At 49.4% G+C, this 241644-nt stretch overlaps 3 protein-coding genes across 10 annotated transcripts; 1 reads left to right on the forward strand and 2 right to left on the reverse strand.

The window, feature by feature from the left end:
- Positions 1-10385: 10385 nt before the first annotated feature.
- Positions 10386-32442, reverse strand: STAM2 (signal transducing adaptor molecule 2). 4 transcript variants are annotated; one of them, XM_059475816.1, is made up of 15 exons: positions 32328-32398; positions 30412-30496; positions 27121-27205; positions 24150-24225; positions 22328-22423; positions 19303-19449; positions 18434-18503; positions 17905-18091; positions 17137-17231; positions 16664-16746; positions 16414-16501; positions 15965-16019; positions 14838-14991; positions 13720-13877; positions 10386-13062 (listed from the first exon to the last, which is right to left on the reverse strand). In XM_059475816.1, the coding sequence occupies exons 3-15, from the start codon at positions 27156-27158 to the stop codon at positions 12864-12866; spliced, it is 1446 nt and encodes a 481-aa protein (XP_059331799.1). In that variant the 5' UTR covers positions 27159-27205; positions 30412-30496; positions 32328-32398; the 3' UTR covers positions 10386-12863. The 4 variants fall into 4 exon arrangements, with proteins under 4 accessions (XP_059331799.1, XP_059331798.1, XP_059331797.1 ...); XM_059475815.1 differs by lacking the exon at positions 30412-30496 and having other exon boundaries at positions 16664-16743; positions 32328-32442; XM_059475814.1 differs by lacking the exon at positions 30412-30496 and having other exon boundaries at positions 32328-32442.
- A 21636-nt stretch (positions 32443-54078) lies between these two features.
- Positions 54079-169409, forward strand: FMNL2 (formin like 2). Of its 5 annotated transcripts, XM_059476057.1 has the most exons (28): positions 54079-54260; positions 118779-118862; positions 126416-126496; positions 129201-129277; positions 131182-131265; positions 133227-133379; positions 140101-140209; positions 142125-142201; positions 145338-145431; positions 147716-147790; positions 150287-150397; positions 151267-151416; positions 152254-152355; positions 152748-153057; positions 153745-153939; positions 154867-154887; positions 156496-156620; positions 157406-157608; positions 158832-159066; positions 159825-159893; positions 159982-160062; positions 161009-161138; positions 161220-161383; positions 161512-161613; positions 162351-162449; positions 163225-163348; positions 165021-165154; positions 167599-167744. In XM_059476057.1, exons 1-27 carry the CDS (start codon positions 54144-54146, stop codon positions 165110-165112), a joined length of 3264 nt encoding a protein of 1087 aa, XP_059332040.1. In that variant the 5' UTR covers positions 54079-54143; the 3' UTR covers positions 165113-165154; positions 167599-167744. The 5 variants fall into 5 exon arrangements, with proteins under 5 accessions (XP_059332040.1, XP_059332038.1, XP_059332036.1 ...); XM_059476055.1 differs by lacking the exon at positions 165021-165154 and having other exon boundaries at positions 167599-169409; XM_059476053.1 differs by lacking the exons at positions 165021-165154; positions 167599-167744 and adding an exon at positions 166216-166848.
- Positions 169410-170901: 1492 nt separating this feature from the next.
- Positions 170902-189523, reverse strand: PRPF40A (pre-mRNA processing factor 40 homolog A). Its single transcript, XM_059476011.1, has 26 exons — positions 189082-189523; positions 187551-187688; positions 185585-185665; positions 184254-184284; positions 184021-184043; positions 183298-183375; positions 183111-183221; positions 182276-182396; positions 181783-181807; positions 180581-180877; positions 179218-179326; positions 178894-178958; positions 178165-178329; positions 177791-177899; positions 177179-177329; positions 176955-177088; positions 176482-176596; positions 176273-176364; positions 176035-176151; positions 175376-175513; positions 174158-174253; positions 173260-173346; positions 173081-173177; positions 172919-172980; positions 172139-172273; positions 170902-171907 (listed from the first exon to the last, which is right to left on the reverse strand). The coding sequence occupies exons 1-26, from the start codon at positions 189442-189444 to the stop codon at positions 171815-171817; spliced, it is 3033 nt and encodes a 1010-aa protein (XP_059331994.1). The 5' UTR covers positions 189445-189523; the 3' UTR covers positions 170902-171814.
- Positions 189524-241644: the final 52121 nt, after the last annotated feature.

Here is a 241644-nt window from a genome sequence, read left to right on the forward strand (position 1 = left end):
CAGTCATTACCAAAATATTTAGCTGGGACACTGGGAATTGGGAATTGCTGGCTGGGCTGGGATTGCCAGAGCAGCTGTGGCTGTCCCTGCATCCCTGGCAGTGCCCAAGGTCAGGCTGGACAGGGCTTGGAGCAGCCTGGGACAATTCCCTGATGGAACTGGATGAGCTTTAAAGTCCCTTCCCACCCAAACCAGTCTGGGATTCTGGGATTCTTTTTATCCCACTTGACTATCAGCCAAATCAGCCAAAACCCCTTTTAACAGCAGATCTTTTTAACACTGTGAGTGGCTCAAGAATTTTTAGATTTTATTTTCCTAGAGCTCTGCTTGATTATTTTTTAAAGCCAATTTGGAAGATTATTCACATCAGGCTTCCCCTCCTAACCCTGAAACCAAAGGAAAGGAATTTAGGAATTCTCTTTTTTCCAGCTCTGTGGGCCCCCCAGAACCCAAGGGGTTTAGGATAAAAAGCTGTTTCAGTTCCTTTCAGAGCAACAGAACACATTTGAGCACAGAGTTCCCCATAATCACCATCTCTGCTTCCTCCAGAGCCCATGGCTGCGCTGGTGTCCATAGAAACCACAGCCCCATCTCTCTGGGAAAGGAAAACCTGAGATCCAGACTGGGGGCACTGGGAGGAGGAGCTGGGCATGGGGCTGCCCTGGCAGCGCCAGTCCTGGATTTAACTCAGGCTGGGCCAGGTCGGGCAGGATTCCTGAGTTCCAGGCTCCTCCCTGCAGGAATGGGGACAGCAAGAGCATCATACACTATAATTCTATTTTTTATATTTTTAAAATAACCTTTTAAATGTATATATTTACATGTTTGTAAAGGTATTTTTTAATTCTTTCCAATTAAATACTGAAGGGAGACAGCAAGAGCAGCAAGAGCATCATGCATTTGTACCCTATATAGCTATGTATATTTATCTATATATATATATATATATATATCAATGTGTATATATAGATAGATATTTACACATATATATATTTATAACCTTATATATATATATATATATATATATTCACATGTTTGTAAAGGTATTTTTTTAATTATTTCCTAATAAATATTGAAGGGGACAGCAAGACCATTGTGCATTCATACCCTATATATCTATGTATATATATCTCTCTATATATCTCAATATCTATATATATAGATATATATTTATACATATATATATATTTATAACATTTTAAAATATATAGTTACATGTTTGTAAAAGTATTCTTAATTCTTTCCTATTAGATACTGAAGGGGACAGCAAGAGCATTGTGCATTCATAGCCCATATATATATTTACTCTCATATATATGTTTTTACATGTTTGCAAAGGTATTTTTTCATTCTTATCTATCAAATATTGAAGAGGGGCAGCAAGAGCCTTATGTATTCTTGCCCTATATATTTTTAAAAAATATATTTATATGCTTTTATATGTATATATTTACATGTTTGTAAAGGTATTTCTTGCCTATTAAATACTGAAGGGGGACATCAAGACCATTGTGCATTCATACCCTATATATATATATTTATAGATAAAAATAGAAATATGTTTTATATAATTTATAAATTTATATATTTGAATATTTATATATTTCTATTAATATTATACATTTTTAATCCCTGCGTTTCCTGTCTGTGCAGGTATTTTGTCCTTGTCACCTCTCGAGCCTCCCCCATTCACATCCTGCTCCCGTTCTGCTGCTCTAAGCACGGAGATGCTCGCCGGGATAACACAGCTCCACCAAAGGGAATTCATTTTATAGGTCACGCTGCACAGAGCCACGTAAACAAACACCCACCGCCGCCACAGCCGCACGGATCCCTCCCAGATCCCCCGAATTTGGGGTGAGGAGCAGCCAGATCCCATTTTCCCTCCGTCCCCGCGCCGCTCTCTATCAATACCCGGCTTTGCTGGGTGACTCTGGGCTCCGTGCAAAGCCCAGCCCGGCCGCCATGGCGATGTAAGGCGGTCACACATCACCGGGAGCCGGACCCGGCTGGGGAGGCACAATCCCAGCGCCAGGGATCCATCCCGCCCGGCCCCACCATTCCAGCAGCTGCCATTCCAGCTCCAGCGCCGGGAGCTGCTGCCGAGCCCCGGCCTCCCCTGCTGCCCGTGCTGGGGCAGGGATGGTGCCCCAGTTCCACGGCAGCCGCACCATCCTGGACACCTCGGCGTGGACGTCACCCCTGAGGCTCCAAACCGGACCAAAATCCAACAGCTGGGGGGTTTTCCCTGGAAAACCGTGGGGATGTGCTTGCAAACACAGCACACACAGGATCGCCTCCCAGCAGAGCCCCGAGTGAGAGCTTAATTGGGGATTCAATTAGAGCAGGAAGAAACATTCAATTAAACCTCCCGGTGCCACGGAGATTCCCGGGCACGCAGCATTCCAGAGGAAAACAGGAATGTGCAGAAGGCTGCCGGCCCTGGTGATGACAGAACTCAGGAGAGAAGCCAATTTTCCTACTCCTTGCTTTATAATTAAAAGCAAAAGGAAAAATCCATTTCATTTGCTGGTATTTCAGCCTGGTGAAGGTTCATGGAGTCACAGAATCTCCTGAGTGGGAAGGGAGTCACAGCATCATGGATCCAGCTCCTTGTCCTGCACAGACACCCCAAAATCCCACCCTGGGCACCCCTGGAGTGCTGTCCCAATGCTCCTGGAGCTGTTGGGAACGTGCCCATTCCCTGGGGAACCTGGGCAGTGCCAGCACCCTCTGGGGGAAAAGCCTTGCCCAAAATCCATCCTGACCCAGCCCCACAAAGGACACGCTCCAAGTGCTTCCATTTCCTTCCAGAAACCCTGGGCAAGGTCCCACCTGGGCATCCCATGGCTCTGACCCCATCCACACGGGCAGCACCCTGCAGGAGCTGATGGAGGGATGTCCTCTGCATGGCCTTGGGCCCACCTGCACCTTCCACACTGGCAGTGTAGGGAAGCAGGGCTGACTCCTCATTTTCCAGGATTTCCTGCCCGAGGTCACTGCAGCCATCCCAAATCCCAGCCCTGCCCCTTGGTGGGACGGTTCCTCTGCAGCTGCCAGGGGACAATGCCATGGGAGCTCCCCAGTCCTTCACAGGGAATTCCTGCCATGGATTGTCCCAGTGCAGCCCTGCAGGGAGCAAACCAGCCCCAAAAATCACCTGGAATTGGCCTCGGGCCATTGTGAGGACTGACAGAACAACGGGGCCAAGTGTGCCAGGCCAGGCTGGACACTGGGCTGGGAGCACCCAGGGACAGGGAGAGGTGTCCTTGCCGTGGCAGGGACCTGGGATGCGAGGGGATTTAAGGTCCCTTGAACCCAAACCATTCCAGGATTCCATGATTCTGTGACATCCTTTCCCCCAAAGCAGCAAGGCCCTTTTGGAAAGCCTTTGTGAACTCTGTGGTGCTGAATGCAGGAGAAAACCTGAGGGAATAAACCTGAGGGAAATAAACCTGGAATAAACCTGAGGGAATAAACCTGAGGGAAATAAACCTGGAATAAACCTGAGGGAATAAACCTGAGGGAAATAAACCTGGAATAAACCTGAGGGAATAAACCTGAGGGAAAGTCAATCAAGACACCCTGGGATCACTCATTTCACTGCAAGCCTTAATTCCCCTCTTTGATTCAACCTAAATATTTGGATTTACAAAGTCAAATCTTGACTTTTACAAACCAAATCCACTGTTTCTTCATCAAATGGCACACCCTGAGAGCTGAGCACCCTGATTCCAGCAGGGATGAGGCACAACCATGCCAGGGCTGCTGCTCTGGGGAGAGAGGGCTCAGCCTTTTATTCACCTGTCAAATGCTTAAACAGCTCCTGAGTGTTGCACAGAGGAAAATAAGAGCTCAGCCTAAGGAATAATCACATTCCATGACAGTAAGCTGTATTTTAGAAATTAATGACTCATGGCAGGATTGAGCTCATCCTGAGCTAAATTACTGAACCTCTGCTCTGTTCCTCTGCAGACACGATTTTTATCCATTTAATCAGTGCTGGATTTTGAGGAATGCCTGGATCACTGCAGGCTCCCCCTGGAATGGGCCCTGCTCCCAGCAGCTCCGGGGGTGACCAGAGTCCCCAGGTGATGCTCTGAGGAAAAGGATTTTGAGACCAAAAAATGCAAAATTCTGGGAAGAATTCAGAAAATTTCATCCAGAAATGGTCACTGACCAGCAGAGCCTTGTGGGAACAAGGCCACAAAACTCTTTTTAAATATTCTAAATTCTTTTGTCACAATGTCCTCAACCTTTGAAGTGTTGTTACAGTCTGAGAGCTGCTCTGATAACACAAAATGCTGCTCTTCTCTTCCTCTCAACATTACACAGGAAAAATTACATTTAAAAAAGGGAAGCACAAGTGCTGCCAGAGATGCAGCACCAGGTGTAACTAAGTCTCAAAAGAAAATTGGCTTTAACCTCAACTATCTCTAAAGAAGCAGCAAAAAGTTCCAGAAATAAACTGCACATCTAAATATAGTTTTGTGTGAAGTTGAATGTCCTTGGGCTGCTCAGGGACACTCAGTGACTTCACTTGGAGTCTCTGGCACAAGCTGGGAAGGATTTCCACTGATTCCTGTCAATGTTTCAAGGGGATTTGATTACAAAGGCCAAAAATCCTCTGGAATCATTGAGTTCAACCATCCCCACCACTGCCCTGTCCCCAGTGCCACATCCACAGGGCTGTGGAATCCCTGCAGGGATGGGGGCTCCACCTGAGCACCTTTTCCTGCAGGAATTGTCCCAAAATCCCCCCTGAGCTGCCCTGGGCCAGCCTGAGGCCGTTCCCTCTGCTCCTGTCCCTGTTCCCTGCGAGCAGAGCCCGACCCCCCGGCTGTGCCCTCCTGGCAGGGAATTCCAGAGAGGGAAAAGATCCCTGGGGATCCTCCTGTGCTCCAGGTGAGCCCTGCCCGGCTCCCTCAGGGATTCTGCAGCCCCGGCCCGGCTCCCTCAGGGATTCTGCAGCCCCTGCCCGGCTCCCTCAGGGATTCTGCAGCCCCGGCCCGGCTCCCTCAGGGATTCTGCAGCCCCGGCCCGGCTCCCTCAGGGATTCTGCAGCCCCTGCCCGGCTCCCTCAGGGATTCTGCAGCCCCGGCCCGGCTCCCTCAGGGATTCTGCAGCCCCGGCCCGGCTCCCTCAGGGATTCTGCAGCCCCTGCCCGGCTCCCTCAGGGATTCTGCAGCCCCGGCCCGGCTCCCTCAGGGATTCTGCAGCCCCGGCCCGGCTCCCTCAGGGATTCTGCAGCCCCTCAGGGTCCCTCAGGGATTCTGCAGCCCTGGCCCGGCTCCCTGAGCCCCTCCTGACCCTGAGGTGTGAGGGAGAACATTCCAAAGGGAGACCCTGCATGAGGGCTACAGTTGGGCCAATAAAAAGCAAAATGTGTAAATATTCCTCTGAGAGACATTTGGAGAGGAGGAGAAGGAGAAAAATGAGGAGGAGAAAGGGAACTTCCACCCCAGCATCCCAAGAAGTGGTGGATGCTCTGACACAACCTCTTGCTGCTATCCTGCACAGGTCACAGCTTTTGTCAGTGAAAGAAATCTCATCAGAAATCACAGGGAATAAATTGATCCTGCCACAATTCAAAGAGAAAACACCAAATCCTGTGTCACAAACCCCCAGAAAACACAAGGAGGAGTTCTGATGCCAGCGTTGTGTGGAATCACAAGCACATGTTTCCAGCTGCCCTAATTAGTGTCTAATAATTGACTCCTGTCCCTTAAGGGGGTTCTTGGTTCTAATTGAGCAGCACCTGCCACGTCAGAGGAACAGTTCTGTGCACCCATTCCTTGCTCAAAGGCCACACTTGACCCCTTCAGTGCCAGCTCTGCTGCCAGCCTTGGATTTGGCACAGCTGGGAACCTGCATCAGGAGTCACTCCAGGACATCAGGGACCCCACTGCCTTTGGGGGTGTTCAAACATCATCCCACTGATTCCCAGCACACCCCTGGCTGTTCCTGGCAGTACAGGAGTCCCCCTGTGCCCTCCAGAGCAGCATCTCCCCCAGCAGAGAGGGCACTGCTGGCTCCCCACACAGACAGGCTGGAGCTGGGAGCTCTGTCCTTGTGGACACACACACACCCCACAGACCCTCCCTGCTTCCCACCACACAGTGTGGACAAAAAAAAATGCAAATCCAAAAGCTCCTCCAAACGTTATTCCCTTCCTAAATTAGATTAAGCAACGGATCGAAACCAGAAATTAAATGCAACATAATGAAAAGTCGAGTAATGAGTTCAAATCCCAGGGAGCTGCTTCTCTCCTGGCACAGAAGGAAACCAAGGATGTCATTTCCATAGGTACTATGGGTTTGGGGAGAAGCTGGTGCTCAATTTTTCATGTATACAAGATGTACAAAAGATTTAAACTCCTCTGGGACACTGATTACAGATCCCACTGACAGAATTCCCATTTGTTTTTAAATCAGACCTACAAGCACCACAGTGCTGCCTGAAGCTGATCCCTGCTGGTGGGACTTTCTGTTCCACTTGTGCTTGCAGAGCCTGATTGTTATGAGGGAGAACTTCCCTGTGGGAGGGTAAAGGACAGGGAAAACATCCCATCACCTGATTTTCCTGCTCTTAACTGGAAGGGCCCATCCAGTGTGGATGGGGAAATGACCCCCATGGGGTCAGGAGGGAAGTGAGTCCCCCCAAACCAGACAAAGGCCTGGCTTCCAAAATTCCAGGTCATTCCTGCTGCCTTGGACACCAGGTGACGCCAAGGACCCTCTGCCCAAACCACCAACCCCGAATTCCCGGGTATCACAAATCCACCTCTGGAAGCAGCTCCCCTGCCAGACTGAGGGCTGCTCCAGGACATCTCCCAGGAGCACCCACGGCAGCATCTCCTCAACCCTCCAGCATAACCCAAAACTGCCTTTCTGCTCGTTTATCCTTGCTTCAACTCCAGTCTGCACGGCTCGCATCACCCTGAACGTCAGACTCATCCTGAGACTCTCACATGTCACTCTGGGAACGGGGACTGCCAGCCCCAAACAGCTGCTCAGGGCCGGGGCTGTGACAAGGAGGTGCCAGCAGGCAAATGAAACCTCCCTGGGTTATTTAAATCCCCCTCTGTGACAGGGCAACCTCCATGGCCTGAGCACAGCACGCTGCCACGCATGGCAAGTGTCCCTGGATCTGCCAAGGGCCCGGCTCTGCTTCCCCTGAGCCTCCTTCAATTCCTCTGGAGTCCCTGGGCAACCTGGGATGCAGGGTCATGCTCTGGGCAGTGCTGCACACGCTGGACTTGGCAATGAAACTGATAATATTTACTGCAAACAGGGGTTTGAGCTGAGGGTGATGCTCCAGGGGACTCGGGATGCCAGTCTGTGTCTGAGCAGGGACAGCTGGCAGGCAGAGTGGGAGACTGGGAACGGGGATGGAAAAGGGGAGCAGGGAAGGAAAAGGGGAGCAGAGAATGAAAAGGGGAATGTTAGCATGAGGTTCCACGCTGATGGCTACCAGTGCTCCTGCAGTGCACGGAGCTGCTGTGCAACCAGCTCTGAGCAGCCCAACCTCAGATACCGATGCTCTTGACACACTTAAAAGCATTTCCCTTCCAGAAATCCTCAAGTCCGGAGATCACTAAACCTCAGCTCCCATTCCCTAAGCCAAGAGCATCTCCCGGTGTCCCGGGGAATAACGAGGAGACGCCCAGCGGGTCAGCCACCGCCGGGAGCCCGAGGCGAGGACGATCCGCGCTTTCCTCCGGCCGCAGCCGGGCTCCGGGGCCGCTCCCAGCCCCGAACTCCGCCGTGCCCGCAACTCCAGCGGTGCCGGAGCCGGAACCGGAGCATCCCCGGGCAGCGGCACCGCCGCGCTCCGCACGGGGTCCGGCCCCGCCGAGCCCCGGAGCCCCCCGTTTGTGCCCGAGCCCCCCGTTTGTGCCCAGCCCCGGCGCTGACCTGCCGCAGGATGAAGCTGGTGGAGGTGGTGCTGCCGTCCGAGCGCTTGAGGCGGCTGCGGCGCGTCGCGGTGCCCCTCGTCACCTGCCCGGGGACAAAGCATCAAGGAGGTGTCCCTGTCCCTGTCCCGGCCCCGCCACCCCGGCCCCGCACGCACCGCGGCCATGGCTCCGCTCCCGCAGCTCCCCGCGCTCCCGGGCGCTCTCCGGGCGCAGCGGAGCCGCCGCCGGGGCGGAGCGCGCTGGGGAGGGGGCGGCGGGCGGGGGGCGGCCCCGGGGCGGGGCTGGGACGGCAAAACCCCCGGAGCCCGGCCCCGGCACGGTTCCAGCGGAGGGGCGAGCCCGGAGCCCGGCCCCGGCACGGTTCCAGCACGGTTCCAGGCGGGGAGCGAGCCCGGAGCCCCGCTGAGCGCTGGGAGAGAGCTGGGGATGCTCACCGGGAGAGGGGAAGGGTCCGGGGCTCCAGGACAGCTGGAGAGGGACTGGGAACAAGGCATGGAGGGACAGGAGCCAGGGAATGGCTCCCAGTGCCAGAGGGCAGGGATGGATGGGACGTTGGGACTTCCCAGAGCAGCTGGGGCTGCCCCTGGATCCCTGGCAGTGCCCAAGGCCAGGCTTGGAGCAGCCTGGGATGGTGGGAGTGTCCCTGCCATGGCAGGGGTGGCACTGGATGGGATTTAAGGTCCGTTCCTTGGGGGATGCCCTGGGCAAGCAGCGCCCTCGGAGCCCACCGGGCCCCTCCAGCCGAGCCCCAGGCCCTGCCCAGCCCTTCCCACATCCATCGGCACCGACCGACAGCACTCCCAGCCCGGGAGAGAGATCCATGCCCAGGGCACGGAGGGAAACAGCTAAATCAGGAGATGAGGAGTTGGAATAAAATCCGAGGAAGATTTGGAAACGACCTGGATTTCCTTCCTACTGCCGAGCATCACCTACAGACACATCTCACCTCCCACCGGGATGGGAAGGAGCAGCAATGTGCACACCCTCACTCACACTGGGATGGGCAGGAGCAGGATTGTGCACACCCTCACTCACACTGGGATGGGCAGGAGCAGGATTGTGCACACCCTCACTCACACTGGGATGGGCACAGCAGGATTGTGCACACCCTCACTCACACTGGGATGGGCAGGATTGTGCACACCCTCACTGACACTGGGATGGGCAGGATTGTGCACACCCTCACTCACACTGGGATGGGCAGGAGCAGGATTGTGCACACCCTCACTCACACTGGGATGGGCACAGCAGGATTGTGCACACCCTCACTGACACTGGGATGGGCACAGCAGGATTGTGCACACCCTCACACTGGGATGGGCAGGATTGTGCACACCCTCACTGACACTGGGATGGGCAGGATTGTGCACACCCTCACTGACACTGGGATGGGCAGGATTGTGCACACCCTCACTCACACTGGGATGGGCACACCAGGATTGTGCACACCCTCACTGACACTGGGATGGGCACAGCAGGATTGTGCACACCCTCACTGACACCTGCACGCTCTGAGCACAGCCAGTTTCCTCCTGCCTCACTCCAGACACCAAATCCTTCCATCCTTGGCTGAAAGGAGCAGCCTGGTTTCTGTGGCCGAGGTGAATGTGGGTCACTCAGGCTGTGGTCTAAATGAGATTATTTTTACATTCAGTTTCATCACTGAATTGGTCCTAGGAAGGCATTTCTGTTGAAACATTAACCGTAAGGTGGCTGATTTCCCAGGGAAATATTCTCTCCAGAGACACCATGGATTCAGAAGGGAAAACAAGCCAGTATTTCCCAGTAATTCAGGATATGATCTGGCTTTTTAAAGGTTGACTTCCAGCCTGAAGTGACCCTAAATCAACACACTGGGGTGAGAAGGGCTGTAAAAAAAAAGGATGAAAACCAGTGACTGATGTGTAAATTACAATTTTTGGGGCTCTTTGCAGGCATTTGTGGTGTCCACACACAGCCTCAGCAGCAGGATGAAAGCCCAGGGATGCACCCTGATTGTTTGGGATGAGCAGAATTCTCAGGTATTTTTGGTGCCCATGCACAGCCTCCCAGCAGGGTTAAAGCCCAGGGAGTCACCCTCATTTTTGGCATCAGCCAGAATTCTCAGGTGTTTCTGGTGTCCATGCACAACCTCAGCAGCAGGATAAAAGCCCAGGGATTCCTGATTTTCTGGGATGAGCCAGAATTCTCAGGCAGGACCACAGGACTCAGCTCTTCCTCTCTGAGCAGGGAATTCTCCAGGGTGTGTTTGTGAACAAATGTTGCTCATCCCACAGACACTCTCAGTGCAAGAGGGGCAGTGCCTGCACAGGGAGCTCTTAGAAAAGATGCACAGATGAAAAAACAAGGGAAGAAAATCATCTTGATCTCAGGAAATGACCCCTGAGAGAGGCCACAGAGTCCCACAAGCCCAGGCCATCCCCACCAAACCCTGCAGCACAAAGAACACACAAGAGCACGTGGAAGGTTTCGATAATCTGATTTTTACCATTATTTCTGGAGCCAATTGGAGAGACAAAGCGTGGCTGACATCAGGTGACAGAGCACAAGCCCTCAGAGCACTCTGGGGTGACAAACTGAACAGACACAACAGGTCCCCAGCCCACACCAAAGGAAATGGATCTCATAGTGACACTTAACACCCATGAAACAAATATACCACGTGGAAAGTCTCCTTAGAAAGGTTCCTATGTTAAGGGTTTGTATGAAAAAGCAGGAGTTCTCCACCCTGAATTCCTGATAGAAAACAGCAGGTAGAAACCTAAGGTAGAAATCTGGAGTTAGAGAAATCCTTTGGCAGCATGTTCAGTTACAATCAGGCCTTAAAAATAAATATGATCATGTCTAGAAGTATGAAGAGAAACACCAACCCCCTCTAAATACACTGGTTTAATAATAATTAAATTATTTTACACTATCTACAAGTTGCATATCACAGAGTTAGGAGTAGAAGAGGTGACAGAAGGACAAATCCTGCTTTTATAAAAGTTCAGGCATGTGTGGAGCTGTGTAGAAAATCTCAGACAAATGAGTATATACATTATTTATACTTAACAATTAACATCATCAAATCACATCTGGCTGGCTCAACTGAAGATTTCTCTTGGCCCAAAGCTCAGAATCCAAAAAACCACCAATTTAAATTTCCTAACAAACATGGAGAATTGATAGCAACGAGAGCAAGGTTTAGTTCTACCCCAAACCAACTTGGAACAAAGTAAACTCTGACAAATAAAAGCTCCAAACAATAAGAATTTGGAACAGCAGCATTGAAATAAACTCATTTCCTCAGAAGACACAAGGAACAAGTTATCAGAACACTTCAGTATTGCCACATGTGTTATTTGTACTGAGCTACTTCCAGGGCAAGGATCAAGACAAATTAATGTCCAAAGGAAAGACAAAATCCTCCTTCCAATTGCACACATTTCAATAAAAAGTGATTTAAAGAGCACTTTTTGCATGAGCACGAGGCTGCAAATATAAGGTCAAGATAGCAAATAATTAAATAAAGGAGGTGCTGAGTGAAGGGTGGGTTTGGTCACTCAGCAGCCTGGGAGTTGCAGTCTGGGATGAAGTTTATACATCAAAAATGCTTATTCAGACATCTGGGAGCTTCCTGCATTTAATGGCGATGTTTTTATCAGTAATTTGCTTCCATTATTTCCCCAAACCAAGGATTATCCCTCAGCAGAGGTGGTTAAAAGCAGGATAAATGTGACCATGCTCCAGGGAGGAGGTAAACAGGAGGATGAAGTGATTTTTTTGTTCAGTGGTTGAAACAAGAAAAAGAAGGAATTCCCACATTCCCAAAGGATAATCCAGCTCATGTGCTCCCTTGGACAAACCCCACCCTTCAAAAAGTGCATCAGGGAAGAAATTCTTGGATTCCTTTTCTCCCCGGCTCCGAGGCAATCCCTCCTGCAGGGAAAGGCTCTGGATTTCCTGTGCACAGGAGCCCAATCCCACCCCCAGCACATGGGATGGCCTCAAACCCCCCTTTCCCAGTGGTGCAGAGCTGCTCTGGGCTCAGGGCTGGCTGAGACATGGACACAGGGGCAGAGAGAGGAAATCCAAGGGAGGCAGAACCCCTGGTCCCATCGGGAGGGTTCCTGTTCCACTCAGCTCCCCCTGCAAAGGGAACAGATCCTCAGAGGCTTCAGCAGCTTCAAACACTCTCCAGCCCCTCCTTTCCCACAAGGAATCCCAATGCTCCTTCGCTTCTACATCCATCCAGAAAGGCAAACCGAAGAGAGATCCTGTGAGTTCCTGGCTCAGCCCCTTGGATCCACCTGGAGCATCCCCTGCCTGCCCTTGCCAAGGAGCCTCGTGCCGGCAGTGCCACCTCTGCCGAGACACCGGGGAATGGGAGGAAAACTTCTTTTCCTCAAGAAAAACACAGCAATCCTCGTGATTTCCAAAACACTGTTAAACCCCTCTTTTCCTCCTATTTCCACAGGGTTGTGGTCCTGAGGGCAGAGTTTCCTCTTGCAGCGGGAGCCAGGGACCCCTCGGATTGCGCAGTGCGTCCTTCAGGAAGGGGACTCCGGAGTGCAGAGGCTCCCTAAAGCCACTGGGACACAAGGATTACAGAAGACACCAGAGGAGGCAAAGCAACAGCATCTCAGCATCCTCAAGCTTCCAGAAACACATTGCAAAGAGAATTATTTTGGGACAATCTTTCAAAGATTCACAAGTGACGTTTCCTGAAAGCGCAGGGAAAGAGGAAAAAAAAGGGACTCGGAGGAACGGGGAATTATTTTAAACCATCCCCTAATCTAGTTCAGGATGCAAAAATGCAAATAACCATCAGAGCTGGTGCCTATTTTTACTCTGCACCACCCTAACGCAGCGAGCTGGGCTATTTGAGAGGAAGATGGACTTGGATATCCACGGCAGGGACTCCCAAAGACCGCCGAGCTCGGAACTCCTCCATCCCGGCTGTTCACAGCAGGGGCTGCTGATGGAAACTGGGCTGCTGCTGGAGCAGGGAGTGAGCAGGCAGTGCCACGGGGTAAGCTGCTCCCTGGTTGCTCTGGAATGCTGCCATGTCCACGCCCATCTGGTGCTGGGGGAAGGCGGCGGTGCCGGTGACACTCGGGACACTCGGGAAGGGCTGCGGCAGCGCGGGCTCGGGGCCGGGGCTGCGGGGACACAACACCAACCACGCTCACGGGGACAGCCCAGGGACACCTCAGCATCAAGGGCACCCCCAAAGCAAGCTGGGAGCCCCCAAAATATGTACATTTGACCAAAAAGGTCACTTTGGAAGCAATTTCATGCTTTGCCGGCTGCAAAAATACAGTTTTTGACATGCACGCTCTCAACTTCAATCAGCTCTGGCCTTGCACTTTCCCTCCAGTCACTCCTCCATGTTAATAAACAGTTTCCCAGGAATTCCATACCTTTCATGCCTCTAACATGGCAGTTTTTTATGGCTTTTGCACTAAGAAACATTTTCACCCTCAAAATTCTTCCAGCATCTCAATAATTCTACTATGTAACTTTTCCTTTTCAACTTACTCTTGCTCTTCAACTTACTCTTTAACTTACTCCTACTATTTAATTTTCAATCTTTGGTGCTGAGTGCTTAAAGCCAAGATCAGAGGTTCCTTTTCAACCTTCCTGGGAAATCTCCTTATGCAGTATCAGTTTTACCCAGAATAATGCTGTCATTGCTCCCTGGTGTACTAAAATTGGTATTTTCCTCTCAAAAATGACGTGCCACTAAATGTAAATGCCACAAAAACATGCAAAGTGGCAAAATTCCCCCCAGGAAGAAGAAACTGCTGGGTCCATACCTTAAATAAGCAGCTCGAGGTGGCTGAGTGGCTGCAGAGTTGATGCTCTGGGGCAGGGACCTCACCTGGGCCACCTGCTCGGGGGCCAGGCTGTACCCTGGGGACATGGACACCCCCTGGATCATGTAATTCCCACTGGGAGGCTGCACAGGATACGACTGCAAAGCAAAGCAAAGCCAGCAGATTTGGTGCTCAGCAAGCTTTGGAGTGAACCCACCAGAATATTCTACAGCTGGAAGCCAAACCTGCACTTTCTGCCAATTCTGGTTTAAATAATGCAAGATTCCCTCCAAATCCAGGTGGCACGGGCTGGAGCTGCTGGTGGGGGCTGCATTTGGGATAAACAGGTTTGTCCCAAATAAAGCCCAGCATTATCCTGGCATTTCTAGGCACCAGTCTTGGGAGGAAACAGCAAACTCCAGCTGCCTTTTGGCTTAAATTACTTTGTAACCTCCAAATATAATGAATTTTCCATCGTTACTGGAGTTAAGGACACGGAATTACTTTTAACTGACATATTTTCAGATCTAGCAGTTGCCATGGCAACTATTCTTTTCCCACTGAACAATTAACATGAAAGTAAAATTCATTTCAAGTAAAAACCCTCATTCTGTGCTTTTTGAAAATCTCTCCTTCCCCTCCATGCTTATTCCTTAAGCCATCATTAGGGACAGTGTAAAACAGTTTGGAGCACAAATACCACATGTTTAGAACTGATACAAAATGTTCATTTTTCTAAGGGCAAAAGGAGCTAAAAGCAGAGTGTTTCTATATTTAGCAAAAAATACACTTGGGATTAATAGACTGATATCCCAGTTCCCTCCCATCCCCACCATGAGATAAGAAGGGAACATTTTACTTGGAGATTGACATGACTCACAGCAAGAATACCCACCAGGCTGCTGCAACACCCAATCCCAACTGCAAGGAATGAATTATGGAAGGGATCTGCTGGAATTTTCAACAGTGGCCAAGCAAAACCTTCTGTTCCAGTGCATAAATCCCAATTTCTTGCAAAGGCAATGTCAGATTGCTCGTGGGCTCCCTTTGGTTTTTGCTGTGATTTTTTTAAAGCGGGGATAAGCAGCAGGGAATTTCCAGATCCCAGGGACACTGACCTGCACAGAGACCCCAGAGGAGGTGGGTGGGAATTGTGCAGGGTGCTGGAGTTTGGAGTAGGCTGAGTACATGGGGCTCTCATTCATCAGTTTGTTGTAGAGCTCCAGAGCTTCCAGAACCTTCACGTTCAGCTCGGATAACTCGGAATGTTTCCTGTTCCAAAACAAATGGAGAGGGCACTGAGCTGCTGGGACATCTTGCATGGGGAGGAAAGACCAGTGCTGCATGAAATGTGCAAAAAAAATAAGCCCCTGAAAGGTAAAAGGTCGTTTTTAACCCATTAATATTGAAAAATTGCTGTTGTGTGACTGGAAGGAAAATCCAAGAGCTGCACAATCACTGGTGGCACCAAACCAGCAACTCCCAGGTGGAATTCCCTGTTCTTTCACCCTCAAATATTCCCAGGAGTCACAGAATCATGGAATGGTTTGGGATGGAAGGGATCTTACAAGATTTCATTCCAACCTTCTGCCATGGGCACCTCCCACTGTCCCAAATTTCAGCTGAATCCCAAAATTCCAGAATGGTTTGGGTGGGAAGGAGCTTAAAGCCCATCCAGTGCCACCCTGCCATGGCAGGGACACCTTCCACTGTCCCAGGGTGCTCCAGCCTGGCCTTGGGCACTGCCAGGGATCCAGGGGCAGCCCCAGCTGCTCTGGGAATCCCAGCCCAGCCAGGAATTCCCAGTTCCCAGTGTCCCATCCATCCCTGCCCTCTGGCACTGGGAGCCATTCCCTGGCTCCTGTCCCTCCATCCCTTGTCCCCAGTCCCTCTCCATTTTCCTGATCAGCCCCTTCAGGCCCTGGGCAGCCAAACCTGAGGAGGGAGAGGTGAGGAAAACCTGGAATAATCACCAACAGGCTGAAAATTCCAACCTCTGGACAGCCTGGAGAAGGCTACAGGCACAAAATGCCAAAGTAAAAAGCATCCGTGACCTGTGCAGGGGATTTTGGGACAGCAGCAATCAAATCTCAGTGCACACGCTCAGAACTTGATATTTCAGCATTAAAAAATAAAGTTGTTACGTTTTTCTTGCAAGGTTTTCTAGCTCAGGAGATGAAAGTACCAAGGAAATCTCATTAAACCTGCCCAATTTGAAGGAAATGAGTGAATAAATTGTGCTCACCTATCTATCTCTTCTAGTTTTTCATCTATCATTGGACCCATCTGCTGGCAGAGATCTGTGAAGACAAAGTGTTGAGGCAGTTGATGTCTTGCACAATTAAATGTTTAAATGCAGCCAGAAATATTTTATCCAGCTACTGTAAAATTATTTTCTTATTTATTTCAGGGTTGGGACTGGTAGATGCATCTTGCAAAGCTCAGGCATTTTACAGAGCTGGGAGTTATGCAAATGACTCTGCTAAACGTGGAGCTGGCTTGGAACTATTAAAAAAATTCAAATTATCCCCAGAGCCCCACACTCCCACGGTGAAATAAGTGTTCTCCAGCACTGTTAGTACAGAGCACAGCTCCCCTAAGCTTAAAATAAACACAAAGAACTCCCAGCTCAATCCACAAAAGGTAATTGTGAGAAGAAGTCATAAAAAAGAGCTCATTTAGTGCTGCAAGTACCTTCTGAGTTGAGAAGATCTGGGGAATCAAGCTTTAAATCTGTGGGATCTATGCTCTGAAGTACCTGCAGTGTTTTATCCATCTTATCCTGAAAGGGAAGCCAAGATGAAGAACTCTGATTTCCCAGCCATACCAAGATTGGTTTAACATTCAAATAAAAGTTCTTTATAGAAAAAGAATCATCTGCCAACATTCAGCACTGAAGGAATGTAAAAGCCCAGCAATATTTTATTTTAAAGTGGCTTCATACCTCATCAATATAAACTGGCTCAGGTTCTGCTTTCTTAATTTCTTCTGCAGTGTCCTCAGGAACAGAGATTTTATCCACAGCTGCTGGAAGAACAGAGATGAGTTTCTTTTCTCTCTGTTGCTGTGATAACTTCAAACAAACATTTGCTCCTTGTTATTTTTCTGTGTGAAAAGACACTGTGACATTTGAAATGGCAATTTGCTGGATTTGTAAATATGTTGCTGACAAGGAATTATGGTGAATCGAACCAAATTTCTGTCACAGAAAATGGTAATAACTTCAAAGAGAAATAGAGACAGAAATTAAGGGGAGTTATGGAATATCTGTGCTTGATTGTTTGAAACAAGGGCAGGGTGTCTCTGAATTCTTTCCTGGGGCCGACAGAGGAGATTGTTTTGCTGCTGGGCTAATTAGGATTGCAGCACTGAGCTGCCTGTGCAAGGATCCATCCATCATTTCAGCAGGTAACTCACCTGCCTCGGGCTCCACAGACAAGTCAGAGGTGACAAAATTGGATGGGAACAGCCCCACTCCCCTGTGGTTCTCCCCCTTCCACCAGTTGGCATCGCTGGGGAAATAAAAAGGGTTACACAGCTCAGGGGGGAACGCAGCCAGAGACACATTTGGGGTTTTTACTGAAAATCTGAGGTACACAGACATATTTGGTGGGTTTTTTACTAAAACCCTGTGATATCTAAAAGAGAACTTGGCAGGGATTAGCACAAAGCCAAACAGGGGCTGGAGCACAGGGGAGGGAAGGCAGGAAGAGGAGTCAGGGGATCACTGAAAATTGAACACAATCCATCAAATCTTTATATTGATTACTTGCCAGCCATTTAAAATTGTAATATCCCTAGAGGTGTTAACAACAATCATTATTTTAGCTATTTTAAATCAGTTTTATTCTTGGCAAATCTGATTCTTGCTAGCCAGAGGTTTAACGGCTGCTGGAAGCAGATGGAATGTGATGCCAGTGCATTTTCTTATGTCAGACAACCAACTAAGATTTATCTTCCAAACTACAAATTGGATGAAATACTCGAGGTTCTCCCTGCACTAAAAAAGATTTGAGGTCAGAAACAAGGAATTTGGAAAGATAAAAGGAAGAGAAAGGGATGTGAGGCGGGGCAGAGTGACAATGACATTTCTGTGAGGGGGAAAAAGCATCAGAGGAAAAATGTGCTACCCTGAGAGAAACAAGAGTGGTGGAACAAAGTCAGCTCCACCTGAGTGTATTGTACCTGTCATCCAAAACAAAAATAATTTCTCCACTTTTAAAGGTGAGCTCATTGTCCTCCACAGCTTCAAAGTCATACAGAGCTCGCACCTTCCTCAGGCTCTGGGGGTTTTGTGCCATTTCTGCAGGTGGGTACAAGGATTTGGTCTCCAGCTGCTGCTGCTTCTGCTCTTGCAAAGACAATTCAATAGCTGCAGGTGGGGCAGAGAGGAAGAGAACAGGTTTGAGGGGTTTACCCCGGCAGACAAAGCAGTTTGATTGTTTAACAAAAACAGGATTTGTTGGTTTATTTAAACAAGGTCTGTGTCTGCTGCTGTAGTACTGGAAGCTAACATTTAAAATGCTGTGTGATGGGGAGGAATGTGTCTTAGCCCACATCCCCATGGATGAGGGAAACACCTGGAATGCCACAATTCCCAACCCACTGTGGCATTGATTTCAATCCTGTGCAGCAGGAAAGAGCCCAAATTCCCATTTCCCTGCTTTTTAACCAAACTTCTGGAGTCCAACCCAAGGCTGAGACAGCAACTCACCTTTAGCTATATCCTCATCTTCTTTGGATTTACTGGATGAGGAGCCATTCTTAGCAGCACTGGTGGAGGCCTGCAAAGGTGGGACAACAGAAGGACAAATGACAATGACATCTCCATAATTTGGTATTTTTAAAAATTAGCACTGAGTTGTTCCTGATCAGGTGAATTATGGAATCCAGGTGATCTCAGAAATAAAAGTCACCACTCTTCAGGCTTGTTTCTGTTTTCAGCAGGGAAAAAAAAAAAGTAAAGGAAATACTGAGATTTAATTGAAATAACTGATTTTATTGACATAATTATTTTAGTCATATTTATTACAGTGAGACTACTCACTTAAATGATTCTTTCCACTTTTCTGCTCCCTTCAAGAGACAAGATGCTGCAGTTGGGAGCTGCTGACTGAAATCCTACAATTCTCCCCAGCAGCACAGTGAAATCATCCCTGGAGTTTTCATTCCCATCAGGAACTGGAATTGGGTGCCAGTGCCCAACTCTCCCATGTTCCTGCCATATGTTTTACACATAGATCAGATTTAGAAGTGAAAACATCTTTGTGGAGGGAGGAGGGATTGTAAAAGTTAAAAAACCCTCTGTGTTTCATATAGAGGGAAGTAAACTTTGTGTGAGTAAATTGTAATAGAAATTGTAATTTCAATTTTCAGGACTGAATAACGTGGAAATATTTAGAAGTATGAAGAAGTCAGGAAAAAACCACCTGGCATTTCTGCTGTCAGATTGGGCACAACAAACCACCAGAAGTGAAAAAAAAGCACTCCAAACCCAGGCCAACTCCTGGGACAAACAGGAAAAGGGGATTTGGGAAAGGACACCAGAGCCTGGGACCATCCCTGTCCCACAGCAGCTCTCACCTGGGACCCTGCTGCAGGGAAGGTGACACCCTCTTCCTTCAGGGATTTGATGGTTGCAGATATTAAACTGCATTGTGGGTCTTTCTGGAATTCTTCTGACCACTCCACCATGAGGGTTTTTAGCTTTTCACTCACTTTTGGGTGAGCCTGGAAGAACAAAATTGGATAAAAAGAGATTTTTGAGCCTCAAAATGAACAGGAGGAGCCGTTACCAAAATTGTTACCAAACACATTTTACTATAAATATGCTTAATTATTAATAATCATGTCGCTTGAGAAGATTTGGGGAGCAGAGTGTAGAATATCTGACCTTTTATACCCTGATCTGATATTTCAGAGAACATGCTGAGCTCCTGGAGCACCAATTCTGGAGAAATTCAGGCTACCTACCACACTTATCCCAAATTTCTGCCTCTCTGTGTTACTCACCCTCCATTTAACCTCAATTTTCTCTTCATTCCTTCTCAAGTGTGTTGTTTTCCACTTCCCAACCACATCAACTGGTCTGGTATAAGCCACTGTCTTCCCCTACAAGAACTCCTCCAAGAAATCCTCCAAGAAACCTCTCCCTAGAAGAAATCTTCCAAGAACTCCTCCAAGAAATCTTTCCCTCCAAGAACTCCTCCAAGAACACCTTCCCTAGAAGAAATCCTACAAGAAGTCTTTCCCTACAAGAAATCCTTCCCTCCAATAAATCTTTCCCTCTAAGAAATCCTCCAAGAAATCTTTCCCTACAAGAACTCCTCCAAGAAATCTTTCCCTACAAGAACTCCTCCAAGAAATCTTTCCCTACAAGAACTCCTCCAAGAAATCCTCCCCTACAAGAAATCCTCCAAGAAATCTTTTCCTACAAGAACTCCTCCAAGGAATCTTTCCCTCCCATCCACCTTTTCTGGCCTCTGCAGTTTCTCCTCAGATGTCAGGACAGCTTTGTCCCAGCTGAGAGACCCTCACAAACCCCTGATCTGTGTCTGCTTGAAGCAGCTTCTCCCACAAAAAGGAATTATCCATGGGGACAATCCATGGGGACAGTTTTTATTCCCAAACTGGAGCTGAGCTGGTAAAAGAAGATGATTTGCTTGGAGTGGGGGCAAACCAAGATCAGTTTAGGCTCTGCCTGAAATTTCTGTGGCACCCCCAGATCCTGGCACTGGGACAAGATTCCCACCCCAAGGAATCAGATCCCAGCATGGCTGGGCAGGGAGGGCACTGCCAGGTGCCAGGCTCCAACCTGCATTTTTAACCAGAACCTTTGCTGGGCTCAGGAGCAGCACAAAGATGTTTGTCACACTTGGCTAAACTCATTTTCTCACGGAAAAGAGGGGAAAAGCCCAGTTTTATTCATTATTCCTCCAAGGGGACAGAGCTGGGGATAAAGGGTCAGTATTTCCCAAGAACACAGAAATTGTGCTCCAGAACCCATCCCTGGGAGGGACCCCAGGGTTCCAGCACATCCCTGGGAGGGATCCCAGGGCTCCTGCCCATCCCTGGGAGGGATCCCAGGTTCCTCTGCCCACCCCTGGCTGGGATCCCAGGGCTCCTGCCCACCCCTGGGAGGGATCCCATCACTCCTGCCCATCCCTGGGTGGGATCTCAGGGTCCTCTGCCCATCCCTGGGTGGGATCCCAGCACTCCTGCCCATCCCTGGTGGGTTTTCAGGACCCCTGCCCACCCCTGGGTGGGATCCCAGGGTCCCTGCCCACTCCTGGCTGGGATCCCATCACTCCTGCCCACCCCCAGGTGGGATCCCATCACTCCTGCCCATCCCTGAGAGGGATCCCATCACTCCTGCCCATCCCTGGCTGGGATCCCATCACTCCTGCCCATCCTTGGCTGGGATCCCAGGGCTCCTGCCCACCCCTGGCTGGGATCCCAGGGCTCCTGCCCATCCTTGGCTGGGATCCCAGGGCTCCTGCCCATCCCTGGCTGGGATCCCATCACTCCTGCCCATCCTTGGCTGGGATCCCAGGGCTCCTGCCCACCCCTGGCTGGGATCCCAGGGCTCCTGCCCATCCCTGGGTGGGATCCCAGGGCTCCTGCCCACCCCTGGGTGGGATCCCAGGGCTCCTGCCCACCCCTGGGTGGGATCCCAGCACTCCTGCCCACCCTTGGCTGGGATCCCATCACTCCTGCCCACCCCTGGGTGGGATCCCATCACTCCTGCCCACCCCTGGGTGGGATCCCAGCACTCCTGCCCACCCCTGGGTGGGATCCCATCACTCCTGCCCACCCCTGGGTGAGATCCCAGGGCTCCTGCCCACCCCTGGCTGGGACCCCTGCCCATCCCTGGTTGCTGAAGGTCAGTGTGAGCCCCAGGATGGACCCTGCCTAATGGGAACACAGGCAGCACTTGCAGACCTATTTTCCCACAAAAGCCAGAAACACAAGAGCTGTGAACTCATTTTGCTTCCCAGCAATTTTATTACTTTCCTTAATTGCTTTGCTCAGCCTCTGATGATTGCAGGGATCTGAAAACTCCTTTTTAACCCATTAACCAGGTTTGTCTCCAAGTGGAGCAGTAATTAGGGAAAAGCTGCTCCTGCTTACTCAATTCTTACAGCCACATTTAGAGCCCAGCAGCTGCTTGACCACAACCATTTCAGTCTCCTTTTCTTGGTTATTTTCTCATTCAACATTCCCAGAATCTCTAAAAAGCTAAAAAGGATTGTCTGTAACTTCATCCTTTCCCTTATACAAATGTATTTCACTTCCTCATAATCTTCCCTTTCACTTCAGCCCAGGAATTTCCTTCAAGCCCAATAAAAACTCTCCTCAAGAAAAGCTGCACTTATCATGATCACATTAATGGGGCTTAGGAACACAGATTTTAATTAAAATTGCTCATGTAATTTTGTAAAAGTGTGAAGGATTATCAGCTGTCAGCTCTTTAACAGATTATTTTTTCACAGTAAAAATGACACAAATTTCAGTGAAAACACAGAAAATGTGCATTGACTACAACATTAATTTGGAGAAATTACCAAAATAATCTTTCCCCAGGAAATTCAGGTTCATAAACAATTACCTTGTTTATTATAGCTCGAGCTTCAGTGGCAAAATCCCTGGAGCAAACCTCCAAGTGGAAAATCTTCCCACAGTTTGACACACAGGCTCCTAAAAGCTGACAGCAGAAACACAATTGGGAAAATGCAGGGAAAAAAAAGTACAAATAATCCAAAGTATAAATAGTGCAAATAAAAAGAAGGGTGCAAATAACCCAAAATAAGGGGGAAAATGCAAAAAAAAAAAAAAAAAAAAGAGTGCAAATAATCCAAAATTTCAAAAAGTGAAAATAAAAAGAGTGCAAATAATCCAAAATAAGAAAAAAAGGTGGAAATTTTAAAAAATAGTGCAAATAATCCAGAATAAGAAAAAAAGGTGGAAATTTTAAAAAATAGTGCAAATAATCCAGAATAAGATAAAAAGGTGTGAATTTTAAAAAAGAATGTAAGTAATACAAAATAAGGAAAAAATGGCAAATTTAAAAAAGAGTGCAAATATTCCAAAATAAGGGAAAAAAGTACAAGTTTAAAAACAGTGCAAAGAATAATAAACTGCAAATAAAAAAGAGTGCAAATAAACCAAACTAAAGAAAAAAAGTGCAAATAAAAAGGACTGCAAATAATCCAAAATCAGGAAAAAAGTGAAAAATAAAGAGTGCAAATAAACAAAAAAGGAAAAAAAACCTGCAATTAAATCCAATTTTATATAATATATATATATACAATCCAATAATCCAAAATTTTAAAAAGTGAAAATAAAAAAGAGTGCAAATAATACAAAATAAGGAAAAAAGTGAAAACAAAAAGAGTGTAAATAATTAAAAATACAGGAAAAAGTGTAAATAGAAAAGAGTGCGAATAATGCAAATAATCCAAAATAAGGGAAAAAAGTGTGAATTTTAAAAATTAGTGCAAATTATCCAAAATAAGAAAAAAAGGTGGAAATTTTAAAAAAGAATGTAAGTAATCCAAAATAAGGAAAAAAAGTGCAAATGAAGAGAGCAAATAATCCAAAATAACAAAAAAAGATGTAAATTTTAAAAAGAGTGCAAATAATCCAAAATAAGAAAAAAAATGCAAATAGAAAAGAATCCAAATAATCCAAAATCAGGAAAAAACTGAAAAATAAAGAGTACAAATAAACAAAAAAAGGAAACGAAACCGCAATTAAAAAAAAGTGCAAATAATCCAAAATAAGGAAAATAGTACAAATTTTAAAAGAAGTGCAAATAATCCAAAGAAAAAAAGTGCAAATAAAAATAGTACAAATAATCCAAAATTAGAAAAGTGCAAATAAATAAGAGTGCAAATAATCCAAAATAAAGAAAAAAGTGCAAATTAAAAAAATGAGTGCAAACAATCAAAAAATTTTCAAAGATAAAATAAAAAAGAGTGCAAATAATCCAAAATAAGAAAAAAAAGAGCAATTTTTAAAGAGTGCAAATAATCCAAAATCAGGAAAAAAGTGAAAAATAAAGAGTGCAAATAAACCAAAAGAAGGAAAAAATCCTGCAATTAAAAAAGTGCACATAATCCAAAATAAGGGAAAAAGATGTAAATTAAAAAAAAAGGCTGCAAATATTCCAAAATTAGAAAAAAAATGTGCTAATTAAAAAATACTACAAATAATCCAAAATTAGAAAAGTGCAAATAAATAAGAGTGCAAATAATCCAAAATAAGAAAGAAAAATGGAAATAAAAAAAGAGTGCAAATAATCTAACATAAAAGGTAAATGCAGCACAGACCCTGATTTCCTGAGGTTAATCAAGGTGTTAATGAATTGCTCAGTAAATATTTAATTGCTGCATCCCATGAGGTTTTGGGGGAGTTTGGGATTTACTCACTGTGAGAGCCTGCAGAGCCACGTGGGGAACTTTGTGATTCATCCTCTTCATGATGGCTTTAAGACAATCCTTGGCTCTGCAAAGGAGCAAGAAATTCTGGAGAAATGGGAGGCACAGGAGCTGTGCAAGGAACGAGCCCAAACTCCACCAGAACTGAACCAAATGGCACCAAAACTGAGATTATTGGGTGAAAATGGCACCAAAGCTGAGATTATTGGGTGAAAATGGCACCAAAGCTGAGCTTAGTGAGTGAAAATGGCACCAAAACTGAGATTATTGGGTGAAAATGGCACCAAAACTGAGATTATTGGGTGAAAATGGCACCAAAGCTGAGCTTAGTGAGTGAAAATGGCACCAAAGCTGAGCTTATAGGGTGATAATGGCACCAAAGCTGAGATTAGTGAGTGAAAATGGCACCAAAGCTGAGCCTAATGAACCAAAATGCCACCAAACCTGAAACTACTGAGCAAAAATGGCACCAAAGCTGAGCTTAATGAACAAAAATGTCACCAAACCAGAACCTACTGAACAAAAATGTCACCAAACCTGAGCCTGATGAAAGAAAATATCACCAAAGCCGAGCTTATTGAATCAAAATGCCACCAAATCTGAGCCTACTCAGTGAAAATGTCACCAAAGCTGAGCTTAGTGAGTGAAAATGGCACCAAAACTGAGCTTAGTGAGTGAAAATGTCACCAAAGCTGAGCTTAGTGAGTGAAAATGGCACCAAAGCTGAGCTTAGTGAGTGAAAATGGCACCAAAGCTGAGCCTGCTGAACAAAAATGCCACCAAACCAGAATGTATTGAACAAAAATGCCACCACACCTGAACCCGCTGCACAAAAATGTCACCAAAGCTGAGCTTAAGGAACAAAAGTGCCACCACACCTGAGCCTGCTGCACAAAAATGTCACCAAAGCTGAGCCTGCTGAATGAAAACGTCACCAAACTGAGCCTCTCGGGGCTGGGCAGAGATTTGCCCCCTGAGCAGTCTGTCTGTCTGTCTGTCCGTCCGTCCTCAGCTGGGAGCTGCACTGGCAGAAATTCCCTTTTTCCCTGGCACTCCACACCCATCCCCAAAGCTGCAGCCAGCCAGCAAGGGAAGCAATGGCAAGGCTGGGGCAGGCAGTGAAGGGAATGTCCCCACAAAAGGAGAGCGTTCAGTAAATGGGTATTTCATGGAATTTATTCATTCCCAGCTCCTGGGTCCCCTTCCCCTCAGCCTGAGGACACAAAGGTTGCCATAATTTGTTTCAGCACAATCTGAGGTGAGAGGAGAATAATAAAGAATAATAAAGAGCTTTTTAAATGCTGCTGCTGAGGGGTTTGCACACTTGAAATGAGCATTAATGGCTGGCAGGAGCTCAGGCACATCAAAGCTTCATTAACACTCGTATTTGGAACATTTAAAAACATGAAATCCTGGGGAAAAAAAGCTGATGCAGCATTTAAAAAATAATATCACTGCCAGATACTAGAGCTGCTGTTTTAGCAAAGCACAGAAAAGCCTCTGTGCCAGAAAAATACACTTTTAGTCCTAATATTTTCATTTTATTTCATGTACAAACCATTCAGCAAAGTCAACTCAGTTATGTTAAGTTTTATTTTTATTTAGGGTAGGCAAAAATCTTCATTATTCTCAAGGGCAGAAAGGAAGAAAATGACACAAAACTGAATTAAAAATATGCCAGCAGCAGTGGCATTTAAAATTCAGAATTTGGGATTTTAATTTCTATACAAATATATATATTTACATTTAATTATGCATTTTATATACTTCTATTTCTGCATATGTATTTTTTTAAAATCACAGAATTTTTTACAACATCCCTTCCTCCAAAACCAGATTTAAAACAGTTCCCTCTACAAAACTCTTGTGGCACTAAAAAAAATTGATTTTTAATAAAGGACACAAAGGACATTTTTTTTCCTTCAGGACTAAAGATTCCCAGACTGAACAGATTTGCTGTTATTGCTTGTGGCAGGTAATCAATTAAAACCAAAACAAAACAACCAAAAAAACCCCAATTTTAATGTTAAACAGAACTGCTGAAAATTCTGAGTTGCTTAAAAATTCTAATTAATTGAAGATTAATTCCAGAATTAATCTTAGAAATTGAAGATTAATTCCAAATTTAAAAGACGTTATCACTCAAAAATTCAGCAAATATTTCTGGCCACTACAGAATCACTGAAATTCCATTTAAGTTCCACTCAGGCTAAAGTGATTCCAAGTGATTTGTGCTTTGATCCCTGTTTTTCCCTTTTCTCTCCCATTTTTCCTAACAAGCAGACACAGACAAACACCATGAAAGCCCCAGGTCCTTGCCAGGTGTTTTTCTGCCCAGAAAAGGGAAAGGGGGAAAAGGGAAAGGAGGGAAAGGGGGAAAAGGGAAAGGAGGGAAAGGGAAAGGAGGGAAAGGGGGAAAAGGGAAAGGAGGGAAAAGGGAAAGGGGGAAAAGGGAAAGGGGGAAAAGGGAAAGGAGGGAAAAGGGAAAGGGGGAAAAGGGAAAGGGGGAAAAGGGAAAGGAGGGAAAAGGGAAAGGGGGAAAAGGGAAAGGGGGAAAAGGGAAAGGGGGAAAAGGGAAAGGAGGGAAAGGGAAAGGAGGGAAAGGGAAAGGAGGGAAAGGGGGAAAAGGGAAAGGGGGAAAAGGAAGAAACTTTGCACTGAGGGAAAATTATCAGGATCATCCCTGATCATTCCCACACCAGAAATTGTTTCACTTTCTCTCCTGGCACAGCCACTTGCCCACATTTGTGCCAGATCATTAAATATGGATAACTCTGTGCAAAAACTCCAGGCAAAAGCTGGAATGTGCTCAGCACACACAGACTGCTCTGCTCCAAACCCTCCTGGAACATTTCTGCCCAAGCATTTCCCAGCCAGCTCCAGGAATTTGGGAGGCTGGAGCTCTCTGTGCCATTTTCCTGCTCCCAGCACAGAATTCCCTGCGATGCTGAGGGCAGCTTACCCATTGGGAGTGCTTCCAACCTTGTCACAGATGTCCATGATGAGCCCCCAGTCCTCACTGGTGTTGTACTCATTTGTGGCTTTTTCTGGAAAGGAAAAGGAGATTTATTAAGTGATTTGTTGCTTCAGTTCAGATTCTATCAATAAAATGTATCCCTAATTAATATTTCATGGAATGATTTGGGTTGGAAGGGACCTTAAGGCTGATCTAGTCCCACTCACTCTATAGATTAATTAATAAGGCTTAATGGTATTTATTTGTGCTTTTAAGTTTTTATTAGCCGGCTTATTTAAATCCCAAGTTAATAAACAGCAAATTCAATATCTGATTGCATTTGCTGCTTCAAGATTAAGTTTCAACCAACTAAACTCCATTTTATTTTGGCTGCTCAGCAGAAAGATTTCCACAAAGGAAATCTTTTTCCAATATCCAAAATTCCTATTGTTACAGATGTAAAAAACATGGAAATTTAGAATTTTGGCCATAATTAATCCTCACAGACTGGAATTTTTACTTCAAGGAAGTACATATTATTTTGAAACCACAAACCTTCAGAACTAACCCCAAAAATGATGGAATTGATTTTTTTCTAAGTGCATCAATATTTTAGGGCATGAACAACAAATTCATGGATGGTGTGGAAAATAAATGAGTGCCTGCAATTTTAAATACTTAAAAAAAAAGGAAAATCAAGTGAAATCAGCCTCTGGAAGCTGCAGATTCCCTGGATATGCAATCCCTAAGGAGTGGGAAGATTCCCAAGGATATCCTGAAGTACTTCCCAAGGATCACTGAAATTTCCCTGAGTGGAAATCACACCAGCTTTTCCTGCCAGGGCAGAAACAATCCCAACTCTCCCATGGCAACAGGAAGGTTTGATGATCACAGGCTTCAGCTGGAAGAGCTCACCTGAGAATTTTTATGGAATTATTTTGGGTGGAAAAGTCCTCCAAGGTCACAGAGTCCCAGCTGTGCCCATGCCCACCCTGTGCCCAGCCCTGAGTGCCACCTCCAGAACTCCTGGGACACCCCCAGGGATGGGCACTGCAAACCTCCCTGGGCAGCTCCAGTCCCTGAGCCCCCTTTCCATGGGGAAATTCCTGCTGTGCCCCCCTGAGCTGCCCTGGGCCGGCCTGAGGCCGTTCCCTCTGCTCCTGTCCCTGTTCCCTGGGAGCAGAGCCCGACCCCCCGGCTGTGCCCTCCTGGCAGGAGCTGTGCAGAGCCACAGGGTCCCCCTGAGCTCCCTGACCCCACTCCATGCCCATCCCAACACAAGCTCAGCCCCAGCACACCCCACTCAGTGCTGCTCCCTCCCAGCTCCCAGCACGTGCCCACAGGAGCCCGTTCCCTCTGTGCTGGGAGCAGCCGTGGGACCCCAGCTCTGTCCTTCCCAAACTCTCAGGGATCTGCAAGCTTCCCTCCCTGCCAGCATGACAAACCGAGCAGCAGCTGCTGTTCTCCTTCCCTAAGTGCAGGAACAGTTCTGAAGGGTAACTCCCTCACAGATGCTGAGCCAGAGCAGGAGCAGATGTGGGAGGATGCATTTTCCAGGAGTTTTTCAGCACAGAGGGAACGTAACCTTTAAAAACATGGAATGACTCGTCCTCTGCAGCCCCCCAATTAATGAAGGAACATTAGACCTGAGCTGGCTTTCATGGAAATAATGATAAAAGCAGAATGAGCTGCTTGGGGTGCTTTGATAAAGAATTCCAGGGGCCTTTTCCCTGGCTGAGCTCCCTGAGCTGAGCTGCTGTGTGGTTCCATAGGAACACTGCCAGCCCAGGAGGGGGACAGCACTCACAGCAGCAGCTGGGAAGGGGCTGGGAATTGTTTGCTGCTCCCACTGCCAGAAGGAGAAAAGATTGGAGAGCTCTGCCCCAAAGCACTGCCACAGCTCCTCCAGGAAAGCAGCTGGGAACTGAGGGAAAGGGGGGAAAGGGAAAGGGGGAAAAGGGGGAAAAGGGAAAGGGGGAAAAGGGAAAGGAGGGAAAGGAGGGAAAGGGGGAAAGGAGGGAAAGGGGGAAAAGGGAAAGGGGGAAAAGGGAAAGGGGGAAAAGGGAAAGGGGGAAAAGGGAAAGGGGGAAAAGGGAAAGGGGGAAAAGGGAAAGGGGGAAAAGGGAAAGGGGGAAAAGGGAAAGGGGGAAAAGGGAAAGGGGGAAAAGGGAAAGGGGGAAAAGGGAAAGGGGGAAAAGGGAAAGGGGGAAAAGGGAAAGGGGGAAAAGGGAAAGGGGGAAAAGGGAAAGGAGGGAAAAGGGAAAGGAGGGAAAAGGGAAAGGAGGGAAAAGGGAAAGGAGGGAAAAGGGAAAGGGGGAAAAGGGAAAGGGGGAAAAGGGAAAGGGGGAAAAGGGAAAGGGGGAAAAGGGAAAGGGGGAAAAGGAAGAAACTTTGCACTGAGGGAAAATTATCAGGATCGTCCCTGATCATTCCCACACCAGCCAGGGACCAGGGGACGTCCTCACCCCCTGTCACCAATCCCTGCAGGACCTCTCCAAGCTCCAGCAAACACCTCCTGGAGCCCTGCATGGCCCTGCAGAGAAGGGCAGGAAAACAAACTCCAGAGGGAAGGAGGCTGCTCCAGGGGTGAGGGGATGGGAGAGAAGGACAGAGCTGGGCAAACAGTGAGTGCACGTGGAGCCTGAACAGATCCAGACAGGAAATGTGACAGTTCCAAACGTTTTGGGGGTTCCTGTCCCAGCAGAGCAGCCACACTCCCCCAGAGCTGCAGAGGGTTATCTGGGATGTGCAGCTGTGTCCAACACAGTCCAAGGCTCTGCTCACCTCTGGGGGCTTGGAACCACGGCAGCAAAGGCAGCTGGGCAAAAAAAATAACATTGGGGGAAATAATAACATTGGGAAAGAATAATACTAATAAAGATAAATACGAGAAAAAGAAAAAAGGAAATAAAACCTAAGGGAAATTAAAGCGCTTGAGGGCTGGGTTGGGTAGGAAAAGGAAATTCCTTTTTCTCCACAGGTGCTCCAGAAAAGAGCAGCTCTGCATGAAGAGGCAGCTGAATCTGCCCCACTGCTGCAGCCAACAAAAGGCACCAAAATTCCAAACTCAGCACCTCCCCAGAGCATCCACATGTGATAATCTGATATCTTCCATGCTCTAATTTACAACAGAACACTGATTTGTTTAAAGCTTCTAATGACAAAGTTTTTCTGGAAAGGGACTTTAAGATTTAGCCCCAATAATTCAAGTTCCTATTGTGTTGCACATGCTAAATTTTAATAAGTGATAATAAAAATTATAACTATAAATATTAAATTATTAAAGGAAAAACACACTGAGTAAAGTTTAAGCAAACAGAGTCCCAGTTTTGAAGTTCTGCAGCCTGGCAGTCCTTGAAGCATTTAAGTTTGTTAAAGAATCCTGCAGAGTTCAAAAAAAATCCACGTGAACAAACACATCAGTTTGAGCCATGTGCAATGTGAGTGTGGTCAAACGGCAAACTGCAGCAGGGAACTGAAATTGGAAGTAAAACAATAAATAAAATAAGAAACCAGCTCAACTTATCCCACAAACAAACCAGAGATTGTGTGGCAACAAGAGCACTCAATCTCTCCCATTCTGGCAGGGACAAAAATCCCAGGAATGTTGAATTCTTCTCTTTCCTAGGATCCCACCAAGAAAGCTGAGCCCGGTGTCTCGTTTATTTCACTGCTTTTTTCAGCGCTGCCACTCAGAACAGGCCTTGTGTAACAAAGAAGTGACACTGAGCACGAGTGTAAGACAGCACAAGTCAGGGCAGGACACAAACCCAAACCACTGAGTCACCGTGCTCAGCCCAAGCCCAGGCAGGTTTTGTAATCCCTGAATTACAGAATATCCCGAGCCGGAGAAGATCCATGAGGGTGATCCAGCCCAGCTCCTGGCCCTGCACAGCCACCCCAACACTCCCACTGCGTGCCCAGGGAGGTTCTGGGGCAGCTGCTGGGAAGGAATCCTCAACAAAAGGAGGAAAAGCAGCAGATCTTCCACAATTCCCTGGATCCCTGCAAACCCAGCAGGCACACAGACACCTCAGCCATGCTGGGAAAGCTGGGAAACTTTAGGAGTCAGAGCAAAACAGACACAAACCATTCCCTGATGCTGCTGAGGGAAAGGAGGGAGGGACTGAGGGATCCTTTCCCTGCCAGAGCCCCCAGCCCGGCCAGGACGGGGCAGGAGCAGCCAGGGATCCCTGAGCTGCAGTGCCCTGGGCCCAGCACTGTCACAGGAGCAATCCCGGGATTATTTTGGGTGGAAAAGCCCTCCAAGGTCACAGAGTCCCAGCTGTGCCCATGCCCACCCTGTGCCCAGCCCTGAGTGCCACCTCCAGAACTCCTGGGACACCCCCAGGGATGGGCACTGCAAACCTCCCTGGGCAGCTCCAGTCCCTGAGCCCCCTTTCCATGGGGAAATTCCTGCTGTGCCCCCCTGAGCTGCCCTGGGCCAGCCTGAGGCCGTTCCCTCTGCTCCTGTCCCTGTTCCCTGCGAGCAGAGCCCGACCCCCCGGCTGTGCCCTCCTGGCAGGGAATTCCAGAGAGGGAAAAGATCCCTGGGGATCCTCTTGTGCTCCAGGTGAGCCCTGCCCGGCTCCCCCAGGGATTCTGCAGCCCCGGCCCGGCTCCCTCAGGGATTCTGCAGCCCCTGCCCAGCTCCGTTCCCTTCCCTGGCCCCGCTCCAGCCCCTCAGGGTCCCTCCTGTCCCAGAGCTGTCCCCAGCCCTGGAGGTGCCCCAGCAGCGCCAGCACAGGGACGGGCACTGCCCTGGGGCTGTGCCACACCGGCCTTTTGCCCACCTGGGCACTCCTGGCTCCTGTTCAGCCGCTGGCCCAGCACCTCCCAGGGCCTTTTCCATCTCTCCAGACATTTCCAGCCCGGAGCGCTCCCAGGGCTGGCTGTGACCCAGAGCAGCGCTCGCCCTCGCCGCCTGCCCGGCTCCTTCCCCATGGCTGCCGCTGCCTCAGGCCAGCCCTGCTCCCTCAGCACCCGGCCCAACCATGAACCAGCCATGGGAGCACTCGATCCTCCTCCGGATCATCCACTGACACCCAACGGGACCGAGACTGACACCGATCGGGAGAGCGGGGAGGGGAACAGGGAGAGGAAAAGAGGAGAAAAACAACGAGGAGGAAAAGGAAGCGGAAAAGAGAAGGAAGAGGAGAAGGCAGGGGACGGGAGGCCGCCCCGCCTGCCCTGCACCGGGCGCAGCCGCTCACCCACGTCCTGCTCGAAGGGGTTGGCGGCGAAGAGCGGCATCTCTGCCCCCGGTGCCGCCGCCGCTCGCCCCGCACCGACTGACCCGGCCGGAGCCGCCGCCGCCGCCGCGCCCGCCCCGCCTCGGCCGCCTCGACAGCCGGGCTGCCCGCCGCGCCCGACCGCCCCGCGCGGCCCGCGCCGCGCCCGCAGCGCCGCGAAGCGCCGGGATGAGCGGCCGAGAGGGGAAACAGCGGAGCCGCCCGGCGGGCCGGGGGGGAACGGGGCCGGCGGCGGCCCCGGGAGCGCGGCGGCGGGGCAGGCACTGCGTGGGGCAGCCCCGCGGCGAGGGGGCCTCGCGGGGGCGGAGCTGACGGGGTGCTGCGTGCGCTCGTGACGTCAGGACGGCGCCTTGACGTCATGCGCCGCCATGTCGCGGCCGTGCTGAGGGGTCGCGGCGTCGCTCCGGGCTGTCCCCGCTTGTCCTTTAATTAACCGGAATGAAATCTTAATTAACCGGAATTAAAGCTGTCTGAGGGCGCAGATTGAGGGGGGAGTGCGGCTGAGGGGCAGCTGTGGCTGAGGGGATGGTGGGCGGTGATTCGTCCTGACATCCCAGGAGCAAAAGTTAAACAAAACATAAAAACTGTTAACCGTCGGAAATGCGGAACAGTTTTCGTAGAGGGCTGCAGGGAGAAGAGGGTCATGAGGCAGGTCCTGCCTGATTGTTGTCAAGCGTGGAATACGTGTAGCTTTTCTCCGTGAAGGATGATATTTGGTGTTCTTTGTAGGTTCCAATTAGAATCAACAAGGACGATGGATCCGGTGGGGCAGAGCAGCAGCGAGCTCCCAGGGAATGCAGGATTCCTGTTCAGGAGGATTTCCTGAGGTGGTGGATCAGGGAATGCAGGATTCCTGTTCAGGAGGATTTCCTGAGGTGGTGGATCAGGGAATGCAGGATTCCTGTTCAGGAGGATTTCCTGTGGTGGTGGATCAGGGAATGCAGGATTCCTGTTCAGGATTTCCTGAGGTGGTGGATCAGGGAATGCAGGATTCCTGTTCAGGATTTCCTGAGGTGGTGGATCAGGGAATGCAGGATTCCTGTTCAGGATTTCCTGAGGTGGTGGATCAGGGAATGCAGGATTCCTGTTCAGGATTTCCTGTGGTGGTGGATCAGGGAATGCAGGATTCCTGTTCAGGATTTCCCCTGGCAGTGGATCAGGGAATGCAGGATTCCTGTTCAGGATTTCCTGAGGTGGTGGATCAGGGAATGCAGGATTCCCGTTCAGGATTTCCCCTGGCAGTGGATAAGGGAATGCAGGATTCCTGTTCAGGATTTCCCCTGGCAGTGGATAAGGGAATGCAGGATTCCTGTTCAGGATTTCCTGTGGTGGTGGATCAGGGAATGCAGGATTCCTGTTCAGGATTTCCCCTGGCAGTGGATCAGGGAATTCAGGATTCCGGGACCACATGACATCTGGCAGAGCCCCCAGGGCAAGGAAGATCCCACAAACCCCAATTCAGGAGCTGTGCATAAATCAGAAATCAGCTGTGGCTGGATAAAAAGGAATTCTGGCAGGGGGGAAGATCCCACCCCGAGGAACTGCCTGACCCAAAACAGGGGAAGGGAAAGGAGTAATTAGCACGAGGAACGAGAGAATCATTAACCAGCAGGAGAGAGGATGCTAATTAATAACTGAGAGGACACCAATTAATAACTGGCTGAGGAGATGAGGGATAAGGGGTTGCGGTGGGGTGGTGGCAAACAGGGACATTCCATAGGGAAGGTGCCTCTGCAAGGCAGGGATGCCCCAGTGGCAGCACAGATTGTGGGATGTGTGCCCCCCAAAATCCCCGTTCTGAGCAGCAGCTGTCCCCATCCCTGCTGTGGTCAGCAGGAGCTCCGGGTGCCCGTTGCTGTGAGGAATAACTGGGATGAGTCAGGGTTGTTCCCAGCACAGCCACCAGCTGGGAGCCAGCCTGAGTCGTTCCCAAGGGATCTGTGGCACGGTGAGGCACGGCAGCAGCGCAGGGCCCGGCCCTGGAGAAGGGCAGCACCTTGGAATTCCAGCACAAATCACTGTAGCATTCCTAAAAACTTCCTGTAAGAGTCAGTGACATTGCCCTGCTCACTCACCTCCAGTTTCAGGGTCACATTCCTTTCCTCAGCTGTAACACCAAAGTGTAGACTCAGAGATAACAAAGTTTCGCTTGCATGTGTGGAAACAGTCTTTTCTAGCATCTTTTATACAGAATTTTAATTATGATACTGAAATTAAAAGAAATTGAATGATACATTTGAAAAATTGGAAATTTTTATTATTAATTAAAATTTGAAGAGCACACTGATCTTCCTTCAAAAATTCAGCGTTTCATTTTTGTCATGATAACAATTCATATTTTTTGAACATTTTGTACATCAAAACGTTGGTTTTTAAATCAGCTGTGATGGCCCGGGGTTAACAAAGCTTCTTTACCGAGGTTTTTATTCTTAAATTCCATGAAATCAGCAAGGTTGGAGGAAACCTTTGAGCTCAAAGCGTTCAGAGGGATGGGCTGTGAGGTCCGGTGAGTGGATCTCCGACCTGCCTGCTCCCCTCCCGTTTTCCAGGGATTTTTTCCCAGGGATTCCTGCTGTCTGCAGGGGGCACAGTTACCTCACATTCCCGGCCACCCTTTGCCATCCCGATCCTGCCAGATTTTTAAGGCAAAATTTCCGGAGGTCTGAATTCACTAATTGCACCGAAACTTCTAATTTCATGTCATGAATCAGAGCGAGAGCGGCATTAATTGGTTTAATTGCCTTAAAAAAGGAATTATGAAGCCATTAGTGCAGGAAGGCATCGAACACTGATGTTGTCTGGCCAAAGTGGGAATTTGGAATGGATCCTGGTTAATTCCAGAGTTTGGGCTTTTAGGAACTCCACACATCCCTACATGCGGTGCAACAGTCACAGCAGCTGGGCGTGGAAATTTAGGGATGGCTCCTCCATTTCCACAGTTTTGTCACCTCAAATCAAATGACACTTGGCTCTGTGGAGCTTTGCTCCATTTTTTACCTGGACAATGCATCCAAGAGCACCTGGAAAGGAAGGATTGGGAAGTCTGAGCCTGCCAGCCCAAGCAGTCATGGGGAACCTCCAGTCCAGAAGCACCCACAGAACTCCTGCTCTGGGTGACACCGCAGCCAAAGCTACAGCACAATTCCCAAAGGAAAAATCCCCCAGGAAATGGAAAAATCAACCAGAATACGGAGGGAAAAAGAAAATATCAGGGCAGTGCTGTCCCAAGCTGTGGAGGAACAAACCATTCCTTGAGGAGAAGCCAGAAGCAGGAGAGGAGGACAGCAAGATGCTATAAAAACAAGCTGTTTCCAAAGCTGTATTTCCAGACTGTGGCTCTGGGAATCTCCTTCTCCCTGAGCAGTCTGTGCCCCGTGTCCCAGCTGTGGCACCACCATTAGGCCCAGCTGCCTGCGCCGTGTCCCCATCCCTGATGGATCCAGGGGCTTTGTAGGAAATCCCTGCTCCCCCTCCTCCCTGCCCTGCCCCGCATCCAGGGGCCAACCCAGCTTTCCCAGTTCCTTTGTTACACAATGTTGTCATAATATTTAATCTGCAGCCTTGGCCCCGGCAGCAGCTGTTTGAAAGGACAATTTATATTCCCCAAAGTGCTCTGGAAACCCTCGGGAAGCTCCCAGGAAGCTTTTTCCTGGTGCACAGAAGCAGCTTGTGTAGGCCTCCAGCTTTGTTTTGTGTCTGGCTGGATCCCCTGGATTCCTGCAGCTGCCCTCTCATTTACTCTGGGGTTTGCTGGAATATTTGTTCCCTGCTTTTCACGCCGCTCTCTCCGTGTGAGAGTCACCAAAATGGATGGAACAGGGGAATGACCAAAGTGATTCCATGGAAAGCACTCCAAGGATAAAACAGAGGAATGCCCAGAGTGATTCCATGGAAAGCACTCCGAGATGGGAGCAGGAGCTGCTGGGAGGGTCCTGTTAGGTGAGAAACTGTTCCAGATTGAAGGCAAGATGTTTTCTATTACCATCTGTATGGCAGTTGTCTTTTGTCAAGTGGGCAGTTTGCCTTATCTCTCTTTGAGTGACCACAATCACTCCTCTCTCAGGGGAGACATCTGCTGATAACAGGCCATTGAATGTCACTGCAGGACTGATAAAACATCTACTGATAACAGCCATTGAATGTCACTGCAGGGCTGATAAGAACGGCAGCATCCCATTGGGAGATGTGAGCCCAGGGGGAGGAGCCAAGCATTCCTGCCTGGATATAATCTGGGGATTCTGGAACACCAGCCAAGCATTCCTGCCTGGATATAATCTGGGGATTCTGGAACACCAGCCAAGCATTCCTGCCTGGATATAATCTGGGGATTCTGGAACACCAGCATGGCTTCTGCACTGGATTGCCCAGAGGAACAGCAGCTGCCTCTTCTTCCACTGGATCTTCAGAGGAAGAACATCCTTCTCTACAGGATCCCTGCTCCAGCAGAGCCACCCCTGACACTGCAGGAGGGCTGAGCCACAATTCCAATGGGACTGTCACCAACACCCTGACCCACAGGGTGTCAGGTTGTGTTCTGACTCTGTCAGTGTTGCTCTAGTGCTTTGGTTCATTGCTGCTCAGCTCCCTTGGCCTGTGTCACTCAGCTCAGACACTCGAGTTTTCTCAAGGAAGTGTCTCCAATGCTTTTCCACACAAGTTGGTGTTAACAGGAATGCATTTGTTCTTCTAATCATGCTTTATTTTCTTCCTGTTACACGATGGGATTCCTCTTCCTTACATCAGCTGCCACAGAGGAGGTGGATCCTAGATTTTCCCCACTTCCATGCACCCACCCAGTGTCTGCATCCAGAATTCTCCTAAATGCAGGGAGACAATTCCAGTGGTAAAAGACCTGGTTAATGGACACTGCCTGGGAGTCCTGGCATCTCCTAAAAACAGCCTCAGCCAGGGCAGGGTGGTGCCAGCAGGCTGAATGGCTCCTTCTGGAGCCGCCAGAAGATCCAACCTTTAGATCCAACATTTCCCTGTACACTGGGAAGTATTTGGGAGTGCGGAGCCACTCTTGACTCCCTGTTTGCAGTAGGGAATTCTGGAAAGAGTCACAGAATCCCAGGATGGGCTGGGTTGGAAGGAACCTTAAAGCCCATCCATGGGCAGGGACACCTCCCACTGTCCCAGGCTGCTCCAAGTCCCATCCAGCCTGGCCCTGGGCACTTCCAGGGATGCAGGGACAGCCACAGCTTTCTCCCCACTGTCCCATCCATCCCTGCCCTGGCAGCTCATTGCCAAAGACCTCATCCCACAGGTCCTGGGAGATGCTCTCCAAGCTCCTGGCCTGTGGGGCAGGTGATCCTGTAACACAGGAAATTTGCCTCGCAGAAGGGATTTTATTGTGGCTGGGTCACATGGAGCATCCTGGTGCCCATCCCATATGATCTTAACCCAGGTTTTGTGGACAAATCCTGCTCCTTTTGGCCCCATCTGGCCTCCGATTCGGGTGGATGTGCTCCGGGCAGGAATGCGGCCCCGGGCAATCCTGATTGTTTCCCGGCGCAAGGCAGAGTCGGGCTCAGTGTCCTTTCAGCAGGGACATTTATCTGTGTCCTTTCAGCGGGGCATTTATTTTATTTATCCGTGTCCTTTCAGCGGGGGCATCAGCTGTGAATGGAAAGTGCCGCTCTGCCTCTCGCCATCCGCGCTCGCAGACAGCGTGTAAGCGATTCTCTCTGCAGAGCTGCACCTCGTCTGCACCTCCGGCTGCCCCATCCTCCCCCAGAGCCCAAACATCCCAAATATCCCGTTATATATATCCCAAATATCCCACGCCCTCCTGCTTCCCCAGCGCTGCGTTCCTTTGGGATGCTCATTCTTTTGGGATGCTCGTTGTTTTGGGATGCTCGTTGTTTTGGGATACTCGTTTTGGGATGCTCGTTCTTTTGGGATGCTCGTTCTTTTGGGATGCTCATTCATTTGGGATGCTTGTTTTTTTGGGATTCTTGTTCCTTTGGGATGCTCGTTCTTTTCGGATCCTTGTTCCTTTGGGATGCTTGTTCCTTTGGGATGCTCGTTCTTTTCGGATGCTCGTTCCTTTGGGATGCTCGTTCCTTTGGGATGCTCGTTCTTTTTGGATGCTTGTTCCTTTGGGATGCTCAGTCCTTTGGGATGCTCATTCCTTTGGGATGCTCATTCTTTTGGGATGCTTGTTCCTTTGGGATGCTCGTTCTTTTGGGATGCTCATTCCTTTGGGATGCTCGTTCTTTTGGGATGCTTGTTCCTTTGGGATGCTCGTTCCTTTGGGATGCTCGTCCCTCTGCCGCAGTGAGCACCCAGACACAGCCTGGGAGGAGATCATTAACAAGCAGTCTGGAATATGCAAATGGCACGGGTTTAATTAGCCTGGAACACCCCAGCACCTGCACGGGGGTCAGGAGGGAGGCTGGCTGCACCCAGACAGTGTCGGAGCCGCCTGGGGCGCTTTGATGAGTGCGCCTATAATGAGTGTGCCTTTAATGAGGGTGCCTTTAATGAGTGTGCCTTAACGAGGCTCGGATCAGCTGATCCCAAATCCGGCCAGTGTCCGGTCTGTGCTGCCAGGCTGGTTCCAGTTCTGCCCCAAAAAACAGAACAAACCAAACAGGCGCGGGTCAGCAGGGGAATGGGGAAGCTGTGGGGCACAGCGTGTCCCGAGCGTGACAGATTTCATTTAACCCCTGCAGGTGATGAGCCCTGTGGGTTAAACTGGGGGAGTGGGAGCGAAAGGAATCCATGGATCCAGTCCTCTCCTGAATGGGGTCAGCCCCCAGATCCTGCCTAATGAAAGGGCACTTGAAATGAGAGATAAACAAGGAATTGCACCCCAGTTCCAGCACCTCTGGTGATTTAACAGTGGAGGCACCCGAAGATCCGCAAGGCTTGTGGGCACATCCAGAGGCAGGGAGCTGCTCCTGGGATTCACGTGCATCCTTTCCCCATCCCCTGGCAGTGGCAAGGACCAGGCTAGTGCCAGCCCTACAGCAGGATGCCACAGGGGCCCCTGTCCTGCTCCCTGTCCCCAAGAGCAGCTTCTGCTTTGGGGTGTTTGCTAGAGAATCCTCCAAAACTTGCTTCCCAAGGGGGTCATGGAAGTGATGAGGAGCAGAAATGCCCTTTGCTGCCAGCTGTGTCCCACTCACAGCAGAATCCTGTTGGACTTCAGCTATCCAGGATGCCCCTGGATAAGCAATGCCAGGGGGTGTCCCTGCCCCAGGATCAGCAATGCCAGGGGGTGTCCCTGCCCCAGGATCAGCAATGCCAGCGTGTCCCTGCCCCAGGATCAGCAATGCCAGGGGGTGTCCCTGCCCCAGGATCAGCAATGCCAGGGGGTGTCCCTGCCCCAGGATCAGCAATGCCAGCGTGTCCCTGCCCCAGGATCAGCAATGCCAGGGGGTGTCCCTGCCCCAGGATCAGCAATGCCAGGGAATTCCTGCCCCAGGATCAGCACCACAGGATATCCCTGCCCCAAGATCAGTGACACTCTTGGTACTCTTTGCCATCAATGCTACCTCAGAGAAGTTTGTCTGAATTTCTAACAGCATTCCTATGAAAATGTTTCTTCCCGTTTCCTTGTCTCTCCCTTTTTTTTTTTTCTTTATTTTTTTCTTTTCTTTTTTTTTTCTAATGTATTTCAAACCTGCCCCAGTGTGCCTTGAAGGAAGTTGCCCAGATCTCCAGGAGCTGCCCTGTCCCGTGCAATCCTGGGCAAGCCCTGCTGCCATTCCCCACCTGTTGGACCAGTATGATTGGGGAGCCCTGCCCCAGCGCTTGTGGCTTCCTTCATGTTTATAAACTACCCCGAGATCTGAGAAAAAGGATTTACGAGTGCAAAATAACAAGTTGCCAAACAGTTTCTAACCTCATAAACACATGATTTTAAATTCAAGGAGACACAGAGGAGGGCAAGATCACACAAGTGGGCTGGGAGCAGTTTCCATCCTCCATCCTGGGAGCTCCAAGTGCACAATTCCCTCCACTGCTGCAAGCCCAGCCTCGTGTTGAATCACTAATTGAGAAAAAGCCTTTCTAAAGATATTTTTTACGTTGTAAAAATGGGAAACTCGTTCGTATTTTTGCTGCCCTCCTCCTCCTTTTGTTTCTCCCTTTGTGCTGTACTCACATGGCTTAGGGAAAAGCTTCCTGGAAATGTGGATGAGATGTGGGAATCCTTTCAGCTGGGTTGCACTTTGTTCCTTTGTGTCCCACAAACCACTGAGTGCAGCAGATCACCCAACAATTGTGCAGCTGAGCTGGGATCCCGCGGCTCCTCTCCTCCTCCTACCTGTGGAAGGAGTGGGAAAGCTGGAATGGCTGGGCAGCAGCCTGAGAGCCCCAGAGCCAGTGGGGCAATGGTGAGGAGATCTGCAGTTGTTCACGGGCCACTTTGCAAACAGGCTGATTAATAATAATTAATTTTGCTGCACTGTCACAGGGTGCTCAGAGCAGCTGTGGCTGCCCCTGGATCCTGGGAGTGTCCAGGTTGGATATTGGGGCTGGGAGCACCTGGGATGGTGGAAGGTGTCCCTGCCCGTGGGCTTTAATGTCCCTTCCAACCCACAGCACTCTGAATTCTCTCATCAGCAGAGGCACAGTGGCTTGGTGGCCACAGCTGCTCTCCTGGCCACCCTGGGCTGCCCCACCCTGGGCAATGTCACCCTCAGTGTGACAGTGCTCACAGGGGTGCCAGGGTGAGGGGAGAGATGAGGATCTGACTCCATGTTTCACAAGGCTGATTGATTATTTTATGATATATATTACATTAAAACTATACTAAAAAGAATAGAAGAAAGGATTCCATCAGCAGGCTGGCTAAGAATAGAATAGGAAGGAATGATAACAAAGGTTTGTGGCTCGGCTCTCTGTCCGAGCCAGCTGACTGTGATTGGCCATTAATTAGAAACAACCACACGAGCCCAATCCCAGATGCACCTGTTGCATCCCACAGCAGCAGATAACCATTGCTGCATTTTGTTCCTGAGGCCTCCCAGCTTGTCAGGAGGAACAATCCTAAGGAAAGGATTTTCCATAAAACATGTCTGTGACACTCAGCCCCCTGACTCCTTCAAGCACTCATTTCAGGCTGCTGCTCCCTGAGTTTTCCACCCTTCCTGCAAAGGCAGAGCCAGTCTCTGGTGGAGTTTCCCTGTGGAGGCTCCTCAGCAGGGCCAGGGCTGCCAGCTGTGTGTCCCTGTTTGTCCCTGGGTGCCCCTGGGTGCCCTGAGTGTCCAGCTGGCAGCAGGACTCTCTCCCAGCACAGATGGGTCCCTGGATGCCACTGTGTGCCCCTGAGTATCCCTGGGTATCCCTGGGTATCCCTGGATGTCCCTGGTGTCTCTGGGAGCCCCTGGGAGCCCCTGGGTGCCCCTGGGTGTCCGTGTGTGTCCCTGGTGCCCCTGAGTGTCCCTGAGTGTCCTTGGGTGTCCCTGGGTGTCTCTGGGTGTCCCTGGGTATCCCTGGGTGCCCTGAGTGTCCCTGGGTGCCCCTGAGTATTCCTGGGTGTCCCTGTGGGCCCCCTGGATGTCCCTGAGTGTCCCCAAATGTCCCTGGGTGCCCCTGGAAGCCCCTGTGTATCCCTGAGTGTCCCTGGGTATCCCTGGGTGTCCCTGGGTGTCCCTGGGTGTCCCTGATGCCCCTGGGTGCCCCTGGATGTCCCTGAGTGTCCCTGGGTGTCCCTGGGTGTCCCTGGGTGTCCCTGATGCCCCTGGATGTCCCTGATGCCCCTGGGTGTCCCTGGGTGTCCAGGGCTCCCTCCCATCACAAGCTGCTCCCCAGGGCTGTGCTGTTCAATATTTGAGCAGCAGGCACCCCAACCACAGCTGCCCCTGATGGATGAGCCCTGATGAGAGGCTGTGCCCCGTTTCCTGTGCCATCCTCACCCTGCTGGGCACGGGGCAGGGGCTGGCAGCGCCCCAGGGATGCTGTGGCTGGCCAAAGGGCCAAAGCAGCAGCCTGGACACCTCCAGAGCTGCAGGAGCCCTCACAGCCCACCAGGCCACGCACCAAAGGCGCAAATCTGCTGGTTTGGCCACTGGAAACTTTCATTTTTCTGCAGAAAAGGCTTCTGGCATTTGTTAAAAAAGGGGGGAAATAGCAGAGGGAAGAGGGCCAAGGGATTTGAGGACTTGTTTAAATAATGGAAAGGCTGCTGCTGCTGCTGGTTTTGTTTGTGTCATCAGAAAAGGGCAGAGCTTTGCAGTTCCCCATGAGCAGCCCCAGTGCTGGGTCCCAACTGCAGCAGGGCTGTGGTGCTGCTGGGTTTGAGCACAGCACCCAGGGGTGACAGCACCCACACAGGCTGCTCCTCTCCCCTCCCACAGCCAGGAATGATCTATTATTTTTAATGTAGAAAAAGTAAGAATCTTAATATTTCTCTGCCCCAAAAATATTTATTGTGTTACAGCTTCTTCCTGTGTCATGGAATGCCATGGAAAATCCAATCAAGGACACCTGTCCTGGCTGTCCCCAACCCCATCCTCCTGCTCTGATACCTCCTCCAGCCACCAGGACCAGTAAATCGATTTTTAAAAGCATTTTACCATGTTCTGTAGCATTAAACCCTGAGGTGATTCTGTCCTAATTCCGCAATTCACAGATATTTTCACATGATATATCTCATTTTCTGTTTCCTGAGTCACCCTCCGTCCCCCTGATCCAATCTCCAGGCAGTGAACAACTCCCAGAGAGTGCAGTCCTGCAGTCCTGGTCTGGCTCACCTTTATTCCCAAATAAATCCAGGCTGGATTATAAACCCAGGGAAAGAAAAAGTGTCCCAAAGCCAGATGGGGCTGCCCTGCTGCTGGTCCAGGGCAGGAGGGTTCTCTGTGCTGTCCCTGCCAGGGAAGTGTGCATGTGCAAAAACCCAATCTAGACATGTTGGCATCGTCAAATAATTCCAGTTTAACCACTTCTGCTTCACACTGGATGGGCATTTGAATACTTGTACCTGCTCCTCCCTGCCTCTCACCTGTGTGCACACTCCAACTGCTCCCTCTTGCCAGAATCTTGGGGAAATCACAGAATCCTGGGATGCTTTGGGTTGGGAGGGAGCTTAAATCCCATCCCTGCCACGGCAGGGACACTTCCACCATCCCAGGGTGCTGCAATCCCTTCCAGCCTGGCTGGGACATTCCAGGGATGGGGAATCCTCAACCTCTGTGGGCACAAGGGGCTCTGAGAGTTCCTGAGGGTGGGAGGGAAGTGCCAGGAGTTTCTCCCTGCTTACAAAGATGGTTTTGCATTGCTGCTGCAGGAATCAGCTTCCCTGGTGCTCCCCTTGGGACACTGAGGGGCTTTGGGAGGAGAGGAGAGGCTGTAACTGAAGAGATTGAGAGAAGTGAAGCACTGAAGAAAGATAAGAGAACTTTATTTTTAGAAAGTCAGGTTAAATCACTGTAACTTTTCACTAACAGGGTTATGTTGACTTACTGTAGCTAACAGTTAAAGTAGAAGAGGCATATACAATTGGAAAGTGTACAAAAAGTCAGCCATGTTCAATAACAAAGAATTGCCATCTGAGACTGCTTGTGGGCTCTGCTTTGTGCCATGAGCACCTCGACAGTGACACAGAGGGGCTTTGGGAGCTCCATTGACACCAGTGCTGATGGCTGGTGTGACCAGCTCTGTCACAGACATCTTCATCTTCTGTGAAAAATCCTTTCTTGGGATTTTTCTCCCTCCTGAGAAGCTGTGGCCTCAGCAACAAAGTGTAACCAATGGTTTTCTGCTGCTGTGGGATGCAACAGGTGCATCTGGGATTGGACTCCTGGGGATGTTTGGATTTACTGACCACTCATAGCAGAGCTGGGTCTCGCTCTCTGCTGAGACACGGATCTTTGTTATCATTCTTTTCTATTCTTAGCTTAGCCAGCTTCTGAGAACTTTCCTTCTATTCTTTTTAGTGTAGTCATAATGTAGTATATATATCATAAAATAACAAATCAAGCCTTCTGACCGTGGAATCAACATTCTCGCCTCTCTCTTCACCCTCAAATCCCTTGTGAGCACGGTGACACAGCTCAGGCTGGGTGGGTTCAGCACAGGACAGGGGACAGGGGACAGGGGACAGGGCAGGTGCCACCAGTGCCACCTCCCAAAGCCCAGCAGGGTGGCATGGCCATGCTCCTGCTCCTCTCCATGAGGAAAGAAACCCCAGCAGACAAAGCTGCAGAGTGTCACTGGCTGCATTCTACATCTGCTACATCTCAGCATAATTCACTTTAACCTCTGAAGATACAAGGGAAATATGTGCAGGAGATGGAGACGTGCCAGTATTTCCAGCTCGTTACAAGCACAGAACTGTTGCTTGTAGCACTTTTCTGGAGCACAGAGCAGTCTGGTTTTAAATCCCTCCAGCACTGAGGAATCACGTCCCCACCAATGGAAATGGTTCTCGAGTGAAGAGTTTCCTAATTAAAGGAGTTTCAGTTTGGAATTCAGTCTCAATTTCCTCCCTTTCCATAATGTCCTGTCTGCTTTCTGAGGGCACTGCTGCACCCCAATGCCTCTGCTGCTCTCAGGGGTGAAATCCCACTGGGGGGATTTGGGATGCAGGGCAGGGGCAGTGGGAAATGGGGTTGTCGTGCAGGATGCTCAAATCTTTGGGTTTGGGTTTTATTTGTGCCTATTGAAAGGCAATGCTGCAGAGTGAGGCTGAGCACGAGTGATGGATCTGCACTCTGGTCACACTGGGACTGGCACAGCACGTGCCACCCACCCTGGTGGCACCTCTGGGTGCTGCTGGGCAGGTGTGACAAACCCCTGTGCCCCTAAGCGGTGACAGCTGTGTCCCTGAGAGCCCCAAATGGTGACAGCTGTGTCCCCGTGAGCCCAAATGGTGACAGCTGTGTCCCTATGAGCCCCAATGGTGACAGCTGTGTCCCTGTGAGCCCCAATGGTGACAGCTGTGTCCCTGAGAGCCCCAAATGGTGACAGCTGTGTCCCCGTGAGCCCAAATGGTGACAGCTGTGTCCCCGTGAGCCCCAAATGGTGACAGCTGTGTCCCTATGAGCCCCAATGGTGACAGCTGTGTCCCTGTGAGCCCCAATGGTGACAGCTGTGTCCCTGAGAGCCCCAAATGGTGACAGCTGTGTCCCCGTGAGCCCAAATGGTGACAGCTGTGTCCCCGTGAGCCCCAAATGGTGACAGCTGTGTCCCTATGAGCCCCAATGGTGACAGCTGTGTCCCTGTGAGCCCCAAATGGTGACAGCTGTGTCCCTGAGAGCCCAGAGAGCCCCAAATGGTGACAGCTGTGCCCAGAGAGCCCCAAATGGTGACAGCTGTGTCCCTGAGAGCCCAGAGAGCCCCAATGAACCCAACGTGGCCCTTCTCCAGATGCAGGACCACAGCACAGAGGGATTGCTGCAGCAGGGACTAAGGGATTTGGGCACACAGGGACTGAAGGATTTGGGCACACAGGGACTGAAGGATTTGGGCACACAGGGACTAAGGGATTTGGGCACACAGGATTACTCCAGCAGGGCCATCCCAGCTGGGCAGGTTTCCCCATCACCCTGCTGAGCACTGAGCTGAGACCACCCCAGCCACACACACAGAGGCAGCTCTGCCTGCAGACGACCCTGTGGAAGCAGATATGGCTGAGTGTTACCAAGATTAGGGCTTAATTAAATTCCTGCCAGATTCTTGGGCCTTCATAAATTTCCTTTGAGCTCTCTGCCAACTGGGAGACGCTCGCTGGCTGTGGAATATGAAAGCAAGTGTTGTTGTGTTTTGCAAATGTATTTTCTAATGCATGCAAGTGCTGACTATGCAAAAGTCTCCCAGGTTTCCACGATTAACAAAATTACAAAAGCACAAAGGGTAGCAGTTCTTCTTGTTTTTGACTATCCCTCAAAAACAAGAGATGGATCAAAGTGTCCTGTGATGAAGTTCATTAATCACACCCACACCATGAAAAACCATCGACTCTTGTGAACCCACTGCTGGCACAGGGAGGGCTGAGCAGTGCCCAGGGAGGATCCTGCTGTGGGCTGGGTGTTTATTTACTTGTTTCTCTCCCAAACAAGGCCCTGGCTGGGGTGGCATGGCCAGGGGGCAGGGATGGCTGTGGCCAGGAGTGAGGAGAGGCCGATCCCTGCCTGGCCCTGCAGGGCTTGGGATGCACAGAAACCTCTGCACTGGGAAGCACATCCCTGAAAACACGGATTGAGCTGGGTGTGCAAGGGGTTTGGGATGCAAATCTCTAAAAACAGGGATTGAGCTGGGTGGGAAAAGGGGTTTGGGATGCACCAAAACCTCTGCTGCTTCCTTTGCATTGGAAGCTGTGACAGTGTTCACAGGGCTCTGAGGATGAGGGAAGAGATGAAGATCTGACTCCATGTTTCAGAAGGCTGATTGATTATTTTATGATATATATTACATTAAAACTATACTAAAAGAATAGAAGAAAGGATTTCATCAGAAGGCTGGCTAAGAATAGAATAGGAAGGAATGATAACAAAGGTTTGTGACTCGGCTCTCTGTCCAAGCCAGCTGACTGTGATTGGCCATTAATTAGAAACAACCCCATGAGCCCAATCCCAGATGCACCTGTTGCATCCCACAGCAGCAGATAATCATTGCTTGCATTTTGTTCCTGAGGCCTCCCAGCTTCTCAGGAGGAAAAATCCTAAGGAAAGGATTTTCCATAAAGGATGTCTGGGACAGGAAGCAAATCCCTGAGAGCAGGGATTGAGCTGGGTGGGCACAGGGATACCTGTCCTCATCACAGCAGAGGATGGATGGGCAGCAGGGCACTGGAAAAGCCCTGCAGGGAGCAGGATTCCCTCTGCTTCCATCCCAGGCTGTGCAAGGATATCCCAACATGGGTTGGACCTGGGCTCTCCAAGCACATCCCAGGCTGTCCCCTGGACCACATCCTGCCCTTTTCCAGACCAGCCACAGGAGCTGTTTGCTGGAGGGGCCCAGTCCTTGTGAGGACACTGAGGATGAGGATTTTGTCCGTGCTGAAAGAAGTTCTCCATCTCATCCCCACAGCCAGAGATGAAAACACCCAAATCTTGTTGGATTTGCACCAAACTGCAAACACTGCACAGGGAGGGTGTGCTGTGGCATTGCAGCACTGCCACCCCTCTGGATCTGAAATGAAGGTGGAAATGGTGGAAATGAAGGTGGAAATGAAGCCTTGGCAGGGATTTTGAGGAATGTGGTGGGATGCAAGGGCAGGGAGCAGAGCTGAACCCCCGTGCAGCAGGGAAGGAAGGGGTTATGGTGAGCACCCAGCAGCTCCACGTGGAACAAAGCTGCCATTTCAGGGCCAGGACAATGGATTGTGTTTTCTGCCTGCGTTTCAGCCCTCCATGCATGCAGTTGGCACCAGGCTGAGCTCACCCACCCAGCCCTGCACTGCAGCATCTCTGTTCTGGCCAGCAGGGAGAAGCCAGACAAAGGGAGCTGAGTCGGCAGGAGAGGGAAGGACAGGGCTCAGAGCTCCCTGCTGCCCCCCAGGACACTGCAATCCCCTGGATGAGCGTTTTCTGTGCCACACACCCCATCATGGCCCTGCTCACACAATCCCTGCTGCCCCCCAGGACACTGCAATCCCCTGGATGAGCATTTTCTGTGCCACACACCCCATCATGGCCCTGCTCACACACTCCCTGCTGGCCCCAGGACACTGCAATCCCTTGGATGAGCGTTTTCTGTGCCACACACCCCAGCCTGGCCCTGCTCACACAATCCCTGCTGCCCCCAGGACACTGCAATCCCTTGGATGAGCGTTTTCTGTGCCACACACCCCATCATGGCCCGGCTCACACAATCCCTGCTGGCCCCAGGACACTGCAATCCCTTGGATGAGCGTTTTCTGTGCCACACACCCCAGCCTGGCCCTGCTCACACAATCCCTGCTGCCCCCAGGACACTGCAATCCCTTGGATGAGCGTTTTCTGTGCCACACACCCCATCATGGCCCTGCTCACACACTCCCTGCTGCCCCCAGGACACTGCAATCCCTTGGATGAGCGTTTTCTGTGCCACACACCCCAGCCTGGCCCTGCTCACACAATCCCTGCTGCCCCCAGGACACTGCAATCCCCTGGATGAGCGTTTTCTGTGCCACACACCCCATCATGGCCCTGCTCACACAATCCCTGCTGGCCTCCCCAGCAGTACTGAGGGGCCTGGCCTGGTTTTGTGGCTGGAGGATGAGATTTGCAATGCAGGCAGGCAGGCTCCAGCCAGAGGATGCAGCCACTGCTCCCCAGCTGTAAATATTTGCTCTAGCAACAGCTCCATTTCCTTTGAAGCATTTAAAAAGGTGGCAGGTTTAACGTGGAGGCACCTGCGGGCACGTGGCTTTAACACACACAGCACACACAGCAGGGCTTAGGCTGGGCTTTGTGCTGGGCTTAGGCTGGGCTTTGTGCCCTGCAGAGCAGAGAGAGGCTCATTTTGTCACCCTGGCCTGTTTTCTGGGAAATGAGCTTTAACTGTGTTACCAGCGACTGGCAAACCTGAGCTCTGTGTGGTGCAGTGGTGCTGAGAGCTCCTCTGCTCGTGCAGGGGTGCAGAGGTGGAATCCCAGCCTGGTTTGGGTTGGAGAGACCTTCAATCCCACCCAGTGCCACCCCTGCCATGGCAGGGACACCTTCCCCATCCCAGGGTGCTCCAGCCTGGCCTTGGGCACTGCCAGGGATCCAGGGGCAGCCACAGCTGCTCTGGCAATCCCAGCCCAGCCAGGAATTCCCAATTCCCAGTGTCCCACCCATCCCTGCCCTCTGGCACTGGGAGCCATTCCCTGGCTCCTGTCCCTCCGTCCCTTGTCCCCAGCCCCTCTCAGCTCTCCTGGAGCCCCTTCAGGCCCTGCCAGGGGCTCTGAGCTCTGCCTGGAGCCAGGCTGAACTTTCCCCCAGCTCCATCCCCACTGCTCCATCACCATTGCACCACCAGCTCTGCCCCATCACCCCTGATTCACCTCCACTGCTCTGCCAGCCCTGCTGGGTGCCCACACCCAGTGCCCTAAGGCAGGGGGTGCCCTGCAGCTGCCCACCAACCCCCTCCAACCCACACCCTCAGTGTTCTGGAGGGTTTGGGATGTGCCTTTGCCAGGCCAGGCTGGTGCCACCACACCCCAGCCATGCCCAGAGCTGTGCCCTGGGCTGGGGAAGTTCTGTCCCTGGTATTTCCCAGCCCTCCCAGCTGGCTGCCCACAGGAGATGTTAAAGCTGCAGCAGGTCTGGCTGTGCCTTCTGCATCCCCAGCATTTCCCCCTGTCTGGGTTCAGCCAAAGGCAGCCAGGCTGCCCCTGCCCCGCCAGGCAGTGAATAATTCAGTGAACTGCTGTTCTCCTTGTCTGCAACAGCAGTGCAGATGTTCAGAGCTGCTGGCAAAGGGGAAATGTTTGTTCTATGGGAAAACCTGCATCGTTGGCCTTGTGTTTAATTTAGCATGAAACAGAACCTTGCAGGTCCCTGGAGAGGAGAAGCTCTGGGGTGACCCAATTGTGGTTCTACAGTGCCTGAGCATGCAGGAGAGATGGGGAGAGACTTTGGGCAAGGGTGACAGGACACAGGGGATGGTTCCATCCTTCATGCCCAGGGTCCCTGGAGCACCCCAGGAGCAGCAGGTACATGGCAGCTCTGGGTAAGACATCACTGAAGGGAGCTGGTGACACTGGAAAGTGTGACTGAAAGGTCTGGAAAAGGTGTTTCCAGTGACTGCACAACTCCTGCCCTGGGAACCCTCCCCTCCCTCTGCCTTGCTGGGAGGCAAATGTTGTTAATCAGGCCTGTAAACTGGGATCCATATTTCTCTCCTGAGTTCTGAAACCCATTCAAGGCCTTTAAACAGCTCCTATCGGCTGAAAAAAAAAAAAAAATGAAATTCCTTTTATTGCTCCTGCCTGAGCATCCTGGGCAGTTCTTTGGGGAGAGCCTTTGGTGGGAGCACAGCGGGAGCTGTGGGTGCTGGTGAGTGAGCCCTGTGTGCCCTCTGCCTTGGGGACAGGGCTGCACTGTCCTGCTGCCTCTGGAGCCAGCTGGGGCTCAGCTCCAGCCCCTGCACTCCCCAGGGAACAGGGACAGGCCTCTCCTGGCCCCTGTTCCAGCCAGCATCTCCTGCAGCCCCCGGTGCTGCCCTGCTCTCACCCTGCAGCCTCATTAAATATTGACTCCTTCCCTCCCGTGCCTGTTTTCTGCTCCATTATCTCACTTTGCTCAGCACTTGCAGTCCCTGGCCTTGCTGGGAATCCCGAGGCTGTGTTTTGTCTGCCTGCCTTCCTGCCAAGAAATGGGGAAGGAAGGAAGGAGCTCCCGGCCAGGCTGGGCTCAATAACCCCAGCAGCTGCTGGGGGTGCTCTGCAGGGATGGCAGCAATGGGGCATCCAGGGAGAGGATTCATCTTCATCTTCATCTTCATCTTCATCTTCACCTTCATCTTCATCTTCATCTTCATCTTCATCTTCACCTTCACCTCCAGGTGCTCATCTTCACACCCTGGGCATTCTCCATCCCAGCTCTGCACCTTGTGTTAATCTCCACATCAGATCCAAAGTTAATCATTTCATTTCCAGCCCACAGAGGAAATTGAGAGGGCTGGATGGATATGGACCTAAGGACTCACTGGGCTGGGACTGAGCATTTCCACCCTGCAGTTCTGCAGGAGCTCGTTTTCCTTGGGAAGGCTCTCCTCAGAAAGCAGCCTGTGATTTTTATGTATTTTTTCATTTATTGCAGAAAAGCCCCTCTCTAGGCAAGCTCAGCATTCACAAACTGCAATCAATAACCTCTCCTGGAGTGTGCACTGCTCAGCTCAGGGATGGACTTTATGGGTGCTCTGCATCTTTATTGTGAATGAAACATCCTTGGCCACTGCTGAGCCAGGCTCTGGCTATTTGTTAAAGCCTCTCCAGCTTTATCAGATCACCTGGAACCTCACTGAAATGGCAGCTCAGGGTCCATCTGGGAGTGCTGAGCATCAGGGAAAATCAGGGTTCACAAATCAATCCTTTCCCTTCAGAGGTTCCTCTTGGATATAAATAGGTACAGAGAGGTTCAGGGGATTTTAGGAATGACTCAGCCCCAAAGTTCCAGCTCTTTATGGGGAGATTTTGGTGACCAACAGAGCAGTTGGGTCAGGGGAATTTAGGAGTGACTCGGCCACAACTTCCAGCTCATTATGAGGAGATTTTGGTGACAAACAGACCTTGGGGAAAGGCTGAGCAGTCTCATTCTCCAGTGAAATTCCACACACGCTCATGGCAGGGAGCCCTTGCAGAGCTGGTATGGCCATTAACCCCTGGGCATCACCAGGTGTGAATCACCAGGTGCCTGGGATGAGCCCTGGGAACTGCACATTGTGTAGCTGCTTCTTTTATTTGAATAAATAACTGTGAAAACAAAGGTCTTGTTTATTAGTTTTTATCCCAGAATAATTTCTTTACCTTGCACGAGCCAGCTCAGTCCCTTTTTTCACTTACCCACACTAATTTTGGCATTTGCAAATGTCGACATCCCGGTTAGAGACAACAACAAATTGCTTAAAAATCATCTCATCCTTTACAAGAATTCTTCTCTTTGCTCTGCTGCATTGATGTTAAATGCTCGCTGCGTGCAAGGATGCCTAAATTCATTAAACATTTTGCAAGGCCGGTTTTGACCTGAATATGCCTCATAGCAGGATTCAGAGCTGCCTTTGACTGCGTGCTGAAACCCAGGAATCCAGTTTATCCTGCAGTTTTCCCAGGTATTTGTGGCCAGCAGCATCTCCCTGTCCCCCCAGGTCTCTCGGTGTCCAGAGGGATTAAAATGCTGAGGTGGTTCAGGGAACCCCAGAATGTGCTGAGTGGGAAGGGACACACAAGGACCATCAGAAAGCTGTGAGTGCTTCCATGGTGGGAATTATTGCCTGGGAAAATCCTGGGATTCCTCACACTGCAGTGGGTTTGTCACCACAGGTGATGAAGAGCCCTGCTGGTTGGGAGAGAGCAGGATCCTCTGCTGGGACTGTGCTCAGCCACTGCTCCCTGCCCTCCTCTGTTATCAGTGCCGCTCTAACGCTGCCTTATCTCACAGCGCTCTTGTGAAGCTTAATTAACTAATTAATCTTTCAGAGAATTGTGATAGTCTCAGATAAAAGACACGGGGCAAACTATCTATTACCGCTTCCCTGGCTATCGACAATAACGTCGCTATTAATTCCCGAGAGCTCTCCGGGATTCAAACCTTTGTTTACCGAGGATATTGCCAGATTTTCAGGCTTTTAACAAAGCAGGTTGTGAAATTCTGAGCTGTTCCTGGGGCCTGCAGAGTGGGGAATCCACACCTTTGGCATCACACCTTTGGGATCCCAGGCCACCTCAGTGCTCCGTGAGCCAGGACGAGGAGTTCCTCCCCATCCAGTTATGGATGTGTGACATCTTGGTTTTTAATTGCAACGAGCACATTTAATTAGCAGTGGGTTTAGGGAGGAAAGCTGCCTGTCCCTTGCATGGATTTCCCTGCAGGACAGTGTGTGCTGCCATGCAGGATTCCCAGCACGTCGCTTGTGCGGCACTTCCTAAGCCATGCCCTGGCACAACCCTTATCCAGGGAATGGAAATTAGGAATGGTCACTTTCCAAACTATGGTGCTTATCCTTTTGCTTTTGCCCCCAAATTAATCTCCATGTGGACAGTTTCCATGGCCAGCAGGAGAGGCAGCAGCATGAGTGTTGTCGTGAAGGTGAGAGCTGAGTGAAAATCGTTCTTCCCTGGAAGGATAATGGGATGCTAATAGGGGACAGCGGGGTATGGATTGGTGGGGCTGACAGGAGGGAATGAGGTCTTGGGTTTGGGGTTAAACCAGATGTCAATGAGGACAGCACAGTCACCAAATGGGCTGATGGCATCTGCAGGGTCAGGGCTCCAGGCTCCTGTTCCCTGTGCAGCAGCCCTGCAGAAACCCTGCCTTGGGGAGAACTTGCAGGGAACGCTGAAGAAATGGGGGATCCCACCTGAGGAATGGGCAGGTTTGACATGCTGGGGAGGATGAACCTCCTGAGCACACCCAGGTGGCTTCAGTTCAGGTACAGATGTGTCGGGGTGGTGAATTCCATCCCCGTTTGTCCTGATTTCACTGGGGACCAGGTCCTTGGGCACCCACAGCCTTTCTGGCGAGCAGCAGGACCACGGCTTTCCACAGCAAAGGTCTAGAGTCAATCACAGCATCCCAGAATCCCAGATCATTTGGATCTAAAGGGACATTGAAGCCCACCCAGTGCCACCCCTGCCATGGCAGGGACCCCTTCCCCTGTCCCAGGCGCTCCCAGTCCCGTCCCCCCTGGCCTTGGGCACTGCCCGGGATGCAAGGGCAGCCCCAGCCGCTCTGGGCACCCAGTGCCAGGCCTGCCCACCCTGCCAGGGCAGGATTTCTCCCGAATCTCCGCTCTCCCCCTGCCCTCGCTTATTAAACCATTCCCAGCGTCCACTCACTCCCGGCCGCTGCCAGCGCAAAATGGAGGCGGCGGGGTCTCCCCCACCCCTTTCCCCCATTTTCCCACTCTTTTCCACCCTTTTCCAGGCATTCCCTCCCCCGGCCGGCGGCGGGACTACGAGTCCCATGGCGCCGCGGGCCGGGGGCGGAGCGGGGCTTTGTGCGGGCGGCATGCGGGGGAGCCGCAGCCGGGGCTGGAGCCGGAGCCGGAGCGAGCCCGCCCCGGGGGGAGGAGGGCGAGGGCGGCGAGCCATGACGGGCGGCGGCGCCGCGGAGCGCCCGCGGTGGTAGAGGGCGAGCGCGGGGCGCGGAGCCCGCCCGGGCCGGCGCGGGGCGCGGAGAGCGCGGAGCGGCCGCCATGGGCAACGCGGGGAGCGTGGACGCGCAGCAGACGGAGCTGAGGGCGCACAGCGTGCCCCTGAAGCTGCCCATGCCCGAGCCCGGCGAGCTGGAGGAGCGCTTCGCCGTGGTGCTGGTGAGCGCCGGCCCCATTGTCTGCGGGCAGCGCGGAGGGGCCGCCGGGGAGGAGCGCGGCGGGGGAAGGGGGGAGCGCCGCCAACTTGGCTCGGGAGCCGCGGCCGGGCACAGGTGGGCTCGGGGGGGCGGTGACGGGGCCGCGGCTCCTCTTTGTCTCGGCAGCCCCCCGAGGGCCGCCCTGCCCCGGCCCGGGCGGCTCCCGGGGCTCCTGGGGCTGGGCAGCGCCGGCGGAGCGCAGCCCGCGGGGAGCGAGCGGAGCGGGAGCGGCTCCGGCGGGGACGCTGCGGGGACTCCACTCCTGCTCCGCCGGGGACACCCGGTGCTGGTCCTCCGGGGACACCGCTCCTGTGCCCCCCGGGACACCTCCGGCTCTCTCCTCCGGGGACGCCGCCGTCCTTTTTCCCCGGGACACCCCGGTCCTTGTGCCCCGGTGCTGCCCCGGCTGTGCGCGGGCCAGCGGGGTTTGGTTTCGCTCCGCAGCACGGACGGGTCGCTGCCGTGTGAGATCGGCTCTGCGGGAAGGAAGGGCTGAGCTCTCCCCGGGCAAAGCTCCCGCTGCCTTCGGGGTGCCCGGGTAGCGCGGCTCCATCTCTTTTCTGCCGTGGTTTTGTGCTCGCAGCCACGTTTGCGTGTGGAAGGGAGCAGGGGCAGGAGGGCAGCGGCTCCATGTGCGTGCTGTGCCATGCCGTGCTGTGCCATGCCGTGCCATGCCGTGCCGTGCCCTGCGCTCGCTGCGGTGCCAGGGGAGCCCGGAGCTGCCGGGGTGATTCCCGTCCCGCATCCCTGAGCCGCCCCCCCGCTCCCCGCAACGCTCCCGGCGCTGGGAGAGGATTCACGACTGGTGTGTGTTGGGGATTATTTCTGGTTAGACCCAATTAGATTATCATGTCTAAGAAAAGAATAAGCCTATTCAGTCAGGAACCCCCACTGACGAGCCAAATGGCGAGTGAGATGTTACGATTATTAGGCACAGTGGAGAAAAGCCTGGTGTCGCGTTGCTCTTGTCGGGGTCGTGTTGGGGATGGGAGATGCTCCCGCAGGCAGCACATGGCTCGGAATCCGGGCTGGGTCCGTCTGTGACTACAGAAGGGCTCCCGGCTCCGTGTGCCTGCGTGGTCTGCGGGAGGAGATCGGAAATCGGCGGCTTTGGGTTCGGGGATGGTGATGGATGGCATCGGTAAAAGGCAGAGACGTCATTTGGGGCAGCCTTAGAAACGTGAAACGTAAATACACGGGAGATAGCAGCGCCCAGCCTGGCATTTCCCGAGGTGCTTGCAGGTTTTAGAAGATGGATTTCAATTAAGGCTGTGAGGATGAGTGCTGCGGCTTTGCTGTAGGAGAGGCCGGCCATGCAGTGGGCACTCTGTACAAACGCGGTGTTGGATGATTTTTTTCCTCTGACCTCTTCTCCCACTGGGAAAAGCTGTGAGATGGGACTCAAACAGCCCGAAAAATCACCTTTGTGCTATTCACCAGGGATGACTGGTGTTGCTGCAGCTTCCAGGAAATCTCTGACCAGCTCATGAAAGAATAAACTGCCAGGCTGTGATTATTTTGTTTTCTCTGTGGCTCTGAGGGAGAGATGACTGTGCCACTGGTCAAACCCCAGAATGGGGTAGGCTGGAGAAGTGCAGGGATTAACGAGAAAGGAATGATTAGGGGAAAAACCATGAGGAATATTTTCTGTGGGGAGAGAGGATTAGTCAGGAGCAGGCAGTCTGAAGAAGGAGATGCTGAAGGTTATAAGACTAAATCTCACCTTCTTTATGTGCTGTCTCAAGAAATTAGCCTGGCACAGGCGTCGCTGGCACACTCAGAGCCCTGGTGAGGTCCCGAGGGCTGTGCTGACAATACCAATTCCCAGATCTCTGATGAAATTCCCAGGGCTGGTGTGGACGTTGATGAGCACGGTGAGTGGCTGTGTGCAGGTCTCCCTCCTCACACTGGGGGGTTCTGCCCGTTCCTGTGTGGGAGAGGTCCCTCCTGTGTGTTTGGAAGTTTTGTTCTCTGCCCTCGCGCAGAGCAGGGAGCCCTGACCCTCCAAACCACGAGGAGAGCACACTTGGCCATGATTTCACCATGACACCAACTGGTTTATTTGTTCACGCTGTCCTGAGCTGCTCCAGCATCTCTGGAGTCCCTTCAGCGAGGGGATGCTGCGCCTGGAGCTGATGGATGTGTGCCAGCTTGTGTTTGTGGGGCTGTCAGAGGGTTTTGTGTCGAGAAAGGGCTCTGGTGAGGTGGTTTGTCCTCCTCAAAAACACACCTGGTCACCTCAAAGACACCTGGTCACGTTGAGCACACACTGTCACCTTAGAGATAGCTGGTCACCTCAAACACACACCTTGTCACCTTGAACACCCACTGTCACCTCAAACACACACCTGGTCACCTCAAACACACATTGTCACCTCAAACACACATTATCACTTTAAACACACACCTGGTCACCTCAAACACACACTGTCACCTCCCTCCTCCTGATCCTCCTTGAAGTGCATAAATTGATGGGAACTGCTCCAGGTCACATTTTTTGGGTGAAGGTCTCAAATCTTGTGCTCCCTGTGCCCTCAGCGTTCCCGAAGATGTCCTGAGCCAACGGAGGGACAGGGATGTCACTGGCTGTGTCACTCCTCGTGCTCTGTTGGGCAATAATCAGGGTTTTCCCCGTGGGTCTGTGTCTCCTGGTGCTGTTTGGGGCGCTGCTGCAGTGAATGTGCTGTCGTGGTTGGTGTGTTGAGCCTGTGCTGGTGGGCACCGGGCTCTGTGTGTGTATGTGTGTTCCAGGAGGATGTGTTTGATGGGATGTGCTTCAAGGAGGAAAATGTGGAGGACAACCCAAGAGAGAGCCAGGTTTCTGTAAGCTGAGTGTTGTTCTCCCATCCTCTCAAGCTGATGTGAATTCTCCCCTTTTCCTGTGAGGTAATTCCCTTCCTCCCAGGGTTACAGGAGAATGTGAACTCCAGGGAAGCAGTGCTGTGGTTTTGCCACCAAGTTCCCAGTTTGGCTGTGCTGGATCTCAGCTCTGGCTCTGTCTCTGAACTTCCCAGCACTGGTGCATCCCTTTGGGGACATCCCAGCCTTGTCCCTTCCCCAGTGCTCTCTTCTCTCAGCCATGTGGGACCTTTCCCTGTGGGCACTTGGGCATAAATCCTGGATTCTGGTGAGCAAAGCCCACCCTGGGCAGGGTGGCAGTGGAGCTGGGAGCTGTGGGAGGCAGTCCCAGGCCTGCAGCTCCTGCAGCAGGGTGGTCTCCCTGAACCCAGCACGGGGCTGCACGTTTGCAGATGCCACGTGGTTTGGAGGAAGCAGCCAGGCCGGGCTTGGCAGGGGAAATCGCTGCCTAATGAGCTGTGATTGACATAATTTGACTGCTGGATTACAAATGTGCGGTGAGGTTAACAGGAAATATCCTCTTCCCCCTCCCTCAGAGGGGTTTGGGTGCACAAAGGGCTCCTCTGTGCCCGTGGAGGGTCAGGGAGCTGTTCCTGCCATGCCCAGGTGAGGCACCCACCTGGTCCTGCTTTGCCCACAGGAGCATCTCCCTTCTGCTGGAATTCCCCCCTTGCCCCTGGATTTTGTCCCAGTGTTGTTCTCCATCCCAGGGAAGGCAGCTTGAGTGTCTCCTGCTGAAGAATTTGGAAGCTCAGTGTGAAAACTCTTAATGCTTCCCAGCTGTTTGTTCCCCTTCCTCATTGTCTATCAGATATATTAGGCATTGTTTTATAAAATACATACATATATATATATATGCATGGTTTAGGGTCTGTAAATCATTACAGGGCTGCAGGAGATATCTGTGGGATAGGGATATCCTGCCTTGGTGGGGCGCTGGGTTCCTCCTTGTGATCCCTAAATTTAACAGGATTCCCTTGGCATGGATTTGAGATCCTGGAGCACCTGATGCAGGTGGGAGTGGTGCAGGGAGGTGAGAGGCGCTGAGGTGGCTTTAGGAATCGTGAGGAAAATGAGATTTCTGGAATGCAGATCCCAAACAGACCTGTGGGGTTTCCTTGCTCAGGCCCCAGCTCTGACAGGCTCCTGCCAGTGGGGATTTTCCTCAAGGTCTCGTGAAGCGATTGGGGCAGTGACACCATTGCTTGAAGAAACAACCTCATAAATCACATGGTTAAATGTATATATTTCACAGGGGTTAAATGTGCAGCAATGCCTGGTGCTGACACTTCTGCCCAGCTGCTTTGTCACTCAGGGATGGCATTTGTAAGTTTTTCCACCCAGACATCACCAGAGAACATTTTTATAAAACAGATTTTTTCCTTTGAGTGTCTGGAATAGGAGGGTACCGTGGTGGGTATTTAGCTGTTGGTAACCCTGCTAAAATTAATTTCAGCTCCTGGAATACTTCTAAAGTGGCTGGGCTGATGTAGATGCATATATTTTTTGGTGTACCATTTTTCCATGCCAAATAATCCCATTAATTTGGGTGATGGTGGAGGGATGAACCTTCCAAATTACACATTAAATTTTGTTTAAGGTGAACAACAACAGGTCAAGCAAACCCTCTGCCTTTACCTTTAACCTGTCCCATCCTCTTTCCTCAGAGCATTGAAGCTTTATCAAACATCTCTATCAACCTCCTTAACCTTGTGGGAGGGATAAAGGGGTTTTTATGATGTTTGTTTTGTCTGCACGAGCAAGGTCGTGCAGGAGTTGGCCCTGAGGTGTGAAATGCTCTCTGGTGAGCTACTCCATGGCCTGGGTGATGCTGAAGAGAGAACTGAGAGGTGCAGGATGAGATTCAGATCAATCAGTGGCTCTTGAGTGGTTTCTGATTGGCGATTGAATGACTCGAAGCCACGGGTGGCTGCCCTCAGTATTTCATTTTGAAATCACTTCAGCTCTTCCTGCTGCATGAGGAGGTATTAAAGTGCGCAGAAACTTCTCCCCCTGAATGGCAAAGCTCAGCAGATAACAAACCCAGACCAAGATGTTTGATTTCCTCCTGTGCTTCCAGAAGCACACTGCTGTTTTTGCTGTATTTTGGGGTTGTTGGACAAAGATTGTGAATCATTCAGGTTACTCCCTAAAGACTCCAACCCCTTTGGAGTAAAACATCCACGTGAAGGTGTGCATGGTAATTACCAGCCCTGTTCTGTGTTTGTGTGGCTGCTTTGGAGAAGAGGTTTTCCTTGCTGGAATTTTGGGTTTTTCCCTGCTGGAGTTTTGGGTGCTCCTTCCAGCTGCAGAAGGGATTGGGCGTGTGGGATCATGGGTTCCATGTGGGACCAGCACCATCCCCGCTTCCACAGGGCCCAGGCAGTTTCCTGCTCCCATTTGGAGTCCAGCACCTGCTGAAGAAATGATTTTTTCACCCCAGTCTGTCAGAAGTGGTTTAAATCTGTCCCCTTGCTCTGGAGCTGAGGGGGTGAATGACTGGTTTTACTTTCCTCATTTCTTGCTCTGGATCCATCCTAAAACGAAACCAACCTTTGACATTCTCTTTCTGATTTTAGTTTGTTCACTTAGGGACAAACCTTGTGCCATGCCTGCCTTTCCCCCTAAACACACTTTGACTTTGGAGCTTTCTGCTCATTTTTTCCAGGCTGGCAGGGGGAATGAGCACTGCCCAGAGGTGGGAAATCCCTGGGACTGTTGCAGTTTTGCTTTTGCTTTCCTTTGCTGACCCTGCCATGGATTTGGGTGGTGGCAGTGGGGATGTGGCTGGGGAGGGTCTCTGGGCAGGGCTCAGGTGCTCCAGGGCCACCAGCACTGCTGTGCCCAGCTGAAGGGGCTGGCACTGGTGCCCACTGTGGGTTTAGGGCACAGGGAATGTAAAATTCCTGGGTTCTGCTGCACGAGTTGGTGTCAGGCTTGGTGATGTTCAGCAGGAGAGTTTGGTGCCACTTTTGCACCAAAACCATCCCAGGCTGCTCCAAGCCCTGTCCAGCCTGGCCTTGGACAATTCCAGGGATTGGGGCAGCCACAGCTTCTCTGGGAATTCCATCCCAGGGCCTCCCCACCCTCTCAGGGAGAAATTCCTTCCCGATATCCCACAAACTTTGGGGACTAGGGGCACCCCTGAGGGCTCCTGCTGCTGTTACCAACCTCTTCTGCTGCCCCTGGAGCACCAGGACAGGACCTCTGAAAGGGCAGGAGGCCAGAGTGACAGAATCCCAGCATGGCCTGGCTTGGAAGGGACCCTAAAGCCCACCCAGCGCCACCCCGCCATGGCAGGGACACGTCCCATTGTCCTGTCCAGCCTGGCCTGGGACGCTGCCAGGGATGCAGGGGATGCAGGGGCAGTGTCTCTGGGAATAGCCCACATTTCTGGGGTTCTGTGGTGCAGAGCCAGCCCTGCCTGTCTCCTGGGCCGGCCTGGCTCTGGCAGGGCAGGCTGGCACCCGGCTGTGCCCGCAGGAATCCGTGTTGGAGCCCTGGCACCCTGACCCGCTCTGCTCTCCCCAGCACGAGCTCATGAATTATGCACAGCATGCTAATGCGGCAGCACTTCAGCACCAGCTGATTTTTAAGCATCTGGGCTGCTCTTGGCTTTGAATGAGGCACTTTCTGATCAGGATCCAAGCACTGCCCCGTGCAGGAAGGCAGGCGTGAGGAGGGATTGCTTTTCCTGCTCCTTTTCCGTGTCCTCAGAAGGTGTGGGGACAGCAGGAGGCTGGAGCTGTGCCTCTGGAGGGTTTTTCTAACTCTGCTGGGAGGTGTAAATGGGATTTTTCTTTGGTGAGCAGAAGATGAGGTTTTAAAAGCAGCAGAGCAGTTTGCAGTGTGCTTGCAGGCAGTGCTGGTGATCCGGCTGCTGAGGATTTCTGTGGTGAGCAGTGTGCAGCCACATTTGAGACAAACTCAGCTGAATTACTGTTTTCTTTGTTTGGGAGAGTCCGTTTGGGAGTTTGGTGTGGGAAATAAGTGACACCAGCTTGTTCCATTTGAGTTATATTCAGGTTAGAGAAAATCTCCACCCCGGGGCCAAAGGGCTCAGGCTGGTCAGGTAACAGCCCTTGGAGCTGCTGGTGCTCAAAAAGTGGGAATTTCCCGTTTATCACGTCCTGGTTTCATTCTGGGGGGGTGAGCAGGTTTCCATCGCTTTGTGTGCTCTCACCAGCTGGCCCCAGGGTTGTGTTCCTGCCCACGTGGCTGCTGGGAAATGCCAGTTAGTTCTGCTCCAGTTTAGGATGGATTTCAGGGAAAGGCTCTTCCCCACAGGGTGCTGGGCACTGAGAGCTCCAGGAGCATTTGGACACTGTCCCAGGGATGCTCAGGGTGGGATTTTGGGGTTTTTGATCCATCATCCTTCCAGCTAAGGAGATTCCCTGACCTGTGATATGTGTCTGGTGAAAGGTGTGTGATGTTTTCACTCACAGCTCCAGCCCTGCTCCTCTCTGTAGCTCCCAATGCCCAGAATTCCGTATGGATATATGGAAAACACAAGCATTAATCTGTGCAGGCTCTGCCTCTTCCCAAAGTCCCGCCTTTCTGGAGTGTTTCACGGCCCAGAGGCTTGGCTAATGTATAACTTGTATATGCTGGGCTCTCAGTGCCATATTGCAGAGCTGCAGCGTGTGCTGGGTTTCAATTCAGCCTGGGCTCTCTGTAACAAAACAAGTGTTTGTCTGCGGGGACTGCGCAGCCTTAAACATACATTTGGGGAGGATATTCATAAAGCGCCAGAATGGGGGCATTGTCCTGCCAATGAATGCTGCTCACATGGGAGCTGGGCTCTGCTGGACCTCCAGGACTCTGCCTCAGCTCTGCAGAGCAGCTCTGTGTCCTGGCTGAGGGGCTGGAGCTGCGCCCGGCGCTTCCCAACCGTGCTGGGGACACCTCGGGAGCTGGGAGCTGCCCTGGGAACTGGGACAGCACTGCCAGGCCGGGGCTGGGCCCCAGGGAGGGATCCTGGGGCAGGAAGATGCACAGGAAAGCTCCCAGAGGTTGTGACTTCCCTCGTCACATTGAGCAGCGCCGAGCGGGGTTAACCAGGACAGGACACGGGAGCGGCGTCCCACAGGGCTGGGATGGGATTTTGGGATTTTGGGAAGGAATTCCTGGCTGGGAGCGTGGGCAGGGGCTGGGATGGGTTTCCCAGAGAAGCTGTGGCTGCCCCTGGGTCTCACCCTGGAGCTGCACCAGAACAGCTTGGAGCAGCAGAAGGTGTCCCTGCCCATGGCTGGGGTGGCACTGGATGATCCTTCATGTCCTTTCCACCCCAAACCACTCTGGAATTCTGCAGCTCCTTTCAGAGGTCGTGTCCTGGTGGCCCAGGGGCAGAAGGGATTGGTGGTGGCAGCAGGGCTGCCCCTGGTGTCCCCAAAGCTTGTGGGCAGCCCTGGCCACGCTCCCCACGTGGGTGTTGGAGTTGCTCCAGGACAGAACATTCTTGAGCCTTCCAGAATCATGTGAGGAGATTTTAGATTGTGTAGTGTGTGTCTGGCTGTTGTGAGAGATACCTTAAAAAGTACAAAAATTGTTTTTCCCCCTCTTTTTTCTTTTTAACATATATTATTTGGCCAGAAATCCTTTACTATAAAAGGACTTGGGGCAGCTCTAGAGTGTACATCTGTTCCTTGTTTGTCTGCAAAATGACTGTACAGTGGAGGCCAAAAGCAGAGAATAGAGGGTTGTACAAATTGGCAAAGTTGCTGAAGTCTTTCAGAAGCCAGTAATTACAATGAAGAAGCAAATTGTTCAATCCAGAAACGCTGGTTGTTCATGCATCCAGCATCCTGGCATGTCCCCCTGTGGCTGCCCTTGTCCTGCTTTCCAGAGGACAGACAAACAGCCCGGTCCCACCTGGGCCAGGTTTGGGGCTGGCTGGTGGCACCGTTATCCAGAGGGCTGGGAAGGCATGGAAGGGGATGGAAATGGCTTGGCTGAGTTCATACAGCACTTTTCTGACAAAGGTTCTCAATGATTTACTGTGCTTGGGAGTGCTTCAAAGGCCTCTCTGCCCAGCTCCGAGCCTTGCAAGTGCAGATGATCAAATAAATTAACTATCACAAATATTTAACTTAAAGGCTGCTCAAACAGGAGCTTTGATGTTGAGTGTGTGTGTGGGAGCCTCTGTGTGGCTCTGCACTCTCCCAGGGATATTGGGTGAACACTGAATTTGTCTCTTCTCTCAGATACAAGAAGCCTAAAACTGGAAATGTAAATAATAATGAATTACATTTATTATTCCCCCTCCATGGGCAGCAGGTTGGGATACAGCCCTGGGTGGCATTGAGATGAATTATGGCACAAGGAGTTTTCTTGGGAAGCTGATGGAAAATGGATTGTGAGCAGGGCAGTCACACTTTTGAGGACTGCAGGGCTGGCCATGCCATCCCTACAAAAAAAGCGATTTTTCATGGCATTGGTGCCAGGTGTTGCTCGGTGGCCACAGCTCTCCAGGTAACCAGAGTCCCTTTGATGTCAGGATAATTACTCATGGATTGCTGGGTAATTAACTGAATCCTTGTGATATAGCAGCTGCTTACAGGTGGCTGGGCTGGATGGCTGTGAGTTGTTGGCTGCAAAGTGCAGCTCCCTGGGACAGTCTGGGAGCTGTCAGAGCTTCCCAGAGATCAGCTCGCAGGGAATTGTGTCTGAGAGCTCAGCTTCAGCTGCACATCCCTGTTCTCTTGATCATCTAAACGAGTATCTGAGCGAGGCAAATGCACAATGTGCTTCTTGCTAAGTGAAACAAGAACTTTGCCGCTTGATGGGCGTTTTTGCTCCATGAATTTTTCAGGAGCCTCTGGCGGTGCTGTGGAGGGAGGAGAGGAGTGAGAGGGGCTTGGAGCAGCCTGGGGTGGTGGAAGGTGTCCCTGCCCATGGGGTGGGATGGGATAATGGAATGGGGTGGCCTTTAAGGTCCCTTCCCACCCCAACCATCCCAGCATTCCACGATTCTGTGCCTGAGCGGAAAGTGAAGTGCACAAAACACCGTGGGGAAAACGCTTTGCTTTCGAAATTTGGTTTTTTTATCTCCTGTAATACCAGACCCTGGGGTAGTCAGGGGTGTTTTCCTTGTTGTGCTGACCACCCTCAGGAGCAGTGAGAGATTCAGCTGACCCAGATCAAAGGGCAGGAGGAGTTTAGGAAGCTGAGTCCCAGGCCTGGTGTGGATTAGAGGGAAGTGACCTCTCAGCTCAGCCCACGCAGGGGTTTCAGGGTCAGCTCAGGGCCTGGTGCCCTTTCCTCCTGTCTCAGGCCTCTCTTGCTCCCTCTGAGCCTGCAGGAGCTCTGGGGCCATTCCCAGCTCTCCCATCGCTGGGTGTGGGGGTAAGAGGTGTTTTCCAGAAATAAATCTGTGTGTATTCCTGGAAGTGCAGCCTGCTCTGAGCAGAAGGCAGGTGGGCTTTCTCCCTGCTAGGGGAGGATTCTGTCACATTTAAGTGCTTCAATGAGAACATGAAAGGAATTGTGCAAGAGTTCCCATGAGCTGAGTCCCCATTCAGGATCCCTCAGCAGCCAGGGGCATGCAGATCAATTCCTGAATGTCAGAAAAACCTCTCTTTTCTCCTGCATCCTTGGGTGTGGCACATCCAAGGGATCCTGAGCTGGATTTGCAGGGCAGAGGAGGAACTGGGGTACCTACAAACACCAGTGAGGCAAAAATTGATTAAGCATGAAATTCTTCTCTGGCGGTGAATTATCTGCTGGCTCGGGGACAAAAGGTTGCACAACTGAAAGGGAAAAGGAATTTTATTTGGAAAGCTCAGAGCTATTGTTTGTTTGGTTTTGCTGGTGTTTATTTTCTGTCTGATGGCAGATCTTTGTTAAAGGTGAATTATCCCTTCTGTTCAGCAAGTGGAGTGAAAACGGCCCCGATGCACTTGTGAGGCATTCAGGGAATTGTTGGAATTGTTGGAATTGTTCGAGGTGCTCCGAGGAAGTGCTTGGGGGTACTTGAGGTGCAAGAACCTGTGTGGAGCAGAGTGTTACTGGTGTGCCTTGTTGTGCTATTGAAACAGCCCAGACAGCACATAAATAAATGTACAGATGCACTGAAACATCACAAATAATACCTGTTGTAATATTTTGAGTTTAACCTACAGGCTTGTTGGGTACCACGTCCCAGCTGCTGCTTCTGGTGTGCCAAAATATTTCACAGAAAAGATGTGGAGGGAGAAAAGCACCTTCTCTTTAAGCTGGGGAAATGCAGGTTTGGGTTTATTCCATCCCAGAAACAGCGGGTTTGGGAGTGCCTTGTCAGGAAGATGTTCCTGCTGTGACAGCTCAGGGTCTGTCCCAGGGCCACCCATCCCCGGGCTCACATTTTAACTCTTTTTAGCCACGATTTCCTGCTCAGGGCCTTTTCCCACAGAGATACCAGGCAGACAGGGAGGCCTTCACCGTGTGTAGCCAAAACACTGAGCCAGGGCTGGCATGGGCTGCTCTTATCCCACTGACCTTGTGCTGGGGATGCCACACGCATGGCACGGCTGCTGCTCCTCTGGGAGCTCAGCAGTGACCCAGTTTTGTGTTCCAAGGTGCCTCAGTTCTGGCTGTTTCCTCCTCTTTTCAGTCAGCAGAGATTTTTTGTGTTCTGCTCATTCCCTCCATCAGCAGGTTTTGGGTGAAAACTTCCCCTTTCCTCTGCAGCAGCTCCTGCAGCATCCCAGTGCAGCCCGAGAATGACAGCAGCAATAATAATAACAGTGATAAGGGCTTCAGACAGTGATTAACAGAGCAGATTTATGGATTTTTCTGGCCAGCCTCCATCCTTGGAGATGTCTGTGCTTGTCCTCCCCTGGGGGACGGTGCCCAGCGCAGGATCAAGGGGGTGCTCCTTGGCCAGGCTGGTGTTTGTGGTGCTGCCCCTGCCCCATCCCTGGCTCCCTGGACATTCCAGGACATTTCCAGCCCAGCTGTGCGAGCTCAGCCCTCTCTGTGTGCTCTCTCGGAGGCATTTGGAGCTTCGTGGGAGGGAATGTGGCTGGAGGAATATCAACATGCCACGAGCAAATCCACCTCATTAGGGAGCGGGGTTTAACATTTTTTTGCGTTAGTGGGAGGCTGAACTGTGGTGTTTGTGTGCTTGGGGTGGAGGGGGAGGAGGGATCTGTGTGCTGTGCTGGATCATGGGGGATGGAAACCCATGAGAAGGGAGAGATGGCGAAAAGGAAAAACCCCAAAGGTTGGGTTTGCTGTGCCACAGCTGCAGGAAATCCTGAGCTGGGATGCACAGGAGTGGCTGTGGGAGGTGATGCCAGTGGCAGGGATAGCTTTGGGAGGGATTTTGGGAAGGAATTCCTGCCTGGGAGGGGCTGGGATGGCATTCCCAGAGCAGCTGCGGCTGCCCCTGGATCCTGGCAGTGCCCAAGGGACCCTGGAGCAGCCTGGGACAGTGGGACGTGTCCCTGCCCATGGCAGGGATGGGTTGGGATGGGTTTAAGGTCCCTGTGACCCAAACCTGGCTGGGATCCTGGGATTCCTCTCCAGGGAAAGCTGTGGTTTAAGTACGGGACATTTCCCTGTTCCATCATCCCACAGTTCCCACAGCTCCCAGCCTGTGCTGAGCCAGTCTCTTCCACCAGGTTAGGATTATTTATTGGGATTATTTTCCCTGTGTTTGACTGGAGCAGCCTTTCCCAGCTGCTGGGATCTCAGAGCAGTGTCTCCTGTTCATGCCAGGGGCACCCAGGGTGTCCTCACGTTGTTTCCTGCTGTGTTTTGATGCCATTTTTCCTTCTTTCATGTCACATTTTGACCTCTGGAAGATGTCACCTATCCAGGTGTTAACCTAGTCCCTCAGTTCCCATGCAACACAGGAACTCCTGTAAAATAAAAAGGGCTTTATTTTACTCCAAATAAAACAATAGCTGTACTTACAAACCTTTCTGAATTGTTTAGGTAGTGCTTTACACTGGATTCTTCCCTCCCTTCCCTCTGCTCAATGCTCAACTCCTCAGCTCATATGAAAATAGAAAACTTTCTTCTTTTTTTTTTTTTTAATTTAATTTAGTTTTAATAGGCAACATCTTTTTCCCAGAGTCCCTGAGTTGTGGTAGCACCATATTGAGCAGGGGTTTATGTTACATGAACAACCATTTCACTTGGTCATACCCAATTTCAGTTCTAGGCAGATTTTTACTGGCCTTTCACTTAACAGCTAAATCATCTGGAAAATAGGTTGGAGTTTTTTATGTTGTGTGGGGCTTTTTCCTGAGGTGAAACCAGTCTGAAAATCACCATAAGTGCTCTTCAGTGTGCAGGGATGGGATGGTGTCCCACCTCAGCGTGGGGTACAGCAGGAACAGTTTGAGAGTTTTTAAAATTCAGTGTAATCAGGGCAGTGCCTTGGGTTTGGCTGGCAGTGGCTGATTAAATGCCATTGGTATTTTTTACCAATTTTTTTTTTTTATTTTTTACCTTTTAAATTTTTTTTTAAATTTTTATTTTTTACCATCACAGGAGAGCTTCCCTTTCCTTAAAACATCATTCCAACCTAAAATAGGATGTGTTCAAATCCCCTACATCAAATCCTCAAAAATCCCTTTCAAACCTCAAGCAGTTCCTGGTAACTTCTGAACCAGGACGCCAGGAAAAACCTCAGATGGGATTGAATAAACTCCATTATCCCAGTACTTGTGCATAAGATGAATGGAATAATGGGAAAAGCAGAGCTTTGTTCATGGATCCCATTTCTTCCTAGGAAATGAGTTGGGAGGGTGGATGGGTGGGATGGAGACAGTGCTTCCAGCAGGAGAGCTGATGCTCATTGACAGCTCATGGATCAGCAGTTTTCCAAACAAAACTGGGGAGCAGCAGCCTCACATTCTGCTGGGATTGGATCATTTGGAGAAGGAAATCCAGATTTTCAAAGCAGGAGCCCATTCAAGGACAGTATTTATATATTTATATACACTGTTTAGCACTGGAGTGCTAAAAAATCAGGGATTGAGTAGGATTGGGTGATTTGGCAGATCCATGTGGGATGGTCAGAGATGCTGCTGCTAAAAAATCAGAGATTGAGTAGGATTGGGTGATTTGGGATGGTGGGATGGTCAGAAGTGCTGCTGCCCCACAGCAGTCACGATTCTCACCCAACCAAAGGGATTTTTTTGTCCCTGGAAATGTCTCGTTTCAGGGGTGACTTCAGCTCTCCAAGTAAAGTGGTATTTTTGTCCTTATGTGGGAATATTAGAGCTGGAATTCCAGCAGAGGTGTTGAGATTCGTGAGGGATGGATGCCTGGAGTGGGCATTAAATGGAGATACTTTTAGTTTAAATGTTGGTATTTAGGGGGGAGTTGTGTAATCTGAATTTTAGGAGGTGATGCAGGATCAGGGAGTGATGCTGGGGAAGGAGTTGGGGATGAAACCAGATTTCCTTGATCCAGGGGTTTTTTTGGGAACTGGGGAAGAGCACATCTCCTTGTGGGTGCTCTTTGCCAGGTTTTGTGTGCCAGGGGGCTGCAGAGTGAAAAAAGGTCCTGCTGAGCACAGAAAAGGCCAAAGAATTTTAATTTTCCTCAAAACCACTGGAGAAATGAATTTGTCCCCCAGTCTGCTCAGGGATCACCCAGGAATACGTGGATGTGAGAGGGACAAGCTGGCATTGTCCTCCCCAGGATGGGGGTGCAGCAGCACCATGGCTTTTCCCCTGAGCTGCTGCTGGGGATTTTTAGAGCTGCTAAAACCAGGGGAAAAAGGGAATTCTGCTGTTCCCAAGCCCTGGATAACCTGGCAGTGAGGTGCCTGTTCTGTGGTGTTTAATGCTCACGTTGTTCATCACTTGCTGCACAACCAGAGCAGGTTATTTTAAGGTTTGGGTTAGAATAGATTTGCTGTTATCTCATCCTGCATGTTGAGTTTCTCAGATTTATTGGTTTTAGACACCCTCTTTTCATTCTGTTCCTTTGGTGTTTGGGAAAGGATATTTTCCTTCCCTTTTTCTGTGGCAGTGCATCCCTCCCTTCCCTCATGTTTTCCTCACCTTTTCAGGTGCTCAGGACTCTTGAGTTGTAAATATTTTGATGCCTGTTTGGATATAGTTTGTGAATGCTGGAGTAATTCATGTTTATTGTTGTTTGTGGTGCCTCTCATCTCTTCATTTTCTCCCTCCCAGCAGTTTATAGATTTTTATTCTTTTATGCTTTAATCTGAAGATGGAGGAGTTTAACTCATCCAGTCTCGGTGTAGTTTGAGGTGTTTGGTGAGCCCAGTGTGGCTCCTGAAAATGCTGCTTTATTTTGTGTATTCCTTTCCCTTGTCCACCTCCCTTCCAGTGATTTTTTTCCTCCTCCTTCTCCCTGTGATTCCATCTGCAGCTCTTTATTTTGTTGCTGTCTCCTTTGCTCTGGCCTGAGCTTCTTTTCCATAACTTAATCCTCCTCTGCCAAAATCAATTCAGTTTTTTTGTGTTTTTTTTTTTTTTTTTTGCTTGCAGACAATATTATCCCTGCCTGTCTGTGCTCAATATTCCACAGGTTTGCTTGCATGGCCCTTAAGTAGCTTAGGGATAAAAACAAGGATCATTTTCCAGTAATTTCCTGGGTGACTCAATTAAGTTTCAGTTGTTGCAGTAATTCAGTGCCGGGGTTATTTATGGCACAATCAGCCAGGGAGTCTCTCTGGAGTGTTCCTGGAGCTTCCCTGCGTGGGAAGGAGCCACCAGGAAGGGATGGCTGTGACCTGGGATCATGGAGTGCTTTGGGTGGGGAGGGATGGAAGGATTTCCCAGGGACACCTTCCATGTCCCAGCTGCTCCAGCCTGGCCTTGGGCACTTCAGGGATCGAGCCACAGCTTTTCTGGGAATTCCATCCCAGCCAGGAATTCCCAATGTCCCTCTGGCAGTGGGAATCCATCCCTGTGTCCTGTGTGTCCTGTCCCTCCATCCCTCACCCAAAGTCCTTCTCTGAGGGCTCTGCATCTGCAAATCCAGGATATTTTCCCATTTACAGCCAAGCCTCCCCCAGGCTGTGTTTTCCCAGTGGGCTGGGAGCTCACAGGGAGTAGCTCAGGCAGGCAGAGCTGCTCCCCCTGCACCATTCCTGCGGGATAAAAAGGGCTGTCATCCCCTGTTTTTGCTGGAAACCCACTTGAGCACAGCCCAGTGTAAGGGGAAGTGGCTCTGGCCCGCAGATGTTGAGCATGAATCATGCTGCTTGTCTCTGTTTCTCAGCTGGGGTTCACTCCTGGGCTGAGGAAAATAAAAATGGGCTTTTATTGCCTCGTTGGGGATGGATGCAGTGGGATCAGTGCTGGAGCACCCTGGAGCCTGCATCCCAAAGAGATGAGCCCAGCTTTGTGCTTGCCCTGGGTGCTTTGGAACAGGGCTTTTCCTCCCCAGCATTCCCAACAGATGGAAATTCCCACAAATGGGGAATGCTGGCCAAGCTGTCCCAGCAAGGCTCTTCCCTGCTTGTTTTTGGAGGAGAAATCTCCATAAATTGCTGTGGAGGCAGGAGCACTGATGGCACATAGCAGCTGCAAAGCAGCAATAATCATCTTTCTGGGCATTCATTTAGGGGATGGATTGGAAAAGCTTAGGAGGCCTGAAAATCCAGGATGTTTCCAGGATTTGTTTGGTGCTTTTGGGCCTCACCTGGTCCTTAAAGCAGGGCTTTGCCACACCTAGACTGGTGCAGGAATAGCTGCATAAATATAAGTACATATTATTAACAATTGATTGTTTAATGCTTTTATTATGGCAGTATTTGGAGTACTAACAGATGAGGATAATTAATCCAATTGAACGGGTGTCCTTACAAAAATAATCCCAGCAAATGTTTTTTTCATGTAGCCTGAAACACAGCACAGCACACGAAACCAATTTTAGTTTTTCAATTCCTTAAACCTCCACGACATCAGCCCCAAATTTAGGCTTATCAGGGCAAAATGCTCCATGCTGAGAGCTGCTTATTGACTCTGCACTGGAATAAATCCTAATAAATTGTAACAAATCCCAGGGTTTGGCATTGTTGTGTAGACCCAGCTGTACAGCAGAGAATTGGCACCACAGCCTTGGTTTTGGAAGCAGCTTTTGGGGAAGATGGGACACAAGTGGTTAAGGACAAAATAAGAGAGATTCAGGGAAAAAGAAGGCATTATTTGGAGCTGTATTTATTTGTTGAGGCTTTGTGTGGTTTGGGTTGTTTGTACAAGTGGGGCTGCTGCAGGGACACTTCCCTGAAGGCTGAATTTGTGCCTGTGCAAGGTGTTAATCAGGGAAGTGGAACTTGGGAAGGAAATGGATTTAATTGCTGTTCAGATTTTCGGCAGGGTGAGGGGAATAATCACAACAATTCACTCAGCTGCAGCCCCTGGATGGCTTCTCTTGGCAGGGAACAGCTTGGGAGAGCACCTCAGTTCAAGGAGTTCCTGCGCTCTGGGGCAGATTTTGCTGGGCTCCAGCCACTTTGGGACAAAAACTCCCCCGTAATTAGGTTTATTCTCATCTGGCCATCTGCTGATGGAGCCTTCCCTGTGCTCCAGAGCCTCCTCTGGCTCCAGGGATGTCCTGGCTGGCTCTGAGCCCTTCTGGGAGCTGACACAGAGCCGAGGGGGGTTTGGTGCCCTGAACCTGGGAGCAGCTCCCACAAGGGCTTTGGGATGGATTGAATTCCCTATGGGCAAGGAAAGGCTCCCAGGACACCCAGACAGGGAGACAAAGGAGCTTTTCCAGCCCCAGACAGCCTGGCTCTGGCTCCCTTGGCTTTTTGGGCATGCCAGGGCTCTTTTCTCTCCCTCTGCCACCTTTTAAACTTTGGCTTTCCTGTCAATCCCACCTCCCAGGCAAGGGGTGCTTTTGGAGTGTAAACCTTATCCCATTTTTCCAAAAATGTTCTGAGTTTAGGGTGGAAATCTCTGTGCTGGTATTGTTTAAGTAAGGAAAACCAGGAATTTGGGAAGGTTTCACCTTTCTGATCTTCTGTGCCAGCCCCTAAGCCCTGCTCAGTTTGGGTGGGATTATATTCTGCACATCCCCTGCCTGTCCAGCTCACAGAAAACTCCCTGTGTGCGTTTATTTTCCTGGCAAATATTAGATCTGAACGTGCCTGGAAAACTCCTGTCCCTGGGAGGATGGAGATGTATTTAATAATTATATTAGAAAAAAAAACCAACATAGTTCTCTTTGCCATTGTTACAGAGACATTTTATTCTCAGCTTCCGACTGAAGCTGAGCAGGGATGGATGGGACATTGGGAACTGGGAATTCCTGCCTGGGCTGGCATTCCCAGAGCAGCTGGGGCTGCCCCTGGATCCCTGCAGTGCCCAAGGCCAGGCTGGAGCAGCCTGGGATGGTGGAAGTGTCCCTGCCATGGCAGGGGTGGGCTGGGATAATCCTTGATGTCCTTTCCAACCCAAACCAGTGTGGGATTCCATGATGGAATGTTTGACAGTGCTGCTGTTAATGCACGGTGAGGAGCAAATCCTTCAGGAGCTGAATCCTGCACGGCTGCTCTGGGGTGAATTTTGTTGGGAGCCTTTCCCATGTTTTTGAGGGAATTCTCACAGCCTGAAGGCTGATCCCAAACCTCCAGCATTCTTCCCTTTTCTTCTTTTTTGTTTTTAGTTGAAACTTCTCATAATCCCTGCAGATAAAAAATCAGGGAAAGAGCAAAATCAGGAGTTGTGTCCCCAAAGGTTTTTAAACACAGTGATAATAATCATGGGATCATGGAATGGTTTGGGTTGAAGGAACCTTACATCCCATGGGCAAGGACACCTTCCACTATGCCAGGTTGCTCCAAGCCCTGTCCAAGCTGGCCTGGAGCATTCCCAGGGATGCAGGGACAGCCAGAACTTCCCTGTGGTGTCACCTTCTCTCATCAAACAGGAGATTATGACTTCCAAAATCCACATTCCATGGAAGGCTCAGTGCTGGAGCTGCCTCCCTGCTGCCTGGGGCTGAGACCAGCTGGGGCAGCCACCTGCTCCGAGCCTGGGGCCAGCTCTGGGGTTGTCAGCCATTCCTTGGGACTGTCAGCATCCTTGGGATGGGATCATTGTCAGCCATCCCTGGCATTGTCATCCATCCCTGGGATGGGATCATTGTCAGCCATCCCTGGGATGGGATCATTGTCAGCCATCCCTGGGATGGGATCATTGTCAGCATCCCTGGGATGGGATCATTGTCAGCCATCCCTGGGATGGGATCATTGTCAGCCATCCCTGGGATGGGATCATTGTCAGCATCCCTGGGATGGGATCATTGTCAGCCATCCCTGGGATGGGATCATTGTCAGCATCCCTGGGATGGGATCATTGTCAGCATCCTTGGAATGGGATCATTGTCAGCCATCCCTGGGATGGGATCATTGTCAGCATCCCTGGGATGGGATCATTGTCAGCCATCCCTGGGATGGGATCATTGTCAGCATCCTTGGGATGGGATCATTGTCAGCCATCCCTGGCATTGTCAGCATCCCTGGGATGGGATCATTGTCAGCCATCCCTGGGATGGGATCATTGTCAGCATCCCTGGCATTGTCATCCATCCCTGGGATGGGATCATTGTCAGCATCCCTGGGATGGGATCATTGTCAGCCATCCCTGGGATGGGATCATTGTCATCCATCCCTGGGATGGGATCATTGTCAGCATCCTTGGAATGGGATCATTGTCAGCATCCCTGGGATGGGATCACTGTCATCCATCCCTGGGATGGGATCATTGTCAGCCATCCCTGGGATGGGATCATTGTCAGCCATCCCTGGGATGGGATCATTGTCAGCCATCCCTGGGATGGGATCATTGTCAGCATCCCTGGGATGGGATCATTGTCAGCATCCTTGGAATGGGATCATTGTCAGCATCCCTGGGATGGGATCATTGTCAGCATCCCTGGGATGGGATCATTGTCAGCCATCCCTGGCATTGTCATCCATCCCTGGGATGGGATCATTGTCAGCGTCCCTGGGATGGGATCATTGTCAGCATCCCTGGGATGGGATCATTGTCAGCCATCCCTGGGATGGGATCATGGTCATCCATCCTTGGGATGGGATCATTGTCAGCCATCCCTGGCATTGTCATCCATCCCTGGGATGGGATCATTGTCAGCCATCCCTGGGATGGGATCATTGTCAGCCATCCCTGGGATGGGATCATTGTCAGCCATCCCTGCAGCCACATTCCTGGGGCTCCTGTCACCCCTGTCACCCCTGTGGAGCCCCAAAGGTGGTGGTGCCAGCCCAGAGCACTGCAAAATAATCCTTTATTTCCAATTTTCAGGAGTAGCAGCAGGGCTTGGCATCAGTAGGGAGTTAAAGCACTTACCCTAAATGAGTTCTCTCTCAAAAAAAAGTGAATTTAGGACATTTTGGAGGCTTTTCTTCTTGCTCCCTTTCTTCAACAAGAGAGTGAAAAGCTTCTGTTAACTAAATCTGAGTCTGGTTTTAGTGATCCTTGATCCAGCACTGGTTTTACCATGGGACGAGCTGTGCTTTGGCCACCTTTTGTTTGTGACCATCAAGGAGTAAATTAAGACTGCCCAGGGAGTCCAAACAAATTATTTTTCTTATTCTTGTTACTGTTGCTATTACATTATCATTATTATTGTTGTTGTTGTTGTTAATAATGACTAATGATTATTATATATTCAGTTAATTTTTGGGAGTCTCAGCAGTGATTTGAGGTGAGCATCTCTCTTTCCCCAGGCTCTTGCAGCACTCTCCCATTTTTTAGGACATGACAGATGACGGCACAGCACAATCCTTTTTTAATTATATCACTGTGTGTCTTAAAACTCCAGACCTCTATAATAAATATTTTAGGCATGCATATGAAAGCTTTCTATATTCTAGCCCCAGAGTCGGATCTGTGTACATGCAACTCCTGATTTATTTTCAGGAAGGATGGAAATTCGGTCCCTGTGGTAGCTCCTCTTGAGTAATCAGCCTCATCCTGCATATTTCCTGTGTTTTCTTTTTTAGAAGAGCTCAATTTACATTTAATTTGTGCTCAGCTCTGTGTATATTCCTGGTCAGATTCTGGTTTGAGTTAACTTATGGACAGCTTGGCTGACGTCAGGAGGAGCTCTCCCTGGTTTGATGCATTTCTTGCTGTCAGTTTTGCTCACGGGGGCAGATCTCTGCTGTTTGCCATTACAAAGAACAGATGCCCCTCATTTCAGACCCAAATTTATTCCTGTCCCACACATATCTGCTTTATGTCCTGTTAATGTTGCACTCCCTGCAGATGCATTTGTGGTGGGAGGTCAGGAATCAAGAGCTCGGGCAGCGCTGTGTGTTTAAATTTTGCACTCCCATAATATTAACAGTTCCTTACTTTGCTCTTTCCATATTGTGCATTTGGGGTTCTTAAACTCTGCAGAGAGCTTGGTTCAGCTTTGTGTGTTTGGGTTTGTCCTGGGTTTGGTCAGGGAGAAGGGGGAATGGATTGAAACTCACAGGGGGCAGGGATGGATGGGACACTGGGAACTGGGAATTCCTGGCTGGGCTGGCATTCCCAGAGCAGCTGGGGCTGCCCCTGGATCCCTGGCAGTGCCCAAGATCTGGAGCAGCCTGGGACAGTGGGAGGTGTCCCTGTCCGTGGCAGGATGGGATGGGATGGGATGGGATGGGATGGGATGGGATGGGATGGGCCCTAAGGTCCCTTCCATCCCAAACCATTCCATGGTCCCCCGATTCCATGTGGAGAGGTATTTTTGTGTGCTGGGACAGATTTTGTCACTTTGCAGAGAGGTGGCTTTACAGCATGGGCTGAAGGCTGTTCCTGGCTGGGGCCAGATAGCAGGGATGTGAATGAACCTGGAATTTCCAGCTTTGGTCCCTGAATTGCAGCCTGGAGTGAGCTGTGGTGCCACCCGTGTGCCTGCAGGGATCGAGGGGATTGGGGTGCACCGGGCAGGGCCAGGAGCACTGGGATCCTTCTCTCTGCTTTTGGGGATGCACCACCTCCAAACCTGCTGGCCCTGGGCTGAATCCAGCTGGGATTCTGTGACCTGTGAAGGAATAAGGAAGCAAGCCCAGAAGGAATGACTCCTGAGCTGGAAGGGTATCAACTCCCACAGCAGGGATGGCAGGGCCAAACATCCAAAAAAAAACCCCAAAAGGACCTTTTTAACTCTTAAAAACAATGAGGGGCTGCTTTGCATCTGAGCTCCTGCAGGAGGGGATTTGTGCCCTTGTTCTCTGTGCCTCTCCTGGAGCTGCCGGGCTCTGTCCTGGCTCGACCTTTCCCTTTGGGTTCCTGGCACGTGCAGGATTGCTGGCAGGGCTGGCACTGAGGCCGTCTGTTGTGCCATTCCTGTCACCAGTGTCCCCAGCCGAGGGGTGGCACCGTGCTGGCTGTGCCCTGGGGGCTGGCACAGGGCTCACCCAGCACCTCCTGGCCTTGGATGGGGAGAATGGGCATTCTGCAGGGAGCAGCAGCCATCCTGGATTCTCCAAGATTGAATCCACCCTCGCCCAGCACTGCCGAGGCCACCCATGTCCCCAAGTGTCACATCCAGAGGGCTTTGAAATCCCTCCAGGAATTGGAATTTCCCATTATATGTGCCCATATGTGAAATTCCCATTGGAATTTCCCTGTGCCAACAGCTGAATGGCAGCATGGGTGAAGCATTTTAATTCCTTTGGTTGGTTGGAGGTGAAAATTGGGCACTGTGGGGTCGTGGTGGTCCCAGGAGAGCCCAGAGTTCCTGCTCCACTCGTTCCCCTTGGACAGGGATCCCAGGAATGCCGTGTGGGAGGGGTGTCCCCTTCCCTTCTCTTCATTGCTGCAGGTAATTTATAGATTGCAATACAAAAGCTCCCTGTTGAAGCCTCGTTGGGTTTAATGAAGTGACTCTGCCGAGCCTGGAAATGAAATAAAAACCCTCCCAAGTCAGTAACCTGCACATGAGCAGGTGATTAAAATGCTTCTTTCCAAACTGCCTGGGATTCTGAGCCATTTCCCAGATAGGCTTCCTGATGAAAGAAGTCATAGTGAAAAATTGGGGATCAGGGCAAAAAAAAAAAAAAAAATTAAAATAAATAATCAAAGAGCTTAATGATACCAGCAGGATAATGTTTCTCCTTTTTCACTTTTCCAGGCTTGCAGCTTAACCCTGCTGGTGCTTCCAAGTCAGACCACATGTCTGAACAGATAATTTTTGCATTTTTTGTGCTGGGATAACTGTAAATACCTGCCTGCATTCAAGGAAGGCGTTTCACAGGCGCTTCTTCCTTCTGTGAAATTACAGCTTCAGCTCTGGGCTTGCCTCAACAGATTTGTGTCCCCAGAGCTGGGGGTGCTGCTGGGGCAGGCTGCAAATCCAGGCTCTGGGTGTCTGATTTGGGAAATTAATCTTGTGGTACCCTGACCTCAGTTACACCTGAGAACTTTTAAGACGTTGGGAACATTAAAATGTTGATAAATTATGGAATTACAGAAAGGTTTGGGTTGGAAGGGACCTGAAATCCCATCCAGTGCCACCCCCTTCCACTGTCCCAGGGTGCTCCAAGCTCCATCCAGCCTGGCCCTGGAAACTTCCAGGGATCCAGGGGCAGCCACAGCTTCTCTGGGTAACAATTCTCAGCTGTAAAGATAAAACTTCCCTGGTTTTCCTCAAAATTAGAAAATGCTGCAACGTACAGATCCATCTCCATAAAAGATGTAGGAATTTGGGGCTGAAAAGTGGATTGAGTGCAAAATTCCTGCAGTAGAGGTAGGTGTAGGCCTTCCAGAAAATAATGGATTTTGTGGAGCCTTTAATAGCCAGGTCAGGAATGTGAATTTCTGTATGTTTGCCATGGACAAGGCATATTATCTGGGATAATTATGTGGATTGCACATCCAAACACGCCAGCAAAGAGCAGGAATAACGTGAGCCCAGAACTGAGCCAGGCAGGCTCTGGATTGACTCCCTGAGCAGGACACAGGCAGGTTTAAACTCTGCAAAATGGGCAGCTGGCCTCAGTTCAGGCTCCTCCTGCATCCCATGGAGATCCTGATTCTGGGGCTGTTCAGGGAGTGGAAAATGCATCAGAGCTGGGGGTGGGTTTGTGAAGAGGCTCTGAAGCACGAGCTGCTTGTAAGGAAAGAAGATCTCTGAGTGACTTGAAGAAATTGAAACCACTCTGATTTTTAGGGACTTGAAAGGAATTTTGTGAATGCTTCTGTTTCTCCCAAGGGTTTTGCCTGGCTGGAATTTTGGCTGTTCTTCGGGATGGTGAGGCTCAGAGGTGCTGTGACTTGGTTGCAGGGACACAAGGGGTTTATTTCAATGGTGCTTTTGGAGCATTTGGAGTGAGAGGAGGAAGGGGAGCCTGGAATTGCTGACGGTCGGGGCAGACGCGTGGGCAGCTGGCATGGATTTCCCATTGGACATCTGGAAAACCCCTTTTCCTATGGCTTTCCAGTGGGGCTGGCCCTGCACTGGGGGCTCCAGGGGATGTGAGTTTGGCTCCTGGCCCGGGCTGGTTGATGGATGAACTCTTGATCCAAAACCAGTCAGGAGGTTTGCAGCAGCAGGCTGCGGAAATAAAAGTGAAAGAAAATCACAAACCCTCCTGGTGTGGAGGAAAAATTCCCCTCTGTGGGATCGGGGAAGAGAGGAATTAAATCTCCTTGGCTTTGTGATCCTTGTGGGCACCTTGGAAGAGCTTGGGATGAGCAGAAGGTGTGCACCAGCCTTGCTCTTCTCCTTTCCTTTGCTTGGTTGTCAGAGGCAGCTGGAGTTTGAGGAAGGCTTTTTAGGGTTGCTCATCCTCTGTCCCCTGTGAGAGCTCCAAGGGGGGAGCACCTGCTGTGCCACCCTCCCAGCACCTCCCCGGGGTTCTGTGGGTGACAGAGGCAGTGGCCAAGGTGCTGCAGAGTTCAGCACCATCACTCTCACTTTTGGGATGCTCTCTCTCCCAGTTCTCTCTGGACAGGAGGAATTTTGGTGCCAGGAGCCCCCCGACAGCTGATGGATGAGGCCCTTGGTGGGAAGCTGTGCTATGGGAGGGATTTCAGCTGATGAACAAAGTCAGTTTTGGGTGGAAATCTGTTGATGCTTAGGGTTGCTGCAGTGAAAAGTCCCCTGAGTTGTCTGCCATGATGATTAGTGAGTGACTCAATTACCTCACTCCCAGGGCTCATTAAACTGCCCAGTGCTCCCAGCTCCAGGTAAACCAGGCTCCCAGGGGCTGCTCCAGGGAATGTGGAGTGGCTTTGCCACATCCTCCGGTAACTGTGGGATAAAATTATTAATTATCTGTTAATCAGGGAACCTTCATTGCCATTGCCAGCAGTGCTGTGGTGCCTGTGCAGCCATTACAGCGATGTGGCTGCGGGGTTTGCTTTCCCCTGTCTGAGGGCAGGGCAGAAGGACAGACAGAGGTTTTCCCATGAGATGGGCCCAATCCTGGCTCAGCCATGGTCCTGCACCCCCTCAGGAGCTGGCAGGATCAGGAGACAGCCCCAGCCTTGGAATTGGCATGAGGGAACTGGAGAAAGCTCAGCCAAAGGAAAAGGCCCAACATGAATTTTCCCCCTGAATTTTCCCTCACGTTTCCTTAAGGTCAGCCCAGAGCTGCAGCAGCTCCAGGGGCTTGGGAAGAGCTTGCCATGGAGAGCAGGGGGGATGTTCCGAGGGGACCTGAGGGATGTTCTGAGATACCTGAGGATGTTCTGAGGGTACCTGAGGGATGTTCTGAGATACCTGAGGATGTTCTGAGGGTTCCTGTGGGATGTTCTGGGATACCTGAGGATGTTCTGAGGGTACCTGAGGATGTTCTGAGGGTTTCTGAGGGGTGCAGGGCTGTGCTCGGCTCAGAGGCACCACAGCCTTGGCACGCGAGACGTCGGAGCAGCAGGAGCACGCCTGGATTTTCTTGTTGTTTTACAGCTTATGTTAAGTGCTGCTTAAATGAAAAGGCTTTATTTTCTTACACCCACGAGCGTGTTTACTTCCTTGTACCTTCTGGAGTTGAAAGGGCTCTTTCATTAAAAAAAAAATTCCCCTTCAGACGGGCACTTCTGTTGTGGTTGTGTGTGCTGAGGGCCCGGTGCTGTCTGGCTGTGCTTCCGAGGGGAGCTCCTTCCACACACGGGTTTCCAGGGAAAGCTGGGTGCACCCCGGTGTCCCTGGGCTGTGTCTGTTCCTTCCTGTCCCTGTGGGCTCCTCTGTGTCCCTGTGGACTCCTCTGTGTCCCTGTGGGCTCCCTGCTGTCCCTGTGGGCTTCTTTGTGTCCTTGTGGGCTCCCTGTAGTCCCCATGGGCTCCTTTTTGTCCCTGTGGGCTCCTTTTTGTCCCTGTGGGCTCCTCTGTGGGCTCCCTCCTGTCCCTGTGGGCTCCTTTTTGTCTCTGTGGGCTCCCTCCTGTCCCTGTGGGCTCCTTTTTGTCCCTGTGGGCTCCTCTGTGGGCTCCCTCCTGTCCCTGTGGGCTCCTTTCTGTCCCTGAGGGCTCTGTCTGTCCCTTTGAGCTTTTTTCTGTCCCTGTGGTCTCCCTGATGTCCCTGTGGGCTCCCTCCTGTCCCTGTGCCTCCCTCCTGTCCCTATGGGCCCCTTTTTGTCCCTGTGGGCTCCTCCTGTCCCTGTGCCATGGTGTGCTGGTTCCTATGGGAACAGGCTCTGGATCCTTCCAGGAGGGAGGAGGAGGAGGAGTGGGCCTAGGGACAGGGCTCCTGCTGAAATGTGGCCAGGATTTCAAGGAAGCCATGAGGGCACCGACTGTGTGTTGGTGCTTGTTGGTGCTGGTGCTGCTCCCTTTTCATCCAGGTTGACACTCATCCCTGGTTTGGGATGAGATGCCAGCTCTGGCTGTAATGTGAGGTCCAGCACCCAGTGCAGCTGGGTTTCTAGGGGGCATTTGGGACATGGAACAGTGTTTTGTGTTTGTCAAACCCTTCCTGGTGGGAATCTGTGCTGGCTTTGTCCAGGTGGAAGTGCCCCATTAAAACCCGGCTGTCACCCCTGGGATGTCCCCATGCTCTGTACCTGTCAGACTGCTCCTACATTATGTTTTTATCCCTCTAAATGCCTGAGGAGACACAGGGATGCCCTTGGCCATGGGGTGGGAACTGGGACATGCTTGGTTCCCTCTGGCACGTCAGCCCCGTGGTTTGTTGGAGCTCCCTCCTCTCCTGGAGGGTCTCCTCCTGTGGAGTCCCCATCCCTGGAAGTGTTCCAGAGCTGTGTGCATGTGGCGCCTGGGGACATGAGTTAGTGGTGGGCACAGGTCAGGCTTGGGCTCGATGATCTCAGAGGTCTTTTCCAACCTCAGTGATCCTGTGATTCTCCGCCTCATCATCTTGGCAAGGGCTTTGATCCATTTCCATCCATGAGTTTTGGGAAATGGGAAAATGGTGATTTTATTAATACAGGTGTAACCACTCAGAAGTACAAGCCCCGTTCCCTAGAATGTCTGCTTTTATGTTGTTTCATAGAAATTAAAATAAACTCTGGTCAGTTTGGAGGGTTGGCAGTGAAAAACTTCTGTCTGTAAGTTTTGTTCCTGGGATTTTTCATCCTAAAATGTGAGGACAAAAAATCAAAGGCATAAAGCATTTATCTGTGCTTATGTTGCAAATAAACTCTGCGAGAAAACAAGGGAGAAAGCAGGTTGGTGTTGATATTACTGTGGAGACAGTTTTGTCATTGTGGGTGTGGGTGTGTCTGTTTTTGTTATGAACAAGTTTCCTATTTTAGGGATTATGTCAGCAAACAGAGGGAAATGGCATTGTCTGAGATTGAGCAAGGCCAAGGGCCCAAACCTGGCTGCCCTCGTGCACAGGATGCTCAGGAGGGTTTGGGGAGCATTGCCATGGACTAACCCAGGGTGGGATGGCAGTGTGGAGCTGTGCCCAACATCCCTGCCACACCAGGCAGGGAATGTGAGCTCCAGCCTGCTGTGTCCTTGTGCTGCTGTCCTGTGTGGAAGGATTGAATCCTGGTATTTGCTGTTTGTTGGGACACTGGAGGGATTGGGGCTGGGGATGTCCCTGATCTCCCAGCTCCAAGGTTAAAACCAGACCCTGAGCTGTTACTGAGCAGGAGAAGGGCACTGCCGTGCTGCTGGGTTCGATGGTATTTCACAAAGAATGCAAACGGGGAGGGCTTTTCTAAAACCTTATTTCTAATTTATCCCCTTTGGCCCAGCTCCAGGTTCAGCTTTGGGGGCCTGGTGATGCTGCTTCTCCTGCAATTGTGACTGGGGCTTTACTCTGCTGCAGAGGATAAAAAGCTTTATTGTAAATGACCCAGCAAACACATTTCCTTTTTAATATTAAAAATAGATGGGATATGATTCCAATGGACAGAAATGTTTTTTTCCCCCGTTTTCTTTACATTTCTGTCTCCCTTTCCCTTTTCGCTGTTGGATTCCCTTTCCCAGAGTGCAGGAGCATCTGCCAGCACAGATTCCCTTGATTCCTGATTTGGTTTTACCTGCAGGAGCCCCTGGCACAGGCTGGCAGCACCGTGGTGTCCCTGGCAGCTGTCTGGTGCCAGCCGTGCCCGCAGTCACTGTGTCACTGGGTCAGTGGCACATCCATATCCGCTCCTGGCACCGGCGCCAGGCTGCAGAGTTTTAAGATGGTTTTGGACGAGCTGAGCCTGGCACTGTGCCATGTTTGTTCCAGGCTCAGCTCGGGAAGCTCTGAGCACTGAGAGCTTCCTGCAGGGTGTGTGGAAGGAGCGGGCGGGCGTTGGTGGCACAGGGATTGTCCGTGGTTCACCTGGGCTCCTGAGGGGCATCGCCAACCTCAGCTCTCTGGGACAGCACCCAGGAAATGCCTGTTATTAGTGGATATATAAATAGAGAACTTGACAAGGTAAAGGCCTTGTCAGGCCTTTAAAGGGGGAAATGATGCCTCAGGTTTAGCATTTATATTGTTCAGGCTTGTGCTGCTTTAGTGAGCAGCTCTGAGCTTCACATTCAGCATTGCTGAGCTCTGTGCACAGAGCAGGGAGACAAAACAATTCCTGCTCCAGCTGGGCACCAAGGACAAATGAGCCAAATCTCAGCCCAGGAGCACAAACCCCGTGGGCTGGAGAGAGAAAAACAAGCAGGGTGGGACTGCAGGGGCTAAAGCTGGAATGGGACAATGAACTGCAAGGTGCAAATGGAGCAGAGCTGATCCCAGGGAGAGACCCCGGCAGCGCTCGTGCATTTTGGGGCCATTTTGGTTCATCTTGGGTGCAGCCCTGGCTGGGCTCTGGTGCTGCCCAAGGTGGATCCATGGAGGATATGCTGTGAATAAATCCCTGCTTTATTCTTTTTTCTGTAACTCTGTCCAGCCTTCTCAAGGCATCAGCATGATCCCACTGCAGCAGCCGATGCAGGAGGGACACGCACAGGAATCCTGAAGCATCCTGGCACGCTGGGGGTGACAGAGAGGGCAGAGCCAGAAGCTGCTCGGCTCTGAACATCTGAGGAGGTCAAGCCAACGTGCTGGAAGAATGGAGTAGACATCAATGCTCCTGCCATTGAATGCAGCTCAGAGTACCTGGGGAGAAAATTCCAGCTGAGCGCTTCCACAGAGCGCTCCCGCCTTTGTTCGGCTCTGGCTGCTCCCTCCCCGCCTGCCCAGCTCGGGTTTTAGGGATTTGGAGATGGGAAATGCTGCCTGGGAAATGCTGGAGCCTCGAGGGTATAACACACATCAAGGTTTTCCATGTCAGCTGCACATCTCTCTCTTCCTTGCTCTTAAATCGCTGGCGATGCACTTTCGTATGGCTGTTACGCCTTTGGGATAAAACGGGAAACAATCGGAGGTCAAGTGAAAAAAGGAAGAGTTTTGCTGAAGGAGTGAAGAATCAGGGATGTAGGTCACACAGCACAGGACTTTAAAGGCTTTTTACTACAGCTGGCTTGGACGTGGAGGCTGTTTGAAGTGCACATCTGGTGAGCAGATTGAAGGTACAAACCCCAGGATTTGCCTTCACTTGCTTCCCGAACATCTGACCCGGAGACCTCCCCTTTGGGGGAAAGGTTCGGGATCGTGCCAGGCTCCTCTCCCTTGCACTGCTCAAGGGGCTGTGCAGGCTCCAGAAAAGCAGGAGGCAGATTAAGCCTTCCTATTTTCAAATTCCCAACCACCTGCTGCTCAGAGTTTGCACGTCCAGCCCCGGATGAGGGACCCGGGAGCATCTGGGAGCATCCTCAGGGATGTGGGATCGTGCAGTGTTAATTCCCCATGACCCAGCCCCACAGGAGAGCTGTGAGACAGACACAGCCACGGGGATTTGGGTGAAGCTTTTGGGAGGAGAGGAGTTCTGGGACATCGTGAGCGTGGGTTATGCCCAGTCCTTCCCTGCCTCTGGTGTTTGATGTCGCTGGAGTGGCTCCAGGCTTGCGTCAGAGGCAGCCCCAGCGCTCCTTTGCTCCGACAGAAATCTGGAAGAGCTCTGCTGAAGGAGCAGAGCAGCAGAAAAATATTTATAGACAGGAAGGGGATCTGGTCTCCCCCCACCCTTTGGCAGGATAACTCTGAGTTTCCTGAAGATACATGCTTGGCAGCGGTGGGACCTCATTCATCCCAGCTCCTCGGCATTCTTCAGATGGAAAATGTCATGGATTTGTCATGTCATTTAATTTCTTCCATTTGGATATATGTTAGGAATGAAGTCAGCTGAGGAGATCACAAAAGCAGCATTGATGCTGTGGTCCCTGTGCATATTTCCATGGGAGGGATGAAATGCCACGGAGTTGGCAGCACAGCTGCTTCTCCGGCCACATCTGCCTGTCCCCAGCTCCTGGGATGACCCAGGGACACCCCATGGACACCCCAAGGACAGGGAGGTGCAGCTGGCTGTGCTCCTGTGAAGGGAGAGCTGTGTGGAAGCCCCATCCCAGCATCTCCACTGTGGGAAATGCTGGGAAGGATCAATAAATGCACCCTGCTGATTTATTGGTTTTTGGAAATTGTCATGTTCCTCCTGTAAACTGCAGCTGTAGGTTCATGTTTTACTCTGCCTTTGCACTCAAGACAGGACAGGCTGTGACTTGATGGTGGCTCTGTCACCACTTGTAACGTCTGAGGAGGAACCCTGTGTCATTTCCTCACTTTTAATAGGAATATTATTCACGTGGGAGCACTGGCAGTAATCACTCCTTTCAAAGCAGGTGAGAACTGAAGTGACTTTCTGGGGAGTGAGAGCGGTGAAAATGCTGTTTTATGTGTGACAAGGACCTGGTTTGCAAAGGGAGATGCTGCTGCATCCTTCATGCATGGGAACTCCTGTCTGCATGGAGCCCGGGGAGCTGGGTGTGGTGTTCTCCATCAGCTGAGATCTGTGTGCTGCCAGAGGGAATTTTATCTCCCGGCTTCCAGGACTCCTCCTCCAGCTTATCTCCACCCAGCGAGTGCCAGCCCTGCTCCTTGGGGTGGCAGGAATGTTTTCAAACCCTTGAGTGGGTGATTCAGATCCCTTGAAGAGGGGATTTGAAGGCGCAAATACTCCCAAGAGTAGCAAAGAGGGACACAGAGTTGGGATTTGGGTGTGTGGCTTGGGGAGAGCCCCATCCTGCGCCTTCCATGGGGGACAACACCTGCTGGGAATTGCAAACCAACCTCAGTGTTCCTGTGGGTTTACCACTCCCATGGAGCTAATCCCAAAAAGGAGTAAGGGGATGAGTGTGGGTTAGTGATAGGAACAAGCTGTGGGTCAGGGAGGATCAATGGAAAACTCCAAGGAAGGGATTTGCTTTCCTGCCTCAAAGGAGAGGCAGCAGGAGTTGTGAAAGCCTGGGATGCTGAGGGATGGGACAGCCTGGGATGAGCCAGGGATATCTATCCATTTATTTATGTTTGTGGTGCTTGGCTTGAAGCTGTGTTTCTGTATAAATAATGGGATTCACATGAAGGCAGAGCCCACATAATCACCACAGGCTCCTCTGTGCCCACTTGCCACTTAGCTGGATTATTTCTGGAGTCACTGCCAAGTGCAGTTTGGGCTTGGGCACTGCCTGGAGGGGGGAATTGCCTGGAATGGGCTGTGGAGGTGCAAATAGATCCCCATTGGATTTTACAAGGAAAATCTGGCCTAACCTTCTGGGATGGATCATGATTTGTTGGGAATTTATGCAGCTGCACCCATCCAAGTGCATCATTCCCTGATAAGCCTGGGAGCCATGGTCACCCTCAGGATATTTATTTGGAGTGGCACTGTAACAGTTAATTAATGGTTGGTTCTTGTTATTCCTGGTGTTGGGAACCACCTGGGTGCGAGGAAGAAGCAGGAAAAGCTTCCTTTGCTGAGGATGGGAGCCAGAGGGATGGCATGGCGCTCAGAGTGGGAGCAGGGTGCTGGGAAAGGAGAACACCCAGCTGGGGAGTGTTGCAAGAGCAGCCTCCTGGAGAGGGAAAGCGAGTCCAGCTGTGGGCTGCGGCCAGGGGATGTGGTCAGTGCTGGACACGGGGCCACAGCTGCCCCAGACAAGTGCAGCCCTTCCCTCAGAGCCACCCCTGAGAGCCCAGGCTGTGCTCCTGCCTGGGAGTTGTTTCTCCTGTCGGGAGCTCAGTTCCAGAGGGATTTTTGTGCCTGGGAAAGGGAAAGGCTGGCAGTGCTGGTGCAGGGCTAACCAGTCTCCCCAGTCCCTCCCTCATCCCTGCTTTTGCCTCTCCTTGGGAAGAGCTTTCAGTCTGTGCCAGAGCGTGCAGGGATTTTGTGCCTGGGATGTTTCCCCCTGGGGTTAACTGAAGGCTCTTTTAGTAGTGCCCTAATCCATATCTGCGTCCAGGCCTGGCTGGGGGATGTCCTCCCACCTCAGCCAGGGTTTCTCCTCCTGCAGCTCTGCTCTGGGAGTCAGGACACTGGTGGGGCTGGCTGTGGTATGCACACCTCCTCCAGCCTGGCTGAGGAATTCAGGGAATACTGCAGGAACAGGGATCAGGAGACTCCATCTGACCCTGTGCCTGCAGTACCCATGACCATGAAATAAGAAAATACTAGATCTCTTTTCCATTTAGGTGCCCCTTGGCTTTTCTGGGGGGATCTCACAATTTTTGAGTGATTCCTTTGTGTCTGTCACTGAGGAAAACCTTGCATAATCCTTCCCAGGATGGGAAAACCGATGGAGTTTACTTGAGAGTCTCAGTGGAGGAGGTTTATATATTAAATACCTTTTAATTAAAGGTGAGGAAACCAAGATGTGGTGAGATTAAGGACCAGTTTTCAGCAGAGGCTCAGTGGCTAGTCAGGACTAGATTTTCAAACAAGCTCAGCTCCTCTTGAAGTAATAAATGAGCAACCGGATTTTCCAAGCATCCGATCACGTTAGAAGCTGAGCCCTTCAGCTGGGCTCTAATTGCCAGTGGGAAGTGCCCACCCCGGGCACTGGGAGGTGTTCCTCTCCCTGTGGAGTTGTTTACTGCCGAACTTGCTCCCTGTAGCACGAGGAGGAGCAGGAGCTTGGGGCTGGGAGTGTTGTGGCCATGGCAGTTCTGCAGGGCAGTGCTGGTGATGCCTCAGGTTTGGCTTTTCTATGTTTCAGGCTCTGTGCTGCTTTAGTGTGCAGCTCTGAGCTTCACATTCAGCATTGCTGAGCTCTGTGCACAGAGCAGGGAGACAAAACAACTCCTGCTCCAGCTGGGCACCAAGGACAAATGAGCCAAATCTCAGCCCAGGAGCACAAACCCCGTGGGCTGGAGAGAGAAAAACAAGCAGGGTGGGACTGCAGGGGCTAAAGCTGCAATGGGACAATGAACTGCAAGGTGCAAATGGAGCAGAGCTGATCCCAGGGACAGACCCCGGCAGCGCTCGTGCATTTTGGGGCCATTTTGGTTCATCTTGGGTGCAGCCCTGGCTGGGCTCTGGTGCTGCCCAGGGTGGATCCATGGAGGAGATGCTGTGAGTGAATCCCTGCTTTATTCTGGGACTCTGCTCTAGGGCAGCCTTCTCAAGGCATCACTGGATTTGCTCATTCCTCTGTGTTGGCCACAAAGTTCTGTGACCTCAGAGGGACAAGAAGTGTCCCAGGCCAGGACAAGAGCCCAGATCCACAGGGAAAGGGATCCCCCATCCTTTTTGTTGTGCTCCATTGGCATCAGTGTCATCAGTATGGAGGTTCAGCATCATCCATGTTGCACCTGGCCACAGAAATGAAGGGTTTGGAGAGTGAATAGTATGGAGAGAGGATAAGGGAGCTGGGAAATGGGGAAAAGGAGCTCAGGGGGACTTGGTGGCTCTGCACAATTCCCTGCCAGGAGGGCACAGCCGGGGGGTCGGGCTCTGCTCGCAGGGAACAGGGACAGGAGCAGAGGGAACGGCCTCAGGCTGGCCCAGGGCAGCTCAGGGGGGCACAGCAGGAATTTCCCCATGGAAAGGGGGCTCAGGGTCTGGAGCTGCCCAGGGAGGTTTGCAGTGCCCATCCCTGGGGGTGTCCCAGGAATTCTGGAGGTGGCACTCAGGGCTGAGAACAAGGTGGGCATTGGGCTCCATGGTCTCACAGGCCTTTTCCAACCTCATTGATTCTGTGATTCCATTAAATTCTCCATCATCTAAGTTGGAGCTCCTGACAGCTCCTCGAGTGACAGGGCTGTGTGGGTTTAAGCAGATGGTTAAACCAAGGATGTGCCAAAGAAGACGTTAAAATTATCAAGACAAAATTATCTATTTTGGTGCCTTTATTGAATTGATGCTGGAAATGTTTTCTGTTTTCCCTGGAAGCCATTGGATTCAAAGGGCATGGAATAGTCTGTGGGTGGGGTGTTGGATTATTGCAGGTAAAATTACTCAATATGAGGGGTACAGAGTGACTAAGACATCACCAAAGGAATTGTCCAGTTTGGAGTGGAGGCTCCAGTGTAGCAGAACTGCCCTGGAAGGATGAAGGAAGGTGTTTGTTATCCCATTATATTCCAGAAAAAAAGCTGTAGGAAATGTAACAAAATGTATTTTCCTGTGGAGATGCTGAAATTCCCGCTGTGTGTCCCTGAGAGGTGGCTGCAGGAAGCTCTGTGTCACGGGGAGTGACAAATTGCGAACATTTTGCCATAATGTTGAGAGCTTATATCCATATCCCGCATTCCAGCACCCTGGGACAGAGCAAGGTGTCCCTGGGTGGGACTGGATGGGTAATCCTTAATGTCCCTTCCAACTTGAATGATTCTGGGATTCTAAAACGTGATTCCTTAAGGACTGAGGTGCCTGGAGTGGAAGTGAGCAGGGCTGTCTCTCCTGGGAGCCCTTCCTTTGGAAAGAGCCGGGGATGTGGTGCAGCATTCCCTGCTCCCAGAATTCAGGAGGGGGCTGAAATCCAGAGCTGCCTCAGTTCATCCAGGTGTCTGCTGGTGCCACTTGGCCCAGAGCGGTGTTGGAGAGGAGAAGGACAAGGGGATGGAGGGACAAAGAGGGGGCAGTTTGGGCTGTGACAGGAGCACAGCAGCGAGGCTCGGGGCGCTGCGGTGGGGAGCGCGGCCACGGAGCGCTGCCGGGGCCGGGGGAGCTGAGGTAACTCTGCATCCTCTGCCAGATGTTTCCCATCAATATTCCTCTGCCTGCTTCCAAGAATTATCTGCTGTGAGCTCACCGTGAGGAGGAACAGCGGCGGCTTCACCCCGGGCGGGAAGCGCGGCGTTCCAGATCCAGCCGAGAGCAGGGAACGTGTCCCCGCCTTGGGGATCTCCAAAATCCTCCCTGAGCAACTCATGGGGGGCTTTACTGATTTCTGCTGGTTTGGGATGCTCCAAAATCCTCCCTGAGCAACTCATGGGGGGCTTTACTGATTTCTGCTAGTTTGGGATGCTCCAAAATCCTCCCTGAGGAAATTATGGGGGGGTTTACTGATTTCTGCTGGTTTGGGATGCTCCAAAATCCTCCCTGAGCAACTCATGGGGGGCTTTACTGATTTCTGCTGGTTTGGGATGCTCCAAAATCCACCCTGAGGAAATCATGGGGGGGTTTTACTGACTTCTGCTCTGCTGGTTTGGGGGATGAATCCCATGGATTGCTGCTCTCAGAAATCCCAAACAGCCAGGACCCATTTCCCTGGATGTGAGCTGGATGGGGATCCCAGCAAATCCTCCAAAGAGTGGAGGGGGAAAGGAAAAGAGGGAATTATCCAAGGAATTAGAAGTTAACTCCAGGTTATTGCAGATTTGTCAGAAGCAAGGTGGTTTTTTAAAGCCCTTTTTGTGCATTTCTTCCCTCTTACACCCAGAGATGCCAACATTTTTATTTTAAGCAGGTGCACAGCCAGCAGGAGCCTGGCACAGAGGGATAGGAGGGATTTGGATCTGTCCAGCCTGGCCTTGGACACTTCCAGGGATCCACAGCTGCTCTGGGAACCTGAGGGGCTCCCCACCCTCCCAGGGATTCATTCCCAATATCCCATCTAATCCTCCCTGTACCTTGTCCTGCATCAGTTTGTTGGATTTGTGGATACAATAATAATTTTCCCCACTTTGGAGGGCACTGCACTGTTTTTATTACTATTATTGTTGCACAACAGCTTTTAGATGCCACAGCAGTAAGATTTTAACCAATTAACGTGTCAGGCCAATCCACAGGAATCATTTTCCCCGGGGTGGATGGGGAGATGAGGGGGATGGAAGAGTTGAGGAAGGCAGTGGATGTGTGCTCATCCCTCCCTCCGTGCTGGGAAGGGCTCTTGGCTCGAGCTCCTGCCCCAAAGGAGTGGGTGTAGGATGGGCTGGAGTGTGCAGGAGCCTCCAGCTTCCTGCTCTCCTCTCTTGATTTCTCTTTGCTCTGTACACAAGCCCTGCTCTTGCCCAGCTTTCCCTTCCAAGCAGCGTTTCTGAAGGTGGGCAGGGGGTGTTGGAGGCATCCAGGAGTTAAATGCTGCCTGGAGTATCAAAGCACTGGGAGTTTTCCATAGACAATAAGGGGGATTTAATCACAAAAATATCTGTTATTAAAAACAAACTGCCAGGGGATTTTTTGGTATCTGATCAGGGAAGTCAGGAGATAAAATGTCAGATGCAGGCAGTGAAATCTTAACTTGATTTAGGCTGAGAGGATTTATTGCTGTTTTCTTCTCTCTGAGCAGGATTTCAGTTCTCTACTCAGACTTTTTAGAAATGTCCAGGCTTGGTTGTGCTTCCCATGTTGTGTAAGGCCAGGCAGGACCCCAGGGAGCAATTCCTGTGTCTGTGTCTCACAGGAAGAGAACGGTCCCTGCCTTGCAATCCCACACAGGGAAAATTCCCAGTGACATCAAAAGGAAGGGGATGGAGAGCGGGGAACACGAGATCAAACCCCAGAGATTATAATTCATGTAAATCTGAGCCACTGAAACACCTAAGAGCAACGAGCTGCCTACATCACCATTTTGCATATGGCATTTATTTCTCCCGTAGGTGGCTCAGCAGTGGGCAAGGAGGGCTGAGTTTCAAATTAATTCCTGTTAATTGAGTTGCTCCAGTTGCTCTGTCCCCTCTCCTCACCTTTTGTCATCCTGGATGGCAATTTAATTGGGTCAGGAACACTATTTTTGGCTTAGCTGGGGACACAGTGAGCTCAGGCAGCAGCAGCACAAATAATGAGAAGCCAAATTAATGAATTTGGATCAGCTGAAATCTGGGTCTGACCCATCATGGATGGATGGGGAAAGCAGGGATGTGGCCACCACAGGTTGGACACCCAGGTGCTCCTGCCATCCCTCTGCACCGCAGAATCCCTGGACATCTGTGGTGGCCAGAGCTCGGTATTCTTAAAACTGCAACAACTTGACTTTAAAAAGCTTTTATTACTTTTCCTAGTTCTGCCCGCTTTCCACAGTCATTTTTAACCACAGATTTGTGGGTTTGCTGCAGGAATTGCTGAAGGGAACGATGCCAAAAGCCTCACTTCAAGTTGTTATTCTAATTTTTGTCCAAAAATTTGTTGTTTACTTCATTGCAGATATGTACACATGGCACCAGCAGCTGGATGCAAGGATTTGGGGCCAGATTCTGCTTTCACTGAGTGGTGTAATTCCAAAATAATCCCTGTTCCTAGGTTCTCACTAAGGCTCTGAGCCCAGCAGGGTTGTAGGGCTGTTTATATACAGAATTTTGGAGTTAATATATGGTGAGCCAGCAAGATGTTTTGTTCTCAGTTTAAAGTGAATTTCTCAGCGTTTTTCTGGTATTTCACTGAAAAATAGAACAAAACAAGAGACACAAAAAACCCTCTTTGTCTTCTCTTTGACCCAAATGCCTGGATTGGCTTTTTGGGCTGCCAAGGAGGGTCAGAGAGTTGACAGGAATTAGCTCAGGGAGCAGCTGAGACACAGAATTCCGTGTAGGAAAACCTGGAATGCTTCCCTTGCACTTCCCTTTGGCAGGGTGGAGATGAAGTGGTGGGGATCAGGGTTGATGGGAATGAGGGAATTTGTTCTGGGAGTGGGAGCTGGTGTTGGGCTGGGGTCCTCCAGAGCAGTGGGGTTTTCTGGGGATGTGTCTCTCCTGAGCAAATCCCAGGTGAGGAGCCTGGGTGTACCCAGAGTTACCTGGATCACTGGGGCTGCAGCACCGAGGATCTGACACCCCACAGGAGCTGCTCCAGCTGCCTCCAAGGGACTCTGGATTTCCTGGAAGACCACCCAGGAACACCGAGTGTGTTTACAGAGATCGTTTTTCCCCTTTTCCCCAAACTCCTTGTGGTTTTCCTTTATCTCTGCCCTGGTGCAGGGGTGGGATGCTCCACTCTGAGCTCCACTTCCAGCCCTGCTGGAGCTGCAGGAGTGGCAGCTTTGGGCAGCAGCAGAGGCTGGCAGGGATCTGTTCTGGAGCTGCTGTGGTGCCCAGCATGCATCCCAGAGCATCCAGAGTGAAGCAGAGCCCTCCACAAACTTCCCTCATCTTGGTTTTTGTTCTTCCCCTTTACTTTTTCTCCCATTTTTTAATTTTCCCCACATGACAAAAAGGACAATGAGGGGCTCAGGGATTGGAGCTGCCCAGGGAGGTTTGCAGTGCCCATCCCTGGGGGTGTCCCAGGAATTCTGGAGGTGGCACTCAGGGCTCTGGGCTGGGGACAGGGTGGGCATGGGCACAGCTGGGACTCTGTGACCTTGGAGGGCTTTTCCAGCCTCAGTGATGCTGGGAGTTTGTGATACATGAACTTGTAAAGAGCCTTGAGGATTGTTAAAGTTTAAATGGTGCAAACCTAGCGTGGTAATTAGTTATGCAAATTAAGGAGAGGGTCAAACCATGGGGAGGAATCCTCATTCAGTGCAGGTAAATCCTGGCTTTTCATGGCTTTCCACATAAACTTCAGACTTTTGGAAGCATCCTGTAGAACTTTCAGTGATCTTGGAATGGTTTGGGCTGGAAGGGACCTTAAATCTCATCCCGTGTCACCCCTGCCATGGCAGGGACACCTCCTACTGTCCCAGGGTGCTCCAAGCCCTTCCAGCCTGGCCTGGGACACTGCCAGGGATGGGAGGTTCACAGAGACCTCTCACCTCTATCCTGGGCAACCAAATCACCTTCAGAGCCCCAGAGTGTGTCTGCTCTCAGCTGGGCCTGGAGAAACCCCAATAAAAGCCTCCAGTGATTCACAGGGGCTTTGTGAGCCTTAATTGCTTCAGGTTCCTAAAGAGCTTTGATCCAGGAATGAAAGGCATCCAGCAGATGCCAACAATTCCCAGTGACAATTCCCCTCCATTTGGAGGTCCTGCCTTGTTTGCCTGTAAATAATTTGAGTTCTTCAGCCACCAGTGGGGATGGGGATGATTTTTGACACTTCCCATAGAGTGGAGGCTCTCGGGATGAGGCAGCACCTCTGTCAGCTTCTCTGGGCTCTCAGAGCCTGTGAAAGCTTGACATCACTCCCAGCCCCAGCCTCATTTCATAGTAACCCAAAAGCAAAATTTGGAGAGCACTTTCATAAGCACTGAAACACACCCAGCCAAGTTTACTTGATTGTTCTTGGGATACCAAAAAAAAAAAAAAAATAAAAAATAGAAAGATTGTTTGGACAAAAACATATTTCAGAGGGTTTGCCTGACTCCAGCCTTTCCTGCCTCCTCCTTTGTGTTCCGGATGCATCAGCAGATGTCCATGAAAGTGCTAAAAGCTGCTCCCTGCCTGACCTTTCCTGCTGAGGAAGGTAAATCACTTCTGGCAGGAGCTTCCCAGAATATCTCCAGAGCGATACTATTGCTATTGTAAACAAATCTAATTAAAGAGCAACCTTAAGCAGGTTTGGGCTTTGGTGGGGTTTTTTCCCTGTGCTGAATCCCTGGTTGGGGTGCCTTTGGTGTTTTGCACTTTGGGGTTTTCTCAGGAGGTGAAAAATTTGTTTGTGAGTTGCATTTTAGGGGTGTTTGGCTGTTGTTCCTTTTAAAGACTTTTTTGGGTGGAGAGTAACTTTGAGATTAGATATTCTTACTCAAATTAGGAATAGTCTGAGAAATACTGAGTTGCATTTTAGGGTGTTTGGCTGTTGTTTCTTTTAAAGACTTTTTTGCGAGGGGGAGTAACTTTGAGATTGGATATTTTTACTGAAATTAGGAATAGCATGAGAAATATTAAGTCTGAGTTGCACTTTAGGAGTGTTTGGCTGTTGTTCCTTTTAAAGACATTTTTGGGTGGAGAGTAACTTTGAGATTAGAGATTCTTACTGAAATTAGGACTAGTATGGGAAATATTAAGTCTGTGTTTGTGATGTGTGGTGATGGTGGACTCCTGAGCAATCCTAGCCTGCTCCCCGGTGATTCAGGGCTGGGAGGAATGCTGGCAGGCAGGAGCAGAGTTTGGGATCAGTTGTCCAAGCACTCAGCCTTGATGCTGTGGGTGCCACATCCCTGTTGGATACATTTCATTGCATCTTCCTTGCTCTATGTCCATGGATTATTCCCTCAGTCCCACCACTCTCCCTGACAATTTGGCCACTCCTTCACCAGCGATTAAGAAAACTTCCTGGGATCTAAAGATTAGTTCCTAAATCCTTGAGTGATCCCCTAAAGAAGCAAGTTCCTGTCCCAAGGGTGTGTCTCCATGTTCCTGAGTGCAGAGCTGGTCAGCAGCCCACTCCAGAGCTGGGCTCAGCTCCTGATCCGAGCCCTAATCCTGTCCCTGGAGCAGGTTCCAGGAGTTCTGCAGAGTTCCCCTGAGCAGGAGGAGGAGGGAGCCCCCAGGCCCCAGGTGTGACCCTGGGAGGGGCTGTGTTGGTCTCCAAAAGGGCTCATCCAGAACATCTTCCAAGTCAGATTTTCCAAAACACGTCTGGATGTGGGTTTAGAGAGGCAATTCCAGCAGGGATTGTTATGTAAGGGTAGGGGATGTTCTGAAGTGCAGGGTGGGAAAATGCCCAGCGTGGCAAAGAATTCCTGCCGCCTTCCACAGGAGTTTATGGCACCTCCTGTTTGCCAGGTGGCTGTGGAGCCCAGAAAACGTAATCAAATTATGTATAAAATTTTTAAAGAATAAAATAACCCCACTGTTTTTAGACTGCATCATATTAGCAGCATGATCCTCCGCTTGATGCTGAGACTTTGTAATTTGGCTTCAAACAGCTCCTGCAGGAAGCGAATCCCAAAACCCATCTCAACACAGGAAATCCACGGGATGCTTTTCCAAACCAGAGCCATGTTCTGCAGGAGAACTGAGCAACAGAGCCAGGATTTAGCACCCAGGTGGTGTCAGGGCCTTCAAAAAGGGGATTATTTGCTGTGGGGAAGAGCAGGAGTGTGGATGGAAGGTGTTGGAGGTGATGGGCCTCACATTTGGTGCCACGTCCCCTCACGACTGTGCCACACCATTCCCACAACCAGCACATTCTCCCATGGGATTTGGGGCTGAAGTGGGATTTTTGGTGTAAGAAATGTTTGATCTCTGTCTGTGTAGATGCCCTAATTCCAAAGGTATGGATGGAGCAGGAGGGGTCTGTGGGCCCATGGGTGCTTTGAGTGTCAACCTCCATGAAGGATTGAGGAAAACCAACCAGAATCTTGGAAATCAAAAAGTGATCCAGATGTGGTGTGGCTGGATATTTGGGATGGAAGAGGTCCCCTGGCTCTGCTTTGCAGGGTGGGGGGCAGTGAGGGGAGCCCTTCCAGCCATGTTAGGGTGTGGTTTTGGCTAGGGATCCCCTCACAGAGCACCGGGACGGGGCTGATACCATCGGGATGCTGCTGTTCCCTTCTCCTTGGTGGGACTGGCCAAGTCTGTTGGGATAAATCTGCATCTGATTTGCATAATTGGCAGAAGGAGCCTGTTTACTGAATCCTGAGAAAGCAGCCTGCTCTTTGTGAGCAGTGCAGTGAAATAGCTGAAGGCACAGCCCGAGCTCCCTCGGGACAGTGCTGGTGTGCAGGATATCCTTGGGATGCAGTCCTGAGCCTCAGGGAATCCTCCGGGCATTGTCCTGCTCCCAGAGGCCCAGCCTGGCTGCAAAACTGCAAAATCAGAGAGCCCTGGAAGTGCAGGGAGTGGCTGGATGCAGATAGAAATCATGGATGAGGATTGTGGGGTTTGTTACTGCTCTGAGTTTTGGGCTGAGATTCACCTGGAAGAGCTTGGATTGAATAGGTAGAAGAGGAATATGCTGAGGTGTATTCCCATCTTTAGGATATGTTGGATTTCATGTGGGATGGGGGCTGACTCAGCTCTTTGGACCAATTACGAGGCTGAAAGTTCTGTAGAGCTGTCAGGTTTCGCTAAGAACAAAAGCAAGCTCGATACTGATAAATAAATCTCCCCTAAGACTGGATGGAAAGCACTGACAGCAGTGCCTGGAAATCCTGGGGTGTGGAAGAAGGAGCATCCTGGCTGTCAGCGTGGAGCTTGTTATGTTTAATTGAACAGCACAGGGTGGGAAGGAGTTTTGGGTTTAACAACAGGCAGAATGATCCCTGTTTTCTGCTAAATGAAATCCTAACGGGCCTTGATCAGTGCTGAGATCCCTGCATTATTCATAATTCCCTGGGATTGCTCCCTGAGCAGCCTCTGCTGCCCTGTAGGTGTTGGCTGTGTCCCTTGGGCTGCTGGAAATCCCTGGGATTTTTATCCCTCTGGAGCAGAAACGGCCATGGCAGAGCTGGTGTGTGGAAAGCTGCAACGGGAGAAAATCCTGGGGTGAAATAATGAAGTTTAAACATATCTAAACAGGGAAACAGCATGACTTGGATAATGACTCTAATTAATTAGAGCTTCTTAGGCAGCTTCCCGGGGTTCTGATGAGTGCTGGAGCCTGGAGAGGACCCGGAGCATGCGGTGTCCCCAAAACCCCGCTCCGTGTGCCGGCTTTATTCATGGCTTTGCTGTGCTGTGTTGGATGTTTTGGTGGAGACCACGAGGCCCTAATCAGTAAAAGATGTTCAGTGAAAATAGCCCTCTGCCCTCGTGCTTGGCTTTCCCTGGAATCCGTGCTTGTCAGGGAAGCTGGGAAGCGCCGGAACGCCGAGATCCCGCGGGATCGCCGCGCCCGGATTGCGCTGGCCTCAGCTCTCTGGGTGGATCTGGGGGAGCTCGGGGCCAGCTGGGCTCGGGGCTGGGATCCCCGAGCTTCCTCAGCAAAGCCAGGGAGCTGCTGGCCTGGGAGAGCCACACAGGGGGTTCTCACACCTGGGCAGGGGCTGCAGCCTTGGCATGTTCCTCAAATCGCTCCTGTCTGCCTGCTCCTGCTCCCCTGGCATCTCACCAGGTTCCTCCAGGCTGGAGCTTTCCTGCTTTGGGTTTTCATGGCCTTTCTGGTGGCCCTCATGGGATGGAGGGGACCTCAGTGGGTGATCTGGAGCAGGGTCACCCCAGAGCACATCCCAGAGGGATCCCATCCTCACTCCCTGCCCTTTGGGATCCTGTCCTCACTCTGGGAACTCCTCATCCCTGGCAGTGTCCCAGGCCAGGTTGGATGGGGCTTGGAACATCCTGGGACAGTGGAAGGTGACCCTGCCCATGGCAGGGGTGGCACTGGATGAGCTCCAACTGGATGAGCTCCAACTTCCAGCCCAGCCCATTCTGGGATTCTGTGATCACTGAAAGTTCCCTTTGGGATCCCATCACCACGGGGTCAGTGGTGATGCTGCTAGTGAAGGGAAAACAAGGGCAAGTTTAGAGGATTTAAATAAATTCCAGTCTTTTTGGTATTCCCTGTAAAAACATTTTTTCTGGTGCTCCACTTGGCTTTATCCTTAGGGACACAAGTGCCCCTGATCCTGCTTTTGGAGTGGTTTGCAGTTGGTTTGTGGGGCCTTTTTAGCAGAAAGGTGTTTTTCCATGGAAGGTGCTGGGGATAACACAGCTCCCACTACCACCTCAGCCCCTGAGGGTGACAAACAGCATGTCCCTGATAGAAATATTGCCACCCTGCACAAAATACTGCATCAATCCCTTCCCTGCCTCTTGTATTTCCTAATTTGTAGGTATCCTTATGAGATGGTCCCTTCCAGCCCAAATGCCTCATGTCCAGCCCTGTCTGCTCCTTCCTGGCCCTTCCTCCTTTTTTAAGTACTTGAGTGCTGTTCAACTTTGGGTGGTTCTGTTTTTGTTCTGACAAATGCTTTTGGACAAAGGCCTGTGTTTCTCAGGGTGGTGTGAACTTAATTTTACAAACTGATTCATCACCACCAGGTCAGGGTGCAGGGTTTGGGGGTGGATGCAGCGCCCAGTTCCTGCTTTTCGGTCAAATTCAGAAGAACCTGAAGCAATGTCTCTTGTGATGTATTTATAGAGGTGATTTGATCACTTTTCTGGTAGGAATAATAATGACAGGAATAATAACCTGGATACTCAGAGCACTGGGGAAAGGTTCATTAATGAAGCACAGTGAGGGAGGTGTTTTCTCAGAGGCACAGAGATGCAAAAAATAAGGTGTTCAAATCCACGTTGGACAGGGCTTGGAGCAGCCTGGTCCACTAGAAGGTGTCCCTGCCCATGGCAGGGGGTGGAATGAGAAGTTTTTAAGGTCCTTTACCACACAAACCAGTCTGGAATTCCATGATTTCATGGTTAAAGAACAGCATTGTCTTGCCCTCTCCTTCACAGGTGCCTGGCATGGCCTTTTGTGTGTCTTCCAGTATTTCTATCTCATTTTAGGGAATCCAGAGGGATTAAGATGGATATGGTGGTGGTGGAAGGTTTCACATGCTGTCTTTTGGTTTCGTTTTAAGTCAAGGGCCCGGAATTTTAGCTGGTATTAATGGTATGACTGAACAGCAAAAGTGCCCTTTTTAATTCCATGGATTGCAGTCAATGGGGAGCACTGGCTGTGGAATCCCAAGTGTTTGTGCTCCTTTTCCTGACAGCCTGGCTGGTGGGAGCAGTGACAGCCAGGAATTCCTGCTTGCCTGGCCTCAGGACATCCAGGATTAGCTGGGATGAGCAAAGGCCTTGGAACCAGTTCTGCCTCAGGTGTTTGTATGCAGAGGAGGGAGCTGTTCTTGTCAGCTACCATGGATCCATTGGGTTGGGAAAGCCCTTGGAGACCATGGAGTCCAACATTCCCAGCATTTCCCAGGCCACATCCACAGGGCTGTGAAATCTGTGCAGGGATGGCTACTCCACCTGAGCACCTTTTCCTGAAGGAATTGCCCCAAAATCCCCCCTGAGCTGCCCTGGGCCAGCCTGAGGCCGTTCCCTCTGCTCCTGTCCCTGTTCCCTGCGAGCAGAGCCCGACCCCCCGGCTGTGCCCTCCTGGCAGGGAATTCCAGAGAGGGAAAAGATCCCTGGGGATCCTCCTGTGCTCCAGGTGAGCCCTGCCCGGCTCCCTCAGGGATTCTGCAGCCCCGGCCCGGCTCCCTCAGGGATTCTGCAGCCCCTGCCCGGCTCCCTCAGGGATTCTGCAGCCCCGGCCCGGCTCCCTCAGGGATTCTGCAGCCCCTGCCCGGCTCCCTCAGGGATTCTCCAGGCCCTGCCTGGCTCCCTCAGGGATTCTCCAGGCCCTGCCCAGCTCCATTCCCTTCCCTGGACACGCTCCAGCCCCTCAGGGTCTCACTTGCTGTGAGGGAAAAACCAAAAAGTGGGAGAAAACGTGAGGGGAAAAAAAAGTGTGGGAAGTTTGGGGAGAGCTTTGCTGCAGAGCTTTTCCCTCCTGGATCCTCCTTTTCTCCAGGCTGAGCCCCTTCCCAGCTCCCTCAGGGATTCTCCAGCCCCTGCCCAGCCTGTTCCCTTCCCTGTCCCATTGTCAGGGGGGTTCCTGCTCCGTGCTGACCCTCTGGAGCCGTGTGTCCATCTGGGATGAGGCTGTTCCATCTGCCTGGCCACCTGCCCCAGCCCACACGGAGCAGTTCCACCACTCCTTGTTCTCTGGCTGGATTTTTCCTTTTATCCGTGCTTGTTTTCCTGTCTGTGTTTGGACACAGAAGCTGTTCCAGCATCCCATTTTTTGCTTTTAACTTGTTCAGGGAGGGTTTGCATTTCAGAAGTTGGGTTTCAACTCCTCCAAGGGAACCTTTAGCAACAGGTTTTGATTGCTGCTTTCTGTGAGGTGGAAAAAAAGTGTTTGGAATATTTTTGTTGTAATTAAGCTTGGCAAATATTTATAAAAATAACATTTTGGCCACAGTGAAACCTCCTGATCCCTTAGCCCAGGGCAAGGAGCATTCCCCTGGCCCTTGTCCATGAGGGATGCTTGTTTTCCTTCCTGAGCTGGGAGCTGGGGAGGAAACTGGGATGCAGGTGAAGAGGCAGAGTGGGATTTTGAAGTATCCAATCTCTTGCTCCCCAGAACATGCTGGAGGTGCAGGATTGGGAATTTAGGGGCAAAATAACCACATTTTGCTCTAAATGCTGGATTTATCTGAGCTATTTTGCTGCCTTACATAAAAAAGTTGGGTGGTTATTGAGTCCCACATGCTCTGGATTATATCCTGAATTCTGTCCTGAATTTCCAGCCAAAGGCAGAGTGCAGGGACACTGCTGCTGTCCATTCCCTAGGGATCAGCCTGGGTTCCTGCAGAGCCCCCAGCACATGCAGGAGTTTGATCCATGCAGGATTTCCTGCTTCCCATGAAGGCCAGGTTGGCATGGCACAGAGGAGAATTCCTGGGGCTCCTGCTGCTCCCCAGAGCTGCTGTTTCAGGGCACTTTCATCTCATTCCAAGGCTTGAGCTGAGCTCCCAGCTGATGCCTGGGAGGGAAAACATTCCCTTGGGACCGAGCTCCTGCCCTGTGCCCAGGGATGACTCCTCATTCCTGGTGGGTGCTGAGATGGGAGCTTTGGGCATCCAGGCAGGAGCTCCTGAGCTCTTCCTGCTGGATTCCACCCTTCCAAGGAGCCTGATTAGTGCAGGGGGTTAATGATGAGCCAAGTGCTGTTTCAGTGACCCATTTCCCAGCTGGAACAGTCCCAGCCTCTCTCCTCGTTCCCCTCTGGCAGCTCTTGTGTGGATTTGTATTCGTCCCTGTGGATGTGTTGTTCAGGTGACTTTGAGCCTGAGGTTTTGGGCTGAATCCCTGGAATTCTGTGTGGGTTGGAAAGGCAGAGAGCTCTGACCATGCTGTGGCAGGATGGGGTGGGGCTGAGTTGGGCTTGGTGACCTTAGAGGTCTCTTTCATCCTAAATGATTCCATGATTTCCTGGGGATTTGAGCTGCTGCCCTGTACCCCCTGTCCTTGGCACACCCTCATCCCCATCCATCCATCCATCCATCCATCCATCCATCCATCCATCCATCCATCATCCATCCATCCATCCATCCATCCATCCATCCATCCATCCATCATCCATCCATCCATCCATCATCCATCCATCCATCCATCCATCCATCCATCCATCCATCCATCAACCATCCATCCATCCATCCATCCATCCATCCATCCATCCATCATCCATCCATCGTCCATCCATCCATCCATCCATTCATCCATCATCCATCCATCCATCTATCCATCCATCCATCCATCATCCATCCATCCATCCATCCATCCATCCATCCATCATCCATCCATCCATCCATCCATCCATCCATCCATCCATCCATCATCCATCCATCATCCATCCATCCATCCATCATCCATCCATCCATCCATCCATCCATCCATCCATCCATCCATCCATCCATCATCCATCCATCCATCCATCCATCCATCCATCCATCCATCCATCCATCCATCCCTCCATTTGTACCCTGGAATCTGTTGTGAGAATCAATTTCCACCATTTCACTCAAATTTAAGGATTTGTTTCACCTTACACTGTGAGGAGTTCCTGGAATTAAATCCTATGAGGAGTTCCTGGAATAAATCCTGTGAGGAGTTCCTGGAATAAATCCTTGTCCACCAAATCCACCTTGTACCTTAGAAATATGAAATAAATGCTGTTTAAATGCAGAGTATCAGCTCAGATTCCCCAGATGGCTGCTGGAAGTCTGGGAAGAGGCCGAGTCCAGGTCCTGCCCTAATTCCACAATTGTTATTTGTGCCAAGTTGGTTTTGGTGCCACATCATTTCCAAGGAAATTTCAGAGAAAGCCCATGGAAAGCCCAGGCTTTGTGCTTTGCTGCCCCTGCTGTCACCTGTCCCTCCTGGGCTCTTCTCTACCATCTGCTGAGGTGACATTTGAAATGCAGGTGTTGTGGGGCTGTTCCTGCATTGGTCTGGAACACAGGCATTGAGGAGGGAATTGCAGGTGTGCCTTTGTCTTGCATTGTTTAAAAGGCTAAAATACAGCTGGAGAAATGAATGGGGTTATGGAAAAAGGTTGACGCCTTGGACTTCTGAAGCTGGCACAGACCTCACTGTCCAAAGGAAAGGGGAAGATGTGTTTATAAAATTGGTGCTTTTTGTTTGGATTGTGGCGTTCTGTTTGGTTTGGTTCCCTCACCCTGTGCCAGCTCAGTGTGGGCACCTGTTTTGGTATGAAAACCACCTGGATTGGGCATCCAGGAGGAAATGAGGGCTGTAAATCAGGATTTTTCCCTGCTGGGAGTGGATGTAAGATCAGCATGGCTGGGTGCTCCTCACTGCTGTCACCTGTGTCACCCTGGCAGGAGGGTGTGGAGCTCCCAGTCCTGCCCATGGAGCTGGGATTCCCTTCCTGCAGAGGGAATTTACCCCAGCCCCTCGTTAGGATTCCCTTCCTGCAGGGGGAATTTATCCCAACCCCTTGTTGGGATTCCCTTCCTGCAGAGGGAATTTACCCCATGGAGCTGGGATTCCCTTCCTGCAGAGGGAATTTACCCCAGCCCCTCGTTGGGATTCCCGTCCTGCAGAGGGAATTTACCCCAGCCCCATGGAGCTGGGATTCCCTTCCTGCAGAGGGAATTTATCCCAGCCCCTCGTTGGGATTCCCTTCCTGCAGAGGGAATTTATCCCAGCCCCTCGTTGGGATTCCCTTCCTGCAGAGGGAATTTGCCCCATGGAGCTGGGATTCCCTTCCTGCAGGGGGATTTATCCCAGCCCCTCCCCTGCTCGGCTGGGAGGGCTTGTGATCCATCCTGGAACACAGACATGACACGTCCAGTGCTGTTTCCCAGCCTCATTAGTGACAGAAAGGGACACTAATTAGCTGCGCTGTGCCCAGCGTGGCTCTGTGTGTGCTGTTCCCAGGAGCAGAGCCAGGCTCTCTCCGTGGCTGGGATCCCTGGGGCTGCCAGGGCTGTGCTGCTGCTCCTGCTCACTGTGTCCCCCCTGCTTTGGGGGCCCCACATTCCCCCAGCCCCATTTCCCCTGCGTGCTGGAGGTGCCTGGCTGCTGTAGGAATTCCCTTTCCACCTGAAACCAGAGCTGGAAGGACCCACAGGATCATGGGTCCAATCCCTGGCCCTGCCCACACACCCCAGCAGTCCCACCCTGTGCATCCCTGGGACCTTGTCCAAGCATTCCCTGAGCTCTGGAGCCCTGGGGATGTGACATTCCCTGGGGATCAGGGCCATCCCTCTGCCTGGAGCTAAATTTTAAGGAGCTGTTTGCCAAGTCCCAGCCCAAATCTCCCAATTTGGTCCATCCCTCTGGAGCTGTGTGGGTGCCCCAGGGGTGCTGCTGTCCCCCAGTGCCTGATCAAAGGCAGAATTCCACCCTGGAAGTGTGAAATCCTGTTTGTGGGGCTGTGCTGGGCTGTCCCTGCTTCCAAAGCCACTTCGAGTGCAGTGACAGAAGGCTGAGCATATGTTCCAAAGGGGCATCATTAGGAGCAATTGGTTGCAGCCTTGGTAACGCTGGGATTTACAATCTTCCCATAATCTCTGGTGCCTGTTGAGCTGGAGAAGACATTCCCAAAGGCATGGAGGAGCTGGAGCCTTCTGGAAGGATGGGTCTGGCCCGTGCCCACTGGCTCCCATTGGGAACGGCGGTGCTGGTGGCACCCTGGGGTTTGGAGCCTCCCGTCAGGGGACGTGTGGTGCTGGAACACCATCCAAGAGCTCCATTGCTGTGAGGGATATTTGGATTTGTCCTGGAGCAGCTGCTGCACTGGCTGTGCCATTCCTCCCCTCTCCTCTGGGTGCTGGTGTCACTGCTCCGTGTTGGTGGCAGCTGGTGGGTGCAGCCACATCCACAACTCTCTTTTGGTGTGGGGCTCTCTTTTCATCTTTGTGCCCCAAAAATGAACCCACAAGTCCTGCTGGCCATCCCTGAGAGGTTCCCAGAAAACTGGAGGGGCAGGTGAGGCTGGGAGGGGAGAATCCCCCAAAGTCTCAGGATTGGCACCATGTCATGTTGTGTGGGACCCAAAATTTGGGTCTTGTGGGAATGCCTCCAGCAGGGCTTCCAGACACCCTCACTGGGTTCTGGAGGTGCAGGAGTCATGGGCTGGTGTTGTGTGGAAGCCCTGGATCTGAGATGATCCCAGGGGAAGCTCAGCAGCCCCAGGAACACACAGCTCCCAGCAGGGATCGCCTACCCCTGGAGCTGGTTTTGGCTTGGAGGGGGAGCTGATCCCTGGCTCCCCAGTGCACCCCATCCAGGCAGTGTGGCTGAGCTCACACACGAGGATCTGGCTGGTTTTGGCATTCTTGGCTGTTTTTTTGGCATTCTTGGCTGGTTTTTTGGCATTCCTTCAGCCACGGAAGCGGGGAGGTGCCGATAGCATCTCGGAGTTCTTGCAGATAAGGATAATAAAGTGTGGGGCTGATAAGGAAGTACCACTGCTGGGAAGAATATTCCTGCCTTGCCAACTCTAGCCAAAGGTAAAAGCTGTTTGTGATCTGGAGCACAAAACTTCCTCAGCTCTGTCTGCCCCGTGCTGTGGGATTGCTGCTGCTTCTCCCAGCACCAGTGAGATTCCCTGAAATCCCTGACAGGCTGAGGCAATCCCAGCAGGTTCCTCAGGGTTGGATCCCGTTTGCCCTCCGAGGATGCAGCTGCCCGTGCCAGACTTGGATCATACTTAGTGGATACAAGGATTTTTGGTTTGTTTTTGTACCGTTTCAAGTGGAATTTGAGGTATTCCAGCCTGACCCAGTGCTTGTCCCAGTGCCAGGCTGGGAGCTGGCTGTTCCTGGTGCCAGGGTGGGATTAATCCTGCTGCTCATCCCAGTCATGTGCCGCCCAGGGCTCCTTTTCATTCCGTGCCATGCTCTGCCTGGGAGCCCAGGAGCTCTTTAACCCAATTCCCGTTCCCAGCCCTTGGCGTGGGAAGCCGAGGAGAGCCAGGGCTCCTTTCACAAAGCTCTCTTCATGTCAGCACTTCCAGAGCCAGAGGTGAAAATCCCAGTTTCACTCGTGGGTGACCATGAAATCCCAGAGTTTCACTCATGGGTGACACCCTTGCACACAGGTGCCACATGCCACAGGCACCTGCCTACAGGGGAAGGACCTGGGGACTAAAATATTCCCAGGAAAGCCTCTTTAGAAATAAAATATTCCCAGGAAAGCCTCTTTAGAAATAATTTTTGGCTGTTTCTGTCTTCAAGCCTGAATCTGTTCAGTTCCTGATTGTGCTGACAGCCAGCCCAGCTCCTTCTGCCTGGGATCTGCACCTTGCAGTCCTTGAAAATTCACTGATAACTGAATCCAGCTTCTTCTCCAGAACCATCCTGACAGCCAGACTAATTCAGCCGGGAATTAGGGACAGTTGTGCCTTAGAGAGCCTGAGGAAGAGCAGGTGTGTGGAATAATTTCTCAATTTTTGTGCCATCAGCACCGCTGTGGTCTGAGTGATCCATCATAGGCTGAATTCAGTGCTCTTGGAGGTCTATTCCAACCTCAATGATTCCTTGATTCCATGATTTTGGCAGCATCCTCAGTGTGCCCCTGGCAGGAGATACCAGTGTGTGGTGTTGCAGCACAATTCTCCATCACAATTCCTGTTGTTTTACAGTTTACAAACATTCATCAAAGGGAATTTTGATGAAATCCAAGTTTTGTCTGGTTCCAGGCTTCCTGCAGCAGGAAAATCACGAGGTGGATGTCTGGGGGGGGTGAGCAGGTGAAGCGTGTCTGACATGAAAAGATGAAATTAGAAACATATTTGTGGCTAAACAAAGGGAATTGTAAACATGTGTTGCCATCAGGTGAGAAATCCTGTGGGATTCAGTTGCAAGGATGACAGGAGCTGGAAAAAAATTCTCTTCTTTCTCTTCTCTTCTCTTCTCTTCTCTTCTCTTCTCTTCTCTTCTCTTCTCTTCTCTTCTCTTCTCTTCTCTCTTCTCTTCTCTTCTCTTCTCTTCTCTTCTCTTCTCTTCTCTTCTCTTCTCTTCTCTTCTCTTCTCTTCTCTTCTCTTCTCTTCTCTTCTCTTCTCTTCTCTTCTCTTCTCTTCTCTTCTCTTCTCTTCTCTTCTCTTCTCTTTTTCTGAGTTTAGGTGCCTGCTTACATTGTCCAGAAATTTGGGATTCATCTTCTCACAGAGATTAAAAATAGCATCCAGAACTGCCTTGGGAGTGGGAGCCCAGCCAGCACAGCCGCAGATTTATTTGGAAAAAGTAACCTAGCAGGGATTTTATGGGCGAGTTCAAACATTTATTGGTCTAGCACCTACCTTTGGGACTGGTTTTGGGACGGCCACAGTAAAAGTGCTTAAGGAATGAGCAGAGTGATCCCTCAGGAGGAAGCTCCAAAGTGGGATAAGTCTCCCCTCAGTCTTTTTCTCCAACAAACCAAGTGCCCTCAGCTGCTCCTCATATGGCCCATCCAGGGAAATTCAAGAAAGAAAAGGATAAACCACCTGAGATGCTGGGAAACTCAGGGAAATAGGGAGGAAACCCCTCCCAGATCCAGGGAAATATGAGGGAAGGGGGATAAACCCATCCAGATCCACAGAAGCTCAAAAGAAATAAAGGAAAACCCCCCCCAGAACCAGGACAATAAAAGGGAAGGGGGATAAACCCCCTCAAATCCAGGAAAACTCAAGGAAAAAGGGGATAAATCTTCCCCCAGATCCATGAAGCTCAAGGTAAATGGGGATAACCCCCCTCTAGATCCAGGGTAAGTTGAGGAAATAAGGTTTAAACGCCCTAGATCCAGGGAAACTCAAAGAAATAAGGTTTAAACCTCCCTAGACCCAGAGAAACTCAAGGAAAATGGGGTTACCCACCGAGATCCTTGGACATGCAATGAAAGTGGGGATAAACTCCCCCAGATCCAGGGAAACTTAAGGAAATTTAACACTGATACATTCCTGGGTCTGACATGTGTAGAATATCCGTGTCCAGGGGGAGGGAGCAGGAGCAGGCAGGACAGGTGGATGAATTTGGAATTTGGACACTGGGTTTTCTGGGAAGGCAGCAAAGGGAGGGCAGACAGAGGTGTTTGCTCAGGGAAACACCTCTGATTTTCACTGAAATCCTGATGCCTCATTCTTGGCAAATCCATGGAGCCTTGAACACTTCAGAAATAATATTTCAGAAAGGTGCTGTGAGATTTGTGTCCAGTGAAGCAGCAGAAAGCGGGGCTGGTGTCTGGAAATGCTGGATTTTGGTCACTGAAATCACTCACACAACGCCCATGTGTGTGTGAGACACGATTTCAGTGATTTATTGCTCAGGCAGTGTCAGGGAGCCCTAGGGACAGTGACACCGGAGCACAGGACACAGCAGCCCTGCTGCAGGAATTATTGCTCATTAGGGCTGGAAAATCACAGGATTTGGGTTTGTTTTGGCTTCCCTGCACCTCCTCTGCCAGGCTGGAGTGGTGCCTGCTGTAGTGAGACCTGTAAATATTTCCAGTATAAATCCAAGTTTGTGACTTGCCGTGAAAAATTCCCTTGGGATTGAGGTTTGGTGTGTGAGAGCCTTTTCTGGTGTTTACATTTTTAGGTGTAATAGGCTTCCAAATAAATTGCTGTCCCTGTTCAGCAAGCACTTGAGAGCAGCAAAGAGGGATGTAAATAATTTGCATTTTTTAACGAGTTCTTTTGATTTATCTGCTCCCTCTGGGCAGCGTGAGGGGATTCCAGAGACCTGGATTGGCTGGAGGATGTTGGGAAGAGAGAATTTGGATCTCAGGGAGAATTAAAAAATTAAAAATAGGCTCCAGTTCTGAGCATCTGAGTGAGTTCCTGGCTGCCTCCAGAGCAGCACTTCTGTCTGGGACATGGTTTTCCAAGGAAGGGATCATGCTGACATTCACTGGAGACAGAAAACCTGGGACCAGGCCCTGGGCCAGGCTTTTTATCCCTGACTTCATTTATTTTTCTTGGTTTATCCAACCCTTGATATTATTGAAATGAAGGTTTTGTTCCTAGAGCAGCATCCATCAGGGTGTCCTGGGACTGAACCGTGCCGGGCCCGTGGGTTGGGTTTGCTCTTGGATTTTGTGTCCCTTTGAACACATCCCTGTGGGTTATTCTGACTGTGGGGGGATGTTTTCCATCTGCTTATGTGGGGGTGCTGGTGGGATTTTGCCACGTGGGGGATTTTCGTGGGTGCTGCAGTTGAGATCTCAGTTGGTGTTGCATAAGGAGCTCACTTGGGATGAATTCCATGGGTTTCTGTCCGTGTGTGAGGGGAGAGTTCGTGGGCACAGGTTGTCCTGAGAAGCTGTGGCATCCCTGCAAGTGTCCAAGGCCAGGTTGGATGGGGCTTGGAGCAGTGGAAGGTGCTCCTGCCATGTCGGGAGCGGATGGGATGGGCTTTAAGGTCCTTCCCAATCCAAGCTTCTCTGGAATTCCATCATTTCTAATGGGAAAATACACGTCATCTCTATCACAGAAGTGTGTTTAGGATAATTTGGGATCATCAACTGCCTTAGGAATTGCAGTTAGGTGAAGTTTAAGTGTTCTGATGAGAGTTTTATCCAGCTTTTCCTAAGTGAGGTTGACTTGGCCCACGTCCCTGAGCAGCTCATCCCTTTGGAGGGGAACTGAGGGATCCTCCAAGTGAGGGGAGCTCGGGGGGATTTTGTTCCACCCACCCTCTGAAAATCCCTTTTCATCCTCAGGAACATCACAGAAATCACACAATCCCAGGCTGGTTTGGGATGGAATATTAAATCCCATCCCATCCCATCCCATGGCAGGGACACCTCCCACTATCCCAGGGCACTCCAGCCTGGCCTGGGACACTTCCTTTGGAATCACATCTTGGTTCTTTGGGAGCCACTTTCTCTGCCATTTCACTGAAAGGGCTTCAATTTTGGATTTTGTGGTTTGCCTTATCAGCAGTGAGCAATTTGATGAAGCCGTGGGACGAGCTCAGAGTGAGTCAGGCCTGGCTTGGCCTTTGGAGCGTTCCTACCATGGAATTCTCTCCCAGTGGTGAATTAATGTGGTTTCAGCTTTCCCAAAACGTGAGGCCATTAAGCTGAGTCTGGATTTTTGAGAGGAACAAGCAGCTCTGTGGTCACTGCAGCCCTCAGGGTCCCAAAACCTTCCAGAGGTTTCCTGGATAAAGTTCCCTCAGAGAGGTTGGATGGCTCTCCCAGTGAGACCCCACTGCTGTGTGAGGAGAAGGGGTTTAGGATCAGAGAATCCTGAAGGTTGGAAAAGCTTTCTAAGATCTCCAACCATTTCCCAGCACTGCCCCATGCTCCCAATGCCACGTCCTCATGGCTTTAAATTCCTCCAGGGATGAGGATTCCAATGCCTGAGGAATTGTCCCTCATATCCAGCCTGTCCCATCACTCAGAGTGATCCCACAGTGGCTCCCTGTCGCTGCTTCCATCCTACAGTGCCCTGATTGACCTCTGGGAAAGAAATGCTAATTTATGATAAATATGTAAATGGAGTGCTGATCAAAGGGAGCAGAGAGCTGCACGTGGGGAAGGAGGAAAGGCACAGAAGGGCTCAGAAAAGTCATGGAAAACCACAGTGGGGGCAAAACATGGGAATCTCAGTGTGTGCCTTGCATGTGGGCACCATGGGGAGGGAACCCCTGGCTGTCCCCAGGCCAGGCTCCATCAGGATTCCAGGCTGATGGTGTAGCAGGCCTGGTTGGCCATGAACACCCAGGAAGTGCTGGTGTCCCAAGGAATATTCCCCTTCCACAGGATTCCTGGATGCTCCAGTCCTTCCTTACCAGCTGAGGAACCGCAGGTTGTCACCACAGTTTTCTACATCCCCTTCCAAATGCTTTTGGAACTTTTCCCCTTCCATGTGTGAAGTAGATGTTCCTGTATGACCTCAGGCCCACAAAGATGCACCTGGGGAATCACAGATCCAGAATTCCAGGAGTTTGGCTTGGGTGTTTTTCCCAATCATTTCCCAAGGATGAGCTCCACACACCCTGTCCTGTCTCACCATCAGATCCCTCCATGCTGTGGGAGCTTCTCCTGCTCTTCCCTACGGATCCAGGGCATCTTTAGGAGGAGAAAGGCCTGGTGCAGGCAGAGCATTGGTATTTTTAGATCAAAGACAAGTTTAATAAAAAAAACAAAACAGGAGGGGAGAAGGAGGATTAGAACAATAAGAACATTTAATTTTAGCCTAGCTTGGATTCCTCATAGAGTCAGGGAACTTGGAGCTCAGCTTCAGTTGCCTCTGGCTTTCCTAAATAAACACACTAAAGCAGGGCTGGGAAGTTGAGCAGCACAGAAAATTGCAAAAAGTTGCATTTTAATATTCTAGGAGAATATTAAGGGCTGTTTTACAGGCCAGGCCCTGGAATTAAATTTTAATGCTGCACAAAAATCCCAAGGTTGTTTTGGTAGGCAGCTCCTGGAGCTACACAGAGACTTTTTCTGCAGGAAGGGTCACAGGACAGGGGTTGGGAACAGGGCAGGGTGAGGAACCTTCTCCAGCCATGGCAAGTGAGCAGGGCTTGGGGCCAGGATCTGCTGCTTCTGGAATTTTGTGATTTCTTCTGGAATTTTGTAATTTCTTCTGGAATTTTTGTCAGGCACAGGGGGAACCTCATTGATCTCTACGGCTCCTGGACAAGAGGGTGGAGTGAGGTGGGCTTGGGCTCTTCTGCCATGTCCCAAGTGAAGGGATGACAGGAAATGACCCTGAGTTGCACCAGGGGAGGTTCAGGTTAAATATTGGGATTTTTTTTCCCCAGGAAGAGCAGTCAGGCATTGGAACAAGCTGCCCAAGGATGTGGTGGAGTCACCATCTCTAGGGGTGTTCAAGATGTGGCACCTGGGGACGTGGCTTAGGGATGGTTGTGGTGATGCTGCGTTGATGGACTCGATGATCTTCAAGGTCTCTTCCCACCTGGATGATTCTGGGATTTTGGGAATTTTCCCCCAGGCTAAAGAGGCCTCATTGGCACTGCCCTGCTATGCTGTGGGTGATCTGCTCAGTGTTTCACCTGGGAAGTGTGTTGGGATGAAGAATTACGGAATCATTAAGGTTGGAAAAGCCCTCTGGGATCATCATATCCAACTCCAACCCTCTGGGATCATCAGATCCATTCCCCCAGCACTGCCAAGGCCATTTCTGACCCCATTCCCCAAGTGCCACATTAATGCACCCATTAATGCTGTACCCAGGTGTTGCAGACCTTTAGTAAACCTCAGGTTAGAGGTGATTCAGTGAGTGGGTGAGGCAGGAGGTCCCACTGGTGACTCTTGGTGGCTCCAAGCAGCCCCTGTCCCCTAGGTTGTCCCAGGAGAGGATGAGTTGGGAAGCTGGAGTTGTCCTGCTCCAGCCTCAAAGGATGAGCACATTGCCCTGGCTTTGCTCCTGCCTGGGCACCCTCCTCACTCTAAACTGGTTCCTTTTCACACCAGCTAAATTTAGGGATTGTGAGGGAACATTTCCAGCCTCAGCCATCACATCTCTGACAGCCAAGGGTGACAGTGTCACACAGACCCATCTGAGCTGATTTATGTTCTCTTTTTGATGGTTTTGGGGTTTGGTTGCTCTTGGATCCTGTTCACTGGGAGGATGTGGGCAGCTCAGTGCCAGGGAGGAATCTTGGACCCACTGAGGAGCTGGGCTTTGGTTCCAAGGCTCCCTGCAGCCAGGGAAGGGCTGCTCTGCCTCAGGGTTACAGAGCTGGGAGCTGTGGGCTTCACTTGTGAGCCAGCTTTGGGCCTGCTTTGTCAGAACTCACTGGGTATTCATAAAAGTTAAAAATACTTCAGGCTCTGCCTTACAACAGCCCTGAGTGAAATGCAGGAAAAATCAGGATTGCGGCTCTTCGTGGTGGAGGCAGTGAGATAAACCCCAGAGAGCTGCAGGAGTTGGGGAGGAGATGGGCTGGAGAATAAACTCAGACTGGGAAGTCCCAGGTGAGGATAGGGAGTCCTGGGAGCCTGGAGTAAGGGCAGAGCTTTGATGTGGGTGTGCAAATCTGAGTCACGAGCACCGAGACTTGTTTGAAATGCTTTAAAGCCCTGATCTTTTTCCTAAGTGCTGCTGGGAAGCCAGAAACGATCCAGGTTTGCTTTTCCATCTCTCTGGGAATAGTGGAAGGTTGGAGTAATCCCAGTCAGAGGGAGGACAGGAGGAAAAGCCAGCTGGGAGTTAATTCCCAGGAGTTTGAGTTACTGTGCAGCATCTCATGGAGGTATTATATCTATAAATATTATAAATATTAAATATAATAAAATATGACATGTAATATATAAATATGAATATATAATAAAATATACTAATATATAATATATATTATACATATATATATTATATATATGGAGGAGCAGTGAGAATTCCCTTCACCCTCACCTGCCACGTCAGGGTGGAGGAGGAGGAGGATTTCCTGGGATTCCTTTATTCCTTTCAAGGTAAGCAGTGCCTTTATGGAAGTGTTTAACTCTTTTTATGGAGTTTAACTCTTTGCTGGGATGGTTTTAATGTCCTTTCCTCCAGTGCTGGTGTTGGTCAGACTCACCTTCCCTTGCCAGGCTCTGCTTTCCTGCCTTTTTCCATCCCCATCCATTGGATGGTGAGGACATCCCACATTTTAGGGCTTCATGAGCTCCTACTGACACATCCAGGGCTGTTCATGGGAACAAATGGATCAGGAGGACTTTGTGCTCATTAATGTCATTAGGGATTCATTAATAAAAGGGATACGGACTTGAAGATGATGTGATCAATAAGAGCAGCAGCCCAATGCTATTAATTAGCAATGCTCATGCTTTTGAGTTGCTCCTACACTGGTTTTCCAAAACGTTGGGCCCTTTAATCCTCAGGAGAAGGAGGAATAAACTGGAAAAAGCACAGCTCAGTCATTCCACCACTGGCCCTGGCGTTGGTGCTGGTGTGACCTGGGCTGCAGGTGGCACCTGGAGGCATCTGCTGGTGCTTCCCTCTCCAGCTGGGTGCTTTGTCCTGCTCTGACACGTGGGATATATTTCAGCATTTTCCATGGATACTGCTGGCTGCAGGAGCACTTTGGGGTCACCACGTGCTGTCACCAGCAGCTCACTCAGTGCCCTTTTGCCATGGAAAGGGACAGCAGGACAACCCCAAGGGACATGTTTGAGACCCAGGACTAAGCCAAACCGTGGTGGTGGTGGTGCCAAACCCTGCAGATCAGTCCACAAGTGAGATTTTTAGTGCTGAAACCTGGAGTTGGAGGCTCCGCCAGTTTGGATGGAGCCGGGCTTTGTTTCATAGGTTAAAAATACATAAATTTCCTTGTTGCACTCTGGTTTTATTTTTAACTCTTCAGCAATTTAATATTTTGGAGGTCTGCTCGTTCTCCCCCCAGTTTTCCATCTGCTACTGTGATTAATCTAAGGCCCAGCTTTATCCAGCCAAGCCAGAGCAAACCAAAAGGAATGGAAAGCTTACCTAGGTTGTTTGGCAGGCAGCAGCAGACGTGAATAACTTTGGAATTCGGGGGGGAAGAGCCAAGTGCCGTGCTCCTGGAGCCAGCATGGCTTGGCCAGGAGCCCCTGCCGACAGCAGGAGGCTGAGCAGGATCCAGCTGTGCTTCCTCCAGGGCTGTGCTGGAGGTGTTGCTGAGCACTCGGAAGCGCAGGGCTCTGCTTTCCTGTGGCCTCTCCAGGCAGGGCGTGTGCCAGAGCCCGGCTTCTCCCCCCTCCCAGCCTGGGAGCACCGTGAGGTAGTGGAAAGTTGCAGTGAGGAAGGTGGGACTGATCCCCCAGGCTCTGGGAGGAAGGAGAGGGGTGAAGCTGTGGAGCTCACCTGGGCTCGGCTGCTCGGACAGGGGGGCAAAATATCCTGGCCAGAAATTCATTTATTTTATTTTTAAAATCCAGGTTAAAATAAAAGTTTTAAAAGAAATTTTAAATGTTAAAAGTAAAATAAGCTGGATTGTGACGGTGTTCGCAGGGGTTCTTGGATGAGGGAGGAGAAGAGGATCTGACTCCATGTTTCAGAAGGCTGATTGATTATTTATGATATATATTACATTGAAACTATGCTAAAAGAATAGAAGAAAGGATTTCATCAGAAGGCTGGCCAAGAATAGAATAGGAAGGAATGATAACAAAGGTTTGTGACTCGGGTCTCTGTCCGAGCCAGCTGACTGTGATTGGCCATTAATTAGAAACAACCCCATGAGACCAATCCCAGATGCACCTGTTGCATTCCACAGCAGCAGATAACCATTGTTTGCATTTTGTTCCTGAGGCCTCCCAGCTTCTCAGGAGGAAAAGTCCCAAGGAAAGGATTTTCCATAAAACATGTCTGTGACACTGGATGGTTATTTTTCACCTGGATTGGGAGGAGCCATCCCTGGCCAGGGATGGGGATGAGGATGGAAATGAGGATGAGGAGCAGTGGGGCTGCTTCAGCTGCAGTTCCCACTGACAGGAAGGGGTTTTATGGGATCCTTGTGGAAGCTGGGGATCCATTTTTAATGGAAATCTGCTCCAGCTGCACAAGTGGGTGGTGACACAGGGGACACAGGCAGGGGTTTGGATTGTTTGAGGAAGGGAATAGTTCTGCTCTCAGAAGCCTCCAAAGCTCTAATTGGGAAAAGATGGCAAGGGAAACCACAGGACATAGACCTGTCATTAATGAAGAGCACTGGGATGTGTGAAGCCCGGGGTTGTAGGAGCTGGAAGTGGCCAGGAGAGGTTGGTGAGTCATTGCAGGGGTCCACAGGGAATGAGAAAACCCAATTGTCTGGTTGGGTGGGACTCCAGCAAAGCTCCTGGAGCCAGCTCAGTAGCCTCTGCCTCAGATCCTGCTGCTGTGGCTGGGGTTAGGGACCTGGGAGCAGTGCATTTGGATTTTAGGAGCCATTTGGGATAGTGCCATGCAGGGACGTAGAAAAAACCAAAGTATTGCTTCCCATGGAGGTAAAAATATTGCGGTTTGGGATCCCGTTTTCCAGCAGGGAGTGGCTGTTGAGATAAGAAAATATTTAGTCCAGGCTTCAGAGAAGATATCCTGTAGTAGTAGTAGTAATAGTAGTAGTAGTAGTAGTAGTAATAGTAGTAGTAGTAGTAGTAGTAGTAGTAATAATAATAATAATAATAATAATAATAATAATAATAATAATAATAATAATAATAATAATATCGGGCCAGAATCGTGGATATCCTGAGTGAGAAGGATCATGGATCCAGCTCCTGGCCCTGCACAGACACACCCCTACAATCCCACTCTGGGCTGTCCAAACCCTCCTGGAGCTCTGGCAGCCTTGGGAATGTGCCCATTCCCTGGGGAGCCTGGGCAGTGCCAGCACCCTCTGGGGAAGAGCCTTTCCCAAAATCCAACCTGGAATTCCATGACACAGCTCCAGCCATTCCTCAGGTTCTGTCCCTGGTCACAGAGAGCAGACAGAGGTCAGGGCTGTCCCTCAGGAAGAAGCTCCAGACTGAGATCTGTCCCCTGTGTCTCCTCTTCTGCAGCTGCACAAACCCAGTGACCCCAAATGCTGCCCATCTGTCCCCTGCAGACCCTTCCCCAGCCCTGTGCCCTCCTTTGGGCACCCACTGGCACATCCAGGCCTCCCTCAGGCTGTGCAGGTGACCAGGGTGGTTCTGCCCTTCCCACGTCCCTCCAGCAGGGATCAGGCCAAGGATGGAGGGACTGTGGGGTGGCTGTGGGGGTGCTCAAAGGGTCCCAGGATGAGGGGAGAGATGAGGATCTGACTCCACGTTTCAGAAGGCTGATTGATTATTTTATTATATATATTATATTAAAACTATACTAAAAGAATAGAAGAAAGGATTCCATCAGAAGGCTGGCTAAGAATAGAATAAGAATGATAACAAAGGTTTGTGACTGACTGAGACAGTCTGAGCCAGCTGACTGTGATTGGCCATTAATTAGAAACAACCCCATGAGACCAATCCCAGATGCACCTGTTGCATCCCACAGCAGCAGATAACCACTGCTTGCATTTTGTTCCTTCTGTTCTTTAGTATAATTTTAATACAATATGTATCATAAAATAATCAGTCAGCCTTCTGAAACATGGAGTCAGATCTCTGTCTCTCCCCTCACCCTGGCACCCCTGTGAGCACCACCCCAGCCCGGCCCTCGTTTCCCTGCTCAGGCTGTGGTCCCTGCTGGAGCCCTGCCGTGGCTGAGCCCTGCCCAGGGTTCCAGGCAGGTTCCTGTCCCCCTGCCAGCCGGGGTGCCCAAGCTGATTAGCTCTAAGGAGATCAGGGCTTGGCAAGGGCTGCACTGCAGGTAAACACTGCAGCTCTTCCTCCAGCTGGGAGCCAGTGGGGCTGTGAAATACGGCTCAGCAGTGAGCAATGGCGCTGGAAGAACCCTCAGGAAAAATACCAAGAAGTGCATGAAATGATAAGCAGGGCTGATAAGGTACCTGGTGAGAGACTGAGAGGAGAAGCAAGCAGAGATATGATCAGAGCCTATAAATACTGTCAACATGACAGCAGAGATGAGCAGGAGAAAGAGTCATTGTTATCTGATGGAAAACAAGCTCTGGGAGGAGCGGCCATGGGAGCAGGGGGTGTGCAGGGGATCCCCAGGAGCAGGAACACTCCTTGGGATGGAGCAAATCCTCAGTGCCCCTCATTGCCAAGGCTGTCCTGGTGCCCATCAGTGTGGTCAGCACTGCATCCCTGGCACAGAACCACCCTTGGCACCTGTGATCCTGCCAGGAGCTTCCTTAAATTCCCATTTTCCGGGTGCCAGTGAGATGTCCTGGTTGGCTGATGCCCTCAGGTGCTGCTTGTCCACATCCCTCCTAGGATGGGGTCTGTGTGAGGAAACAAAGGAAGTCTGGGCAGAGGATGGGTCAGGGGTGGTTCCAGGGACCCCCAGGCCATCCTGCTGGAATAAACCTGGAGGTTGTGTGTCACACTCCTTGGGAAGGTGCTCCTGGAGTGGGATTTCAGTCTGATTTATTGATTCCTGATTTATTGTTGTGTCCAGTGCCACTGGGACCGGCCGGCTCTTCCTCACTGGGAATGGACAGCCAGAGGTTTGTGGTCCCCAGGGGTTAACTGGGTTAACTGGGGCCAATCTGGGAATTCCAGCTGGAGCTCAGGAGGTGCTGGAGCCCAGGAGGTGCTCAGCAGATTCTCCACCCACCTCTTGGCCTTGCTGTGCTGATGGGGATCCGCTCCAGACTTGGTGTTTGCGGAGTTCTCCAGGTGTTCTGGGTCCCATCCAGGTGTTCTGGGTCCCATCCAGGTGTTCCTCGGTCCCATCCAGCTGTTCCTGGGTCCCATCCAGCTGTTCCTGGCTTCTCCAGCAGCACAAGCACGGCAGTTATGCTGCACATTCCAGGCCAGGGCTCTTGGGAAAGCCGCCCTTCCCAAGAGAGAGCTGTCCTGGAAGGAGAGCTCACATCAAAGGAGCCAGGAGCGATAAGGATCACATAATTGCTGCCTCTCCCCTTCCTTCTGACTCCTGTCACTCACAGTCTGGGATTGTTATCTCTGGGGCTTGGGCAGCAGCAATCCTGACTGCAGGATGTGTGTCATCCAGATAAGGTGCTGTGTGGTGGCTTTTCCCGCCTGGATGGCTGCTGGAGTAAAATGGAGTGGTGTTTCATGGTCCTGTTGGGAGAGGACTGGTGTTTCCCTTGGGAATGTGCTCAGGGGAAGGGAATGGGACCTGGCTGGGGCACAGAGTGGCTCCTGTGCTGTGGCAGCTCAGGGAATCCTGTCCTCCCTGCTGGAGGGAGGTGGATGGTCACAGAATCCAAAATTAGTTTGGATTGGGAGGGATCTTACAGCTCATCCAGTGGGCAGGGACATCTTCCACCATCCCAGGCTGCTCCAAGCCCTGTCCAGCCTGGCCTGGGACATTCAGGGATCCAGGGGCAGCCACAGCTGCTCTGGGAAGCTCTGCCAGAGCTTCCCCACCCTCACAGGGAATATTTTTTCCTAAAAACCCAGGAACTGAGCTCAGGGCTGGCCCTCAGTCACTCACCTCGTGTGTCCCAGCTCTGCCCTTGGGTGCCTGGTGATTCACCGGCGCCTTTGGGGCCAAAACCAACACGGGGAGGGAACGTTCCTGAGCAGCCCTGGCATCAGGGATTCACAGGAAGCAGTTCAGCAGCCTCAGCCTTGGTGTGCTGCAGTGCTTCTGGCTGTGGCTGGTGCTCACAGTGTGCTGTCTCTCCACAGAATGCCATGAACCTGCCTCCCGACAAAGCCCGGCTCCTGCGGCAGTACGACAACGAGAAGAAGTGGGAGCTCATCTGTGACCAGGTGAGGAGCTCTGAGGAGCCTGGGGAGCTGTCTCTTCCCAGCTGCTCCATCCACAGCGACCCTGGGCCTTGCAGGACCTCGCAGGACCCAGGAACCTCCTGTTCCCAGGGGCTTCAGACGCTCATTCCTTCTGCTCCCTTGTTGGTAACGCTCCTGGAGGCCTTGCAGTGACAGCTGCAGCCACTCCAGCCCATCCTGGGGTTCTGCCATTCCCTGATTTGGGTTTCTCTGTGTCCCAGAGGGCTGGAAGCTCGGGGCTGGAGTCTGTGCTGGCAGCAGGGCAGGCAGCAGCTGTTTGATGCCACCTCACAGAGGGATGGGTATCCCTTTCCCCCCTGATGCTTCCGTCCTGGATTCCTTCTGGCTGCTGAACGCTGCTGGGTTTGCCCTGCACAGGCTCAGCCTGAGCTCAGAGTCTTGCAAATGAGAAGAAATTATCAAATGAACAAATGAGCAAATGAATAAATGAACAAATTATCAAATGAGCAAATGATCAAATGATCTAGTGAGCAAATGATCAAATGAACAAATGATCAAATGAACAAATTATCAAGTGAACAAATGATCGAATGATCGAATGAGCAAGTGATCAAGTGAACAAATGATCAAATGAACAAATGATCAAAATAACAAATGATCAAGTGAGCAAATGATCAAAATAACAAATGATCAAGTGAGCAAATGATCAAATGAACAAATGATCAAGTGAACAAATGATCAAAATAACAAGTGAGCAAATGATCAAATGAACAAATGATCAAATGAACAAATGATCAAGTGAACAAATGAGCAAATGATCATATGATCAAATGAGCAAATGATCAAGTGATCAAATGAACAAATGAACAGATGAATAAATGAACAGATGAACAAATGATCATATGATCAAATGAACAAATGATCAAGTGATCAAATGATGAAATGAGCAGATGAGCAAATGAGCAGATGATCTCAGTGCGGGCAGTGTCTGGCTGCCACGCCATGCTCATGGTGACAGTTGGAGCTGTCACCTCCAGGGCCGGCAGGCTGAGCCCCTGTTCACCCCCGGAGGCTGGGAACAGCCTGGGTTGGCACTGCCAGCTGCTGGGGCAGCTCCTGGTGAGCTGTCCAGCAATCAGCAGATGTGGTGGATAAGCAAGAATGGCATTTTGAGGGGGGAATACAAAATGTGACAAAGTGGGATTTGAATTTGGGAGCCAGCAGCAAAATGCCATGAAGTTCAGCAGTAATGGCTAGTGAGGATAATTGATCCAGCACTGTGAAGGTGGGATGTTCCCTTGGGATGGAAGCTCAGCAGGACCAGGGTGAGAGTTTGGCAGGAGGTCAGGGACATTGAAATAAGGACATTTATGGGACATTTCCTATTCAGCTGTTACAGTGGTGGGTTGGCTGATACAGTCATGGAATTCCAGACTGGTTTGGGCTGGGAGGGACCTTAAAGCCCATCCAGTTCCAGCCTGAGGAACACCTTCCACCATCCCAGATTGCTCCAAACCCTGTCCAGCCTGGCCTAGGACCCTTCCAGGGATCCAGGGGCAGGTACAGCTTCTCTGGGCACCCGTGCCAGGGCCTGTCCATCCCCACAGAGAGGATTTTTCCCCAATATCCCATCTAACCCTGCCCTCTGGCAGTTTAAATGTACTGCACAGGTACCTTAAAGTAAAGCTGAATGAAGAACTGCTTTTTTCCCATGAGTTTCCTGTGCAGAGAATGTAAAGCTTGAGCTGTTTAAAGATTCAGTTTACTGGGACATTGAAAATTGCAGAAATTGAAAATCTGCTGTGAGTGATTGCAGATTCCCCATCCCTGGCAGTGTCCCAGGCCGGGCTGGCCAGGGCTGGGGGCACCTGGGACAGCGGGAGGTGTCCCTGCCATGGCAGGGGGGCACTGGCTGGGCTTTAGGGTCCCTCCCAGCCCGGTGCAGTCTGTGACTCCATGATTTGTGCCAGGCTGTTCCCTGCAGAGGTGTGAGCTCCGTGCTGAGCTGCTGCTGGCAGCGGGACAGGCAGGAGCTGTTTGATCCCAGCCTGGATGTGCAAATTCCCCCTCGGAGCTGATCCACCCTCTGCAGCTGCTGCTGATTCACTGCCCAGCGCGGGCTGAGGCAGCAGCCTGAGCAGACGGGGAGGAAATTTGCAATCTGGAGTAATCTCCTTGCACAAGTGCCAGTCAGTCCACCCCCGGGCTGGGACGAGTCCCTTCCCTGGGATGGGCCCTTCCCATCCTTTGGGAGGGCAGGGAAGCAGGGCTGAGGGAGCAGCACTGAGGGCCAGCCATGCCATGGGGCACACGGGGCAGGGAGGACAGCCTGGGGGCTGGCACAGCTCCCTGGGGAGCACAGCACTGTGAGCAGGTGTCACTGAAAGCACCAAAGCGCAGCATATGGGGTGGGAAATATTTATATATTCACAGTATAGAATGAGTGACCTGGAATATCTAAATATATATGTAGTATTAATATATTGATATTCATATTCATAATAACAGTATTAATAAATATAACATATAAAGTATAGTACATACAGTATAGAAATATTGACCTGGAATACATAAATATGTAAATTATTATTATTATTATTATTATTATTATTATTATTATTATTATTATTATTATTATTATTATTATTATTATTATTATTATTATTATTATTATTATTATTATTTCTATATATAACATATAAAAATATAGTATATATCCACAATATATGAATATTGCCCTGGAATACATAATTTTTTTTTAATATACATATATATAAAAAATATGGTATATATTCACAATATATAAATAGTGCCCTGGAATATATAAATATTATCTATATAAATATTATAAATATTAAATATAATAAAATATTACATATAATATATAAAATATAAATATATACTAATATATACTAATATATATTATAATACATATATGATACATATAAAATATATAAAATAATATATAAATATATATATTCACAATATATAAATAGTGCCCTGGAAAATAGAAATATTATCTCTATAAATATTATAAATATTAAATATAATAAAAAGATTACATGCAGTGTATAGAAATATATATAATGTATACTAATATATTATATATAAATATAAATTATTAATATAAACATAAAATTATAAATATAAATATATTCACAATATATAAATTGTGCCCTGGAATATATAAATATTATCTATATAAATATTATAAATATTAAATATAATAAAATATTACATATAATATATAAAGTAGAAATATATACTAATATATATTAGAATACATATATGATACATATAAAATATATAAAATAATATATAAATATATATATTCACAATATATAAATAGTGCCCTGGAAAATAGAAATATTATCTCTATAAATATTATAAATATTAAATATAATAAAAAGATTACATGCAGTGTATAGAAATATATATATAATGTATACTAATATATAATATATCATAATAAATATAAATATAAATATAAATATAAATATATTCACAATATATAAATAGTGCCCTGGAATATATAACCGTTATATATCATTCCATGAGAACACTTCCACAGTGGCACGTTGTCCTGCTGGTGGGAATGGCTGGATTGCTGGGACAGGACCGAGCCACCCTCTGGATCTGTGGGAGATGGGGAATTCTGCACCATGCTCAAGATGTGTTTGAGGCACTGCTCCCCATCTCCTTGTCCACCTCCTTGTCCACCTCCTTGTCCATCCCCTTGTCCACCTCCTTGTCCACCTCCTTGTCCATCCCCTTGTCCATCCCCTTGTCCATCTCCTTGTCCACCTCCTTGTCCATCTCCTTGTCCACCTCCTTGTCCATCTCCTTGTCCACCTCCTTGTCCATCCCCTTGTCCATCCCCTTGTCCACCTCCTTGTCCACCTCCTTGTCCATCCCCTTGTCCATCCCCTTGTCCATCCCCTTGTCCGTCCCCTTGTCCATCCCCTTGTCCACCTCCTTGTCCATCCCCTTGTCCACCTCCTTGTCCATCCCCTTGTCCATCCCCTTGTCCATCCCCTTGTCCACCTCCTTGTCCATCTCCGTCCCCACTGTCCCAGTCCATGGGGTTTGTGCACTCCCAGCACAGCCTGTGGGATTCTCATCCCAAGCCGGGTGCTTGCCCAGCATCTGTGAATGCCAGGAATGAAACAGCTTAGTGAGGATCATGGTAATAACGGGAATAGCAGATGGGCTAATGCAGAAAAGTGCCCTGAGTGGCTTTGGGAGCCAGGGGCTGTTGGGGAAGGCACAATTTCCTGGTTCCGGAGTGAATGTGTTTTCCAGGAGATGTGTCAGGTTCCCTTAGGATCACGTGGAGGAGGAGGAAGTGCTCAGGTCCAGCAGTTCCTCCTGGCTGCTGAAGCAAAGACCCCCAGCCCCACTTTTATTCTGTGTGCATCAGAAAAGAAAGTGCTAATTCTGGGGGAAAGAGGCACAGGAGAGCCTCCTTCACACAGAATTAGCACTTTCTAAGCTGTTGTGCTCCTGCTCTTCCCCTCAGTTATGGAATCATGGAATGGGCTGGGCTGTAAAGGACTTTGGAGCCATCCAGTGCCAGCCCTTACCCTATCCCAGGTTATTCCAGCCTGGCCTTGGACATTGCAGGGATCCAGGGGCAGCCCCAGCTGCTCTGGGAATGCCAGCCCTGCCAGGAATTCCCAGTTCCCAGTGTCCCATCCATGCCTGCCCTCTGGGATTCCCTGTGTCCTGTCCCTCCCTCCCTTGTCCCAAATCCCTCTCAGGATTTAATCCCAGTGAATTCTCCCCATTTATTCCCCAAAGGAAGGTGCTGGGCCCAGCTCATCTCACTGCTCTCTGTCCTTGCATTCCCTGTGCTGTTCCATCCTGCCTTCCAACACCCCTCCTGAGGGATTTTCCAAGCCAGGAGGGACCTTTATCCTTGGGAATTAAGCTGTTTTGCTTTGTAGGTGGCTGACAAAGGCAGTGTGCTGCTCCATGCCCCTGTCCTCCCAGCCTGCAGATAATGCTGCAGCTCACAGCAGTCACGTAGGGCAGATAAAGAGGGTTTCACCCGGATTTAGGAACTTTGTTGTGTCTGAATGGCTCAGTGCAGGGAAGCCACCCCGTCCCAGCCGTGATGTCACCCCACGGCATTTGCTGAGCAAGGTTTGGCCGCTCCAATCCGGATTTTGGGCTTTTTTTTGTGTATGTGTGGTAAAAAATGCCCGACCTCATCACTCAGATGTGTTAAATCCTGGGCTTGGAAGCAGAGCTGGCCAAGGAGTGGGTGGGAATTGCCAGAAGTGGAGGGGAGGAGCTGACAGGAAAAGAAGCAGGGATTTTTAACTCTTTAATTATGGTTTCTGAGGCACAGCAGTGCCTTGGGAAGTGTGGGCGTGGGGATGCTCCCAAGGGGGATCACGAGAGGATCCTGGTGGATTCCAGTAAGATCAGCCTGCAGCCACTCCATTCCCAGCCCCTGGGAGCTCCCAGTCAGATTTGTGGGAAGAGGTGGCTGTGACCAGACATCCAGGGTGACTTGGAGGCCTCTCTGCACAGCCTGGCCCTTGCAGCTTCCTAATCAGCCTCTAATACGAAACACTCCGAGCTGGATCAACCCAGACAGCACTCCCAGCCAGGAAAGGGCAATTTTAAAGGCTAATCCCTCCTAGCTTTCCAAACCAGCAAAAAAGAAACGCTTGAGGGGGCTGTGAAAATGTTTCCAGGCCTAGGAGATGTTTACCATGAGTAATTTTTGGTCACTCCTCAGGTGGGAGCCTTGCTGGAGTTTGCTGTTCATGGATAATGCCTGGAAAGTCCTTTTACCCAAATAATTCCACTCCACAAGAATGAGCAGCATCTTTTTACACGGAGCTGCTGCAGAGATTATTACATAAATACATAATTACAGCCAGGTTTGAAGAAAACAAACAAAACCATCCGGTAGCTGCATCCCAGACTGTTTAATGTGCTCCCTGGGTCTCTTTAAACATTTCATTTTGAGGATTCCAGGCAATTAAAGCTGGTGGCTGGGAAAAGCTCCTGTCACTTCAGCAGATGAGGGTGGATTATTTGGGAGGAGGGATTAATCCATGAGAGGAGAAGAGCTGCTCTGGGGGATTGGGCTGAGCGCAGCTCTGTCAGCAGAAAGGGAATAAATGGGAATGTGGAGCATTGTTGGGATGGGACACTGCTGCCAGGAGGACATGGCAGGGACTGGAATTGGGGGATCCTTGAGGGTTCTTCCATCCCAAACCACTCTGGGGATCCAGAAATTCTCTGTGTCCCATGGGAGCCACTGAGGTGAGCCTGGCCCCAAGAATCCCTGAGAGAGAGCCAAGAAGAATCCATGATTATGGATGTAGTGCTGGAGCAAGGCAGACCCTGCTGGTGTCACTCTGTCCAGAGAAGAACCCTCAGGGAAGAACTTTGCATTTTCTGAGCTGTTTTTTAGATAAAATAGGAAATGCCAATTCCAGAGCCGTGTGGAGGTGCATGGAAAAAGAATCCAGCTGTATAAGAGGAAAGCCATGAGTGCTCTGTGACTTACAGAGCTCCCACCAGGGCTGGTGGAGCTCACAGAAGAGATTTTCCTTCATTCTTTTCCTGCTGGCCATGATGGGTTGCTTCTTTTCCAGCAAGCAGCAAGATAATAACAGGAAGAACTCGTGGTGTTCAGACAGTTCTGGTAACTGGGCAGCAGTGTCCTGTTCATTCTGGAATAAGCTCGGGATAATGCAGTCAGAATTGCATCCTGACCTAATAAAGGGAGGTTTCAGATAAAAGAGGAAATTTCAGGAGATTGGGATGAGATCTTTCCTCCAGGGAAAGGGCTAGAATAGCCTAAAGTTCTTCCAAGATACAAGTAGGATGAGAATGTTTGGGAATGCTGTGAGGGGGTTTGGACACAGCACACTCTGCCCAGGAAACAGCTCATGTTTCACAGCAGCTCTGGGGGGATAAACTTCCAGCTGGGAAAGCAGGGGAAAATCAGGGAGCTCTCAGAAAACAGGGCTTTGGTGTTTGTCACCAAAATCTGTGATCTTTGTCTGAGGGGGGATTGATTGGAGATGAAGTGATCCCTGCAGGAGGAGCTGGGACCCTGAGGAATGGCTCCCAGTGCCAGAGGGCAGGGATGGGTGGGACACTGGGAACTGGGAATTCCTGCCTGGGCTGGGATTGCCAGAGCAGCTGGGGCTGCCCCTGGATCCCTGGCAGTGCCCAAGGCCAGGCTGGAGCAGCCTGGGACAGTGGAAGGTTTTTTCCAAAAGGATTTTGTGTTGGTGCATGCATCTCCTCTCCTGACCCTTGTCCTTCCTCCCCATGCTCCTGCTGAGCAGAAACCCTGGAACTTCAGATGGATGTGCAACTAAAATTCACAATTCCCACTGAATGTTTAAGGTGTCTTTTTATACCGTTGATATAAATATCAAGATCCATTTAAATCTGTTTTAATTGCATGCATAGATTATCCACTTAGGAAGAGAATGTATTATATATTTTTATATAATGTTTAACATGTATGTGGTGCACGTGTTTTCTGGGTAAGGTAAATACAGAAAAATGGCTGATGTTTATTCCTGCCTCTTTTCCAGGAAAGGTTCCAAGTGAAGAACCCTCCCCACACTTACATCCAGAAGCTGAAGGGATATCTGGACCCAGCAGTGACCAGGAAGGTGAGGAGCATCCTGTTTGTTTCCTCCTGCCAGGACGGTCCTGGGCTCCAGGTTCCTTCCTGCCTTTGTGCAAATGCCATGGAAAGTTGCAGGGAGAAGCAGAGAGAAATTGGGAATTTGGTGCAGTTTTCCAGCTTGGGAAGGAGAGCAGATGTCGGGAAGCCAAGGACACCATCTGACATGGAGCACAGCTTGTTTTAATAATGTTGGCTTCAGTAAATAAGCTGGCACATTGTCTGTGAGCTGGGCTCTAGGCTGGCTTTGGCTAAACCCCTGTCTGATGGCCCTTTGCTCCCCCTGGAAAGGGCTGTCTGAGGTTTGAGTCCTTTTCTCTGGGAGTTTGCCTGGCAGAGGCTCCCCTGAGTGCACTGTAAATGGTGGTCAGCTCCGTCCATGGGGATCAGCTCCATCCATGGGGACAATTCCCATCTATGGGGATCAGTTCCATCCGTGGGGATCAGCTCCATCCATGGTCACAATTCCCATCCATGGTGGTCAGCTCCATCCATGGGGACAATTCCCATCTATGGTGGTCAGCTCCATCCATGGGGATCAGCTCCATCCATGGTCACAGTTCCCATCCATGGGGATCAGTTCTATCTATGAGGATCAGTTCCATCCATGGAGATCACCTCCATCCATGGTGACAGTTCCCATCCATGGTCACAGCTCTATCCATGGGGTTCGACTCCATCCATGAGGATCAGCTCTCACCCTTGGTGATCAGTTCCTTCTATGGAGATCAACTCCATCCATGGTGACAATTCCCATCCATGGTGACAGCTCATCCATGAGGATCAGCTCTCATCCTTGGTGCTCAGTTCCTTCTGTGGTGATCATCTCCATCCATGGTGACACTTCCCTGGGGTGGTGTTGGCTTTTTATACTAAGAACTATGTGTACTTTATTTACAATAATTCTCCAATACCTATCACCTATGTTAGACAGTCTGTCTCTACCCTAAACCAATCCAAAAGTGCCACCATCACAGCCGAAGAATGAGGACAAGAAGAAGAAGAAGAAGAAGAAGGACAGGACACGCTCAGATTCCTCCATCTTGCCTCTTGAACCCCCATTCTAAATCCCCAAAATTCTACTTTTTCACCCTGTGACAAATTCACTGTCATTCCACTCAAACCCTTGTGGCTTGTAACTCCTCACACAAAGCTGGTGATTGTTTCCATGGGCTAAAATCAAGGCACAGGTGTCTGTGGCTCCGTGCCACGGTCTCTGAGCCCCTGCCAGGCCTGGAGCCCTCCAGGGCAACCAGAGGGATGTCCTGGGTCCCAACACTGCCCTGGTTGGAGCCCCCAGCCAGGAGCAGGGAGCCATTTCCCAGGAAACCCTGCCATTCCCCGTGCGGACGTTCCCAGCCCGGTGAACGGGGCCTTTGTGCTTTTCCTCCGCAGGGTTTGGGGATTGTTCCGCGTTTGGCTTCGCTCCGTGGGCTCACATTGGAGCCTTTCTTACCCAGGGCTGCCGGGACAAAGGACAAACCCAAAGGGGCTAAAAATAACTGCCCTGCTTTCCTGCCTGTGGTTGGGTCACTGCAGATCACCCATGGCCTTTGCTCAGCCCCTCTGGCACGGGAAGGGGTGGGAGAGCTCATCCCACTGGGGTTCCTGCAGGGATGGGAGAGCTCATCCCACCAGGATTCCTGCTGAAGGTTTCCACAGGGATGGGAGAGCTCATCCCACTGGGGTTCCTGCAGGGATGGGAGAGCTCATCCCACCAGGATTCCTGCTGAAGGTTTCCACAGGGATGGGAGAGCTCATCCCACTGGGGTTCCTGCAGGGATGGGAGAGCTCATCCCACCAGGATTCCTGCTGAAGGTTTCCACAGGGATGGGAGAGCTCATCCCACTGGAGTTCAGGTTTCTGCAAGGATGGGAGAGCTCCTGCCACCGGGGTTCCTGCAGGGATGGGAGAGCTCATCCCACTAGAGTTCCTGCTGAAGGTTTCCACAGGGATGGGAGAGCTCATCCCACCAGGATTCCTGAAGATTTCCACAGGAATATGAGAGCTCATCCCACCAGGGTTCCTGCAGGGATGGGAGAGCTCGTCCCACTGGAGTTCCTGCAGGGGTGGGAGAGCTCATCCCACCAGGATTCCTGCTGCCACTGAGGTGCTGGCACTGTTTCTGCTGCATGGCTCCACCTGGCCTCTCCCATCCAGGAATTCCTTCCCAAAATCCCACCTGAGCCTGCCCTTACCCCTCCTCACCCCTTTAGCTCTGATTTGCCTTACTCAGGGAGGAGAATGAGCCAAAAGAGCTGATCCAGAGGGATTTCTCCAGCTGTTTCAGCCCCTTGCCATGGGCAGGGAGGAGAGCATCCGCCAGTCCTGCGCCGGGTGGGATCGAGGTGCCCCCACCGGCTCTCTGCCACCTTCAGAGGGGCTCGGCAACCTTCAGGAGAAAGTTTGGTGTTAAACCGAATCTTGGCTTATTAGGAAATGTTTATTTATCTCCAGGCTTTGAATTTCCTTTATCCTGGAATCTCCAGGATGTTCCTGGGAACAGAAGGGATCTCTCCATCTCTCCACACGTGGTTTTGTTGACTGCTGGGCTGTTGTTGCTGCATTCCTGGGGATTTAGAGGAGTTCTCAGTTTCCCCCATGTTTTCTTCATTCCCTGTGTGCTGGGTGAGATGTTGATGTTTTTTAATAGAGCCTAATTGTTATTTTTGCTGCTCATTCCCTTGCAGAAATTCAGGAGACGAGTCCAGGAGTCAACTCAGGTGCTCCGAGAACTGGAAATTTCCTTGAGGACAAACCACATTGGGTGAGAGTTTTTGATGCCTCTGGTTCAATTTAATTTTTAATATTTCTATTTTTATTAATTTTAATTTTAAATTGATTTTATTTATTAATTTATTTTTTATTATTTAATAATACATTTTTGAATTCTAAAGGTGTCTGTCTTTGAGAATACACCCCCTTTGCATGTCAATAAGTGATGCCACTTGATTGCTAATTAAAGCCTGATGGGCTTAGTTAAGGGGAGCTGGGCATCTCAAGAGGATAATTCAGCTTTAATCCTTTCCTGATGGATTCATCCACATTTTTCTGAGGGCTAAGGAAAGGTTGGAGTCAGCTCCAGCTCGGTCAGAGCAAAGGGAGTGAAGCTGTGTCCAGAATAAATATATATAAAATTGTATATGTGTGTAATAAATTTATAATATATACATTTTAAATTCAAATAAATAATAAATAAATTTAAATAAATAATATTTTTTAGAAATTTTAATTTATTTAAAATTTTAAAAATTAAAATTGGAAAATAGATATAAATAATAATAGAATTTAAAAATTATAATATAATAAAATTATAGAAATTATTAATTTATTTAATTATTAAATCTTAAATTTAATTATAAATTTATGTATCATCCCCCTTGCTGTCTCATAGCTTTTACACGGAGCCTGGCTGGGAATAACAGCACCAGGATTTATCCACAAGGCAGCAAATCCATCCCAGATTGCTGCAGTAGAATTGCCAGGGGTTTTGTTTTTTATCAGAGTTTAGTTTTTATCAGACATCCCTTTCCCATCCTCATTCCCACCAGTTTCACCTTCCTGTGGGAGCAGAAGCTGGTCCAGCACTGGGGCATTGGCCAGGGAGCTTTTCCAGTGGTTTTCTCCATGCTCACTCCCTGTGTCCAGCTCAGTCCCACGGATTTTTGGGGACTCTGCTGGGATTTTGAGGGAATTTGGGATATTTTAATCTGTGGATGGAATTGCAGTCTCAGTGTGGGGATGGGAACCTTCCTTGGAGCTGCTCCATCCCAAAACCTCCTCCCACGGCCCTGCCAGGGGTTCCCCCCTTTTCCAGCACCAGGGATTCCCTCCCAGAGGCTCAGGGCATCCATGGATCCCCCTGGATTTAGGGTGGGCAGGAGGAGCCTGGCTGATGCCCCAGGGCAAGGAAAGAGGGCACAGCACCAGTGCCCATTTCTCTGGGCCCCTGCCTGAGAGATTCCTTCCAAAACACATTTCATGAAACACCAGGCTGGTTATTTTCGCAGGAAAATGATAAAAAATGTCCCTCCTGAGGAGCAGAATCCGTCAGAGGTGAAGGATTCCCACTGCACGAGCCTGGAATTCCCAATTCCCTCCCTGGATTCCCTCATTCCAGTGGCACCCAGCCATTCCCAGGGAATTTGCTGCCCCAGCTGGGGTTCGGAGAGGAGCTGGGGCTGTGCTGAGGTTCCTTTCCCCCTCACTTTGCCCCTCAATTGATGGATTTTCAGGTTTTTCTTGGCATTATCAAAGCTTTGGAACATAACAGACTTCCCTGAAGTATTTTGTAAAGCCCAGGGGCCGGGATTCACTGCGACAGGTGAACACCTTTTACAAAAAAGAGGCAGAATTGCTGTTAAATGTACACCCAGGGCATCCATCAGAGATTCTTTTCCTGCTTTTACAGCCTGCTGGAAACCAGGATGAGATAAAAACCGAGCCAAGTCCCTGTGTGAGGAATTGACCTTCACAGTGCTTGAAAAACCCCTCATTTCAGTGCATTTGGAAAGGCATCTAAAGGGCTCTTTAAACTCCTCTAAATCACTCTGAAAACCCTTTTTTTTTTTTTGCTCAGAGTGCTGCAGTGGCTCTGTCTCTGGTTTTTTGGGAATTCCAGGGAATCCCAAAGCCCCAGGAAGGCTTTAATTTTTTGTGTTTCTGTCACAGGTGGGTCAGGGAGTTCCTCAATGAGGAGAACAAAGGCCTGGATGTCCTGGTGGAGTACCTGTCCTTTGCCCAGTATGCAGTCACGTAAGTGAGACGTTCCCAGCATTTTCTGCAGGAAATACATGGATTTTAGGGAATTTTCCCTAATTCCAAAGGGGTTGAGCATTGAACAGGCTGCCCAGGGCAGTGGTGGGGTCACAATCCCTGGAATTGTTCAAAAAGTGGCATGGAAGTGTTTGGTGGTTCTGGTCTTTTCCAGCCTCAATAATTCCATGATTCTGTGGGCCTGAGAGCAGAGGAAATCTTGATATGAGTCTGGAATTATTTCTTCCCTGCAGACAAAAGAACCCCCAAAACGACCTGAATTTAAACCTTGGGATTATTAATCTCTGCTCATATTTTTTATCTTTGGTCTTTGAGCATCTTAGGGGTGGAGAACCCATCCCAAAATGCGGGGAAAGATGCAGAGTTCCTTGGAAACAGGTTTGCAGTTGGAGTTTGGGCCCAGGGTTTGTGTTCCTGCTGTGTTCAGAGGGATTCCCACCCTGCAGCCAGGCTGGGGTGCTGGGCAGCAGAGGTGCTGCAGCTCAGCTCAGCAGCAATTCCAGGGGCAGTTTGGGAGTTGGGAAGACTGGAAACTGAGTTTCTTTCTGACATCTGGGACGTTGGGATCAGGTTTAGTAGTTTGGGTCATAAATCTTGAGATGGGCTCTGAAAAACCAGTGGGGAAAATCAGCTTTCAGTGGAGATCTTCAGCTGAGACTTTGTTTTAGGGTGATGGAATCAGCCCAGGCTGGTTTGGGTTGGGAAGGACCCTAAATCCCATCCCTGCCATGGCCAGGGAGCCTTCCCAGCCCCAGGGTGCTGCAAACCCCATCCAAGCTGGCTGTGGGCAATTCCAATTAATTCCCACATTCACTCAGGATATCATAGCAGATTTTTTTCCTACAAAAATGAAAGAGAAGCCTTAGGTTAAAGATAATTTTGGAGTAGAAACTCGAGCTGGGGAGAGCCAATAATTTATTTTTAGCAAGGCTGCCATCAGATTTACGTCCATCACTGCCCAGAAAAGAGATTTGTGGTGGGGCTGCAGGAGAATTTATGAGGGAAAATCCTATGGTTTCAAATGTTATCCACTGGAAAAAAACCGTGCACAGCAAAAAGAAATGTTTGTACAAAGCCTTTCTTCCTAAATTTATACAAATGTACGCAAGGAGCTCGCTGGGTTTTTCCCCTCTCGCATGGGGAACATGAGTAATAACCTCAGGAGCTGGAAGGGGAACAAGCAGTTCCTGCTTGGAGTAGCAGAAAAACGGGCAAGGAGTCAGAAATCAGGGAATCTGGGATGATGGTGGTGATATTTGAATGTGCTGGGAGGTCTCTGGGGCCCAACTGGGATAGAGGAAACCAAAGTGGTACTGGCACAGCTGATTTATGGAGATTCACTGGAGACAGCTCCCAGAACTCCCAGCTTTTCCTTCCAGGCAGGGATATTCCTCAGCAAGCAGCCAGTGTTGGGTTTATTTTCTGTTGAAGAAGTTTGTTTGTTTGTTTGTTTGTGTGTTTGCTTGTTTGTTTGTTTGTTTGAAGATGTGTCCCTGAGGGCCTCAAAGCCCTGTGGATGTGGCACTTGGGGACAAGGCCTACTGGTGGCCTTGGCAAGGCTGGGAATGGTTGGATTCCATGCTCTTGGAGGGCTTTCCCAGCCTGAATGAACGAACCTGTGGTGGAATTTTCTTCCCCTTGTGAAGCAGGGAAACAGCCCAGCCCTGTTTCCCTGGGCTTTTCCATGTCCCTGCAGCACCACAACTCTTCTATTCCATCATTATTCCACCTGCTGGAATCACAGAACCCTGGAATGGCTTGGGTGGGAAGGGACCTTCCCAGTGCTGAGGGATCAGTTGGATTTGGTGGTCTTGGAGAGCTTTTCCTTTTCTTTTGTCCCTTTTGGCTTTGCCCAGTGATTCTGTGATTCCAGCATGAACAAGAACTCCGCGTGCGCCTCTCCCGCCTCACCCAGCCTTGGAATTTCCTTATCCTCGCAGGTTTGACTTTGAGAGCCTGGAGAGCAGCGTGGAGAGCTCCATGGACAAGTCCAAGCCCTGGAGCCGCTCCATCGAGGACCTGCACAGGGGCAGCCAGCTGCCCTCTCCCGTGGGGAGCAGCGTGTCCCGCTCCGGCCGCCACTCCACACTCCGGTACGGATCCCTGGGGACGGCACCGCGGGACAGCTCTGCCCTCTGGGCATCCCTCCCTGCCCTCCGAGCCTGGTGGCATGGGAAGGAATGGTGGTTTGAGGTGGAAGGGGCCTCTCAGGGGCAGGATGGGCTGAGGATGTGTGTCCTTGTGCCACTCCTCTTCTCCAAAATGTCACTGAGCATTCCCAAGGACCCAGCCAGGCTGGGGCTCCCATCCCGTGTCCTCGCTCTCCCAGCAGCACGTTCCTTCTGTGCTGCCATGAATGGGACCCTGGATTCTTTGGAAAGGGCACTTCCCTCCCCCAGACCTGCTGTCACCCTCTCACCATTCCATGCTTGACTCTCTCTTTCTCAATATTCCTTTTTTTTTAGTTTTATTTATGGTAAAAGGCAGGATCACCTCCCAGGGTTGGCTGGCAGTCACCTCTCTCCCATTCCTTGGATGTCCTCAGCTCCCAGTACTGATACTCAGGATGCAGCTCAGAGGGTTGGATCCTTTGGGACATTTTTTAGGTTTTTATGGAGTTCTGCTCCATAATCCAATGAGCATTGCAGAGGCCAAAACTGGAGTCACTTCCAGCCCTTCCCTTCCAGCAGGGATGGTTTTGGTGTGCCAGGCACTGACCTCAGCCCTGGGGTTGATGCTCAGTGGCTCCAAACCTTGTACTTGAAAGATTTAATTCCAAGCCTTCAGGGAGTGCAGAGGAGGAGAGATCTGGGGTAGAAACCCAGCTGTGGAGTGCAGCAGGATCACCTGGCTAGTTGATGAAGGGATTTTTTCAGTGTTTTTGGTGATTTTTGCTCCTGAATTGCTCTGCCAGAAGTGGCGGAGCCCGAGCTGGCAGGAGGTGCCGTGTCCTCGGGAGAAGTGCTTGGGATTAGGAATGCCTAACTCAGGAATACCTTACATGTCTCTTACATTGTTTCTCTTCATCTCCTTCCACCCTTTTCCCTTTCTCACATCTCGCTTTATTCCTCACCTGTCTGAATCTCCCTTTCAACATCTCCTCCATTCACTTTTCCCACTCGGCCGCTCTTCCCCCGTTCTCCCACCTCTCCCACGGTTCCCCGTGCTCTCATCTCCTCTCACCCCCCCTCAGACTGGTTTCTCTGCCCGACCACCTTGAGCTCAAACGCTGCCACAGCTGCCTGGCAGCCGACTGCCTGTGGAGCAGCTTCCCCTTGCGCTCCGCCGATGGCGCTGCCGCCCGGAAAATCGTCCCGTAAGTGCCATGGGCTCTGTCCCCTCCGGGCACCACGGAGGCAGCCCTGCTGCCATGCCACGGGGAATGTGCTGGCCACACGGGCCAGGGGAAGGGACCCGGGCTCAGCACGTGTGGTTGGCACATTACAGTTCCCAGCCTGGTTGGCGTTTCCGCGCAGAGAGGGGAACAGCTGGCATGGGAGCAAGAGCTGGCTTCTCCTTATCGTGGTGGAAATAGTTGTGTTTGATAGCTGAACTTAGAGCTTTTAGCCCTTGTCCCTCTGATTTCCCCTTTTGGTTATAAATAGAGGCTTTGCTCATACCCGAAACTGCCACGGAAATGGGACCTGACAGGGTTTTCCAGCCCAAATTTTCCTCCTGCCTCCAGAGCCATCTTGGTGCTGGGGCAGCATTTTTGGAATGGGTTTTGGAGGGTTTCTTTCCTTAAATCCGTGTTTTAAAATTTTAAATAAATTTTAAAATCTGTATTTTTAATATTTAATTATTTAAAATACAGATTTTAAATAATTTAATAAAATAATTTAAATAATTTAATAAAATGCAGATTTTAAAAATAAATTTTAAAATTTAAAATCTGTATCTTTTTATATTCTTTTAAAGAGGTATTTTTAAAAAAGGTGTATCTGTTAAAAATATGTGGGTTTTTTAAAGATCTATTTTTAAAATGGTATTTTTTCAATAGCTAGGGATTGTGTGCATTAACAGAAACCTGAAAGAAAAAGGTAGGTGAGAGATTTTTAAGAAGGGAAGGTTTTTTTTGAGCTATTATAATTTTGAAATTGTAATTTTTGTGATTATAATATTGTATAATTTTTATGATTATAATATTGTATATTATAAATATACAATACAAGTAAATATTGGTGAACTGAAGGAGAGCATTCTCCTCAGAATAAGGCAGGTGCTCAACTGAGGAGGGGGTGCAGGGTGGTTTTTTTGGGCAAAACCAAGAGGTTCTGCCCCATCTCTGGGTGATAAATGAGAATTTTGGGATGTGTGGACACGCAAGGTGTGTGAGATTTCTTGAGATGGTGGAAACTGTGCAGTGGGAGGAAGGAACCCCAGAATCCCAGCCTGGTTTGGGTTGGAAGGGTTTGGACTCGTCCCGTTGATGGGCAGGGACACCTCCCACTCCCCAGGCTGGGCTGGAAGGTTTGGAGGGGAAAGGAGGAGGCTGAGAAGATCTCCCCAGGAAAATGCAGAATTCAGGAGCTGGCCGGGGTGGGCAGAGCTGTGTCCGTGCTCCAGGACCTTTCCCCCCTAATTCCAGCCCCACTGCAGCTCCTCAGCAGTGCTAAAGCTGCCAATTCCCTGCTCCTGTTTCCCTGGCAACTGAGAGGGGATGTTCCTTCAGGGGAGGCACAGGGATTTGGGAAACCGACACCAAAATGAGGGCAGGAGGATGAAAAAGGGGGAAGAACCTTGGGGGATTTCAGTGCTGCTTTTTTGGGAGAAGGAGCTTTGCTGAGAGCCAGGCTCTGCTGTCAGATAAATATTAATGCAGGCTTTGCAGTGTCCCAGCCCATTAGAAATTCCCTTTCTTCTGAGGAAAATGTTGGAGTTTTCATGGGGATTGAAGTGAGAAACTTCAGTTCTTCCTCTGGAGTCTGTCGGGTCTGTGAGCAGAGAATGATCCAGGCAAATCCAGAAATGGGCTTTGATAATGGGGCTTAAATCTGCCACGGTTTTGGGAGCTGCAGTCACTGAATTTGGGCTTTGCCATTGACACTTCCACTGCTCTGGGGCCTGGGGAAGTCATCCTTTTGTCAGATACTTCCTAATAACCAGAACATCTTTGTGAGCAGCTACAGCAGATCACAGAAACCCCAAACTGCTGGGATGAGCCAAAACCTCCCTTTCTGATGGAAATTTTTGCTGTCAGTTGATACAAACCCCACAGTTTCCAACCCACCCCCAGCAAAATGGCAGGGATGGAACCCAAAACCCACCCAGCCCTGATGAACTCCAGCTTCTCATCTCTGTGAGACCCACCCTGGGCTGCTCTCCTGGGAGCCAGGGGAGAACAGGGTAATTTTTAGCTTCTAAAAAGGTGAAAATGATGGGAGAAATCAGCAGTGATTTGTATTAAATTGGGGCATTCAAAGTCTGCACCATTGGAGTGGGCACATCCTGGAATTCCAGGAGGGTTTGGGATCTAATTCCAACTTTCCTCCCACCATCCCAGGGTGCTCCAGCCTGGCCTTGGGCACTGCCAGGGATCCAGGGGCAGCCACAGCTGCTCTGGGAATTCCCAGTTCCCAATGTCCCACCCATCCCTGCCCTCTGGCACTGGGAGCCATTCCCTGGCTCCTGTCCCTCCATCCCTTGTCCCCAGTCCCTCTCAGCTCTCCTGGAGCCCCTCCAGGCCCTGCCAGGGGCTCTGAGCTCTGCCTGGAGCCTTCCCTTCCCCAGGGGAACATTCCCAGCCCTCCCAGCCTGGCTCCAGAGGGGCTCCAGCCCTGGTTGCACCTCCATGGCCCTAAAATAGAAAAAATGATGGAATTACTCTTTAACGGATGCGTTTTTCTGTCAGATCTGGGTGAGAAAATGAACCTCAAACTCTGTATTCCAGCCCAGGATCAGCCCTGGCTCTGCTGGTTGCTGGTTTTCCCACGATGCTGTTGAAACCCTGCCCTCTTCCTCATCCTCCTCATCCCAAACCTCTGGACCAGCCCCCTCCCCACATGTGCCACCCCCCTGCAGACCCCTGCCCTCTGCAGGGCCTTCCCCAGGCCCAGCTCTGCAGCTCCTGCCCTTCTGCGGGGCAGAGAAAGGTTTTGCAGTTCCCCTTGCAAGGAGGGGCCGTGGAAATGAAAGAGGAACCATCTGAGTTTAATTAGCAGGGTAAATATCCTGGGGGTGACATCATCTGGGACCTGCAGCAGACAGGAAATCAAACGCAAGCCGTGCTCCAGCTGCTGGGCCGGGCCTTGCGGAGCAGCGTGAGGGGAAGCAGGAGGAGCTCAGGCACATCCACCCTTCCCTGGCTGGTGCAGCACAACGGGAGGGGCTGGAGCTGCCCTGTGGTGGTGCTCACAGGGGTTCTTGGGTGAGGGGAGAGATGGAGATCTGACTCCATGTTTCGCAAGGCTGATTTATTATTTTGATTTATTATTTATGATACATACTGTATTAAAACTATACTAAAATAATAGAAGAAAGGATTTCATCAGAAGGCTGGCTAAGAATAGAATAAGAAGGAATGATAACAAAGGTTTGTGTCTTGGACAGAGTCTGATCCAGCTGACTGTGATTGGCCATTAATTAGAAACAACCCCATGAGCCCAATCCCAGATGCACCTGTTGCATCCCACAGCAGCAGATAACCATTGTTTGCATTTTGTTCCTGAGGCCTCCCAGCTTCTCAGAAGGAACAATCCTCAGGAAAGGATTTTCCATAAAACATGTCTGTGACACTGCCCCACCTTGGGGAGCAAACAGAACCATCAGGGAGCCTTGGGATGGCTGCACACACAGGGAAAAGCATCCTGAGCTGGAATTCTGGAGGCAGAGCCACCTTCTGGGGGTCCTGTAGCAGAAATCCTCGTTGGTGCTGGGTTCTGGTGGCTCTGGTTTGGCCTGGAAAGCCACCCAGGTATGGAGGAGTTTAGGAGGGACATCTCAGCTTGGGAAGGTTCCATCCAAGTGGTTGGATCCAGGCAGATCAGACCCAGTGCTGGACATGCTGGAGTATCCTTGCTTCCCAATTCTGTTTCTCCAAGCACCTGGAAATACCAAAATCTGTGTTCATGGTCATTTTTGTTGTTTAAGGAGAATTCTCCCCATTTCTTAGACCCAACAGAACTGGTGGATGCTTCAGTTCTGAAATTCAGGCAGTCACCAGGCACTGAGGAAATTATTTTTCTTCCATCAGTGGCATGATAAAAATCTCATTAATCTGATTTTAAATGCATGAAAATAATTCTGCAGCCCTTCATAATTTAAATCTGAGATAAACCAGTGTAGGAACTGTCTCTGTGGGACTAAAAATACTTCAAAACCTTCTTTTTTTGCTGTTTTTTTCACATTTGGTGGGGTGAATGTGTGGGATTGGCAGCTCTGGGGTGTCCAGGCAGCCCTGGAGGTGCTTCCACACTTCCCAGTTCAGATTCCCAGTTTGGGGTCACTCAGCTCCTGTTGTGACTGGGAAGGGATGTTGGGACAGGAGGGCACAGAGCTGAGCCAGGGGGATGTGGGACAGCCCTGGCAGCTCCATTCCCACCCATATCCCAAATATCCAGGTGCAGGAGCAGAGCTGGGGGCAGCAGCCTCCTCCTGGGCTGCACCCAAAATTCAGCTCCAGTGCTCCAACCCCTCAGACTAAAAATGAAATATAGCTAAACTCCTTTATACCAATGTATAATTTTATAATTTATTTTATATTTATTTTCATTAATATTCAATAGTACATGTTTATAATTTATTATTTAATCTACTTATTAGATGTACTTTATGCATTAGTTAATATGGAGTGCTGATCCCAAACTGGGTCATGTTTCCCAAAATCCTGCAGTGCCCTGAGCTGATGGATTCATTCATATTTATGGATGGGGAAAAAAAAAAGGAAAAACTCCTTTGAGTTTGGGTTTGGGGATTCCTTTCATCTCAGCTGGGAAGGAGAAGCCCAGGGGAGGGATTGTGGGAAGCTGGGAATTGTGGCAGGGTGGGCACAGGGAGAACCCAGCCCTGGTGTGGGACCTTGCTCCTCTTGGGTTGTGAGGTTAAAATGGGGAATTTGCAGGGATGAGCTGGGAAGTCACAATAAAACAGTGTGCTATTCCCTGTTCCTGCTTTTTTGTGGATTTAGACAGGGAATTTGCAGGGATGAGGCAGGGAGTCACAAAAACTCCTGTGGTATTCCCTGTTACTGCTTTTATCATGGATTTAAACCAGAAAACTTTCAGGGATGAGCCAGTAGTCACAATAAAGCAGTGTTCCTGCTTTCTTGTGGATTTAAACAAGAAATTTTCAGGGATAAGGCAGGGAGTCACAATAAGCCAGCGTGGTATTCCCTGTCCTTGCCTTTTTTGTGAATTTGAACAGGGAATTTTCAGGGAATACAAAAAAACTGCTGTGGTATTCCCTGTTCCTGCTTTTTTTGTAGATCTCCACAGGGAATTTTCAGGGATGAGTCGGGGAGAAGTACAAAAATCTGGTGTGGTATTGTGTTCCCTGTTCCTGCTTTTGTCATGGATTTAAACCAGGAATTTGCAGGGATGAGGCAGGGAGTGACAGTACACCAGTGTGGTGGTATTCCCTGTCCCAGTTTCGCTGGGAACATTCCCTGTCGCCCGTGCTGGCAGGAGGGGCCGAGGTGCAGCTGGAGCCAAACATCCGCATTTCATCCCCGCCAGGACCTTTCCCTCCTTATCCCCTGAATGCTTTCTGCTCATCCTCTGTAGAACCCTCACCCGGTGGAGGGTTATTCCTGTCCCTTGCTGCCCTTTCCCAGGAAATGCCCAGGACTGATGGGAACGGGGTGTGTGTGTTCTGCAGGTACAACACGCTGCCCAGCCGCAGGACCCTGAAGAACTCGCGGCTGGTGAGCAAGAAGGACGACGTGCACGTGTGCATCATGTGCCTCAGGGCCATCATGAACTACCAGGTCAGCCCCGGGCTCTCGGGGCACGCGGTTTGGGGTGAAATTGGTGGAAGTGGTGAAATTCCCATCAAACGGGAGGGAATGGGACACAGCGATGGGATTTAGGGATTTAGGGAAAGGGCAGTGAGAGCCTGGATGTGTTGGGCCAGATCCTGTTCGTTGGATGTGCAGTTAAATAGGCCAGTCTTCTGGAGTTTGGTATATTATTAGTCTGGGGTTTAGTGTATTGTTATAAGTTATATATATATATATATATATATATATATATATAATTTTATAGAAATAGAAAATAATGTAATATAAATATAAAATTAATATTCATATAAATTAATAATATAATTAATAAATTATTAGTCTGGAGTTTAGTGTATTATTATAGGCTATAAATAAAATTATATATTATTATTTTATAGAAATAGAAAATAATGTAATATAAATATAAATACAAATACAAATATAAATATAAATAAGAAATAAAATTAATATTAATATAAAATAATAATATAATTAATAAACTATTAGTCTGGAGTTTAGTGTATTATTATAGGCTATAAATAAAATTATATATTATTATTTTATATTAATAGAAAATAACATAATAAAGCTATACATATAAATATGAAATTAATAGAAATAGAAATCTATATTATAAATAATAAATAAATTATTAATAGAAATCTAAAATAGCTATAAAATAATATAAATAATGACTATATTAATAACTTAATTATATATTAACAATTGATGTTAATTAATAATTATAACTATATGATTGTATTGTAATAATATGAAATAGATATATAATATATAAAATAATAGCGTGCAGTTATATTAAAATAATTATAAAACAATTCTATAATCTATATAATATATAATATATTATATGTTTATAATAATTATATAATTAATTATAAGATCATTTTAACTATTGTTATTTAATATTTAAATAATAATTATAAATATATTAAATAATATATTAACTGCAATATAAAATACATATTAAGTATATTAAATAATGCAAATATATTAAATAACATATTTGCTATTTAATATTTAAGTAATAAAATAATGATAAAATTAATTATAAGCTAAAAAATAATACATTATTATAAAGGAATTTAGTTATATTTTATGTAGTTATTAGTCTGGAGTGGTGTAGGAGCAGCTCTGGGACCTTTTTTGTTGCTGAAATGGCCAAACCCAGCACTTCCAGTGCTGCTGAGGCAGGGAATTGTAAACTCATGGAATTGTAAACTCATGGAATTGTAAAATCATGGAATTGTAAAATCATGGAATTGTAAAATCATGGAATTGTAAAATCATGGAATACCCAGAGCAGGACACTGTGATGGACAGTGGGAGAATGAAATATTCTGATTTTAAATTCCATGAGGTTTTACTTGAGAGGGGCTGTCAGGGAGGTGGGGTTGGAGGGGTTGGTGGGCTTGGTGGGGTTGGTGGGGTTGGAGGGGTTGGTGGGGTTGGTGGGGTTGGAGGGGTTGGAGGGGTTGGTGGGGTTGGTGGGGTTGGAGGGGTTGGGGGGGTTGGAGGGGTTGGTGGGATTGGTGGGGTTGGTGGGGTTGAGGGGTTGGGGGGGTTGGAGGGGTTGGTGGGGTTTGGTGGGGTTGGAGGGGTTGGGGGGGTTGGTGGGGTTGGTGGGATTGGAGGGATTGGTGGGATTGGTGGGGTTGGTGGGGGTTGGTGGGGTTGGAGGGGTTGGTGGGGTTGGAGGGATTGGTGGGATTGGTGGGGTTGGTGGGGTTGGTGGGGTTGGAGGGATTGGTGGGGTTGGTGGGATTGGTGGGATTGGTGGGGTTGGAGGGTTGGTGGGGTTGGTGGGATTGGTGGGCTTGGTGGGCTTGGTGGGATTGGTGGGATTTGGGCCAGGCTGAGGCAGGGTTGTCCCTTCTCTCCCCAGTATGGATTCAACATGGTCATGTCCCACCCCCACGCCGTCAATGAGATTGCACTGAGCCTGAACAACAAGAACCCCAGGTAGGCTCCTCTGGCTCCTAGGGCTGGACCAGGTGAGTGAAGAGGGCTGGGAAGGGCTTCCAGAGGGGAACAGGCTTTGCTCCGGATCAGATGGGATCTGGAACAGTGCAGTTAAACCAGCACTGGGTGTCTGATCCCAGTGCTGCCAGAAGCTGCTGCTTCTCCAGCTCTAATTATGGCTTCAGGCTGAGGGAGGGTGGATTTAGGTGGGACATTGGGAATTCCTGGCTGGGCTGGGATTGCCAGAGCAGCTGGGGCTGCCCCTGGATCCCTGGCAGTGCCCAAGGCCAGGCTGGAGCACCCTGGGACACTGGGAGGTGTCCCTGCCATGCCAGGGTGGCTCTGGATTATCTTTAAGCTCCTTCCCACCCAAACCATTCTGGAATTTTGGGATTCAGCTGAAATGTGGCTGCTGGAGCCCTTGAGCTCTGTTCACTGCAGGGAAACCCCAGTGGCAATGAGCAGCTTCATGAAGAAAAAAAAAGGGAAAATCTTCAGGAAATGTTATCCAAGATCCTTAGCTTGGAATTTCTCTGGGAGAGATTTCACTTCTGTTCTGGGTCAGGATGCTGTGACTCCTCAGTGGACCTGCTGGTGGTTCCATGTCCCTGCTCTCCCACACATCCCTGTGCTCCCTGCTCCAGCAGATCCTGGAGTTCTGACCCTGGCAGGTCACACCAGTCCTGCTCTGGCACAGAGATGGTTCCAGGGAAAGGTGAAGCAGGGGGTGAGCTGATAACCCCACAGGATGTGATTCCCAGGGCTGAGGCTGAGCAGGAATCCTGTCCTGAGGGAAGCAGCTTCTTCCCTCTTTCTTTTATTGAGCCCCAAGTCAGCAAGCCAAGAACAAATGGGAAGTTTATTGCTTTTATAATTTTTATCATAATTTTTGTCATAATTTTTAATCATCATTTTTAGCATCATTTTTAGCGCCATTTTTAGCATCATTTTTTAGCATAATTTTTATCGTTTTCCAGTGCCTGGAAATCAGGGGAGAGCCCAGGTTTTCACTTTTGGAAGAATTGGGTTATTTTGATTTTGGTGGATAAAAAAACTGATTTAAAATGTGACTGGAACAATCTGAGGGCTGAGCCCTGGGTTTGTTTCAGCCCTGGGGAGCTGTGTGAGAGCCCTGAGTGGGGTTTGGGAGCTCAGGGCTGCCTGGGATGTGCCCAGAGCTGTAATTCCAACAATTGTGTGGTGAGCACAGTTCCCAGCAGCAGCTCCAGGGAATTGTGCTCACCCCTGAGGTGTGGGCAGCACCCCAGGGATCTCCATCCCCTCCCCATGGAGGGAACATTGCAGCAAATCCCCTTGATCCTGAAAATCCTTGCGAGTTCTTCTTGTGCCAGGAGGAAAATAAGAACAACCAACCCTTGAGGAGGCAGCATTGAACATTCCATTTAAAATTTCCTAGGGAAGTGACCATTTTTTCTGGTTTCCAAAGATAACCCTGACCCTTTGAGAGCCCACAAGGTATTTCTTGTTCTGTAACATCTGCTTTGAGTCGCTGCTTGAGCATGGGACTAATTTTTTTCTGTGTGTGCATGGTTTGCCTCTGCTCAGAGCTCAGCTGCCCAGAAAGGCTTTTGTTTTCCAGGAATCCTGGAAGGAAATACTGTGGATGGTTTCCATCAGGGTTACACAGAGTTTGCTGCATGTTTTTCCCTCAGTGATCTCGTTTTCTCTCTGCTTCACTGCTGAAAATCAGCTCAGATTCCTGATTTTTCAGGAGAAGGACGTGTGCTCCAACAGCCTGCAGTGAATTGTGTGTGTGGGGGGGGCTATAAATACAAATTACCACAGAGAATAATTCAGATTTGTGTCAGGGAAACAGCAGATTGGAATTTTAAGCTCTCCCATTAAAAACTGGGCTCAAGGAAGGCTGGCTGGGGGTGCAAAGCTGCTCTTGCAGGGGTGTGCAGGGCATTCCCTGGGAGCAGCACCCCTCAAACACTGCCCTGCCTTTGCCACAGCCCCACCAGAGCCTTCTGCTTGACTTTCCAACTTGGGGTTTCATTCCCTGCATGGTTTGAGAAGCTTTAAGAAGGGGGGAGCTGCATGGCCCCAGGAGAGGCAAAGCTCCCTGTGCACCCTGCAGGATCCATTCCAAGGGTTAAACACACGCAGGGTGAGGCCAAGGGTTAAACACACACACAGAGAGGCTGCAGGATCCATCCCAGGGTTAAACACACACAGAGAGGCTGCAGGATCCATCCCAGGGTTAAACACACACAGAGAGGCTGCAGGATCCATCCCAGGGTTAAACACACACAGAGAGGCTGCAGGATCCATTCCAAGGGTTAAACACACACAGTGAGGCTGCAGGATCCATCCCAGGGTTAAACACACACAGAGAGGCTGCAGGATCCATTCCAAGGGTTAAACACACACAGAGAGGCTGCATGATCCAGGGGTTAAACACACACAGTGAGGCTGCAGGATCCAAGGGTTAAACACACACAGAGAGGCTGCAGGATCCATCCCAGGGTTAAACACACACAGAGAGGCTGCAGGATCCATCCCAGGGTTAAACACACACAGTGAGGCTGCAGGATCCATCCCAGGGTTAAACACACACAGTGAGGCTGCAGGATCCATCCCAGGGTTAAACACACACAGTGAGGCTGCAGGATCCATCCCAGGGTTAAACACACACAGTGAGGCTGCAGGATCCATCCCAGGGTTAAACACACACAGAGAGGCTGCAGGATCCATTCCAAGGGTTAAACACACACACAGAGGCTGCAGGATCCAGGGGTTAAACACACACAGAGAGGCTGCAGGATCCATCCCGGGGTTAAACACACACAGAGAGGCTGCAGGATCCATTCCAAGGGTTAAACACACACAGTGAGGCTGCAGGATCCATCCCAGGGTTAAACACACACAGTGAGGCTGCAGGATCCATTCCAAGGGTTAAACACACAGCCACGGGGTGAGGCTGCAGGATCCATTCCAAGGGTTAAACACACACAGAGGCTGCAGGATCCATTCCAAGGGTTAAACACACAGCCACGGGGTGAGGCTGCAGGATCCAGGGGTTAAACACAGACCCACGGGGTGAGGCTGCAGCTGCCCCTGTCCCCTGCAGGGTCCCCGCTGTCCCTCAGGTGTCCCTGTGCTCTCTCCACAGGACCAAGGCCCTGGTGCTGGAGCTGCTGGCCGCTGTGTGCCTGGTCCGAGGGGGACACGAGATCATCCTGTCTGCCTTTGACAACTTCAAGGAGGTTGGTGCAGCTGCCTCGGCACATCTGGGGGTCCCCACTTCTCCTGTGGCTGTCTGGAGCCACCCTGGTGTCCCCTCCATGGTTCCCGTGTTCGTGCAGAGGAGCTCTAATTCCAACAGTTCCAGCACCTTTTATTCCAGCACCTCCAGGGCAGGCAAACTGCTGGACTGGGATATCCCACCTGAGCTGGAAAATTTCCAAATAACTGGAAATGATAATAACTCAAACTGTTGGACTGGGATATCCCACCTGAGCTGGAAAATTTCCAAATAACTGGAAATAATAATAACTCAAACTGCTGGAATGGGATATCCCACCTGAGTTTATCTCAACCTGATCTCAAATAATAAATACCTACAATAAATAATAATTCTTTATTATTAACTTAATACTATAAATAACATACATATTCATATTAAGTAATATAAGTAATGTAATATAAGTAAATTATATAATATAATATAATATAATATAATATAATATAATATAATATAATATAATATAATATAATATAATATAATATAATACAATATAATACAATATAATACAATATAATATATTATATATTATATATTATACATTATATACTATATATTATATAGTATATATTATGTATAGTATATTATATTTATATTATGTATTATATAATAATACATAATAGTAAGTAATGTAAATATTAACTTAATTAACATATAATTAACATATATAAATAATCTATATAATTTATATATATAATTAACCAAATAATAAAAATCTACAACAAAATATACAGTCCTCAACATAGAACAACAATCCAGACAAACATCTTATCAAAACTATTCAAAAAACTTCTGAAAACAACAAATCAAAAACTCAAAAAAACTCTCACAACTCTTCATGCAACCTCTCAACAAAATAATTCCACAAGAATAGTGACAGCAAAACTTACCAAAAAACCTTATTTCAAGTATAAAAAAATTAAACATGTAACAAAGTATTACCCCAAAGCTACAAAAAATACACAAACACCAAATCGTTACCCAAAATATAAAAACCCAAACCCCTATACATATTAGTACTATTCCAAATATAAAATAAATAAAATCCTTTTACCATAAAATATGTTTCCCAACAAGTAAAACCATAATATAAAAATACAGATATTAATAATGATTCAGCTACTGGAAATAATAACAATAATTCAAATTGCTGGAATAATATTATCCATCATTTCCATGTTTATGCAAAGGAGCTCTAATTCCAACAATTCCAGCACCTCTTATTCCAGCAGGGCAGCAAACTGCAATGGGATATCCCAGCTGAGCTGGAAAATTTCCAAATAACTGGAATTCACAATAATTCAAACTCTGCTGGGATGGGATATCCCAGCTGAGCTCCCTCAGCATTCCCGGCCCTGTGTCCTGCTGTCCATGGAGGTGGCAGAAGCAGCTCTGTGGTTTATCCACGTTCCCTGAGGTTGGTGTTGCAGGAGGAGCAGAATTCCAGGAGAGCTGTGGGAGCTTTGGGATGCTCCAGGTGCTCCCCTGAAATCCAGAATCTCTGAGAGCTCTGTGGGATCCAAGCTGGGATCTGGGTGGGACGGGGGTCCAGGATTATTCCCTGTGCAGGGAACAATCCCATCATTGGCTCTCACCCAGCAGAGCTGCTGTGTTGGTTTATACAAAAATATTCCAGAATAGTGGGATTTGGGAGGGGAGGGTGTGCTTGTGGCATCTCTGGGTGGGAAATCAGCTGGAATTTCCAGATAAACCCAGGATTCGGGTGCTTTGGGAAAAACCCAGAACTGAGGAGCTTTTCTGAAGGTGGACTTTGAAGAACCCAATGTGTTTTCCTCCAAGGCAAGGAGAAATGCCAAGAAAATAAACTGGCATTCAGCTCATCCAGCCAGCTTTTGGGAAGATCACTCTGGAATTCTGATGTTACACTGATTTATTTCCACTCCTCCTTCAGCCAGGGATAATTTTCTCTCTTTTCCCTCCCTGTCATTTGGGTTTCTCCCTAATTACAGAGAAAAGTCAGCTCTGAGCTGTGGCACAGCCTGGTGCAGCTCTGCTCCTTCCACTCGTGGATGAGATCCAACTTTTAAGGAGAAAAGAGATAAAAAGAGTTCTTTTGTAATTACAGAGGCGCAGGAATTGTGCCTGGCTGCTCAGCCTCACGCTGCAGGTGCCCACATGGAATTATTGATGATATTTTACCCTGGCTGGAGAGGCTGTGAGCAGGCAGATAAGGTGTGTTTGAGGTTCCCTGTGGGGCTGACCCAGGTGTGGTGGTTTGTTTTCAGGTGTGTGGGGAGAAGCAGCGCTTTGAGAAGCTCATGGAGCATTTCAGGAACGAGGACAACAACATTGACTTCATGGTGAGTCCCTGTGCCACAAACTCCTGGGTTTTCCAGCATTTTCCTTCCCTGGGCCCTTCTGCTGACCCAGGCAGAGCTGCAGCAGCAGGGAGGGTGATGGTTCCAGGGTTGATGGCAAAAATCCCCCAAATCTGGGGGTTTAAGGTCTTTGCTGGAGTGTGAGAAACTGAAATCCTGATTTGATCAGGAAGAGCCTCCCTTGAATTCCTGCTCAGGGCTTGGATTTGATGTGGGTCCCTTCTAAGCAGGATTTCCCACCCCAGCACTGGAATTCTGAGCCTCTGTTGCACTTTGTACCAATTTAGTGCTGAGCTTTGTGTAAAAGACCTTTTTCTGCCAAAAATCAGTGTTAGAGCACCAGTGAGGTGATTCCTGCAGGCTCCAGGAATGTTTCCAGGATGGGATCACAGCCCTGAGGGCCAGCAGGTTAAAAATGAGGCTGGCAAATTCCTTGGATTTAAAAAGAAAAGGAGGGAATTACATGATCCTTGCATTTTGCCCTCAAGGCACCAGCCTGGAGTCTCAGATTTGTCCCATCCCCTTTTCCCCTGGGCCCTGGAACAGATCCCTGGGAAGTGACCAGATCCCAGTGCCAAACTGGTGATCCAGGGGGTGCCTCCAGTTCCTTCTTCCCACCAAATGACCCGGAGATGTGGAGTCTCTGGAGGCTTTTCCTGCAGGAAAATCAGATTGTTTCAACCCTCAGGTTCCTCCTAGAGGTCTGGGAGGGATCCTGGTGGATGTTGGGAAGCTGCTGCTGCAGTGCTGCTCACAGGATGGGGTTTTATCCATGAGGAACCCAGCAAGGATGAGGGAAATTCCTTCCTGGGGCACCTGGGCACAGCAGGTTGTGGCAAGGGAAGGACAAATTTTTGGGGTTCGTACCCCAATTCCTGCCACTCCACAGGAGATTTCCCCACATCCCATACCCTGGGGACCCTTTGCCTTGCCCTGGCTGGCTTGGGATGTGTGTGGATGACAATTTCTGGGATCTGGTCCTTGTTCAGGTTAGGAAATGTGCTTTGGGCACCCAACAGAGGTCCCTTTGTGCAAGTCCCCTTTCCTAAACGGGGGCCTCCAGGCCCACAGTAATCTCACTTTCACAAACCCTGAGTAATCTCACTTTCCCAGCTTAGAACCAAGACCAGATTAATCTCCTTTTTCCAGGATGTTTAAACCCAGGCCCAGATGAATCTCCTTTTCCAGGCTGTTTAGACCCAGGCCCAGATAAATTTCCCCTTTCCAGGCTGTTTAGACCCAGACCCAGATGAATTTCCCTTTTCCAGGCTGTTTAGAACCAGGCCCAGATAAATTTCCCCTTTCCAGGCTGTTTAGACCCAGGCCCAGATGAATTTCCCTTTTCCAGGCTGTTTAGAACCAGGCCCAGATAAATTTCCCCTTTCCAGGCTGTTTAGAACCAGGCCCAGATGAATTTCCCCTTTCCAGGCTGTTTAGACCCAGGCCCAGATGAATTTCCCATTTCCAGGCTGTTTAGACCCAGGCCCAGATAAATTTCCTCTTTCCAGGCTGTTTAGACCCAGGCCCAGATAAATTTCCCCTTTCCAGGCTGTTTAGACCCAGGACTGGTCTTTCAGAGCCTGGAGCCTGTCCTGGCCCCAGCAGCATTCCTGCTGTGGGGAGGTGGCTCTGCAGACATGATTTAATTCCTGGAATGCTCATTCCCCTCCATCCCAGCAGCCCAGGACTCCCGAGCCCAGCCTGGGCTGGGAATGGGGCAGTTCAGGGAGCAGCTGATGGATTTCCCTGGCAGGAGCACAGGGAATGTGCTGGTGGCTGCTCACATCCTGCTCCTGGGATCCTGCCCAGTGCTGGTCCCACAGATCCCTTTCCAGCTGCTCCTGGGGATACCTGGGGTGGGGATTTGGGGAGGAATTTTGAATAAGTTGGAGACATGATTTCTGTAGTGCTTTAGATGATGCAATTTATTTTTCTTATCTTCTGCACAAGTAAGAAATGTGGGTTCTGTTCACATCTTCACCACACAGCTCAGAAGGTCACAAAACCTCTAATTGTAGGAACTTTTAAAGACTTGTTAACCAACAAAACATTACTAACAAAGATATTTATATTTTTACCTTAATCTTTAAATATTTCATCTTATGAACTCATAATGTAATCATTCTTAATCATATTATAACATACTAACCTACAGTGCTATATGCAAAACTTCTTATTTACCTTTGTAACTACTTTTATTTTTTCTGCATCTTAAACTCTAAAACTCTAAAATTTATTATTTTTAACTTAACATGTCAACTTAACTTTAAGCTATAAATTTACATTCTTATTCTATCACTTAAGTTTAGAAACCTTTTCCAAGGATAAAATCCTGTATTTATTTCTCAGATCAAAACGTGTATTTACTTCTCGGATCAAATCCTGTATTTAGTTTTGAGCTTTGGCTTACAAGCCCGAGGTTCTGGGGTTTCCCTGTATTTCAATTCCCACCCCTGGTGTCCCCGGGTGTCCCTGCAGGTGGCCTGCATGCAGTTCATCAACATCGTGGTGCACTCCGTGGAGGACATGAACTTCCGAGTGCACCTGCAGTACGAGTTCACCAAGCTGGGCCTGGACGAATACCTGGATGTGAGTCTGGGGCTGCTCCCATCCCCAAACCCCCTTTCCCACAGCCCCTGGGCTGTCCCACAGCTGGAGGGAATGGCTGCAGCCAGCTGGAATTACAGCCTGGAGCTAAATCTGGAGCCTGATAACAAAGGGAGGATGAACCACAGCCACCCTCGCCCTGCCACGTCCCCATGGGGCTCCCTCCTTCTCCAGGCTGGAGAGGTCTCCTGTGGGATTCTCTGACAGGCAGAGTCCCCTGCTGTCTGTCTGTCTGTCTGTCTGTCAGCTGCTTCTTTGTTTCCTCTTCTCTATTCTCCATGGGATCCCAGAATGGTTTGGGTTGGAAAGGACCTGAAAGAGTTTCTCACTTCCCCCTGCTGTCCCAGGCTGCTCCAGGCCCCTCCAGCCTGGCCCTGGACACTTCAGGGATTGGGGCACCACAGCCTCTGCAGGCAGCATTTCTGCCTGTCCTTGGTGGCACATCCATGGAAACCCTGCAGCTGTGGGCATGGCAATGGCCTGTCCCTGCAGATCCCTGCTCAGGCTCCCCCAGGAGAGGGATGTGGGGTCTGTGGGGTGTGTTTGGACAGGGCTGCGCTGGCCATGGGTGTGCTTGGGGACCAGGCAGAGCCTTTCCCAGCAAGCACAGAGGAAATCTTGTGGTTTGGGCTGGAAGGGACCCTAAAGCTCCCATTCCACGGGCAGGGAAGCTGTACTGTCCCCTGCAGGGGCAGAGGACAAGACCCTGCCTGACTGACCTGGGCCTGTTTGGGCTCCAGAGGGTGTCCCTGGGTGGTGGAGGTGCCCTGAGCTGCCCTGTCCCCAGCCCTGTGCCAGTGCCCGGTGTCACCAGTGTCCCCTGTGTGCCCTGTGTGCCCTGGGCCCTGCAGAAGCTGAAGCACACGGAGAGTGACAAGCTGCAGGTGCAGATCCAGGCCTACCTGGACAACGTGTTCGACGTGGGGGCTCTGCTGGAGGACGCCGAGACCAAGAACGCGGCCCTGGAGAGGGTGGAGGAGCTGGAGGAAAACCTGTCCCACGTGAGTGCCAAGGCTTTGCACATTACAGCGTTTTTAACATAAAGATACCTGAAAACTGACAGCACTTCTGGGCTGGCCTGGCCCAGTCTGGGGGGAGCTCACTGGGGAAAAGCTTTGGGATCGCTGGGGCTCTGAACTGGGAGAGAACCAGGCACTGGTTGTGCTTCCAGGAGGGTTCATCTGGCACAGCTGTGAACTGTGCTGATTTCCATGAGAGCTGATTTCCATGGAAAACCCCTGCTCCTCAGCAGAGCAGGCCCAAAATAGGGGAAAAAATATGCTGGCTGTGTGTGCTTTAAACTCAGGAAGAAAGGGGCTGGAAAATCATCTTGTGTAGATGCTCAGGGTTTGCTGTCCCAAACCTTGGGGTCATCTCCTTTAGGCTGTAAGACATGGCCTGGCTTTTGGAAAATAATAAAAAAAGGGGTTTTCCTTACTTTAAAACTGAGAAAAGTCTTTTCCTTCTCTCAGCATCCCTGTATTCCCATCACTTGGAATAAATAATGTTCTTAACTCGCTGTGCAGAGTTTGCCCCTCTGAGGTGCTGTAGGAGCCAGGGAATGGTTTGGGTTGGCAGGGACATTAAAACCCCTCCAGTTCAACCCCTGCCATGGGCAGGGACACCTTTCACTATCCCAGGCTGCTCCAAGCCCATTCCAACTTGATGTCTCCCATCTCAGACAGGAATCTGTTCACTTTCCAAGGAAAGGCTTCAGGGTTCCCTGCAATATCAATGATTTATTCATTTATCCAACATGGATACCTCTTAACCTCTTATTTTGATGGATAAACCCTGAGTTTTCCAGTTCTTTAATCCATTTCTCTTTTGCTGGATAGTTATCTGAAAAACTCCAGGATACGGAGAATGAAGCCATGGCCAAGATTGTGGAACTGGAAAAGCAACTGATGCAAAGGAACAAAGAACTGGACGTGATCAGGGTGAGTGGGTTCCACAGGGAAGCCCTGGGGGGATTCAGGATGCAGGAGTGGGGATCACAGACCTGGGGCAGGGGAATTCTCTTGGCTTCCCAGTATTGAACCTGGGGCAGATTCCAGTGGAATTGTTTGTGTGTGCACTCAAAGGATGGACAGAAATCCCTCTGGGTGTGCCAGGAATCACTGAGTGAGCTGGGCACATCTCATTCCCCCGCTCTGGAGCATTCCGGGTGGGAGTTTTGGACCTGTGGAGGTCCCAAAGGGTGGGAGAATCCCAGAATTTCTCTGGGGGGCTTCCCTGGGCACATGCAATGCAATTCCTTCTCTGGATCAGGCTGTTGGGGTGCTGCCCTTGGGATTCTGAATGCACATTCCCTGCTCCTGTGTCGTTCCAGGAGATCTACAAGGATGCCAACAGCCAGGTTCACACCCTGAGGAAGATGGTGAAGGAGAAGGAGGAAGCCATCCAGCGCCAGTCCACGCTGGAGAAGAAGATCCACGAGCTGGAGAAGCAGGGAACCATCAAGATCCAGAAGAAAGGGGATGGGGACATCTCCATCCTCCCCGTGGCCCTGGGCTCCGGGATGGTGCCAGCAGGAGGAGAGGCAGTGCCAGGGACCTGTGCCACACCCGGAGCTGCCTCCTCAGTGCCACTGCCCCCACCTCCACCGCCCCTGCCCGCCCTGCCAGGCTCACCTGAGGCAGGTGAGGAAGGAGAGAGGGGGATCCCAGCTGTGGGCACCAAACCCCCCTGGGCAGCTCCAGGGCCTGACCACCCTTCCCGTGGGGAAACTGCTCCTGATGCCTGAGGCCATTCCCTCTCCTGCTGCCCCTGTTCCCTGGGAGCAAAGGGTGACCCCCACCTGGCTGCCCCCTCCATGGATGGAAATACTGATCCCTTCTTTCCTGAGGGCACTTCCAGGCCCTGAAGGCCTTTGATGGCTCAGGGAATGGTTTGGGGGAGGCTCACTGGAAAAAAGCCTTGGGATTGCTGGGGCTCTGAACTGGGAGAGAACCAGGCACTGATTGTGCTTCCAGGAGGATTCCCCTAGCACAGGTGTAGGAGCTGGGAGAGCGGATTTCCATGGAAAACTCCAACTCCTCAGCAGAGCAGGCCCAAAATAGGGGAAAAACATCCTGGCTGTGATTTAAACTCAGAAGGGAAGGGGCTGGAAAATCCTCCTGTGTAGATGCTCAGGATTTGCTGTCCCAAACCTTGGGGTCAGTCCCTTTAGGTTGGAAGACATGGCCTGGCTTTTAGGAAGTAATTTAAAAAAAGGGGTTTTCCATCCTTTACTCCCTCAGGGTGAGGAGGGGACATGGCAGGGATGCCGTGGCTCTTTCTCTGTGCCCCTCCCTCCACAATAACTCCGCTTTCCCTCGCTCCCACAGTGCCCAACGGCCCCGTGGCAGTGCCTGTGCCTCCTCCACCTCCTCCTCCTCCTCCTCCACCTCCTCCTCCTCCTCCTCCTCTGCCGGGCCCAGCTCCGGACGCCGCCCCAGCGGCTCCGCTGCCGCCGCCGCCCTCAGCTCCGCCCCTGCCCGGCACGGCCTCGCCCACCGTGGTCTTCAACTCCGGCCTGGCAGGTAAAGCTCCCTCAGGGCTCCCTACACAAACCCATTGTTCCTCCCCGGGGTGGGGATGAGGAGCTCCTGGGAGTGGAAGGAAGGAGAATTCCGGGCTCTCTGAGCTTGCCCGGAGGAGCTGTGGCTGCTCCGCGCATCCCTGAAATGTCCAGCTTGGAGCAGCCTGGGATGGGGGAACTGGGTAATCCTCAATGTTCCTCCCACCCCAAAGCACTGGGAGATTCTGGGATTGATCAACCCAACGGATTAGATTTGGTCTGGAACAGTTGGATTCTCTAGTGCAGCAAAACTCACACCAAAAATGTTTTATAAACAGGGTCGGTTTATGTTTGACAGAATATGGGTTTGATTTCTTCTGAGAAGAAGTATCAGTGCAAAATCTGTGAAATTTTTGGTGGAAATTTGGGAAGAAGAGGTGAAATTTGGGGATTTTTTGGAAGGAAGAACAATGTGCTGCCCATCCTTAGCCGTGTTTTAGTCACCGCCTCCTGCCTGCTGTCTCAGGGCTCACTGGTGTCCCCAGAAATCTCCAGAGCTCGTTAGGAGTCCAAAGGAAGAGACTCTCATTAAGAGCTTTGTTAAAGACAAAAAAATCTACTTAAATATTGCAGCCTTGAAAGGTTCCTTGGAAGACAAGAAGCATCCTGGCTCAGAGGGTCCCAGGGTGTTCTGTAGGAAAATCCAGCCCCAAGGCTGATCCCTTGGGGGCTGCTGGGCTGCCCCCAAATTCCCAAAAATTCCCATTTTTCAGTGGGAATTCCGAGGGAATGGGGCTGGAATTGCCTTTTCTGGGTGCAGGGGCTCTGCAGGGAGGAGCATTCCCAGGGCAGGGACGCTGTGGGGCCGAGGGGAGTTGGGAAATAACAAATGCTGCTTCTCTGACCTCTCCTAACACTTGTTTCTCTGTTCCCTCTGCTTCCTGCTAAGATGGGCCCATCAAGCTCTTCTGTAGGTTCCTTCCTGCTAAGTATTCCTTATCCTGGCATTGCCTGTGTCCTGGGGGTGTCCAGGGAACCTGGGGGTACCCAGGGGATGGGCAGGGGGAGGTTGGAGCCAGCCCTTGGGATTTGGGCACCCAGAGCTCGGGAAAGGAGGAGGAGGAGGAGGAATAGGAATCTGAAGGGGTTCTGAGCTCCATTATCTTTGCCACAAGGCATTCCTGCCTTCCCTGTCCTGGAATAACCTGGGAGCAGTTAATTATCCATTCCAGTGTGTGCACAAGTAGAAAATTTCCTTTTTCCATGGGTGTTCAAAGCTGTTCCTTCTTTTCTTTTAGGAATTATTTTAAGTAACCCCATCAATTAAGCAGAGAGCAAAACCCTGTTTAGTGTAGATGAGCACAAGCTGGATAAATACAGTTCCCAAAATTCCCACTGGAATATTCTGTGTATTCCCTGTTACCCCACTTAGTGTCCAGTACTGCAGGACCAAGGTTTCTGTTCCATGTTTGCCAGATTTTCTGGGGAGTAATTCAGGAGCAAAACGTTGATTGATGGACTTTAATTCATTGATTTTGTAGCAAGGAGCAAATTTGTGTTCTCATGTAAGGAAAAGGAAATGGGAACTGGATTATGGAAATTATACATGTGGCTTCCAGATTGAATGGAATAGGGACAGGAATAGGAATAGGAATGGGAATAGGAATAGGAACAGGAATAGGAATGGGAATGGGAATAGGAATAGGAACAGGAATAGGAATAGGAATGGGAATGGGAATGGGAATAGGAATGGGAATAGGAACAGAAATGGGAATGGGAATGGGAATAGGAATAGGAATAGGAATAGATATAGGAATAGGAATGGGAATAGAAATAGACTAGGAATAGGAATAGATATAAGAATATGAATAGATCTAAGAATAGGAATAGACTAGGAATAGGAATAGAAGTAGAAATAGAAATAGAAATAGAAATAGAAATAGGGTTGTTCCCTTGCTCAGTCAGGTCTCATTTCCAGGTTTCATTTTCACAGCTCCTCTGTTTAAATTCCTAAATTACTCCAAAGTTCCCAAATGACTCGGATTTGCTGGATTTGCACAGCACAGGAATTAAAACCTGGCTTTAAACCCCTGTTAAAGCCCAGCTTTGCTGCAGCTCATCCCCTTTGGCCTTGAAACTCAAACCTGGTGAGAAGTGGCCGGCTGCAGTTTCCCCAAATCCCATTTCCCAAACCTTTGGGAACGGGGCATTTTTCCCTTCCTGTCACCTGTTTGTGACACAGCTCAGAGTGGGTTCTGCCAGCAACAGGACAGGGCTGAATTCACCCACTCTCCTCCTTTCCCATGGAGTTGGGACAGAGCCTGGGAGTTCAGATCAGCCCAGGCAGCTCGTGGGGCTACAGGGATCCCAGATTTCCCTTTGGGAGGTTTGCAGAGCCCCGGGGGCTGGTGCTGCCCTGCTGAGGGCTGGGGCTCCCCTCTCCAGCAGCCCCTGCAGGCAGTGCCACCTTCCCAGGTCTCAGTGGGACAATCAGCTCAGCCCAGTCCTTCCCCAGTGCTGGGGAGCTGCCAGGGCGTTCCCAGGCGGTTTCTCAGGAGCTGCCCCTGTCTGTCCCCAGCTGTGAAGATCAAGAAGCCCATCAAGACCAAGTTCCGCATGCCCGTGTTCAACTGGGTGGCGCTGAAGCCCAACCAGATCAACGGCACCGTCTTCAACGAGATCGACGACGAGCGCATCCTCGAGGTGCCCTGCTCCTTCCCTCCCTGCTGCCCTGCACAGCCTGCATTCCACACAGGGAATGTTTGCCTTGGAAAAGCCTCTCTGACCGCCCAGTCCAGCCCTCGGGCCAGCACTGCCCCCTGTCCCCAAGTGCCACATCCACAGAGGTTAAATCCCCCCAGGAATGGGGGCTCCAGCCCCTTCCAGTGCCTGCCCACGCTTGCCAATATCCAATATTGCCTAATATCCAACTAAGGCTCTGCTGGAGCAGCCTGGTTCCATTTGCTCTCCTCCTGTCCCTGTTCCCTGGGAGCAAAGCTGGCTGTTCCCTCCTGTCAGGGAATTGTGGGGAGTGGGAAGTTCTCCAGGGCACAGCAGTCACTCTGGGACAGGGCTCATTCCAGATCCTGGATGCTCCCATGGATGCTTTAGCCATGGCTGGATAAAGCACCAGGGCTCACCAATGTTTTCCTGAATTTCTGAACCTGTGCAGAGCTGTTTGGTGCTGGATTTCTGGGTTCTGGCCAGAATTCCTCATCCCAGCTCAGGAGTGTGTTCCTTCCATCCCTCAGCCTGTGACAGAGCTCTCTGGGCTCCGAAGCCAGGTTGGACAGGGTTGGAAAAACCCGAGCTGGTGGAAGTTGTCCCTGCCCATAGCTGGGGGTAGAACTGGGATGAGCTTTAACGTTCCAACCCAAACCATTCCATGATTCCATGACCCTGTCTCAGCCACCACAAGGCTTTCCCTGCAGTCCTGGATGAGGATTTAATTGTTCCCTGCGGGATAAATCCTTTCCTTTCCTTTCCAGGATCTAAACGTGGATGAATTTGAGGAGATATTCAAAACGAAAGCGCAGGGCCCAGCCATGGACCTGACCTCCAGCAAGCAGAAGATCCCTCAGAAAGGCTCCAACAAGGTGACGCTGCTGGATGCCAACAGAGCCAAGAACTTGGCCATCACCCTGCGCAAGGCCGGCAAGACGGCGGACGAGATCTGCAAAGCCATCCACGTGTGAGTGCAGCCAAGGAACCCTGCCCCAGGCTGATGGAAAACATTCCATGGTGGTGCATTCCCAGAAATCAGAGTTGGATTTGTGCTGCTGAGTCACTGTTGGGGTTGGACAAACCAGCACTTCCTTTATTAAGGCAGCTCCTTCCAGCCTGTCCAGTTTGCCATGGCAGCTCCACGGTGTTTCCTGTCCCAGTGAGCAAAATCCAGAGGGAACCCAGGAAGAGGCAGCTCTCCTGGTTTGCTCCGTGAAGGATGGGTTTACTCCAGGTGTTGGAGCAGATTTTGCATGGAATTAGGTTTGTGGAGCGGCTTCAGGAACTGATATGGATCCTTCCCTGCTCCTGGGACAGGAGCTGCTTCTTGGGGCTGATCCATCCAGACTCATCCTGGCCATGGCAAACATCTCCCACTCCTCCCTTAAGGAGTATCTCCCAAACCCATCCAGACTCACTGGGGCCATGGCAAACATCTCCCACTCCTCCCTTAAGGAGTACCTCCAAATATGGATGCACAAGCTTTGCCTTTGGCTGAGAATGACCCAAACCTGCTCCAGGTCCTGGCAGGTTCAGCAGTTGGGCTTTAGGGAGCTCTGGGCCATTTAAATACAAATATTTGCTCCTCCCCACCTCTTTTCCCTGGAAAAGTGAGCCTGGAGGGGTGGGGGAATGGCCACGTGTTTGGAAATGGAAATAGCATCATTCCCATTATCCTTGGATCCTGTTCCCATCTGCATGGGCAGGGCAGGAGGAGCTTCACAGCTGCTTCTTTGCTTTTCTTCTTGTGGAGCTGAGTCCCAGACTGCTCTGGGTTGGGAGGGACCTTAAAGCCCATCCAGTCCATCCAGGGACACCTCCCACTGTCCCAGGCTGCTCCAAACTCCATCCAGCCTGGCCTTGGGCACTGCCAGGGATCCAGGGGCAGCCCCAGCTGCTCTGGCAATCCCAGCCCAGGCAGGAATTCCCAGTTCCCAGTGTCCCACCCATCCCTGCCCTCTGGCACTGGGAGCCATTCCCTGGCTCCTGTCCCTCCAGCCCTTGTCCCCAGTCCCTCTCAGCTCCCCTGGAGCCCCTTCAGGCCCTGCCAGGGGCTCTGAGCTCTGCCTGGAGCCTCCCCTGCTCCAGGGGAGCATTCCCAGCTCTCCCAGCCCGGTCCCACGGCAGAGGCACATCCATGGCCTGGCCTGGAGCTCTGTCCCCACTCCCTTTTCTGGGATTTTCCCTCAGCTTTGACCTGAAGACGCTGCCGGTGGATTTCGTGGAGTGCCTGATGCGGTTCCTGCCCACGGAGAACGAGGTGAAGGTGCTGAGGCTCTACGAGAGGGAGAGGAAGCCTCTGGAGAACCTGTCGGACGAGGACAGGTTCATGATGCAGTTCAGCAAGATCGAGAGGCTGATGCAGAAGATGACCATCATGGCCTTCATCGGCAACTTTGCCGAGAGCATCCAGATGCTCACCCCGGTGAGGGGAGCAGGGAATATCCACAGCTGGGAGGGACCAGGGGATCATGGATCCAGCCCCTGGCCCTGCACAGACACCCCAAAACCCCACCTGGCCATCCCTTGGAGTGCTGTCCAAACACTCCTGGAGCTCTTGGGAATGCGCCCGTTCCCTGGGGAGCCTGGGCAGCCTCAAAGCAATATTGTTGGGAAAAGTTACTCTTGGTGCTGGTCCATGGGCCCTTGGAATTGTGTTCATCCAGCCTGAATGCCTGGGACAGCTGTAGGGGTTGGAATGTGAATCCTTATTTACATCTGAGGGGGGTAAATCTGGGTTTGGAATCCTGGGGTGTCAGGGCAGAGGAACATTCACTGAATCCCAGGGACATTTCCAGGGATCCAGGGGCAGCCCCAGCTGCTCTGGCAATCCCAGCCCAGGCAGGAATTCCCAATTCCCAATGTCCCACCCATCCCTGCCCTCTGGCAGTGGGAGCCATTCCCTGGCTCCTGTCCCTCCATCCCTTGTCCCCAGTCCCTCTCAGCTCTCCTGGAGCCCTTCAGGCCCTGCCAGGGGCTCTGAGCTCTGCCTGGAGCCTTCCCTTCTCCAGGGAACATTCCCAGCTCTCCCAGCCTGGCTACATGGCAGAGGGACATCAGTGCTCTTTCCCGTGGTATGGATGAAAACCAGGAAGGTTTTTTCCAGGATGTGAGTGTTTGGATGTTCATTTTCCTCCTGGCTGGATGTGCATTAACCAAAGCTCTCCCTGTGTTTCCCCACAGCAACTCCACGCCATAATTGCTGCCTCTGTCTCCATAAAGTCATCCCAAAAACTCAAGAAAATCCTGGAGGTAGGTCTGGTCTCAGCTGTCCTAGAGGTGTCTAATTTCCAGGAATTTGTCCTGAGAATTCCTGCTCTGCTCTGTTTCATCCTGGCAGATCATCCTGGCTCTTGGGAATTACATGAACAGCAGCAAACGAGGGGCTGTGTATGGATTTAAGCTGCAGAGCTTAGACCTGGTAAGAAAAGCAGGAGTGTGCTGTGGGCACCAGCTGGGAATTGGAGCTGTGCAGTTCTTGAGGCTGGAAAAACCTTCCAAGATCATGGAGTCCAACCATCCCCAGCACTGCCCCATGTCCCCAGTGCCACATCCACAGGCCTCTGAAATCCCTCCAATTCCATTCCCTGAGCCCCCTTTCCATAGGGAAATTCCTGCTGTGCCCCCCTGAGCTGCCCTGGGCCAGCCTGAGGCCGTTCCCTCTGCTCCTGTCCCTGTGCCCTGCGAGCAGAGCCCGACCCCCCGGCTGTGCCCTCCTGGCAGGGAATTCCAGAGAGGGAAAAGATCCCTGGGGATCCTCCTGTGCTCCAGGTGAGCCCTGCCCGGCTCCCTCAGGGATTCTGCAGCCCCGGCCCGGCTCCCTCAGGGATTCTGCAGCCCCTGCCCGGCTCCCTCAGGGATTCTGCAGCCCCGGCCCGGCTCCCTCAGGGATTCTGCAGCCCCGGCCCAGCTCCCTCAGGGATTCTGCAGCCCCTGCCCGGCTCCCTCAGGGATTCTGCAGCCCCGGCCCGGCTCCCTCAGGGATTCTGCAGCCCCGGCCCAGCTCCGTTCCCTTCCCTGGCCCCGCTCCAGCCCCTCAGGGTCCCTCCTGTCCCAGAGCTGTCCCCAGCCCTGGAGGTGCCCCAGCAGTGCCAGCACAGGGATGGGCACTGCCCTGGGGCTGTGTCACACCAGGGCTGGCACAGCCCAGGGGCCTCCTGCCCAGCTGGGCACCCCTGGGCTCATGTTCATCACCCCAGATCCTTGCCCAGTTTTCCAGCCCCTCTATCCCAACCCCGTGGCCCTTCAGAGGGTCCTGGTGACCCAGGTGGCTGCTGGGGACTCCACTGGTGGTTCCCAGCATGGAGCACACGCTGGAGCACCCCAGTGAGTCCCATTGCTCCCCACATTGTTCCTGCTGCTCCCAGCTGCTGGAGACCAAGTCCACGGACCGGAAGCAGACGCTGCTGCACTACATCTCCAACGTGGTGAAGGAGAAGTACCAGCACGTGGCCCTGTTCTACAACGAGCTGCACTACGTGGAGAAGGCAGCAGCAGGTACAGCCCCTCCTGTGCCCGGCCCTGCTGGGACATTCCTGGCACAGCTGGCACGCTCAGCATTCCTGTACCTCTCCCCAGTGTCTCTGGAGAACGTCCTGCTGGACGTGAAGGAGCTGCAGCGGGGCCTGGAGCTGACCAAGCGCGAGTACACCATGCACGACCACAACACCATGCTCAAGGACTTCATCCAGAGCAACGAGGGCAAGCTCAAGAAGCTCCAGGATGATGCCAAAATAGCCCAGGTACTGCTGTGCTCCCGGGATCTGTGGTGAGGGGGGTGACACCAGGGTTGGGCTGTGTTTCCATGGAATGCTGGGGATGGGGAGGGTGCCTGGGAGGTGTGCAGGGCACTGAGGCTGGGCTGTTGCAGGATGCCTTCGATGATGCTGTGAAGTATTTCGGGGAGAATCCCAAGACAACCCCACCCTCGGTCTTCTTCCCGGTGTTTGTCCGCTTTGTGAAGGCCTACAAGGTAAACCAGAGCTCCCTTGTCCTTGTCCTCCTCTTCCTTCTCTTTGTCCACCTCCTCTTTGTCCTCCTCCTCTTTCTCCTCCTCCTCTTTCTCCTTCTTCTTTCCCCTCCTTCTTTCTCCTTTCCTTTCCTTTCCTTTCCTTTCCTTTCCTTTCCTTTCCTTTCCTTTCCTTTCCTTTCCTTTCCTTTCCTTTCCTTTCCTTTCCTTTCCTTTCCTTTCCTTTCCTTTCCTTTCCTTTCCTTTCCTTTCCTTTCCTTTCCTTTCCTTTCCCCTCCTTCTCTTCTTTTCCCCCTTCTCTTCCTCATCCTCTTTGTCCTTCTCCAACTTCTCCTCCTATACTCTTTCTCTTCTCTTCTCTTCTCTTCTCTTCTCTTCTCTTCTCTTCTCTTCTCTTCTCTTCTCTTCTCTTCTCTTCTCTTCTCTTCTCTTCTCTTCTCTTCTCTTCTCTTCTCTTCTCTTCTCTTCTCTTCTCTTCTCTTCTCTTCTCTTCTCTTCTCTTCTCTTCTCTTCTCTTCTCTTCTCTTCTCTTCTCTTCCCTTCCCTTCCCTTCCCTTCCCTTCCCTTCCCTTCCCTTCCCTTCCCTTCCCTTCCCTTCCCTTCCCTTCCCTTCCCTTCCCTTCCTCCTTCTTCTCCTTCTCCTTGTCCTGTCCCTCCCTCAGAAAGCCCCACGGTGGCACAGATCCCATTCCTCCCTGGCTCCCCATGGATCTCTAACCCATGGATTTTCTCACAAACAGCAAGCAGAGGAAGAGAACGAGCTGAGGAAAAAGCAGGAACAGGCCTTAATGGAAAAACTCATGGAGCAAGAAGCATTGATGGAGCAACAGGACCAAAAGGTATGGCACAGACACAGCTTCCAGGTGGGATTGGGTTCCTGATTTTCAGCAACCTCAGCTCCAAGTGAGGAACTGTAGTTGCCTACAAAGAGTCTGGAAGTTTTTATGGAGGGAACTGGGATGGGCTGGCAAAGTTCCAATGTGTGTTCTGCTGCTTTGGAAGTTGGCAAAATGAAGGAAAACTAAATAGGTGGAAAGTTGCAATGAGCTAAACTTCATCCTTCCCTGACTTCTCCATGGAGCGGGAGCAAGAAAGGAGGAGAAGGAGAAAGGGGAAGGAGGAAAAGAAGAGAAGGAGGAGGAGAAGGAAAAGAAAAGCAGGAGGAGAAGGAGGAGAAAAAGGAAAAGAAAAGCAGGAGGAGAAAGAGGAGAAGGAGGACAGGAAAAGAAAAGCTGGAGGAGAAAGAGGAGAAGGAGGAGAAAAAGGAAAAGAAAAGCAGGAGGAGAAGGAGGAGAAAAAGGAAAAGCAGGAGGAGAAAGAGAAGGAGGAGGAGAAGGAAAAGAAAAGCAAGAGGAGAAAGAGAAAGAGGAGAAAAAGGAAAAGCAGGAGGAGAAAGAGGAGAAGGAGGAGGAGAAGAGTATAGGAGAAGAACTGGGGGGAGGATGATGAGGAAGAGGAGAAAGAGAGGAGGAGGAGGACGAGGCTGTTCACAGCCTTGGGAATGGGTGGGAATGGCAGTTCCTGTGGGAGTTGCTGGGGCCCAGGGGCGAGTGAGGCTCAGAAGCAGCCCAGGAGAGGGACAGCTCCCTGCTGACCATGCCCCGTGTGTCCCAGTCCCCGTCCCACAAGAGCAAGCGGCAGCAGCAGGAGCTGATCGCGGAGCTGCGGCGCCGGCAGGTCAAGGACAACCGGCACGTGTACGAGGGCAAGGACGGCGCCATCGAGGACATCATCACAGGTACCTCTGCCAGCTGCCATCCCAGCCATGCCCTGGGGATCTGCCCCCCCTCCTTTGCTCCCCTCCTGCTTGTGTGCTGTGGAGCCAGTGCAGAAGGTTCTGCTCCTTCTCTTCCAGCTTGGGGGACATCCGCAGGGTTGTAGGGCAGGCAGGGAGTGCCTGGTGCCAGCCCCGTGGATCTGTCCCAGATCCCTTTTTACTCCCCACAAATGGGATCAGGGTCAGGATGAAGAGCCTCTGTTCTCATTAAAATTGATCCCAGAAATCCCTCAGTCAGCCCCCAGCAACCCCAAACTGCTCCAGGTTTTCCTGCTGATCCCAGAGGGAAGGGACACAGCCCCTGGTGCAGCCAGGCACAGTCAGGACTTGGCTGCAAATATTTGCTGATTGAGGGAGCCACCTGAACTGCATCTTTCCCAGGAATGAAATCCTTTTTAACACTTCCAGCTTCTGGGATTGCAGAACGGGGAGTTTTCCACATGTTTTTCACCTGTGGTGTGGAAGGAAAATGATTTAACACCTCAGGAGCTTCACAAACTCCAGTTCCTTGCACATAGCCCAAAAATAAAAGTCTTTGCCAACTGCTCCTGGAAGTTTTCCACAGGAGTTTTTCCTGCAGAAGGGCAGGAGAGCTCTTTGATCCCTCACTAAGGAAGCCAGGGAATTTTTGCCCAATTGGATGAAGTGTGTGAAGCTTGCCCAACTCCTTTTAACCTTGATTAATGGCCCTGAGATAACATTCCTCATTAAAGGGCAGGGTGGCAATAATATCCAACCTGGCATTGCTTCCACAACTCCTCCGGACTCCTGGGACTCCATTTAATTGGAAAAATGGTTTTCCTGCTCTGTGGAAGGAACAGATTGTGTGGCAGATGCCCATCCCTATGGAAAAAACCATCTAGGGGAGAGGGTGCCAGGCTCCAATTAAACATTTCCTGCACTCTTGTGCCTGGATTTGCCCATTTTGGGACCTCAAGTCATGGAGGAGGAAAGGTCAGGCATGGAAGGTCAGGTAGGACCAAGGTCACCTCCCCCTCCCTGGAGATCTCCCAGGAAATCCTGCACCTCCCCATCTCTGGGAGTGCTCCAGGCCGGGCTGGATGGGGTTTGGAGCACTCTGGGACAGTGGAGGGTGTCCCTGCCCATGGCTGGGGTGACACCGGGTGGGATTTAAGGTCCCTTCCAACCCAGATCATCCCAAATGCCAAGGTATTCCCACAAACCTGTAGCACACCTTAAAGCAAGATCTTCAAGGCAATTATTTTATATAGAGGGGGAATGGCTTTAAGATGAAGGACGGGTCAGGGATTGGGCAGGAATTCCTGGCTGGGCAGGTGGAGTGGCCCTGGCACAGGTGCCCAGAGCAGCTGTGGCTGCCCCTGGATCCCTGGCAGTGTCCCAGGCCAGGCTGGACAGGGCTTGGAGCAGCAGTGGAAGGTGTCCCTGCCATGGCAGGCTGGGATGGGATGAGTTTAAGGTCCCTTCCCACCCAAACCAGGCTGGGATTCCACGAGTGGATGAAATACCTCCTGAAGCCTCAGGGCCACCTTGTCCCAGGGCCAGTGAGGAGCAGGCTGGAGCGTGTCCCAGTGTCCCAGAGGGAGCCCTGAGGTGTGCCCTGCTGGAGCAGGCTGACCGTGGTTTGTGTGTGGCTGTTGTTGTTCCCATGCAGTGCTGAAGACGGTGCCGTTCACCGCCCGAAGCGCCAAGCGCGGCTCTCGGTTCTTCTGCGACCCTGTTGTCCCTGAGGAATTCCATTACTAAACTCTCCCTCTTTCACACCTGACGCTCTTAGAAACCAGGAAGGTCGCTGTAGACTTTTTGCCACTTTGTTTGTGCGGATCTCAGCCAGGAGTCTGTGACTGTTGAGTGTGTAGTGGTGTCCAGCGTCCTCCTGACTCTGTAGTGGTGTCCCCTCTGTTGCACGTCCTCTTCATCCCATCCCTGTTCCCATCCCATTCCATCTGGCTGTCCTCGTGTCCCATAGAACAGCAAGCTGGGAGTCACTGGGATGAGTCTCCTGCAGTGCAAGGGCTGAGGAGCCCAAGCAGTGACAGCTCACCTGGCTGGTGTCACCTCGGGGTGCCGTGCATGTGGCACCTCCGAGTGAATTCCAGGCTGCATGACCTTGGGAATGGCCTTGGGGATGGCTTCTGGCTCGGGAATGACACCCATGGGGTGGTTTAGGAATCCTAACGAGCCCCTGCATGTTCAGCTGCATGGGGTGGAACAGCGGGGTGAAATCTCTCCTTGTTCTGTCACGTCCATATTTAACTCTTTTATTCCATGCCAGTTCCATGCCAGCTTTATTTCATGGGATCAGGAATTCTCTGTGAATGAGGCTGGGCTCAGTGTGTGGAGCAGGGGAGTGGGGAGCAGGGCTGGGGGCTGGGATTTGGGAATACAGGGCAGAACCACCAGAATGGCGTCAGTGCAAACCTGACATGGAACTGATTCCCATCGTGGTGTCCGTCACCCGGCATGGCCCTGGACACTGTTGTCCTCATTAAGGACTCAGCTTAAGAAGCCAGCAGTGTTCCTCCCACTGTTCCCTGTGTAACTCCATCAGTGCTGCCAATAAATGCACAAACTAACCCACTCCATGGTTCTGTGCTCTTCCGGGTTCTCTCTGTGTTCTCTTCCTGGAGCCAACCTTCAAAGCAGCTTGGAACTGGGCTAGGGAGCAGCCTCCTGTCCCTCCTGCCCCGTCTAACCCCTCTTGCTCTGTGGTTTCTGCCCGGGAGGTTTGAACACTGACTTGCTTTTCATTCTCCATCCCATTTTTTTACTTAACCATCATTTTTTTTGTGTTCTGTTTGTTTTTTTTTTCTTTGTTGTTTTTTGTTTTTGTTTTTTTTTCTGTTTAGCCCTAAAGAAGAATAATATCACTAAATTTCCCAATGTTCACTCGAGGGTAAGGATTTCTTCTAGCACAGCCGTGGTGGAGGATTCCCAGAGCTGGCAAGCATCTCTTTTTACTTGGCTTCCTCCTCTCTCTCTGTGCCAGGCAGCTGGTGGTAGATGTGGCTGAGCTAATACTGGTGAGACCCTTGAGGCCACTTGAGACCCAGATCCTTGATTTTCACCTCTGGAGGTGCAGGGATCCACAGGATGTTGGCTGGTGACCATCATCACACTGTTTTGGCCACTTCTTCTCAAGTTGAGCCCAAAACAGTTTTGTCCTCAAGTGCTGTTGGTTGGTGACCATCTTCGCACTCCATTTTGGCCATTTTAATTCAAGCTGAGCCCAAAATAATCTTGTCCCCAGGTGCTGTTGGTAGGTCATCACCATCACACTCTGTTTTGGCCATTTCTCTTCAAGTCTAGCCCAAAACAGTTTCCTCCCTAGTGTTGCAGCCCCACAGTTGGGTTCTGCATGAAGTGGACAATCTCCAACTCCAGGTGTGGAGAGGGGAGAGCTGAGAAGTTTGGGACTTCTATGTGACCCCCAACACAAGTTATCCAGGAAATCTGAGGGATTTGCCCAATCCAAGACAAATTTGTTGGCCAGGAGACCAGTATTTGAACCGGAATTGTCTTTAGTGCCTGTTCTCTTGTAGATGCACAGGTGACAGCACATGTAGCACCTGTAATGGGCTTCCACCATCCCATCCATCAGTTTTCTCCCTCTTCCATCCATCCATCCATCCATCCATCCATCCATCCATCCATCCATCCATCCATCCATCCATCCATCCATCCATCCATCCATCCATCCCACCCCATGCTCAGTGTTCCCTCCCGAGCTCTCCCCTCCTTTGGCTGATTAAACATCACTTCATCCATGGAACGCAGCTGGAGAATCCCAACCCAGTGCCAGCTGCTTTTCCCAGGACACCTCCTTTACATCTTGGAGGGCCTTGCCAACCTGAACATTCCATGCTAAAGGGGATGTATGGATCTTAAATCCATCCCGGCATGCCTCAGCTAGGGTCACACACCCGCCACGAGGAACATCCTCCAGCTCAGGTGTGTGGGAACATGCAGGAACATCCCAAACCGCCTGGCTGGGCTCGAGCACCATTCCCACAGCACCATTCCCACCAGCACCCCAATCCCACCAGTATTAACCGGCCGCTGGGGCGCGTAGCTCGGGCACATCCATCCTTCCCCGCGCCGCTGCGCCCCGTCCCCGCTCCCGTGCTCCACAAGCTGCTTTGACTGGCTTCCAGCGGGCCTTCGCGTGTCTGTCGTGCCGTCCGCGCGTCCGTGTGTCCCGCGGGGCGCTGCTGACTGCCGGCTCCCCGCAGATCTCCGGAACCAGCCGTACCGCCGGGCCGACGCGCTGAGGAGGAGCGTGCGCCGCCGCTTCGACGAGCACGGGCTGCGCTCCAACGGCGCCGAGCTGGCCATGTGAGCGCGGGCTGGGCGCGCCCCGCCCGCTCCGGGGAACACCGACCTCCTCATCCTCCTCCTCCTCCTCCTCCGCAGGGACCCCGGCCCCGCGCCGGGCTCTCCGCGCCAAGTGCCTCAAATGGAAGCTCCTGCTCCGACGGATCCAAGCAATAGGATTGGGCTTGGTTGGGTTTCTCCGGGCTCTGCCGAGACTCTGCAGGATTTGTAACCAAAATGTAAAATAGGGGTTGGGTCGGGGGGTTGGGTTGGTGAGAGCGAGGGCTCCCGTGGGCCAGACTGGTTGGAAACTGGGAATACTGGGACATGCTTGGCTTTTAACGCTGGGCCGAGGGGCAGGCCCGGCCTTCAGCTGCACTTAACAGCTCTTTTTTAATTCAATCTACAAAGACATTTGAGGGCTTTCTGTGCCTGGAATTAAAATAATCTCAAGGAATAACCCAGCCCTTTTCCCAGCCCATGCAGCCTCCACATGGAAGGCGGGCCCGCAGTCCCAGGGCTAGGACTGGAACAGGAGGTGCCCCAGCCCAGCGCGGGGGTCTGGGATGTTCCGGGGCTTTGGCTGGGTGACCGAGGCAGGCAGCATTTTGATAACAGCATATTTATTAATTAGCACTAAGCAATTAACACCCAGCAATCAGTATTAGGCTCTGAGGACCAGTGCAGTCCAGTTCGTGGCAGGGGGATTCCAGCCCTGCTCCGGCTCAGATCCCTGCTGAGGCTCCTTTGGAAGGGAAGCCCAGCCTGAAACTCCCGGTCGGGTTTAGGTTCTCCATGGCATTTTCCGAGCCTAAAAAGGGACAGGGGGCAGATTTAGGACCACGGTGCCCCTCCCTGTGCCCCGGAGCAGCGGGATCAGGATGGATCCCACTCCCTGCCAGCAGCAGCCAGGAGTTGGGAAGAGCTGGACTGAGGAGAAATTCATCCTTCCCAAATCCCATTAACTTCCAGCTTCCCTGCCTGGGCTCATCCATCTGTTAATTGTAAAATTTCTTGTATAGTATTTAACCACTGAATTTCTTTGCCCTTTTCCATTGTGCTCCTGTGAACCACTGGTGAAGGTCCCTGTTTTGTTTTTTTTTTTCCCTTCTGGATAATGTGTAGTTATATGATAATCTGTTTTTAAATGTACAGATATTTTGCTACAAAATTGGTGCAGTTTTTTATGGTTTTTACACTTCCCCCCAATTTAGCCTCTGGGTAATATTGTAAATATTGTTTAAAAGAAAATAAATGCATCAAGCCTGTGCTATACAATCTGAATGTTATTTTAACTTATAGTTTTTGTTTTTATATTTAACTAAAAGGACAGTTTTGGACTCAGAGTTACCACATTGACCAATTTCCAGGAATTTTTCCTTGAAAAACTGCCAAGTTTTGCATTTACAGCACTGTGTACTTGACCTGCTAAAGAGAACATGCCACTGTTGGAATGAGCGTTTGGATCAAAGAAAATTGGATAATTTGAATTTCAAATTTCAGCACTTGTTGGGGTATAAGCACTAAATCTCATTTTCTTCAGCTCAAAGGTATTTTTATAATAAAAGCCCAGAATGAAAGCCAAGCTGGCATGTTCTCTTTAATATTTTTCTAGTCATAGATCTGCTTCTTTAGCAAGATTAGAAGTGTTTCTAAAGCAGTTCACGTTCCTTTCCTGGTCTGTTCCTGCCATAAAATCAAATAAACTATTTACACTACTACACTGAAATCCAGAGGGGTTTTTTGGGTCACTTTTACCTGGTTTTCCTTTCCCAAAAAATGCTGATATTTGCTAGGTGAACACCTGGAGCTTGTGTGGATGAAGACAGAAAGAATTTTGAAAGAATTCTTTGTTACTCTGGAAGAGGCTGAGGGAAGAAATTTGGGGTGTGGATGTTCCTGGGAGACACCAGGAGAGAAATAAATGGTGATTAATATTTGCCAGAAATGCACTCAAAACAATCCAAATATTTAAGGCCTAAATAACTTGAATTTTAGTATTAAATGTAATTTTTTAAAAGGGTTTAATAAAATTATTCTAAGGGGTGGTCAGGATTAACCAGCACAGCCAAGGTTTTAACATTGATGGACACAGTTAAAACTCATCCATCCAAAATAATTAAATAATTGATCAAAAATAATTAATTTGGATAAAATTCCTTCCAGTTTCCAGGCAGGAATGCAGAGGTTGAGCTGTTGGCTGTGCTGGGGCTGCCACAGGAAAAAAACTGGGCTGGAGAAATCAGAAAGAGGAGAAAAACACCAAAAAAAAGCTGGAAAAATAAGCCCGAACTCAATTCCCTGGAAAACTCAATCCTGCCTTGCTCAGTTTAAAAGCAGGCTCAGCTTAAGCTGAGTTTCTTCCAGCAAATTAAGATATTAAGAAAACCCCACCATTGGAATAATGGACATTCCCAGTTTTTTATTTTTGATGGGAAAACCAAGGCAAACCTTTTAAAAGTGATATTCCCTGAGGAACAAATTCTTTTCCCTTGAATTTGTGTGTATGCAAGGGAGTAAGAGCACTGGAAGAGGTTCCTCCCTGCTTACAAACCCTCAGGACCTGTCAGGCTCTAAATCCTCTCCCAGCTCCATGGCAGACTGCAGGACCTGCTGCCCTCCTGTTTCCCAACTCTGCTGGGCTGTTCCCACTTGGAGCCCTCCCGTTTTGGGATATAAATCCAGGGAGGTGGTGGCAGGTGAGCAAAGCAAACCTGGCTCATTGATCAGTCCTGGAGCAGCAATTACCCCATCCTTCCTGGGAGAGCCTGCAGGGAAAAACCTGGAATATTCCAACCTGGATTTCCACACCAAACACCTATGGATACCAAAAATCCCCCCAAGCCCTGTTTGACCAAATCCAGGTGGTTTTCCCCCAGGCAATGGGTGATGAGCTTCCCTTCAGGGGGAAACAGCAGGACTGGGATGGGCTTTCCCATCCCAAAGCATCCCAGTGAAAAATGGTTACAACCTCCTGCATTTTATATTCCAAATAATTCATTTCAATCTCAGGGTGTTCTTAAGGATTCTCAGCCTTGTAACCACCCCAGCCAGAAAATTCCCTGGATAAATTGATCCTTTGGGTGTTTGTGCACTGGTAAAAGTGGTCAAAATTCAGGAAAAAACTCCTGAAAAGGAACCTGAACAGTCTTCAAGCAGGTTTTGTGAGTGATTCTGTGGCTCAGAGCTGTACAGAGTATTTAAGGAGAAATAAATACCAGTACATGCTAAAAGACAAGGTTTAATCATTGATAAAAATGTACAAAAATATTCCAAGGACAGCGGCTTCCCAATTTTCTCACCGAGCAGGGCTGGGGGCACCTTCCTGAATGTGCAGGGGCTGGAAAACAGGGCTGGAGCTGCTTCCTCCTCCCTCCTCTGGGCTGTGCAGGTACATTCTGCAGCAGGTTCTTAAGGCAACACATGGAATTGCGTTTAACACCGGATTTTTATTCCTAAGTTTTCGGAAGGGGGAGAGAAAAGGTGGAGAGAAACGCTGGCTAACAGCCGGGCAGGGCCGGGGTGGGATTTCGGGAATGCCGAGGTGGTTGCGTCCCAAACGCTCCCTCTGCTGGCACAGCAGGAGAATCCCCATCCACAACACTCCCTGGATTTGGGATCGATGGGAGTCGGGACACGAATCAGTCTTGGACGAAAGCCCCGGTGTCACACAAGCCCAGAATCCAGGGGATTGCAGAACACAGCAGGACGTGGATTCCTTACTCCTGCTGCCTTCCCAAAAAATCCCACCCAACCAAATCCATCAAAGAACAAAAGCACAAAGAATTAAATTAGGAGTTTTTTCCCTAAGCTGAACTGGGCTCTGCCCAGGCAGCCCAGGGTTGTTCCCTGGCCTGGGAAGGACACTGGGAAAGTGCTTGGGGACACTGCTGCCACCTCTGTGTCCCCTCCAGGGGATCCCAGCCCCATCCCGCCCCGCAGCTCCAGGCCAGGCACAGCTCTGCCCTCAGAATTCCATGGATTTTTCTACTTTTGACTGGATTGAAGTGGTAAAAAACTAAAAGCCACCGCTGTTGTGGCCATGGGCCACCGGCCACTGGCCCCAGGGCCTTGCCCACACAAGGCTTGGTTTTATTTTGCCACCTGTAAACATTTTTGGTATCAAGGATCTTCTCATTGATCTTCATCCAGCTGCTCCAAAAGAGTCCTCCTCTGTTTTTCCAGCTCCCCCTCGCTGAGCTCGCTGCCAGAGGTATCCCAGTTTCCCTGTGGAGAGAAGGGACAGAGGTCAGGATGGGATTGTCCAGGGAGGTTCCAGGGACAGGCACACACAGCCAGAGCTGCTCTGTGTCACTCAGAAACCCCAAAACCCAAAGTGGGGAATGGCAAAGACCTCCAGGATCCTCCAGTGCAACCTCTGACCTCTCCCAGAGCACACCAATGGAGCTGCATCCAGCAGAGCCCAAAGCATCGGGAAAAACAGCAAGCAGAGCTTACGGAATCTTTTCCAGGCCGTTTTTTAGTGGGAGATTTATGCTTGGACTCAGATCTCTGTCTGGCTCTTTCCTTCTCACTGTCCCTCTCTCTATCCTTCTTGTCCTTCTCTCGTTCCACATCAGATTCTGGTGAATCCTGTTGAAAAAAAATGGGAATAGTGAAAATTAATGTTGAATATTTTTAAGTCCAACCGCCATTTAAAGAATTGTAGAATCATGGAATGATTTCAGTTAGAAGGGACTTTAAATTTCATCCCATTCCACCCCTGCCATGATCAGGGAAACCTTCCCCTATCCCAGGTTGTCCACCCTGGCCTTGGACACTTCTAGGGATGGAGCAGCCACAGTTTCTCTGGGCACCCTGTGCCAGGGCCTCCCCACCCTCCCAGGAAGAAGCAAAGCTCTTTCTGCATTTTGGATCCTTCCAGAGCTTCCAACACAAGCCTGATGCTCAGGCAGGCACAAGGAGTGGCTGGGATACTTCCCAGCTGCCCCCAGCAAAGGAGAACACCTGGATTTGCCAGGATAAACAGCAAATCCCAGGCTACTCATGGAGTCCTTCACCTGGAGTTAAAACCCTCCAAATTCAGCACTTTTAAGTGGTTTAATTGTAGGAGTAAAGAAGAGAAAGGAATATTAGGAATATATAACAGAAAGTTGTTATTTTGGCAATACCCTCCTCCATCTTTATCCCAATTTTTCCCTAGGATCATCCAGCCAGGATTACTGACAGCAGGTGCCAGGTTGTCCATAACCCAATTAAAAACTGAGCTCCACTTACAGACTTGTGCCTCCTCTTCTTGCTCTTCTTCTTGTGTTTTTTGGACTTCTTGTAACTCCTCTCTGCAGCCACAGGGAGAAACAAAACGGCCAGGAATCAGTGGATAAATCCCAAAGGAGAAGAGCCCAGCTGGTTTAAAGCCAATCCCGTCCCATCCCGTACCGGACTCGGCGCTGGAAGAACGCTCCGACACCGAGCGCGATTCCGAGCGCTGCCGCTTCTTCTTGGAGTGGCTGTCGTCATCCTCGGACTCTGAGCCCTTCACACAGCCCAGGGGAGAGTTCCAGTTAGTAATGGCAATTCCAGCAGCAATGGGAATGGCAGAGGGAGGGTTTACTCACCGAGCGGGAACGCGAGCGCTTCCGGTGGTGTTTTTTGGATTTCTTCGAATGTTTCTTGGTCTTGGAGTGGTGGTGCTGACACTCGTGCTGTGGGCAAGGCAAGGAGGGGAGAGCTCGAAATTCCAGCAGGGATTGGCCTTGGAAAAGCCCTAAAATCCCAGCTTGCTCCACCATGGGGAAGGACAACTTCCCTGGAGCAGGGTGCTCAGCCTGGCCTTGGACAGTTCCAGGGATGGGGCAGTAAAACCTCATCAGCTCCTACAGGACATCCCAAAAATCTGATGGGATGCTTTTCCTCATCCAAGAAAGTTGGGAAAGGATAAAAACTCCATAATCACCATTTCATGGCAGAACCACCTCATCAGCTTCTACAGGACATCCCAAAAATCTGATGGGATCTCTCTCCTCATCCACAAAAGCTGAGAAAGGTTAAAAATTCCATAAAATCAGCATTTAATGGGAGAACCATCTCATCATCTCCTACAGGACATCACAAAGAATTGATGGGATCTTTTTCCTCATCCACAAAAGATGGGAAAGGTTAAAAACTCCACAATCACCATTTAATGTCAAAATACCTAAAAATGGGCACTGCTGCCCTGTTGGAGCTGCAACACTGGATTGCCATGGATCTGCTCCCTGGATTCAAGTTACATCCAGCTTAAACCCAACCCTTGCTCTGCCTAATTGGAAATTACAGAATTAAAAGTCAAAATTTCAGTTCAAATTCTTCCAAATTCCAAGAATTGCAAAAGACCCCCAAGTGTGAGAGCTGAAAAATCTAATTTATCTCCTGATATCATTTAATGGAAAAAATTCCATTAAATCCTTCCCCTTCCCACTCAGTTTAGAAGGAATTTTCCTTGGCTGTTGATTTCAAAAATAAAGGAATAATTACCTCAAGTACATGAAGGAAATCCTTAAATATCCTTTTCCTTTCAGATTCCAGAGTGATGTCTTCAAATGCTGGTTCCTTCACAAATCTGTCTCTGATCTGTCAGGAAAATTAATTCCATTAATGACATTCAAAGAAATTAAATTTTAAATTTATTAAAATATTAAAAGAAATAGAAGAAAATAATAAAATATAATGTAGTAATGAAAATGTCAATAAGAAATAAGAAAACCAGTAAGGAATAATAATAATAACAACTACATAAATAATAATGAAGATTAAAATAATAAAAATTATAAGGCATAATAAAAGTAATAAAAATAAGAAACAAAATAAAAATAAGTAATAAAAATAAGAAAACTAAAACCCTGAAGAAATAAAATTAAGGAAAAATAAAAACAATAACAGAAATATGAAGAAATAATAAAAATTTAAAAATTTGAAAATATAACAAAAATAATAGAAAAAAATAAAAAATAAAGAAAATAATTTTTAAAAATAATAACTAAAAAAAAAACTTAAGTTTTCACCAGTTGATAAGCTCCTGAACTGCTACAAGACTAAATTTTTAATCCCAGATTTCCAAGCAAATCCCAAATTTCCAGTGTTCAGGAATGCTCTAACTCATGGAAACATGGAGAATCCCACTGCTTTCCCTGCACATTCCATTCAAGCTTAAAAAAACCCCAAATATTTATATAAATTATCCTTGGAAAGGAAAGCTTTTCCAGGGTATTTTATGCAGGACAAAGTTCTAAAGAATTTCAATTAACATTGGGGCAGTTGTGGGACTTTTTGAGGGGTTTTGCTTTTTTTTCCAGTTCTTTTAGGATGTTTTTTGTTTCAAAAGGATGAAGCTTTTCCCACCCAACTCCAGGTTTTTTCAGAAGAATCCACAGGGTGTGATGGGATTTTGAAGCCCCATCCATGGGGTTTGATGGGATTTTGAAGCCCCATCCACGGGGTTTGATGGGATTTTGAAGCCCCATCCACGGGGTGTGATGGGATTTTGAAGCCCCATCCACGGGGTGTGATGGGATTTTGAAGCCCCATCCACGGGGTGTGATGGGATTTTGAAGCCCCATCCACAGGGTGTGATGGGATTTTGAAGCCCCATCAGCAGAACCAGGACGAGCCTGGTGAACGCGGGGTTTTTTAGGGATGAGCAGGGGCCTGTTTGGGATTTTGGGAATGTTCTCCCCGAGGAATTCTCATCCTTACATCCTCCCAGACAGCATCCAGCTCGATGGGAGGGGTGGCTTGTTTCAGCATGCTCTTGAAGGCCGATTCCTTCCTCTTCATCTTGCGGGCCTCCTCCTTCTCCCGCTCGCGTTCCCGCGCTTCCGCCTTCTCCAGCAGCTGAGGGAATGAGAGGAAAGGAAATCCATTTCTTGGGGTTTCTGCACAGCTCTGCACTCTCAGAGCTGTGTCTGAGTCACTTGGGAATGACAAGGAAATTTATTGCTTTTCTGTACTTAATTATTAAATCAAAACTATGATATTAAATTATTTTATCAAAAATTAATCAGTTATTTCCTTTCCAAGAATGGAATTGCTGTTGATGAAAATCCAATGATGCAAAACTACAGAACCACACAAATCAGGAGAAATCTTATGTACAAAAGGAGAGCATCACTGAATTCCTATCCCAGAATTCCTCAAGTTTGGGAATGCTGACTGCTTGGATAAAGGTTTATTTTTACTATGGCAACTGAAATCAGTTAAATAACCCTAAATAACAGAATATTCCTCAAATATTATGGAATTAGAAATATGGAATAGAAAACAAACCCTAATTCCTGTCTGGAGAAGGGATTTACCATCCTAATTATCCAGATATCCCAATTAATTAATGAATTAATTTATTAATTCATACTTACACTGTTGAAAGCCAGCTTGATATTCCCTGCATCCAATGTGGTGGCTCTTTTAGTGGAGCTGATGACAGTGACAAAATCCTCAAAGGAAGTGTTCACCTCCACCACAAATCCTTTATCCTGGAAAAAACAGCTCCTTTGGTGTGAGGGAAATCAGGAATTCCTTCAATTGCAAGGAAATCCCAGCTCCCTTGGATGGGAAATGTGCAATGCAAGGAGGAGCCTTCAAGGTAATGCTCACCTTTAAGATGTCTTTAATTATCTTCTTCTCGTCGTGGTAACGAGCTTTTAAATCCTCCACATAAAACTTGAACAGGTCAAGTGCTGTTGATCCTGAGGGAGAGTTTAGTTAAGCCACAGGTCAGGTTTAACCCCAGAGCTGCATTTTTAGGTGTTAAAAAGTAGGAAGCATTGCTGTGGCCTGCCCCCAATCCCAGACTTCCCCCTTACCAGGCTGGCCCAGCATGCTGGTGAATCTGATGTCGGAGCTGATGGCTGGGTACAGTTCCATCCAGGAGGACATGGAGTGTAACTGCCCGTGCTCGTGCAGCTCATCCAGAAACAGCTGCAAAACACAGGGGAAATGGCAATTTGGAGCCATTCCTCCAGCTTCTCCTTGGTACCAGCTGGGATGGATTGGCCTGGTAACTGGAATTCCACTTTTGTTCCACAAAAATCCCTTTTTCTGTTGTTCTTCCTGCTTTTCTCCACCACCTATAACATTCCAGCTGCATCTCCTTCCCGTCCAGGCCTATCCCCTCTGATTTTCCCTTGGGTGTAACACAGCAGAGAAAATGCCACAACCCAACACTTCAGGCTTTAAACACCCCCTTGAACCAACCCTCAGAAATAAAAAAAGCCCATGTGGAATACCCCATGATATTCCATGATATTTTTAGGACAGAACCCCAAATTGCACCAACCTGGAAAGATTCCCTGTTTTTACGTTGCCTCCTCCTTTCCCTCAGCAAACTTTTCTGCTTCTCTTCCTCCTCCTCTTTCTCCAAGGCCCTGATATGTTCCTCAAAACAGATCAGGGCATCCTCCTTATCCATGTCTAGCAAGAACACAGGGAAAAAATCAGGTTATTCCTTCCAAGTCAGCAAGAATCCTCCTTCCCAGAGAATTCCAGAGCCCACAGACATACTCTGGAGCTCCTCATCCTCAGCAAAGGTGGGGTTGTCCATGAGGTACTGCTGGGCCTCTGACCAGGTGGTGCAGTAGGTGACATTGGCCATGTTATCCAGGATGTTCTTCAGAGCTTCCCAGTTCCTCTTGCGCAGCTGCTTGGCTTGTTCCTGAGGGGCAAAGTTTATTTTTGGGGCTCAGTTTGAGGTGCTTTGGATAGAAATGTAAGATATCTAGTGTGTTCTCCAAGAAAATATGAAATTAATCTTTAATTTATATAAAATCACAGAGTTCTAGAGTGGTTTGGGTTGGAAGGGTCCTAAAAGCTCATCCCATTCCAACCTCCTGCCCTGGACAGGGACCAGGTTGCTCCAAGCCTCATCCCTGGACACAAAACAACACAATTTTCCCATCTTATTATTATTTCACTGATTCAGAATAAAATCCATCATGTGATTGATTAAAATCCCCCAAAAATACAACACATGGTAAAATCAGCAGGAATAAATCCCAATAACCCCCAAAACCCTCCCTAAAAGCTGCTGTTTATCTGCCATAAAGCCTCAAGCACAGGTTTAAAGTGATTTAGGAACAAGTGAGGAGATGTTGGGTGGATTTGAGGGGAATTTACCTTCTCCTTCTTGGACAGGAAGAACAGAACATCCTCATAGATCTCCAGCCGGTCCCGCTCGGATATGGCATTCCACACTTCCATCTCCCCAAACATCTGCTCAGCTTTTCTGGGCAGAGCAAATCAAAACCACACAACTATTTATTTATTTATTGTGACTGAATTATTCATCAATCCCCCAGAACATCAGGGAGAGATTTGTTCCAAGGAAGAACAGATTTATAGGAATTCTTGGTTTTCCCTCTTGGAAGTCTTTTTGCGATATATTTTGAATTTTTATAAAGGAAGAAAAAACTAAAAATGGAAGTTGATGCCACTCTAAGCAGTGTATCCATGAGGATTTTTATCTCAGATTTTTATCCCAAGTCTCTTACTTGTATCTGGTGGTGGATGTCATCTTCTCATGGTTTTCCAGGAAGCGCTGGAAGGATTCCTTGGCTTCCTTGTACTTGGATCTGGCTTCTTCCTTCTCCTCTTTCTCTGTCTGAACTTTGTAGGCATTAAAGGCCTGCTTCTTTTCACTCAGCTTTGCCAAAGCACTTTCCAGGAAAGGAAAGGAAAGAGCAATGTTATTTGTAAATAAAAAAAAATCAGGAAGACAAAGACAATTAGAAAAATCAGAAAAAAAAAATCAGAAAAAAAAGAAAGAAAATCAGAAAAAAAAGAAAGAAAAAAGAAAAGAAAATCAAATAATCAGAAGAAAAATTCGAAAAGAAGAAAACCAGAAAAATAAGAAAACTGAGGAAAAAAAAAAAGAAAACTGAGGAAAAAGAAAGAAAAGCCAGAACAATCAGAAAAGGAAAGTAAGAAATATAACTAAGAAAATCAAAACCAGAAAGCAAAAGGCAATGGTTTGAATAATCTGGATTTGAGATGAAATTAATCTGAACATTTTAATCCCCAAATCAACATAAAATACCAACTTCCACACTTTTTCCCAATAACAGTGAAGCTGTTGGAAGCATTTCTTTAGGGAGGAAGGAAGACAATTCCCTGCCAATGGCACAAGTGCAGGAGTATCTGCTGCTGACAGAATTTTAGATTTTTTGGAAGTAAATTCTCTAAAAAAAAAGGTTTGTGTGGAATTGAAGAGGACTTAGTACCTGTATCTGGGGTCATTAATGATCATCTTCATGGCCTGCTCCCAGGAAGCATTGGATGGAACCCTCTGTGAAAACAGGAAATTATGGATGAATCAGACCTGGAATTAACATCCAACAAGGAATAATTCCTTAAAAACAGCCAAGGGAAAAAAAATAAAATATTCTTTTCATTACAATGTTCTTTTTCTTTCATTTCCTCAAGATGAGGAATTCCTCCCCAAAAAAACAAGTAAAACCTGGCAAATAAAAAAAAACAACCAGGTTTTGTAGTTCAAGAAAACATTAATAATTGGTCAATAAAATATTAATAATTGACCCATATACCTTTTCTTTTAACAGTTCTTTAAATGCTTGTTTGGCCTCTTCCTTTGTGTTCCATGTGTAGGTTTTTTTAACTGGTTGTGCATCCTCATCCTCCTTCTTTGCAGCAGCACTAAAGTAAAACAAATTTTATGATTTCAGAAATTTTTTCTAAGATAGAGTTGCTGAAGAGTCAAAAATCACCACAAAGTGAGTTTTATGAACAGTAACTTCAAGTAAAAAAATAATTCTAATAATTCATACAAGGCTTTTTCTTACAGGCACCACAGCTGATGAAAAAAAGATCAAAAAAATTAATTATCGAGGCAAAATACTTCCCTCTTGCAATTGGCTGCCTGCTGAAGTTATCTAGAAATTATTCCTAAATATATGTTGAAATTCAGCAGGAATATTAACATTTTACATAAAAATATAAAAGAAGTGCATAAAAATGGCCCTTTTCTCCTTAATTACGTTCTGCTGTCTAAAATCCCCCATAGCATTTCTTTTTTTTTTTTTTGAATTATAAAAATCCTAACTTATAATTTTCCACACAATAGATCTTTCATTATTTAAAATAAAAAGGAATCATGGCTGGAACAAATAAAAATATAAAAATCCCTTTAGTATTTTATTTTCTTCCAGTGATAACCAATGGCACAGATCCATGGAAAAGGAGCATGAAGAGGGAAGTGTTTAATGGCACCCTGGGAAATTCTTACAGACACTGGAAAATCCATGGAATGTTCTGTCACTGATGCTGCTGAGAAATGGAAAACTGCAGCAAAGCCTTGAGGCTTCATAATGACCATGGAATCATGGAATGGCTTGGATGGGATGGGACAGTAAAGCCCACCCAGTTCCATGGGCAGGGACACCTCCCACTGTCCCAGGCTGCTCCAAGCCCTGTCCAGCCTGACCTTGGGCACTGCCAGGGACCCAGGGGCAGCCCCAGCTGCTCTGGGCACCTGTGCCGGGGCCTCATCACCTTCCCAGGACACGATTTCTTCCCAGTCCCTGATCTAAGCCTGTCTTCTGTTATCTCAAAGCTATTCTTTCTTGTCCTGTGGTAAATTATTCATTCCCTTGAAGAACTTGCTTTAAGTGTGCTACAGGCTTGTGGGAAGACCTTGGTGTTTGGGATGGGAACCGTGGAATGGGTTGGGTGGGAAGGGACATTAAAGATCATCCCAAGCCACTCCTGCCATGGCAGGGACACCTCCCACTGTCCCAGGCTGCTCCCAGCCCTGTCCAACCTGGCCTGGGACACTTCCCGTGATCCAGGGACATCCACAGCTTCTGTGGCAACTCCATCCCAGAGCCTCACAGGGAATGATCTCCCCCAAATCCCCTTTCCTGGAGCTGACATCCACCCCCTGGCACTCACTCTCCCGATGCCTCCTGCTTGGCTGCCTCATCGGTGGCGGCCGCCGCGGTGTCCGCGCTCCCATCCTGCGTGCCGGGGGCGGCGCTGGCCTGGCCCTGCTCCTCGGCCGCGGCCGTGCCAGCCGTGTCCGTGTCCCCTGTGGTGGCAGCAGGGGCAGATTCCCCCTCGGGAGCAGCTCCTGCAGGAGCAGCCGTGGCCGTGGCGCTCTCGGTGGCCGGGGCCCCGCTGGCCCCGCTCGGAGCGTCCCCAGCTGTGGCCAGAGCCGAGGTGGCGGCAGCCGCATCCTCTGGCTTCGTGCTGGGGACAAAGGACAAACACAACAGCGGTCGCTGCTGGCTCTGGTCTGGAGATTTAGGGCAAAGGGACAGCTTAGGGATGTGGCCGAAGTGGGGAGTGAGGGGTTTAGGGTGAGGGAAAGACTTGGAAAAGGTTTATAGGCCCTCAGGGAAAGGGGTTTGTAAGGCCCTCACGGAAAAAGGGTGAAAGGCCCTCAGGGAAAATGGGTTGAAGGCCCTCAGGGTAAAAAAGGTCTGAAGGCCCTCAGGGTAAAAAAGGGGTGAAGAGCCTCAGAAAAAAAAGGGGTTGAAGGATCCTAGGAAAGGTTTGAAGGCCATCAGGAAAAAGGGTTTGAAGACTCTCAGGAAAGAGGGTGTGAAGGCCCTCAGGAAAAAAAGGCTTGAAGGCCCTCAGGAAAAAAAGGCTTGAAGAGCCTCAGGAAAAAAAGGCTTGAAGAGCCTCAGGGGAAAAAAGGGCTGAAAGGCTCTCAGGAAAAAAAGGGGTTGAAGGATCCTAGGGAAGGTCTGAAGGCTCTCAGGAAAAGGGCTTGAAGAGCCTCAGGAAAGAGGGTGCGAAGGCCCTCAGGGAAAAAAAAAAGGCTGAAAGGCCCTCAGAGAAAATGGGTTGAAGGCCCTCAGGAAAAAAAGGGTGAAAGACCCACAGGAAAAAAGAGGTGCAGACCCTCAGGAAAGAGAGTTTGAAGAGCCTTAGGAAGAAAGGATTTGTAAGGCCCTCAGGAAAAAAAAAGGGCTTGAAGGCCCTCAGGAAAAGGGTTTGTAGGACCCTAGGGAAAGTTCAAAGACCCTCAGGAAAAAGGTTTAAATTTCCTCAGGAAAGGTTTAAAGATCCCCAGGAAAGGCTTGAAGGTCCTCAGAAAAAGTTTGAAGGCCTTCATGAAAAAAATTAGTATAATATTAAAAATGTACCTGTTTTCTTCAGCTTTAATCATTGCTAGAGGAAAAAAGGAGAAAAACAATTAAAATATAGCTTTAAAATAGTTCAGGTTCACAGGGAGTTCTTGTAATTATTGATTTAATAAAAGCAAAGTTTTACATGTTTTTGTTACTATCAAAATTTTTCATGTTTGTGTCCTTCAAATACTGAAATCAATCAAGATTAAAATAAAGTTTACAAATGCCATTACAGAGAGATTGGGAATATAAAAATGACTTTTTGGTTTAAATTATTCTTTTAATTTGTAAAAAAATAGTTCAAAGACCCAGAAAGAAAATCAGGATCATTAAACAGAATTTTAAGAACAGAAATATTTAAATTACTGCTGCCTATTATTTTTTTTTAACACTTACTCATTCCCCTCAGCTGATTTTGTTGCTATTTAAATAAGTTATGTAATTAATTAATATATGTTTATATACATTAATATATATGAAATGAAAATACAAAGTCTAGGACTCTTACCTTCAAGATCCTCCAGCTCTTTGGGTTTTGCCCAGCGGGATTCCTTTGTTTGGGAATTGTAATAATAAGGCTTCCCAGAGTCTGATTTATACTCCTTCCAGGGACACTTGGACAGCAATTGCTGATGGAGAGAAAACAAAGATTTTCCAAGGAAAATCTCCTTTAGTAACTCCTTAAATAAAGATTCTTATTTCCCTCTTCCCTATTCCTGTTACTTAAATAAGCAATTATTAGGTGGGATAATTATGGGGCACAAGGCTCTGGGTACATTAAAGTTGCTTTCCTGGAGCTCCTTCTTCCTGAAATTCCTTCCAATTAAGGAAAAAAAAAATCAACAAAATTCCAAGTTTTCCCATTTTTTCCCTTGTGGATTTAACTTTGGTTAAGGTTTATTTTCAGCTCTCAGCTACAAACATCAAATATTCTTGAAGAAAACAGAAAAATTGGTTAAAAAGTGGAAAATAAATCACATTGGATCAATTTGATTTGATATTATCCAACAGAAATAAAACAGGGGAATTCTCAGGAATTTGTGTATTTTAAAGCATTAATTTGACCAAACTAGTAATTTCTAGGAATTTTTCTTCTCTAAATAATAAATCCCCCCACGTTTTTAATAAAAAAGCCTATCTAAAAATGAGAAAAATGAGGAATTTTGGCCACTTTGCACCCTCAGGTTCTCCCAACACAAGGAGAACAATCCCAATATTTTAGGAACATTTCCTATTGGAAGAGTTTGCTCCCACTGCTTCCAGCAGAATTCTCCCTGCTGCAGGTGTCACTGGAAATCCTCGCGTTCCCACAGTATCCCAGAATTCATTTGGGATTTGGTTACCTCAGCAGGGGTTTTGAGGTCATCTGGCTTCTCCCACGTGGACTGCTTGGTCTCAGTGTTGTAGTAATAAGTTCTTCCATCCGGGGACTTGTGCTCTGTCCACGTGGATTTCTGGGAAAACCCCAAGGGAAGTGAATACTGAGGTACAAAACGGGATCCAGGCGCACAGAAAGGGTGGGATACACACCTGCTTGGAGTGCTCCTCGCTGCCAGAGCTGCTGCTGGTGGAGCTCTGCTGGACTGTGGACACCACGGGATGCGTTGCCTGAGGGGAGACAAAACAGGCCTTGGAAAATGCTCACTCACTGCTGGGTTCCACCCAAACACCCTGGATTCTCCAGGTGGTTCAGCAGCACAGCAAAGGCAGGGAGCCAAATTCACACCTTAAGTCAGAATTTTCCCCAAAAAAACCTCCTTATTTGGGAGTGGAGCTGTTCAACTGCACATTCCCAAGGGCCTGATTCCCCCAGGATGTGCAAGTGAAGGGGTGAGACTATGACAAGCCCAAGTCACAATTCCCGCAGCACTCCCTGTTCCCACAGCTTGAGGAAAACTTGCTTCAGGAAGATTCTGGTTCCCTGAGCTCCTTCACACCACAATTCCTGCTGCTGTCCCTGGAATCAGGACTGCATCCACCTGCTGTGGATCAGGGATTGGATACAGCCAGGGAAAACTGCATTTCCTGACAGGCCAAGGGACAGGATGGAAATCTTATGGAAATAATGTGGATATCATCTATTTAATAATTACATTGGGACAAGGCCCACAGATTTCAAGGAACAACCAAAAACTTGGAAAAAAAAAGCAGGAGAAAAAAACTGAATTAAGGTTTTCCTTTAAATCCCCAAAACCAAGTTTGCCCCACACCACTGCAGAATTCCAACCTTCTAGAACTGTGCTTTCCACATACCTGAGTCCCAGGAGGGGTTACTCCTGAAAAATAAATAATTAAAAATTAATTAATGGTTTGGTTGCTTCACTTTCCTAAATATTTCTCCATGTGTGCAAGGAAAAAAAAGTCCTGGGCACCAATGGAGACCTCCATTGAAATGCTCCATTCCATATTAGAAAAAAGCGGATTTTTTATTGTTTCAGCTGATTTTGTTTAAATATTTAGAAATTATTTCAAGTTGTTTTACTCACCTACTTGTGCATCCATGCTGTTCACTCCTGGCTGTAAAAATAATTAAAACAATTAAACATTTAAACAATAAAATTTAAGTAATTAATTCCTGAGGAATTAAATCCTAAAAAAATTCCAATATTCATTATTCAAACAAGGCTTTTCTGCCACAAAAGGCTCAATTCCTTAAATAAGGATTCCTGCTTCCCCCTTAATTATTCCTGCTCCTTAAATAAGCAATTAGGTACATCATCAGGTGGGATAGTTATGGGGCACATGGCTTTTGGTGTATTAAAATTGCATTCCTGGAACTCTTTCTTCCTGAAATTCCTTCTAATTAAGGAAAAAAAAAATCAACAAAATTCCAAGTTTTCCTATTTTTTTTCTTTATGGATTCAGCTTTAGTTACGGTTTATTTTCAGTTCTCAGCTACAAACATCAAATATTCCTCAGGAAAACAGAAAAAAATGGTTATAGAGTGGAAATAAATCATATTGGATCAACTTTATTTGATATTATCCAACAGGAATAAACCAGGAAATTCCCAGGAATTTCTTGTGTATTTTAGGAGCAATAATTTGAACAAACCAGTAATTTCTAGGAATTTTTAATGTATTTTAAGAGCATTAATCTGACCAAAATACTGATTTTTAGGAATTTCACTGTTTCAAATCAGCACAGCAAAATTTGTGCTCAGCACTTCAGGAAATTCCATTGGAATTTAGGGATTTAAATCTGCATGGGAAAAAAAACCCATAAAAATAATGATTTCTAAATTGAAATGGCTGGAACTGGTTTTAAGTGAATCTCTTAGGCTTGGACTAAATTTATTTCTTAAGAACAGGATTCAATTTATATTTTTTCCCCTCAGATTTCACCTGTATTTTAACTTTTCCCTCTTCACTTCCACCCAAAGAACTCCTCATTCCTTGAGCTATTACAGCAATTTTTATACTCAACTGAATTTCAGGAACTTTTAATAGAAAATCTCTTTCTAATGGACTCAAATCTCTTTAATATTGAATTTAAATTCTTTAAGAAATTACAATTCAAGAGAGAAGAATCTCTTGGTCAGACAATTTAACAATCCAAGGTCACAGCGATTCCTGCCACACTGCAGGAAGTGAAGGATAAGGAATGAAAGAAAAACCAAAAGGAGTTTAAAGACTGATGAAAATCACAAAAATCTTATTTTATAATCATTCAAGAGCCACATAAAACTCCACTGTAATGAAAGATACATTTAAAATTTAAATTCTTCTTTTCTAATTAAAGAAAGCCAATAGTGATTAACTGTAACTGCTAAAAAGAGCTTTTAAAAATTAAACAAAAGAAATGAAATTAAGCTCACAGGAACCGTGGGCTGCATGGCAGCCTGGGACATGTGGGACATCATCATTCCAGGCATCACCGACTGCATCATTCCAGGCATCTGCAATTCAAGAGCATTTCCCACATATTTCAGCATATTCTCAACACAAAATACTGTACTGTTATTTAAAAGCTGTTATCTGATACTTCTTTTTAATTTAAAACAAAACAACCCAAACGTCCCTCTTAGGCAAGGAAAAACAAAACAGATTTGTGAGATTGTGATTCCCTTCACCACATTCCCACTAAACTGGGATATTCCTATTAGGAATGGCATGTCCAGATTCCAAATCTGGACAGGAAATAACAATAAAAACAATTTAAACTCTGAAGGAACAACAGCAAATGATGTGGGAGCTGATTCCATGACCGAAATCCTGAGTGACAGCAGGAAAAGCAAAGGTTGGGAATGATGAATTCCTGCAGAATTCCAAGGCTACAGGGAATAAAGGAATAAAGAAAGGTGAACTCCCAGGTATGGCATTTACCTTCAGCTTTTTGCTCTCCATCTACCAAAAAGTCCTGAGTTGCTCCCTAAAATATGAAATATTGAAATATTCCCTGGCTAAGTGTGGGAATTGTGGAAAAGGAGGTACAGAAAAGCAGAGAAATAAACCAGAATTTCTACTTTACTTCCTAATGAACACACACAGTGCTAATGCGTCAAATCCTCCTCATTTTTTAAAAATTAAAAATTTAAGAAATTTATCTTTACCCCAGAAGCTGCAAATTCCCACTGCCTTATAATTTAAGGAAAATAGGGATGCTGTGCCCATGGAATTAATTGCAAAGGAAGAGGAATTGTCACCACAGGCTGTTCCCAAAGCTTTAATCCTTCCCTGCCTCTCTTCCATAGGAGCATCCCAAGGACATTCAGCACTCCTGGGACATTTATTATACCCACAAGGAGAATTATTTCTTTCAAGAGTTGAGGATTTCATCACAAACCACACAGGAAATGTGGCAACTGAGAAGAAAAGCTGCCAAAAGCAGGGCCACGGTTGTGGCTGTGTCACCTTTTCCAATCCCAGGGCATCAGCAGCAATGGGATACAGGGATTACAAACCAACCTCCAGGATCCCAACAGGAATTCTGCAACAATTCTGTAATTCCTTGTTTCTGCTCTTGCTGTAATGTTCATGTGTGTAGGAACTGGGCAAGAATTACAGAAATGTGAAGTCTCAAGACAAACTTATCCCTTCAAAATCTACAGGAAGCTTCCAAAAAACTGGAATAAATCAATCCAAATTAAGGACTGATAATTAAAGTTAGAGGTGCATTAATTACCTGTTCTCATCCAAAAAAACCTGAATAAATCCCAAATAATTGATTGAAAGTTACAGGTGCATTAACTACCCGTTCTCATTCCATAAACTTTAATAAATCCCAAATGATTAACTGAAAGTTAGAAGTGCATTAATTACCTGTTTTCATTCCAAAAACCTTTAATGAATCCCAAACTAAGGATTTATAATTAAAGTTAGAGGTGCATGAATTACCTGTTCTCATCCAAAAAACTTTAATAAATCCAAAATTATGGACGGATAATTAAAGTTAGAGGTGCATGAATTACCTGTTCTCGTCCAAAAAAATCCGAATAAATCCCAAATAGTTGATTGAAAGTTAGAGGTACATCAGTTACCTGTTCTCACTCCAAAACACTTAAATAAATCCCAATCTATGGAATGATAACTAACATTGGAGGGGCATTAATTACCTGTTCTCATTCAAAAAAATCTTGAATAAATCCCAAATGATTGACTGAAAGTTAGAGGTGCATGAATTACCTGTTCTCATAGCAGTTTCCAATTAAAGTCACAAAGGTGCATCAATTCCCTGCTCCCCACAAGAAGACTTATAACCCCGAGTCATCCCCTCTCCTTTTCCCAGGGAGATCCCCCCTCAGGGCAGATCCCTGGAACACAACACTGCTGGAACTGCCTTACCTGCCCCATCGGGGGTCCTCCCATGGGGGGCATCATCTGAGGCATCATCCCGTGGGGGACCGGGGGCATGTTGGGGGGTCTCTGGCCCATGGGGTGCATCCCCATGGGGGGGTAGTGGGGCATTCCGGGGTGGCCCATCTGGAAAACACCAACAGCAGGGAAATCAGCACCGAGGCAGCCACCCCACACACGCTCCCCAGAGGCAGTAAGGAAAAGAGCTTTGCATTATTCCAACACTTTAAGTACTTTCTGTTGCACACAGATACAACAGTTCTGAGAGTACCTTAAGATAAAGCCTGGACAGAATTTCCCTTGGAAAATACATTTAGCAGGAGGAAAAAAAAAAAAATCAAATTATGGATCACAGAATCCCAGAATGGTTTGGGTAGGAGGATCTTAAAAGTTCTTGCAGTTCCACCCTCTGGGACACCTTCCACTATATCAGGTGTTCCAACCTGGCCTTGGACACTTCCAGGGATGGGGCAGCCTGGAATTCCATCCCAGGAATCCCCAGCCTCACAGGGAAGGAATTCTCCCCTAATTTCCCCTAACTCTACCACCTTTCAGTCCAAAGGCAGTTTTCCAGTGATTTTTTTCTTATCCCAGTCTCCCTGGCGCAGGGAGTCGCACAAAGAAACCATGAGCAACTAAAAAGGTTTCAATGTTCTGGGCAGAACTCCTGACTTTTCCCAATCACATCCTCTCACAGCACATGCAGTGACAGCTCCTGTTTCCCAAGCCCCAGGTAATTCCAGGTGGAACAGGGTTTCCTAAAAATCTCTTCTGGCCCTCTTTGGAGTGCTGATTCACTTTCAGAGGGACCTACCACCCTGGTGCTGAGAAGATCCTCCCAAGCCTGCTTTTCTCCAGGCTGAGCCTCTTTCCAGTTCCCTCAGCTGCTCCTGGGGCTCCAGATCCTTCCCAGCTCTGGATACAGCCAGGTCTGTGCTGCACTGTGCCCTGGGGGGCATCGGGAAGGGCATTCCCAGCAGGTCAGGCAGGGATCCTGCTCTTCTGAGGCACCTCTGGGGAGATCCTGCCCCTCTGAAGCACCTCTGGGGTGATCCTGTCCTGGAGGCACCTCTGGGTGCTGTGTCCAGCTCTGGCTCCTCAGCCCAGCAGGGACAGGAGCTGCTGGAGCTGAGCAAAGGCCTGGAGCATCTCTGTGCCCAGGAGAGGCTGAGGGAGCTGGGGCTGCTCAGCCTGGAGAGGAGCCCCAGTGAGAGGGGCCTCAGCCCTGGCTGTCCCCGGGAAGGCTCCAAGCAGAGCCCAGCAATGGCACCAGAGCAAGGCAGGGACTGATGCCCAGGAAGTTCCACCTGTACACGAGCAAGAGCTTCCTCCTTGTGCGGGTGACAGCTGCCAGAGAGGTTTTGGCGTCTCCCCCAGCGGGGACACCCAGAACCGCCCGGACACAGCCCCGCACCACGGGACGCCCATCCCACCCGACCCTGCGATGACCCCGGAGCAGGAAGGCGGGTCCGGCTTCCGCACGCCGTAACTCCGTTATGCCCCCCGATGCCGCACTCACCATGAGAGAGCCGCGGTCGACGCCGCCGGGCCGCATGGCGGGGCTGAGCAGGGAGCCCCCGCAGCGGCCCAGGAGGCGCCCGCGCAGCGGCGGCCGCGGGGCCGCGGGCCCGAAGGGCAGCAGCGGCTCGGGCTCCCCGCGGGGCGGGAGCAGCGGCGCCAGCAGGCTGACGGGCTTCCCCGCCGGCCAATCGGGGCGCGCCGCCAGCCGCGCGCTCTTCGGTGATTGGTCGGCGCCCGAGCCCACCGGCCGCACGGCGTCGCCCGGCGTCAGCTGCATGAGGGGCGGCGGCTTCGGCAGCGAGAACGGCAGCGGCTGCGGGGAGGCGGCGGCGGCCGCGGCCGTGGAGTCCCCGCCGGACATGGCGGCGAGAAGCGGCCCGGCCCCGCGGCGCGGCGCTGGCTCGGGAGGCTCCCGGGAGCGCGGGGCGCGGAGCGAAGCGGCAGCTGCGGCGGCCGAGCGCGGGGCACGCCGGGAAACCGCTCACGTGGGACCGGGGGCGGTGCGCGATCGGCCGGGCGGTACCAACAGCGCCGGAAGGAGGGGGTGACTTCCCGCTGCACCATTTCGGCTCAGCTCGGGAGGTGGCGGCAGATCCCCCCTCAGCCGTGCTGCGGGTGGTACGCGCCGCGTTCGTGCTTCCCCCCCCCCCCCCCGTGACGGTGCGGGTGGTACGGGCCAACTCGGACCCCCCCGCGCCGCCGCCGTGGTTGGCGCCGCTGAGGGGGAGCGGCCGCCATGGCGGGCGGGAGAGCGCGGTGGGAGCGGGGAATATCCCATCGGGATCGGGGAATATCCCATCGGGATCGGGGAATATCCCATCGGGATTTGGGAATATCCCGCTGGGAAGGCACCCTCAGGGACCAGCCCATCCCACTGCTGCACCTGCACAGCCCCACAGTCCCCCCTGTGCCTACGAGTCCTTTCCAGGCGCCCCGGGATCTCCGGCAGCCCTGAGGCCGTGGCGCTGCCGGGGATGCAGGGACAGCCTCGGCTTCTCTGGGAATTCCATTCAGGGACTCCTCTCCCTCACAGCCAGCAATTCCCAATATCCCACCCATCCCTGCCCTGTGACCGAGGGGACCCATTCCCTGTGTCCTGTCCCTCAGGGCCGTGGAACAAAGGCCAGAAAAGGAGAACTGAAAGCAAACAATGTTAACGCTCAATGTAACCTCAGCTGGAAGTGTCTAAAATGTAACTCTGGTTTCCCGGGAAAGGTTAAAATCCCGCTGTTTTCCTTACACAAAGCCCTCCTGTCAAGTTTGGGTGCAGAGGAAGGAGTTAATTGATTAAATCAAAGTAAAATTGTGTATGACTTAAAATTCCTACCCGTCAATCAAATCACTGGGAGAGATGCATTTGATATATTTTATAATCTTGGTTTAATACCCAAAATCCACCCAAAGAAGTGGGAGAACGGCTGGGAAAGTTGGGGAGAAATTCCCAATAATTTATAATTTGGTTTTGTGCCACTTCACACCAAGTTTATTTGGATGGAGTCTGTCCCACACAGCAGAGTGGGAGAGGGCTGGGAATTCTGAGGGATAAATGAATTTAAGGGGGGACTCCAAACTTTATCTGTGTTTCTCTACCAGGAATTGCACAACTTGCAACATTTTCCTGTCCCCAGCATTGCATGGCCCATGTCTCATTGCTGTCCTTGAGCAGAGAGGATTTTCAGGGATGTGGATTTAATTTTCCATAATATTTCTGGATTTCCACGCACCTCCATGGTTATCAGACGCCTCATTTTACACTTTATTGTGTAGATATTTTATAAATCTTGGCTGCGGTGAGGCAGGGGCTGGTTTGGCTGAGCTCATGGAAATATGGAATGACTGGGACAAAAAGCACAGAAATTCCTGCAATCCCACCCTTCCTTGGGCAGGGACACCTCCCACTGCCCCAGGTGCTTCCAGCCTGGCCTTGGACTTTTGGGATGAGCACCAACCCTCACCCCCTGAGCCTAAGGAATTCTCTAAATCCACCCTAAAAGGCCTCCGTTAATCAGATTTTTCTGCCGTGATCAAGTAGTGAAATGGAAATCTAAATTGATTTTTAATTAAATCTTGAAATCTCATTTCAATCTCTCCTGGTGTGCAGTGAACAGAGCTCCAGTGGGGCACAGCTGCTTTTGTCGGCCTAGGGTGTAACTTTAGTACTTGGAGTATTTTTATTTCTTTATTTTTATCCACAACTGCCTAAAATAATTTAAAATAAAGAGAATTTATTTAATTTTTTCTGATTTTTAAACTGTTTATGTGGTTTTACAGAAATTTTGATAGAGCATCCAATCCTTCGCTCTTCTTCCTGATCCTGTAAGAAACTCCTGTTTTTTAATCTGGATTTTCAGACAGCATTTGTAGGAAAATACAGAATTCTGAAATTAAGAAAATTGAAATAAAAATTCTGAAATAGAGAATTTTGGAATAAAAATTCTGAAATACAACTTCTGAATTGCAGATTCTGAAATAGAAATTCTGAAATAAAAAATCTGAGCTGAAAATTCTAAAAAAGAGGACTTTGAAATATAAATTTGGAAATGCAGACTCTGAAATAAAAACCCTAAGACACAAATTCTGAAATCCGAATTCAGGAATACAAAATCAGAAATAAAAACTGAAGAAAAAATTCTGAAATACAAATACGGGAATACAAATTCTGAAACAAAAACCTTGAAATTAAAAAAAAAAGTGAAATAAAAATTTGGAATTATGAATTCTGCCATGCAAATTCTGAAATATGGCATTCTGGAATACAAGATATTTGGGACAGTGAGGACAAGGAGCCCTGGAATTGCTTTTCCATGGAGTTTTACCTGTTAGCTGGAATGTATTTAAGCAGCGGGATTTGTATTTAATGTATTTAACCTTTTTTTTCTCGTAGAAAAACTCTTTTATTTCCTGTAAACTCAATATAAAATTGCTCTCAGATGTTTCCCAGGCACCGAGAGCCGGATTTCTGTGGCAAGGCGGAGCATTCCAAGGGAATTCCTGGAGCGGCCAGCAGGGAGAGGGCTCGCACACGGAATCTCTCGGGCAGGGATCTGGCAGCTTGTCCCGGGATCCCGAATCAGCAGCGCTGGGCAAGGACTGAAACCAGAGGGCTCGGAAAGAGATTTTCCATTTCCCATCCATTTGGGATTCTGGGATTCCCGGGAAAACGCGGGGTGGTCCCATGGGCACAGCGGCCTTGGAGCCACGTCCCACCCAGGTGAAACCTCGCTCTGTGCATTCCCAGACCCGGCATTCCATGGCAGTGGGATTCCATCCCGTGGCATTCGATCCAATGGGATCCAGCGGGATTTCATCCAGTGCAACCCTGTGGGATTTGATCCAGTGAGATCCAGCGGGATCCAGGGGGATTTCATCCAATGGGATCCAGCAGGGATTCCATCCAGTGGGATCCAGCAGGATTCCATCCAGTGGGATCCAGGGAGATTCCATTCAATGGGATCCTGCAGGATTCGATCCAGTGAGATCGAGCGGGATTCCATGCAGTGGGATCCAGGAAGATTCTGTTCAATGGGATCCTGCAGGATTTGATCCGGTGGGATCCAGCAGGATTCCATCCAGTGGGACCCAGTGGGATTTGATCCAGCGGGATCCAGGGGGATTTCATCCAATGGGATCCAATGGAGTTCCATCCAATGGGATCCAACAGTGGGACCCAGTGGGATTCTATCCAGGGGGATTCCATCCATCCAATGGGATCCATTGGGATTCCATCCAGTGGGATCCAGGGAGATTCCAACCAACAGGATCCAGGAGGATTCAATCCAACAGGATCCAGGGGGATTTCATCCAGTGGGATCCAGCAGGATTCCATTCAATGGGATCCAGTGGGATTTGATCCAGTGGGATCCAGCAGGGTTCCATCCAGTGGGACCCAGTGCGATTTGGTCCAATGGGATCCAGGGGGATTTCATCCAATGGGATCCAATGGAATTCCATCTAATGGGATCCAGTGGGATTCCATCCAGTGGGACTCAGCGGGATTCCATCCAGGGGCACCCATTAGGATTTGATCCAATGGGATCCAGCAGGAAGCTGCAGCTGCCTACCCTTGCTGAGTTTTCCTGACAGCTCCACCTCCCGCAGATATAGCTCGTTGTTTTTTGGTAGCTTTTTTTTTTTTTTTTTTTTTTCCATTAGAGCTGATAAATTATTTAAGAATTGCAGTGATTTGGGGTTTTAAAGTGGTTCTGTGGGGAGGGTGGGGCTCTGCTTTCCTTCAAAGGAGTGCCAGCATGTCTGAGTCCATGGACTCTGCACATCACCCTTTGGAGAGCAGCTGCAGGGAGCTTTTCCCCACATCCCTCAAGTATTTTTTGCTGTTGTTTCTTCCTCTGATAAACTTGGTTTTCCTTCTTCAGCCCATGAAAATCAAATTTCCCAGCAGTGAATTTTCCTTATAAATCGGAATTTTCCTCATAAATTTTCTGTGGGATTGGGTTTTCTGGATGCTGCAGTGTTCCCTATGGAAATGTGTTATCCCAGGCGTGTTCTGCTCCTGCTTTTCATCCCAGAAAACGTCAGGCCACAGCTAGATTGTCACCAGCCCAATGTAGGGAAAGTAAAAAGATGAAATCCAACTTCTTTTCCTGGGAAAAAAATCTGAATCTGAGGATTAACAATTCCTAGGGAATGTTTCATGTGATGGGAACAGTGGGAGTTCCTCTGGAAATGAAGTGTTACCTCTGCAGGGGTCTGGAATGTCCCTGGAGCTCGAGCATGGAGGTGTCCATTCAGGAGATCCATTTGAGGGAATCTGGGAGCCTGGAAAACTCAGGATCTGGGGAATTCCTCTTTTTAGCAGCTCAGGAAGATGAGAATTTGAGGAATGGGCACCATGAGGAGCAGCACATCCCAAATCCAGCTCCAGAGGAGGGGTGGGAGGCAGGTAGAGCAAAGGAAAAGATGTGAGAATTCCAAAAATAAATTGACATTCCCCTCGGATACCCTCTGTTTACAGGAATTCTCACTGCAAGAGGGATAACTTGGACTTTGTATAATAAATGTTGGACTTTTCCCACCTGATTTGCCCTCCAGGAGAATCCCAGTTAAACCCTGCTGCACCTCACGTGCCTAATCCCAGATTTGGGTGGTTAACAAGGGATTTGGTCCTAAAGAATTGCAGCTCCCACCTTATTGTTTCCATCTGCTTGTTGCTTTCCATAAAAATCACGCCCTGGAGCAGAGATCAGTAATATTTCTGCCTTGATCCCGCTGCTGCATAGCTGATGAATTCATGAATTTAGGGCAAATAATCCCGATTTCATTACCAGCAAGTGCTAGAAATAAAAACGGGCTCCGGACTATTGGTGGAAAAAACAAATCCCGGAGTCGTAAGAGAGGATTAAAATTGGAAAGATAAAAAATCTCTCCAGAGAAATGTTCAAAAGCTGAGAGAGTGGTGACAGCTGCTTCCCAGAATCCAGCTCTCCAGAGGCACTTGGGAGCCTTTGGATACGGGAAATAAAAAGTGGGCAAGGGGTGGGGGAGCAGCGTGTGGAGAAATCCCGATAGAACAGCTCTGCATGAGCTGGGATTGTTGTTTTCCCACTTTGGAGCTGCCTGGGATGTGCCCTCAGGAGCCTGAAGATAAAAGTGTGGGGATAAAGCTTAAAGGGAACTGAGCTGCTGTTGATTCCCAAGCCCTGGGAAGAGCAGTGGGATAATGGCCATTCTCTGCTCCTGGGAATGGGATCTTCCCCAACAGGAGGGGAAACATAGGCAGCTTTTCCAGGGAATATCAAGTGGGATCAAAGAGTTGGAATGAACACCACGAGGGGGGATATTTGAGAATAGCTGTGGACATCAGCTCCAGATCCAGGTGTGGCCTCCCCCTGGGAAGGTAAATTCTTAGTGAATAAACCTCTGGAATGCTTTTCCCCCCTTATTTCTTCTTTTTTCCCCTTCTACTTCTTCCTCTTTTACTAAACCTTATCCCAGTTCTGGAGTTCATTTCCCAGAATGCCAGACTGGTTTGGGTTGACACCCTAAATCCCATCCCATCCCATCCTATCCCATCCCATCCCATCCTATCCCATCCCATCCCATCAACACCTCCCACTGTCCCAGCTGCTCCAGCCTGGCCTTGGGCACTGCCAGGGACCCAGGGGCAGCCCCAGCTGCTCTGGCAATCCCAGCCCAGCCAGGAATTCCCAATTCCCAGTGTCCCACCCATCCCTGCCCTCTGGCACTGGGAGCCATTCCCTGGCTCCTGTCCCTCCGTCCCTTGTCCCCAGTCCCTCTCAGCTCTCCTGGAGCCCTTCAGGCCCTGGAAGGTCACATTTAGGTCCCCCCCAAGCTCCTCTCCTCCAGGCTGAGTTCCTGAGGAAGTTTTCAATTCATTAACCGTGTTTAAAGGCATTGGATATAATTGGATTTTTTAATTTGGATGCAAAATGCAATTACAGCACGTTGTGTTTCCATCCTGGCAGTGCCTGTGCCCGTGAGCTGACTTTGGAAAGGGCTGGAGGGACAGGAGCCAGGGAATGGCTCCCAGTGCCAGAGGGCAGGGATGGGTGGGACACTGGGAACTGGGAATTCCTGGCTGGGCTGGGATTGCCAGAGCAGCTGGGGCTGCCCCTGGATCCCTGGCAGTGCCCAGGGCCAGGCTGGAGCAGCCTGGGACAGTGGAAGAGTCTGAACACAAAACTGGAATATTTATCTTCCACACAACACAGAATTCCAAACCCCTGGGAAATTTTCTGATTTTCTTGATGTTATTTTCATGCTGACTTGGAGATGAAGGGAAAAGCAGACAAAACCAATTTACAATTAAAATGTGATGAAATACAGTAATTTTTCCTCACTTCTCCTTCTGTTTAACTTCCACCTGATACAAATCAGCAATTTTGGGTTCCTATATTCGAACCCTTGGGCTCGGTGATATTTGTACAGCACTGTTTTATTTTCTAACCCCGCAGGTACTGAGTTATTTAAGAATTTTTATTGGATTCAGTGAAAACAGGATTGCTTTTCTATCTGATTTTAGGAGTTTCTCTTCCCTATGGTTTTCATAAATCCTGGAGTTTTAATTCCATGCCAGACATTTGCAGCCAGGAGTAAATTCCAAAATTAATTGCACCAAGGATACAGAAGGGTTTGGACAAACAGACAAAGGCTAAAATTGCTGCTGTGTTATTGCCCATTTATATTTTATATATTTTAGCATTGCTTGGGATTTAGTTGCAGATTTAAAGACTAAATAATTGCAGAAGGAATTATTAGGGGAGGTTTTGTCCTTACAAATGACACAAACCCACTTTTCCTGCAGAATTTTTCCCAGGAAAATCAAGTCTCTAGTCGTGTGTGGAATTTCATTTGTCTCACTTAATTTCCTTCATATAAATCATGAGGGAAAAGATGTGGCTCTGAGAAATATAAACTGCCTGGGTATCAGGATTAAATTGTGGAGGAACATTCCCTGTAAGAAATGCAGGATTTAAAGTAATTATTTATCCAGGGAAGCCAGGGAATGAGTGGTTCTCTTAGAAACCACAGCTGCAGTGGCAGCAGGTGTCTGTGTGACTGACAGCCCCTATTAAAAATGTATAAAAATACATTTTGATTGGTCTAAAAATGCGTTTTATTCCAGCAGGTGCTGTCTGTGGGGGAGCTCAGCAGGTTCTGTGCTCGTGGCACTCAAACCAGGCCTGTCCCCTTCCTCGTCCAGCTCTTGGTGTCAAAAGAACAGGAAAACAAATTCCTGCTCTTCTTTCAAGTCTCTTCACCATCGGGGTTTGACGAATTTCAAATAAATGCATTTAAAAGTCAGGGTGAGTCTGCAGAGCCTGGTTTGGTTGTTGAAATAATTCAGTAATATGAGTTTGCAGCTCAGCTGTTGCACCAAACAGGGCAGAGCTGAGGGGTGGAGAGAGGATGGAGCTGGAATTTCCCCCTGTGTGCCAGGGATGGGAGGGGAATGCCAGCTCTGCACGGCATCTTTCCATCTGCATGTCTGGAAATGCAAACTTGGAGCTTCCCAAGACAGAATTCCAGGATCCCTGAGGCTGGAAAAGCCCTCTGGGATCATCAAATCCCAGCTGTGCCCATGCCCACCCTGTCCCCAGCCCTGAGTGCCACCTCCAGAATTGCTGGGACACCCCCAGGGATGGGCACTGCAAACCTCCCTGGGCAGCTCCAATCCCTGAGCCCCCTTTCCATGGGGAAATTCCTGCTGTGCCCCCCTGAGCTGCCCTGGGCCAGCCTGAGGCCGTTCCCTCTGCTCCTGTCCCTGTTCCCTGGAGCAGAGCCCGACCCCCCGGCTGTGCCCTCCTGGCAGGGAATTCCAGAGAGGGAAAAGATCCCTGGGGATCCTCCTGTGCTCCAGGTGAGCCCTGCCCGGCTCCCTCAGGGATTCTGCAGCCCCGGCCCGGCTCCCTCAGGGATTCTGCAGCCCCTTCCCAGCTCTTTTCCCTTTCCCGCCCCTTCCCAGCCCCTCAGGGTCCCTCTCGTCCTGAGGGTCCCAGAACTGTCCCCAGCCCTGGAGGAGGCTGCTGAAGGCCAGATCCTGGCCTGTTCCTGATGGACAAACCCCTCCCTGACCCAGACCTGCACCTTTTCCACGAGCAGGATCAGATTTTCCCGAGAGCTTTCCGATTTCTCTCAGCACTGCTGGCTGGAAGCACAGGGTGAGGACAGTGCCTGAGATCCAATTCCATGTCACTGAGGGAGTGTTGAGAGTTGCCACAGTTGTGTTCAGGTGGCCTCATCCCTTCTCGTTCTTTTTTCCTCTTGTGTGGATTGAAATCTGACCTTCCAGCCCTCATCATTCTCTGCAGCTTCATCCCCCTGGATGGCTCCCAAAAACCACCTTGAGGAGCTGATTCACAATTCCTTTATTCCAGTGTGTGAGCCCCGGAGCACACCCAGCATCACCAGCAGATTTTTTTTGAAAGTTTATTTTTAGCTTTCCCAAATAATTCCCAGATTTGGATTAAATTTCCCTCCGTGGAGCAATTTCAGGCCATTGGTTTGTGCTCGACGTCTGTCACTGCCACCGGTGACCTACAAAGGCGGGTGATGATATCCCAAGGATGAATTATTCAGCTGCTCTCAACTCTGGAGACCCAGGAGAGGCTCTGGAAATCCACCCTGAGCCTTTGATCCCATCCTTCCTCCCCTTCTGGCACTTGGCCTCAGCTGCCTTTGGGGAAAGGGCTGCTGGAGGGGGGTGGGACCATGGAGGAGGAAGGAGGAGGAGGAGGAGGGACAGAGGTGAAGAGGTGATTGAAGGAATGATGCCCAAGGATCAAATTGTGGAATGGTTTTGTTGGGAAAGTCCTCTGAGATTACTGAGTCAAATCATTCCCAGCACTGCCCCATGTCCCCAGTGCCACATCCACAGGGCTGTGAAATCCCTGCAGGGATGGGGACTCCACCTGAGCACCTTTTCCTGCAGGAATTGCCCCAAAATCCCCCCTGAGCTGCCCTGGGCCAGCCTGAGGCCGTTCCCTCTGCTCCTGTCCCTGTGCCCTGCGAGCAGAGCCCGACCCCCCGGCTGTGCCCTCCTGGCAGGGAATTCCAGAGAGGGAAAAGATCCCTGGGGATCCTCCTGTGCTCCAGGTGAGCCCTGCCCGGCTCCCTCAGGGATTCTGCAGCCCCGGCCCGGCTCCCTCAGGGATTCTGCAGCCCCTCAGGGTCCCTCAGGGATTCTGCAGGATTTCCAGGACAATATTCCTCCTGCACTCTTATCTGTAATATACAATTCCTTTAAGTTTTATAGGATTCCTAAAACTCACCTAGGTTTTTTCCCCCTCTTGCGTACAGGACCTGTGGCCTGGTTTAATTCCTTTTTTTGGGGTTAATTTCTGACAGCAAACAAATTGTCCTGGAAAGCTGCAGTTTAAGCAAACGCTATTTTTGTTAATTTATTCATCAAGACAACTCTGCAAATGAGCTGAGAATTTCGTGTTCCTTCAGCTTTTCCAAGGAGTGGCCCCTGTTCCCGCTTTCAGCCCTGAAATCTTGTGGAGGTTTATTTAGGGGCACTGACTGAGTTATTTTTTAGGCAATAAAGGAAATGCCAGGCGATTCCAGTGCAAAATCCTGAATAAAGGCAGGAAATTGGGAAAGGCAGTGTTGGAGGATAAATGGAAATCATGTTCTGCTCCCAACAGGTGGATACAGGTGCCAAGCAGCAGGAAAACCTTTGGCTTTTGGGAGAAAAGAAATGGAACTTATGTTGCTGGTGCAATGATTCAAGGGCTGGGAATGTTCCCTGGAGCAGGGAAGGCTCCAGGCAGAGCTCAGAGCCCCTGGCAGGGCCTGAAGGGCTCCAGGAGAGCTGAGAGGGGCTGGGGACAAGGGATGGAGGGACAGGAGCCAGGGAATGGCTCCCAGTGCCAGAGGGCAGGGATGGATGGGACACTGGGAACTGGGAATTCCTGGCTGGGCTGGGATTGCCAGAGCAGCTGGGGCTGCCCCTGGATCCCTGGCAGTGCCCAAGGCCAGGCTGGAACACCCTGGGACAGTGGAAGATGTTTGGGATGGACATGGATTATCTTTAAGGTCCCTTCCCACCCAAAACTCCAGGATTCTGGGATGATTCAAGGAACTAATGGCAAAAAGCAGCTAAAAAACCCCATTAAAATCCTTCTTCCTTATCTCTTTAATGCCAGCTCGGCCTGAGTTCCATTGTGAGGCTGCAATGACTGAAAACCCTTTTTCCTCCAGTTAAAACCCAATTTGCTGAGTCTTTTGTGCTTTTGGTCTAAATAAATAGAAACTTCTCTAGTTCTGGCCTTTCATCTGCATAAATTACCATAATTAATGTGCAAAGTGATTCATCCAGGCCACAGGCATTTCATAAATTGGAGTCCTGATGTTTTACACCAGCGTTGCTTTGTGTTGGAATTATTTGTAGGGAATAAAGGATGCCCTGAGAGCTGCTCCTCACATCGGAGTGTCTCCCTGGGAATGAGGTGGAATTGATGGGCTCAGCAGGAGCTGCTGCTCCTGGGGTCTGATGGCTTTGGAAAAGCCTGGATGGGAGAGAGAAAAATCAAGGGATGGTGGGTCTAACTTTTCTTGGGAAATAACAAAAGGAAATGTTTGGGTTTGTTTCTCTTTGGTCTCACAGGTGCCCCACAAAAATCCCTTTATTTCCCAAGTGCATCCATAGGTTCAGCACTGTGCTTTTTTCCACTCCTGCCCTCAGACAAGGGCAGAGGATGGACCTGCTCCCCTGGAATCCAGGCAGGGGTGCAGAGTGAGGCTCAGCAGGGGCTACCAGAGGCTGATTCCAAAATTAGCAAGCGCCACTGGAGCAGGACAATCCACGGATCCTCTGCTCCCATAGCTCCATACAGGACATCAGGATCATGAGTCCTTAAATATTTGCAGTGCCTTGAGCTTCCCAAAGATCATTGAAGCACAAAATCATAAAGTCATGGAATGGAGCACAAAATCATAAAATCATGGAGTAGTTTGGATGGGAAGGGACCTTAGAGATTTCCTAATCCCCCCCTGCCATGGCAGGGACACCTCCCACTGTCCCAGGTGTTCCAAGCCCCAATGTCCAACCTGGCCTGGGACACTTCAGGGATCCAGGGGCAGCCACAGCTGCTCTGGGAATTCCATCCCAGCCTCTCCTCACCCTCTCAGCCAGGAATTCTTTCCCAATCTCTCACCTAACCCTGCTTTACCACAGCATACGCTCGGATTTACAAAGCCCAGCTCACACTTTGCACCCTGCAGCTCAGCCCAGCCCCAGCTCTGCTGGTGCCCAAAAGCTCGGGAGATTCATCAGGAAAAGCCTCGTCAAACACAGTTTGAGGCCCTCTGGATGCCTCATTTTCATCAGGAATTATCCCTGCAGCTAATTGAGGGATCATAATGCCAGGGCCTGATTGTTCTCCACAGGAATTAGTAGCCCCGAGGACGCCCTTCCATCACCGTGATGAATGCCAGCCTTTATCAGGGCCTGCAGGGAGCGTGGGGAGAGTTATCCCTCAAAACTGCTCCTGAAAAAGCATCCCAGGCAAATATCCCAGCACTCCTGCACGGTCTGATCCATGGGATTGTGTGGAATGAGTGTCCTGGCATTGGCAGAGGAGTTTACCAAACAAAATGGGATCTTGGGATTGCCAGCTTGGGGAAGAGAGAATTCAGAGAATGAATTGGGACCTTCCAGGACCTGGGGGAGCCTGCAGGAGAGCTGCAGAGGGACTGGGGACAAGGGATGGAGGGACAGGAGCCAGGGAATGGCTCCCAGTGCCAGAGGGCAGGGATGGATGGGACACTGGGAACTGGGAATTCCCAGAGAGCAGCTGGGGCTGCCCCTGGATCCCTGGCAGTGCCCAGGGCCAGGCTGGAGCACCCTGGGACACGGAAAGGTGACAGGGGTGGCCCTGGGTGACCCCTCCCAGCCCTTCCCACCCAAACCATCCTGTCACTCCCATTCTCATTCCAAAGGCATGTGTCACTGTCACGTTTGCTGAGAAATCCCTTCTCCAGGATTTCTTCTCCTGGCAGGATGAAAAGCCTCAGCTTCTCCACGTTTTGCTGCTCTGGAGATTGTTTATCCAAACATGTGAAATGCTTTTACTTAATGACCAATCACCATCAGCTGTGCCGGAGTCTGAGGAGTCAGTCACGAGTTTTTATTATTCATTCTTGTTAAACCCTGTCTGCATCCTTCTCTTTCTCTAGTATAATTTTAGCATAGCATTCTAGAATAGAATAGAATAGAATAGAATAGAATAGAATAGAATAGAATAGAATAGAATAGAATAGAATAGAATAGAATAGAATAGAATAGAATAGAATAGAATAATTAATTAACCTTCTGAGATGAGATCATGGAGTCAGATTCTCATCTCTCACTCGTCCTGTGGACCTCACAAACACCAGAGGCACGGAATGTCACTTCCAGATCCCAAGTTTTCCCTGCACAGGAGCAGCGCTGTCCCTGCAGCTGGCACAGATGGCCCTGCCGGATGCCACTCGGGCAGGAAAATATTCCATGAGTATCCTGTGGTGCTGCCAAGGACAAGGGATGGGCTCAGGGGCAGGAAGGACAGATCAGGCAGCCCAGGGACACGGCGATGCCACCCCCTGAAACATAAACTTCAAGGAATTTAGAGATGTTAGAGGAGCTAAGGTTTTAGTCACAAATAAGCTTTATTGGAGTTAATTAAAATAAATGGGTAGGCCTTGATGAAGTTAGGAGTTAGTAGTTAACTGTGGTGGTGCTCACAGGGGTCCCAGCACGAGGGAAGAGATGAGGATCTGACTCCATGTTTCAGAAGGCTGATTGATTATTTTATGATATATATTATAGTAAAAGAAAATGATATATTAAAACTATACTAAAATAATAGAAGAAAGGATTTCATTAGAAGGCTGGCAAGGAATAGAAAGGAATCGAATGATAATAAAATCTTGTGACTGACCAGAGAGTTCTAGACAGCTGGATTGGCCATTAATTAAAAAAAACCACATGAGACCAATCACAGATGCCCCTGTTGCATTCCACAGCAGCAGATAATTATTGTTTTTCTTTTCCTCTGAGGCTTCTCAGCTTCTCAAGAGAAAAAAGGTGTTGAAAAACTTCAGGAAAAAATTCTATGAAAAGGATTTTTCTTATAAAATATGTCCATGGCAGTGCCCACATCCCGTGCTCCCTGTGTATTCCATGACATCAGGACTGGGATCAGCTGTAGCAGGGGGGCTTTGGGGTCTGCCCAGGAAAGTGCTGGAAATTGTGTGGCACTGTTTTATAGAACACCAAATAAAATTACATGGATACTAAGGTAAAAAAGAGAGCTTTTCATTTTTGATTTTAACATTTATAGATTTCTAGAAGTACCAGTGGATTGGAGGGTGACAGTGCCACCTCTCCAATGACACTGGACAAGCCAACAGTCTGTTAATTTTTTTTCCTTCATTAAAAAATGTAAAACAATAAGTTATTTATATAAAGCGTGCGAGAAAGTTTGTTACAAAAATGTAAACATCAAAAAACTTAGAAAAACTTAAAATAACAAAGCAACATGGCGCTGGCAGTCTGGCACTGCCAGGGGCACTGAGTGACAGCAGGGCACGGAGCTGGGCTTCATCAGCCCCTTAATGAGGAGTGTTAATGAGCAAGTGTTAATGAGGAAATGCTAATGGCTATCTGGGATGGCACTGGCTAATCCCGGAATTCAGGAATATTCCAGAATCCTGAGTGTGTTTGGGATTGATCTCTCCTGGTGTCCCACAGCTCCACTGGGGGCAGCTGCAGCCCAAACCAGGGGAGAGTAGTTAGTTATAGTTATAGTTATAGTTATAGTTATAGTTATAGTTATAGTTATAGTTATAGTTATATAGTTATAGTTATAGTTATATAGTTATATAGTTATAGTTATATAGTTATAGTTTAGTTATAGTTATAGTTATATAGTTATAGTTATATAGTTATAGTTATATAGTTATAGTTATAGTTATATAGTTATAGTTATAGTTATAGTTATATAGTTATAGTTATAGTTACATAGTTATAGTTATATAGTTATAGTTATAGTTATAGTTATATAGTTATAGTTATAGTTACATAGTTATAGTTATATAGTTATAGTTATAGTTATATAGTTATAGTTATAGTTACATAGTTATAGTTATATAGTTATAGTTACCGTTATAGTTGCAATTACAGTGTATTTATATTTACAATTTTATATGTATATATGTGTATACGTATGTATATATGGATAGTTATAGTTATATAGTTATAGTTACAGTTATAATTACAGTGCATTTCTATTTACAATTTCATCTACATTTATATGTGTATGTACATGTATATTTATATATATTTATATTTATAGTTATAATTATAGTTATGATTACAGTGTATTTATATGTACATTTTTGTATGTATATGTGTATATGTATATTTATACTTATTTATAATTACAGTGTATTTATATTTACAATTTAAAATACATGCTTATTTATATTTAAATTTATAATTTATAATTCTATTTTATATTTATAATAGTTATATTTATATTTATAGTTACACGTACATTTATTTTATATTTAATCTGTCCATAACATCACCATATTAAACAGTTATTGGAAATGGATAAAAGCTTTACAGGTGTTGAAAAAAAATCTGGAATATTCTGGAATCCTAAGTGGGTTTAGGATTGATCTCTCCTGGTGTCCCACAACTTCAGTGGTAGCAGCTGCAGCCCAACCCAAGGGAGATTATTTATATTTATAATTACATTTACATTTACACTTATTTTATATTTAATCTGTGCATAACATCACCATATCAAACAATTGCTGGCAAAGGAAAAAAGTTTTACAGGTGTTGAAAACGCTGAGAATTTCACTTTTTACCTAAATAAATGAGGGCATTTCCTGCCATTATCTCCTAAACACCTTAATCCTATCCCACACCTCCTCAGCCCAAACCTGTGCTAATTTTTAATTGCTTGGCTGCTCCTGCATTTTAAATCAGCCTCCAGAAATGTTCCCATTAACATTCCCAGGATTTATTTCCGTGGACAGCAAGTTTGGGGCTGTGGAGAACACAGAGGCCCTCAGTAAATCTCATTTTGCAGGGGATGATGCACATTTTAATGATCTGTAATTCTCTGGAATGGCAGGGGCTGGCCGGGTCACTTATTCCAGGAAAAACTCCTGAGAGGAGAGATTCCATCAAAGCCTGGCTCTTCCTTGGCTCCACCCAGACAATAACACAAGAACAAACAGATTTCCCCACTAATTCCTTGCTGCTGTAAATTCCAGGAGGAATCCACAAAGATTTATTGTGGAGGAACTCCAGGACCAGGCTTGGCTGCAGCTCCTGGAAGAAGAAACTTGGATCTGGGTTTTCATTTTGTTTATCTCAGTTCTAAATGAGAGAGAGAAAATGAAATTTTAACTGAAACTAAATTTAAAATTAACATTAAAATTCAAACAAAAATGAGAATGAGAATGAGAATGAAAATAATTGAAAATGAAAATGAAAATGAAAATGAAAATGAAAATGAAAATGAAAATGAAAATGAAAATGAAAATGGACAGGGCTCGGAGCAACCTGGGATAGTGGAAGGTGTCCCTTGGTCAGAATGGGATGGATTTTAAGATCCCTTCCACCCAAACCAGCCTGAAATTCCAAGAGAAAAGCCCTAAAATTGAATTCTCCTGGAAGTTTCACATGCTGCCCACCTAAAGTGCAGCTTCATTAAAAGGAGTGATTAATTACAGCTCTGATTTTACCTACTTAGATCCCTGATTTAACCTAATTATTGCTGGATTTTATATTTTAATGCAGCTCAAAACCCCTTTAACAACTCCAGTGAGTTCCTTCCAGATTTCTCCCATCCCTGTGGGAATCTCCTGCCCATTCCATGCAGTCCAATTGCGGGGATGAGATTAAAAATTAAAACTAAAATTGAAATTAAAATGAAAATTAAATTTAAAATAAATGCATATTAAAATGATTCTTAAACACTGATGTAAGTGGGAGAAAGTGGCCCTGAGCATCCTGACCAGGTTTTTTGCAGGAAAAATTGGGAACTTTCTGGAGCAGATGCTCTGGTGTTCTTTTCACACCTGGTGGCTCAGTGACAGTCGCCTGCTGGGATCCAGTTCTCCCAGAAATCAACATTTATATGGGTTTTCTCATGGAAATGAATAATTTTGAAGTGGGAATGGATTGTAAAGTTCCTCACGGATTTGTTTTCCAATACATCCATGAGGAACTTAACAATCCATTCCCAAATTAAAATTAAAATTAAAATTAATTTTCCAACAAATCCAGTGTGAGTTGTTACAGTTCATAAGGCATAAAGGTGATTACATCCCATAAAATGGAGGAATTATTGAGGCTGGAAAAGCCCTCCAAGGTCACCAAGTCCAACCTGTGACCAATCCCAACCAGCCCAGTGCCACGTCCAGGAATTCCCAAAATTCCTGGGATCTCTCCCGCCTCCCGGGCTCCAGGTGTTTGAGAGCTGTGGCTGCGGGGCATGGGAGCTGGATGGAGAATTTGGAATTCTGGAAACTGCACCCATTGGAGCAGAGCATGGATCACCTCCCCAGCAATGGGGAGATCCATCATGGCCAGAGCTGGGAGATTCCCAAATCTGGGACTTGTGGTGTATGGGAATGGGGGAATTCCCACATCCCGGAGAATTTGGGGGTGGAGTGTGTGTTTGTTGGGATTGTTGTGTCCAGTTTCATTGGGAAAGAGGAATCTGCACTTTGGAGAACACTGGGATTCACTCTGCAAGGAATTTTCATTGCTATGGGCTGCAGCTGTGGGAGAAGGAGCCTGGAGGAGGTTCCCAGGTCTCTCCACATCCTGATGTTCAGGGCACTTGGAAAAGAGCTCCATTGACATCCCTGCAGAACTGTGGGATTCCCTGGAGCACAAACGGGTGCTTGGGCAGCCCAGCAGGGATCCAGCTCCATGTTTCCCTGGATTTGCCATCCTTGGAGCAGCTCAAAGGTCACTGGTGGGAAAGGACTGGGACGTTCCTGGCAGAACTCATCCCATCACACTCCTCACATTTCCTGGAGAGATCTCATCCCCTCTTCCCTCACACACATTTCCCATCCTCTCCCAAGCTCTCAGGAGGACTCTGAGCGTGGCGGAGGTGTGTGGGGAGCATCCCACCCTCAGTATTCCCAGGAAGGGCTGGAGGCTCTGTGCTCCCTCTGCTCCGAAACCTGTGGGGGATTCAGGCAGAGCTGCCAATGGAGCAGGGACAAATGCAGGATAATCCCAGCACTGATGAATATCCATCAATATCCCTCCCAAAGTGGTTTAGCCACAAATTAGGAGCCTCTGCTACCAAGTGAGAGCGCTCCCAGCCAAATCTGGGCTTTATTGGAAGATTATCCAAAGAATCAAAGGGATTCTGCCTGGCCTGTGGTTAACAGTTCATGTCTGGAGCAGCAGAGTCGCCTGGAGAGCAGGGCTGGGAATGGAGCACCCCTTCCTGGGCATCATTTCTTTGGGATTCCCCAAATAAATCCCTGGTTTCAGCCAGGAACAGCAATTCCAAGCAGCTCCAAGGGCAGTGGTGGCATTTGGGATGGGTTTATGGCACTTTTTCCCAGGCAGCAGCTCAACCAGCAGAACATCTGTGGCTCCCCCTGTCCCTGCTGCTCCTTGAGCTCCACTCATCACCCTCAGCTTGGCACAAAGGAACGCTTGGAGCCATTCCCCAAGTTTTTCTCAACTTTAGGAGCAGGGAATTAATGAGAATCCTGGCAGGTGCCAACTTAATTGGAGGATTTGTGCATCTCATGGAGATGAAGGTGGGGGAACAAACCCTGAGCTCTCCACACCCCTGGGATCTCCACACTTCTGTTCCAGGTGTATGGAACCTGGGGTTGCTGGGGATGAGCTGCTCCATCCCCAGGGAATTTCACAGGGATCTAAAACATTGGATTTATGGAAGATTCTCAAAACTGCTTTTGATTTCAGTGGCAAAGAAGGACAAAACTAGCAGGGAAGTGACCTCTGTCACTTCCACACTGAGTCTGAACCCTTCCCTGATGGGAAATTCTTGGAATTATATCCACAAAGTGCAGTCTGGCTGGAGGTCACACAGCTGAACTCCAGGGATTTTGGTTAATGGGGTGTGGTTACCCCAAGAAAGTTTTTGAGGGATGTTTGTGGGCACTTCCAGGTTCTCCTGTTGGACAATTCCAGCCTGGTCTGAGGTTGTGGGCTCAAATATTCCCAGATGGACATTGGGAAAACTGATGGTTCACCCAGGGCTCCTGTCCCAAGGTGGGAATTGATCATTCTAGGATGGAATTTTGCTTCCAGCCATGGTGGTGGGAATGGCTGTTTGTCCATCACTGCTGAGGAGACCACGGAGCCATGGAATTGTTTGGGCTGAAAAAGACCTTTGAGATCATCGAGTCCAACCCAGCACTGCCATGGTCACCACTGCCCCTTGTCCCCAAGTGCCACATCCACAGGTTTGAAACAATTCCAGGGATGGGGATTCCACCCCTGTGCCAGAGCTGGAAAACGCTTTCCATGAAGGAATTTCCCCAATATCCAACTAAACCTCCCACAGCTGAGGCCATTCCCTTTGCTCCTGTCCCCGTTCCCGGGGAGAAGAGCCCAACACCTGCAGCTGTCCCCTCCTGGAAGGGAATTATGGAATGAGAGGCTGCCTCGTGATCCCCCTTTTTTCTAGGAGAAGCTCCCCAGTTCCCTCAGGAAAATCAAATCCAGCAGAGCCCAGGCATGGAGCAGGCTGTGCTCCCATTCCCAACGCATCCTTACAGAGAATTCCCTGGAATCCCCAGCGCTCCCCATGCCAGCTCCCAGGAGCTGTTTCCCAATCCAAGGTCCTGCTGCTGTCCTGTCAGAATTCAGGAGATCCCTCTGGCTGTGCTGGACTGCCAGGACCCTGCCAGGGGCTCAGAGACCCTGGCACGGAGCCCAGAACACCTGTGACTTTGATTATGACCCATGGAGCAAATTACCAACCTTGTATGAAGATCAGAAAGCCACAACAGTTTAGGCAGAATGATAGTGAATTTATCATGCAGTGGAAAAATAGATTTTTTGGGGTTTTTAGAATGGGGGTTCAGGGGGCAAGATGGAGGAATCTGGGCATGTCCAGCCTTTCTCCTTCTTCTTCTTGGCCTCCATCTCCTGCTGTGATGGTGGCACTTTGGGATTGGTTTGGAGTAGAAGCTCACTGTCTCACACAGGTGATGGGCATTGGGCAGTAATTGTAAATATTGCACACGTAGTTTTTAGTATAAAAAGATAACAGCGCCCTGGGGCAGGCAGAGTGCCTCTGTCTGTGCTGCTGAGCAGAGCTGGGCTGGACAGGAGAAAGAATTTTATAGATAAGGAACAATGAACAACCTTGAGAGCGAGAGCTGAAGAGCTCTGACTCCTTCTTTGAGCGCCGGGCTGGGAAAAGAGAATTTCTGACACATCTGGGGTCACTGAGAGCAGCAAAGCCCTGAGACTGTCCTGCTGCTCCCTGTGTGTGCCCTCCATCCTTGTCCCTCCCCGGGCCAGCTCCCCACCATCCTGTGGTGTCTCCCACGTGCGTGTCCCGGGGTGACAGAACAAATCTGCCCAGATGTGCAGCGTCCTGGGCTGCCGGGATTGCGGCTCCTGCCAGATGTTGCGGCACAACCCAGGGCAGCAGAGCAGCTCCTCCCCTGGGATCAGCCCAGGATCGAGGGAAGGGAGCTGCTCCCACCAGGAAAGGGGGCTCGGGGCTCTCTGCACCCCGGCTTTGGGGCAAGGCAAACACCCAACACAATTAGTGCTGGGCTGTTAATGAGCAGGCAGGGGAGTGGGAGGGATCAGGGATGGGAAGGGAAGGATGGGATCTGGCAGCTCCAGCTCCTTGGACCAGCCTCCACATCCCAGAGCCCATCCAGGGATCCATGTGGAGTTTAATGTATCTGCATTAATAGGATATTTTGGAATGTGATAGACCTGTTTTAACAGGATATTCTGGAATTTCATATATCTGTATTAATAGGATATTTTGGAATTTGACATAGCGGTTTTAACAGGATATTTTGGAATTTATTCTGTATTAATGTGACATTTGGGGTTAAGTTCCCCTGTTAAATAAGAAATTTTCAATGCCTTTGCAATCAGTGGATGGCCAGTAAGAACCTGCCTCCCTGCCTGGATCCTGCTTTGGAATCCCTGGGAATCACAGGATTGTTAGTGTTGGAAAAGGCCTCCAGGCTGACCTTTGGAAAACACCATGGGAAACAGAGCTGATGGAAAATCCACCCTGCAATTCCCAGCCTGGAGCCAGCCTGGCACAGCTGCTGATCCAGGTAGTTTGTCCCAGTTCCCAGTAGCCAAATCCCAAACTGGAAAGCCGTGCCTGAATCTGTGATGGGGACACGGGGTGGGATCATCCCCCATGGATGGGATCATTCCCCCATTAGTGGGATCATTCCCTGTGGATGGGATGATTCCCCCATGGGGTGGGATCATTCCCCCATGGTGTGGGATCATTCCCCATGGCGTGGGATAATTTTCCATGGGGTGCAATCATTCCCCATGGGTGGGATCATTCCCCATGGATGGGATCATTTCCTATGGGATGGATCATGGCTGGGGACATTCCCCCATGAGTGGGATCATTTTCTGTGGGTGAGATCATTCCCCCATGGATGGGATCATCCCACATGGATGGGATCATCCCCCATGGGATCCCTGTGGGAAGGGAATGTTTTCTCTGCTCTCAGCAGCTCGTGCAAACCCAGCAGGGAAGGATTTCCTGGGCTCCGTGGGATGACGTAAGGATATCCTTGATCCCAGAAAGGATCTTTGCGCTCCGATCGGCTTAGCGCGACTTATTTTCCATCTGTGGCCTTTTTCACTGCTGGGCTTAACGAGCCATTAGGGCTGGCCCTCATTCCTCCTCCTCCTTCCAGGCCGCTCCAGGAATGTCCTGGGAGCAGCACAGGGAGCTGCCGGGCTGAGTTCCTCAGTAAAACCTCGGGATCTGCCTCCTCCTTGGAGCTGCTCCCGCCCCTGATCCGTGAGGAACGGCCCGGTGGGATTTGGGCACCCAGCAGGAACCGCTGGCCTTGGCCAAAGCCCTGAGCAGCTCCGAGTGAATTACTGAGGCCTTGGGAATGCTCTGGGGCATTTGAGACTCGGAGAATTTCAGGCAAAACTTCCCAAAATCAGCTCCAGGGCCTCAGAGGGTTGGAATGAGCCTGGAGGAGCCCCCAAGGGCTGGAGCCCCCCTGGGCCAGGCTGGGAGAACTGGGAATGTTCCCCTGGAGAGGGGAAGGATCCAGGCAGAGCTGGGATGAATTCAATCTTTTTTTAATACTCATTTTTAAAATGAATTTTTTATGTTCAATTGTATCTGAATATGACAGTAGAACAGCAAAGTCGAGCTGTAGCTGTAGCTTTGGGATTATTGTGAAGACAAAAAAATAATCAAAATAAAAATAATCAAAAATACAAATGTCATAGAAGTAAATGTAATAAATAAAATAAAATAGAAACAAATAGTAGGAGCAACAATAATAAAAATAAATATAATAAAAAGTAGAAAAATGTAATAAAGATAAAAACCAAAATAAATTATTTACAATAGACTTATATTTATAATAAATATAATATATAGTATATCTATAAATATAAGAAAAGCATATATAATATAAAATACACATAGAAAAAGTAAATATAATATAAGAAAAGTAAATGTAATGAATATAATAAAATAATATTTAAATAATAATAATTAAAACAATAAAAATAATAAAAATAAGTATAATGGAAATAATAAAAAATTAAAAGACAAGAAATATAATAAAAAATAAATATAGTAAACGTTCATAAAAAATAAATTACTAGAAATCATTACAATAAATATAACAAATATAATCATATAGAAATAACAGTAAAATAGTAAAAATAAATGTAATAATAATAACAAAAATAAAATAATGACAATTCCCAGCTTCTCTGGGAATTCCAGCCCAGCCCCTCCCCATCCTCATCCTCATTTTAGGAATTCCTCCCCAAAATCCTCCTCTCAGGTTATTTAGGAACAACCCCATCCCCAGCTCTCCTCCCAGCTTTCAGGGAAAAGGTTGGGGGATGAGCAGCTGCACCTGGTAGTAACTGCCAGGGTATCAACGAGGTTGGAGGAGGAATTATGGCCCTGTGGAAGGAGGAGCTGGGATGTTCTTGTGGAATTTGGCCTTCAGGAGCAGCAAAGGTAAAGTTTTGGTTCTGCTTTTGGATGTGATTGTGTTTATTGGATGTTAATTTTATTTATTGGATATTTGTGGACATTAATTGGCAAATGATCAGCTTGGAGCACGCAGTGGATTGGAAGTGAGGTGTGAGGAAAGCAGGATGGGAGGAAGCCACCCAGAGGAGTTTGTATTTTGGATTTTTTGTGAGATAAATGTGTGGGAGCACCCAAATCTTTGGGACATGGACAGTTCAGCCTCTCTTTTCCCAAGTAATTCTGTCCTGGGCCTCCTTACTTTGTGTTTCTGCATTAAACTCTGCCCACCAAGCTCTGGGAGCAGTTTTTAACTCCCTGCTGAGGATGGGCATTATAATTTGATGTGGTTCCTGCCCTTTTTATCAATTCAATCAGAATTTGGTGACTTGGTCTGCCTTTGGGGGACCCAGAAGTGTTGACATTTATTGGATATTTATTGATATTTATTGGATATTTGTGGACATTTGACCATTCCTATATTTGGAACATGATCAGTTTGGAGCATGCACTGGGTGAAAAATGAGATTTGAGGAAAGCAGGATGGGAAGAATGCACCAAGAGGGGTTTGTATTTTGGGATAAATGTTTGTATTGTGAGATAAATGTATGGGAGCACCCAAATCTTTGAGCTCTGCCCAGGTTATCCCCACTGATCCTGGGAATTCTGAGCCCATGGACGGGGCTGTTTTTAGAGGTTTCCCATGAGGTTTAACTGGTTTTTCTCCACCCCACCCGTGGCATTTCTGAGGTGCTCTGCAGTTTCCATGGAGGATTCCTTTCCACTCCCTGCAGCACTTTGAAGATTGATGCCAGGTAATTAACGGGCAGATAACGAGGCAAGATTAATTGGGAATGCAGACGAAGCCCATTAGGGATGGGGTTTGTGCTGTTATCACACAATGAAATTCCCCTTTTTGTCCTCCCTCACAAGCTGTACCCGTGCAGGGGTGGAAAAGGAGGTTTGATGTTCCAAAAGATAAAACTGGGATTAATTCCACACTGCCCCAGGCTGGGGGGTCCTTAATGGAAGAGTTCACTGGGAACCATGAAATTGTTCCTGGGAAAATCATAAAGTTGTCATGGGAAATTGGGAATTTATCTGAGCGTGCTGCCAGAGCACAGGAATGTTGTTTTAATAACAGCATGGCCAAATCACTGGGATTTTCCAGGTTTGCTGAGTCCTGATTGAACTAATTCTGATTCTGTGGGTTCTCTGGATTTCCTCTGTTGGCTCAGTCCAGCATTTGGTGGAATTGCAGACTGGTTTGGGTGGGAAGGGACCTTAAATCCCATCCCATTCCATCCCCAGGGACACCTTCCCCATCCCAGGCTGCTCCAGCCTGGCCTTGGGCACTGCCAGGGATCCAGGGGCAGCCCCAGCTGCTCTGGCAATCCCAGCCCTGCCAGGAATTCCCAGTTCCCAGTGTCCCATCCATCCCTGCCCTCTGGCTCTGGGAGCCATTCCCTGGCTCCTGTCCCTCCATCCCTTGTCCCCAGTCCCTCTCAGCTCTCCTGGATCCTTCCCTAAATGTTTTCCTGCATTCCTGAAAGTACCCCAGCTGATTCCTGGCTGTTATTTCATTTTTTCCCATTATCTCCCATAACAATGAATCCCTGACATTTATCCTTCCTCTGCTGGAACACAAAGCAACCCCACTTCAAAAACCAAGGAGGGAATGTGAGCAGGAGAGAATCTGTGGGTGGTTTGTGCTTGCAGGGAAAGGTGAAATATGGATTTGGCTGAAGGTCAGGGAGGAGATTTCATGGACTCCTGGATTTAAAATCGTGTTTTTTCCATGTGGGAATGAAAATGCTTTGAGATGATAAAATTCAGGATGGTTTACTGTTGGTGGCTCAGGAAAATGGACACTTGGGCCTTCCCAAAGCTGCTTCCTGAGTGCCAAAAATCCTGGATATGAGCACGAGATTGCCAAAAATCCCTGGATATGAACACAGGGATTGCCTCAGGAGAGGAGAGGGGGCACAATCCATGGGGGAATCTGGGCCCAGGGCAAGGGGAGTAGAGCTGGGAATGGGGTTATTCCCAAATCCCCTCTGCAGAGCTGGGAATGTGGGGTTATTCCCAAATCCCCTCTGCAGAGCTGGGAATGTGGGGTTATTCCCAAATCCCCTCTGCAGAGCTGGGAATGTGGGGTTATTCCCAAATCCCCTCTCCAGAGCTGGGAATGGGGTTATTCCCAAATCTCCTCTGCAGAGCTGGGAATGTGTTTATTCCCAAATCCCCTCTGCAGAGCTGGGAATGTGGGGTTATTCCCAAATCCCCTCTGCAGAGCTGGGAATGGGGTTATTCCCAAATCCCCTCTGCAGAGCTGGGAATGGGGTTATTTCCAAATCCCCTCTGCAGAGCTGGGAATGGGGTTATTCCCAAATCCCCTCTGCAGAGCTGGGAATGTGGGGTTATTCCCAAATCTCCTCTGCAGAGCTGGGAATGGGGTTGTTCCCAAATCTCCTCTCCAGAGCTGGGAATGGGGTTATTCCCAAATCCCCTCTGCAGAGCTGGGAATGTGAGGTTATTCCCAAATCTCCTCTGCAGGGCTGGGAATGTGGGGTTATTCCCAAATCTCCTCTGCAGGGCTGGGAATGTGGGGTTGTTCCCAAATCTCCTCTGCAGAGCTGGGAATGGGGTTATTCCCAAACCTCCTCTGCAGAGCTGGGAATGTGGGGCTGTTCCCAAATCCTCTCTCCAGAGCTGGGAATGGGGTTATTCCCAAATCCCCTCTGCAGAGCTGGGAATGGGGTTATTCCCAAATCTCTTCTCCAGATGTTTATTCAGTCCCAAGGGAAGCAGGAGGGAGGTGTAGGAGGTTTTGTTTAGTCACAAAACACGGCAAAAAACGATGGATTTGTGCAAAATCCATGAGAGCTAAAAAATATCCATTCCTGAGGGAGAGTCCTTTTCCTCAACACCTGGCTGTGTAAAATCCCTACAAATTCCAGGCTCCTTGAGCTGCCCCAAGTTGTCATTCCTCTCTCTGGTGCCCCTGCCCTCACCTGCTCTGATTTCCAGCCTCATCTCCCACCTGCTGGGAGCTGAATTGTTGGGAGCTTTAAATTCCAAAGGTTCAGCTCTGCTGGCTCCCATCTGTGCTGTCACTCACACCCTTAATTAGCTCCCAATTAAAATTGCTCTGGGTCTGCAGGGTCCAGGGCCTTTCCCTGGGCTGATTCTGAGCCTGAACGGCTCAGCTGAGAGGAGGGGATGGATTTGGGGATTTTGGGGCTGTTTTCCTACTTTGATCCCATGAAAATGAAGGATTTGGGATTCCTTTTTAACAGCAGGTGTGCTAGACTTGGAGTGGACACATTTCCTTGCCAAACAGAAGGAAAAGTGTCAATTCCAGGAGCCCAGAGACGGAAAACGAGGCTCTGGGGTTATCCCAGAAAAACCTTAACCCTTCCCAATGAGAGTGGGATTATTTAGGCAGGAATGGCCAGAATATTCCAAGATCCAGCTGCCAACAGAAGGATTTGAGGCTCAGGTCAATGAAAAGGATTCGTCTTTTTCACCTCCCCTGCTGCATCCTGCTGGAGCCAGGAGCTGGAAAAACTGGGGGAATTTAGGCAAGAAAATTTTCTTTTTTTTCCCCCCAATTTTGTCTCCAGGGGGAGATGCCCAAATGTTTGCAGCACCAGGAACGGGGAGAGAGAGACAAAGGTGGAATGAGATGAATTTGGGGTTCGGTTGAGTGGCCAAGCAGCGCCAGAACATCCCGAGCCTCCTTCCCTGTGCCATCCTGGGGGGAACAGCTTAAATGGGAAGAGCAGGAATGGATTTGTTATCCCACAGATCCCCCAGCTCTCAGCAGGGCCCGGCGGCTGCTGCTGTTAAATAAAAGATGCAGTGGAATATTGGAGGCAGGGTTGGCTGCAGGGGGTGGAGGAGCCATCAGTTCTCCTTTGCAGAGATGGATGTGGGGGTTTTGGGGAGCTGGGGCTGCATCCTGGGATGTTTGCAGCCGCTGCAATAATTCCTGCGAGGTGATGAGGGGAGTGACGGCAGGGCTGGGGTTTGGCTTGGGAGGAGGCCAAAAAAAAAGGAGAAAATTTGGCTCCAGGCATCAAATCCATCACTGGGAGTGAAGGGGAGGCAGCAGAGCTCAGAGCTGTGCTCCATGGAATAGCAGGAGAAATCCTTGCTCACAGAAAAGGGGGAATTGATCCAGGGCTGCAGGGGGATCCTGGGCTGCTCACATCCCCTAAAATCCCTGTTCCAACAAATCCCACTCTTTTCCCACACTGCTTTCCCCAAATCCGGGAGCAGCTGATCCCTGCTTTGGGGTGACACGAAGGGAGGGATTTTCCAGCTCCTTGTCCTCATTCCTGCTCCCATTCCTCCCATTCCATGGGTGTCCCTCACCCAGCCCAAAGCCCAAAGGCCTCCCACTCCTGGAGGAAAGCAATGACATTTTATTCCCACCTGGAAACTGCCAGAGTGGGAGAAATGGAGCATAAAATATCCTTCAGCAGGTGGCAATGGTGAAATGAGACAAAACACAGAATAACCACGGAGTTGCTGCTTGTTTTCCTTTTTTTCTTTGCTTCTTTTTCTTTCCCAGAAGGGGAAAATGATTCAGGAGGTAATTTGGGATGGATGCTGGGAGCCTCGGTGGTGTCAATTTTCCATGGCTGAGGGATGTGGCTCTGAATCCTCCCCCTCAGTGGGGAGCCAGCAGCTCTCACTCTCAGACTTTTTATTTTAATGAGCACATGGAAGCCAGCCCAGACGAGCTGGAATCAGGATATTCCCTGAAGATTTTCCCTCTAAACCCTGCTCAGGAGCTGGAAAAATCCAGGTGGAGGTGCCTGCTCAGGGAATTCCTGCTCAGAGCTGGGGAATGGGGTGGGGAAGAAGCATGGGGCGCTGTTGGATATTGATAATTAATAAATATTGGGAGTTTTAGTGGTCAGTGTCCTTTCCCCAATATTCCTGATGGGATTTGTTTTCCCCTCTCCTTGAGGAGCCCTGGGAAGCACCAAAGAGCCCTGGAAGCAGGTGAGGCAATGAGATTCCTCCTCTCCCAGCAGAAAATTCCAAGATGGAATAGAAATGTTGGGAGTTGAGTTGATCCCTGCATGAATGGATCCCAAATTTCAAGCTCTGCCTGGTGTCCTTTGGATTTGAAGCTGAATCCTGCTGGCTTTTTCCTGCTGGAGTTCAAGGACAGCACCACTGGGCACAGGATGGGATTGTTGGGGTGTTTTGGGTGATTTGGGATGATTTCTTTAGGATTTCTCTGGAATTAAATTCAGTAAGGAAGTTATTATTGGTGAGAAATTGCTGCTTTTATCCTGGTATTGCGCAAAACCTGGATCATTACAGAAATTGGGAATAATTTGTCTTAGTGAAACCATCCTTGTGTCTGCTGGGACTTTTTCGCCTGGGAATTCCCAGGGATGAGCAGGCCATGGAAACAAAGGATTGTTCCCAGGGAATAATGGGAATTCTGCAGATCCCTCTGCCCGCTCCTGCAGCGTCCCAGCAATCCTTTGGGCACTTTTTGGGAGCAATAAGCCAGGATTTGAATCCAAGGAACAATAAACAGGGACAGGAGCAGAGTTTTATTGGGATTTCTATTTTATAAAAAACATGAGGCAGGAAGGCCCCTGCTGGGAAATCCCTGCTGGAAGTTCCCACCTGGATGTGGGTCTGGCCAGGGAGCATTTTGGGGAATTGGGGGTGCACGGAGCAGGGAAAACACTCTGGAAAATTCCAGGAACACGGAGATGGATTTGTGCTCCGTGCACTCAGAGAAGCCTTTGCCACTCCAGCTGCATTTATTCCCATTTTTCACTTCCATCATCTCCACTGACAGGAAGTTTCCCAAGTTAATTGGATTCTTCAGCAGCTTTTTGGGTATATTTTTTTTTCTCCCAGGGAAAAAAAAAAAAAAGGGCAGCAAATTGATCTTCCCCCACTGCCCTGAAGATGCAGAGCTTTGAAATGAAATCCGAGGTGGAATTTATTTTATGACAAAACAGGAGATGAAAAACAAATAGCAGGAATAAGCCATGAATTTTTCATGGGGAGTGGGAGGGCAGTGGAATGTTCTGGGTGATCCCCTGGGGCAGCTCAGCACGGGAGGGAGGGCTGGAGCATTCCCCATCCCCAGGGATTCCTGCAGGAACTCTGTCCTGGGCAATCCCAAATGTGGGGATGAGCCCCAGCCCTCAGAATCCCACATCTCAATCCTAATATTTGTGCCAAGGCTGGAAATTTTTGCTTTAATATCCCAACCATTCCATGATCAATAACTCCCCCACCCCTCCCTCTGATTAAAAGGAATGCTGAATGAAACACTGGGAATGCCGGTGGGTTTATGGATCTCTGATTCTGTAATTAAGTGTCTGTTTGGCTGAGATAACTGCAATTAATCCAATTAATATTCTGGAGTGGAATCTTTTCAGAGATAAGAAAATTTTAATGTAAGCAAAGGTTTTTGCACTGTGAGAAGTGAGACCTTGCGCAGATTCCCAGAGCAGCTCCTGCATCCCTGGAAGTGCCCAAGGCCAGGTTGGAGCACTGGGATGGTGGAAGGGGTGGGATTAATCATCAGAACCATTTCACTCCCATTTTTCTGCCCTAATCCCAGGTTACATTCCCTGGTGTCTGAGGAGATGAAGGCAGGGATGGGGCAGCTGTTCCAGCTGTTCATCCTGCCCAAAGTCATCCTCTTCCTCCCCTGGAGCTCCTGCAGGCTCTGATCCCTCTGAATGCCCTGGAAAAATGAAATATTTGGGCTTGGGATGGGCAGGGATGCTGGGTTCCCAGTGCTGGGTGTGCAGGGGATTTGGGATTGTCCCATGTGGGGCTGGGACAGCATTCCTGCCTTTCCCTGGTGCTCAGAGCTGTGCCAGGGACTGTCCCCAGGGTGAAGGATGGAGGGAATGCTGCCAGGGTGGCACAGACGTATTTCATGAAAAATCCTGTTCTCCTGAGAAGTTTCAGCTTCTCCACGTTTTGCTGCTTTGGAATGTGATTTGGAGAATTATTTACCCAGCACGTGAAATTGTTTTTACCTGATGACCAATGACATCCACCTCTGTGGAGGCTGTGAGCAGCCACAAGATTTTATCATTCCTTTCCTTTGCTGGCCTTCTGATGAAATCCTTTATTCTATTTTTTTAGTATAGTTTTAATATAGAATTTTCATATAATAATATATATAAAGTATATAATATAAAATGTTTTTATATTATATAATATATATTACCTATTAAATATATTATATATAATATTCTTATAATATATAATATTCTCATCTCTTCCCTCATCCTGGGACCCCTGTGAACTCCTCCACACCAGGGAATGTTTAAAAACCCAGGAAAGCAGGGAACAGCTGAAGGCCCAGCAGGCCCCAAGCTGCCAGGCCAGGTTCAAAATCAGCATTTGCAGCTCCATTTGTGTCCAAAATGCAGCTCTGCTCCCTCCTGGAGCTGTTATCCTGGAATGGAGCTACCTCCTCTGCTCCTGTGTTGGATTTGTGGGGTGTCCAGGTGAAGGAAGGAATGATGACTCTGACTCCATGTTCTCAGAAAACTAATTTGTTATTTTTGATAATTTATGTTTATTATTAGTTTTTATTTTATAATATTTATTATTATAATATTATTATAATATTATATTTATTATTATACTATATTATACAAAAGAATACTAAACTATACTAAAGAATACAGAAAGGATACAGACAGAAGGTAAAAAAGATAATAATGAAAGTCGGGACTCTCTCCAGAGCCCTGACTCAGCTTGGCATTGGCTGGCCAATAAGTTAAAACAATTCACATTAGAAACCAAATGAAACAACCACCTGTTGCATAAACAATCTCCAATTCCAAAGCAGCAAAACACAGGAGAAGCAAATCAGATAATATTGTTTTCCTTTTTCTCTGACGCTTCTCAGCTTCCTAGGACAAAAATCCTGAGCAAAGGGATTTTTCAGACAATGTCAATGTGGCACTCCTGGGTTTTGTGGGGGTGTCAGGGGCTGCCCATGAATTATTGGGCTCTGGCTGTGGGGCTGCAGGGTTGGACTGGATCCTGCCTCCCTCCCTCCTTCCCTGCCAGCTGGGAGTGCTGCTGGAATTCCCAAAGGGCTCTCCAGCCCCGCAGGGATCCCCGAGCTGTGGGAAGGTGGCACTGGGAGGGACATGGGGCAGTGCTGGCAATGGTTGGGCTCCATCCTGGGGGCTTTCCAGCCCTGATGAATTTACATTTGATGCCATGGATGCCATGGAACTCCATCCCTTGTCCTGGTTCCCATCACATCATGGAACTCCATCCCTTGTCCTGGTTCCCATCACATTGTGGAATTCCATTCCTTGTCCTGGTTGCCATCATACCATGGAATTCCATCCCTTTTCCTGGTTACCATCATACCACAGAATTCCATCCCTTGTCTTGTTGCAGGCCTGCCATGGAATTCCATTCCTTGTCCTGGTTGCCATCAGAACGATGAATTCCATTCCTTGATGCAGGCCTGCCATGCGATTTCATTCCTTGTCCTGGTTGCCATCACACCATGGAATTCCATTCCTTGGTGCAAGCCTGCCATGGAATTCCATCCCTTATCTCTGGATGTTTTTAACTCCCCTTTTCCCTGTTTTCTCCACCATGGTTGAGGCTCCTCCTGGCCCAGGTTCCTCCTGGCTGCCTGGGGAGCCTGGAGCAGCCCTGAGGCAAATCCACTTCCCTGAGCTGTAAATGTCAAATAATTACTGTGAAATATTCCCCGAGTGCTTTGGAAGGGCTGAGGAAAAATCCCTGAAGGCTGTGGGATGGGGATTTCTGGCTTTGAAGGTGTCAGAGGAGTCAATCCAGGCTTGAGTTTGGGTTTAAATATGCCTGGCTGCCCATAACTGCTGCCAGCCTTGGAAATGGATGTTCAGCAGAAGCCCAAGGAGGTGTTTTAGTGGCATTTCAGTGCTGGCTCTGCTATTTTGTGGTGTTTTGTTGGGTTTGAAGAGCTCAAGGATCACCTCAGTGATTAAACAGGACAGGGTGAACGTTCCATGAGGGGAATGTGTGGGAATGCCACTAAAAGGCAAATCCCTCCAGGAAGGGAAAGGTTCCAAGGTGCACAGAGTGATTTGAAATAAATCCATTTTTTCAGCAAGAAAAAGTCAAATTATAATCCAGAAAACAAACCCTGCTTCTGTTTACTCCCTCCCAAAGCAATAAAGCAGTCAGGACAAAAAGCTGCTTATGACAGCACCTCCCTTCCTGCCTTTTCTGCTCCCAGATGGAAATTCTGGAGTGGCAGGAATAAATCTCCACGTCCAGGCCTCTCCCAGCAGGGCAATTCCAGAGGAGCTGCAGCTCTCACAGCACGCTGGGGGCTCTTGCTGCTCGCTGCAATATTGAGTTGTATTTACACATTTTTCTGTGTTTTCTCAGCAGTGGAAGTGCTAAAGCTCCACAGTAAATCAAACCCTGGCAGCGCAGTGAGAGCTGCCTGTCCTGCTGTTGGTTTTATTCCCAGGATCCTCTTCCAGAGCATGTGGAGAAAAATTCATTTCAAACCCAAGCTGCGCTTGCTCTGCCTCCTTTTGAGAGCTGGGAAGGAAACGGGGATTTATCCAAAATAAATCTCTTTTTGTGCTCTGCAGATCTCTTGGAAAACGCTCCTGGCTCAAATGTGGGTTTGGTTTTGTTGGAAGTGGGAATTCAGGGCAGAAATTCAGCTCTCAGGTGGGGAAAGAAGAGGGATGGGGAAGCTCTGCCCTCAGAGCAACACCAGAAATCACTCAGGGTTGGGTAAGAGGCCACTTCAGGACAGGAGTTGGTGGGGTCTGGTCTGGACATGGAGTTTTTGTGAATCCCAGAATCCCAGGGAACTGAAATCCCATTTAGAGGCACTCTAGCCATGAGGTGAAAGTTGGGAATGTGGGCAAGGAGTGGAGACCAGCCCTTCCTGCCCTGGACCTGGATTTTCCTGGACCACAAACCCACAGAAAGAGGAGAAAAATGTGGGTTTGGGATTCATGGAATGAATAGCTGGGGTTGGAAAATATGTTAAAGATGATCCCATTCCACCCTGCCAGGGGCATTCCCACTGTCCTGGGTGCTCCAGCCTGGCTTGGGCACTTCCAGGCATGCAGGACAGCCCCAACTTCTCTAGGGTGATATTTGGGCCCTTCCCTGGATGTTTAGGCTGTAACAATTTCCTTGGTCTGGCTCTTCCTGCTGCTCTGGCGGGCAATCATGGCAAAGTCTGCTCAAGGAGAAGTTTGTGTCTCACAGCCCTCCCTGCCCTCGAGGCGCCGCTTCCTCCTTAGCACAGACAGCTCCAATAAAGCAAATTTCTCTCGTTATCATCTCCTTCTCCTTCCTCTGCCTGCCCTTTGTGCCTCGGCTGACAATGTTCGAAGGATTTATTCCGACCTCTGGGAGTGCTGCCAGGTCTGAGCAGCTTTTTGTGGGCAGATGCTTCACCTGTCTGTGTGTCTGGGCAGCCTCCTGCTGCTGATCCCAGATTGGCCCTGGACTGGAGAATTACGGTGAAAGGGAAGATATCTGAAGTGATTTTTAAAAGCACATCCCAATCCTTTCTCCACGTAAGCCTAAGGGTGGTGCGGTTCCTATTTTAGTCCTGGTTTAATGCCCTTTCTCCTCATAAAGCCAGGCTGGATCTTATCCCTGAAATCTGATTTGTGCCGTGGGCTGGGAGGCAGGAAAAGCATTTTCCAGAGTTGATTGTGTTTTATGAGGCTGTGGAGTTGTGTAACCCTCAGTCCAATAAAGCCATGGATGAGAGACGGACACAAATCCCTTTTCCATGTTAAGCCTCAGAACTGGGATTCAGTGGAGCAGGAATGGGGGAAAAGGTGGGATTGAATCACATTCCAACGCCTTTGGGGCTCCTCAGCTCCAGGCTCCCCAAATTCGGTGTAATTTGGGGCTTTTGGGTCCTATTGCCCCATTCCAGCTGGGCATTGAGCATGGAAAAGGAATTAAGCTCATCCTGGAAAAGCCTGAGGGCTGCAGGTGCAGGGGGATGTTGGGATTTGGCCGATTTCCCACTCCTAAGGAGCTGAAAGTTGGGAATGTGGGCAGTGTTTGTGGGCAAGGAGTGCAGAGAAGCCATTCCTGCCCTGGGGGCTGGATTTTCCTGGGCCAAAACCCAGAGAGAGAGAGAGAGAAAAATGTGGGTTTGGGATTCATGGAATGTGGGGATAGCTGGGGTTAGAAAAGATGTTAAAGATGATTCCATTCCACCCTGCCATGGCAGGGACACCTTCCCCATCCCAGGCTGCTCCAGCCTGGCCTTGGGCACTGCCAGGGATCCAGGGGCAGCCCCAGCTGCTCTGGCAATCCCAGCCCAGGCAGGAATTCCCAATTCCCAGTGTCCCATCCATCCCTGCCCTCTGGCACTGGGAGCCATTCCCTGGCTCCTGTCCCTCCATCCCTTGTCCCCAGTCCCTCTCAGCTCTCCTGGAGCCCCTTCAGGCCCTGGAATGTTCTGGAATCTCTGCCTGGAGCCTTCCCTCTCCAAGGGAACATTCCCAGCTCTCCCAGCCTGGCTCCAGCCCTGGGAGTTAAAGGTTGTGAGGGGCTTTGTGGGATATGGGCGCAGCTCTGGCTGCCATTCCCAAATCTCCTTAATCCCATTTTCCTGGTTTTTAGAGCTCTACCCTCTTCAAACCCCACTGGTGGCTGCTCCCCAAAAATCTGAAGGTCACCCTTTGTGGCAGAATCCTCTTTTCCCAAAAACATCTTGCCCCAAATCAGGTGCTTTGATGGAGATCTTTGACGACTGGTCTGGTTTTTAGGGAAGCATCCCCTTCTCCTGGGTGAAACACACCCCATTTCCTCCTGGGACTTTGGCTTCCACTGCCCAGAGAGTTTTGGTTCAGTCATGGGGTTAAATCAAAATGGATCCAAAATAGAATGGAAGCCTTCCTTTTATTCCAACAAGTACTGGGATGATTTAAAGGAGAAAAGGAGGATTTTGGAAAGCTTCTCCTGCAGAAGAATGTTGGCCAGATAAACAGCAGCAATTAGTGCTTAATGAGGACGCAGAGTCCCAACAGTTTAAGTCTACACTCCCACATTTATTTTTCCAACAAAATGCATCCAGATCAAATAAAAAAACAGCACAAAATTCATCTGTGCAGGGTTTTTTTTCCACTCCTAAACAAAATTAATAATTTGCATTTAAATCCAGCACTTCCATGCATTCTTTTGCTCCTAATTTATTGAAATATCCATTATCCCTCTAATACCTCGTTGTTTTTATTATTTAAGTTTTATAGAGGTGGTTGTTGTTGTTTTTTGTGTTGTTGGACAGGTGGGAACAGAGGCACTGAGGTAAAATCAGAGATTTCTGGCAGTTCCCAGCAGTTTTTGGTGTGGGATCCTCCCACAGCCTGGATGTGCAATTCCAGGTTGGATACTGCTGGTCGTGACAATTGAAATTAAGCCTTCAAGAGAAATTGGCAGGAATTAGATTAAAAATTGGGAAAGTCATCCAAATATTTCCCCAAGTATGATAAGAGTTTGGCTTTATTATAAAATGAAATTAGGCTTGAAGTGCAGCACAAAAGCTGAGCTTAAAATAACCCCATTTGTTTTCTCCAGCTGCTAAACTGCTGCTTAGGCCCAAATGATTTCCATTAAGGAAATATTCATGGAACCATGTTGTTCTTTAAACAGGAATTTTCCTTGAGGAGAAATTCCAGTAAAGTGAGAAAATACTGCTGGGAAAAAAGGGAATATGTGGGAAGTGATGGGGAGTAAAAAATCAGTGAACAGTGGGAATATTGAGAGTGCAAATGATGAATTTTCCCCCATATCCAGGGGCTGGGGAACTTCCTGGGTTTGTATGGATAAACCTCTCCCAAATTCCAGACAGAAACAAGTGGAGCCAAGGTAAATCCTGTTTATTTTGGGAATGTTGGAGCTGGGAGCAGCCACTCCTGGAGTTCCTTCAGCTGTGACTTCATTGGTGTTCGTGTAAATGTAAAGGTTTTGTAAAAATACAATTATTCTGAAGGTGCTGGGGTTGGCTGAAATGTCAGGCAAACAGGGTGGGAAGGAGGTGGGAGAGGAAGATTTCCTGGAATTTTGGACAGGAATTGTTCCTGGGAGGGTGCAGGACCTGCCTGGAATGGACCTGGAACTGAGGGCCTGCCTTTCTTGTGGGAGAGATGAAAATAATCCAATATAAATTTAACTTTAATATATAATTCCATATAAATAGTTAATAATTCAATATAAATTTAACTTTTCCCAAGATTTCTGTCACTGCCTTTGTCCTGCCACAGTCCTGGGGTTTGTGTGGAAATAAATGAGAGGGAATTCAGCTGTTCCAGGATTCCTGTTGGTGGTTTTGCTGGTTTTGCAAGGCGAGGCTCTGACATTTCAGTGAGGCCAGAGGGGTGTCACAGGCAGCTGCAATTCCCAGGTTTTAATGGGAAAAGTGAGGATTTTACATCCATTGGGATTAAATTGGGTTTTTCCCCTCATTTTCCCCTTGGATCAGGAGCAAACAAAGACCTTGGCCCGCCTTGGTGGCATTTTTCATTTTTTATTCCCTTTAAAACAAAACTCCAGCAGTGCCAGCAAAACCATTCCAGGGAATTGATTGGTTTTCCCTGCAATGTGGAAACTCCTGAATTTGGAGTCTTTTTTCAAATTATCTTCTATGTTTTTTTCAGCCAGCCGTACTCGTTATTGATTTTATTTGCTGCTTTTTGCTGTAGAATTGGAGTTTTAAATCCCAAACCTGTCGAGGCATGAATCCATCCTGGGAAAAGCAGCTTGGGAGCAGCAGAGGGATGAATCCCACTGGGCAAAAAGGGCAGAATGATTCAAAAGATGGAAAAAAAAGCGCAGGCCAGGCTATGGATGAGTCTGTTCTGCTTTTCCTTGCCAGGCTGGGGCCTCTTTTTATTAATTTCTACATCTCAAATGCTGCTCAAGGAGTAACTGAGGAGTAGGAGAGCCAGGGTGCTCCCTGATCCTTCCAATGCCTCGGCAGTTGTTGGATTTCAGGCCAGGAATGTTTTGTTTTCCCACAAATTCCCAGCTTGGGGGTCCATGGAATACCCAAATCCATTGGAAGGTGATAATAGCTGAGAGCTGGAGCATTTCCCACCCAAATCTGGGTGATTTCCATGGAATTTGGTCACTTTTGGGTGCTGGAGTGCTTCTGAAATCCTAAATAAGCTCCAGCAGTTTTCCTTAAGGGAGGAGAGGGGTGGAGGATTGGGTGTGAGAAAAGGGTGGTGTTGGATTCCACCAAATTCCAGCTGGATTTGGGGTCTGAGGGGAGGAATTGTGATTTCCTCACCCTGATTGCATCCCTGGCATGAAATGGGAGTGGGAACGTGTTGCAGGAACAGGAGCTGTTGGGTGAGATGAGGCTTCACAGGAGAAGGATAAAGGCAATTTAGCGTAACCCTGGCTGCTTAAAAATAAAATAAATTTAAGGGATTATCAATAATTCCAAGAGGAATTTGCTCCCCAGACCCAAATTCTGGAGGCAGCTGAGGGAAGGACAAAATCCCCAGCCCTGGGGGAGCTCAGAGCAGAATTTTCCTGCAGTCTCTGTGGGGTTTTGGGGACAAAGGGAGGTGGGTGAGGGGTTCAGTGTTGGGTAATTTGGTTTTTAAAATAAAACCAGCCACTGAGCGAGAGAGCAGGGATGTGACAGGAGAGTGGCCTGGAAAAACGAGCTGCCCTGGGGCAGTGTTGGGAGCCGATGGATTTTTGGTGTTGAACTCCAAGGCAGCAGGGCGGGGAAAGCTGTGTGCCCCTGATCCCACAGGGATCTGCTGGAATTCTATCAAATATTGGGTGAGAAAGCCCATTTCTCGTTTCTTTCGGGCTGCAATCAGGATGTGGGAGCGGGGAGGAGCCGGGGTGTTTGTGCTGAACCGCTGGATGCCGCAGTTACATAACCCTGGGTTCTCTCTGCTCCAAAATCGATTGTCCTGGGCAGCGGGGACAGCACGGGGCAGTGCTGTGTCACACGGCATCAGGCCACGCCTCGATGAGCTCTGGGCCATCCATCCCCCAGGATCCATCCATCCATCCATCCCCTCAGATCTATCCATCCATTCCCTCCCGATCCACCCCCTCAGATCCATCCATCCCATCCCCTCGGATCCATTCATCCCCTCCTGATCCATCCCATCCTGATCCATCCCTCTCGGATCCATGAATCCCATCCCCCTCAGATCCATCCATTCCCTCCTGGTCCATCCCATCCCCCTCGGATCCGTCCATCCATCCATCCATCCATCCATCCATCCATCCATCCATCCATCCATCCCCTCCTGATCAATGAATCCCATCTGCTCAGATGCATGGATCCCATCCCCTCAGATCCATCCCATCTCGTCCTGACTGATCCCCTCGGATCCGTCCATCCCCTCCTCTCCTGATAGATCCCATCCATCATCCATCCATCATCCATCCATCATCCATCCATCATCCATCCATCATCCATCATCCATCCATCCATCCATCCATCCATCCATCCATCCATCCATCCATCCATCCCTTCATCCCTTTCCTGGGGTCCATTCCCTCCTGATCCATCCCCTGGATCCATCCCATCCCCTCGGGATCTCTGTTGGGATCCATCCCCTCCCCTCAGAATCCATCCCATCCCCCTTGGGATCCATCCCATCTCCTCGGATCCATTCAACCCTTCCTGATCCATTCCTCCTCTCCCGACCCTGATCCATCCCCCTGGGATCCCTCCCCTGGGATCCCTCCCCTCGCCCCCAGGGATGGGCAGAGGCTCCCCCTGAGCAGCTGCTGCAGCTCACAAAAGGATGGGAAAGTTTTTCCCGAGCTTTTCCAAGGGAAGGAGGCTGTAAAAAGGAATTCAAATGGTTCATGGGGATGATGTTGGGAAGGGCTCTGTCCCTGCTCTGCAGCCAGGCTGGGAGAGCTGGGAATGTTCCCCTGGAGAAGGGAAAGATCCAGGGAGAGCTCTGAGACCCTGGCAGGGCCTGATGCCATCCCATCCACCCTGCCATGGGCATGGACACCTTCCCCATCCCAGGCTGCTCCAGCCTGGCCTTGGGCACTGCCAGGGATCCAGGGGCAGCCACAGCTGCTCTGGCAATCCCAGCCCTGCCAGGAATTCCCAGTTCCCAGTGTCCCACCCATCCCTGCCCTCTGGCACTGGGAGCCATTCCCTGGCTCCTGTCCCTCCATCCCTTGTCCCCAGTCCCTCTCAGCTCTCCTGGAGCCCCTTCAGGCCCTGCCAGGGGCTCTGAGCTCTGCCTGGATGGATTTGATCATGCCCAAAATCCTGAGCTCAGCTCTCATGAATTAAAATGAGATTTTTCCCCATTTTCATAGGATACGAAAAGCCAGGCCGGTCCCTGTTTTGTCATGATTAATCCAAAGGTATGCAGGAAAATTTCCCCCAAAAATGGGATGTTGAAACCCTTCCCACCCTGGGAACAGCTCCCAAAAATTTACCTTCCCTGGGAATGCTGCACAGCCGCCTCCTGCTCCCTGTTCTTGGAGGGTCCCTTTTCCTTTTGGATCAGAATTGTTCAACATCCATTAAAAAAATTAAATTTAAATATGCAAATCACTTGCTGAAAGGTAAATATTCCCCGAGCAGTTATTCCCTGTGTGGCAGGAATGGGATATTTTTAAACCAAAGGAAATATGGTTGGGAAAAGCTCCATATGTTAATGAGAGCTGATTGGTTCCCAACGTAATTAGGGATGGGAGCAGGGGAGCCTGAGTGACATCTGTTACTTCCTTCTGTAACTCCTGATATTTTCCATGGATGTCATTCCAGGAGAAGCTCATTCCTGAGCCCTTTCTTCACAGAGAAATGTTTGGATTAAAAATTAATAACAGGGTTGGCTCCTTTGGGCATATATTGGAGCATCTGATATTTTGCTGGGTTTGTGTTCGGGGTGTCTGTCCAGGTTTGTTTTTCATGGAGGGTCCCAAGGGGAGAAATGTCATCCCAAAAATTGGATTTAATGACAGGGTCTGTTCTGATCCACAGGTTTGACCTCCCTCTACCAGGCTGGACAGCACACACTCAGATTCCATGGAATTATGGGATGGTTTGGGGTGGAAAGGACCTTAAATCCCATTTATTTCCCATTCCATCCATGGGCAGGGACACCTCTCACCATTTCAGGGTGCTCCAGCCTGGCCTTGGGCACTGCCAGGGATCCAGGGGCAGCCACAGCTGCTCTGGGAATTCCCAATGTCCCATCTATCTCTGCCCAGTGGGAGCCATTCCCTGGCTCCTGTCCATCGTCCTGGAGGATTTCCCAGCCTAAACTATTCCTCAACTCCATGAAACCACAATAAGTCCTTGCTGATTTTGGAGTGATGAACTCTCTGAGCCCTCAGTGGGGCTGGAATTACCTGAAATTGGAGGTGGCATGGGAGATCCATACTTTGGAACACCATTTTCCCTCTCTCTCCTTCATTTCCATCGGGATACAAAGGGATGGCTCAATGCAGAGCTCGAGTGGAGCTGCTCAAATGAGATCCCAGCTGGAAAATTTGGCACTGGGAGGAGAATTTGTCCCACTTTGTCTGCATACATTAAACCCAAGAGTAGCTGGGATGTTCCCATGGAACATTTACAACTCTGTGTTTACAACTCCGTGCAAATTAACATCCCTTTCCTAACTGAGCTTTCCTCATTGGACACAATAATTCCAGTTGGGAATGAAAAGGGATTTATAGGAGTGTAGAGCTGGGAATCTGCACCCAAAGGTTCAGGGCTTCCCCAAATCCCTGCTTTCTTCCAGGAATTTTTGGCAGAGCCCAACCTCCCTCGGATGGGAGGACAAATCTCTGGAAGAGAAATTTTTGTGCTGGAGAAAAATCTTGGAGTTGAAGATAAATTTTTGATTTTTCACTAACCCATCCTTGTAGAATGTTCAATTTGCAGGGAGTTTTTGCTGGTTTATTTTTAGGGAAAGAGGAGCTCTGTGATTAAAGCCAACCTCCCCCTATCCAGTGCATTTGGAGTAAAAACTTGTTTTACTCCAAGATATAAGATCCAGTGTTAAGTTTCTGGAGTTTAAGGTTTTGGAGTTTTTCCTCCTCCTCCTCCTCTTGGAGATTTTCCTCTCCCTCCTTTTGGAGTTTTTCCTCTCCCTCCTTTTGGAGTTTTTCCTCCTCCTCCTTTTGGAGTTTTTCCTCTTCCTTTTGGAATTTTCCTCCTCCTTTTGCAGTTTTCCTCCCATTTTTTGGTGCCCAGGATTCCCTGGATGTCCCCAAACCCAGAACTGGCAGGGCTGCCATCGCTGTGAGTATCCCACACCATGGAATGGTTTTTGGGAATGATTTCTGTCCAAAGGCCCAGCTCACAGCTCGGGGGTTTTCAGGAGCTCATTTCCATTGGAATAGTGGGTTTGGGATGGGGAATTCATGGAATATTGTCTGTGAGGGAGGAAGGTCTGGCTGGAAGCGGGGAGGAGCCGCTCCCTCCGCTCCATCTGCAACATTCCTGTTTCTTCTGCTGCCACTCCTGCTTTTTGCAGGAGAAGCTGAGCCTGGCTGGATCCCAGACTTCCGTGAGGTGAAATTCCCAGGAGGAATGAGGCAGGAGCAGCTCTCAGCTCCTGCATCCACCAGGCAGCAGCTCCACAGGAGGGGAAGGAGAAGCCTTGGGAAGGGGCTGGAACCAGGAGCTTGGGAAAGGGATTTAGGGATGAGAACCTGGGAAAAGCTGGGCCCAGGGATTTAGGGATTCAGGAACCTGGGAAAGGCTGGGCCCGGGGATTTAGGGATCAGAACCTGGGAAAAGCTGGTCTGAGGGATTTAGGGATGAGGAGCCTGGGAAAAGCTGGGCCCAGGGATTTAGGGATGAGGAGCCTGGAAAGGCTGGGCCCAGGGATTTAGGGATGAGGAGCCTGGGAAAAGCTGGGCCCAGGGATTTAGGGATGAGGAGCCTGGAAAGGCTGGGCCCAGGGATTTAGGGATGAGGAGCCTGGGAAAAGCTGGTCTGAGGGATTTAGGGATGAGGAGCCTGGAAAGGCTGGGCCCGGGGATTTAGGGATGAGGAGCCTGGGAAAAGCTGGGCCCAGGGATTTAGGGATTCAGGAACCTGGGAAAGGCTGGGCCCGGGGATTTTGGGATGAGGAGCCTGGAAAGGCTGGGCCCAGGGATTTAGGGATGAAAACCTGGGAAAAGCTGGTCTGAGGGATTTAGGGATGAGGAGCCTGGAAAGGCTGGGCCCAGGGATTTAGGGATGAAAACCTGGGAAAAGCTGGGCCCAGGGATTCAGGGATGAAGAGCCTTGGAAAAGCTGGGCCCAGGGATTTAGGGATGAGGAGCCTGGGAAAAGCTGGTCTGAGGGATTTAGGGATTCAGGAGCCTGGGAAAGGCTGAGCCCAGGGATTCAGGGATGAGAACCTGGGAAAGGCTGAGCCCAGGGATTCAGGGATGAGAACCTGGGAAAGGCTGAGCCCAGGGATTCAGGGATGAGGAGCCTCTACAGAGCTCATCCCAAACCACCTTGGATCCCAGAGTTGGTTTTAGCTCCTGGTGCCATCTGGGAATTGCAGCAGGAGGGATCTCAGTGATTCCTTAAAGCAGGAATTGTGCTGCAAATACAAGGGATGCTCCTTGAAATACCTTTTTGGTGGGAAGGAGGCTGAGGACAGTTGGGATGTCCCAGCCCTGGAGTGACACAGTCCGGGAAAATATTGGGAAAATTTCTGCATGGAAAAGGCTGGGAGGTGGAGTTCCCATTCCTGGAGGGATTTAAAGCCCTGTGGATGTGGCACTTGGGGACCTTGGCAGATCAAGGATTGGATTTGACAACATTAGAGATATTTTCCAAGTTTTCAAACTCAGTAAAAAGTGTGAATAAGGGCAGCAGACAGGTCAGGAACTGCTGATTCCCTCTGGTTTTGGAGCCATTAAGAAACGTGTTCAAAATGCAGCAGGAGCTGAATCCCAAATATGAAAATGGCACCTGAGTGGGAAAAAATATTTCAATATTTTTTTCTTTTTTCCTATGGTTTTGTTTGTTTGGTTTAATCAGAAGAAGCTCACTCAGGCTCAGGGAAGGGAGTCCAAGTCCTTCCCATGGTTACAATCACCAAGGAAACCACTCTGGTGGTATCCAGGGCTGGAATTTCAGTTTTCCAGTTGTGTGCCTCTTGGAGAACTGATTAGAGAAGGAAAACTCCTCCAGGCTTCATGGATTGCTCAATTCCTCATAGTTTTATATCCCTTTATCCCAGAGTTTCCCCATCCCTCCAGAGCTCCTTGGAGCTGCTGCTTTTCCTCTCTCAAATTACAACCAAATTTTAAAACATGGATGGATGTGATGGAAAGGCAGGAATTAAGAATTCTTGATATTCCAAATGTTTTCTCAGCTCTTTCCTAAAAGGATCCTTTATTTAAATGTTTCCTTGGGATCTTTATTTCAAAGTTGGTCGCTCCAAAGAACTTCCAGAGCTTGAAATATTTTCCCAAATCAAGCAGATTGTGGAAAAATCAGTAGGTTTTGTGGAAAAGCAGATTTCTGAGCCAGGGAAAATGTTGGAATGGGGTGCAAAACTGCAAGCAGCAGCTTTCCAGTTGTCCCAGTAAACTTTGGGATGCCTGGATCTGTTATTTGTGCCAATCCTTTATTTTCCCAAATACATTTCTTGAGGAAATCTTCCACACCCAAAACCTTGGGAGAACTGAGGGAGTACTGATCCAAGAACTTTTGAAAGCCAGGAAATGAGGAGCAGAGTTGGAGAATCACAGAAGGGTTTGGGTTTGGGAAAACCCTCTGAGGGCATGGGATCCCAAAATTCCCAGCCCTTCCCAGGCCCAATCTGTGCCACATCCACGTGGATTTGAAATCCCCGCAGGAATGGGAGGCACTGGGGAGCTGGATGCAGGGGATGGAGCCTCAGGGGGGGGGTTTTCTGGTCCTTTGGCAGAGTTTGGGAATTACAATTGGAATTCCAGGGGTGGGATTGCCCTGGAAGGAGATCCTGCTTCTCCAGTCTGGGAATCCCGCGGGATTGGATCAGGACAAGGTTCTCTCCTTGGGCATTCCCTGCCTGCTGCAGGGCAGGAAAGCAGGGAGGAATTAGGGAAAGGAGTCAGGGAATCCCTGGAAGCTAAGGCTTCAAGAGAAACAGGGAATTCCAGCTTGGATGGGGATTCAGAACCTGAGAGGCTCCTAAGGTTAAATCCGAGTTCAGAGTTAACCCTGGCTGCAGGTGTCCCTCTGCTTCCCAAAAATCTGCATTTGGGACGGGATTCCTGGGAATTGCAGGTGTTTCCCAGCAGATTCCAAGCAGGAAGGAATTAGGAAGAGGAGTCAGGAAATCCCTGGAAATTGAGGCTTCCAGAGAAACAGGGAATTCCAGCTTGGATGGGAATTGAGAACCCCCAAGGAGGCTCCTAAAGTTAAACCTGAGCTCAGAGTTAACCCTGGCTGCAGGTGTCCCTCTGCTTCCCAAAAATCTGCATTTGGGATGGGATTCCTGGGAATTGCAGGTATTTTTTCCAAGGTGAATCCCCAATCCCAGAGGCAGCTGCACCCCTGGATTTTTGGGAATCAATCCCTTCCCAGAGGAGGCCGGGCTGGAGCTGGGGGAGCTCAGGGACAGCAGAACTTGGATTTGGAGGCTTCTCCAAACAATCCCTTTGCCATTCCCACCCCTGTCCCTGTGCTGATGGGCTGTGCACCTGGATCCAGGATTTCTCATGGGTGGGTTTTGTGTGGGAGAAGATAATTCTGGGTAATTATCCCAGAGAAATTTCCAGTGCTGGAGGCCACGCTCCATCTCCCTTCTCCTCCCTTGAAATGAGCCTTTCCTGAGCACACAGAATTTTCCCAACACAAACACTTCATCCCTGCTTATCAGACAGAAAATGCTGCAGAAATTACATTACACCCAGCAGAAAGCAGGGATTGGCCCCTCTCTCCCTCGCAGATGGATTTGGGCTATTGTTCATTTTTCTCCTGTCATAAAATCTTCCATCTTATTATTTTCCCTTTATGTCCCGGACAGTTCCTAATCCCCTGCTGAAGCCTGGATGGCAGGAGGTGATTTTCCAGTTTAAAATGAGATGGAAGTAAAGCCTCTGGCTCTGCAAACCTCTCACTTCTCCTTTATTTCCATTTATGTTCCTCCATTTCAGAGGCAAACATCTTTGTTTTCCCTGTTCCCATTTATTTCAGGTGCAAACCTCCTAGTTTTCCTTCATTTTCCTTTTTTCCTTTATTGATGGTACAAATCTCCTTGTTTTCCTTCTTTCCCTTTGTTTTAAAGTAAAAACCTCCTTTTTGTTTTCCTTTATTTTCCTTTATTTCTTTTCCTTTATTTATTTTCATTCCTTTATTTTCCCTCCTTTATTTTCCTCCCTTCCTTTTCCTTGGTTTTTTTCCTTGATTTTTTTTCCTTGATTTTTTTTCCTTGATTTTTTTTCCTTGATTTTTTTCCTTGATTTTTTTTCCTTGATTTTTTTCCTTGATTTTTTTTCCTTGATTTTTTTCCTTGATTTTTTTCCTTGATTTTTTTTTCCTTCCTTTATTTTCCTTCCTTTATTTTCCTTCCTTTATTTTCCTTTATATTCTATGTAAGCCTCCTTGTTCCACTGAATTCCCCTCTATTTTCATGTGCAAACCTCTTGATTTTATGGGATGAGCTTTAAAGTGTTTTCCAACCCAAACCAGTCTGGAATTCCATAATTCCATCATCCATTTCCAACCAAATATTCCCATACATCGTCCTCATAACCCCAAAAGTTCTGCAGGTCCAGAACAACACTTGAGGGGAAAATAACTTATTTTTTTTTTAATTAGATGGGATTTAAGGTCCTTTCCATCCCAACCCAGCCTGGATTCCAGTGCCAGCTCCCTGGAATGCTCTGAGCTCTGCCTTGGAGGAAAAGCCAGGCTTGGGCTTTTCCAGGAGCTGCACATTCCAGGTGTGTGTGGATTGCCAGGGTTTGGTGTTTTGACAGGAAAACTTCCAGAATGAACGCAGGAACCTGGTCCTGGCTGCAATCTGGGACAATATCGGGCGTACCACCCCCAGATTGCCCCTGGCACCCCATTCCTGCCCTAAATCCAGGATGTGGATTCTGCTGGTGCCTTGGGAGCAGGACAGGTTATCCTCACCTGGGAGCTCTGGGTGGGATCGGTGGCTCCTCTCACTCCTGAGCTGCTGCAGCCTGCCCAAATCTGCAATTTGGGAATGGATCCTGGCACAGCAGGAGCCATTCCCTCCCCTCTCCATGGGCAGCAGGGAAGGAGCTCTGGGCACCTGGAATGAGCCATGGGATAATGGGAATGATGGGGAGGCAGCAGAACGGGGCCATTAATGGCCATTAAACCAGCCCAGGGCTCTGAGTGCTCCCGGATTTCAGCTGGGAACCACAGGATGTCCATCCTTGCAGCAATCTGGGATGGAAGGGGATTTTCCAGCCTTTTTCCATCCCTGTGGGATGGATGAGCTCCACGGGCACAGGTAACACCCACCAGCACTGAGGGCTGGGAAGGAATGGTGGAATTGTGCTTTTCTCCCTCATCTCACCTTTGCTGGATGCAGGAAAATCCCAGGGCTGAGAGCAGGGCTCTGATTCATCCCAGAGTGTGATGGCATTGGCTCAGGATGTGCAGTCATTCCCATCTCCCAAAAAACCTGAGAGTCCAGCTGGGAAAGAGCCACTGGCACCTGGGCAGTGCCAGCTCGGGGTGACAGAGCCCGGGGCACCTTCAGGGCTGGGGACAGCTCCAGGATCCAACAGGAGGGACCCTGAGGGCCTGCAGAATCCCTGAGGGAGCTGGGAAGGGGCTCGGCCTGGACAAAAGGATGATCCAGAAGGGAAAAGCTCTGCAGCAGAACCTTCCTCAAACTCCCCTCACTTCTTTTTTTCCCTCACATTTTCTCCCACTTTTTGATTTTCCCCTCATGGCAGGAGAGACCCTGAAGGGAGCCCAGCTGGGGAAGAGGCTGGACAATTCCTGAGGGATCTGGGAAGGGCTTGGCCTGGAGAAAAAGAGGATCCAGGAGGGAAAAGCTCTGCATCAAAGCCTTCCTCAGACTCCCCTCATTTCTTCCCCCCCTCATGTTTTCTCCCACTTTTTGATTTTTCCCTCACAGCAAGGGGCTGAGGGGCTGGGGCGTGTCCAGGGAAGGGAATGGAGCTGGGCAGGGGCCTGGAGAATCCCTGAGGGAGCCGGGCAGGGGCCTGGAGAATCCCTGAGGGAGCCGGGCAGGGGCCTGGAGAATCCCTGAGGGAGCCGGGCAGGGGCTGCAGAATCCCTGAGGGAGCCGGGCCGGGGCTGCAGAATCCCTGAGGGAGCCGGGCAGGGGCTGCAGAATCCCTGAGGGAGCCGGGCCGGGGCTGCAGAATCCCTGAGGGACCCTGAAGGGCTGCAGAATCCCTGAGGGAGCCGGGCAGGGGCTGCAGAATCCCTGAGGGAGCCGGGCAGGGGCTGCAGAATCCCTGAGGGAGCCGGGCAGGGGCTGCAGAATCCCTGAGGGAGCCGGGCAGGGGCTGCAGAATCCCTGAGGGAGCCGGGCCGGGGCTGCAGAATCCCTGAGGGAGCCGGGCAGGGCTCACCTGGAGCACAGGAGGATCCCCAGGGATCTTTTCCCTCTCTGGAATTCCCTGCCAGGAGGGCACAGCTGGGGGGTCGGGCTCTGCTCGCAGGGAACAGGGACAGGAGCAGAGGGAACGGCCTCAGGCTGGCCCAGGGCAGCTCAGGGGGGATTTTGGGGCAATTCCTTCATGGAAAGCCATTTCCAGCCCTGGCACAGCACTCAGAGGTGGAATCTCCATCCCTGGGAGTGTTCCCAGCCCCATGGAGGTGGCACTTGGGGCCAGGGTTAACGCTGATGGTTCATGGCTCACTCAGGTCTTTCTTAACCCAAACAATTCCATGGTTCTATATCACGTCCCTCACGAATTCCCAGACCTTTTCCCTGTTCCACAGCCCAGAGCTGCTGTTCCAGGTCTCCCCAAGCCTTTAATCCAATTAATGCCCCAGCTCCTCCATGGCACCACAGAGCTCCCTGGAAGCTTTGAGCTCCTTTTACAGCAAAGTTCATCATTTTTCCCGAAACCCTCACTTTAATTAATGTCTGGATTTTCCTGCTGTGTCCAAGGATGACCAGTGTCAGGGCTCATTAGCTAATTCCTGCTGGCCTCTATTTTCCAATGACATCCTCTTATTTCCCAAGGGAATTCATTTCCCACTTCAAGGCTATCCCTGGATTTGCTTTGTTCCAGCTGTAATTCCTGTAACAAAATGGGCCTGGGAGAAGATGCTGTTGGTAAAATTTCAGCTTGGAGGACTCCTGGAATTTTGGGGTGAGAAAAACCAACCCTTAATTCCAACAGGTGTCTAAGAGTTCAGAATAATTTCTGCAACAACCTTTGACTCCAGAGTTTAGGAGTTACAATTGGAAAAGGGCAAAAAGGGATGGGAAGTGCATGGAATGTGCAAAGAGAATTAAGATGATTCATGGCTCCCCCTCTGCTGATATTCCAAAGGGGTTTGACACATGGAATTAGGGATTATTTGCTGCTGGGATCCCACATTCCACACTCCTTTCCCTTTCTCTGGCCAAGGCCACATGTTTTTATTTTGTGGATTCATTTCTTCATAACTTTTCCAGATTCCTGGGGATTTTTGTTGCTGTTCCTCTCCCTTCCCAGTTCATTGGTGATATCCCAGTGGGATTTTGAGCTTCCATTATCCAGGACTACAAATCCGTAATTAGTTCCCTGGCACAGGCCCGAACAAACCTGTGATTTCCTGTGTCAGGTTTTAACCCACTCTTGCATTTTTCCTGCTGTGAAATCATCCCTACATTCCTCTTGAGTCCAGTATCCATGGGTGAATCCTCATGTTCCTCACTCCAGGTCCTTGGATGTTGCTGGAGACAGGGAGAAGTCTCCACTCCATCTCCTTCATCCTGACTCCATTTATTTCATCCTGATTCCATCTCTTTCATCCTGGCTCCATTTCCTATATTTCCATCTCTTCTGCTCCCATTCCACCTCTTTCATCCCTACTCTATCTCCTTCATCCCGAATCCATTTATTTTGCCCTGATTCCATCTCCTCCATTCTCATTCCATCTCCTCCATCTCCATTTCCTCCATCCCCACTCCATCTCCTTCATCCAGATTCCATTTATGTCATCCTGATTCCATTTATGTCATCCTGATTCCATCTCCTCTATCCTGGCTCCATTTCCTTTATTTCCATCTCTTCCATTCCCTTTCCATCTCCTTTATCCCTGCTCCATCTCCTCCATCCTCACTCTATCTCCATATCCTCCATCCCCACTTCATCTCCTTCATCCTGACTCCTTTTATTTTATCCTGATTCCTTCTCCTCCATCCTGGCTCCATTTTCTTTATTTCCATCTCTTCCATCCCCACACCATCTCCTCCATCCCAATTCCATTTATTTAATCCTGCTTCCACCTCCTCCCTCCCCATCTCCATCTCCCTCCCTGGTTGTGCCATCCAGGCTCCCTGGAGACACTTCCCAAACAGCAGCAAGGAGTGGGGAAGTGAAACCCTCCAGATTGTGATGGAATAACAGCCAGGACAGTGATGGATTGCTGCGTGTGTTTGTCATATCAGGTGCTCCTGGCACTGCTTTTCCACGGGCTAAAAATACATCCCATAACTGTGGAATAGGTCCCAAGCTGCCCGTGGCTGATTTGATGGATCTGCTCAGCCCTGGAAAGCTCCAACTTCCCTCAGCTTCCATCTTCAGTGCAAGTGTCTGGGCCCAAGCGATAAAAAATATTGGATTTTTGGCATGAAATAATAAAGGTGTCTATAAAAAAAAAACCCAGATCACAGTAAATGCATCAGTGGCCATTGGATAAATCATAGAATTATGGGGTGGTTTGGGATGGAAGGGACTTTCAAACCATCCCATTCCACTGTCCCAGGGTGCTCCAGCCTGGCCTTGGGCACTGCCAGGGATCCAGGGGCAGCCCCAGCTGCTCTGGCAATCCCAGCCCAGCCAGGAATTCCCAGTTCCCAATGTCCCACCCATCCCTGCCCTCTGGCACTGGGAGCCATTCCCTGGCTCCTGTCCCTCCATCCCTTGTCCCCAGTCCCTCTGCAGCTCTCCTGCAGCCCCTTCAGGCCCTGGAATGTTCTGGAAGCTCTCCCTGGAGCCTTCCCTTCCCCAGGTGAACATTCCCAGCTCTCCCATGTTCCAGAGGGAGGAAATTCCATATCCACCAATACTCCTTGGGCTGGAATTCAGTTCAGTGAAGGGAGAAGATGCTGTTGGTAGAATTTCACCTTGGAAGACTCAGGGAATTTTGTGATAAGAGAAACCAACCTTTAATTCCAACATTCCCTGAACACTTCAAAATAATTCCTGCACCAACCCCTTGACTCCAGAATTTGGGAATTACAATTCCAGGCTCAGGGGCTGGGAGTTGCCTGGAGAAATTTGGTTCCAAAATTCCGATTTTGGAACAGCAACTCCAACCCTTAATTGCGGAGCTGGCCCTGCTGGGTTGTGTCCCAGAGGAACGGAAGGGTCGCTGTGCCCTGCGGCTGGAGCGCTGTTCCCGCTGGGATCAATGGGAGCCGATCCATCCATGGACACAAACAGGCCCGGGAGGGGGAGCAGCCCCTAATGAGAGCTCGTTAATGATCGTTAATGGGCTCCTGCTAATGAGGGACAGCTGAAAATTGGCATTTTTAAAGTGGGTTCCCAGCTGAATAATGGGATTTTTAGGAGGGGTTATCTTCTGAATACTGGGATTTTTAAAGTGTGTTCCCCACTGATTATTGGGATTTTTAGAGGAGGATCCCGCTGATTATTGGGACTTTTAGAGGGATTCCCAGCTGAACATTGGGATATTTAGAGGAGGATCCCGAGCTGAATATGAGGAATTTTATAGTGGTGAATATTTTTCAGGTGAATATTGGGGTATTTAGAGGGATTCTCAGCTGAATATTGGGATTTTTAGAGGGGGATCCCAACCAAATACCAGGAATTTTACAGGGGCATCCCAGCTGAATATGAGGAATTTTATAGTGGTGAATATTTTGCACGTGAATATTGGGATTTTTAGATGGATTCTCAGCTGAATATTGGGATATTTAGAGGGATTCCCAGCTGAATATTGGGATTTTTGGGGAACGTCCTTTCATTAAGAGTTGCCAGCCCCAGGGCTGCAGGATCCAGGAACAGATTCCATTTGGAATAATAAATATTAAGGCAAACCAGGAAGCTGGAGCTGCTCTGTCCCTACAAAGATTTCACTTTTTAGGTCCAAATGAACTCCGGGTGCAGATTTTCCCTCATTAGAGCCGAGCTGCTTTAAAAATCGTTGGGAATTTGGCCTGAACACGGGATTGGAATTAACCCCCTTGCTCCCGGTGTGGCTGAGCAGCCAAAGTGCTCCTTCCCCTCCAGGGCAGGAGAAGGATTCCCAAAAAGAGGTGGGGAATAGAGGGTGAAAACCCCAAAGCCATTACCCTGAGCCCTCCAGGGCTGTCCGGAGGTGCTGGAAGCTCCAGGGGTGATTTTAATGAATTTTAATGAATTTTTTCCGGCTGAGACATCGACCCAGCCTCTCCAAAGGGGCTCCAGGAGTGCCTCCAGGATTGTCCAGGGATGGATCCGCATCACTTTGGGGTTGGAAGGGGGAAACCCATCCTTGTTCTCCCATCCTGCAATCCTGGGAAAGCAGGAACAGCGGCTGGCCCCAAGATCCGGGTGGGATTTGAGGGGTTTATTCCCAGCAGAGGGTTTTTCTGGGATTTTCCAGCTGGAATATGAACGCTGAGGGTGTGTGGCCTTGAGCTCTGTCCTGGAGCTGCTGGCACTGGGATTTAATCCATGGGGATGATGTCATGGCTGTGGAGACAGGAATTAGGAATTCAGGGAGCCTGGGGTGAGAGCATTCCAACCCCGGCTCCAGCAAAGTCGCACTGGAGTCTCACATTGCTGTACTCCAGGAGAATTCCAAGTATTCCATCAAGGACCTGCTCTCCTTGGGGATTTCTGGGTGTTGTTCACCCCCAACAATCCAGAATTTGTCAATCCCACAGATTATTCCTGCAGCTTTCCAGGTGTTTGCCTAAAAATGGTGGGAGCAGCTGCAAAATCTTTGCTCCCCATGAAGTTCCTGCTCCTCTATCACCCCAAAAGTGTGGGATTGAGGTGGTGCCAGAGTCTGAGAGGTTCTTTCTCCCCCTCCCTCTCCCAGCCCATGCACAGGTTATAATATCCCATCTGTTCTCCAATTCCCAAATCCCATGGATGCACTGGATGTGTCCCAACAACCCCATATCACACAGCAGGAAAAACCCTTTCCCCAACACATCCCTGCCTAAAATGAGGGATATTTTTAGGGATTAGAGCCACAAACACTGGATTAGAGTGGGGGCACCAGGCAAGGAGGGATCTTGGATTGAGGCTGAAAATTCCACAATTTTAGCTCAGAACCAGGTGTTTGCCTTGGCTTGGAATTCCGGTGTTGGGAATTAAGGTTAATTAAAATGTGTTCCACTCTAAGCATTCCCTGTAATTAATGAAGGATTCCTGACGTATTAACTGCCAAAAAGTGCCCAAGAATTCTAGGATTTGGGAATGCTCGTGTTCTCCACCACACCACAAAGCATTCCAGCTCAACAGCTGCAAATGCTTCGGAATGACTGAAACCTCTCCATTATTTCTCCCTCTTACTGTGCTATCCTAAAATTCCCCTTTTCCCAACGTTCCTGTGGCACTGAAGGGTAAAAAAGGGGAATTTTGGATACATCTTTGCAGCCTGGGGGAGATGTCAGATCTGTGATTCCCGACCCGGGCTGTGTTTGTTCCCGGGAGAACAGGCAGATCTGTTCTTTGTC

This window comes from Ammospiza nelsoni, chromosome 7, assembly GCF_027579445.1.
Source record: "Ammospiza nelsoni isolate bAmmNel1 chromosome 7, bAmmNel1.pri, whole genome shotgun sequence".
In the NCBI taxonomy this organism is placed as follows: domain Eukaryota; kingdom Metazoa; phylum Chordata; class Aves; order Passeriformes; family Passerellidae; genus Ammospiza; species Ammospiza nelsoni.

Excerpts from the sequence above, each read along its gene's own strand:
- PRPF40A (XM_059476011.1), bottom strand. The coding sequence starts at position 189,444 with ATGTCCGGCGGGGACTCCACGGCCGCGGCCGCCGCCGCCTCCCCGCAG. Across the intron at positions 178,959-179,217 it reads AAGAACTGTTAAAAGAAAAG|AGGGTTCCATCCAATGCTTC; the intron begins GTATATGGGTCA and ends CTGTTTTCACAG. Across the intron at positions 175,514-176,034 it reads TCAAGCTGGCTTTCAACAGT|CTGCTGGAGAAGGCGGAAGC; the intron begins GTAAGTATGAAT and ends TCATTCCCTCAG.
- STAM2 (XM_059475814.1), bottom strand. The coding sequence starts at position 32,367 with ATGCCGCTCTTCGCCGCCAACCCCTTCGAGCAGGACGTGG. Across the intron at positions 22,424-24,149 it reads TGGCTCTGCAGGCTCTCACA|CTTTTAGGAGCCTGTGTGTC; the intron begins GTGAGTAAATCC and ends TTCTGCTGTCAG. Across the intron at positions 13,063-13,719 it reads CCTCGAGCTGCTTATTTAAG|CCCCGGCCCCGAGCCCGCGC; the intron begins GTATGGACCCAG and ends GTGTCCCCGCAG.
- FMNL2 (XM_059476053.1), top strand. The coding sequence starts at position 54,144 with ATGGGCAACGCGGGGAGCGTGGACGCGCAGCAGACGGAGCTGAGGGCG. Across the intron at positions 142,202-145,337 it reads CTGAACAACAAGAACCCCAG|GACCAAGGCCCTGGTGCTGG; the intron begins GTAGGCTCCTCT and ends CTCTCTCCACAG. Across the intron at positions 161,614-162,350 it reads GCTTTGTGAAGGCCTACAAG|CAAGCAGAGGAAGAGAACGA; the intron begins GTAAACCAGAGC and ends TCTCACAAACAG.